The sequence below is a fragment of the Coregonus lavaretus genome (assembly GCF_964263955.1).
Source record: "Coregonus lavaretus genome assembly, chromosome: 29".
NCBI classification, from domain to species: Eukaryota; Metazoa; Chordata; class Actinopteri; order Salmoniformes; family Salmonidae; genus Coregonus; species Coregonus lavaretus.
Window position 1 is genome coordinate 29,566,839 of NC_140016.1, and position 288,358 is coordinate 29,855,196.

The 288,358-nt window shown below is 43.0% G+C and overlaps 1 protein-coding gene and 3 pseudogenes across 4 annotated transcripts; 1 reads left to right on the forward strand and 3 right to left on the reverse strand.

Annotated features, from left to right (window-relative positions):
- Positions 1–51,543: 51,543 nt before the first annotated feature.
- On the reverse strand, positions 51,544–55,764 carry LOC311104623 (eukaryotic translation initiation factor 4E-1A-like; annotated as a pseudogene). Its single transcript, XR_014615836.1, has 7 exons — positions 55,746–55,764; positions 55,347–55,422; positions 54,480–54,573; positions 53,823–53,886; positions 52,924–53,037; positions 52,501–52,642; positions 51,544–52,383 (listed from the first exon to the last, which is right to left on the reverse strand). The product of XR_014615836.1 is annotated as a eukaryotic translation initiation factor 4E-1A-like (transcript).
- Positions 55,765–62,946: 7,182 nt separating this feature from the next.
- LOC311104624 (alcohol dehydrogenase class-3-like) lies at positions 62,947–72,025 on the reverse strand (annotated as a pseudogene). Its single transcript, XR_014615838.1, has 9 exons — positions 71,410–72,025; positions 69,056–69,157; positions 67,765–67,880; positions 67,507–67,588; positions 66,609–66,821; positions 66,063–66,323; positions 63,439–63,573; positions 63,110–63,248; positions 62,947–62,971 (listed from the first exon to the last, which is right to left on the reverse strand). The product of XR_014615838.1 is annotated as an alcohol dehydrogenase class-3-like (transcript).
- A 2,129-nt stretch (positions 72,026–74,154) lies between these two features.
- LOC311104692 (H/ACA ribonucleoprotein complex subunit 1-like) lies at positions 74,155–77,296 on the reverse strand. Its single transcript, XM_084146572.1, has 7 exons — positions 77,194–77,296; positions 76,606–76,804; positions 76,237–76,391; positions 75,965–76,024; positions 75,149–75,269; positions 74,915–75,037; positions 74,155–74,803 (listed from the first exon to the last, which is right to left on the reverse strand). Exons 2-7 carry the CDS (start codon positions 76,790–76,792, stop codon positions 74,793–74,795), a joined length of 657 nt encoding a protein of 218 aa, XP_084002698.1. The 5' UTR covers positions 76,793–76,804; positions 77,194–77,296; the 3' UTR covers positions 74,155–74,792.
- A 3,419-nt stretch (positions 77,297–80,715) lies between these two features.
- LOC311104625 (alcohol dehydrogenase class-3-like) lies at positions 80,716–214,741 on the forward strand (annotated as a pseudogene). Its single transcript has 8 exons — positions 80,716–80,850; positions 80,969–81,020; positions 83,542–83,674; positions 83,840–84,059; positions 84,308–84,567; positions 84,777–84,906; positions 85,994–86,132; positions 214,558–214,741. The product of its transcript is annotated as an alcohol dehydrogenase class-3-like (transcript).
- The last annotated feature ends 73,617 nt before the right edge of the window (positions 214,742–288,358 follow it).

Sequence of the window (288,358 nt, forward strand, 5' to 3'; positions counted from 1 at the left end):
CTGACATGAGCAAAAACATTCTAAATATGAATTTGTACCTGAAAGAGGGGAACTATGGAAATGATTCACACGGAGAAGAAGCTTCAGCATCAAGTCAGTTGTAATGAATGAACTGGGAATCTCCTAGGCATCACTCAAACTCTATCACAGGCATAGGAAAAAGGGGGAGGGAAGAACTATTAAGAGGGGGGTGCAGCCTGAGAAGCATGGCGCAATGGGATGTTGAAGAAGTTGCTCAAAACCTTTACTCCAAGTTGGTCAATGAGACGAGAGGTCAGGGACGGAAACACAGGGGTAACCTGTTTAATTGAGAGCAAGGTGATAATATCTCCGAATCGTAGCTCGAATCTGCCTCCTACATGCAGACTGTCTGCAGCCTTGAACCAGCTAGCTCTGGGCCAATATAAGAAGAAAGGATTGGAACTTAAAGAGCATTACTATAGCTCATTTGCATACTGAAATGGATATTGCCTCCCCAGATACTTCGCCAGACTTAATGCAACGCCCTCAATCTCCCATCCGCAGTCCACAAACTTTCAGATGATGATTGACACCATGTGAATAGAAGAAAAAATATTTAATGCCAAAATGGATTTGGAATATCCAACAACAAAACTCAAATCAATCCCCTCCATCAACAGAAAACAATCTATATAATCCCCGCCTATCATTTCTTTGAGTTTAAATTGTTTTTAAATGTTATTGTGAGACACCAAATCTGTCATGAAGGGGATCTTTTGGGGTATTCTCAAGGCATAAATGTAAATAGTCGGTAATGACAAAACCTTCGAAATGCAAAGCAATGAAAGCATACAAAATCACATCACACGACAAAGCATTATCATTGATAACCTTTCATTCAGCCGTTGTCATGGAGTCAGCGGAAAAAGAAGAGCCCTCTCTCCTTGTGATATAAATCAATTTCAAGCTTATACTCCAAGTCTTTTTCCCCCCGGTACCTATTATTCCAGGAGTTTGAAATTGAAGGGAGCTATCCCTTTGATGCCCGTTGATTTCACTTCTCCATTTTCTATCTCATTATTTACCTTCTCTCTGGTTTTCTGTCTCATTTTCCCTCACATGCCAACTCAAATAACTGGTAAATTGGTAAAGTCTTTTTTGCAGAAAATCCATATTTTAAGGCTTTCCGATGTGTGTGTGTGTATATATATATATATATATATATATATATATATATATATATATATATATATACACACACACACACACACACACACACACACACACACACACACACACAACCTTGATTTAAATCTAATTAAATGTTATTTGCCACATGCGCCGTATACAACAGGTGTAGATATTACACTGAAATGCGTAATTACAAGCCCTTAACCAACAATGCAATTTTTAAGAAAATAAAGAAAAAATAAAGTGTTAAGTAAAAAATATATAAGTAAAAAATAAAAACAACGGCAAATAATTAAAGAGCAGCAGTAAAATAAAATAACAGTAGGGAGGCTATATACAGGGGGTACCAGGACAGAGTCAATGTGCGGGGGCACCGGTTAGTTGAGGTAATTGAGGTAATGTATACATGTTGGTAGAGTTAAAGTGACTATGCATCAATAATAAACAGAGTAGCAGAGCGTAAAAAAGGGGGTTGGGGTGGGGTGGGGTGGTGGGGCAATGCAAATCGTCCAGGTAGCCATGATTAGCTGTTCAGGAGTCTTATGGCTTGGGGGTAGAAGCTGTTAAGAAGCCTATTGGACCTAGACTTGGCGCTCCGGTACCGCTTGCTGTGCGGTAACAGAGAGAACAGTCTATGACTAGGGTGGCTGGAGTCTTTGACAATGTTTAGGGCCTTCCTCTGACACCGCCTGGTATAGAGGTCCTGGATGGCAGGAAGCCTGGCCCCAGTGATGTACTGGGCCGTATGCACTACCCTCTGTAGTGCCTTGCATTCGGAGGCTGAGCAGTTGCCATTCCAGGTGGTGATGCAACCAGTCAGGATGCTCTCGATGGTGCAGCTGTATAACTTTTTGAGGATCTGAGGACCCATGCCAAATCTTTTCAGTCTCCTGATGGGGAATAGGCTTTGTCGTGCCCTCTTCACGACTGTCTTGGTGTGTTTGGATATTGATGGTTTTGCGTTCACCCCTGAGCAGTTTTTCTAACCCTTTTTAATGACTAATACAAGTTCTCTGAGGTGTTTTCAGCCATCTCTCACCCTGCTTCTGACATTTAACCTCAATGCCATGTCTCAATCTGAACCCTAATACAGCTCCTCATCAAAATTAAATTATGATAAATGGCCACACAGAGCGAGCAAACAAATATATATATATAGTTGAAGTCGGATGTTTACATACACCTTAGCCAAATACATTTAAACTCAGTTTTTCACAATTCCTGACATTTAATCCTGGAAAATATTCCCTGTCTTAGGTCAGTTAGGATCACCACTTTATTTTAAGAATGTGAAATGTCAGAATAATAGTAGAGAGAATGATTTATTTCAGCTTTTATTTCTTTCATCGCATTCCCAGTGGGTCAGAAGTTTACATACACTCAATTAGTATTTGGTAGCACTGCCTTTAAATTGTTTAACTTGAGTCAAACGTTTCAGGTAGCCTTCCACAAGCTTCCCACAATAAATTGGGTGAATTTTGGCCCATTCCTCCTGACAGAGCTGGTGTAACTGAGTCAGGTTTGTAGGCCTCCTTGCTCGCACACGCCTTTTCAGTTATGCCCACACATTTTCTATAGGATTGAGGTCAGGGCTTTGTGATGGCTACTCCAATACCTTGACTTTGTTGTCCTTAAGCCATTTTGCCACCACTTTGGAAGTATGCTTGGGGTCATTGTCCATTTGGATGACCCATTTGCGACCAAGCTTTAACTTCCTGACTGATGTCTTGAGATGTTGCTTCAATATATCCACCACATTTTCCTTCCTCATGCTACCATCTATTTTGTGAAGTTCACCAGTCCCCCCTGCTCCAAAGCACCCCCACAGCATGATGCTGCCACCCCCGTGCTTCACGTTTGGGATGGTGTTCTTCGGCTTGCAAGCATTCCCCTTTTTCCTCCAAACATAACGATGGTCATTATGGCCAAACAGTTCTATTTTTGTTTCATCAGACCAGAGGACATTTCTCCAAAAAGTAAGATCTTTGTCCCCATGTGCAGTTGGAAACCGTAGTCTGGCTTTTTTATGGCGGTTTTGGAGCAGTGGCTTCTTCCTTGCTGAGTGGCCTTTCAGGTTATGTCGATATAGGACTCGTTTTACTGTGGATATAGATACTTTTGTACCTGTTTCCTCCAGCATCTTCACAAGGTCCTTTGCTGTTGTTCTGGGATTGATTTGCACTTTTCGCACCAAAGTACGCTCATCTCTAGTAGACAGAATGCGTCTCCTTCCTGAGTGGTATGACGGCTGCATGGTCCCATGGTGTTTATACTTACGTACTATTGTTTGTACAGATGAACGTAGTACCTTCAGGCGTTTGGAAATTGTTCCCAAGGATGAACCAGACTTGTGGAGGTCTATGATTTTTTTCTGAGGTCTTGGCTGATTTCTTTTGATTTTTCCATGATGTCAAGCAAAGAGGCAGTGAGTTTGAAGGTAGGCCTTGAAATACATCGACAGGTACACCTCCAATTGACTCAAATGATGTCAATTAGCCTATCAGAAGCTTCTAAGCCATGACATAATTTTCTGGAATTTTCCAAGCTGTTTAAAGGCACAGTCAGCTTAGTGTATGTAAACTTCTGACCCACTGGAATTGTGATACAGTGAATTATAAGTGAAATAATCTGTCTGTAAACAATTGTTGCACAAAGTAGATGTCCTAACCGACTTGCCAAAACTATAGTTTGTTAACAAGAAATTGTGGTTGAAAAACCAGTGGTTGAAAAACGAGTTAATGACTCCAACCTAAGTGTATGTAAACTTCCGACTTCAACTGTAAGTACATTTAAAAACAGATACTTTTATACTTTTACTCAAGTAGTATTTTACTTGGTGACTTTCACTTTTACTTGAGTAATTTTCACTTTTACTCATGTATGACAATTGAATACTTTTTCCACCACTTGTACTGGGTAAAGTTCATGATGGCGTTGACTAAGGCTGTTGCAGTGACCGTATTACCGCCACACCGGCGGTAACGACTCCTGAAGGGAGTCAAATTCCACATGACAGTTTAGTCATGGTAATTAGGCTTCTGCAAGCTCTGATGCTGCTGCTGGTCATTAGTAGCCTAACCAAACGTACTAACTTCCTGGTTCTCAGCACTATTGTCCCTCTAATCACTCTGACATCAATGCAAATGTAATAAAAAATCTATTCAAACACTTCATGAGAGCCCATGAGCTCATGCTGCGCAACATTTCTATAGGCTATGCAATTGCGTGACAAAACAGAGTGATGGCCTCTATTAAAAAAAGGATGATCCCATCAGCTTTCTACAGGCTAGGCCTACTATATTTATTTCTCAACTTTCCTAATATTAAGCACATTGCTTCTCTTTATAACAGCAGTATAGCCTACCTGGCTGGCATGAATATGAAACACGGGGAAAGCGTCCTTCATACGCTATTTCAGCGCATAGATAACATGTATTTTTTTCCCGCTGTCCGTTTTGAGACATATGCATGATAATGGTCCATTCTAAATAAATAAAAATTACACACATACAGTGGCTTGCGAAAGTACTCAACCCCCTTCGCATTTTTCCTATTTTGTTGCCTTACAACCTGGAATTAAAATGGATTTTTTGGGGGGGTTTGTATCATTTGATTTACACAACATGCCTACCACTTTGAAGATGCAAAATATGTTTTATTGTGAAACAAACAAGAAATAAGACAAAAAAACAGAACTTGAGCGTGCATAACTATTCACCCCCCCCAAAGTAAATCCTTTGTTGAGCCACCTTTTGCAGAAATTACAGCTGCAAGTCTCTTGGGGTATGTCTCTATAAGCTTGGCACATCTAGCCACTAGGAGTTTTCCCCATTCTTCAAGGCAAAACTGCTCCAGCTCCTTCAAGTTGGATGGGTTCCGCAGGTGTACAGCAATCTTTAAGTCATACCACAGATTCTCAATTGGATTGAGGTCTGGGCTTTGACTAGACCATTCCAAGACATTTATATGTTTCCCCGTAAACCACTCAAGTGTTGTTTTAACAGTATGCTTAGGGTCAATGTCCTGTTGGAAGGTGAACCGCCATCCCAGTCTCAAATCTCTGGAAGACTGAAACAGGTTTCCCTCAAGAATTTCCCTGTATTTAGCTCCATCCATCATTCCATCAATTCTGACCAGTTTCCCAGTCCCTGCCGATGAAAAACATCCCCACAGCATGATGCTGCCACCACCATGCTTCACTGTGGGGATGGTGTTCTCGGGGTGATGAGAGGTGTTGGTTTGCACCAGACATAGCGTTTTCCTTGATGGCCAAAAAGCTCAATTTTAGTCTCATCTGACCAGAGTACCTTCTTCCATATGTTTGGAGAATCTCCCACAGCTTTTGGCGAATACCAAACGTGTTTGCTTATTTTTTTCTTTAAGCAATGCCTTTTTTCTGGCCACTCTTCCGTAATGCCCAGCTCTGTGGAGTGGTGGGCAGCCCTCTCTTGGTAGGTTTGTTGTGGTGCCATATTCTTTCCATTTATTCAATAATGGATTTAATGGTGCTCCGTTGGATGTTCAAAGTTTCTGATATTTTTTATATAACCCAACCCTGATCTGTACTTCTCCACAACTTTGTCCCTGAGATCATGTGACAGATCATGTGACACTTAAATAAAGTTCACCTGTGTGCAATCTAACTAATTATGTGACTTCTGAAGGTAATTGGTTGCACCAGATCTTATTTAGGGGCTTCATAGCAAAGGGGGTGAATACATATGCAAGCACCACTTTTCCATTATTATTTTTTTAATCCATTTCAGAATAAGGCCACAGGACTGACCACAGGACTGGGGGAAAAGGTTACAGTGGGGAAAAAAAAAAGTATTTAGTCAGCCACCAATTGTGCAAGTTCTCTCACTTAAAAAGATGAGAGAGGCCTGTAATTTTCATCATAGGTACACGTCAACTATGACAGACAAATTGAGAAAAAAAAATCCAGAAAATCACATTGTAGGATTTTTAATGAATTTATTTGCAAATTATGGTGGAAAATAAGTATTTGGTCACTATAAACAAGCAAGATTTCTGGCTCTCACAGACCTGTTACTTCTTCTTTAAGAGGCTCCTCTGTCCTCCACTCGTTACCTGTATTAATGGCACCTGTTTGAACTTGTTATCATTATAAAAGACACCTGTCCACAACCTCAAACAGTCACACTCCAAACTCCACTATGGCCAAGACCAAAGAGCTGTCAAAGGACACCAGAAACAAAATTGTAGACCTGCACCAGGCTGGGAAGACTGAATCTGCAATAGGTAAGGAGCTTGGTTTGAAGAAATCAACTGTGGGAGCAATTATTAGGAAATGGATAATCTCCCTCGATCTGGGGCTCCACGCAAGATCTCACCCTGTGGGGTCAAAATGATCACAAGAACGGTGAGCAAAAATCCCAGAACCACACGGGGGGACCTAGTGAATGACCTGCAGAGAGCTGGGACCAAAGTAACAAAGCCTACCATCAGTAACACACTACGCCGCCAGGGACTCAAATCCTGCAGTGCAAAACGTGTCCCCCTGCTTAAGCCAGTACATGTCCAGGCCCGTCTGAAGTTTGCTAGAGTGCATTTGGATGATCCAGAAGAGGATTGGGAGAATGTCATATGGTCAGATGAAACCAAAATAGAACTTTTTGGTAAAAACTCAACTCGTCGTGTTTGGAGGACAAAGAATGCTGAGTTGCATCCAAAGAACACCATACCTACTGTGAAGCATGGGGGTGGAAACATCATGCTTTGGGGCTGTTTTTCTGCAAAGGGACCAGGACGACGGATCCGTGTAAAGGAAAGAATGAATGGGGCCATGTATCGTGAGATTTTGAGTGAAAACCTCCTTCCATCAGCAAGGGCATTGAAGATGAAACGTGACTGGGTCTTTCAGCATGACAATGATCCCAAACACACCGCCCGGGCAACGAAGGAGTGGCTTCGTAAGAAGCATTTCAAGGTCCTGGAGTGGCCTAGCCAGTCTCCAGATCTCAATCCCATAGAAAATCTTTGGAGGGAGTTGAAAGTCTGTGTTGCCCAGCGACAGCCCCAAAACATCACTGCTCTAGAGGAGATCTGCGTGGAGGAATTGGCCAAAAACCAGCAACAGTGTGTGAAAACCTTGTGAAGACTTACAGAAAACGTTTGACCTGTGTCATTGCCAACAAAGGGCATATAACAAAGTATTGAGAAACTTTTGTTATTGACCAAATACTTATTTTCCACCATAATTTGCAAATAAATTCATAAAAAATCCTACAATGTGTTTTTCTGGATTTTTTTTTCTCATTTTGTCTGTCATAGTTGAAGTGTACCTATGATGAAAATTACAGGCATCTCTCATCTTTTTAAGTGGGAGAACTTGCACAATTGGTGGCTGACTAAATACTTTTTTTCCCCACTGTATATGTGATTCTCTGCGTAATGTTCACAAACCTAGATAGTTCTAAACTTTAAATTGCTCTGGATTAGAGCGTCTGCTAAATCCGTGTTTCCCAACTCCAGTCCTCCAGTACACCCAACACCACCACACATGTTTGTTGTAGCCCCGGACAAACTCACCTTATTCAACTCATTGAGGGCTTAATGATTAGTTGACAAGTTGAATCAGGTGTGCTTGTACGGGGAAATTTGAATGCACAGAGATACCGTGACCAGATAGATTTTAGGAGTGCCGCAGAGTCCATCCTGGCACCTCAGGGTCGATCCAGAGCATCCCAAACATGCTCAATGGGTGACATATCTGGTGAGTATGCAGGCCATGGAAGAATTGGGACATTTTTCATTTTCAGGAATTGTGTACAGAGCCTTGAGATATGGGGTCGTGCATGATCATGCTGAAACATGAAGTGATGGCGTCAGCTGAATGGCATGACAATGGGCCTCAGGATCTCGTCACGGTATCTCTGTGCATTCAAATTGCCATCGATAAAATGTAATTGTGTTCATTGTCCGTAGCTTATGCCTGCCTGTACCATAACCCCACTGCCACTATGGGGCACTCTGTTCACAACGTTGACATCAGCAAACCGCTGTCTGCCATCTGCCCGGTAAAGTTGAAACCGGGATTCATCCATGAAGAGGTAGCTTCTAAAGCATTCCAGGGCCATCGAAGCTGAGCATTTGCCCACAATTTCATCAGCTGTCCGGGTGGCTGGTCTCAGACGATCCCGCAGGTGAAAAAGCCGGATCTGTAGGTCATGAGCTGGCGTGGTTACATGTGGTCTGTGGTTGCCGGTTGGACGTACAGCCAAATTCTCTAAAACAACATTATGGTAGAGAAATGAACATTAAATTATTTGGCAACAGATCTGGTGGACCTTCCTGCAGTCAGCATGGCACGCTCCCTCAAAACTTGACACATCTGTGGCATTGTGCTACAGTGAGGGAAAAAAGTATTTGATCCCCTGCTGATTTTGTACGTTTGCCCACTGACAAAGAAATGATCAGTCTATAATTTTAATGGTAGGTTTATTTGAACAGTGAGAGACAGAATAACAAAACAAAAATCCAGAAAAACGCATGTCAAAAATGTTATAAATTGATTTGCATTTTAATGAGGGAAATAAGTATTTGACCCCCTCTCAATCAGAAAGATTTCTGGCTCCCAGGTGTCTTTTATACAAGCAACGAGCTGAGATTAAGAGCACACTCTTAAAGGGAGTGCTCCTAATCTCAGTTTGTTACCTGTATAAAAGACACCTGTCCACAGAAGCAATCAATCAATCAGATTCAAAATTCTCCACCATGGCCAAGACCAAAGAGCTCTCCAAGGATGTCAGGGACAAGATTGTAGACCTACACAAGGCTGGAATGGGCTACAAGACCATCGGCAAGCAGCTTGGTGAGAAGGTGACAACAGTTGGTGCGTTATTAGCAAATGGAAGAAAAATCAAATCAAATCAAATCAAATCAAATTTTATTGGTCACATGCGCCGAATACAACAGGTGCAGACATTACAGTGAAATGCTTACTTACAGCCCTTAACCAACAGTGCATTTATTTTAAACAAAAAAGTAAGAATAAAACAACAACAAAAAAGTGTTGAGAAAAAAAAGAGCAGAAGTAAAATAAAGTGACAGTAGGGAGGCTATATATACAGTAAAATAAAGTGACAGTAGGGAGGCTATATATACAGGGGGGTACCGTTGCATAGTCAATGTGCGGGGGCACCGGCTAGTTGAGGTAATATGTACATGTGGGTAGAGTTAAAGTGACTATGCATAATGTTACGGATACAGGTATCCTGTGTTTTTGTGTGTTTCTCTCCTTCTGCCCTAATCACAGGTGTCCTGTATGTTCCTGATTGGTGGTCGTTGAGGTGTCTGCTGATTGGACCAATCAGTGAACATTCCTGTGCATTGCACCACCTGTTACTCGTTTGTTCAATCACACAGCCCATTGTATAAAAACCAGTCTTGTGTTTGTTGAGAGGGAGAGAGAATATTTCCGGATGTGAGTATGGACACGGTGGTGTCCTGTTTTTGGTTACTCACTAAAGTTGCTGTTTATTATGATTGGTAATTCTGTTAGACTACTGTTTTGTTATGTGAGTGCGGATACTGTTGTGTCCTGTGTAGTGTGTACTACTTAATTGCTGATTACCCTGTTTGGTAGCTTTGTGTGTTTCTGGGAAAAGGGGAGTTTAAGCTAGTTGCCCTTGGGCGTACATTACCCGTAGGAAGAAATCTGTCTAAAAACACTAGTTAGACCTGAGCGGACCACCCACTGTACTTTTGTATGACTAGCAGTAGCCTAGCGGTTCTTCAGGCAGGCTAGATCAGTTTAGGGGGTTTTACACTATTGTTTCATTTCTTGGGTCCTGCTCAGCCCTTTTTCCCAAACCCTTACCGTGTGTTCTGAAATAAACCATTTGTGTTTGACGGTAGTTCATGGTTGTTGTGTCACATTTGTTCTCACTGCTCCATGCCACACTCCTAATTTGCATAATTTATGTTACGGGTCTCATGTCCATCCACCCTAGACGTTTAGAGCCACGGGGTTCGTAACATAAAGTGGGGGCTCGTCTGGGATCTATCCCATGTTACTCATGCAAATTAGTAAGTGTCTGGTTCAGTGTTGAGCTTGGCAGCGGTACTACCTGTTTTTTTTTGTGTTTAGTAGTCGACGGCTCGTGTTGCTAGTAGGATGGCTACTTTTGAGTTAGAGGCATTTTTGGAAAACCCTACGTGGGGGGTTTTTGAGAATTGCCGTAGAGTGGATCTACAGGCTTTGGCTGACCACTTTTCTTTACCCATACCGAGGGGTTTAGTGAAAGCAGAAGTTAGGGAAGTAGTGCTAGCGATATTGTTAAACGAGCGAGTGCTTGAGTTACCGCCGCCTGAGTCTGCTGCTCCTGTAGGGGATGTGGTTGCTACGCCTGTAAGCCCATCAGTGTCTGAGGACGAGACTAAGGCTCCAGCCACATTGCCCCGTTATGACCCACTCTCCCCACTGACTGACAGTGATGCCAGGATGGATGTCCGCTCGACACGGCTCCAAATGGAGGCGGAAGAGCGGGCACAAATCAGGCAAGACAAGCTGGAGATGCGTAAAATGGAGCTAGAGGCAGAACAGGAGATGCGTAAACTAGAGGCAGAACAGGAGACGCGTAAGCTAGAGGCAGAACAGGAGACGCGTAAGCTAGAGGCAGAACAGGAGACGCGTAAGATGGAACTGGAGATGCGTAAGATGGAACTGGAGGTGCGTAAAATGGAACTAGAGGCAGAAACAGCGAGGTTAGTCTCTGCTAATACTATGCCTGCTAGTGAGCCATCCTCACCAGCTGTGTCATCTGCTACGTTTGATATTAGTAGGCAGATCACCTTGGTACCTGTGTTCAGGGAGTCAGAGGTTGATTCCTATTTCAGTGTGTTTGAACGTATAGCGGTAGCCTTGAAATGGCCCGAAGAGGTATGGTGCCTATTACTTCAGTGTAAACTAACAGGTAAAGCCCAAGAGGTTCTGGCAGCGCTACCTCTTGAAGACAGTTTGAATTATGAAGTGGTCAAAGCTACTGTTCTTCGTGCCTATGAGCTTGTTCCTGAGGCATATCGACAGAGATTTAGGTCTCATAAAAAGTCTCCTACTCAGACTTATGTGGAGTTTGCTAGAGACAAAGGAAATCTGTTTGACAAATGGCACAGTGCTAGTAAGGTAACTGATTTTAACTCTCTACGGGAGTTAATCTTGTTAGAAGAGTTTAAAAATTGTTTACCGGAATGCATTGTAGTTTATCTGAACGAACAGAAAGTATCCTCACTGTCGGAAGCGTCTGTATTGGCAGACGAGTTTGTGTTGATGCATAAGAGCGTGTTTTCGGCTCGTACGGAGAGCAGGGCTGCGGAGTTGCTAACTTTTAATCCTAGTCGACCAGCAGTACATCCAGCACGCCCAAAAGATGTGCGTCACTGTTTCTATTGTCATAAGGTGGGACATATGGTTAATGATTGCTTTCTGCTAAAACGCAAACCGGGGATGCCTCAGCACGCCAGGCCGCCAACGGGTGTTGGGCTGATTCGTACGGTTGTAAGGCCGGAATCAAGACAGAAGCCTCATAGTGAATGTGGTTTGAAAGTCCCTGTCCCAGATCACAGTTATGAACCGTTCATTTTTGAGGGGTTTGTTTCTATATCAGATGACGAAGCGTCTCAGCGTCCAGTTAGAATCCTCAGAGATACTGGTGCGGCGCAGTCGTTCATACTATCTGATGTGTTGCCCTTGTCCAGTAATACATATTGTGGTTCCAGTGTGTTAGTACAAGGAATTGAAATGGGTTTCGTCCCAGTGCCATTGCACTTTGTGAACGTACACTCTGAGTTAGTCAGTGGATTGTTCAGAGTGGGCGTACGTCCTATGTTGCCAGTAAAAGGTGTGACATTTATAGTGGGCAACGATATTGCCGGAGGAAAGGTGATACCCATATTGGAGGTATTGGATAAAAGTGACCAGGCTCTCTCCGAGGAGCTGGCACAGGGTTATCCAGATGTGTTCCCCGCTTGTGCTGTCACACGTGCTCAAGCACGACAAGTGGGTGAAGTGATAGATTTGTCGAACACGATTCTATTCAGAGAGTGTGACCCAGAGGATAGTTCGGGTGCTACCTCTGGTAAGCTGGTGCAGTCTGACCAACAGCCCAGAGAAAGGAAGAAGGATGTGGAACTTGTTGCTGAGGCAATACAGTTACCAGTTACTCGTGAGCAGCTGATCGCTAACCAACAGGTTGACATTAGCCTGGCTAAATGTTTTTCTAGTGTTGTCTCAGAGGAGGAGCTAAAGAAGAAAAACGTGGCATACTTCATTGATGGTAATCTCCTCATGCGTAAATGGACATCCCATGTTGACGCTGGCGAAGATTGGAATGCTGTTTACCAAATAGTGATTCCTACAGCCTTTCGACAAAATGTTTTATCCCTCGCTCATGATCACCAGTGGTCCGGACATCTGGGAGTCACCAAGACTTATGATCGTGTTTTGCGACATTTCTTTTGGCCTGGCTTAAAACAAGATGTGGCTCAGTTCTGTCGGACTTGCCACACCTGTCAAGTAGTTGGGAAACCGAACCAGGTTATTTCCCCCGCGCCTCTTTGTCCCATACCGGCCATAGGTGAACCCTTCGAACATGTGATGGTTGATTGTGTTGGACCATTACCAAAAACAAAATCTGGTAACCAGTTTATGTTAACAATTATGTGTGTGGCCACCAGGTACCCAGAGGCCATTCCTCTGCGAAGGATTACTGCTCCGGTGGTGAGTAAAGCGTTGATCAAATTCTTCTCAACTTTTGGGTTACCTAAGGTGATACAAACTGATCAGGGTACGAATTTCCTTTCTAAACTTTTCAAACAAGTGTTAAAATCCTTGTCAGTTACACACCGTGTGTCAAGCGCATATCACCCAGAGTCTCAGGGTGCGCTTGAACGTTGGCATCAGACCCTGAAGTCTATGCTCCGTAAATATTGCTTGGAATCTGAGAAAGATTGGGATGAGGGAGTTCCTCTAGTGTTGTTTGCTGTCCGTGAGACAGTACAGGAATCCCTAGGGTTCAGCCCAGCTGAACTGGTGTTTGGACACACCATGAGAGGACCTATGAAAGTCCTTAAGGATCAGTTTTTGTCACAAGAGTTGTGTGTGAAAGAAAATGTGTTGGACTACGTTAGTCGCTTTCGTGAGCGCCTACATGCTGCCTGTGCTCTAGCAAAGGAAGCGCTGTCTTCCTCACAGAAACGGATGAAACGACACTATGACACACAGGCTGTTTCTCGTTCACTGCAGCCAGGTGACCGAGTTCTTGTGTTGTTGCCTGTGCCAGGAGCGTCATTGTCAGCACGTTTCTCGGGTCCTTATGTCATTGAAAAGAAACTAAGTGAAACTGACTACGTGATACAGACTCCTGATAGAAAACGCCAATCTCGTGTGTGCCACGTTAACATGTTGAAGACATACCACACCAAACCCGTCACTCAGGTAGACAGTCCAGAGAAACTGGCCGAGTCGGCTGTCTCTATTGCTGCTACGGCTGTAGTGGGAGGTCATGTTAATGATGTGGACGGAGATGGTTTGGAGTTGCGCAATACTCAGCCGCAGTGTGCTAGATTGCCCAATTCAGAGATGCTGCTGTCTCTCCCGTCAAGCCTGATTCATTTAACGGACAGACAGTCAGATGATATTGTGAGACTATTACACAGCTTTCCATGTCTTTTTAATGATGTTCCTACATGTACAAATGTGTTAGAACATGACATTAATGTTGGAAACGCTGCACCTATCAAGCAACATCCTTATCGTGTCAACGTCGCTAAGAGAAAGATAATGAGGGGTGAGGTCGGTTATTTGCTGGAGAATAACCTGGCTATGCCAAGTTCAAGTCCTTGGAGTTCTCCGTGCATTCTGGTTCCTAAACCTGATGGGACATCCAGATTATGTACGGACTATCGGAAAGTCAATGCTGTCAGTGCCCGACTTGTTCCCGTTACCCAGACTGGATGACTGTATTGATACTGTTGGTGCTGCTACTTATGTAACCAAACTAGATCTTCTAAAAGGTTACTGGCAGGTGCCGTTAACCCCACGTGCCTCCGACATCTCTGCCTTTGTGACCCCAGATCACTTCCTACAATATGCTGTTATGGCATTTGGGATGCGGAACGCACCAGCCACTTTCCAACGCCTGGTTAACACAGTATTGGCTGGAGTTCCTAATTGTAGTGCTTACCTTGATGATCTGGTAATTTATTCAACTGAGTGGTCTGATCATGTTAACACTCTAAGGGTAGTGTGTGAACGTCTAGCAACCGCGTCTCTAACCCTGAACTTAGCAAAGTGCGAGTTTGGGAAGGCCACTGTTACGTATCTTGGTAAACAGGTCGGCCATGGTCAGGTGCGCCCTGTAGATGCTAAGGTCTCAGCTATAAACGCATTTCCCGCACCTACCACCAGAAGAGAGCTACGCCGTTTTTTAGGGATGGTTGGCTACTACCGTAGTTTCTGTAAAAATTTCTCTGCTGTAGTTGCTCCATTAACGGATTTGCTCAGTCCGGCGAGAAAATTTGTATGGTCTGAAGATTGTTGTACTGCTTTCAACACTGCTAAAGCACTCTTGTGTAGTACTCCTGTTCTTGCTGCGCCAGATTTTGAACGACCGTTTAAACTGGAGGTAGATGCAAGTGCCAGAGGTGCTGGGGCTGTTCTACTGCAGCAAGACCAGAGTGGAGTGGACCATCCTGTCTGTTATTTTTCACGGAAATTTAACAAATGTCAGACAAACTATTCCACCATTGAACAAGAAGCTCTAGCTTTGTTGTTAGCTCTGCAGTACTTTGAAGTTTATGTTGGCTCCAGTGCATTACCAGTGATAGTGTATACTGACCATAACCCCTTAGTTTTTCTCCACCGGATGTACAACCAGAACCAACGCCTTATGCGTTGGGCACTTGTCGTGCAAAATTATAATTTGGAGATCCGCCACAAAAAGGGGTTGGATAATGTGTTGGCAGATGCTTTGTCTCGTGTGTAATGATCTAGGTTTTTTTTTGTTATCCCGATAGGATGATTTGTGAATTTGGGGTGTTGTGATAGTACGTGTGTCGCAAACCATTGTGGTTTGCTCTTTTAAGGGTGGGAGTGTTACGGATACAGGTATCCTGTGTTTTTGTGTGTTTCTCTCCTTCTGCCCTAATCACAGGTGTCCTGTATGTTCCTGATTGGTGGTCGTTGAGGTGTCTGCTGATTGGACCAATCAGTGAACATTCCTGTGCATTGCACCACCTGTTACTCGTTTGTTCAATCACACAGCCCATTGTATAAAAACCAGTATTGTGTTTGTTGAGAGGGAGAGAGAATATTTCCGGATGTGAGTATGGACACGGTGGTGTCCTGTTTTTGGTTACTCACTAAAGTTGCTGTTTATTATGATTGGTAATTCTGTTAGACTACTGTTTTGTTATGTGAGTGCGGATACTGTTGTGTCCTGTGTAGTGTGTACTACTTAATTGCTGATTACCCTGTTTGGTAGCTTTGTGTGTTTCTGGGAAAAGGGGAGTTTAAGCTAGTTGCCCTTGGGCGTACATTACCCGTAGGAAGAAATCTGTCTAAAAACACTAGTTAGACCTGAGCGGACCACCCACTGTACTTTTGTATGACTAGCAGTAGCCTAGCGGTTCTTCAGGCAGGCTAGATCAGTTTAGGGGGTTTTACACTATTGTTTCATTTCTTGGGTCCTGCTCAGCCCTTTTTCCCAAACCCTTACCGTGTGTTCTGAAATAAACCATTTGTGTTTGACGGTAGTTCATGGTTGTTGTGTCACATTTGTTCTCACTGCTCCATGCCACACTCCTAATTTGCATAATTTATGTTACGGGTCTCATGTCCATCCACCCTAGACGTTTAGAGCCACGGGGTTCGTAACACATAAATACTTAACAGAGTAGCAGCAGCGTAAAAAGGATGGGGTGGGGGGGCAGTGCAAATAGTCCGGGTAGCCATGATTAGCTGTTCAGGAGTCTTATGGCTTGGGGGTAGAAGCTGTTGAGAAGTCTTTTGGACCTAGACTTGGCACTCCGGTACCGCTTGCCGTGCGGTAGCAGAGAGAACAGTCTATGACTAGGGTGGCTGGAGTCTTTGACAATTTTGAGGGCCTTCCTCTGACACCGCCTGGTATAGAGGTCCTGGATGGCAGGGAGCTTTGCCCCAGTGATGTACTGGGCCGTACGCACTACCCTCTGTAGTGCCTTGCGGTCAGAGGCCAAGCAGTTGCCATACCAGGCGGTGATGCAACCAGTCAGGATGCTCTCGATGGTGCAGCTGTAGAATTTTTTGAGGATCTGAGGACCCATGCCAAATCTTTTTAGTCTCCTGAGGGGGAATAGGCTTTGTCGTGCCCTCTTCACGACTGTCTTGGTGTGTTTGGACCATGATAGTTCGTTGGTGATGTGGACACCAAGGAACTTGAAGCTCTCAACCTGTTCCACTACAGCCCCGTCGATGAGAATGGGGGCGTGCTCAGTCCTCTTTTTTTTCCTGTAGTCCACAATCATCTCCTTTGTCTTGGTCACGTTGAGGGAGAGGTTGTTGTCCTGGCACCACACGGCCAGATCTCTGACCTCCTCCCTATAGGCTGTCTCATCGTTGTCGGTGATCAGGCCTACCACTGTTGTGTCGTCGGCAAACTTAATGATGGTGTTGGAGTCGTGCCTGGCCATGCAGTCATGGGTGAACAGAGAGTACAGGAGGGGACTGAGCACGCACCCCTGAGGGGCCCCCGTGTTGAGGATCAGTGTGGCAGATGTGTTGTTACCTACCCTTACCACCTGGGGGCGGCCCGTCAGGAAGTCCAGGATCCAGTTGCAGAGGGAGGTGTTTAGTCCCAGGATCCTTAGCTTAGTGATGAGCTTAGAGGGCACTATGGTGTTGAATGCTGAGCTGTAGTCAATGAATAGCATTCTCACGTAGGTGTTCCTCTTGTCCAGGTGGGAAAGGGCAGTGTGGAGTGCGATAGAGATTGCATCATCTGTGGATCTGTTGGGGCGGTATGCAAATTGGAGTGGGTCTAGGGTTTCTGGGATTATGCTGTTGATGTGAGCCATGACCAGTCTTTCAAAGCACTTCATGGCTACAGACGTCAGTGCTACGGGTCGGTAGTCATTTAGGCAGGTTACCTTAGAGTTCTTGGGCACGGGGACTATGGTGGTCTGCTTGAAACATGTTGGTATTACAGACTCAGTCAGGGACATGTTGAAAATGTCAGTGAAGACACTTGCCAGTTGATAACTGTCAATCTCCCTCGGCCTGGGGCTCCATGCAAGATCTCACCTCGTGGAGTTGCAATGATCATGAGAACGGTGAGGAATCAGCCCAGAACTACATGAGAGAATCTTGTCAATGATCTCAAAGCTGCTGGGACCATAGTCACCAAGAAAACAATTGGTAACACACTACGCCGTGAAGGACTGAAATCCTGCAGCGCCCGCAAGGTCCCCCTGCTCAAGAAAGCACATATACAGGCCCGTCTGAAGTTTGCCAATGAACATCTGAATGATTCAGAGGAGAACTGGGTGAAAGTATTGTGGTCAGATGAGACCAAAATCGAGCTCTTTGGCATCAACTCAACTCGCCGTGTTTGGAGGAGGAGGAATGCTGCCTATGACCCCAAGAACACCATCCCCACCGTCAAACATAGAGGTGGAAACATTATGCTTTGATGGTGTTTTTCTGCTAAGGGGACAGGACAACTTCACCACATCAAAGGGACGATGGACGGGGCCATGTACCGTCAAATCTTGGGTGAGAACCTACTTCCCTCAGCCAGGGCATTGAAAATGGGTCGTGGATGGGTATTCCAGCATGACAATGACCCAAAACAAACGGCCAAGGCAACAAAGGAGTGGCTCAAGAAGAAGCACATTAAGGTCCTGGAGTGGCCTAGCCAGTCTCCAGACCTTAATCCCATAGAAAATCTGTGGAGGGAACTGAAGGTTCGAGTTGCTAAATATCAGGCTCGAAACCTTAATGACTTGGAGAAGGTCTGCAAAGAGGAGTGGGACAAAATCCCTCCTGAGATGTGTGCAAACCTGGTGGCCAACTACAAGAAACGTCTGACCTCTGTGATTGCCAACAAGGGTTTTGCCACCATGTACTAAGTCATGCTTTGCAGAGGGGTCAAATACTTATTTCCCTCATTAAAATGCAAATCAATTTATAACATTTTTGACATGCGTTTTTCTGAATTTTGTTGTTGTTATTCTGTCTCTCACTGTTCAAATACATCTACCATTAAAATGATAGACTGATCATATCTTTGTCAGTGGGCAAACATACAAAATCAGCAGGGGATCAAATACTTTTTTCCCTCACTGTAAGTGACAAAACTGCACCTTTTCTTGTCCCCAGCACAAGGTACACCTGTGTAATGATCATGCCGTTTAATCAGCTTTGAGAGAAATAAGCTTTTTGTGCATATGGAAAATGTTTGGGATCTTTTATTTCAGCTCATGAAACATGGGACCGACACTTTAAATGTTGCGTTTATATTTTTGTTCAGTGTATGTTCCTTTTAAATGATGAAAGGTATTACTTTGGGGGTGTTTGCTACACATCATAAATGAGGAGGTCCAGACTAGCCAAGAGCATGTTGAACGTTTTCCAGGTTTCCAGTTCTGTTGACATTGAAATGTCCTTCAGGGTTTCCACATGGCGGTACTGAGTATTCATTGTCTTTGCTCTTTTCGGGCACTACTACAAAGGTAAGTCGGAACGTCAGGAAACAGCAGTGCTTTGACGAAGTGCAGCCAGACTCGTAGCATCTTTAGTCCGACATCGCCCCCGGCATCAGTCTTCAATTCCGGATGCCCATTATTTTGGGACAGCGAACCCACAGACAGAGAGACAGAGAGACAGAGAGAGGAGAGAGAGAGAGGATGTAATATGATTTGATGACAAAAAGAGTGTCTCAGTGCCCCATTTTCAGACAGGGGATGTGTGCTCGGCGGAGGGATGTCTGTAGAGATACGGATGGATAGGGGGAGAATGAGGACGAGAACTGACACAGGGGCCACCGAGCTCATTTAACATCAGGCCTCTGGACAGTTTGGCAGAAGCTCTCTCGCTCTCTCCCTTTATAATGGCCCTCAGTCTGTGGCCGGCAAAAGCAGATAGACAGTGGGCAACTGCAGATTTCAGATAACTTCTTAAAATAACCTCTGCATCAAATCGGGAGCCAGTACTTACATTATATGCAGTTATTTTATCAGATTACTATGAGGAATCAGTTGAAGAGATGTGGTGAAGCCGGTGATAGGCAAACTAGGATGCAGGCATGGACGTGGAATCTGAGTTGCAATGCAACCTATGAGGGACAAATGCTCCTGTCTCAGACTATTCTCTAATGAGAATTTTTATTCAGTTAGAGGATAGGTTCTTGCCCTTGGATATAATATATGTTCTCTCCTCTCTGCATAATTGTGATTTTTCTTTTTTAAATTGGTATCAAGTGCAACACTGTCTCCCTATTCGATGGTCACATAAATGTCTAACACAATGACAGTGTTTGACACGATTAAATAACTGTGTATGTGTGTGTGTGTGTGTGTGTGTGTGTGTGTGTGTGTGTGTGTGTGTGTGTGCATGCATGTGTATCCGTTCCAACATATGTGTGTATTCCCCAGGTCATGCCTATGTAGACGTCCAATGTCGAGGGGCCCACCCCGGCCATATTGCTCTACTTGATTTTGAGCAGGGTTACGTCTGGGAGAAAAGCTATTATGGTCTGCTTTATGGATTATGAGGGAGGAGTGTGACCCTTGTCTCAAGGTGAAACGCTGCCGGCTGCTCTTGCTGCAGTCCATCATGCTACTGTTCTCCATTACATTACAGGTGCCAACCTTGACAGCACACCACTGCTCATCCTAAACATTGGCAAACACAAATACACTCACATGCACATGGGTACACACCCTTGCATGAATATACACACAGGCAGACACAAAATATCACACACTCACTTGTTATTGCATTGTGTCAAACACTACCATTCTGTACACACACACACAAAGCGAGCCAAGCTGCTAAGTTCCATTAACGTTGCAAACTGACATTCAACTCTGTGTCCCACAGTTGTTCTACTTGCTTGTGGCATGTGGAATGGACAATTAGGGGTAAACACTGTCAGCGGTTTTGTGTGACATCAATTCCTTTCACTTTCCACACATCAAAACATAGGGCTGCTAATACGCCAACATAACCTACCAATGTAAAACACAATAACTCAACAGTTCAGACAGGGGTCATCTTTGTTTCTATCTCTTTGTGGCTTTGCATTACAATATCGTGGCGTGATCTGGTCTGAGGCTAGTCAGGATACAACCCTGAGGTGCCAGGATGGACTCTGCGGCACTCCTAAAAATGTGTCTGGCATATTCAATATCGGCCAGTCTGGGGGAAAAAAGGGCATGTGTATTGACGTGCCCTCCTTCTCGGCCCCGGCCCTCCTTGCCCGGCGAGAGGCTTCCACCTGAGTGCTCTGACATGAATACCAACCCTTCGTGAGACCCAGAAAAGGGGGTGAGAAGGAAGGGAAACAGAGATTTGTTCCTGCTGGGCGTTTAAGGTTAAAGGGGAAATGCACCCGCTGATTTGGCCTTGTTTTTTGGCTTGCTCCTCAAGAAATTCTGGCGGCCATGACAGAAGCCAAACATTAGTTGGCTTGGGGGTGTGGTTTGATGTGGGTGTTTCTAGGGTGTTTCCTTGCCACCACAAAGACACACCCATCTGTCAGAACATTGCCCAAAGCATTGTTCTGCTAATATAGCAATGTGCACCTTTCACCTTAAATTGTCATTCCCAGCCGATACAGATACTGTGCCTATCAGCTTTTTGTCTGGTGGTAATGGGGCTACCTTGGCAAACATGTCAGAGTGGTCATACCTTCCTGTGTGGAGTTTCCTGGTCCTGGTGCAGAATACATGGGGTTTTTTCCTCCATATATTGACTGATACCATTAAATTCAACATTTAAGAAAAGACAATATAAGTAAAAGTTGTGTCTAGTAACATTTGCCAGGTTTCTCTCCATTTACATTTACGTCATTTAGCAGACGCTCTTATCCAGAGCGACTTACAGTTAGTGAGTGCATACATTTTCATACTGGCCCCCCGTGGGAAACGAACCCCCAACCCTGGCGTTGCAAGCGCCATGCTCTACCAACTGAGCTACAGGGGGGCTTTAGAGACATCAGTATCAATCCTGTCTGGACTTCATCACATCATCTTGCAAGTCTCCATGTGCTTGCTCCACATGTTTCTATTAAGACATAAACACATAGTCACGGTTATATTACCAATGGTAGTTAGGATAGGTAATATCTGACACACAAACAGGTACTATGTTGAAGTTTGAACAGGTCAGATAAAACCTACCCAATTATGGTCTCCCCATCAAACGGCAGAGGCTGGTGTCTGCCCAAAGCATCTACAGTCCACTCCATCTGTAGAGTTGAGGCAGAGTTCATCAGTGACACATGGAATGAAAAGGATGTTGCAAATACTGGACATTTCTGCTGTACTGTATTATTAGTAATCCCATTCAGTCCCACGCTGTGACAGGGTGATACAATAGACCGTGGTAAATTGCATTTTGTTATAATGCACTTCACTACCAAAATGACTCTACTACTTGTATCTGCTTGGCTGGGTAATTAACCTACTAATTTATCAAACAGTTTTTATATTTAAACAACTTTTGGCATAACTTTTGGCATAACACACATTACCGTTGGCATAACCCAACAGCGCCGGAGAAGATGGCTGCCGTTTTACAGCCCTCTAACCAATTGTACTATTATATGTGTTTTTCCGCGTTATTTGTAATTTATTTTGTACATAATGTTTCTGCCATCGTCTCTTATAACCAAAAAGAGCTTCTGGATATCAGGACAGCGATTACTCACCTCGTATTGGACGAAGATTTTTTCTTCAACGAGGCGGCCGCGAAGGATATCATACAGACACCCGACAAGGCCCAAATCCCCGTCATTCGCGTGAGGAAGAGACGGAGATATCGCGGACGTAGATCGGGGTGCCTTGTAAGGATCCGACGGCGAGCGAGTAAACTGCCTCTTCCATCAATCCTATTAGCCAACGTTCAATCTTTTGAAAATAAAGTGGACGATTTAAGATTACGGTTATCCTACCAACGGGACATTAAAAACTGTAATATCTTATGTTTCACGGAGTCGTGGCTGAACGACAACAATGATAACATTCAGCTAGCAGGCTATACGCTACATCGGCAGGACAGAACGGCTGACTCCGGTAAGACAAGGGGTGGCGGTCTGTGTATATTTGTAAACAACAGCTGGTGCACAAAATCAAATACTAAGGAAGTCTCGAGGTTTTGCTCGCCTGAGGTAGAGTATCTTATGATAAGCTGTAGACCACACTATTTACCAAGATAATTTTCATCTATATTTTTCATAGCTGTCTATTTACCACCACAAACCAATGCTGGCATTAAGATTGCACTGAATGAGTTGTACAAGGCCATTAATCAACAGGAAAACACTCATCCAGATGCAGCGCTCCTAGTGGCCGGGGACTTTAATGCAGGGAAACTTAAATCCGTTCTACCTAATTTCTACCAGCATGTTAAATGTGCAACCAGAGGGAAAAAAACTCTAGACCACCTTTACTCCACACACAGAGACGCATACAAAGCTCTCCCTCGCCCTCCATTTGGCAAATCTGACCATAACTCTATCCTCCTGATTCCTGCTTATAAGCAAAAACTAAAGCAGGAAGCACCAGTGACTCGGTTAATAAAAAAGTGGTCAGATGACGCAGATGCTAAGCTACAGGACTGTTTTGCTAGCACAGACTGGAACATGTTCCGGGATTCTTCAGACAGCATTGAGGAGTACACCACATCAGTCACTGGCTTCATCAATAAGTGCATCGATGATGTCGTCCCCACAGTGACCGTACGTACATACCCCAACCAGAAGCCATGGATTACAGGAAACATCCGCACTGAGCTAAAGGGTAGAGCTGCCGCTTTCAAGGAACGGGACTCTAACCCGGACGCTTATAAGAAATCCCGCTATGACCTCCGACGAACCATCAAACAGGCAAAGAGTCAATACAGGTCTAAGATTGAATCATACTACACTGGCTCTGACGCTCGTCGGATGTGGCAGGGCTTGAAAACTATTACAGACTACAAAGGGAAGCACAGCCGCGAGCTGCCCAGTGACACAAGCCTACCAGACGAGCTAAACCACTTCTATGCTCGCTTCGAGGCAAGCAACACTGAAGCATGCATGAGAGCACCAGCTGTTCCGGATGACTATGTGATCACGCTCTCCGTAGCCGATGTGAGTAAGACTTTTAAGCAGGTCAACATTCACAAGGCCGCAGGATCAGACGGATTACCAGGACGTGTACTCCGAGTATGTGCTGACCAACTGGCAAGTGTCTTCACTGACATTTTCAACATGTCCCTGACTGAGTCTGTAATACCAACATGTTTCAAGCAGACCACCATAGTCCCCGTGCCCAAGGACTCTAAGATAACCTGCCTAAATGACTACCGACCCGTAGCACTGACGTCTGTAGCCATGAAGTGCTTTGAAAGGCTGGTCATGGCTCACATCAACAGCATTATCCCAGAAACCCTAGACCCACTCCAATTTGCATACCGCCCCAACAGATCCACAGATGATGCAATCTCTATCGCACTCCACACTGCCCTTTCCCACCTGGACAAGAGGAACACCTACGTGAGAATGCTATTCATTGACTACAGCTCAGCATTCAACACCATAGTGCCCTCTAAGCTCATCACTAAGCTAAGGATCCTGGGACTAAACACCTCCCTCTGCAACTGGATCCTGGACTTCCTGACGGGCCGCCCCCAGGTGGTAAGGGTAGGTAACAACACATCTGCCACACTGATCCTCAACACGGGGGCCCCTCAGGGGTGCGTGCTCAGTCCCCTCCTGTACTCTCTGTTCACCCATGACTGCAGGGCCAGGCACGACTCCAACACCATCATTAAGTTTGCCGACGACACAACAGTGGTAGGCCTGATCACCGACAACGATGAGACAGCCTATAGGGAGGAGGTCAGAGATCTGGCCGTGTGGTGCCAGGACAACAACCTCTCCCTCAACGTGACCAAGACAAAGGAGATGATTGTGGACTACAGGAAAAAAAAGAGGACTGAGCATGCCCCCATTCTCATCGACGGGGCTGTAGTGGAACAGGTTGAGAGCTTCAAGTTCCTTGGTGTCCACATCACCAACGAACTATCATGGTCCAAACACACCAAGACAGTCGTGAAGAGGGCACGACAAAGCCTATTCCCCCTCAGGAGACTAAAAAGATTTGGCATGGGTCCTCAGATCCTCAAAAAATTCTACAGCTGCACCATCGAGAGCATCCTGACTGGTTGCATCACCGCCTGGTATGGCAACTGCTTGGCCTCCGACCGCACGGCACTACAGAGGGTAGTGCGTACGGCCCAGTACATCACTGGGGCAAAGCTTCCTGCCATCCAGGACCTCTATACCAGGCGGTGTCAGAGGAAGGCCCTCAAAATTGTCAAAGACTCCAGCCACCCTAGTCATAGACTGTTCTCTCTGCTACCGCACGGCAAGCGGTACCGGAGTGCCAAGTCTACGTCCAAAAGACTTCTCAACAGCTTCTACCCCCAAGCCATAAGACTCCTGAACAGCTAATCATGGCTACCCGGACTATTTGCACTGCCCCCCCCACCCCATCCTTTTTACGCTGCTGCTACTCTGTTAAGTATTTATGCATAGTCACTTTAACTCTACCCACATGTACATATTACCTCAACTACCTCAACTAGCCGGTGCCCCCGCACATTGACTCTGCAACGGTACCCCCCTGTATATATAGCCTCCCTACTGTCACTTTATTTTACATCTGCTCTTTTTTTTCTCAACACTTTTTTTGTTGTTGTTTTATTCTTACTTTTTTTGTTTAAAATAAATGCACTGTTGGTTAAGGGCTGTAAGTAAGCATTTCACTGTAATGTCTGCACCTGTTGTATTCGGCGCATGTGACCAATAAAATTTGATTTGATTTGATTTGAAGCCATCTGTGTCATCAGGACAGTAACTCGGGTCAAGCTAATTCTAGGTCGAAACTATTTACCACAGCCACAGTCATAAAGCCCACCTATTTCTACAGTTTTGAGAATGACACAAGTATTGGTAAAAATATATATATATATATATATATATATATATATATTTTGGGCCATGGACCCAAAATGTCGATGTTTTGTTCCCCGAGCCACTTAGTTATCACTTTTGGATGGTTGGGAGAAGTTGCTCTTGGAGGATGTGTTGGTACCATTCATTATTCATGGCTGTGTTCTTAGGCAAAATTGTGAGTAAGCATACTCCCTTGGCTGAGAAGCAACCCCACACATGAATGGTCTCAGGATGCTTTACTGTTGGCAAATCAAATCAAATCAAATTTTATTGGCCACATGCGCCGAATACAACAGGTGCAGACATTACAGTGAAATGCTTACTTACAGCCCTTAACCAACAGTGCATTTATTTTTAACAAAAAAGTAAAAATAAAACAACAACAAAAAAAAGTGTTGAGAAAAAAAGAGCAGAAGTAAAATAAAATAACAGTAGGGAGGCTATATATAAAGGGGGGTACAGGTGCAGAGTCAATGTGCGGGGGCACCGGCTAGTTGAGGTAGTTGAAGTAAAATGTACATGTGGGTAGAGTTAAAGTGACTATGCATAAATAATTAACAGAGTAGCAGCAGCGTAAAAGGATGGGGTGGGGGGGCAGTGCAAATAGTCCGGGTAGCCATGATTAGCTGTTCAGGAGTCTTATGGCTTGGGGGTAGAAGCTGTTGAGAAGTCTTTTGGACCTAGACTTGGCACTCCGGTACCGCTTGCCGTGCGGTAGCAGAGAGAACAGTCTATGACTAGGGTGGCTGGAGTTTTTGACAATTTTGAGGGCCTTCCTCTGACACTGCCTGGTATAGAGGTCCTGGATGGCAGGAAGCTTGGCCCCAGTGATGTACTGGGCCGTATGCACTACCCTCTGTAGTGCCTTGCGGTCGGAGGCCAAGCAGTTGCCATACCAGGCGGTGATACAACCAGTCAGGATGCTCTCGATGGTGCAGCTGTAGAATTTTTTGAGGATCTGAGGACCCATGCCAAATATTTTCAGTCTCCTGAGGGGGAATAGGCTTTGTCGTGCCCTCTTCACGACTGTCTTGGTGTGTTTGGACCATGATAGATCGTTGGTGATGTGGACACCAAGGAACTTGAAGCTCTCAACCTGTTCCACTACAGCCCCGTCGATGAGAATGGGGGCGTGCTCAGTCCTCTTTTTTTTCCTGTAGTCCACAATCATCTCCTTTGTCTTGGTCACGTTGAGGGAGAGGTTGTTATCCTGGCACCACACGGCCAGGTCTCTGACCTCCTCCCTATAGGCTGTCTTATCGTTGTCGGTGATCAGGCCTACCACTGTTGTGTCATCGGCAAACTTAATGATGGTGTTGGAGTCATGCCTGGCCATGCAGTCATGGGTGAACAGGGAGTACATGAGGGGACTGAGCACGCACACCTGAGGGGCCCCCGTGTTGAGGATCAGTGTGGCAGATGTGTTGTTACCTACCCTTACCACCTGGGGGCGGCCCGTCAGGAAGTCCAGGATCCAGTTGCAGAGGGAGGTGTTTAGTCCCAGGATCCTTAGCTTAGTGATGAGCTTAGAGGGCACTATGGTGTTGAATGCTGAGCTGTAGTCAAAGAATAGCATTCTCACGTAGGTTTTCCTCTTGTCCAGGTGGGAAAGGGCAGTGTGGAGTGCAATAGAGATTGCATAATCTATGGATCTGTTGGGGCGGTATGCAAATTGGAGTGGGTCTAGGGTTTCTGGGATAATGCTGTTGATGTGAGCCATGACCAGCCTTTCAAAGCACTTCATGGCTACAGACGTCAGTGCTACGGGTCGGTAGTCATTTAGGCAGGTTATCTTAGAGTCCTTGGGCACGGGGACTATGGTGGTCTGCTTGAAACCTGTTGGTACAGGACTGATGGTAGCGCTCACCTTGTCTTCTCCGGACAAGCTTTTTTCCGGATGCCCCAAACAATCGGAAAGGGGATTCATCAGAGAAAATGACTTTACCCCAGTCCTCAGCAGTCCAATCCCTGTACCTTTTGCATAATATCAGTCTGTCCCTGATGTTTTTCCTGGAGAGAAGTGGCTTCCTCGCTTCCCTTCTTGACACCAGGCCATCCTCCAAAAGTCTGCAATTCATCTGATCACTCTTCATAACATTCTGGAGTATATGCAAATTGCCATCATAAAAATTGAGGCAGCAGAATTTGTGAAAATAAATATTTGTGTCATTCTCAAAACTTTTGACCACGACTGTGCAATTTATTTTCTTAAAATTAGATTTCAAACCTAACCTTAACCACACTGCTAACCTTATGTCTAACTCTAACCTTAAATTAAGACCAAAATGCTTATTTTTGTTTTCATGAATTTGTACAATATAGCCATTAATTTTTTGTGGCTATGGTAACTAGTGGAAACCCTAATTCTATGCTTTACAGATGTAGACTGACTGTAGCTCCCTATTAGATTCAGGCCGGTGACGCCGTTATGGTTTGTTGCTCCTAGTTCACTGTATTAGTCAGACTCAGACATGAGTTAGCTACCACCATTGCTGCAGCCATGATTTAGTTTTTCCCTAGACAATACACATCTATGAGCTATGAACTAACTTGCCAATCTGACTTGTAGGCTAATGTTAGCTAGCCTGTAGCTAGCTAGCCTGCCTTGCTAGCATTATCAAATGATAATGTTACATAACCAGCAGTATCTATATAATACACAATGAACTTGTATGTGCTACGACCCAACTAAATTGTAATCCGGTAGCTAGCTAGCTAGTTATCTAACGAGATATGCTAATGTTAGCTAAAACTTTAGCTAGCCTGCCTTGCTAGCTAACGTTCGCTAGCCTGCCTTGCTTTTTCAAAAGATAGCTACCTATTAACCACCTATAATGTTACCTAACGTTGTCAGCTAAGTTATACCAGAGAGGTTATTATATTCCAGTATCTCTGGTTATACTCACCACCACCACCGGTCGTTGCACACCAAGCTAGCATTACTGGTGCAGACTTCGGGACCGACGAACTCCAAAGCACCTATTCCTCATACTACTAGGGTCCTTCGGCAGGGCATTCAAACCATAGAACAGATGTAGGCAACACTGTTCCTGGAGTGCTGTAGGTACTGCAGGACTTTGTTCCAACTAGGCACCACAACTGACCAACCGAGCTAATTGATCAGTTCAAATTCAACACACTTGGTCTTCCAGGTCGGTTAAATCAAAAACATAAAGTGCCTGCGGCACTCCCGGACGAGGGTTGCCTACCCCTGCCATAGAACTTTGGCTGTGGAAGCATGGTCAACCCGTATAGGGCCCGTGATCCTTTGAACGCGTTGGCAGGAATGAAACAACGGAGCCCCATTCAATGAAGGGAAGCGAAGTCGGCAGTGGGGCGATTTGCACGTGGAGCTTGGCAAAAGGGGGCATGAATTGTTGACAATTGTAATCCAAACCCAACCTTCATTTACTCGTTGTGACGCACAGGTTCCAAACTCCGTTTTAGACGAGACTGACTTTATGACCAAATTTACCCTATTTACACTTTGTAGTCAATTTTGACACTAGAATAAATGATGCCACATAGGCCATTTTCAAAGGGATTAGGTTATTTATAGGGGCAGTCGCTCTTTAAGATGCACAAAGAAAGGAGTGGTCCAACAGAGCATGGACTTTACTGTAGTAGACTTCCCTCACCGTCACCACAGCCTCCAGCATGGACCCACATGCAGGCACACACACACACAAGCCACCTCTGCGCTAAACCGTTGCTGGGTGCTCACTTGCCTGCTGTGCAGGACACTCCGTAGTGGTTAAGAAAATCAGTTAAAGCCTGGCAGCAGATTTCAATACCCTGTGAGGCGCTGCTCTGTGCCTCTGAGCGAGACATTTACCCTGAATTGTCTCTGAATGTGTCAAATTGGGGATATTAGTCTTGCGTAGGAACCAACTCCCAAGCCCATGCAAGTCACCCTGGACGACATTGTCTGCCAAGAATTGAGAATGATGGAGTGGGCTGTGTATGCAGCGTGCCTATCAGACAGTAACTACATTTTGACTGGCTTATTCTGTAAGCCACCCAATAAAGCTAACGCTAAGGAGCTCTCTGAACACAGTCATGTAGCCCAACACCCTTAAAAAGGCTGCCCAAAGAAATGGCCAACCAAAATAAAAGATTATATAAACCTGTCTGCTCCTGATAAATGTAATGGCTTGGGAACTATCATGAGCATGCGTACTAAACTAAAGCATGCAGCTAGCCGGAGAAAATATAAAACATTTATCTGATTTGGGACTGGTAATCTGTATTGCACATAAACAGAATTTGTACTTATCTGATATACTTAACTGTACTTATCTGACTTACAACAGGTAAAGTGGGACAAGGTTTTGTGACTAAAAACAGGTAAAGTATGACAAGATTTAGTGACTAAAAGCATAGCTGTATTGCTTTAGGTCGCACAACAACTTGCAGCATCTTAACATTTAAATGTATGCATGGGAGATACAATGTCTTATGTAGACAATCTGTACATACAAACTCCCCAAGTAAAAGTCATAAGATATTGTCATTCTATAAATTAAACGAGGGAAGACAATTTTTTGACAGATTATTTCCTATGATGACACATGATATGTTATTAACATTTTGTTATGCCTAATGGTGTGGGTGATTAGGAATATGTAGACGATAAATAGTCTTCCCTCGTTTAATTTATAGAATGACAATATCGTATGACTTTTACTTGGGGCGTTTGTATGTACAGATTGTCTACATTAAGACATTGGATCTCCCATGCATACATTTAAATGTGCATCTGCTGCAAGTTGTTGTGAGACCTAAAGCAATACAGCTATGCTTTTGGTAAATACAGAGTTGGAAACGTCATAACACAGAGGCAGGAGAAACATCAGAGAAATGATGCCACCTACAGAAATTCCAGTAATATCTGGTATTACTGTTAAAGGTTCGTCATTTGCAGATTTTTCTGTCCATTTAATATGACTTTTTGACAAATTATTTCCTATGATGACAGATTATATGTTATTAACATTTTATTATGCCTAATGGTGTGGGTAATCAGGAATATGTAGATGATAAGTAATAGGAAATGGACAGACAAATCTGCATATGACGAACCTTTAATAGTAATACCAGATAATACTGGAATTTCTGTAGGTGGCATCAATTATCTGATGTTTCTCCTGCCTCTGTGTTATGACACTTCCAACTCTGTATGTACCCAGCACGTAAAAGCATGTACCTTATTAATAGTAGTCCAGATATTACTAGAGTTTCTGTAAGTGATAGCATTTCTCCCACGCTTTTCTTTTTGCCTCTGTGTTATGACATGTCCGAATGTACCCACACATAATCCTGTAGGCCTATGTTCTACAAGCACAAATGATCTGCTTCCATCTGATAAGATTGTAAACACGCAGCTGTAAAACAAAACGAAAGCAAAAGTAAATCTAATCCTCGCTATACCCGACGCAAACGCACTTCTCCGTAATTAAAAGCTGATTTGGCATGATATACACGCTGCAGGCATAAGCCTGATTAGGTTAGACAAATACCAGGCTCAATATTTTTGCAGGCCTGGGAAATTACTAATACATTTCATATGATAAACACTTGCCCAGTCGGCAATCAAAGCATGCATGCTAAAGAGTTGTGTTGCCGTCCAATGCTAGGCTACAGAGCCCCCTACTGTTAACCAACTCTGTTATTGTTTACTAGTGATGGAATATCATGACAATATTTGTCTGTTGTGTATTATTACCACAAAGAGGGATCTTGGGATATGGTGTTAGTTTAATTGGGTATTTTACTGTGCTTGGTGTCTATGTGATGTAGTGAGGTTGTAAAGGCCAGAGTCATTCCAGCCATCCTCCATCATTAGTTTTGAAGGTACACTGAAATAGGGGGAGGATATTTTGTGTTTTTCAAGTGTCAAATTAAAGAGGGCATCCCTAATGGCGAACAAAACAACAGTGTGTGTGTGTGTGTGTGTGTGTGTGTGTGTCAACTGATTTACTGTGTATGCATATGTAATAAATCAGGGGAGGAAAATCTACAGAGTGCTCCTTTAAGGAAAACCAGGAACATTGCATGAAGCCAAAACCATGAACGTGCCTACCATGGGACAAATGATTAAGGTTTTGTAGGTTTAATCTCATTGTATGGCCGTGAAATCAACAAAATCCGGCGAAACAATATCTCCCTCGCATTCTCCTCCACACGCTTATTGGAACCTGGTAAGAGAAAAAGGTGTCGCTCATTGTGAGGTGCTTATCGCAAACACTCATTTGGTGTCATCCTCTAAAATGTGCATGTGGTGGCTGGGCCATATCGAGTGCTGATAAAAGGGATGAGTTATGTGTTACGGAGGGAGGTGTGAAAAGAGAGAGAGCAAGGAGAGCCGGAGCTTTTGAAAAAAAAAGCCTTTGCTAAATGAGGTTGCCAGTCTCACCTGGCATAGTTAAGTGTGAGAGTGTCAGAGCGAGAGAGAGAAACAGAGAGAGATAAAGGTTGAGCGAGGGAGGAAGTCAGATAAAGAGAGGAAGAGACAGGGAGAGCGAGATAAGAGGGAGAGACAGAAATGATGTGGAGCGTGCAGAAAGAGGATTGAAGGAGTTAGAGAATGATAGTGAGGCTAGCTTAGAGTGCAGGAGGCTGGGGTGATAGGAGTCTTCATAAGGGAGGGTCAGGAAATCACTGCATCCAAGGTGTAAGAAGAACTGTAAATGCTTGGCTACCTTCGCCCCTTACACACTCACACAAATGCACACACACACACGGATGAAGCACGCACGCACACACAAATGCTCCCCTGTGATAGTGTACACCCTTACATAAGGCCTTTTTAACATTTACACTCTTATCTAGGGCAACTTACAGTAAGTGCCTTAATGAGGCTGACTCAACCACGGCATCATTACATTTTAGTCATTTAGCAGACGCTCTTATCCAGAGTGACTTACAGTTAGTGAGTGCATACATTTTTCATACAAGCATCATCATACAATACAAGCATCACATCCTTCATTAATGCTCAAACTGTTTTTCTGTTACTCGTATTGATAAGAACTGAGGCTATTTTATGTCAGGTTTGTCAAATGAAATGGCATTTCAGGTCACTTACTGTCTTGCATTAAGTTACTATAAACGAAAAATACTGAGACTCATTATAACTTGCTATTTAAATAGGCTCCTTGAACACTTCTGCTTACAGCGTGAAGTGATGTGATGTTATGAGCTAACATGACATTCGCCATGTCGCCCAGAGTCGCTCATGCATCGAAATGCCATCAGTGGCGGCGCATCCACAATTCATGACTAACGCTGGCAGGTTGGAAAATGCCTACATGACACAATCTTCCCAATGATAAAATTCAGTGCAGCATGATCCGACTGGGTGTTTTAGAGAGGAGGATTTGGGATAAAGCAGATATAAAATATGAATGGCTGCCGTATTTGGAACAAACATGTTGGTAGACCATGCATAATTAATGTGACATGTAATGGAAAAGTATAAAAGGAAAGTGGTGACATGGGAGACTCTGTAGCTCAATTGGGTTCGATCCCCGGGACCACCCATAGGTAAAAATTTATGCGCACATGACTGTAAGTCGCTTTGGATAAAAGCGTCTGCTAAATGGCATATCATATTATTATTAGTTGCCCAAAATGACCTTCACAGAAATGACTGAGTGGATGGTAATGACAAAAAGTTAATGGCAAGGCTTCCAGGTGCTTTTTGGCAAACTTGAGTCAACTTTTTGGACGAGATGGGTCCCATTATGTCTGGCGAAAATAACCTCATTCCAACGGTCAAGGATGGTGGTGGCAGTGTGATGGTTTGGGGATGCTTTGCTGCCTCAGGACCTGGACGACTTTCCTTAATAGAAGGAACCATGAATTCTGATCTGTATCAGAGATTTCTACAGGAGAATGTCAGGCCATCCGTCTGTGAGCTGAAGCACATCTGGGTCATGCCGCAAGACAATAATCCAAAATACACAATCAAGTCTACATGAAAATGGCTAAAATACAACAACGTTGAAGTTTTGGAATGGCCTAGACAAAGTCCAGACCTAATCCCAATTGAGATATTGTGGCAGGACTTGACATGAGGAGTTCAGGCTTGAAAACCCACAAATGTCACTGAGTTAAAGCAGTTCTACACGCAAGAGTGGGCCAAATTCCTCCACAGCGATGTGAGAGACTGATCAATAACTACAGGAAGCATTTAGTTGCCGTCATTGCAGCTAATGGTGGCACAACCAGTTATTGAGTGTAAGGGGGCAATTACTTTTTCACACAGGGGAATAGGGTGTTGCATAACTTTGTTAATTAAATAAATAAATAAATAAAGTATCAATAAAATAAAATGTTATTTGTAAACTTAGGTTCCCTTTATCTAATATTAGGTTTTGTTTGAAGATCTGATAACATTCAAATCAAATCAAATCTTATTGGCCACATGCGCCAAATACAACAGGTGTAGACATTACAGTGAAACGCTTACTTACAGCCCTTAACCAACAATGCATTTATTTTTTTATAAAAAATGTAAAATAAAACAGCAGCAAAAAAGTGTTGAGAAAAAAAGAGCAGAAGTAAAATAAAATAACATATAGCCTCCCTACTATACAGGGGGGTACCGGTGCAGAGTCAATGTGCGGGGGCACCGGCTAGTTGAGGTAGTTGAGGTAATATGTACATGTGGGTAGAGTTAAAGTGACTATGCATAAATAATTAACAGAGTAGCAGCAGCGTAAAAAGATGGGGTGGGGGTGGGGGTGCGGGGGCAGTGCAAATACTTTGGGTAGCCATGATTAGCTGTTCAGGAGTCTTATGGCTTGGGGGTAGAAGCTGTTGAGAAGTCTTTTGGACCTAGCCTTGGCACTCCGGTACCACTTGCCGTCTATGACTAGGGTGGCTGGAGTCTTTGACAATTTTGAGGGCCACTCCTCAATGCTGTCTGAAGAATCCCGGAACATGTTCCAGTCTGTGCTAGCAAAACAGTCCTGTAGCTTAGCATCTGCGTCATCTGACCACTTTTTTATTAACCGAGTCACTGGTGCTTCCTCCTTTAGTTTTTGCTTATAAGCAGGAATCAGGAGGATAGAGTTATGGTCAGATTTGCCAAATGGAGGGCGAGGGAGAGCTTTGTATGCGTCTCTGTGTGTGGAGTAAAGGTGGTCTAGAGTTTCTTTTTAATTATTACAACAACAACAAAAAAATTATCTGGTTGCACATTTAACATGCTGCCAGAAATTAGGTAGAACGGATGGGTAGTGTCACGGTTTCTGCCGAGGCTGCTCCTTCTCCTTGTTCGGGCAGGCTTCGGCGGTCGTCGTCCCCGGAGTACTAGCTGCCACCGTTCGTTGTTTCTGTGTTCGTTTGGTTTGGTCTGTTTTGGTACACCTGTTTCTCATTTTGTCTTGATTATGTGTCCTTTAAGTTCTCGTTGTTTCTGTCTTGTGGTTGTGTGTAGTTGTTCTTTGTCAGCAGGTGTTTCCATGTCAAGTTTGTGCTAATTTTTCTGTAGAGAGTCCGCACTATTGTGCGTGTTTGTTTATTACGCTGAGTGCGTTATTTTTCTTGTGCCTCCGGCTCTGTTTATAGCCGTTCATTCTGTGGACTCTATTAAAGTATTTGGGACTACTTCTGCATCCTGCATCTGATTCCCACACCACACCTACGCCAGCTCTGACAGGTAGAACCATAGGTCTGTCCATTATAAAGAGATGTTCTGTTTTTTTGACACCACACTCCACAAAGCAAGTCCTGCAGGCTCTAGTTTTGTCTTATCTTGATTATTGTCCAGCCATGTGGTCAAGTCCTGCTAAGAAATACATGGTTAAGCTGCAGCTGGCCCAGAACAGAGCGGCACATCTTCCGCTTCATTGTAATCAGAGGGCTAATTTAAAAACTATGCATGCCAGTCTCTCTTGGCTAAAATTTGAGGGGAGACTGACTGCATCAATTCTTATTTTTTTAAGAAAAATGTGTGTATTGTCAATTTACGCACAGCTCTGACATACACACTTACCTCACCAGACATGCCACCAGGGGTCTTTTCATCGTCCCCAAATCCAGAACAAATTTAAGAAAGCATACAGTATTATATACAGTGCCTTGCAAAAGTATTCATCAACCAAGTTTAAATGGATTTTCATTTGGATTTCATGTAATGGACATACACAAAATAATCCAAATTGGTGAAGTGAAATGAAAGAAATAACTTGTTTCAAAGAATTCTAAAAAAATAAAATAACAGAAAAGTGGTGCGTGCCTAACAGAAAAGTGGTGCGTGCCCCTTTGCTATGAAGCCCCTAAATAAGATCTGGTGCAACCAATTCCCTTCAGAAGTCACATAATGAGTTAAATAAAGTCCACCTGTGTGCAATCTAAGTGTCACATGATCTGTCACATGACACATGATCTCAGTATATATACACACACCTGTTCTGAAAGGCCCCAGAGTCTGCAACACTACTAAGCAAGGGGCACCACCAAGCAAGCGGCACCATGAAGACCAAGGAGCTCTCCAAACAGGTCAGGGACAATGTTGTGGAGAAGTCCTCTGCTCTTGTCCTTCTAGACCTGTCTGCTGCCTTTGATACTGTGAACCATCAGATCCTCCTCTCCACCCTCTCCGAGCTGGGCATCTCCGGCGCGGCTCACTCTTGGATTGCGTCCTACCTGACCGGTCGCTCCTACCAAGTGGCGTGGCGAGAAGCTGTCTCCGCACCACGTGCTCTCACCACTGGTGTCCCCCAGGGCTCAGTTCTAGGCCCTCTCCTATTCTCGCTATACACCAAGTCACATGGCTCTGTCATATCCTCACATGGCCTCTCCTATCATTGCTACGCAGACGACACACGACTAATCTTCTCCTTTCCCCCTTCTGATAACCAGGTGGCGAATCACATCTCTGCATGTCTGGCAGACATATCAGTATGGATGACGGATCACCACCTCAAGCTGAACCTTGGCAAGACGGAGCTGCTCTTCCTCCTGGGGAAGGACTGCCTGTTCCATGATCTCGCCATCACGGTTGACAACTCCGTTGTGTCCTCCTCACAGAGTGCGAAGAGCCTTGGCGTGACCCTGGACAACACACTGTCGTTCTCCGCTAACATCAAGGCGGTGACCCGATCCTGTAGTTTCATGCTCTACAACATTCGGAGAGTACGACCCTGCCTTACACAGGAAGCGGCACAGGTCCTAATCCAGGCACTTGTCATCTCCCGTCTGGATTACTGCAACTCGCTGTTGGCTTGGCCCCAAAAAATAAATAAATAAATAACAACAACATTGTAAAGTGGTTATCCCACTGGCTATAAGGTGAATGCACCAATTTGTAAGTCGCTCTGGATAAGAGTGTCTGCTAAATGACGTAAATGTAATGTAAAAGTAAAAGTACAGATCAGGGTTGGGTTATAAAATATATATATATATGGCAATCACAACGAACCTGCCAAGAGAGGGCCGCCCACCAAAACTCATGGACCAGGCAAGGAGGGCATTAATCAGAGAGGCAACAAAGAGACCAAAGATAACCCTAAAGGAGCTACAAAGCTCCACAGCGGAGATTGGAGTATCTGTCCATAGGACCACTTTAAGCCTTACAATCCACAGAGCTGGGCTTTACGGAAGAGTGGCCAGAAAAAAAGGAAGAGTAGCCAGAAAAAAGCCATTGCTTAAAGAAAAAAATAAGCAAACACGTTTGGTGTTCGCCAAAAGGCATGTGGGAGACTCCACAAACATGTGGAAGAAGGTACTCTGGTCAGATGAGACTAAAATTGAGCTTTTTGGCCATCAAGGAAAATGCTATGTCTGGCGCAAACCCAACACCTCTCATCACCCCGAGAACACCATCCAAGTGAAGCATGGTGGTGGCAGCATCATGCTGTGGGGATGTTTATCCATCGGCAGGGACTGGGAAACTGGTCAGAATTGATGGAATGATGGATGGAGCTAAATACAGGTAAATTCTTGAGGGAAACCTGTTTCAGTCTTCCAGAGATTTGAGACTGGGACGGAGGTTCACCTTCCAGCAGGACAATGACCCTAAGCATACTGCTAAAGCAACACTCGGGTGGTTTAAGGGGAAACATTTCAATGTCTTGGAATGGCCTAGTCAAAGCCAAGACCTCAATCCAATTGAGAATCAGTGGTATGACTTAAAGATTGCTGTACACCAGCAGAACCCATCCAACTTGAAGGAGCTGGAGCAGTTTTGCCTTGAAGAATGGACAAAAATCCCCCCTGAAAAACATGACTTAGTACTTTGTGGCAAAACCCTTGTTGGCAATCACAGAGGTCAGACGTTTCTTGTAGTTGGCCACCAGGTTTGCACACATCTTGTCCCACTCCTCTTTGCAGATCTTCTCCAAGTCATTAAGGTTTCGAGGCTGACGTTTGGCAACTCGAACCTTCAGCTCCCTCCACAGATTTTCTATGGGATTAAGGTCTGGAGACTGGCTAGGCCACTCCAGGACCTTAATGTGCATCTTCTTGAGCCACTCCTTTGTTGCCTTGGCCGTGTGTTTTGGGTCATTGTCATGCTGGAATACCCATCCACTACCCATTTTCAATGCCCTGGCTGAGGGAAGGAGGTTCTCACCCAAGATTTGACGGTACATGGCCCCGTCCATCGTCCCTTTGATGCGGTGATGTTGTCCTGTCCCCTTAGAAGAAAAACACCCCCAAAGCATAATGTTTCCACCTCCATGTTTGACGGTGGGGATAGTGTTCTTGGGGTTATAGGCAGCATTCCTCCTCCTCCAAACACGGCGAGTTGAGTTAATGCCAAAGAGCTCCATTTTGGTCTCATCTGACCACAACACTTTCACCCAGTTTTCATCTGAATCATTCAGATTTTCATTGGCAAACTTCAGACGGCCCTGTATATGTGCTTTCTTGAGCAGGGGGACCTTGCGGGCGCTGCAGGATTTCAGTCCTTCACGGCGTAGTGTGTTACCAATTGTTTTCTTGGTGACTATGGTGCCAGCTGCCTTGAGATCATTTACAAGATCCTCCTGTGTAGTTCTGGGCTGATTCCTCACCGTTCTCATGATCATTGCAACTCCACGAGGTGAGATCTTGCATGGAGCCCCAGGCCGAGGTAGATTGACAGTTATTTTGTGTTTCTTCCATTTAAGAGTGTGCTCCTAATCTCAGCTCGTTACCTGTATTAAAGACACCTGGGAGCCAGAAATCTTTCTGATTGAGAGGGGGTCAAATACTAATTTCCCTCATTAAAATGCAAATCAATTTATAATATTTTTGACATGCGTTTTTCTGGATTTTTCTGGCTCTCACTGTTCAAATAAACCTACCATTAAAATTATAGACTGATCATTTCTTTGTCAGTGGGCAAACATACAAAATCAGCAGGGGATCAAATACTTTTTTTCCCTCACTTGTATGCACGCTCAAGTTCTGTTATTTTTTTCTTATTTCTTGTTTGTTTCACAATAAAAAATATTTTGCATCTTCAAAGTGGTAGGCATGTTTTGTAAATCAAATGACACAAACCCCCCCAAAATCTATTTTAATTCCAGGTTGTAAGGCAACAAAATAGGAAAAATGCCAAGGGGGGTGAATACTTTCGCAAGCCACTATAGAGACATTATTACATGGAACTCCCTTCCATCTCATATTGCTCAAATGAACAGCAAACCTGGTTTAAAAAAAATAAATTATAAAGCAACACCTCACGGCACTTCGCCGCTCTCCTATTTGACCTAGATATTTTGTGTGTATGTACTGATATGTAGGCTATGCATGTAGTTCTGTCCTTGAGCTGTTCTTGTCTATTAATGTTCTGTATTATGTCATGTTTCATGTTCTGTGTGGACTCCAGGAAGAGTAGCTGCGGCTTTCGCAACAGCTAATGGGGATCCTAATAAAATACCAAAATACCAATAGCTCAAGCCCTCTACGTGATTTGAAAACCGAGGGGCTATTCAAATGTATGGAATTCACATTTGAACTAAAAGCACTGGGTGAGCAGACCACAGCAGGCACTTCCTTTGAGATGTAAAAGTAGAGTTCAAACGAATGGGTACAAGATTACAACTGACAATACCCCTGGCAGTATAGACAACAGTATGACAATAATGCTTAGAGAGGATTGGACGTATTAGCTGAGCGGGGCTTGGTCTGTCTCTGAGTCAATATATAACAAACACCAACCAAGTTAGTACATTACATTTACATTTACATTTACATTTTAGTCATTTAGCAGACGCTCTTATCCAGAGCGACTTACAGGAGCAATTAGGGTTAAGTGCCTTGCTCAAGGGCACATTTACGTCATTTAGCAGACGCTCTAGTCCAGAGCGACTCACAAATTGATGCATTCACCCTATAGCCAGTGGGATAACCACTGTACAATTTTTTTTTTTGGGGGGGGGGGTAGAAGGATTACTTTATCCTATCCCAGGTATTCCTTAAAGAGGTGGGGTTTCAAATGTCTCCGGAAGGTGGTGAGCGACTCCGCTGTGTGTGTGGGGGGGGGGGGTAGAAGGATTGCTTTATCCTATCCCAGGTATTCCTTAAAGAGGTGGGGTTTCAAATGTCTCCGGAAGGTGGTGAGTGACTCCGCTGTCCTGGCGTCGTGAGGGAGCTTGTTCCACCATTGGGGTGCCAGAGCAGCGAACAGTTTTGACTGGGCTGAGCGGGAACTATGCTTCCGCAGAGGAAGGGGAGCCAGCAGGCCAGAGGTGGATGAACGCAATGCCCTCGTTTGGGTGTAGGGACTGATCAGAGCCCGAAGGTACAGAGGTGCCGTTCCCCTCGCTGCTCCAAAGGCAAGCACCATGGTCTTGTAACGGATGCGAGCTTCAACTGGAAGCCAGTGGAGTGTGCGGAGGAGGGGGGTGACGTGAGAGAACTTGGGAAGGTTGAACACCAGACGGGCTGCGGCATTCTGGATGAGTTGTAGGGGTTTAATGGCACATGCAGGGAGGCCAGCCAACAGCGAGTTGCAGTAATCCAGACGGACATTACCAAGTTAGTACATTCAAAGTGGATTGTAATGACAAAAAGTTGAAAGGAAGGCTTTAGGAGCGAGGACAGTCTGAACCCACAATGTCAATTTTTACATATAACAAAAGAAAAGCAACTTGGAATATTGTAAACTTATACAACAAACAAAACCTCTGACAATTGGTGATCAGACCTCTGAGAATTGGTGACAATAACCAATTTCTCTCGTCATTTGACTTTATGGCTGCTTGTGCTACCCAAGGTGCTGAGCTAACAATAAAAACATAGAATTTTGCATGGGGAGGCCACTCTCTAGCAAACATGCCTTGGATTATTGGCCCATACTCCCTCTACTTTTCTATGGTAACTGTACATGTACAGTTGATTACAAATTCTAAATACAGTGATCTCCAAAAGTATTGGGACAGTGACAAATGTTTTGTTGTTTTGGCTCTGTACTCCAGCACTTTGGATTTGAATTGATACAATGACTATGAGGTTAAAGTGAAAACGTTCAGCTTTAATTTGAGGGTATTTTGATCCATATCGGGTGAACTGTTTAGAAATTATTGTAAATAAGAATAGAATATGTTCCTAGAAACTTCTACATGAATGTGGATGCTACCATGATTACGGATAATCCTGAATGAATCTTGATTAGTGATGAGTGAGAACGTTACAGACGCACACATATCATACCCCCAAGACATGCTAACCTCTTCATTACAATGGAGCTCACTGTATATGCCTGTTTTTGCAGGCAATCTACAGTATTTGCATGTCAGCATCTACTGCAGCTGGTTAAGCCTCTACGGATATACAAAGTTGTCATCCCACTGTATTACATCAGTGTCACATATTTTGTAAACAAATCCAAGACATGGTGTCTAATTAAGCAATAAGGCCAGATGGGGTGTGTTATATTGCCAATATACCATGGCTAAGGGCTGTTCTTAGGCACAGCGCAACGCAGAGTAATGTTTTGTCATACCCGTGGCATACGGTCGGATATAGTAATATATATATATATATATATAGTAATATATATATATATATAGTATATATATATATATATATATATATATATATATATATATATATATATATATATATATATATATATATATATATATATATATATATATATATATATATACAGTTGAAGTCGGAAGTTTACATACACTTAGGTTGGAGTCATTAAAACTAATTTCTTGTTAATAAACTATAGTTTTGGCAAGTTGGTTAGGACATCTACTTTGTGCATGACACAAGTAATTTTTCCAACAATTGTTTACAGACTGATTATTTCACTTATAATTCACTGTATCACAATTCCAGTGGGTCAGAAATTTACATACACTAAGTTGACTGTGCCTTTAAACAGCTTGGAAAATTCCAGAAAATTATGTCATGGCTTTAGAAGCTTCTGATAGGCTAATTGACATCATTTTAGTCAATTGGAGGTGTACCTGTGGATGTATTTCAAGGCCTACCTTCAAACTCAGTGCCTCTTTGCTTGAGATCATGGGAAAATCAAAAGAAATCAGCCAAGAAAAGAAAAATGTTTGACCTCCATAAGTCTGGTTCATCCTTGGGAGCAATTTCCAAACGCCTGAAGGTACCACATTCATCTGTACAAACAATAGTACGCAAGTATAAACACCATGGGACAACGCAGCCGTCACACCGCTCAGGAAGGAGACGCGTTCTGTCTCCTAGAGATGAACGTACTTTGGTGTGAAAAGTGCAAATCAATCCCAGAACAACAGCAAAGGACCTTGTGAAGATGCTGGAGGAAACAGATACAAAATTATCTATATATGAGTGGACACCCCTTCAAATTAGTGGATTCGGCTATTTCAGCCACACCCGTTGCTGACAGGTGTATAAAATAGACAAATATTGGCAGTAGAATGTCCTTAATGAAGAGCTCAGTGATGTTCAACGTGACATCGTCATAGGTTGCCAGCTTTCCAACAAGTCAGTTCGTCAAATTTCTGCCCTGCTAGAGCTGCCCCGGTTATTGTGAAACGGAAACATCTAGGAGCAACAACGGCTCAGCCGCGAAGTTGTAGGCCGCACAAGCTCAAAGAACGGGACCGCCGAGTGCTGACTCACTACCGAGTTGCAACACTCACTACAGAGTTCCAAACTTTCTCTAGAAGCAACGTCAGCACAATAACTGTTCGTCGGCAGCTTCATGAAATGAGTTTCTATGTCCGAGCAGCAGCACAAGCCTAAGATCACCATGCGCAATGCCAAGCGTCGGCTGGAGTGGTGTAAAGCTCGCCGCCATTGGACTGCAGTGGAAACGCATCTTGCAGTCTGACGGACAAATCTGGGTTTGAAGGATGCCAGGAGAACACTACCTGCCCGAATGCATAGTGCCAACTGTAAAGTTTGATGGAGGAGGAATAATGGTCTGGGGCTGTTTTTCATGGTTAGGGCAAGGCCCCTTAGTTCCAGTGAAGGGAAATCTAAATGCTATAGCATACAATGACATTCTAGATGATTCTGTGCTTCCAACTTTGTGGTAACCCTTTGGGGAAGCACTTTCCCTGTTTCAGCATGACAATGCCCCTGTGCAGAACGCGAGGTCCATACAGAAATGGTTTGTTGAGATCGGTGTGGAGGAACTTGACTGGCCTGAACAGAGCCCTGACCTCAACCCCATCGAACACCTTTGGGATGAATTGGAACGCAGACTGGGAGCCAGGCCTAATTACCCAACATCAGTGCCCAACCTCACTAATGCGCTTGTGGCTGAATGGAAGCAAGTCCCTGCAACAATGTTCCAACATCTAGTGGGAAGCCTTCCCAGAAGAGTGTAGGCTGTTGTAGCAGCAATGGGGGGACCAACTCCATAATAATACCCATGATTTTGGAATGAGATGTTTGACGAGCAGTTGTCCACATACTTTTCATCATGTAGTGTACCACGTCTTTCAGCCAATCAGCATTCAGGTCTTGAACCACCCAGTTTATAATGGAAAATATATAAAAAAAACGATCAACTGTCTTTACTGCATGCACTATTGAACTTGCTTGCAACCAACATCAAACGTCTGGCTTTCACACATTTAATTAGGGTAATATGTTATTATTGTAAAATAATTGTCATTATATTAATAATATAATGATGATAATAATTTGTATCATGTTGAAATTCCCTAGTAGACAAAGAAGAAGATAATGGAATTTAAAACTTTTCTGTGTGGCTTTTAAATGAACTAGAGGTGTAGCACACATTTCAGCTCTTGGATAATCAAGTCATGTCTCATTGGAAAAGTGCAAAACACTTTTGGCAAAAAGTAATATTCTAGTTAAAAAGGTCAGAACTGCCATTGCCAATACAGCATAGCCCCGGGCGCATAGTTACCCTTTCAATAGGATTTCACTCTTCTTTATGTCTTGTAGTTCTAGATCTGCAACTGTCGGATCTTGTTTATTAAGTTGACAGAGTTGAACCAGACAAATAGGCTTGTTTTGTAGCATTACTTGTCCTAGAATACTGTCTACACATCTATCACCAGCAATAGCAGAGGAAAACTGTTGATTCTGACTTTCAACAAAATGTATGTTTACTGGCTGACCTCAAATATATAGATCCATCCACAAACACACATCCACAACCAACTCACCCACCCACCAACACGCTCAAACACACAAGCACACATCCCACCCACCCGCACAACCACCCACCCAGAGTCTCGCACTCACAAGCACACACACACTTGCACCCACACGCAGACTTTCACCCACACACACACGCTTGCGCTCATAAAAACACACACACACACACACCATGCACCTCCACATTCAATCTTTAATCCAGGAGGCCTGCCGTCTAGCAAAGCTGAATAAATAACCAGTTATATCATGTTGTTCTTTGTTTATAGCTCATTTCAAAAACTGGGTGGCTTTCTTTTCAGAGGTGTTGGAGGGGAAGGGAAAAATCAATAGGTAGAATAATGATGTGAGTCCTGTCTGCACTGCCTTTCTTCCTTTATATTCAGAATCATCAGTTAAAAACACAGCCTTTGGACCTCAAAACTAATTTCATTCATCAGCTCTCTTATTTACTTGGTGCTGAGGTTGGATTGAGTGTGCAGGTGTGCGTGCGTGCTTGTGTCAGAAGGGGGGGGGGGGGGGGGGGGGGAGAGAGAAGCCATTCAGTGTGCTTTTCAAAGCCTCCTCGATGTAGGAAAACAGCATCAGAAAATAAACACAATTCTGGCTAATGAGGTGGTTAGCGGTCCGTGGGCTTTCCTCCCTGCATAATAATGAGAATAAGGAAATGTACTCACACAGAAGGAAGATAAAAGGATTTGTAAGGGTATGTAAGTACAGAAGAGTCGTCGAGAAGGCAATCAATAACTAATTTACTTTCAACCAGTCAACGGCAATTAAGACGGTTTTTTCCCCATTACCTGTGTAAAAGGAGCAGTCGTCCCCACTAATCTCACTGACCATTGTCCCAATCAGGGATTACAGCATTTCCAAATCAATAATACGACATAAACCTCCCAAACACTGCCGACTTGGATTACAAGTGTGTTGGTACCATTAAAAAATGTCTAACACACTATTGTTGATGGATTTTCTCTTGACCTTGATTACTCACTATGTTTGACTGTTTATAGCCTACATAGGTTTTATCCTGCATATATATCATCACACACGGGGGCTATGTTTACTATCTAAAACAGTTCAAATACTTAGTGCACAGTAGTAGGCTACAATAAATGGCACCAAAACGCTACACACACTTTTAAAAAACACACAGATTTATCCAATAAACATAATAATAATAATAATAATAATAATAATAATAATATGCCATTTAGCAGACGCTTTTATCCAAAGCGACTTACAGTCATGCGTGCATACATTTTTGTGTATGGGTGGTCCCGGGGATCGAACCCACTACCTTGGCGTTACAAGCGCCGTGCTCTACCAGTTGAGCTACAGAGGACCACATCATGTTCAACTTTCTGGGCATTATGTATGCTACAGTCATACATTTACACTCCCCGGCTGATACTGAACTCCAGACTACTCCCATACGTTCCACCACATAGTAAGTCATTGTATGTAGGTTATGTGCTGGATATGTTGCCAGGGAAACACCACCACCATCTAGGCTAGAGATCTGACTGCGCCAGCTGGTCGGGGGGATGTTCAGAAAGCATTTTCACCGCATCATCCCAGGTATTACCTGATGTAAATATGCAGCACCTTCAAACAACACCAGTGTAGAAGTGGGTCAGAAACTCCTGCCTGTCGAGAAAGGCTCAAAGATGGATGATAGGGGAAGCTTTGGAAAATATACCCTATTTCACACATGGGGATAGTTGGCTTCCAGCCTTCCACACCATGGCACCAGGCAGTTACTGCCTACAGACACCGATGGAAGCTCATTTAACTAAGTAATTGATAGGGAATATTTCCCCTGCCTGCCCCTGAAGTCTGGGTTAGTTAATGCACAAATCTGTACAGTTGTAAATAGAGAGGATGAGTGGGAAGCGGGAGGGAGAGAGTCAGAGAAAGATAGGAAGAGAGGAAAAGAAACAGGGAAAGAGAGAGGAAGAGCGGCTGGGAGAGAGAAGAGAGGGTGAGAGACCGAGATGAGGGGGAGCTGCATATAGCAGGTCTATCTAATTTGGATGCTATATGAACTCTAAAGATTTGGGGCAGCATAAACTCTCTGCGTTAGTGTAATTAGCATAAACACAAGTCTTGGATTTTATAGACTGCCTCATTTCCCCCCCAAGACCATCCATTACATATACTGTAAATGTAGGCCCCCGAACAGCACCACAAGTCTCAGTTACGAGATGAATGAGTAGATATGCGTTCGTAGTCCCACTATGAGTGAGACAGAAACAGGCCGAGATCATTACAACTTGTGCGAAAATGTGAGAAACAGCAAGCTCTGTCATGGATAACAGTAGTATGTCTGGTGACCCTCTGTGCCGGCCCCAGCCACCATACTCCAGCTTACCAAGCACAGTGGGACTGAACATCTCACTCTCGAACTGAGAGGCTAGGCCAGTGACATCCCATCATGGGAGCTGGAGGGGGATTTAGGCTACACCTCTTGTGGACCTCTAGACTAGAACTACTTGGAACCTCATGTTGAGCGTGCCGGAGCAAGTGTTGAGTATATGGGGTTAAAACATCATAGCTTGAGAATCAGTGCACTGCTTGACTCTCTCTGTCCCCCTTTGTATGTGATACACAAGTTGCCAGAGCAGGAAGGCATTGGGGAAAATTGAAAAGTAGGAAAATAAATAAATAAACCTCCAGCTGCTATTTCTAGATATCTCTTTCCCCCGGTGTGTGTATGTTGGAGATGGAGACAGTGTCGGATTGGAATCCTAATTTTCTTTTTTCAAAGTAAGTTTTCACAATGGAGTCATACGGACTACAGGTGTACGCTGATCGAGTGGGCCAATACTGCCCCCTTGTGGATGATTGCAATAAGTTTAGATTTCAGTGAATTTCCCATGATCCAGGAGGATGTCACCACTGGAGCCTGTTCAGGAGTGATATAACCAGCCAGCCTTGATGAAGGCTCTATGCTGAAACGCATATGTGTTTTTAAAAAAACATAAGATTAGTAAATAAGGCTTTTTACCTTTAAAACCAATCTGAGTGCCCTGGACCTTGGATTCTTCAAACCATTTCAGTTTTTCTAAACTAGTAAGCCTAATGATACTCTCCCTGTCTAGGGGTCCTAGGCCTGCCTAAACAGGGTTGTAACCTGCTATAAATGTCTGCTAAGCCGTTTACCTTCTTCCACTTCTGACTGGCAGCGCTGTCCATCTAGGCCGGTCAGCTCGATTGTTGCTTGGTTGGTAGTTTAGTCCATTCTAGGCCAACCAGCGCCAACGTTCCCTGGTAGATCAGTCTATCTAGACCGTCCTGCTCCAGTATTGCCTGGTAGTTCAGTGGTTTAAGTTGAGGTGACACAAATACAAGATCCTTCAAAGGGACTGAAGTCCCACATTAGTCCTTCTAGTGTCTATGTGTAGGCGCACAACAAAATGACAATCTCTCTCACCACGTGGTACCAAGAAGCGGCAAATCCGAGAGGCTAGACACACACTTCATTTGATCAACTCCAAACAGGAAATTGCCTCAGAGTAGCCTTCAGAGTATACTTACTGCCATCTACTGGTATAGAGAGTGATTGTGTGGTAGTGCTATCTTAACTCAATGCGCTCTGAACTGCCATTACCAAACACACAACATTCAGATCTAAATGTTTTTAGTAAAACTGTCTTTCATATAGAATAGGGAATCATGTCAGATCTATTAATTACATTTCAAACATTCTGAAAGTTTCATAGTCTATTGGCTAATCTGCAAATGAAAAGGATTTAATAATTGAATCTGTATAATTTAGGGTGAAAATTCAAGCGCATTCTTCCTGTTACAGTTAAACTTACATAAAGGTTTCCCGCTACTGCTTTATTACACAAGTTCACACTGAGTAACACCATATTCTCTTTTATTTTCTCTGTTCTTCTCAATCTGTCAGATCAGAAATTATTAACGATAACATTTACATTTACGTCATTTAGCAGACGCTCTTATCCAGAGCGACTTACAAATTGGTGCATTCACCTTATAGCCAGTGGGATAACCACTTTACAATATGTTTTTTTATTTTTATTATTATTATTTTTTTTGGGAGGGTGGAGTAAGGGGGGGTTGAAGGATTAATTTATCCTATCCCAGGTATTCCTTAAAAAGGTGGGGTTTCAAGTGTCTCCGGAAGGTGGTGAGTGACTCCGCTGTCCTGGCGTCGTGAGGGAGCTTGTTCCACCATTGGGGTGCCAGAGCAGCGAACAGTTTTGACTGGGCTGAGCGGGAACTATGCTTCCGCAGATGTAGGGGGGCCAGCAGGCCAGAGGTGGATGAACGCAATGCCCTCATTTGGGTGTAGGGACTGATCAGAGCCTGAAGGTACGGAGGTGCCGTTCCCCTCACAGCTCCGTAGGCAAGCACCATGGTCTTGTAGCAGATGCGAGCTTCAACTGGAAGCCAGTGGAGTGTGCGGAGGAGCGGGGTGGCATGAGAGAACTTGGGAAAGTTGAAAACCAGACAGGCTGCGGCATTCTGGATGAGTTGTAGGGGTTTAATGGCACAGGCAGGGAGCCCAGCCAACAGCGAGTTGCAGTAATCCAGACGGAAGATGGCAAGTGCCTGGATTAGGACCTGTGCCGCTTCCTGTGTAAGGCAGGGTCGTACTCTCCGAATGTTGTAGAGCATGAACCTACAGGATCGGGTCACCGCCTTGATGTTAGCGGAGAACGACAGGGTGTTGTCCAGGGTCACGCCAAGGCTCTTCGCACTCTGGGAGGAGGACACAACGGAGTTGTCAACAGTGATGGCGAGATCATGGAACGGGCAGTCCTTCCCCGGGAGGAATAGCAGCTCCGTCTTGCCGAGGTTCAGCTTGAGGTGGTGATCCGTCATCCACACTGATATGTCTGCCAGACATGCAGAGATGCGATTCGCCACCTTCTGGTTATCAGAAAGGGGAAAGGAGAATATTAGTTGTGTGTCGTCTGCGTAGTAATGATAGGAGAGGCCATGTGAGGATATGACAGAGCCAAGTGACTTGGTGTATAGCGAGAATAGGAGAGGGCCTAGAACTGAGCCCTGGGGGACACCAGTGGTGAGAGCACATGGTGCGGAGACAGATTCTCGCCACGCCACTTGGTAGGAGCGACCGGTCATGTAGGATGCAATCCAAGAGTGAGCCGCGCCGGAGATGCCCGACTCGGAGAGGGTGGAGAGGAGGATCTGATGGTTCACAGTATCAAAGGCAGCAGACAGGTCTAGAAGGACAAGAGCAGAGGAGAGAGAGTTAGCTTTAGCAGTGCGGAGAGCCTCCGTGACACAGAGAAGAGCAGTCTCAGTTGAATGACCAGTCTTGAAACCTGACTGGTTTGGATCAAGAAGGTCATTCTGAGAGAGATAGCAAGAGAGTTGGCTAAAGACGGCACGCTCAAGAGTTTTGGAGAGAAAAGAAAGAAGGGATACTGGTCTGTAGTTGTTGACATCAGAGGGATCGAGTGTTGGTTTTTTGAGAAGGGGTGCAAGTCTCGCTCTCTTGAAGACGGAAGGGACATAGCCAGCGGTCAAGGATGAGTTGATGAGCGAGGTGAGGTAAGGGAGAAGGTCACCAGAGATGGTCTGGAGAAGAGAGGAGGGGATATGGTCAAGCGGGCAGGTTGTTGGGCGGCCGGCCGTCACAAGTCGCAAGATTTCATCTGGAGAGAGAGGGGAGAAAGAAGTCAAAGCATAGAGTAGGGCAGTGTGAGCAGGACCAGCCGTGTCATTTGACTTAACAAACGAGGATCGGATGTCGTCATCCTTCTTTTCAAAATGGTTGACGAAGTCATCCACAGAGAGGGAGGAGGGGGGGGGGGGGATTCAGCAGGGAGGAGAAGGTGGCAAAGAGCTTCCTAGGGTTAGAGGCAGATGCTTGGAATTTAGAGTGGTAGAAAGTGGCTTTAGCAGCAGAAACAGATAAAGAAAATGTAGAGAGGAGGGAGTGAAAAGATGCCAGGTCCGCAGGGAGTCTAGTTTTCCTCCATTTCCGCTCAGCTGCCCGGAGCCCTGTTCTGTTAGCTCGCAATGAGTAGTCAAGCCACGGAGCAGGAGGGGAGGACCGAGCCGGCCGGGAGGATAGGGGACATAGAGAGTCAAAGGATGCAGAAAGGGAGGAGAGGAGGGTTGAGGAGGCAGAATCAGGAGATTGGAGGGAGAAGGATTGAGCAGAGGGAAGAGATGATAGGATGGAAGAGGAGAGAGTAGCGGGAGAGAGAGAGCGAAGGTTGCGACGGCGCATTACCATCTGAGTAGGGGCAGAGTGAGTACTGTTGGAGGAAAGCGAGAGAGAAAAGGATACAAAGTAGTGGTCGGAGACATGGAGGGGAGTTGCAGTGAGATTAGTAGAAGAACAGCATCTAGTAAAGATGAGGTCAAGCGTATTGCCTGCCTTGTGAGTAGGGGGGGACGGTGAGAGGGTGAGGTCAAAAGAGGAGAGGAGTGGAAAGAAGGAGGCAGAGAGAAATGAGTCAAAGGTAGACGTAGGGAGTTTGAAGTCACCCAGAACTGTGAGGGGTGAGCCATCCTCAGGAAAGGAATTTATCAAGGCATCAAGCTCATTGATGAACTCTCCAAGGGAACCTGGAGGGCGATAAATGACAAGGATGTTAAGCTTGAATGGGCTAGTGACTGTGACAGCATGGAATTCAAATGAGGAGATAGACAGATGGGTCAGGGGAAAAAGAGAGACTGTCCACTTGGGAGAGATGAGGATTCCTGTGCCACCACCCCGCTGACCAGATGCTCTCGGGGTATGCGAGAACACATGGTCAGACGAGGAGAGAGCAGTAGGAGTAGCAGTGTTTTCAGTGGTAATCCATGTTTCCGTCAGCGCCAAGAAGTCGAGGGACTGGAGGGTAGCATAGGCTGAGATGAACTCTGCCTTGTTGGCTGCAGAACGGTAGTTCCAGAGGCTGCCGGAGACCTGGAACTCCACGTGGGTCGTGCGTGCAGGGACCACCAGGTTAGAGAGGCAGCAGCCACGCGGTGTGAGGCGTTTGTATAGCCTGTGCGGAGAGGAGAGAACAGGGATAGACAGAGGCATAGTTGATAGGCTACAGAAAATGGCTACAATAATGCAAACATGTAGTTATGTCACGAAAAGGCTTATGTCATGGTGTCCCATGGTCCTCCCCAAAAAATATGCACTCACTACTGTAAATCGCTCTGGATAAGACCGTATGCTAAATGACGTTAAAAAAAAGTTCATGTTATTTGAATTTGAGGTGTCCAAGGCTACCAAGAAATATCCAGTGCTTCAATACATCCACACCTCAGAAATTAGCATTCCAGCACAGGGGTGATAATTGGTAGACTTAAGCATCTGCAGTGAGAATTGAGGTTTCACTTGATGTGTTCTTTTTTTAACCACTTTGTTAGGCATACAATTGCACTGTGAATGAGTCTGGTGGGACTTGAGACTGAGATTTAAAAGGCTTCTCTGAAACAGTATTTAAGGTCTACAGGCATCAACATCTATTTAAATTTAAGAGGAATCTCTCCACTTCCAGAGTTAAGACAACATCCTGAACATGTTTATTTACAGTCATCTTATGTACCATGTTCATAGGAGTGGGACAGCGTGCCAAAGCAAGGCATTCAGTCACACCTAATAGACCGTCAATGATCGAGTTTTACATACACTTTATTAAACCATTCTAATGTGGTTGGCGAGGAAATGTAAAAACGAATATACAGATTTACATGAAAAATACAATATTGTAACAGAAATAAACATCAGAATGCTACATAAAACTGCATCACAAAATGTTTAATGAACAAAGATTTCACTGAAGGTAAATTATTGTATGTCAACTTGGACCTCTTTAGGCTAAACCAATTGAAAATAATAAATGGAGGAAACTACAGCACTTGTTTAGATCGGGTAAAGCAAAATAAATTAAGCAAAAGGACAGCACGAGTGTGCTGCTTTTTAACATAAAATACAGAAGCAAAAATACTCTTAGTATATCCCCATAAAGAAGATAGTAAAATGGTGCCTTAAAAAAAAACATGTTTATCAAATTTAAACAAATAATGTTGTATTCCAATTCTCATGGTTATTCCAACCTTCATCGAAGGTAAGGTATAGGTTTGTTTCGGGGCAGATATGAATGAGAACATTTTGTCTTGGAATCATATTGCAATTGATTGAATGAAGGCAGTCCAATTACCTGTGTTGAAGCTTTGGTTTCAATTGGGTAACAGATTCAACAGCATTTCAACGAACGCCATGGAAGCAGAACGGAAAGGAAAAACTACCAAGCAAACAAAGAAAAAAACATAAAATAAATCCCATGGTGCTTGTCGAGGTTCCTCAGACGACAAACATGTTCTTGGTGGTGGAACCACTCTTAGTGGCAGTGTCCTTGTGTGATTGGTATCCGATGATCACCTGCGTGGCACGCCTAACCTGTCCTTCCACCCCCACCTACAGAGAAAGGCAAATACACATTGTTTAGTAAACATCAGAATATCTGGATATGGATAAAAATAGATGGTCAACATCTTTCAGGGCTAACTAAATGGTATTGCGACACCAGCTCACCCTATATGTGTAATGACATCCTTGTTTTCGTAGTCTGTGGTCCATATCGCGAGTTTGTCTCCTCCTCCGTTCGGATGTTGACAACTGCCCCGCAAACATCGTCGCTATGGTCATCGAAAGCTTCGCCCACAAGGCACAGGAGCTGCAACGCACATGGACAGCCAGATGTTTTTAACATTTGAACAGCTAAACATAGTCAACTTTCTGAGACATGGATTACATGTGTGGATGTACTATGTAGGCTGTGTATGTGAATGTCTAAGAATGATTTTGTGTGTAAGAGAGAGGTCATTAGATAGCAGTTATGTCCCACACACTTAACATGACAAATACATCACAGCTTTTACAGAGTATGGTAAAATACAAATAGTGTAGTTCTGCACCTCGTGTATGTAATCAGACCTGTAGGGGTGAGGTACTAACCGTTTCCAGCCAGAAGCGGTCGAGGTCGGCCCTGCGCTGCTGTTTGGACAGTGTGATGAGCCACCTGCCGCCACGCTTGTTCCTCTTGTCCTCCCACATGGGCTAAATACCATCCTGCAGCACAAAAACAGACCAGGATCAGGGTGCAAAGGTCAAGAACATTACCTTTTTTTTAGCCCTACACCATGTTTGCCTTTATAGGTCAGGGGTTGCTTGCCGTCTGTGCAGAGCAAACTGTAGAGCAGGAACCTCGACAATTGCTTGTTTTTGTTGCAGAACTTGATACTACAAGATAGGAGATGGGCTTTGGATTAAAAACTGTGTTTAGATAAAGCGATTAAGCTATATCCAAGAACAACTCTGTTCTCAGTTAGTTTCTGCATGTTTGGTTGTTATTCAAAGACGAATAGATGAAACCTAGAATTGAAATCTAGTTCGACACTAGGAACAGAACTGAAAGTGGATTGAAGTGACACTGGTAGCTAAGCATGACATTTAATTATCACTGGGAGAGGCTTGTGCAATTGCATCAGTCTGAGTAGTAGTCGATATGGGGCGGACTGACGTCCTTGGGAGGAGTCATAACCCTTGCAGTAAAAGCTAAAGCCACAGGCTGAAACGAGACCGTGGGAAATGTGACAACTCCCTGTCATAGTGTAGCCCTCTGTCTAAAAGGCACTGGGCAAGTCAAGAACTCAACTGAACTTCGGTGAATTAACGGAATGTTATGGACAATTAATTGGTTGCTGCTAATGGCCACAACCTGAACAGACAAAAATGTGCCGGTATGGATGTTGAAAAGTGTATGGAACAAAAAAGGAGCAGGTGTGAGATTATTATATTATTATTATATATTATATTATATTATTATTATTACAGATGGGGAAAATCACCCTTACCTTGAAAAGTGTATAGTCCCAGCCAGAGATCAAGTTACTTGATAGTTGGATGTGATTATACAGACTGAGGAAAGGAGAAAAGGCATCGTAGTGAGAGGCAGTAAAAGTCAGAATACAGTCTTTGTCATCAATGTAGCATGTAGGCCAGGGGTTCCCAGGCCCCCCTTCCTGCATTGGGGAACATCCTGCGTCCCCCGCCACATCTATTTCTATGGGCACAAGTACTGCTCATGACCCAAACTGAAAACGTTGCAGGTTTAAAGCTTATTTCCTGCAATTCTACACATTTTGTCATGGAGGTGCAGAGACAAATGTGCAGTTTTGAAGCCCATTTTCTTTAAATTCTATACATTTTGCCATGTCTAATGTGTATTCATGTGATATTTGAGTGACTCGAAAATTACTACAAAATCTATGGGCTAAAAAAACCTAGCTAAAAAACGGTGTTGATGGGCTAGTTGATCTGGACATTTCTGACAAGTTATAAATAGCTCTCTAAGGTATGCAATGACTGACATGACAAGAGGAAAACTGATGATGCACTACCCAATTTCGAAATTGCACCTTGTGCATTCTGCTATTACAACTTTCAAGAGTAAGTTGAAAACCGGTTTGGGAACCACTGTTGTAGGCGATTTTCCACAATGAAATACTTACGCCCAGAAGTCTTCCACTGTGTCAAACTTGGAGACGAGACAGAGGTTTGCTTGACAGGTTTTTGATGTCATTCTTAAAGAACCACAGAGCCCATCTGCATTGCAAACAAAATGCAAAGACTTTGTCAACACTATAGCCCTACAAGCTTATATTGACAATGCATCAGGCAAAGCATATATTCCCAGTCAACCTTATGACAGCTTTCAGTTTACTATGTATGTTTCCTACAAATTGTGTAGCGATTAAGGGGGAACCAGAGTAGTACTTGAGCTTGTGGTTACAGGGCAAGTTCTATGTGCCTAATGGTCCATAACAGAGGCCATAGAACACTTTTAGGGATGTACAGTGCTTTCTGTAATATTTATAGCTGTCCGTGCCTGACAAGACTGGTAAAAGCAGTCATCTTCAAACATTAACATTGCATAATTGATATCCCAATGCATATAGCCAGTGTCTAAACCCAGCGATGCAACATCGCAAGACTTCCGGGAATGCTTGCGAAACAGACCAAGCAGACCAGGCCGGGGTTTGAGAAGTTAAACATTTTCCTTAGTTGTTAATTTTCTCGAAATCTAAAGGCACAACCTAGATTTGTGGCAATGTCTTAAGTTGTTCAACATGTTGTTACTCTAACCTTGTTAAAATGTCAAAATCTACTTTATATCGATTTGACGGCCGCAGTTCAGTTTGGTGCGAGACGACCGTTAGACCCCGATGTGTTAATGCGGATGAGCATAGCTAGCCAACATCGCCATGACATTGGGGACTTCTATTCCAGAAGAAGTTTCTGCCCATCTTCATACTGTAACTTAGCTAGCTAGTTCACACTGATATAGGTTGATTTAAAATGGATAGCTAGCTGCTTACTTATTTTGTAGTGGATGTTTGATGTAATCTTCAGGATTCACAAATTCTTTACCAGTTGTTTCACTTTTTTCTTCCTCTGAATTTGGGGGATTCGAAATTGATTCCTTGAGAGATGGGGAAGAGATGTCATTCTTCAGATAAATGCAGTACAACTGCAAAAAGCGACCTGGAACGCACCCTGAACTAAGGTAAGGTTAGCTAGCTATCTAGCTTTTTGAAGGGGCAGGGGCGAGCATGCCTGTTGGGTGTTCCTTGTACTGTCAACGGTTGAAACTGGGCATGGATATTTTCAACTTTAAGTACTTATGAAGTTAGCTATAGTGACTAACGTAACATTAAGACGTCTTGTGACTTGCTATCAGCCAGGTATGCACAACTCCAGCATGCACAATTGATTACCTAGCGAGGGCTCGTGCATTTTAGAAGCTATCGAAGTGAATCGAACATTCCAATAATCATTGTCTGGGGTCATGCATTCGCAACAACACCATACAATGAGGGAAAAAAGTATTTGATCCCCTGCTGATTTTGTACGTTTGCCCACTGACAAAGAAATGATCAGTCTATAATTTTAATGGTAGGTTTATTTGAACAGTGTGAGACAGAATAACAACAACAAAAATCCAGAAAGATGCATGTCAAAAATGTTATAAATTGATTTGCATTTGAATGAGGGAAATAAGTATTTGACCCCCTCTCAATCAGAAAGGTTTCTGGCTCCCAGGTGTATTTTATACAGGTAACGTGCTGAGATTAGGAGCAGACTCTTAAAAGGAGTGCTCCTAATCTCAGTTTGTTACCTGTATAAAAGACACCTGTCCACAGAAGCAATCAATCAATCAGATTCCAAACTCTCCACCATAGCCAAGACCAAAGAGCTCTCCAAGGATGTCAGGGACAAGATTGTAGACCTACACAAGGCTGGAATGGGCTACAAGACCATCGCCAAGCAGCTTGGTGAGAAGGTGACAACAGTTGGTGCGATTATTCGCAAATGGAAGAAACACAAAATAGCTGTAAATCTCCCTCGGCCTGGGGCTCCATGCAAGATCTCACCTCATGGAGTTGCAATGATCATGAGAACGGTGAGGAATCAGCCCAGAACTACACGGGAGGATCTTGTCAATGATCTCAAGGCAGCTGGGACCATAGTCACAAAGAAAACAATTGGTAACACACTACGCCATGAAGGACTGAAATCCTGCAGCGCCCGCAAGGTCCCCCTGCTCAAGAAAGCACATATACAGGCCCGTCTGAAGTTTGCCAATGAACATCTGAATGATTCAGAGGAGAACTGGGTGAAAGTGTTGAGGTCAGATGAGAGCAAAATTGAGCTCTTTGGCATCAACTCAACTCGCCGTGTTTGGAGGAGGAGGAATGCTGCCTATGACCCCAAGAACACCATCCCCACCGTCAAACATGGATGTGGAAACATTATGCTTTGGGGGTGTTTTTCTGCTAAGGGGACAGGACAACTTCACCGCATCAAAGGGACGATGGACGGGGCCATGTACCGTCAAATCTTGGGTGAGAACCTTCTTCCCTCAGCCAGGGCATTGAAAATGGGTCGTGGATGGGTATTCCAGCATGACAATGACCCAAAACACACGGCCAAGGCAACAAAGGAGTTGCTCAAAAGAAGAAGCACATTAAGGTCCTGGAGTGGTCTAGCCAGCCTCCAGACCTTAATCCCATAGAAAATATGTGGAGGGAGCTGAAGGTTCGAGTTGCCAAACATCAGCCTCGAAACCTTAATGACTTGGAGAAGAGGAGTGGGACAAAATCCCTCCTGAGATGTGTGCAAACCTGGTGGCCAACTACAAGAATTGTCTGACCTCTGTGATTGCCAACAAGTTTTTTGCCACCAAGTACTAAGTCATGTTTAGCAGAGGGGTCAAATACATATTTCCCTCATTAAAATGCAAATGAATTTATAACATTTTTGACATGTGTTTTTCGGGATATTTTTGTTGTTATTCTGTCTATCACTGTTCAAATAAACCTACCATTAAAATTATAGACTGATAATTTCTTTGTCAGTGGGCAAACGTACAAAATCAGCAGGGGATCAAATACTTTTTTCCCTCACTGTACATTTGTATTACCAGCTTATATATCACATTTGATTGATTTGTGGAGAGCTGTAACCTAAGACTGCTGTGGGGATCTATTTTCTCATAACTGGAGGGATGAATAGCTTAGAAGGAATGCATTGGTGATTAAACATAGGTTTATACTGTACTGATATGAATTGTTTCACATAACAAGCTGTGATTCATGTGAGGAACGTTAGGGGGTAGGATGAGATAAGACTTGTATTTCTTACAGATAAGACTTGTATTTCTTACAGATACGAACACTGCCTCTTTGTTGTCTGTGAACCGTCCTTGAACGTAGGTACTTAGAGTACAGTGGAATGGTGTCTATGGGTGATGACTCTACAGGTTGTTATGATAACAGCTTATGCCTGGCAACAGTGTGCAACAGTGGAGCGCCAAGGGTCTGGGACCAGTGAGTAAAAAACACCCTAAATATGTTTATAACTACAAATGAACTTTCTTCTGTCGATTCTTTTTTATTTTTTTATGTTTTACATTTACATGTAAGCCAGGGCGGGATCAGCCAGCGGCGGCTTCCCACATGCGGGATTCATTTGCAGTCTGCACTCGGAGGGGTGAACATCTCCTGCTCTGACTGCAGCTGGGAGGGACTGCTGCGCGAGGACTAGGCCGCCTGTGAGTGCTTTGGGACGGGGGTGGGGTCCACGGCAGCACCCGCTGCTCATTGAGAAGAGTAAGAACGATACATGCGTTCACATCAGAGTCTCCAAAAGTCTCCAATAACACCAGAAAAAGTCGCTAGATTTGTCGCTAGTCACTTTTTTAAAAATGTGTCGCTAGAGGGGTCTGAAAACTCGCTAAATTTAGCGACAAAGTCGCTAAGTTGGCAACACTGTTTCTGTAGCCGAGGTCTGGATATAATGACAAGATGCTCATATCTCCGCCCGAACAATAGGAGTCGTTGTCCCAGCAGGATACCATCTTTTTAACGTCTATGCAGGCAACAAGCGTAGGTCTACTTAAACCATTGGCTTATTTTGGACAGATTTTGGAGAGTTAATCCTCTCGCTTTGCCTCTTCCTCTCAGTCTATAGTATGAAAAATAAAAGCTGATTAGACTGTCTTTCGAATTTGACACAACCAACTATGCTAAACCTAACTGCGCTTGCTCAGATGTAGTCCTTCAAATTCTAAATTGCTTGGAACACTTAGTTTTAATATAATTTATATCTGGTGTCCTGTGTGATATTAGGTATGCTCCCTCTAATTCTCCTCTCTCTGTCTCTCCTCCTGGAGGACCTGAGCCCTAGGACCATGCCTCAGGACTACCTGGCCTGACGACTCCTGGCTGTCCCTGTCCACCTGGTCGTGCTGCTGATATAGTTTCTGCTGTTCTGCCTGCGGCTATGGAACCCTAACCTGTTCACTGGAAGTGTTACCTTGTCCCAGACTTGCTGTTTTGACCCTTTCTCTCTCTACCCACCTGTCTCAATATCAATGCTCAACGAAAAGCCAACTGACATTTACTCTTGAGGTTCTGACCTGTTGCACCATCTATAACCACTATGATTATAATTTGACCCTGCATGGTCATCTATGAACGTTTGAACATCTAAAAACGATCTGGCCTTACGGCCATGTACTCTTATAATCTCCACCCAGCACAGCCAATAGAGGACTGGCCACTGGCAGTGGTGGAGGGTAAATGCTGTTTAGGCATAACCATCTTTTTTTTATGCATTGAAAGTATACATTTACATTTTAGTCATTTAGCAGACGCTCTTATCCAGAGCGACTTACAGAAGCAATTAGGGTTAAGTGCCTTGCTCAAGGGCACATCGACAGATTTTTCACCTAGTCGGCTCGGGGATTAGAACCAGCGACCTTTCGGTTACTGGCACAACGCTCTTACCCACTAAGCTACCTGCCGCCCCGTATAGGGAGTGTTCCATTTTCACCGGCAGTTTACCCACCTTTTTTTTTTTTTTTACACTATCACTGGCTACCGGTAGGCCTATTTGAAGTTCATGGTAGGCTAATAAACATTTTAGCCTAGTCTAGTAAATTGACCTTAATGGCTATGTACTCGTATCTCCACCCGCAGGCAGAGACAGAAGAGGGCTACCACTCCTCGGAGCCTGCTTCCTCTCTAGGTTTATTCCTAGGTTCCTGCCTTTCATGGGAGTTTTTCCTAGCTACTGAGCTTCTGCATCTGCATTGCTTGCTCTTTGGGGTTTTAGGCTGGGTATCTGTATAAGCACTTTGTGATAAAACACATTTTATAAAACAAAGTACATTAACTAAACCTGTTCTTTTTTTACACTTATATACAGTACCAGTCAAAAGTTTGGACACACCTACTCATTCAAGGGTTTCTTTATTTTTACTATTTTCTACACTGTAGAATAATAGTGAAGACATCAAAACTATGAAATAACACATGTAATCATGTAGTAACTAAAAAAGTGAAACTAATCAAAATATATTTTAGATTCTTCAAAGTAGCCACCCTTTGCCTTGATGACAGCTTTGCACACGCTTGGCATTCTCTCAACCAGCTTCATGAGGTAGTCACCTGGAATGCTTTTCTAACAGTCTTGAAGGAGTTCCCACATATGCTGAGCACTTGTTGGCTGCTTTTCCTTCACTCTGCGGTCCAACTCATCCCAAACCATCTCAATTGGGTTGAGGTCAGGAGATTGTGGAGGCCAGGTCATCTGAAGCAGCACTCCATCACTCTCCTTCTTGGTCAAACAGCCCTTACACAGCCTGGAGGTGTGTTTTGGGTCATTGTCCTGTTGAAAAACAAATGATAGTCCCACTAAGCGCAAACCAGATGGGATGGCATATCGCTGCAGAATGTTGTGGTAGCCATGCTGGTTAAGTGTGCCTTGGTTTCGCCAGGCATTACTGTAACCATGTCGTCCAAAAAGTTATACTTTTGAATCATCTGTCCATAGAACGTTCTTCCAAGAGTCTTGATGATCATCCAGGTGCTTTTTGGCAAACTTGAGTCAACTTTTTGGACGAGATGGGTCCCATTATGCCTGCCGAAAACCAAACACTGCATTTCACAGTAAGAACATTATACCAAAGGTCAAGCATGGTGATGGTGGTGTGATGGTTTGGGGATGCTTTGCTGCCTCAGGACCTGGACGACTTGCCTTAATAGAAGGAACCATGAATTCTGCTCTGTATCAGAGAATTCTACAGGAGAATGTCAGACCATCCGTCTGTGAGCTGAAGCGCAGCTGGGTCATGCATCAAGACAATGATCCAAAACACACAATCAAGTCTACATGAAAATTGCTAAAAAGAAACAAATTGGAAGTTTTGGAATGGCCTAGTCAAAGTCCAGACCTAATCCCAATTGAGATGTTGTGGCAGGACTTGAAACGAGCAGTTCATGCTTGAAAACCCACACGTCACTGAGTTAAAGCAGTTCTGCATGGAAGAGTGGGCCATAATTCCTCCACAGCGACCTGAGAGACTGACCAACAACTACAGGAAGCATTTGGTTGGAGTCATTGCAGCTAAAGATGGCACAACCAGTTATTGAGTGTAAGGGGCAATTACTTTTTCACACAAGGGAATTGGGTGTTGCATAACTTTGTTTATGAAATAAATATGTAATTTTTGTGTTATTTGTTCACTTATGTTCCCTTTATCTAATATTAGGTTTTGGTTGAAGATCTGATAACATTCAGTATCACAAATATGCAAAAGTAGAGAAAATTAGAAAGGGGGCAAATACTTTTTCATAGCACTGTATCATCCGTACACCTACTCTGCGTCTCACAAAGACACAGAGGTTGGAACCACCGGTCTAATGTCCATTGCTCGTGTTTCTTGGCCCAAGCAAGTTTCTTCTTCTTGTTGGTGTCCTTTAGTAGTGGTTTCTTTGCAGCAATTCGACCATGAAGGCCTGATTCATGCAGTCTCCTCTGAACAGTTGATGTTGAGATGTGTCTGTTACTTGAACTCTGCGAAGCATTTATTTGGGCTGCAAGCTGAGGCTGGTAACTCTAATTATCTTATCCTCTGCAGCAGAGGTAACTCTGGGTCTTCCTTTCCTGTGGCGGTCCTCATGAGAGCCAGTTTCATCAGAGCACTTGATGGTTTTTGCGACTGCACTTGAAGAAACTTTCAAAGTTCTTGACATTTTCCAGATTGACTGACCTTCATGTCTTAAAGTAATGGACGGACTGTTGTTTCTCTTTGCTTATTTGAGCTGTTCTTGCCATAATATGGACTTGGTATTTTACCAAATAAGGTTATCTTCTGTATACCACCCCTACTTTGTCACAACACAACTGATTGGCTCAAATGCATTAAGAAGTAAAGAAATTCCACAAATTAACTTTTAAGAAGGCGCACCTGTTAATTGAAATGCATTCCAGGTGACTACCTCATGAAGCTGGTTGAGAGAATACCAAGAGTGTGCAAAGCTGTCAAGGCAAAGGGTGGCTACATTGAAGAATCTAAAATATATTTTGATTTGTTTAACACTTTTTTTGGTTACTACCTGATTCCATGTGTATTATTTCATAGTGTTGATGTCTTCACTATTATTCTACAATGTAGAAAATAGTAAAAAGAAAAGAAAAACCCTGCACTGAGTAGGTGTGTCCAAACTTTTGACTGGTACTGTATGTGTGTGTGTAAATATATTTTTATTAGGGTAAGTGTGTGTGATATATATATATATAACACACACACACACACACACATTTACCCTAATATATAAATCAAGATATTAGGGTTTACCCACCTATTTTATTACCACTTCATCAGTTCAAAATGTACATTTTATTTAGATTTTCATTATGCAAGAGAGCATGTATTTTCATATGCTTTGATACCAGGAGTACACCATAACAATCTGACTACATCAGTCTAAGTTTAGCCTTCACTGGGATCTGATTGGGGTATTTATAAACATGCTCTTAAATTACATGTCCTAATTTGGGCTATTTTGTCCCATGTTTTCTAAAAGGTCTATTCACAGCTGTGTTCCAGGGCAGGGGCTAGGGTTGGGGCTTAGTCATAGCACGCAGATACTCAAAATACAGCTCAATCACGATTGTCATACATGCTGTAGTTTTGCTGTCCCTTTAAATGATTTCCCCATGATCAATCAAATCATGATGCATTTGTTTGTGTAGCTTTGAATGATTGTTAGGCTTCAATAGGATTAAATGGCTGAACTTTAGTCTGGAAAGCCCTTTGTTACAATTTGAGTCATCCTCTCCATACTTTGGCAACAATCATTGTGATCAATATGAAATGGGAAAAAATAAGTATAATTTCAAATGTATAGCCAATACCTATGAGACATTTAACTTTAAACTGGAAATAAAACGTAAGAGTCAATTTTATTCCTTTGACATTTTAATTATCCTAATTGACATGGACAGAGCCACATATGTACAGACTGGGGATCTAATTCTGAAAGTGAAGTGCTATAGCGATTGAAAGGTGATTGTTTTATAAAAGCCGGATGGGAGTGTGAGGCTCAACATGGCAGGCAGGCAGGCACTTCAGAACTTCAGGATGGCACGGATCCTGGAATAGACAAATTAGCATGCAACTTTAAAAGGCCTTTAATAAACTGTGTTGGAAACTATTTTCAATTTGAACAAAGATGTGAATAGACTAACATCATTAATTGATGTTATATGATGCAACACTTGATCTATTCACCTCTTTCCGGCATGCAGGAGGTCAAAGCCCTCATTGATCTGGTCAAAGGGCAATGTATGGGTCACAAACTCATCCGCCTTCAGCTTCTTGTTCATGTAGTCGGTCACTAGTTTGGGGACGCTCTCCACACTCTTTCAGCCTGGGATAGGGGAACAGGAAAACATGAGTAATCTATGCATTACCATACTTCCAAAAAAGTTTTTTTATTACTAGTATTATAACTAGTGCCACATTGCTGCTCATTAATCAAAAATAGGTGACTTGCAGTGAAAAATATATTGACGTCAGAATAGTCAAGGTTCCTCATCAAAATCATCCACGACAATGACCTCCGAATGCTGTGCCCCTCCACACAGGCCGGTAACCAGCTGGAATTGACGTGTGGAGATCTCCTGTCCCACACCTGCCACCCCGATGATGATGCTCTAGCCCCAGCCTTTGTGGCACGCCTCCAGAGCCACCCTCTGAAACAACAAATTGAGTATCATCAGAAGACAGGTATTTAGGGGGGAAATGTAGTAAAGTGAAAGGTATTTTGCTGTTGTGGTCCAAGCCTGAAGTGCCAACTACAGTGACCTCTGTTGGTGAAGAGTAGGGAAAAAAAAGTGTTAAGTAAAAAATAGCAAATAATTAAAGAGCAGCAGTAAAATTAAATAACAGTATATCCAGGGGGTACTGGTACAGAGTCAATGTGCGGGGGCACCGGTTAGTTAAGGTCATTGAGGTAATATGTACATGTGGGTAGAGTTAAAGTGACTATACATAGATAATAAACAGAGTAGCAGCAGCGTAAAAGAGGGGGTGGGGGGCAATGCAAATAGACCGGGTAGCCATGATTAGCTGTTCAGGAGTCTTATGGCTTGGGGGTAGAAGCTATTAAGAAGCCTTTTGGAACTAGACTTGGCGCTCCAGTACCGCTTGCCGTTCGGTAGCATAGAGAACAGTCTATGACCAGGGTGGCAGGAGTCTTTGACAATTTTAAAGAGCCTTCCTCTGACACCGCCTGGTATAGAGGTCCTGGATGGCAGAAAGCATGGACCCAGTGATGTACTGGGCCGTACGCACTACCCTCTGTAGTGCCTTGCGGTCGGAGGCAGAGCAGTTGCCATACCAGGCGGTGATGCAACCAGTCAGGATGCTCTCAATGGTGCAGCTGTAGAACTTTTTGAGGATCTGAGGACCCATGCCAAATCTTTTCAGTCTCCTGAGGGGGAATAAGCTTTGTCGTGCCCTCTTCACAACTGTCTTGGCGTGTTTGGACCATGATAGTTTGTTGGTGATGTGGACACCAAGGAACTCGAAGCCCTCAACCTGTTCCACTACAGCCCCATCGATGAGAATGGGGGCGTGCTTAGTCCACAATCATCTCCTTTGTCTTGATCACGTTGAGGGAGAGGTTGTTATCCTGGCACCACACGGCCAGGTCTCTGACCTCCACCCTATAGGCTGTCTCATTGTTGTCAGTGATCAGGCCTACCACTGTTGTGTCATCTGCAAACTTAAATGATGGTGTTGGAGTCGTGCCTGGCCATGCAGTCATGGGTGAACAGGAAGTACAGGAGGGGACTGAGCATGCACCCCTGAGGGGCCCTCGTGTTAAGGATCAGCGTGGCAGATGTGTTCTTACCTAACCTTACCACCTGGGGGTGGCCTGTCAGGAAGTCCAGGATCCAGTTGCTGAGAAAGGTGTTTATTCCCAGGGTCCTTAGCTTAGTGATGAGCTTTGAGGGCACTATGGTGTTGAACGCTGAGCTGTAGTCAATGAATAGCATTCTCACGTAGGTGTTCCTCTTGTCCAGGTGGGAAAGGACAGTGTGGAGTGCAATAGAGATTGCATCATCTGTGGATCTGTTGGGGCGGTATGCAAATTGGAGTGGGTCTGGTTTCTGGGATAATGGTGTTGATGTGAGCCATGACCAGCCTTTCAAAGCACTTCATGGCTACAGCCGTGAGTCATTTAGGCAGGTTATGTTCGTGTTTTTGGGCACAGGGACTATGGTGGTCTGCTTGAAACATGTTGGTATTACAGACTCAGTCAGGGACATGTTGAAAATGTCAGTGAAGACACTTGCCAGTTGGTCAGCGCATGCTCGGCGTACACGTCCTGGTAATCCGTCTGGCCCTGCGGCCTTATGAATGCCTTGACCTGTTTAAAAGGTCTTCCTCACATCGGCTACGGAGAGCGTGATAACACAGTCATCCGGAACAGCTGATGCTCTCATGCATGCTTCAGTGTTACTTGCCTCGAAGGGAGCATAGAAGTGATTTAACTCGTCTGGTAGGCTCGTGTCACTGGGCAGCTCACGGCTGTGCTTCCCTTTGTAGTGTAATAGTTTTCAAGCCCTGCCACATCCGACGAGCGTCGGAGCCGGTGTAGTACGATTCAATCTTAGTCCTGTATTGACTCTTTGCCTGTTTGATGGTTCGTCGGAGGGCATAGCGGGATTTCTTATAAGCGTCCGTGTTAGAGTCCCGCTCCTTGAAAGCGGCTGCTCTACCCTTTAGCTCAGTGTGGATGTTTGCTTATGGCCTTATACAGCTCACTGAGTGCAGTCTTAGTGCCAGCATCGGTTTGTGGTGGTAAATAGACAGCTAAGAAAAATATACAATAAAAATATATTGGTAAATTGTGTGGTCTACAGCTTATCATGAGATACTCTACCTCAGGCAAGCAAAACCTTGAGACTTCCTTAATATTAGATTTCGTGCACCTGCTTTTGTTTACAAATATACACAGACTGCCACCCCTTGTCTTACCGGAGTCAGCCGTTCTATCCTGCCGATGTAGCGTATATCCCGCCAGCTGTATGTTAGAAATGTGCCACTGACGACATGGATATCTAAACATTCTGTAACATTGCGCCATTCTGAACAGCCCCCTGAGCTCAGTACAGAACTAGGACTGGATGCTCTAGCCCAAGCTGCTTTTTCCACTCCCCCTGACCAGTCTTACCATGATTCCCACGTCACCAATGCATTCACAGGAGTAGTCAAACCCTCCGTCGGTCATCACCACTAGCACCTCCTGAATAGGTTTGCTGTGTTCCTTGGGGTTCACAAACTCAGTGGCCCCAAACTCCTTGGCCTTGTCAAACTTGTCCCGGTTGATGTCCACGCCGATGATCCTGGTCACCCTGTCAACTTTGCAGCCCATGATGACGGCAAGGCCGACGGCACCCATGCCGAAAATAGCACAGGTGGAGCCAGGCTCAACCTGTAGGTAGGTACCTGTGAGAGTAGGTTGATAAAACCAGTTACAGAATGGCTTTTGTCAGTAAAATGATGATATAATTGTTGTGTAAGATGTGTGTTATCATGATCATAGCAAATTTAGGAAAGCAAATTAATAGATTAAGTATTTGCACCAGTGGAAAGTTAATTCACAGGAAATAAAACATAAAAAGATAGAACCAAATGACAATAAAGCTGTGGCTCTTTGCTTGTGCTTTCCACTTCTAGACAGGGTATTTTGTCTTGCAGCCTGGCATCACCCACCCACCTTGGCAGTGTTGAGGGCAGCTCCGTAGCTCGTGGAGATGCCGCAGCCCAGCAGGCACACCTTGTCCAGGGGGGCCTTCTCATCCACCTTGGAATGTCGGCTACCACAGTGTACTCGGAGAAGGTGCTAGTCCCCATGAAGTGAAACAGCTGCTTGCCCTTGCAGGTGAACCGCGAGGTGTTGTCAGGCATCAAACCCCGACCCATGGTTATCCTGATGAGATGAAGGATGATGATCAGTAACAGGCAAGGATAACAGCCAGTGATCTCTATATGCTTTAGCCAACTATTTTGGAGGCTATTTCATTCATGTATTTTGTCATTTAGCAGACACTCTTATCCAGAGCGACTTACAGAAACAATTAGGGTTAAGTGCCTTGCTCACGGGTACAGAGATTTATTTTCACCTAGTCTGCTCAGGGATTCAAACCAGCGACCTTTCGGTTACTGGCCCAACGCTCTTAACCGCTAGGCTACCTGCCTGACAGAATTTGGCCTTGATTTGGTTTAAGTTGCAATGTTGGTGTTTGCAACCCTGGTTGCTTCTTCACTTGCACAGCGCCAACTGCAATCCCAAGACTGGAGTAGAATATTGTCCTACTATTGCTGAGATTAATCTAACTATCATTATAGATATGCTCACTGCCTACTTGGCTGACTGAAAATGGGGAGTCAATAATGAATGATCCTGACTACGGTTGCATAATGCCGGGAACTGTAAATAAATGCCCTGATTTTCCAGAGATCCCAGTTGGAGGTTCCCGGAATAAGCAGGAAATTCAGAATCCTCCAACTGGGATTTCTGGAAAACCAGGGAATTTATTGAATTTTGCAACCCTAATCCTGACCACAACCTTCCAAGCTATTATTGATGACATGCGAGATTGCATTCTAATTACCAGATCTTCTGGCAGAGGTTGGTCTTTTTGCAGAATTCGCACTCACCACACTGTGGCACATGCAATGGGATGACGGTGTCACCTTGGGAGAGAAAATAGACTTTCAGCAAACATCTGATTCAACTGATCAAGTCATTGCATTATTTGATTCTGGCGTGTTAGTCCTGGACTAGAACAAACATGTTCCCCCTGTGGGTCCCAGGGACAGGAAAACACTGTTTTAGGGAGAATACATTTGTTGATATTCATAGTCTTCACCTTGCTTGAACTTGGTGACTCCCTCGCCCATGCGTCCCGGCGCCCTCATGACCCAGGATGACAGGGAAGAGTCCCACAGGGTCGGCATCCGTGTGACGCACCCCGGTCGCAAAGACCTGAAACGCACAACATTGCAATTAAGTTCTCTCATTCAATACAACCAATAAGCTATGAAGCATGTGATGCCAACTAGCCTAAAACATCCTAAATGGTTCAACCAAGTCCCAACCCTCTAGGACTATTCCTACAATACCAACTACTGCACCTGCTATGTGGATAATAGAAACAAGGTTGTGTCTCAATGTTGCAAGACAGACAGCTAGCTAGTACAATAGAGGAACATGGTAAAATGCCTAGAATATGCCATAACTACGTTTTCTAAACACTGGACCAGATCGGCCCTGTTGAACACATTCCAAAGATGGTTTCCTCACAGCTGGCTCACTAAATCCATTTGGGCAGGAACACAGGACAACACTTGATGCTCCCCACAGTATTCAAGCAGCTGAACAGTTCATCCCCACCGAAAAGCAGCCTGCCTCAAACAGTATGTCCTTTTGTTTTACAGAGCAAAAGAACTCAGACATATTATTCTAGGCGGAGGATATATTGTATCACACATACAAACCAAAGATACTGCACACAAAACAAAGGTCTGCTGCAGGCTGGGGTTGTTGGTTATGCTGTTCCTGGAATTGTCATGGGAGTGCAAGTACAATACAGGAGCATTTGTCTGAGACATTGTCGTGGAAATACTTCTCAACGATATCTCTCAGAAACTGGAGCTTGTGAGTTCAGAATATACTTTATTACAAAGTAACAAGCCGAGCTGGTCCGCGGAGCAACTGCCAGTCCCAGACTTGGATCTCTCTTATTATACAGCTTAATCTTTTCATATCATATCGGAACACCCTCTTTATCCAAACAGCCACCCTCCCTTGACCTTGAGCCACTATGGTTTCTTTGTCTAGACTCTTTCCTGTCTATGCCCATGTCTGCTTGGTTTCCCGTCCTCTTGCCTGGCTATTGGTGGCATGATAAAGACAGTTCCTTTAAAAATAATATACATACACACCTGATGATAATTATATAGTACATTGATTACTGCAGTCACAATGTGGTTGTCCGGTCATGCATCTGGATTACAAAATATGTTTCATACATCATAGACAGGTGTAGTCACTAATCCTCTTTTAAACCCATAATGATTCTGCTAATTGTTAAATGCTTTTATAATATATGTAATGGAAAAATACCTATAACATTTTTGGCGTAGGGAAGGGGCTGTTACCTTGATGCGCACTTTGTGGACCTTCGGTGGGGTCACCTCCACCTCCTCAATGGACAAGGGTTTCCCAGCCTCCCAGGCTACAGCTGCCTTGCACTTCATCACCTGGAAGACAACCACAATGTGTCAACTGTCCATTTCATACACAGAAAATATGATTTAGAAGATTGTTTGTGGTGTCTGTCTGTGGTGAGTGCAGTTGGAGAGGAGTGCTGGTCAGTGATTGGATATGTAATGTGCACTAGGCCTCTTCACAGTTGGAAGGACTTTGATCTGTAGTCTAGCTACTACAACCAGTTTCACCTATAACCTACATATCTTAGGATTAACTCCTTTGCCAATGATTGGGCAAAAGATCAGAATTGGGCTGCCTGTGTAAGTTATTCTTGAGAGGACTGGTTCAGACAAGAGAAAACTTGAAAACAGCAAGGAACCATGATAAAAAAATAATAATAATGATCATTGCTGTACTGAGGCCAAAGTACACTGAACAACAACGCAACAATTTCAAAGATTTTAGTGAGTTACAGTTCATATAAGGAAATCAGTCAATTGAAATCAATTCATTAGGCCCTAAACTATGGATTTAACATGACTGGGAATACAGATGTGCATCTGTTGGTCACAGATACCTTACAAAAAAGGTAGGGGTTTGGATCAGAAAACCAGTCAGTATCTGGTGTGACCACCATTTGCCTCATGCAGCGCGACACATCTCCTTCGCATAGTTGATCAGGCCTGTGGAATGTTGTCCCACTCCACTTCAATGGCTGTGCGATGTTGCTGGATATTGGCAGGAACTGGAACACGCTGTCGTGCACGTCGATCCAGAGCATCCCAAACGTGCTCAATGGGTGACATGTCTGGTGAGTATGCAGGCCATGGAAGAACTGGGACATTTTCAACTTCCAGGAATTGTGTACAGATCCTTGCGACATGGGGCCGTGCATTATCATGAGGTGATGGCGGCAAATTAATGGCACGGCAATGGGCCTCAGGATCTCGTCACGGTATCTCTTTGCATTCAAACTGCCATCGATAAAATGCAATTGTGTTCGTTGTCCATAGCTTATGCCTGCCCATACCATAACCCCAACATTGACATCAGCAAACCGCTCGCCCACACAACGCCATACACGCTGTCTGCCATTTGCACGGTACAATTGAAACCGGGATTAATCCGTGAAAAGCACACTTCTCCAGCGTGCTAGTGGCCATCGAAAGTGAGCATTTTCCAACTGAAGTCAGTTACAACGCTGAACTGCAGTCAGTTCAATAACCTGGTGAGGACAACAAGCATGCAGATGAGCTTCCCTGAGACTGTTTCTGAAATTCTTCGGTTGTGCAAACCCACAGTTTCACCAGCTGTCTGGGTGGCTGGTCTCAGGCAATCCCGCAGGTGAAGAAGCCGGATGTGGAGGTCCTTGGCTGGCGTGGTTACACGTGGTCTGCGGTTGTGAGCCCAGTTGGACGTACTGCCAAATTCTCAAAAACGGCTTATGGTAGAGAAAAACATTCAATTCTCTGACAACAGCTCTGGTGGACATTCCTGTAGTCAGCATGCCAATTGCACACTCCCTCAAAACTTGAGACATCTGTGGCATTGTGTTGTGTGACAAAACTACACATTTTAGAGTGGCCTTTTATTGTCCTCAGCACAAGGTGCACCTGTGTAATGATCATGCTGTTTAATCAGCTTCTTGATATGTCACACATGTCAGGTGGATGGATTACCTTGGCAAATTATAAATGCTCACTAACAAGGATGTAGGCCTAAACAAATTTGTGCAAAACATTTGAGAAATAAGTTTTTTTGTGCATATATAATATTTCTGGGATATTTTATTTCAGCTCATAAAACATGGGACCAACACGTTACAGGTTGCGTTTATATTTGATCAGTATAATTTAGTCTCTAATCTTTCTTTATGCTCACAAAGTCCGAAATTGTAGCTCATATAACGGATTTCCTGAAACTGCAGCCTATTTGACAGCTTTCGTTTTAGTTAGTTAGTAAAGACATGTCGAACGCACTACAGGAGGCATACATTCATTTAAATCCCACGACACGTCAATACATAACGATGATTTCAGCTTGCTATTCATTCACTATTGAGACAGTGAAAATTGAACATACTACAGTCAATACACTGTTTCTTTGTATCGCTCTCTCGCTGGCTAGACGTGCAACTTCTATGCCCAGGTCACTGTCCACAAAATCTGCCTTTGCGAGGAAAATACACGCTTTGATGTCGTTTCAACGACAGAATTAATGTAAACATTGCACAATTTAACCAGGAGCATGTGCGAAAAGTTGAGTAGTAGTATTTGTAAGAAGTAGCCTACTTGGAACTTACTTTTCCAGCTGTTTCCATGTTATTTCTTCAGCACGAGAGAAAGGGTGATGTGCAGTTCTCGAACGATTCGTTCTTTTTTAAGGACTCTTTTTACCTACTCGAGTCATGTTCCTTTTTATGAGTGACTCATTCATTTTAGTCGTTCGTTTGACCTGCTGGCCGCAATCTTCTTCTTCGATGAGGTTTAACGGCGGTTGGCATCCAATTTCTTGTATTACCTCCACCTACTAGACTGGAGTACAACTCCCTTATATTTGCTTGAAAAATAAAATAAAGAAATACCCTACCATCTAACAATACACTCACAAATTCAAAAATATTATTAATAATTAACACCACCCTACTCCACTATTTAAATATATTCATTCGTACCTCATGCCCTCAACCTGAAATGATGGGACATCACCACTTAACACTCCCTGTAACTGTTCTGATGTCAAGTCTCGCACACCCAAATACCTCTCTGCAGCTACCACCACAACCTCAATTTTCTTCGATTTACGTTCCATCCCTGCAGTACAATGAATAACCATTGCTATAAATGCTAAAAATCCAATCTTACTGAAACTTATATCACTTGTTGGCCTATCCCTCTGTACTGGTACATATCGACTACTCTCACCACTTCTCCCCTTTCACCCATCACCCATCTTGCTCTACTTTCTTCACTGCCTCCTGCTGGCCGCAATGAAATCTACAGCAGGATTAATACACGCTCATACAGTGACGTGCTCCGACCAACAACTGTCTTCTTCTTCTTTGGTATAATGGCGTTCGCAACAATTATATGTGCATTCCGCCACCTACTGTGCGGGTGGATAATAAAGATCCCCAAAATGAAATAATGCGGAGTAAAAAAACAAAACTTGAAATAGTTTGTATATATATATATATATATATGTATATATAAACGAAATCACCCTGCTTTCCTAACAACATTCTAATCGGGTCCCTACAGTCTCAGAAGGATCCTTTGAGGGTGGTACATTTTCTGGCGACAGTAGTCCTTGCAGTGCTTCTGCACTGAAGTCTTGGAAGCCCAAAAACATCTCGGCTTCTTGGACACTTGTGCAGTACAATTAATAAATGTGGCTATAAATGCTACAAAATCCACCTTCACAATAAGTGTATCCAGATCACTTGATTGACGTATAACATTTGCAACTGTTTGCGGTGCATCCCACCGCCATATGTTCTTCAGCACTGTGGCCTCTTGCCCCTTCAACTGTCTTCACCGCCTCCACATAGGAGATTTGCTGAGGTGTCAAGCCCTGATCCTTGACACCTCAAACTCTTTCACCCTAACAGGGCACTCAGGAATCTGATCCCCACCACAGTTGCAACATTTTACATTCACAGACTCCTCAATAACATATTCCTTCTGTCTGACATACTGTATATGGGCGCAAGCAAAATAGATCATGCTGCAGGCAACATAAAAGAGAAAAATACATGTTTAGAACTGATAATTGATCACATGATGCTAGGATTAATGCATTTAAATGACTATTGAATGTTATGATGGACTCAGCTTTGAGGTACCAAAACATACACAGCCTCTGCTCAACAAACTCGAGAAAGAATCGTTTGGGGTGCTGCAGTTCACAAACAATATTGTGCTCATCACCCTCACGGCACAGCAGTCAAGCAATGCATTCCGCCAAGAGTAGTTCACAATCTAGTCCAATTGCAGCCACAACTAGACCTCGTTTCAAATGTACCAAGAAATAATCACATTTGTATGCCTAGCAATCAACACATGTGCATTGTTTAAAGCACACATTTACAAGTCTGTCACAAATGACAGCTCCAATAAGCCCCTTATGGTGAACGAGAGGCTTGTAGAATCATGACTATTTTGAGATTCCCATTCATTGTTAGCCAGTAGGGGGTCCTGCATGCTCTGGGCATTACTGACTTAAATGAAAAAAAATTAGTTGAACGAGTCGAAAAGTCAGTAAACTTGCGGGCAGCTCAAGAACTACCGTTTTGACCAATCAAGAACGTTGGCATGTTGACGCGGAGTTCCATGATTGTGCAAACCTATGAAATCCACAGTCAACCACATATGAAGTGAATGGGCATGAAATTAATTGTGGGCTAAATACAATTACAGCAAACATCTTCTAAAGGATAACATCACATTGTCAATTGGTATATTTGTAACATATTGAGGGGAGGGGATAATTGAACCAGCAACCCTGTGGTTTAAGGCAAGTGGACTACCCACCTAGCTGTGCCAAAAAAAAAAGCCTGGCTTCTTGGCTGATAGTATTCACATATGGGGGGGGGGGGCTTTACTACCCCTTCTCTTAGAAGCAACCTTTAAGTGTGTGGAGTATCTCTAATATGTTGACCACACAGATGTTAAAGCAAGAAGTATCACCCAAGAGTAGTCACAGTAGCCATTATGGCCTGATATAGGCCATCAATAAGCTGGACAGAAATGAGACCCTAACGAAAGTGTATGGTGTGATAATTCAAATGCACACATTTAATCCACAATAGCAGCTAACTTCAATATTTTTACACAGCCTTCATCAGAGCGATGGGGCATGCCTTTGTAGAGAGCTGCTGGACTATTTGCTTTGACAGTTGTACTAGCAAGATTTATTTCAGTATCTGAACAGTTTCAACAAAAGGGTGTTGAAAACAGACACACAAGCACCCTGAATTTGAAGGATGTTCTTCTGGAACACTAGGCTAACATTACATTAGTAGAAATAAGACACCAAGTAAAAAAACTGGAGATTCCTACAGAGCACCGTTTAATCAAAGGCTTTTCTTTACAAAAGATGGCAGTACTCTGTAACCGTTCTGGATTATCTGGGGTTCCTACAATATTTTCCACTTATTTGTAATGATAACAAATTAACTCATGTCCATCATATCATCCACTTACAAACATCAGGGTTTCATCGATTTCTGGCTTCATAAACATCGAAATGACTGTTGCACTCCAACATGACATTGATAAAACAGCCCAGTTCCCCCAAGGGGCCCATATTTTGGTCTAACTGAAAGCTCTGAATCATATCCAACAGTATTATAATAATAATAACACCATATCCAAAATGTACCCAAAAACCATCCAGTGTGAACAATGTTGAAGAGTTGCAACAGCAACTGGGCTATTAATGATACCATTACCTGTGACAGCAGAGTGCATTCAAAGGTCATTAAATAAAAGCCAAGAATTCACACATTATTCATCAAAGATTGGTGTACAAAAACAAAACAAATTGACAGATGAGCAGTATAAAAATATGCAATGTCTGTTCTCCATAAGTCAAGTTCAACAGAGCCAAGCTCAGGCATCGCGCCGATTTGCTTCCTGCCGGTATTGACACTTGGTGAGGATCCCCGAAGCAAACAGTTTGTCATCATCTCCCACCTTGATGATAGAAAAAGGCATATCAACACCACAGAAACACAAAATGCATAGCAGCTTTACAACTTGTCTATTCACGTTAATTCAATGTCCTTTTCCAGGATTTGGACTTACCTCTGAATCCTCGTCCACCGCCACCTCCTCTACCTCTGAATCCTCCTCCTCCTCGTCCACCACTAAAACCTCCTCTGCCAAATCCGCCACGGTCACCACCACCCCTGCCACCACGGAATCCACCTGGGAGGGCAAAATATATATTTTTGTATAAAAATTGACTAACATTCCTCCACAAAAAAAAAAAGAAAACACACAGCCATGGGGCCTGTGCTGTTTACATTTTTCTCTTACCTCCGCGGGGACCTCCTCTTCCACCTCTACCCCCTCTGCCTCCTCTTGGGGGACCCTTCTCACCCGGGGGCCTGGGAAGGAACCTCTGGAGTGGTAGGAGTTTCATTGGGTCTACGTAGAACTGTGGACCAGAATATGATGAGAGTTACAGAATACATGCTGTAGGAATGTTTATGCAATAGATGGGTTAGCTGACAAAAATCACAAAAACAATGTGCACGCTTCCATGGGACAGAAGTCAGCGTGTTGTGATTCTGATGTCCAGTTTGCTAGCAAGAATGACAAGAAACTGCCATGTAGGGAATCTTAAGTGTTTCATTGCAGCTTGTTCTTGATACCGTGTCTTGTTTTGAGTTGTTTTGACTGATTTCAAGTCAATGCTAATAAGGCTTAAATTCACTAGCTAGCACAGAAACAACTAACGATGTATTTGAGACAACAAGTGCTCATTGTGCAAATGTATTTATGTTTTCGATAAACATTGGATGTTTATTGTCAACAGTCTAAGCCAACCCTGTCTGTTTTGCACTTGTCAGTTTTGTTGCTAAACAACCAACCCATCTATAACTAAAGCAAATCCACAAGAAAATGGAAGTACACGTTGGCTGTGTGGAGGTCTCGCGCGGAGCTCAGTGCACCACCACGGAGGCCTCCGCGTTCGATTTAGAGATGATTGGTTAACAAGCGAGTTGGGGGAGGTGTTTCTGGTATCTTGCATTCTCTGTTAACACCACGGATGCCAGTTTGGGTCTCATCGACCATAAAAGCACTAACTACCATCAGCTCTGCTACATGTAATACACGGATATAGCTTACCTTCTGTAGTTTCTTGAACGAGGATGCCTTCATATTATCAGAGAGTTTAACAGAGAAATACTGCATCTTCAGGTTAAGGGGCAAACCAGTGTCACAAATGACATGAAACTCCATGTTAACCAGTAAAAAATGAATTCTAGCATACATGTTTTACACCGAGTGTTATTTTGTATCACCACGAAGAAGGTATTAATGAGATCAGGAAAACATGAACATGTTCCCAACCACTTCAGAGATGACTCTGGTTAGACAACAAAAGATTGAAAGGATACAAAGTCACGTAGCTGGCCGAAGATTTCGTCCACTTTCCCGATCTGCTCCTTGTTTTCCAAGTACACGGGTGCGTTGAAGTAGGGAACTTTGTTCTCCTCAGTTACACACTTGCACACAATTTCATCCTCACAGGGGTGCATGAATTCTCCTAATGCTGCAGAGACAAGAGCAATGACATCTGGTCAGTACAGGAAAAAAATAGAACTGGGATCAGTATGTGCTAGTACAAATAGGCCAACTGATGTTACAATGCCAGGCAGACGATATGGACATCTCTAGATGTGCAACTGGTGTAGTGTAAATTCAAGATGTAAAGACAATGCCCTCTCCATCACTGGAACATCACATGGCGGTCTTATTCATCTTACCAACAACATATTCTGGAGGGCCATAGTCTTGGAAGCCTCCTCGACCTCCTCGTCCACCACCTCGGAAACCGCCGCCGCCACCTCGACCACCATATCCTCCTCCACCACCACCGTATCCTCCTCCACCTCCACCACGGTTGAATCCGCCACCACGGCCCCCTCTTCCACCTCCTCCTCGGAAGGACATTTTCTAGTGCGCCTGAGATAGTTGGAGGACGGGAGATAAGATTTCACTTTCAAATACTAAACAACTAGCAATGTTCTTCGAACATAGTCAGTAACGTTAGTGAATGTTTGAACATGTTTTGCTAGGTAAATACCACGATAAAACTATCTAGGTAGCCAACAAACATTAAATGGATTAAGTTAACTAATGACTTGATCAATGCATGATTTCACGTTTATGAACTATATCAGTACAGCAACGTGCAAGGGATCAATGGAACAAGGTAACGTTAGCTAGCCAGCTCGATTACTTATTTACAACGTATCAAAATACTACAGTATCACGTTATGCTTTGCTGAGCACATTATGGTCGCGTCGCTAAACTGATGAAATACACAAAAATATATATTTGACTGACATACCTTTGTACAACAAATAAGCTCAGCTGCTGGAGTGAAGAGTGCTACACACAAGTTCCACGCGACGAAAACACGTGTGCTTTCAGGTGGTGCCGTAAACTAGAGTGAGAACCATAGAGATAGATAGAGGACTCTTCATGGATATTTAAATCATAAGGCCCGAGGAGGTGTGGTATTACATTTACGTTTTAGTCATTTAGCATATGCTCTTATCCAGAGCGACTTACAGTTAGTGAGTGCATACATTTTCGTACTGGCCCCCCGAGGGAAACGAACCCACAACCCTGGCGTTGCAAGCGCCGTGCTCAACCAACTGAGCTACAGGGGACTATGGCCAACATACCATGGGGGGTTGTGGTATATGGCCAATATACCATGTCTAAGGGCTGTTCTTATGCACAACCCAACGCAGAGTGGCTGGATACAGCCCCTTAGCCGTGGAATATTGGCCAGATACCACAACCCCCCAAGGTGCCTTATTGCTATAATAAACTGGTTACCAACATAATTAGAACAGTAAACAAGTAATTTTGTGGTATATTGTCTGATAGACTACGGCTTTCAGCCAATCAGCACCCAGGACCTAAACTACCCAGTTTATAAAACCCATTTTAGCATGGACATTGCCATTGAGGGCTTCCACCATTTTAAAGTAGTCCACTGGGTGGGGATTCCTATGAGTTGAGAGCAATCAGCCAATGAAGAAAAGGAAAATTCACTACTTTAAAATGGAGATAGCCTCAATGGTGCTGCCAATGCAGTCACAGACGCTATAATAGCACAGATACGAATATGAGTCATCTATCTATCTCTATGGTGAGAAACGGTCTGGACTGTCGTAAAACTCAGACCGTCGTTAATTTACGACATCCTGTGAAAAACACTTGGGGAAGATCTCAATATCTTTCTCCTCGCGTCCTCTTGCCTTGTGTCTTTCTCAAAATCCATTGGAGGAGAAGGTCAGTGGGGCGGGACCTCTGACTTTCTCATCCAATGGGGTTTGACAAGGATGCGAGTGGAGCAGAGATAGGGCGCGAGGAAAAGTTATTGAGATTCTCTCCCTGCCTGAGAACACCACACACCCACTTTGACAATACTGGAAGTTCTGGAACTGGATTTGCTGACAAGTTAACAGTACGACTTTTGAGAGCAGACACATGTATTCTTTACATATTCTTTAGAGTAGGCTAATTGAAATAAGGCGGTATAATAATAATGTTTTTTAAACTACTAATTGTTATAAAACTGCAATTGTGTACCCTTGCATTATGTAGCTCTGGTCCAGGGCGTTACGTGAGACCAGTGATATGTATTAACCACAGCTAACTAACAGGGGCGCTGTTTTGAAGCCCCTGCACAGCCATTTTGGTATTACTCCTACATCATAAAAAAATATTTTGAAAGCTATATAAATGCTTTTATTAATGTCTACATTCGTTTTTGACAAGTGTATCCTGTTACAGACACCTTAACGCTGGAATCTTTCATGTTGAAACTGCCACATCTGTTTGCGATATTACAACAACAAATAAGTATACAGCAAACAACGAACACTGTTATTTTTTTCCCCACGGACATCATTGCAGCGTGATAGAACAAGCAGAATATGCACAGGATTTTTTTTTTGCCACATTGTGCAACAATACTCATTTCCGCTTCGTCAACAAAACAATAACAACAGCCATGGGGCGGACAGTGGCACTGGTTCCCCTACTGTGGATTCCATCTCTAATGCATACTTTTAAAGTGAACTGAACATAAAAAAACCTACACATTTTTTTAAATACTGGCCCCCCGTGGGAATCGAACCCACAACCCTGGCGTTGCACGCACCATGCTCTACCAACTGAGCTACACGGGACTCATCCCAAACCAATTGTGGAGGCCAGGTCATCTGATGCACCACTTAATCACTCTCCTTCTTGGTAAAATAGCCCTTACATAGCCTGGAGGTGTGTTGGGTCATTGTCCTGTTGAAAAACAAATGATAGTCCCACTAAGCCCAAACCAGATGGGATGTCGTATCGCTGCAGAATGCTGTGGTAGCCATGCTGGTTAAGTGTGCCTTGAATTCTAAATAAATCACAGACAGTGTCACCAGCAAAGCACCCTCACACCATAACACCTCCTCCTCCATGCTTTAAGGTGGAAACTACACATGCTGAGATAATCCGTTCACCCACACAAAGACACGGCGGTTGGAACCAAAAATCTCAAATTTGGACTCCAGACCAAAGGACAAATTTCCACCATTGCTCGTGTTTCTTGGCCCAAGCAGGTCTCTTCTTCTTATTGATGTCCTTTAGTAGTGGTTTCTTTGCAGCAATTCAACCATGAAGGCCTGATTCACACAGTCCCCTCTGAACAGTTGATGTTGAGATATGTCTGTGACTTGAACTCTGTGAATCATTTATTTGGGCTGCAATTTCTGAGGCTTGTAACTCTAATGAACTTATCCTCTGCAGCAGAGGTAACTATGGGTCTTCCATTCCTATGGCGGTCTTCATGAGAGCCAGTTTCATCATAGCGCTTGATGGTTTTTGCAACTGCACTTGAAGAAACTTTCAAAGTTCTTGAAATGTTCTGTATTGACTGACCTTCATGTCTTAAAGTAATGATGGACTGTCATTTCTCTTTGCTTATTTGAGCTGTTCTTTCCATAATATGGACTTGGTCTTTCACCAAATAGGGCTATCTTCTGTATACCCCCCTTACCTTGTCACAACACAACTGATTGGCTCAAATGCATTAAGAAGGAAAGAAATTCCACAAATTAACTTTTAAGGAGGCACACCTGTTAATTGAAATGCATTCCAGGTGACTACCTCATGAAGCTAGTTGAGAGAATGCCAAATATATTTTGATTTGTTTAACACTTTTTTGGTTACTACATGATTCCATGTTTTATTTCATAGTTTTGATATATTCTCTATTATTCTACAATGTAGAAAATAGTAAAAATAAAGAAAGACCCTTGAATGAGTCGGTGTGTCCAATCTTTTGACTGGTAATGTACATATATTTAGTATTTTTGGAGAGTACTAATATTACAGAGAGTACAAGTGTTACAGCAAATAAATACTTAAATACATGTAATTTTATCCTTGTAACATTTAGTTGAAATACTGTTTTATTCCATTCATTCCTATGGAGGACTGCTCCTTCTGGGGAGTGCCAATATTGCACTGGTGGCTTCAAAGCCTCTCATTGGCCATTACGTAGCATCAGAAATCCAGGGTTGTACACATCATTGAGTGCAACTTGAGCGTCAAGCCACACGTAACAACCTGGACTAGAGCTAGCATAATGATACCTCTGTAATGTGTAAATGTTTGACAGATCTACAACTGTCACACCTAGAAATATTTATATTTATCAGCCTACTTGTTGATGTGCTTTATTTTCCCTAGACTCACATCTAGAAAAAGTTATAATGAATACTGAGTGGCAGGTACGCAATCACTTGTCGGTCTTGTTGTAAGCCCACGCAGTGGCCGTCTGTGTAATAAGGCCCCGATTTTTATAATGCATATATTGCATCTATTACTATTACCCCTGGTAATCAAGTGCAAGGCAGCAGTAGCGTGGGAGCATGGCAAACCCCTGTCAATTGAGGAGGTATACGTGGGCCCATCTAAGGCTCACAAAGTGCGTATAAAGGTAACCACGACTTCCCCCTATGCTAAACATTTCCCAGACCAATGCTTATGTAAAGCCTAGTACTCACAGGGATATTAACCTTAAAAATAAACTGTGTGCTGTTTCTGTTGTTGGAGAGGTTGCAGCAAGTGGTGTGTGCCACAGTGACTGGGGTTACCTCTATGAGACTGGTGCACGCATGCATCTGTGGCCTTTCCCACGAGGGGTCAGGCGTGGTGGAACGTGTCGGCCCTGGTTTTTGTGAATAAAAATATAGATATACAGTATTTCCTTAAACATCCTGTGTTGTGTTCTTATTCTTTTACCATTGATATGTTCTAGGCTATTTTGAAACCTTAAAGCTAGAATCCTTTGTTGCTACATCCATTTTTTGACTTATAAATTAATGACATACGCATGGATTCTTAAAGAATATAATTTATAAATTCCTCATGAGCTTAGTTCAACTGTTGTACCCCATCAGAACCCAGAATATAAGCTTGTTTTACTCCAATAACGTAAATGTAAACAAACACTGTATAACATGGTTAAAACTATACAGTGGGAAAATTTTTTATTTAGTCAGCCACCAATTGTGCAAGTTCTCCCACTTAAAAAGATGAGAGAGGCCTGTAATTTTCATCATAGGTACACGTCAACTATGACAGACAAATTGAGGAAAAAAAATCCAGAAAATCACATTGTAGGGTTTTTAATGAATTTATTTGCCTATTATGGTAGAAAATAAGTATTTGGTCACCTACAAACAAGCAAGATTTCTGGCTCTCACAGACCTGTAACTTCTTCTTTAAGAGGCTCCTCTGTCCTCCACTCGTTATCTGTATTAATGGCACCTGTTTGAACTTGTTATCAGTATAAAAGACACCTGTCCACAACCTCAAACAGTCACACTCCAAACTCCACTATGGCCAAGACCAAAGAGCTGTCAAAGGACAACAGAAACAAAATTGTAGACCTGCACCAGGCTGGGAAGACTGAATCTGCAATAGGTAAGCAGCTTGGTTTGAAGAAATCAACTGTGGGAGCAATTATTAGGAAATGGAAGACATACAAGACACTGATAATCTCCCTCGATCTGGGGCTCCACGCAAGATCTCACCGCGTGGGGTCAAAATGATCACAAGAACGGTGAGCAAAAATCCCAGAACCACACGGGGGGACCTAGTGAATGACCTGCAGAGAGCTGGGACCAAAGTAACAAAGCCTACCATCAGTAACACACTACGCCGCCAGGGACTCAAACCTGCAGTGCCAGACGTGTCCCCCTGCTTAAGCCAGTACATGTCCAGGCCTGTCTGAAGTTTGCTAGAGTGCATTTGGATGATCCAGAAGAGGATTGGGAGAATGTCATATGGTCAGATGAAACCAAAATAGAACTTTTTGGTAAAAACTCAACTCGTCGTGTTTGGAGGACAAAGAATGCTGAGTTGCATCCAAAGAACACCATACCTACTGTGAAGCATGGGGGTGGAAACATCATGCTTTGGGGCTGTTTTTCTGCAAAGGGACCAGGACGACTGATCCGTGTAAAGGAAAGAATGAATGGGGCCATGTATCGTGAGATTTTGAGTGAAAACCTCCTTCCACCAGCAAGGGCATTTAAGATGAAACGTGGCTGGGTCTTTCAGCATGACAATGATCCCAAACACACCGCCCTGGCAACGAAGGAGTGGCTTCGTAAGAAGCATTTCAAGGTCCTGGAGTGGCCTAGCCAGTATCCAGATCTCAACCCCATAGAAAATCTTTGGAGGGAGTTGAAAGTCTGTGTTGCCCAGCGACAGCCCCAAAACATCACTGCTCTAGAGGAGATCTGCATGGAGGTATGGGCCAAAATACCAGCAACAGTGTGTGAAAACCTTGTGAAGACTTACAGAAAACGTTTGACCTGTGTCATTGCCAATAAAGGGTATATAACAAAGTATTGAGAAACTTTTGTTATTGACCAAATACTTATTTTCCACCATAATTTGCAAATAAATTCATAAAAAATCCTACAATGTGATTTTCTGGAATTTTTCTCATTTTGTCTGTCATAGTTGACGTGTACCTATGATGAAAATTACAGGCCTCTCTCATCTTTTTAAGTGGGAGAACTTGCAGAATTGGTGGCTGACTAAATACTTTTTTCCCCCACTGTACATTTGATATCATGGATGGTCAGTCCTTGCGTCCATAGATCTGTCTATGAATTTGAGAGTGGTTACATTTCTCTAGCTCCATCCCTTTGCATTTTAGTGAAACAGGGGGGTCGCTTTCTTATTGTTTTAATTAAGAATTCTAGCTTTAAGGAGCATCAGGTTCTGTTGGAATGTCTACCAATGGCATGTCAATGTTTTTGTGAGAAATTACACTGGTCACTCAAAACATGTGTAAAGTATATTTTAAAGTATAAATAGCCCACTCACTTAGATTAAACCGTGCAAAAATACTTGACTAATGATTAGGAAATGTTATATGCAGACTTATATTAAACATATTATGAATGATCTTATAAATCATTATTACATATTTTAAAGGTTGTTTATAAATGTGTGAATAACTAGCTTACCAACAGTTACAAATATGGGAGTAATGATTAATACATTATGAATAAACTATTTACTAATCCTTTATCAATGCTTTTTTACAAGGTGTTATTATAAAGTGCTACCAAAATGGGGTATGAAGTTATCTACATAATTCAAAAGTAAGGACCCCATTCTTTTTTTCCATGCATTTCCCCTTTTGTTTCCTCTGGGGATAAAGTGATTCCACTCTTTTTACCACAATGTGGAGAGTGTGAACGTTGTCTGAGTCCGAAGACGGATTTGTGCAAAAAGAACTGGTAACTCAGCTAGGTTAACCTATTACTCCAAGGCATGCATTCTCTTTTTACGTGTTGTATATTACCCAAACTCCGAAGTAGCCTGTCAATAGTTCAAGGCTGCTTGAGGATTGTGGTCATCACATTTGTCTCTTACAGCAACATCGACACTTAATTTTATTTCAGGGATAATTTACTTATGGGTGTCATAACCGATGGCACCAGCAGGATATCCTGCAAAGGGAAACAGGTGAACCACTTCATGGGCATCAGCTCCTTATCTCAGTACACTGTGGTCCCTGATACTGCCGTGACCAAGATCAGAGAAGACGCACCCCTGGACACTGTATGCCTGTTCGGCTGAGGCATCTCCACTGGTTACGGTGCAGCTCTCAAAACTGCCAAGGTGGGAAATTAGAGTAGGCTATACAGTATCGTAGTCATGGGTGTATTCATGACAAACTAAGCCAAAGCATTTGTGAGAATAAAAAGTGTGAATGTTGTTAAATAAGGCTTCAAACCCCATGCATTTACACTAAGACAAAACAAACTATGTATTTGCAGTGCTGTTTAGTGCTAAGTGCAGTCTTGTGTCTCAACAGGCTTAAATGTGATGTCAAGATAACTATAACGGTTTTCCTTATCCTTCTTCAGGTTGAGCTGGCTCCACATGTGTAGTGTTTGGGTTGGGGGCTGTGGGCCTAGCAACAGTCATGGGCTGCAAAGTTGCCGGGGCTGCCAGAATCATCGCAGTGGATATCTACCTGGACAAGTTTGAAAAGGCAGAGGCCTTTGGGGCCACTGAGTTTGTGAACCCCAAGGACCACAGCAAGCCCATCCAGGAGGTGTTGGTGGAGATGACCGGCGGAGGGGTGGACTTCGCCCTGGAGTGTGTGGGGAATGTGACTGTCATAGTTGGTGTTCAGGAAGTCATTTTTGTATCCTTTCAAATGGTAAAATTCAAAGGAATTGGGCTACATGTAAGACAGTTTGTGTGGTCACTCACCTTCCTTGTGGGTATCGGCAAGCTATAGTCTGGTGGTATCAGTATCAAAAAATTGCCAGAATTGCATCGCTAATGGACAAACAGTTTCAGTTCTCAGTTTTCCTTTTTCTTCCATAGAGCTGCCTGGAGAGCTGTAAGGATGCCTGGGGTGTCTGTGTCGTTGTAGGATGGACAGAGGTGGGGGAGATATCTCTATTCCCTCAAGACCTCTTGGTGGGCCGCACCTTGAAGGGGACATACTTTGGAGGTGAGTTGACCATGTGAGACATATTAAAGCCAGTCTAAGTGTAGCCAATCTAAACATTGTTTGTGCCAAAACAGTGCAAAGTGAATTGTCATAAGCTGACAATAACGGTCTTGACTGTGTATGTCATTTGTAATGTCATGTTATGATGCCGTTTTGTAGCCCCTATGATGGAGGGTTCAGGTGTAGTGTTACCAACGCACTTCATATGTCTATATGAAATATATGACCAAACAGTGAGCAATTACACAAGCACATGGTGTCATTTGTCTCTTACAGAGGGCACGTGAAGAGGGCACGACAAAGCCTATTCCCCCTCAGGAGACTGAAAAGATTTGGCATGGGTCCTCAGATCCTCAAAAAATTATACAGCTGCACCATCGAGAGCATCCTGACTGGTTGCATCACCGCCTGGTATGGCAACTGCTTGGCCTCCGACCGCAAGGCACTACAGAGGGTAGTGCGTACGGCCCAGTACATCACTGGGGCCAAGCTTCCTGCCATCCAGGACCTCTATACCAGGCGGTGTCAGAGGAAGGCCCTCAAAATTGTCAAAGACTCCAGCCACCCTAGTCATAGACTGTTCTCTCTGCTACCGCATGGCAAGCGGTACCGGAGTGCCAAGTCTAGGTCCAAAAGACTTCTCAACAGCTTCTACCCCCAAGCCATAAGACTCCTGAACAGCTAATCATGGCTACCCGGACTATTTGCACTGCCCCCCCACCCCATCCTTTTTACGCTGCTGCTACTCTGTTAATTATTTATGCCACTTAAATTAAATAGTCACTTTAACTCTACCCACATGTACATATTACCTCAACTACCTCAACTAGCCGGTGCCCCCGCACATTGACTCTGCAACGGTACCCCCCTGTATATATAGCCTCCCTACTGTCACTTTATTTTACTTCTGTTCTTTTTTCTCTCAACACTTTTTTTGTTGTTGTTTTATTTTAACTTTTTTTGTTAAAAATAAATGCACTGTTGGTTAAGGGCTGTAAGTAAGCATTTCACTGTAATGTCTGCACCTGTTGTATTCGGCGCATGTGACCAATAAAATTTGATTTGATTTGATATGATTTTCCAACAGGGTGGAAGAGTGTGGAGAGTGTCCCCAAACTCGTTGGGGACTACATGAACAAGAAACTGAAGCTGGATGAGTTTGTGACCCACACTCTGACCCTGGATCAGATCAATGATGCCTTTGACCTCCTGCACACCGGGAAGAGGTGAGAGCTCTCAATGTGTGTGTGGTCACTGGATAGCTGAGTTCTGTCCAATATACAGTGCTGTGAAAACATATTTGCCCCTTTCTGATTTTCTCAATTTTTCATATTTTTGACTCTGATCAGATTTTCAACCAAAACCTAATATTAGACCAAGGGAACCTGAGTGAACAGATAACAGAAAATGTTGATACTTATTTAATTTATTTAATAAACAAAGTTATATGCAACACCCAATGCCACTGTGTGAAAAAGTAATTGTCCCCTTACACTCAATAATTGGTTGTGCCACCTTTAGCTGGAATGGTTCCTGTAGTGGTTGATCAGTCTCTCACGTCGCTGTAGAGACATTTTGGCCCACTCTTCCATGCAGAACTACTTTAACTCAGCTACATTTGTGGGTTTTCAAGCATGAACTGCTTGTTTAAGGTCCTGCCACATCATCACATTGGGTTTAGGTCTGGATTTTGACTAGGCCATTCCAGAACTTTAAATATGTTGCTTTTCAGCCATTCCGAAGTAGACTTGCTTGTGTGTTTTTGATCATTGTCTTGCTGCATGACCCAGCTGCGCTTCAGCTTCAGCTCATGGACGGATGGCCTGACATTCTCCTTTAGAATTCTCTGATACAGAGAATAATTCATGGTTCCGTCAATGATGGTAAGTCATCCAGGTCCTGAGGCAGTAAAGCATCCCCAAACCATCACAATACCACCACCATGCTTGACCGTTGGTATGAGGTTCTTACTGTGGAATGCAGTGTTTGGTTTTCGCCAGACATAATGGGACTCATGTCGTCCAAAAATTACACTCATGTTTGCCAAAAAAGCACCTGGAAGCACCTGGATGATCGTCAAGACTCCTGGAAGAATGTTCTATGGACAGATTAGTCAAAATGTTTACTTTGGCCTAGTCAAAGTCCAGACCTAAACCCAATGAGATGTTCTGGCAGGACCTGAAATGAGCAGTTCATACTCGAAAACCCACAAATGTCGCTGAGTTAAAGCAGTTCTGCATGGAAGAGTGGGCCAAAATTCCTCCACAGGGATGTGAGAGACTGATCAACAACTACAGGAAGTGTTTGGTTGCAGTCAATGCAGCTAAAGGTGGCACAACCAGTTATTGAGTGTAAGGTGGCAATTACTTTTTCACACAGGGGCATTGGGTGTTGCATAACTTTGTTTATTAAATAAATGAATAAAATATCAATATGTTGTGTTATTTGTTCACTCAGGTTCCCTTGATCTAATATTAGCTTTTGGTTGAAGATCTGATAACATTCAATGTCCAAAATATGCAAAAATAGAGAAAATCAGAAAGGGGGCAAATACTTTTTCATGGCATTGTACTTAACATGGGATAATTACATCACAGCTTTAGAGTAGGAGTTGTAGAGTCTGATTAAATACAAATAGTTCAAGTTCATATGATGTCTTCATGTCGTTGTGCCTTTAATTGTTAGCTAAAGTACGTGATACATTGCAAGTGTCTCAAATAAATGCTCTTTAGCTCACCTATGGGTGTTTGATCTTTCCCCTATTCCCCACTAGCGTTCGAAAAATCATCAAAATGTGATACAGACGGGCCTGAGCCAGCTGGATGAAGATGAAGTTAATAGGTCGATTATTATCCTCCTGACCATGGACTTCAGATAAGCCATATACCTTATAAACTACCTTCTACTTCTTTCCTAGGTTACTACGGTCCAAAGATTTTAATTACCTCTGCAAAGTGCACTCAAACTGAGGAAATGCCTAATACCAACCTCATTATATTTCTATAATTTCACTGTAATAGTAGGTATTATTAGTTTGATATTTGTATCGACATTCATACAGAAGTTGGTATTTGAAAGGTGTATTGGTCCAGATTATTTTATGGGATTCTATTATGTGGAAATGTATCAGATATTTTATAGCATGACTTTATATGCACAATAGATCTTTATGTTGCCCTGCATTGAATATATCTACCAGTAGATGGCAGACACACCCCACAAAAAGCCTGTGACACCATCCTCAAGCACAGAATGAATCAAGTACTGAGAGATATATATTAGACCCTACTGTGATTGAGCCTCAGTGTTGAGATGTGCAGTATTGTCACGTGTAGGGACTTCATTAATTGTGAAAATCAATGTTTTTAATCAATCATGGAAAAGTATGAACTATTAATTGAGACAAAAGTTATGAACTTAATACAATCAAATACCTTCAATATTTCCCCCTATATAACACTTTAATAGACCTTGCTAGCATGCAATGCTATGCTTGTTCGATAGGAGACACAAGACACATTTCCACCAAGGGGATTCAATGTGAAAGAAACTAAAGTATTACATACATTTGCATTGAGGAGAAGGCAGAAGAATCAGCAAGACTGTTTTGCGATAGAGAGACAAATGGGACAGTGTCACCAGCGGTTGAGAAATATATGCTTCATGTGGCTGGGGTATAGTTCCGACCTTGGTAATATTATATATTGATTTAATATAGAGCGCTCTGGCGGGCTAAAATAACAGTTGCAGCCTGTCAGGGCCCAAGACAAAAGGTTGCTTGGGGAATGCCTCCCAATGATTAACTGAAATAGCTGTCTTGGAATTTGCTTTATTGAAGTTCCATTCAGATCAAATGAATAGCCTTGGCAGTTTCCCTTCTTTTCCATCTTTATTTAAAATGGAAAATGAACCGGTGCCTCCCCTATCCGCGTTCGGCTCCGGGTTCTGTGTGTAATCAATCAGAGATCCAAAGCTTACATTTTTCCCTCTCCCTGTCAAAGAAAGTTAGCAAAAAAGGGAAGAAGGGAGAGAGAATGGGGTATGGCTACGAGCGAGAGAGTGAGAGAGGCAGAGAGAGACATCAAAAGGCGAGAGAAGAAAGGAGGAGAGAAGTTTTGACAGGTGCTTATGTGACTTGGCAGTATCATCAATAAATGTTGGACAAGCCCACCCTTCTAGATTTATAAGGCTTGATTTGGGGACAAGTGTCTATGTGTCTCTCTCATCTGTGGGAAAATATCCATGTTGAAGTCTAGCAGTCTGTCTTCTTCTTTTGAGGGTGTGTTTGGATTTCTCAACCTTTAGATTGTCACGGTGCTAGGACACTGATACACCAAGGAACTGGTGTTTGAATCACATACTACCTCACTACATGTTTGAGAGACTTGGGCAATATCTTGTTCCCTGTTTCATCATGTATCTCTCCGTGTATTATGCTGCGTCAACCATCTCAACCACTGATCTTCTTCAATCCGTCCATGTTTTTATGTTATGGTGAATTATGAGAACAGGTTTTCATCAAGGATCACTCTGTACTTTGCTCCGTTCATCTTTGCCTTGATCCTGACTAGTCTCCCTGCCACTGAAAAACATCCCCACAGCATGATGATGCCACCACCATGCTTCACCGTAGGGATGGTGCCAGGTTTCCTCCCGATGTGACGCTTGGCATTCAGGCCAAAGTGTTCAATCTTGGTTTCATCAGACCAGAGAATCTTGTTTCTCATGGTCTGAGAGTCTTTAGGTGCCTTTTGACAAACTCCAAGTGGGCTGTCATGTGCCTTTTACTGAGGAGTGGCTTCCGTCTGGCCACAACCATAAAGGCCTGATTGGTGGAGTGCTGCAGAGATGGTCGTCCTTCTAGAAGGTTCTCCCATCTCCACAGAGGAACTCTAGAGCTCTGTCAGAGTGACCATCGGGTTCTTGGTCACCTCCCTGTCCAAGGCCCTTCCCCCCCGATTGCTCAGTTTGGCCGGGCGGCCAGCTCTAGGAAGTGTCTTGGTGGTTCCAAACTTCTTCCATTTAAGAATGATGGAGGCCACTGTGTGCTTGGGGACCTTCAATGTTGCAGAAATGTTATGGTGCCCTTCCCCAGATCTGTGCCTCAACACAATCCTGTCTCGGAGCTCTACGGACAATTCCTTCGATCTCATGGCTTGGTTTTTGCTCTGACATGCACTGTCAACTGTGGGACCTTATATAGACAGGTGTGTGCCTTTCCAAATCATGTCCAATCAATTGAATTGACCACAGGTAGACACCAATCAAGTTGTAGAAACATCTCAAGGATGATCAATGGAAACAGGATCCACCGGAGCTCAATTTCGAGCCTCATAGCGAAGTGTCTAATTTGTCACATTTGCAGTTTGGGGTTCAACCATTGACTATATGCCGTTCATAACTAGCTTACTGTTTCTTAACAAAGCAATTTGTTTTCTTGGCTATGGTTTGTGTTGTGGTCTTGGTTCTTAGTCGAGGAAATGTAGCGTAGCTAACTGCAACGTTTGTCCTGTCTGAAATCTGGCTGCCTTGTCTTACCATAGCTTGGTCTCTGGAGTAGCCTACTTAGCTAGTTTTGGAATGCCCATTGCATGCATTGTAAGGTAGCTAGCTAGCAGTGTGACAGTTTCCCAAAGTTTGGCATTGTCTTTGATCCTGCTTTGAACCTATTTAGCTAGCTGCTCTATTTTGTGGAAGAATGTTTGATATATATTGTGGTGCATGAACTGGTCATACGCCTTAGCTAACGTTACAGTCTTATGTTGGCTAACGCTACCTAGCTAACGTTAACTGGCTATCATAGCAGCCAAGGACGTTCGCTAGCTTATTTGTGCATATCTGTGTCTAGGTCAGCAGTTTACACATGATGACTTAAGAATTATATGAAAAACCTTATAGCTAGCTTTCCTTGCTTGTTGATTAGCTACCTAGCCAATGTTAGCTCTCATCTGACTGGTATAATGTAATGTTAGCTAGCTACCTAACTAATCAAAACAAAAACACATTTATTGGCTAGCTACCTTTCTTTGCCTGTTTCTTAGCAAGCTAGCTTTCAGCTGACTGTTGTTAGCTAGCTACAGAGGCTAGTTGCTGGACTTTGGACAAGCAACCTAATGTTTGCTAATGTTAGCTAGCTACCTAGCTAATCAAAATATATTTGTCCATTTATTGATTAACCTCAGCTTGAATTCCACCAAATAGCTATCTACAGTAGCCTAGGTTTGTTCACATACAGTTCTTATGACTGGCAGCCTGGTGCAAGCTGCTGTGTTGTTGCCTAGCAACAGACCCGGTTTTAGAAGATTTTAGCATTGTCAGAAATGCTACAAAAAGGTAGCACATCATTGGTTCTTAATGGACAGAAATGAGCACATGAGAGTGATAAATTATAAAATCAATCAAAACTGTTGCCCCTACAAACGTATTCAGTCCAAAGGGTGGCAAGTCTAATGGTCACTTTATGGACGCTGTAGTCTCGTTCTTATCCGATGCCTAGATATTGAGCTAGTTCTGGACTCTAATGCTAATGACCCTTTTAAAAATCTGGTATGTGGTTCTCGGTAACAAGTGGGCGGCTCTTGACGAGAGCTGGGGAGTGTCTTGTCTTGTGTACCTCCAAGCAAGTTGATTTGTACATTTTCATCGAGATTGGTGTCATATTGGCTTAGATATGATGGTAGGGAGATTTGAATTGAACATTGAGCTTCAATCAATACCTATATATTGTGGGGGCTATTGACCCTACATTAATTTCCACATGAGAGGTGACAATATTAAGAAAAGTACAATTTTCACTCAAGTCAGGTTTTTTTCAGAGTGACAAAAATGAGATGTAATGATCTTTTCTGTTTTCCCAGCAAATATCAAGCTTTTACCCCGGCCGGCCAAGGTGTTGTCAGTGTTTGAATTCCGACAGACATGAGAGACTCATAAAGAAAATTGACAAACAACAGAAATGCCAGCGTGGGTAAATACTGGTGAACAAACAGAGCCTCGTAGGAAAAAATGTCAAAGGGCTGTCTTGTCTTCCACAATATTTAGATTGGGATCAAGAGATTTCCTCCTTAAATATTATATTCTTGTATATATGACACAGACTGATGGTGGCACAAACAAAACATGCTCTAAAACTAAAACATGAGGTAAAAAAAAGCACTATGATTTTGAGTAGAATTGTGACTTGACGATTGAGCACTGTGCATTTATCGCCTTCTCATTGTGGGTTAGTCAGTGCATGAGACTTTGGTGATACCAGAAGATATCAATGATTGCGTGTGTGAAACCCCATAGGACCCATTTACTATGCTATTCTACCTTCAAAACTCCTGCTCTTTTAAAGACGAGACATGGGCAATTTGATGCCACATTCTATAGAAACGGCATCTTTTTTAATGAAAGGGTAAATTATTACTGATCAGAAAGTGGTAATTGTAAAGCTGGCACTGAAGCATGGCAATGAATTCAAGAGCATCCGTTGCGTAGCACAACCAAGAGGAAGTATTGTAGGCAGCTAGTTGTGGTTCACAAGTAGACACACCTTCGTGACTTCTCTGGTGATTAATGTATTTCTCTATTTTCTCCTAAAGTCAGTCATTCATATGGTTGTGACCCTACGTTATAAACAAAATTGGCATGCAAATTCAGACATGGGTACAAAAGAAAATGTATTGTTCAGTTCTCAAATTAGAGAAAGAAATCCACGGTGGTAAAAGATAACCTATTTTGCATTGAGATGATGGCCCTTTTGCTATGCCCATTTGCTAAGCTTTATGAAGAGCATAGTTACTGAGCTCTCACACTTAATCGTCATAAAGGAGGAAATACAGTATGTGTGTGTGTAAGAGTCTCTTAAAGAAAGAGAGAGGAAAGTGAGAGAGAGAGATAGTGGGATGGATACAAAGCCCCGACTGCTATGGAAGAATGTGCCACTTAAGTCACTAAAGACTAGCAGTGGAGGCTCCTGTTTTATCAGCAAATCCTTGTCATTATACTGCTATTGCCAGGCATAGCCTGTGACATCCCCAGCCTTGCTCTGACACCACTAAAAGGCTTTAGCTTCTGTGTCACTGGCACACTCTGTATCAATGGAGGAAACCCCAGGCCCGAGCATAGAAATATAATTATAGAATATAATCCTAGATCCTAGAATATAATTCTAATTACAGTATATGGACCCAAGCTGCTCTCTGTCATGAGAGGTTAAGCAGTTGAATTGTTTTGAAGATGTGGACATTGGACAAGTGTATTTCTTGCTGTGGAGGCTGCTGAGGGGAGGACAGCTCATAATAACGGCTGGAAAGGAGATAATGGAATGGCATCAAACACATGGAAACCATGTGTCGGATGTATTTGATACAATTCCACTAATTCTGCTTCAGCCATTACCACAAGCCTGTCCTCCCCAATTAAGGTGCCACCAACCTCCTGTGATATTTTGTCATAGCCTATCTGTTCTATTTTTTGTAGTTATGTTGTTAATCAGAATATAGCTTTAGCCTATTGTGCATGGATCTCACGTCTTAAAACACCTACAGTATTTCAGACAGTCAGTTTTTCATTATGAATCAGCAAAGGATAGACACCAAAGGCCTTAAACAGGATTATAGCAACCCACACTTTGTTCACAGTGCATATCTCTCTCCACACACACGCATACACATTTTCTGCATGACAGGCTAAGCTGTTGTTGTGTCTGTCAACAATAGGAAAGTAGTAATTGTGAGATTACTACTGTATGTCCCTGCCACTCCTCTGTCTGGTTTCATCCCCATCCCTTGCTGTAACTGAGACGTGTGGGACGTAGTAAATAATGACATAGTGGCTTTAAATATATATATATATTTTTACAGAACATTCAATACATTTAATGTTACTTTTAAAGTTTAATTAAAATATTAATATTTACTTTCTTTTGCCATTTAAAAAATAGAAGGTAACATTTTTTTTACAGACATTATAATAAAAACAGACGCGGATGGAAATTTGAGAAAAATATTGAGCTCTGTAAATGTACAGTAGATGCTAAGCGGGATCCTTGGGATATCCCTACCCTAAACCCTTAACCCCTCGTGCAATGATGTACAATGATGTCCGAGGGTATGTGTTTGAAGTAACGTCTTTGTTGTTTTAATATTGCAAATGGACAGTGGTGGAAGAAGTACCCAACTGTTATACTTGAGTAAAAGTAAAGATACTCAAGTAAAATTGAAAGTCATCCAGGAAAATACTACTTGAATAAACGTCTACAAATATTTGGTTTAAAATATACTTAAGTATCAAAAGTAAAAGTATAAATAATTACAAATTCCTTATACAAAGCAAACCAGATGGCATCATTTTCTTGTTTTTATTTATTTACAGATAGCAATGGGCATGCTTCAACACTCAGACATCACTTACAAACGAAGCATGTGTTTAGTGAGTCTGCCAGATCAGTGGCAGTAGGAATGACCAGGGATGTTCTCTTGATAAGTGTGTGAATTAGGCAATTTTCCTGTCCTGTTAAGCATTCGAAATGTAACAAATACTTTTGGGTGTCAGGGAAAATGTATGGAGTGAAAAGTACATAATTTTATTTTGGAATGTAGTGAAGTAAAAGTAAAAGTTGTTAAAAATATAAATACTAAAGTACAGATACCCCCCCCCCAAAAAACGTTAAAGTATTTATACTTAAGTACTTTACACCACTGCAAATGGACATGACATTTGTAAATCTGTTTTTTTATGGGGATGCAATTGCAGATATAATCTTATGGCTCTGAAATGTCAATCTGGGTTCGGTCTGGCACAGAATGTTTAAATTATTTCATTAGAAAAGTACAGACATTTATTGACTAAATAAAGATAATACCCTTCCTTCTTTCTAATCACATCATGAAATATATGAATTCATGTTCATCACACATTTGTTAAAGCGATAGTTCGCTAAAATGACAAATTCACTATATCCTATGGATAACTAGCAACATTCCTAAAGCTTAGCTCTGGATGAGTAAACTGATGTATTTGTTCTGGTCTCTGACACCCAAAGTCAGTAAACTACCTGCTAGTTATCAATAAAATATGGTAAGTTTGTAATCTTTGTGAAAACCCCTGAGGTTTTCATATTGGTATAGAACAAGACAAAAACAGCAATGCCTCTCCTAAGGGCCTTAAACATGCCTTCTGTATTTATTTGTTTTTACCATAAATATCTTACATTATGGCAATTCTTCAGAAAAGTGGTGAAAATGAATCTAAGTAGTTTAAAAAGAGGACCAGAACCTATTATATGAATAATCAAGGACTTGGGACTATAAGGTTATATCTGCAAAATGCATAGTTCTGAGATTGAGTATCAGAACTGAGATCTCAGAACTGTTTTGTGATTTCTTCCTCTTTCATGACTCAATAAGTATATCACCCTGCATAAAATTATTTTTGATTGACAACCCAGCATTGTGTGATTGGATTGCAGATAGAACCTTATAGCACCAAGTTAAATGGTGTTTGCACAGATAGAACTTCCAGATTTTTCATTTATTATACCTAAAGAGCAACTCTATGTGAATAACGTTTTTATTATTTTATTTTTTTTATTTACAAAATGTCAGATAGAACCTTATAGTCCCAAGGTCACGAGATGTCACGAAATAATTACAATTAGCGCAATTGTGCAAAATTGCTAATATCGCTAGCAAGCAATGCTAGACGGACACTCAAAGTTCAAAGGGCCATTTTGATTTTGGCATAGAGGTTGTGCAATGGAGGAACCAAGAAGAAAGCAGTTAGAGAAAGTGTTTTAGCTTGCTGAGTGAGGTAAGTAAATACATTATTTGATACATTTTCTACCTGATTTGGTGGTTACACCAAACAGTTTTATCTATATGACTACACTAACCTAAAGCCAGTTAGCCAATGTTATTGCTAGCCACCTTAGCCACAAATGTACTTTTTTTAAACCTTTGATTTAATAAAAAATAAAATATATAGTTCAACTCTCTTTTGACCTTAGAGAAAACTAAGAGATAGAAACCTGTATGGCGTTGAAGTCCCTTAGAGCTGTTTGAAAGTTTCTAAGATCTTGCCTAGTGTTCTCAAAACACTCTGAAAACCTGAGAAAGAAAGACACTTTTGAAGAGCATAATCCCCAAACCCCATCCTAAATATTCTGGGAGCCAAAATCTCTATCTTCTCATTTGTGTAATATTCACCTGAAAGGCTAGAAGATGAGAGAGGGATTCTATGATGATGGCCTATAGGCTTACTCAGTAAACTCCTCTTCTCAACTGTTCACTCAACAGCATCATTTCATGTGTTTGGGGGATGGAGTGGGATAAGATAGCTTTCTCAGTCTTCCATGTTTACCTCCTAATCCTCTATATCCCAAAACCGGGCATGCCCCCTTTTTAATGGAGAGCAGGAAATTTGGTTAATTCCTGGGACGGTTTGTTAGGATCATTCGTGTGAATTTGAGTGTATTTAACTGGTGTGTGTCTGTGTGCGCGCGCGCAAGTATTACAGTTGCCATTTTGACAGTTACAGCACTGTAATGTGCTGTGGGTAAACTACAGTGGGGAAAAAAAGTATTTAGTCAGCCACCAATTGTGCAAGTTCTCCCACTTAAAAAGATGAGAGAGGCCTGTAATTTTCATCATAGGTACACGTCAACTATGACAGACAAAATGAGAAAAAAAATTCCAGAAAGTCACATTGTAGGATTTTTAATGAATTTATTTGCAAATTATGGTGGAAAATAAGTATTTGGTCACCTACAAACAAGCAAGATTTCTGGCTCTCACAGACCTGTAACTTCTTCTTTAAGAGGATCCTCTGTCCTCCACTCATTACCTGTATTAATGGCACCTGTTTGAACTTGTTATCAGTATAAAAGACACCTGTCCACAACCTCAAACAGTCACACTCCAAACTCCACTATGGCCAAGACCATAGAGCTGTCAAAGGACACCAGAAACAAAATTGTAGACCTGCACCAGGCTGGGAAGACTGAATCTGCAATAGGTAAACAGCTTGGTTTGAAGAAATCAACAGTGGGAGCAATTATTAGGAAATGGAAGACATACAAGACCACTGATAATCTCCCTCGATCTGGGGCTCCACGCAAGATCTCACCACGTGGGGTCAAAATGATCACAAGAACAGTGAGCAAAAATCCCAGAACCACACGGGGGGACCTAGTGAATGACCTGCAGAGAGCTGGGACCAAAGTAACAAAGCCTACCATCAGTAACACACTACGCCGCCAGGGACTCAAATCCTGCAGTGCCCCCTGCTTAAGCCAGTACATGTCCAGGCCCGTCTGAAGTTTGCTAGAGTGCATTTGGATGATCCAGAAGAGGATTGGGAGAATGCCATATGGTCAGATGAAACCAAAATAGAACTTTTTGGTAAAAACTAAACTTGTCGTGTTTGGAGGACAAAGAATGCTGAGTTGCATCCAAAGAACACCATACCTACTGTGAAGCATAGGGGTGGAAACATCATGCTTTGGGGCTGTTTTTCTGCAAAGGGACCAGGACGACTGATCCGTGTAAAGGAAAGAATGAATGGGGCCATGTATCGTGAGATTTTGAGTGAAAACCTCCGTCCATCAGCAAGGGCATTGAAGATGAAACGTGGCTGGGTCTTTCAGCATGACAATGATCCCAAACACACCGCCCGGGCAACGAAGGAGTGGCTTCGTAAGAAGCATTTCAAGGTCCTGGAGTGGCCTAGCCAGTCTCCAGATCTCAACCCCATAGAAAGTCTTTGGAGGGAGTTGAAAGTCTGTGTTGCCCAGCGACAGCCCCAAAACATCACTGCTCTAGAGGAGATCTGCATGGAGGAATGGGCCAAAATACCAGCAACCGTGTGTGAAAACCTTGTGAAGAATTACAGAAAACGTTTGACCTGTGCCATTGCCAACAAAGGGTATATAACAAAGTATTGAGAAACTTTTGTTATTGACCAAATACTTATTTTCCACCATAATTTGCAAATAAATTCATTAAAAATCCTACAATGTGATTTTCTGGATTTTTTTTTTGTCATTTTGTCTGTCATAGTTGACGTGTACCTATGATGAAAATTACAGGCCTCTCTCATCTTTTTAAGTGGGAGAACTTGCACAATTGGTGGCTGACTAAATACTTTGTTTCCCCACTGTATGCTTTGCGCTTGAGACACTCGAATTGGTTGCATTCATCACAAATTAATTGCAAGGTTTTGGTAAGACAAAACAAATAATGAGATGAGTAGATCATGAGTCATGGATTCGCTGCTAAACTTCTCTCATGAAATACTCGGTTGCGGTTGGGTCCTCTTCTACAGCTCAGTGTAGTCCAAAAATGAGGTTCCCAAAACACTATTCCTTGGCCTTTGCCAGTGCACAAAATGGATTTGTGCCAGTCCCAAAATACGGTTGCAACTAAATACAGATTACATTTTACTTTACTTTGGCTCTTAGTCATGGTAAAAAGAAAACAAAACCCAAATGATAAGCTACAGGGGTCTGTGGCCATTACTCACTCACTGTCTGCCTCCCACAGATTTTCAATTATACACAGCCCAGACAAGACTAAACAGAACAATTACACAATTTACACCATCAATACGTTGTTCAATTGAGCTTGTCCTCAGGCTAAAGGTTGGCCTATACACCGGTTGTATGTCTCTGTTGTTGTTCTGTTGTTATCGTTGCATGACATTTGTTTTCAGGAACTAGTCCTACATTATAGCCAGGCCCACTTAGCTTTGGTTCATAAAAAAAAAAGAAAACAGCAGAAAGATTGAATCACTTTTGTGATTCAAAGCCTGAAAGGGACGGTCAACTTGAGTTGCACTACCGGTCAAAAGATTTAGAACACCTACTCATTCGAGGGATTTTCTTTATTTGTACTATTTTCTACATTGTAGAATAATAGTGAAGACATCAAAACAATGAAATAACACATATGGAATCATGTAGTAACCAAAAAAGTTTTGAGATGCTTCAAATAGCCACCCTTTGCCTTGATGCCAGCTTTGCACACTCTTGGCATTCTCTCAACCAGCTTCATGAGGTAGTCACATGGAATGCATTTCAATTAACAGGTGTGCCTTCTTAAAAGTTAATTTGTGGAATTTCTTTCCTTCTTAATGCGTTTGAGCCAACCAGTTGTGTTGTGACAAGGTAGGGGGGGGGTATACAGAAGATAGCCCTATTTGGTAAAAGTCCATATTATGGCAAGAACAGCTCAAATAAGCAAAGAGAAACGACAGTCCATCATTACTTTAAGACATCAAGGTCAGTCAATATGGAACATTTCAAGAACTTTGAAAGTTTCTTCAAGTGCAGTTGCAAAAACCATCAACCGCTATGATGAAACTGTCTCTCATGAGAACCGCCACATGAATGGAAGACCCAGAGTTACCTCTGCTGCAGAGGATAAGTTCATTAGAGTTACCAGCCTCAGAAATTGCAGCCCAAAAGAATGCTTCACAGAGTTAAAGTAACAGACACATCTCAACATCAACTGTTCAGAGGAGACTGTGTGAATCAGGCCTTCATGGTTGAATTGCTGCAAAGTAACCAATACTAAAGGACACGAATAAGAAGAAGATACTTGCTCTGGCTAAGAAACATGAGCAATGGACATTAGACCGGTGGAAATTTGTCCTTTGGTCTGGAGTCCAAATTTGAGATTTTTGGGTTCAACCACTGTGTCTTTGTGAGACGCGGTGTGGGTGAACGGATGATCTCCGCATGTGTATTTCCCACCGTAAAGCATGGAGGAGGAGGTATTATGGTGTGGGGGTGCTTTGCTGGTGACACTGTCTGTGATTTATTTAGAATTCTTAACACTTAACCGGCATGGCTACCACAGCATTCTGCAGCGATACGACATCCCATCTGGTTTGGGCTTAGTGGGACTATCATTTGTTTTTCAACAGGACAATGACCCAAAACACAACTCCAGGCTGTGTAAGGGCTATTTTACCAAGAAGGAGAGTGATGGAGTTCTGCATCAGATGACCTGGCCTCCACAATCCCCCGACCTCAACCAAATTGAGATGGATTGAGTCGGACCGCAGAGTGAAGGAAAAGTGGCCAACAAGTGCTCAACATATGTGGGAACTCCTTCAAGACTGTTGGAAAAGCATTCCAGGTGAAGCTGGTTGAGAGAATGCCAAGAGTGTGCAAAGATGTCATCAAGGCAAAGGGTGGCTATTTGAAGAATCTCAAATATAAAATATATTTTGATTTGTTGAACACTTTTGATTTATTCTTCAATGTGAAATTCAGGCAGGGGACATTAGAATGTGGAGAGTATTCCTACCACACACAGTGAAAACAAACAACCCACCTGGCCTCCACCTGAGCTACATTGTTTAAGCGAAAGTGGATCCACTCGTTGAGTGAGCTGGAACCTCTCCTTTTCATGTTTGCGTATACTTTTAGAATCCCTTGGAGCAAACATAAGCATTGGCAGATTTGCTTAATATCATCCTGGTCACAAGATACACAGATATGAAATGTCATCCCAGTCTCGAGGTATAGATTCAAAATCAAAAAGTCAAACATGCAGTATGTCAGAAGAACCGTATAGTCTAGAAGTTACATAAGATGTGTGAACAAAAACACACATCCCTCCATGCACCCGACCCTTCCTCCCCTCATCCGCCTTTCCCTTCACCAACACAACTCCATCTTTCCTGGCTGGATTAGTTGGGTGAAAGCCTCTCATTTTAAATAAACGTCTGTGTAGATTTCACAAGTACAAGAGGAAAGGGCTAAGACAGAGTGTAGGGAGGAACAATGGTGGACTGAAGACAGTGGAGCAGAATGCCTCAAGATAAAAACGTTTTTTTAAATCTGACTAAATATTCGCACTTAACTCCACATACTCGTATACTGGTGGGAAATAACCTTCAATCTGGATAACAACACAAAATAAATTATAAGGCTAGAAAAATATATCAACCAATATTACCAACACAGTCAACACCAAAACATGTCGGAGAGGAAGCGTGGAGAACCAATTGCCAAAAGAAAACGAGACACAATCGATTTATGCTTTTCACCACCTGGAATGCAACGGTAAGTGTAGAAACCAACTTGCTAAAGTCGATAATTGATACATTGGGCATACTTGAACTAGTCAGTAAAGATATAAAGGAGTTGAAGGCCTCGAGATGAGTGACGAAAAAGCAGCGACAATGGAGAAAAAAACAAACAAGCTAAAAGGTACAGTCAATACTATTGAAACGGACTTGGCTGTGTGCTTAGGGTCGTTGTCCTGTTGAAGGTGAACCTACGCCCCAGTCTGAGGTCCTGAGTGCTCTGGAGCAAGTTTTCATCAAGGATCTCTCTTTACTTTACTCCATTCATCTGTGAGTTCAGTCTTGGTTTCATCAGACCAGAGAATCTTGTTTCTCATGGTCTAAGAGTCTTTAGGTGCCTTTAAGCAAACTCCAAGCAGGCTGTCATGTGCATTTTTATGAGGAGTGGCTTCCGTCTGGCCACTCTACCATAAAGGCCTGATTGGTGGAGTGCTGCAGATATGGTTGTCCTTCTGAAAGGTTCTCCCATCTCCACAGAGGAACTCTAGAGCTCTGTCAGAGTGACCATCGGGTTCTTGGTCACCTCCCTCACCAAGAGCCTTCTCCCCCGATTGCTCAGTTTGGCCGAGCGGCCAGCTCTAGGAAGAGTCTTGGTGGTTCCAAACTTCTTCCATTTAAGAATGATGGAGGCCACTGTGTTCTTGGGGACCTTCAATGCTGCAGAAATCTTTTGGCACCCTTCCCCAGATCTGTGCCTCGACACAATCCTGTCTCGGAGCTCTACGGACAATTCCTTCGACCTCATGGCTTTTGCTCTGACATGCACGGTCAACTGTGGGACCTTATATAGACAGGTGTGTGCCTTTCCAAATCATGTCCAGTCAATATAATTTACCACAGGTGGACTCCAATCAAGTTGTAGAAACATCTCAAAGATGATCAATGGAAACAGGATGCGCCTGAGCTCAATTTTCGAGTCTCATATTAAAGGGTCTGAATACTTATGTAAATAAGGTATTTCTGTTTTTTTTATTTTTAATACATTTGCAAAAGTTTCTAAAAACCTGTTTCCACTTTGTCATTATGGGGTATTGTGTTTAGATTGCTGCTGAAAAAAAGAGTTTTTATCAATTTTAGAATAAGGCTGTAACATAACAAAATGTTGAAAAAGTCAAGGGGTATCAATCATTTCCGAAGGCGCTGTATCTGATCTATTCAAAATTACAACCAACTAATTGCAGCATTACCGCAAAAATGGAAGACGCAAGTGGAAGGGGGAGAAAGTGAGGAACTTGTGTGTCGGCCCTGCATTAAAGACCAAAATTGGTTAAAGAAAATTGTGAGAAATAAAAATGTATATCAGTGTCATTTAAGGACCAAAAATTGGACAGCTGTGCCATCCGGATTGCAAAATAGTTGGGAAGAGATTTTCGATGTACCGATTCCATAACACATGGTTTATGAACTGATATACAAAACGACGTCGGATTCAAAACGTATAGTTTTTCAATGTAAATTATTATACAAAATTCTTGCAACCAATATAATGCTATATATATGGGGGATACAACCATCCCAGCTCTGCAGATTTTGCTGCGAAGAGACAGAATCATTAGATCATTTGTTTTGGTACTGTCCATTCTAGCTTGTTTTTGGTTGCAGGTTCAGGAATGGCTGAGGATTTGAAACATTTACCTTGAGTTAACTCTGCAAATAGCACTGCTGGGTGATCTGAAATGTCATAGTCAATCAATCAATAATATAATAGTACTCTTAGCAAAAATGTTTATCTTTAATTTACAATCTGTAGAAACTATGAGAATAGAAAGGTTCAGGACTTTTGTGAAACATCACAGCACAGTTGAAAAGTATACTGTATGGCAAATAGAAATCAAAACTGGATGGTCTTCAGAGATAGATGGGAGGGGTTGAGGGTAGCTGAAGGATGGGACTAAAAACAAACAACGTGTAGCTGAGTTGTTAGGGCATGGCGTTTGCAACGCCAGGGTTGTGGGTTAGTTTCCCACGGGGGGCCAGTATGAAGAGAAAAACGGAAAAAAAAAACATGTATGCACTCACTAACTGTAAGTCGCTCTGGATAAGAGCATCTGCTAAATGACTAAAATGTAAAATGTAAATAATGTAAAATATATTGTGTCTGTAAAATGTATATACATTTTGTATGTACAGTATAGGCTGGAAGTAGAAGCAAAGTGTTGTTGTCCTTAAGTTTACTCCAGTTAGGGGAGGGGTGGTAGGGTTAGTGGAAAATAATAAAGGAAAAAATATAGATTTTTTAAAAGTATATATATTTAAAATAATATATATATTTTAATAAATATATATATTATTTTAAATATATATACTTTTTAAAAATCAATATTTATTATATTAGGGATTGGAAATTATGCAGACAATTACGTTGATATAAGCCACAAACTATTTTCAATATTGAAACTGATCCACCCCCTAAAAGAAAAAAAAAAGAAAAAAAGAAATGACCTTTGTTAATTTCATCATATTTGAGGTTATTAGAACTGTTATGCGGACAGCATAGCCAATGAGCCCCCTGAAAAGGAAGGAAGCTCCTCAGATGGACGCTAAAGCTAATAAGGAGGCCAATCACTAATCTATTAAACAAACTCCCTATGTGGCCCTCTCCTCTCTCGCATCATAAATAATGTATGTTTTGCCAGCCCCCCAATGTCTTTTGACTTTTGATTTGCCAGTAGAGTTAAATCTGGTCTCCAAACACATCTCTTTCTCACCCCCAACCCCCTCTCCCTCCTCTTTCTCGCTCCTATTGGTTTACTTTAATTAGTGATATTTAAGGTGGGGGGTTGGGAGGACGGCAAATTCAGAAAACAAACACTGCCTTGAATGGTAGGATGCCGGCGGATGCAGCCCGTGCCATTGAACAGACGGACACACACACACACACACACACACATACACACACACACACACACACACACACACACACACACACACACACACACACACACACACACACACACACACACACACACACACACACACACACACACACACACACACACACACACACACACACACACACACACACACACACACAGTGTAAGTCAACACTACTAATTGCATTAGATCCCCCTGGCACATGGGGTAATTCTGCCTCTGTCCCATGGTACAATAGGACATATCTTTTTTTTTAACCCAAAGCAGTGTCTCTTGAATGATTTTAATAATCTATTTGTAATGGAGATACGGTGCACCACTATCTAGGAACTGTATTGGGTGAATATGTGTGTGTGGTTGCTACATGGATGCGTGTGTGTGGGTGGTTGTGTTGTGTGTCTGCATATGCACAGGAGTTCTTGAGTGTGTGTGTGTGCGTGCGTCATGCACATCCTGTTAAACAGTTGTCCTGTTTGATATTTCAGTCCCCGGGCCCACATGTCTGGGGAGTTAAGTGCAAACACATTTGGTTGAGAGGATGTTCCTCAAGCAAACATCAATATAATCTGGCCTTGATATGAATATCAGCCTCTGTCATTGATAATTGGGAGGGTATGAATATTTTACTCCATATTTTATTGAAATATCTCACACATAGGTCCATCGTAACATGAGCAAAGCCCTTTTATAGCTTTTACATTACATTACTTCCATCCCATTTGGACATTTTTGTCATATCTCTGTAAAAGTTGTCTGGATTGAAACAGGTTATACCTGTAGGGACTGTAGCACCCACTAGAGGGCAATATTATATCCAGAAGCCTATAGCTTACTTTTGCATTGTATTAGCTTACCACTATTTCCCATGTTGACAAATGTCGAGCATTTATAAAGACTGTTCTGTGAGTGACAGACACAAGTTGAGACACCACAAATAACATTATCCAAAGATAAAACATTTTTTTTATGGCCCAAAGCAATCTGGCGGATCTCTAACGGCATACCCTATGGATATCCTAAGCCAGGACGTGAAAAGGCTTTAATTTTGTGTGGTCCCAGGGTTAGTGTCATAGAAAACAAACAGGACTCCCCTCCTTTAAGTGATATGGACTTTAATAAGTCGGACAAAGTAAAAAGAGCAGGTTGTGTTTATTTTTGCAGGAAGCACCCAATGCCAGGAATATATTTAATAATAACAATGCCAAAGGAACCTCAATCCAATTATCAATATGTTTTTTTTTTTGGGAAGTATATTTACAGTGTAGATCAATCATTTTATTGAAAGATCACTCTTCCTGTGTGCACGCACACACACACACACACACACACACACACACACACACACACACACACACACACACACACACACACACACACACACACACACACACACACACACACACACAAACTAACCCTACCCCACTGAAACAAACAAACAACCAAGAGAGAAAGACAAAAATCAATGCAGCAAGAACACACATGCTGATTGCTGATGCTTTTAAGTCAAATCCCTTAATTCGGCCACAAACACAGCACTGTCACTCCTCTTTCTAACCTGCCCTGTTCCTCTCCTCACTTTCTCCTTTGAAATCAACCCAGCTCACAGACAGATAGACATACAGGCCCATCCTGTCAAAGGGCCTATCTTAATCCCCCTACCCCTGGGGCATCCATCCCAGCCATTCCCACCCCCGAGCTCTCCTCTCCTGCCCTAACAGGCTACACACCCTCTGGCCAAGGAGAGAACACCTACAGTCACCGCCATCTGAAAAGGTTACCTGCTCCTCCAAACAACCCCCATGAAGCCCTTTCAAAATCCAGGATGCCGCAATTCACTCATTTTGTTGTGGGGAAGGTGGGGTGGGACTACGGTTGTGGAGAGTCTGTGGGTGGCAAGGTGGCCAACTCTGGGCTTGGCCTGCGGTAAAGGCCTAGATCCATCTATTCCATTAAGAGATCCTGCAGCTTTTGTACTCATTAACAAAGGAGGTCTACTGTCTGCAGAACCAAGGGCTGAGGGATCAAAGCGCCAACCACTAATTGAGGTATTTGAAAAAGAGGGATAGAACTGAAAATGTTGCTTAATGACAGGTTTTTATGTTGCGCAATCTTTGAAGGGACACCAAACAATGTGTCTACTGAATTGTTTTATTTAAACTTTCTGACAGATATAGATGGCAGCTTTTACTCATAATGTCAGGCTAGCTGGTGTATGATATAAATTAAATTCATAAATATTCATAAAAATGTTAAATACCAGGGCTGGCAAGACTGATTAACAGAATGGTGGTAGCAGTAATAGTACAAATAGAAGTAATACTGTAGAAGTGTTTTTTTTTTTACTGTGATTTTATTTGACTATTAGTGGGGGAAAAAATAACTGCTAAATACTACAATTAATTAAATGCAGGTTGGATTGAGTTGAGTCTCAGCTCCTGGCTCGACTCAGTGCCAATGTGTCAATGCTAATTTAACACCACTGGAGGGAGCACTGATGCATCAAATCACACCGGCCTTTGCACTGGTGTAGTATAAATGGCTGTGACTGACTAATACGGTTGAATATGTAGCCTACTGCAGTACTGCATTTTTGTAGCAGTTAAAAAGTGTTTATACTAGGGTAGGTTTAATTGAATTCCATGTTTGGTTCAGTAAGAGACAATACCACTATAGGCATTATGCTCACTCTATTTTTTTATATATTTTTTTTTATCAGGGAGTCTTACTGAGACCAAGGTCTCTTTTAAACATACACATCAAATACAAAATGCAACAGAAACAAAACATGGTAATCAAAAACAAACACATTCATCAGTAATAAGGTCCTCATTCAGCAATCTGAATTGCCCTAGAGGTACCATGAGTATGAGGTTCAATACAGGCATGTAAGGCCTGCATAAATGCCATGGAGCATATAAATATTCAGAGATTAAATTGTATACCAAAAAAGAGAACTTGGGACTGTTTCGTAATAGTTCTATACACTTTATGGCACTGTGATGTAGCATATGTATCACAACTCAGTAGCAGTAGTAGAATAATGTTAAAAGGTTTACTTCCACTCAGAGAGTCCCCTCCTAATTCAGGCTGTAAAACTAGAGACACACCAGACAGTTTGCTCTCTCTCTCTTATCAGTAGACTCCATAAGCATTCATCTTAGGCCCCAGTCAAGCCTTTAAGTATTATCCAAACCTTTGCATGCTTCACCATTTGTTTTAATAACACGGAAAAACCAATATAAAATATGTAAATTACTACAACATTAAATGCGAGGCCATTACATTTTGCCACAGTAGAGAATATACCATTTGTTATGATTAGGACAAGAAACTTAAAACTTAAAACTTAAGACTTCTATCTGACTGTCTTTTCGTGTATGTCCATCATAATGTGGTGTGAAAGGGAGCTAGTCGAGGTGGACACACTAAAGAACAAACTGTAATTTCCCTCTGTCGTTTGAGCTCGAAGAGTTGTGAACAGACACTTTACGGTAGACTGTAATAGCTGATGTTTAGTAACTATTGTTGATATGAACCTATAGATAAAATTGTATCCTGTGGAGAAAGAATACATCTGTGACTCACTCATACTCTAGGCCTAACTGAATGTTTTCAAGCCCCTGAAAACTCCCAAACCAGAACCAAATAGTCAAGACAGGCCACGATGGAAGTGCTGTAATATTTCACAAGGAGCAGGTTCAGATTAATGCTTTGACATGCTGCCTCAGTAAGTTACGACCAGAAGTGAGTTATATCTCTGTGGTCTGGTAAATATGTGCTTAAAAAATATTCACCCTGGAAAACATATCATACAATTTTATGACAACAAGGCGTGGGTGCAATGAAAGCATAATAAATCTGGGATCTCCTCCACCTATACAGGCCCATTCCTTGACCATATGACTCCATTGTCAGTCTAAGATGTTCTCAATAAAGCTGTCTGATCTCACAGTGGTGTGAGGATACCTCACTGTGCTCCCTCAGCTGGAGATGGGGATGTGGGGTCTAGGATTTCTCTTCTCTCCCTGGACCCGTATTTGCAAAGCATCTCAGAGCAGGATTGCTGATCTAGGATCAGGTCCTCCTGTCTATTATATTATCTCATTATTATCTAAAAGGCAAAGGTGATCCTGGATCAGCAGTCCTACTCTGAGACTGCTTGTGAATACGGGCCACGGTTCTTCTTACCTGGGAATATGTTTACTGGTGGGACAGATTATTGCCTTACAAACAGTGATACTGATCTAAATCAATCAAATGTATACATTTAATATATCCCTTTTTAAATCAGGAGCTGTAACAAAGTGCTTTACAGTGCTCAGCCTCGGCCCAAAAAAAGCAAGCAGATACAGAAGTATAGCGACCAGGAGAAACTACCTATACGGCAGAAATCTAGAGGAACCAGGTGATGCGTAAGTGGGGTACTTTAAAATGTTTGTGAACCTTGGTGATACAAAGTAACCCCAGAAAAGGGTTTTTCCTGTGACATCATAGGGAAGCATGTAGTAACCTGGAGTTGAGGCTAAACGTTCAAAGGGTTCTGTCAATGGTAATGTATAATTAGGGATTTCTGGGGGCTTATGGGTAAAAATCAACACTGTTTGTCTACTGTACATAGAGTGAGGTTACTGTTTAGTTTTTCGTCAACAGACAACAATGAAGTATGCCTGTGTAATCAAGGGATTCTTTACTTTAACTCAAAATGACAGAATGATCAAGAGCAGTGAGAAAGATGTTCAGTGAATCCCAACCCCCCCCACCTCGCCCCTACCAACTCGCTTGGAGGGCCCTTCGTTGTCAAGTGTTGCTGACGAAACTCAGAGGGTGACTTCCAGAGAGTGGGTAGGGGATAACTAAACCCATCAAATTCGGGACACATTCGTGACTTGAATGATGCAATTCATGTTCCACAAAAAAAATAGAAATAAAAAGCATGAAATTCAAATTCACAAATCCCCCATGTCGTTTTACAAGATATAAATGTCAGTAACAGTTAAACATTTAATTTGGGAGGTATTTAATCTGTTACATGTGTCAAGTCTCAAAATCAGACAAAAACTAAAACACGTGCCATATAATTACACACACATCTCCATTCTTTTGTATTAATCGCCAAACATATCGCTGTGCGTGTCGGGATAGCACTTCGCTCTGAAGCCTGCACCCTTCCTGGCTTGGCCGAAGTGGCTATGGAGGGTCTAATTAGCTCCTACACCCTCAATAATTTTCACTCCCTCAGCTTTGGGACTCTTGTGCATATGGCAGAGGCACTCATGAATGCACAAATGGAGGGCCGAGGGGAAGGGGATGGAAACAGGAGTGATTTGTGATTCAGCTGCGGCAGTCAAATAATTATTCAAAGTGGAATATGTAAAAAAGCTTTTCTTTTTTAAAGATTCAATGCTAGAATTTGTTTATTTAAGTTGTAACTTCAATAAACAGCCCAATATCAGCCTCAAAACATCATCCTGTCATGTTTTAGATTATTTTTTGGCATGAAATATGTTTATGTCAACTGACCATGCTCGCAATGGGAAAAGATGAGCTTACACCAATTGATGCTTATCTTTTCAATGGGAAAAGATAAGTGTCACAGGGTTGACGCTTTTGTCAATACATTTGCAGTCAATGGGAAAAGATGAGAGTCAAAAGGTTGATGCTTATGTAAATACATTACATTCAATGGGAAAAGAAGATGAGACAAGATTGATGCTTATGTCAACACATCGCAGTCAATGGGTAAAGATGTGTCAACCAATTGACGTTAAGGTAAATACATTACATTTAATGGGAAAAGATGAGTGTCACAGGGTTGATGCTTACAGTGAGGGAAAAAAGTATTTGATCCCCTGCTGATTTTGTACATTTGCCCACTGACAAAGACATGATCAGTCTATAATTTTAATGGTAGGTTTATTTGAGCAGTGAGAGACAGAATAAAAACAAAAAAATCCAGAAAACGCATGTAAAAAAAAATATAAATTGATTAGCATTTTAATGAGGGAAATAAGTATTTGACCCCTCTGCAAAACATGACTTAGTACTTGGTGGCAAAACACTTATTGGCAATCACAGAGGTCAGACGTTTCTTGTAGTTGGGCACCAGGTTTGCACACATCTCAGGAGGGATTTTGTCCCACTCCTCTTTGCAGATCTTCTCCAAGTCATTAAGGCTTCGAGGCTGACGTTTGGCAACTCGAACCTTCAGCTCCCTCCACAGATTTTCTATGGGATTAAGGTCTGGAGACTGGCTAGGCCACTCCAGGACCTTAATGTACTTATTCTTGAGCCACTCCTTTCTTGCCTTGGCCGTGTGTTTTGGGTCATTGTCATGCTGGAATACCCATCCACGACCCATTTTCAATGCCCTGGCTGAGGGAAGGAGGTTCTCACCCAAGATTTGACGGTACATGGCCCCGTCCATCATCCCTTTGATGCGGTGAAGTTGTCCTGTCCCCTTAGCAGAAAAACACCCTGAAAGCATAATGTTTCCACCTCCATGTTTGACGGTGGGGATGGTGTTCTTAGGGTCATAGGCAGCATTCCTCCTCCTCCTCCAAAAACGGCGAGTTGAGTTGATGCCAAAGAGCACGATTTTGGTCTCATCCGACCACAACAGTTTCACCCAGTTCTCCTCTGAATCATTCAGATGTTCATTGGCAAACTTCAGACGGGCCTGTATATGTGCTTTCTTGAGCAGGGGGACCTTGCGGGCACAGCAGGATTTCAGTCCTTCACGGCGTAGTGTGTTACCAATTGTTTTCTTGGTGACTATGGTCCCAGCTGCCTTGAGATCATTGACAAGATCCTCCCGTGTAGTTCTGGGCTGATTCCTCACCGTTCTCATGATCATTGCAACTCCACGAGGTGAGATCTTGCATGGATCCCCAAGCCGAGGGAGATTGACAGTTCTTTTGTGTTTCTTTCATTTGTGAATAATCGCACCAACTATTGTCACCTTCTCACCAACCTGCTTGGCGATGGTCTTGTAGCCCATTTCAGCCTTGCATAGGTCTACAATCTTGTCCCTGACATCCTTGGAGAGCTCTTTGGTCTTGGCCATGGTGGAGAGTTTGGAATCTGATTGATTGATTGCTTCTGTGGACAGGTGTCTTTTATACAGGTAACAAGCTGAGATTAGGAGCACTCCCTTTAAGAGTGTGCTCCTAATCTCATCTCGTTACCTGTATAAAAGACAGCTGGGAGCCAGAAATCTTTCTGATTGAGAGGGGGTCAAATACTTATTTCCCTCATTAAAATGCAAATCAATTTCAAAAAAAAATTATATGCGTTTATCTGGATTTTTTTGTTGTTATTCTGTCTCTCACTGTTCAAATAAACCTACCATTAAAATTATAGACTGATCATTTCTTTGTCAGTGGGCAAACGTACAAAATCAGCAGGGGATCAAATACTTTTTTCCCTCATTGTATATGGGCCTTTGTGACAAAACGGATGGCACTGTGATAGACTACAACCAATTTGCTGAGTAGAGTGTTGGAAGATATTTTGTAAATGACATCGCTGAAGTCAAGGATCGGTAGGATAGTCAGTTTTACGAGGGCATGTTTAGCAGCATGAGTGAAGGAGGCTTTGTTGCGAAATAGGAAGACGATTCTAGATTACACAGAGAATAGAGTCGGCCCGAGATTTGAACCCTGTGTCACCCCCATAGAGACTGCCAGAGGTCCAGACAACAGGCCCTCAGATTTGACACATTGAACTCTATCTGAGAAGTAGTTGGTGAACCAGGCGAGGCAGTCATTTGAGAAACCAAGGCTATTTAGTCTGCCAATAAGAATGCGGTGATTGACAGAGTCGATGAAGACGGCTACACAGTACTGTCTTTTATCGATCGCGGTTATTATATTGTTTAGGACCTTGAGCGTGGCTGAGGTGCGCCCATGACCAGCTCGGAAACCAGATTGCATAGCGGAGAAGGTACGGTGGGATTCGAAATGCTGAGATTGTGGGGAGCACTCCCTTTAAGAGTTTGCTCCTAATCTCAGCTAGTTACCTTTATAAAAGACACCTGGGAGCCAGAAATCTTTCTGATTGAGAGGAGGTCAAATACTTAATCAAATCAATTCATAACATTTTTGACATGCGTTTTTCTGGATTTTTTTGTTGTTATTCTGTCTCTCACTGTTCAAGTAAACCTACCATTAAAATTATAGACTGATAATTTCTTTGTCAGTGGGCAAATGTACAAAATCAGCAGGGGATCAAATACCTTTTTCCCTCACTGTATGCATCAAGGGCATTGACACATACGGTAAGTCAATACATAGCATTTAAGGAAAGAAGTTGGTGACACAGCTGCAATGGGTAAATTGGTGAAACACTCAGACAGACAGGCAAGCAGGCAGACAGGCAGGCAGACAGACAGCTGTCCAGTTCCCTCGTGCTGAAATCGATGCCGCTTGCGTCATAAGCAAGCACGACTAATAGCCCACATTTAATGTTAAACACAGGCTAGTCCTATACATTTCGTATAATAGTTTTTATGAATGAAAATAAATAACACCATCATCTACAAACTAACCATTTTCATCATGTAATGTTCATTCATTTCAAGATTTGAATCCCGGGCGTCTTCTTTCCACAGTGCTTTAGCACACTACACCACAATATATCTGTCTCAGATAGTTTATTTTTATACGGTATCTAACCCTCTACATCACACATTTTGTTTTTTCAGTCTGAGTATCTCCTCTAGCAACGGGCTCAGGTTGGTGTGCATTATACACACCAACCGACTGCGCGGCCGGCGGCGCCGGTTATGTTGGAGAGCAACAATACGCTGAATAGCAGCCATGCTGTATTATTGTTGTTCCGCTGACCTCTGACAATGTGTATAGTGTTCCAGGTGTTTCCAAATTGTACTGGGTACGATTCAGCTGTGTATAAAACTAAGCTTGAATTGTTTTATTTTATTTATATTTCAAATTTACATTAGAAGAACTCAAAAAAGGACAGTACTCCACTGAATAAACTTAAATTAATATATTTTTATTGGCGCACAAACGTTTCAGGTATGAGCCCTTTTCAGCGTGCATAGGAGGCAATGACAATCAATGTCATGACAACAATAAAGCCTACAGTGGGCATAATTATAGATTCTCAAAGTCAATATTGGCCCAATCAATAGATCCCAGTAGAGGGAGCTGTGGGGGAAACATGAAAATAAAAGACAAAGAAATATAAATATACACAAACACACAATAAATATACATTATGATGTCACATCCTAAATGATAGGAAGGTATGTTCGGCCTACATATTTATTGCCTTCTACAAAAAATAAGAAAAGGAACATTCTTTATTGAGACCTGCTGGGGAAAGGGTGCCCAAGCGGTCTATCCAATATGTCTCTCTTTAGAGAACTCTCTTCTCCATCCCCATTCGGGTGAGAGGATAAAGGTTTGAGGTAGAATAACCTGTAAGACGAAATATGTTGTATATCTCCTTAAAGAGCAACTGAACACGCCAATGTTTTCTGTTGCTCATTAGAAAAATGAGATTTCAGTCTTGGAGGTGTTTTTCCTGACCGATTACGCATTTTGGTTTATGATGTTTGTCCCCTATGAGACACTGTAGATGCAGAAGCCTATTTCACTTCCTCAAAATCAACCCAAAAGACAACTCAAAAAATCTGGCAATAATTTTGATGTTTTTGCAAAGTATGTTTTAGTTGCACAATTTTACATCTAACTAAGGTTTTTGGTGCAGTATTTCTCAAGTAAAAAATTATGAAGTGTTGTCTTATGTAAACAAAGTCAGAGCTACGCACATGTGCACTAGGCCCGAGCTAAATTTCCCTTATATTATTGTTTTGTTGAATAGTCATGACTGCTTTGAGATATCTGTCGTAAGACATCGGTGGTGAAGGATATATAAAAAAATGTTTTACGATTTTATTTGATCATTTACAAAAAATGCAAAACATACACATACAAATGACAACATCATACAAACATCAGCTACATCACAGATGCCCAGACCCACTAGCACACAACCCCATCTCAGTGGCGAAGGATATCATTGGTACTTAATGCGGATCCAAGTTCAGTTTTGAGATCCACCGGCATCATTGCCGTAGAGTTAGCTGGATGTTTCTGACTGGTCTTTGAACTGTGACGACGGGCAGCCTCTCCCCGCTTGGCTCTATGGGATATGTAGTGATTTTGCCAACACAGCCAGCTATGTACACAGTCTTGTACCCTTAACTTTTTTTCAACTGACAATTATATTTGTTGATGAAATCTGACTTTAGTAATATAATGAGTAATCCAGGAATGTCATGAGTTAATTGACAGGAGAAAACTTGAGTACAGATTACAATGAATAGCTACGGTATGTAAACAAATTTGTGCACAACATTTGAGAGAAATAAGCTTTTTGTGCATATGGAAAATTTCTGGGATCTTTTATTTCAGCTCATGAAACATGGAACCAACACTTTACATGTTGCATTTATATTTTTGTTCAGTATAAATTATTTCTGGACACAAAGGGTCAGCGGAGCTCCTCCACCTCCTCACCACTCTATTGCGGAGAAGAAACTAAAGTCCATGGGCGTGGTGGGAAATAATTTATAGTAGCATAGTCCTATAACTGCTGGCTACATACAGTGGGGAGAACAAGTATTTGATACACTGCCGATTTTGCAGGTTTTCCTACTTACAAAGCATGTAGAGGTCTGTAATTTTTATCATTGGTACACTTCAACTGTGAGAGACGGAACCTAAAACAAAAATCCAGAAAATCACATTGTATGATTTTTAAGTAATTAATTTGCATTTTATTGCATGACATAAGTATTTGATCACCTACCAACCAGTAAGAATTCCGGCTCTCACAGACCTGTTAGTTTTTCTTTAAGAAGCCCTCCTGTTCTCCACTCATTACCTGTATTAACTGCACCTGTTTGAACTCGTTACCTGTATAAAAGACACCTGTCCACACACTCAATCAAACAGACTCCAAACTCTCCACAATGGCCAAGACCAGAGAGCTGTGTAAGGACATCAGGGATAAAATTGTAGACCTGCACAAGGCTGGGATGGGCTACAGGACAATAGGCAAGCAGCTTGGTGAGAAGGCAACAACTGTTGGCGCAATTATTAAAAAATGGAAGAAGTTCAAGATGACGGTCAATCACCCTCGGTCTGGGGCTCCATGCAAAATCTCACCTCGTGGGGCATCAATCATCATGAGGAAGGTGAGGGATCAGCCCAGAACTACACGGCAGGACCTGGTCAATGACCTGAAGAGAGCTGGGACCACAGTCTCAAAGAAAACCATTAGTAACGCACTACGCCGTCATGGATTAAAATCCTGCAGCGCACACAAGGTCCCCCTGCTCAAGCCAGCGCATGTCCAGGCCCGTCTGAAGTTTGCCAATGACCATCTGGATGATCCAGAGGAGGAATGGGAGAAGGTCATGTGGTCTGATGAGACAAAAATAGAGCTTTTTGGTGTAAACTCCACTCGCCATGTTTGGAGGAAGAAGAAGGATGAGTACAACCCCAAGAACACCATCCCAACCGTGAAGCATGGAGGTGGAAACATCATTCTTTGGGGATGCTTTTCTGCAAAGGGGACAGGACGACTGCACCGTATTGAGGGGAGGATGGATGGGGCCATGTATCGCGAGATTTTGGCCAACAACCTCCTTCCCTCAGTAAGAGCATTGAAGATGGGTCGTGGCTGGGTCTTCCAGCATGACAACGACCCGAAACACACATCCAGGGCAACTAAGGAGTGGCTCCGTAAGAAGCATCTCAAGGTCCTGGAGTGGCCTAGCCAGTCTCCAGACCTGAACCCAATAGAAAATCTTTGGAGGGAGCTGAAAGTCCATATTGCCCAGCGACAGCCCCGAAACCAGAAGGATCTGGAGAAGGTCTGTATGGAGGAGTGGGCCAAAATCCCTGATGTAGTGTGTGCAAACCTGGTCAAGACCTACAGGAAACGTATGATCTCTGTAATTGCAAACAAAGGTTTCTGTACCAAATATGAAGTTCTGCTTTTCTGATGTATCAAATACTTATGTCATGCAATAAAATGCTAATTGTTTACTTAAAAATCATACAATGTGATTTTCTGGATTTTTGTTTTAGTTTCCGTCTCTCACAGTTGAAGTGTACCTATGATAGAAATTACAGACCTTTACATGCTTTGTAAGTAGGAAAACCTGCAAAATCGGCAGTGTATCAAATACTTGTTCTCCCCACTGTATATGTTCAAATGTAAAACCCTTTTATTTTCTCATCTTAAAAAGGTAGGCTACAATAGAATGATTTTTGTTCAAAATGTTTGTGTTTTAAGCACCAAAACAGAATTACATTATGTATGCAGTGTAGTTCTTTGTTTTTATTAATCAAATTAGGTCTACACAATAACAACATGTGCAGGCTGTATATGAGTAGCTTGCGTCCATTTTTATTTGTATGAAGTAGTTCTTATGAATGAAAAGATTGGAGACCCCTGCTCTAGCCCAAACCATTCAAATATGACCCATATTACCTGAGCTACATTACTTTTATTTCAGATTAGGGGCTACAATAAAATTCAAATTTGATCATGATAAATGAATAATACATTTGCAATATTATTTTTATATGAGCAAATTTAAATGCAAAACTCCAGTTTGCATTTTCAAGTCGACAGTTCTTGTTCAATTCCCTACCAGATAACACTGCCATATTGAGAAATAAACTTGTTAAAAGAGCAATCCAAATTTGTAATTGTACTACATTATTGTGAAATTGTTTGTGCAATTTAACAATGCTCTTTCTTAACCTACCAAGTACAACTTAATAATTCTTAATGGGTAAAACAATATTATTCCTCCCATTTAAGATTTCATTTCCTCATTGTCATGCGTTATTCTGGCCACATTCTTAACAGTTTGGCCTGTCAATCGATCACTGTGGGTGGGATTGTCCGGGGAGGAGCAGGATATTTGTGAGAGTGTCAGGATCGTCTAACAGAGTTGAGGACCAAGGCGCAGCGTTGCAGGCAAACATACTCTTTATTTAGCGTCAAACGACCAAAACAACAAAACGATATCGTGACAGTTCACGGTCTAACACAAACCGACTGGAAACAAAATCCCACAAACACGAATGAAAAACAGACTGTTTAAATATGGCTCCCAATCAGAGACAACCAGCAACACCTGACACTCGTTGCCTCTGATTGGGAGCCACTCTGGCCAACATAGAAATAGCACCCATAGAAACAAAACACATTGATCTACACACCCTGGCTCAACATAACAGTGTCCCCAGAGCCAGGGCGTGACAGAGAGTTACAGAGTTGGTAAGGTTTCAGACCTGTCAATCGATAACTATGGGTGGGGTTTTCAGTGAAGGCAGTAGATTAGTAATCTAGTCATTAAAACACTTTTTCAATATAATTTATTGTGGCAAAACCTAAGAAAAATAGTTGTTCTGTTCATTCTGCCGGAAAATGGTTTGAAAAAATCTAACATTTAATGGGGGAGGTCTCCCAGACCCCCTGCACAACCCACCCCTCCTCCCTCAAGCTTTCACACCCCCACTTTCAGACAAAGTAAGGCTCCCATGCTGTAGGTAATGCTTTTCTAAGGAAGAAAGGCCTTATTCTCTTTAGGTTTTCATTGTGAAAAATTAATTTCACTTAGGCAGGTGTAGGCTTGCGTTCATCGGGAGCGTCTGTTGAACGATCCCATTCCTGAATATTGTTTCTAGCCTGAACCGTTATGCCGATGTCACTCAAAAGCACATTAACTCAGGTCAGAGGAGGGAGAGAGCGGAGGGAGAGGGAGAGATGAGAGGGGAGGGAGGGAGGGAGGAGAAGAAGGAGGGGGAGAGAATGGAGGGGGTAGAGACATATAAGGGAAAGGGGGATGGAGGGGGAAAAGAGGGAGAGAGAGGGAGAGGGTGAAGGAGGGAGGGGGAGAGAGAGGAGGGAGGGGAGAGAGAGATGGAAGAAAGCTAGGGAGAGAGCAAATTAGAAGGGGGAAGAAGGGGACAAGGATAAAGAGGAGGTAGTGAGAAAGAGACAGAGGGAGGCAAAAATAATGAGAGGGAGGGAGAGGGAGAGGGAGAGACCTGTCTGTGAGTCTCATCTTTTCGTATTTTCCCATTGACTGGAATGTATTGACATACAGTGAGGGAAAAAAGTATTTGATCCCCTGCTGATTTTGTACTTTTGCCCACTGACAAAGAAATTATCAGTCTATAATTTTAATGGTAGGTTTATTTGAACAGTGAGAGACAGAATAACAACAACAAAAAAATCCTGAAAAACGCATGTCCAAATTGTTATAAATTTATTTGCATTTTAATGAGGGAAATAAGTATTTGACCCCCTCTCAATCAGAAATATTTCTGGCTCCCAGGTGTCTTTTATACAGGTAACGAGCTGAGATTAGGAGCACACTCTTAAAGGGAGTGCTCCTAATCTCAGCTTGTTACCTGTATAAAAGACACCTGTCCACAGAAGCAATCAATCAATCAGATTCCAAACTCTCCACCATGGCCAAGACCAAAGAGCTCTCCAAGGATGTTAGGGACAAGATTGTAGACCTACACAAGACTGAAATGGGCTACAAGACCATTGCCAAGCAGCTTGGTGAGAAGGTGACAACAGTTGGTGCGATTATTCGCATATGGAAGAAACACAAAATAACTGTCAATCTTCCTCGGCCTGGGGCTCCATGCAAGATCTCACCTCGTGGAGTTTCAATGATCATGAGAACGGTGAGGAATCAGCCCAGAACTACACGGGAGGATCTTGTCAATGATCTCAAGGCAGCTGGGACCATAGTCACCAAGAAAACAATTGGTAACACACTACGCCGTAAAGGACTGAAATCCTGCAGCGCCCACAAGGTCCCCCTGCTCAAGAAAGCACATATACAGGCCCGTCTGAAGTTTGCCAATGAACATCTGAATGATTCAGAGGAGAACTGGGTGAAAGTGTTGTGGTCAGATGAGACCAAAATCGAGCTCTTTGCCATCAACTCAACTCGCCGTGTTTGGAGGAGGAGGAATGCTGCCTATGATGAGAAGATCCCTCCTGAGATGTGTGCAAACCTGGTGGCCAACTACAAGAAACGTCTGACCTCTGTGATTGCCAACAAGGTTTTTGCCACCAAGTACTAAGTCATGTTTTGCAGAGGCGTCAAATACTTATTTCCCTCATTAAAATGCAAATCAATTTATAACATTTTTGACATGCGTTTTTCTGGATTTTGTTGTTGTTATTCTGTCTCTCACTTTTCAAATAAACCTACCATTAAAATTATAGACGGATCATGTCTTTGTCAGTGGGCAAACGTACAAAATCCCTCACTGTATTTATGTGTCAATATCCTGTCTGTAGAGGTGGGTGAGAGGAGGGAAAGAAGGAGGGAGAGAGTGTGGAGGGGGGAGGAGAGAGAGAGAGGAGGGGGGAGGAGGGAGAGAGAGGAGGGGGGAGGAGGGAGAGAGAGGAGGGGGGAGGAGGGAGAGAGAGAGAGGGGGAGGAGGGAGAGAGAGGGAGAAGGGGGAGCATGAGGGAGGGGAGAGAGAGGGTAAAGGAGGGAGGGGGAGAGAGAGTCAACAGACAGACAGAGGTGGAAGAAAGGAGGGAGAGAGAGCAGAGAGAGGAGAGTAGGGGGAGGGAGGGGAGAGAGAGGGTGAAGGAGGGAGTGGGGAAAGAGAGGAGGGAGGGGAGAGAGAGAGGTAGGAGGGAGAAAGAGCAATAGAAGAAAGAGAGCATGGGAGGGAGAGCGAGAGGGAAGGGGGATAAAGAGGAGGTAGAGAGAAAGAGGCACAGGGAGGCATATCTGTCTGTCTGTCTCTCTGTGAGTCTCATATTTTCATATTTTCCCATTGACTGGAATGTATTGTCATAAGTGTCAATTGTTGACACATCTTTTCGCGTTGACTGGAAATGTATTGATATAACGAGAGCTTGGGACTATAAGGCTCTATGTGCATTTTTGTCAACATTTTGGTATTGACATAGATTTGTTCTGTTCTATGTTCTCTACCTACATAGTATTCATGTTATTAAGTTCAAAAGAATGCAAGATAAAAAATTGCTGACACCATTCAACCCAATGAGGATTCAGAACTTTAAAGCAAATTATCTCAGAATCATCTTTTTGCAGATATAATCTTATAGGCCCAAGCTCTCGATAAGCATCAACCCTGTGGCACTCATATTTTCCCATAGAATGCAATTTATTTACATAATATTCAAGACTGTGACTAATATTTTTCCATTGAATGCAATGATTGACATAAGCATCAACTTTGAGACACGCATATTTTACTATTGAATGCAATGTATTAACATAAGCTTCAATTGTTTGAACTAATCTTTTCCCATTGACATAAGCGTCAAGTGGTTGATGCTCATCTCTTCCCATTGGCACCGCAAAGCATGCTGGGAGTATGGCCAATTGACATATAGCGTCAATAGGTTGATGCGTAACTTTGTGAAGAAACGTGACAGGATGACGTTTTCCTATGATATCATGTTGCAATAACACTTCAGTAAAGTTGACCAGAACTGAAACAAACAACATGAGCTGTAGTTTCAGTGTAAGACATCTATTTGACATGGCCTAATAAAGACATGCAGCCATCACCCTTGGCATGTCCAACCATACCAACCATTTTGTTTTCTTCCCCACTCCCCCCGTGCACTTGTCAGCACAGTTAGCACACAGCACCGCCAAACAGCTCAACAGTCACTCACTCACTCACACTGCAATCAGAGGGTGCTCAGTATTACATTCCATTGGCCATGTAAAGATATACAACAGGTTTCTGCTAAGGTCAGGGCTACATAGCCACAGTCTGTGAATAGCCAGGCTCAGGCCCCTGTTGTTGATTGAAGGATAGTGAGTGTAATGAGATGTTATTGCCAAACCTCAAGGTGTGGAGATGGAGATAAATAGCTCTGGAGCTCTGGCCCTCCTCTGCATTTCTGCGGAGGGGGAGTCAGTGTGAGTGTGTGAGAGTGTGTGTGTGTGTACGCGTGTGTGTACATTTGGCGAAACCGCCTCGACGACAGGTAAAAGACACAGCTAACACAACCTGTCACCCAACCCATCCAATCCCAGAGCGCACCGGGGCTGGAGATTTGCACTTGGCGAAATTGGCACCAACTCCTATTTCGTCCCCCGGTCTAATAGTGGGAGGTAGTGGCTCATCAAAGCCCCCCAGCAATGTTGAGAAGGGGAGTATATGTGGTGGTAATGAAGCCTTAATGAGGCTGAAACACTCTTTACACTGTTAGGACATTAATATGCTTATGGAGTACGTGCTCTGTCGGCAGGTTAGTCCATGCCAAGGTGCTGATGCATGGGAGCTGACATTTCAATGCACTTCACAGCTTATAATAGCTTAGACAAACAATAGCATAATGTCAAGATATATTTTTTTTCAATAGTGCAGAACCTGCAAGTATTGCACAGAAAGAGATCCTGTTTTGGTGTGACTTATGGGAGAGTTATTTTGAACATATCAAATGCAAATAGCCATCTATCACACTATATATTGTGATATGGATGTAATGCCATATAACCATAATGCTATATATGTATTATACTGTAGATACAGTGGGGAAAAAAAGTATTTAGTCAGCCACCAATTGTGCAAGTTCTCCCACTTAAAAAGATGAGAGAGGCTGTAATTTTCATCATAGGTACACGTCAACTATGACAGACAAATTGATAATTTTGTTCTCCAGAAAATCACATTGTAGGATTTTAAATGAATTTATTTGGAAATTATGGTGGAAAATAAGTATTTGGTCACCTACAAAAAAGCAAGATTTCTGGCTCTCACAGACCTGTAACTTCTTCTTTAAGAGGCTCCTCTGTCCTCCACTCGTTACCTGTATTAATGGCACCTGTTTGAACTTGTTATCAGTATAAAAGACACCTGTCCACAACCTCAAACAGTCACACTCCAAACTCCACTATGGCCAAGACCAAAGAGCTGTCAAAGGACACCAGATATATAATTGTAGACCTGCACCAGGCTGGGAAGACTGAATCTGCAATAGGTAAGCAGCTTGGTTTTAAGAAATCAACTGTGGGAGCAATTATTAGGAAATGGAAGACATACAAGACCACTGATAATCTCCCTCGATCTGGGGCTCCATGAAAGATCTCACCCCGTGGGGTCAAAATGATCACAAGAACGGTGAGCAAAAATCCCAGAACCACACGGGGGGACCTAGTGAATGACCTGCAGAGAGCTGGGACCAAAGTAACAAAGCCTTCCATCAGTTACACACTACGCCGCCAGGGACTCAAATCCTGCAGTGCCAGATGTGTCCCCCTGCTTAAGCCAGTACATGTCCAGGCCCGTCTGAAGTTTGCTAGAGTGCATTTGGATGATCCAGAAGAGGTTTGGGAGAATGTCATATGGTCAGATGAAACCAAAATATAACTTTTTGGTAAAAACTCAACTCGTCGTGTTTGGAGGACAAAGAATGCTGAGTTGCATCCAAAGAACACCATACCTACTGTGAAGCATGGGGATGGAAACATCATGCTTTGGGACTGTTTTTCTGCAAAGGGACCAGGACGACTGATCCGTGTAAAGGAAAGAATGAATGGGGCCATGTATCGTGAGATTTTTTGTGAAAACCTCCTTCCATCAGCAAGGGCATTGAAGATGAAACATGGCTGGGTCTTTCAGCATGACAATGATCCCAAACACACCGCCCGGGCAACGAAGGAGTGGCTTCGTAAGAAGCATTTCAAGGTCCTGGAGTGGCCTAGCCAGTCTCCAGATCTCAACCCCATAGAAAATCTTTGGAGGGAGTTGAAAGTCCGTGTTGCCCAGCGACAGCCCCAAAACATCACTGCTCTAGAGGAGATATGCATGGAGGAATGGGCCAAAATACCAGCAACAGTGTGTGAAAAACTTGTGAAGACTTACAGAAAACGTTTGACCTGTGTCATTGCCAACAAAGGGTATATAACAAAGTATTGAGAAACTTTTGTTATTGACCAAATACTGATTTTCCACAATAATTTTCAGATAAATTCATAAAAAATCCTACAATGTGATTTTCTGGATTTTTTTCTTCTCATTTTGTCTGTCATAGTTGACGTGTACCTATGATGAAAATTACAGGCCTCTCTCATCTTTTTAAGTGGGAGAACTGACTAAATACTTTCTTTCCCCACTGTATACACAGCTATATATAACCATATACTGCCCTGACCAATCATCGCATGAATGCTACACACTCATAATATTCCATCTTGGCAACTGCTACTACTTCTCAGTGGGAGGGAATTCCTCCTGTAGAGAATAATAGCATTTTTCCGCTAGCTATGCTGCCGGTGGGACTGATGTACCACTGATGTCCTCGACCCGGGACGGGGGCCTATGTGACCCTGGCAGCGTGGCCCTGCAGGGCCCGGAGATAATATGACATGATGAATCTGGTCGAGTTACAAAAGCCAGCGGCCCCTGTCGGCCTTAGTCGTCGCCTGTCATCCACTGATCTGGTTCCATAATGTGTCTGGGAGACGCCACAAAGGTTCCCCCACGTCTTTTGCTTTGATGCTCTGGGGGAGATGTTGAGAGCTGGGAGGGAGCGAGGGAGGGTTAGCGAAAGAGGGAGGGAAAAACAGAGATGGAGATGGAGATAGAGAGTTGATGGGCATGATGGGTATTATAATGCTATTATAAATGCTATTATCCAAACACACCAAGACAGTCATGAAGAGGGCACGACAAAGCCTATTCCCCTTCAGGAGACTGAAAAGATTCGGCATGGGTCCTCAGATCCTCAAAAAATTCTACAGCTGCACCATCGAGAGCATCCTGACTGGTTGCATCACCGCCTGGTATGGCAACTGCTTGGCCTCCGACCGCAAAGCACTACAGAGGGTAGTGCGTACAGTCCAGTACATCACTGGGGCCAAGCTTCCTGCCATCCAGGACCTCCATATACCAGGCGGTGTCAGAGGAAGGCCCTCAAAATTGTCAAAGACTCCAGCCACCCTAGTCATAGACTGTTCTCTCTGCTACCGCACGGCAAGCGGTACCGGAGTGCCAAGTCTAGGTCCAAAATACTTCTCAACAGCTTCTACCCCCAAGCCATAAGACTCCTGAACAGCTAATCATGGCTTCCCGGACTATTTGCACTGCCCCCCCCCACCCCAACTTTTTACGCTGCTGATACTCTGTTAATTATTTATGCATAGTCACTTTAACTCTACCCACATGTACATATTACTTCAACTACCTCAACTAGCCGGTGCCCCCGCACATTGACTCTGCACCGGTACACCCCTGTATATATAGCCTCCCTACTGTTATTTTATTTTACTTCTGCTCTTTTTTTCTCAACACTTTTTTGTTGTTGTTTTATTTTACTTTTTTATAAAAAATAAATGCACTGTTGGTTAAGGGCTGTAAGTAAGCATTTCACTGTAATGTCTGCACCTGTTGTATTCAGCGCATGTGGCCAATACATTTAGATTAGATTAGATTTGATTTGAATACATGTAATTAATAAGTCATTATAAATACATATACATGTTTAATGCTTCTGCTATACAGTATTACCATTTACAAGACTGATACAGAATGCACCACAAACAATATTTGGCAGTAGCTGCTGGCTTCAAGAAAAGGGAAAGGTGAAACAATTATAGAAATGCATTATTCATTATTTAAACAAACACAAAGGTAGAGTGTGTAGAAGTCTTATCCAAATACAGACAACTTTGTAGTCCACAACAATATGTAATGCTTTGTGTAGGCATTTAATTTAATTGGAATAAACCTGGCTTTAGCTGTGGTAACAGTTAGCACTGTCAGATTAAAACTCTGCAATTCCCGATCCAAGGTTAATCTTTTGCAAATAACTGTGAAATTGCTTGGCACAAAGTCCTCCTCACACTCAATAAGCTTTAAAATGAGATGTCAAGTGTGTGAGCTATTCGGTTGTACCGAACACGGCTGGCTGAATTTATACCGGGATTCCTGAGAGGTCTGCCAGTTGGAAACTAAAAACATGCTTGAGATGGATAAATGAAGACCTGTCTCCCCCGAAAGCATGCTCACCTTGCGTATACACACACACACACACACACACGCACACACCCACCCACCCACCCACACACAGACACACACACACTGTCATATTTACAATGTGTGATTTAAGTGAGCGGATGTATCTCCAGAACATTGTTATGTCAATCTGAAAAGTAGACGGCCAGATCATTAAATTATAGGGAATGGGGAATTGTTTTCCATACTTTCAGATACAGGACTGAAACAGATGCACCTAAATAACTCACAACATAAAATAGCCAGGCCTATACCAATTTCAGACTGTGGGAATACAATAGTCTACACCGTGTCAATATATAACATCTATGTATACTAGATTGCTGTGTATGAAATCTTTGGAGCCTATATCTCTATCTCCACATTGGGTTGTCTGTTAACTGGATAGGGTTAAGAAAGAAGGCAGGTGTTGAGAACTCATGCCAATGTTCCATCAGCAACCTAGCCAGATCCCGATGACTGCTTTGGACCTCTAGTGCTTTCCCAAATCACCAGTGAATATCGTACATTTACATTTAACATTTACATTTAAGTCATTTAGCAGACGCTCTTATCCAGAGCGACTTACAGTTAATGAGTGCATACATTTTTTATACTGGCCCCCCATGGGAATCGAACCCACAACCCTGGCGTTGCAAACGCCATGCTCTACCAACTGAGCTACATCCCTGCCGGCCATTCCCTCCCCTACCCTGGACGACGCTGGGCCAATTGTGCGCCGCCCCATGGGTCGTAGAGGGGAGTCTTCCAGTTAAGGGTCTCTCAAGCACCTTGTTTTAATACATTTCATTCAAGAGTGACAGCATGTGTGATAACTTTGCAGCAGTTATTATTGGGAAAGTCCAAAGGAAAAGCAATAATTTGCGTGATTGAATAATGCTGCATTTGAAATGTAAGTTGCATTTGGATCTGGTTGACTTATGTATTTCAATGCAGGATTTCATGTTGTGTAAATTCCTTTTAAAATTGCATCTACTTTAAAATAAAGACCTATATGTGTAATGCATATGTTAATCAAAGGGCATAAAGGAAACATTTTAGGAACTCAAAATATCCGACATTTCAGTGACGAATGTTGGTTCTTTCTCATTGAAACAAAATGGCTACTCCTCTCCCACTCTCCAATGAATGCTGAAAGAAACCTCAAAACAAAACAGTCAAGAGGATAATCATTGATCTACATCTAAGCCGCGTTCAATCACACTTAAATGGGGCGGCTCTTCCTACCAGAGTATCCGGCAAAAACCTTTAAGTCGTCAGCTAATGCCCGGTTTAGTCCTCCAAACTCTGTCGCGCTACAACTTAATACCAGACGAGCTCACGCTGGGAGGCCAAGTCGGAATCAAGGCCCGAGTCCAGATGCCGAATGCCGCTTTTGGTTCCCCATTTTGTTGCTCCCATTCTCTGTCCCGTGCTCAAACCCTGGGACAAAGTCCCCTGTCCTCCCCCGCCCATCGGCCTTATGGAGCCAAGCCTAATACAACCACTACCACACACAGGCCAACACTGAAAGATGACATTTCCTCACTCCCCCTGTCCCCCTGCCCTTGTCCGCCCACTCCACATCTCATAATCCAATCAGCAAGGCCTTAGCTTTTCTAATATAGTGGTGGTCTCACTCTAACTTTATCCCCGCAGCTGTGCCGGACTGCTCATTGGCAAGATTAGGGGCTCCTGCAACTCCTATGATCATGCATTTCAATATGAATGGGACCAATAAGGGGGTAGATTACGCCTTGGTTACTTTGGAAATCCCACGCCGTCCTTTGATGCCCCCGGGTTTGAACAGCGAGGTTGGAGCCCGCCTGGTCACATGGTGTGGCGGCACCGCCACCTGGCAACGCGTTGTTTGCTCATATGTGCTCATTAAACACGACACACTGGCACCAGGGCCAATAGTGGGCCGCCGTCGGGACCAGATGGCACAGCCGTCGTCGCCGCGCCTCGCCAGGTGGGGCTGTCGCTGCAAGAGAGCGGCTTGCTGAGCTGGGGTCCCACTGCGAATGGCCAGGCATGGGCAGGAGGGTGGGCAGAATATGGTGCCAAGCCAGGGAGTAAAGCAAACAATGCCACATTCCAGTCCTCTCTGGTCTCTCTCACACACACACAAACAGACATGCGTGTGAATATGCTTGCGCCAGTTTACACAAATATATAGACTCACACACATCCATAGACCACCTTATTCACATACAGCCACATGGACACACACAGACACATGCATTCTCATCAACACACACATAATGTACATATTCAGAAGTGTAACCACACACACAGACATCTATTCTCAGGTCCACTCGTTTTTCATTAGTCCCTGGGACCTGTGTCGTCTGCTCCACTGGCCCTCCTGACAACTCCAGGGGCCCATTGTGTGTGAAGTACTAGAGGTGATTAATATTTGTTTTTCCTCCTCTGTGGGAGAGGAAGACCCAGCTGATCCACTGTGACCCCTTTAATCCTTACTGGGTTGACGCAGTCTCTTTCGCTCCCTCTCTTGTTTTACCCTAGAGGGTAGGCTATGCTACCCCATGGTGGGTCTGGTTGTACTGCAGTTGGTGGGGAATGAGGACCAGAGCCATTTGCCGTCACTAAGTTAGAGCTCATGGCCCCGATGACAGCTTTCTTTATGAGGGCCAATGCTTTTATTCGGCCTATAGCTCTTCCGTGAAATGACACTTGTAAATAATGTTGTTAAGTATATACTGTAGCTTTAGCATATCACATAGCCTGACGTTCTGTGCCTTGATGTTCCCGTATGAAACAGACTAAAATAGATTGATTTGCCTATGCTCGCATTTGTGATCTTTGTTAAATGTCACTTCTCAATGAAAACGGCATGAGGCAGAGTTAAAAATGATCATTCCCTTTTTGTTAAATTAAATATTTAAAAGCAAATGCCACAATGTGAGGGACGGGGTGTTTGAAGGATTGACTGGCTTGCAGGATCTATCAAGGGCTTGGTCCTGTTGACAGATGAAATGCTCCCTTTGTGACCACACGGCTGTGATGGAAATGGCAGGTGCAGTATGTGTAGCCGGCACAAAAAAAACATTTCCAGCGTAGTATTTCAGTGATTGTAAAAACACAGCTGTTTTGGTCTTTGTGAACTCACTGCGGCACTTGGTTTCAAATTCTCTCCAGCTCCTTGTTGTCTTGTTGGCGTAGTCTCTAAACTCGCAAACATGGTCTCATGGACTTATCTCTTTATAACAACCTTTGGTTGGAAAAAATGTCCAGGTCACTATTAACGCTCAACACTGTTGGGTGAAAGTTCTTAGCAACTGGTTCAGACCTCTTTCAAGGGTAACTGATAGCAATGGGAAACTGCTAGCCCATTTAATGCAGACACCTATAAACACAAGATACCAGCTGGAGAATATCTCCATCAAAGCTTGACCTGATGAGGGTCTTAGTGTGAGGATGTTGTAATTGAGGAGTCCCCTCGAAACGGGCATTACGTGATTATAATTAAGTTTGATAAATAAATAAAATTATAAAGGAAAATTCTGTGTGCAGAAAGTGTACAAATCTCAAGTAGGGTTTACATGTTTGTGCAAAATGATTCATTGATCATACTTGATTCAAGTCAGTTTAATGGGTGATAGGTAAAACACTTTTTTCACATTTAATAAATAAGTTGATTATGTGGTCATTGATGAGCCAATCAGAGGATAAGATGCTTGAGCAGAGGAATGTATTGTATTTCCAAAAAGTGTAGATTCATCCTCAAGCAAAGCACAGTTTATGGTAGTGAGGTTTTCAACCCATTATGTGTGTGTGTGTATGTGTGTGTGTGTGCATTTGAGTGTGTGCATTTGTGTGTGTGTGTACAGAAGGAGCAGGCAGGGGTGCGGTGCCTGACACGGACCAGTCAGGTTTGTGTGGGAGGACGGGAGCTTTTAGCTCTCCATAAAGTTGTCTAATGAATGGCGCCACCCATCATAACGCCTCCACAAATTACCTTCCTCTCCAGCCAAACCCTGATTTCCTTTTACTGCCACTTTTCCTCTTCCCTGTCAACACTGGAAGGCGGCTCCATCTTTTTGGACTATCACTATACAAACCATCGATTTTCATTATGATACATTCGTTTTTCATAATCAACTGTCATTACTGCATGATGGAGAAATGTGCACTGCACTCGCACAACCCTGTGCTTTATATGCTTTTGTATCAGATGCGCCAACACAGAAACTATTAGCCCCTAAAGACAAAATGAGCGTTTAGTTATCTTCTTGAAGCTTCTAAATGAAATACGTAAGTGTGTTTTTTTTCTCTCAGCATTTTGGTGTTATGTTTTTGTGAGCAAATCTCACAGTAAATTCAACATGCAGACACACCTGTACCCCCATTCAACCAGCTCAACATACCTTTCTATGTACATCTATGACACATAGAAACATGTCAATGTGACTGGTGGCTGTGTAAATAAACAATAGGGCGAGGACCTAGCCCTGATGCTCACCACCACAGCGGAACAGTCACTTTCTTTCACTGAAACATCCATACCTGTTCAATGGTCTGGGTTTCAACCTGATGAATGACATCATAGCCTGCGGCGGCTCAGCACTGGACCATTTGTGAGGAGATAAGAGAGACTTCCTGGATTAGGGAGGTAGTTGAGGTACATCTCCAGAGAGCCTGTTTGTTTGGGTAAGGCAGCTCGTTCATTACTGCGAAAACTGTGGGAGGCTGGGAAGCCAAGCTGTCTCCCAGATAGTGCGGGAGCCACGCCAACATGTACTTAACCTGTCTGCAAATGCACCCACTTCCCATTGACGCCTCCGATGCATTATTGTGAGTTGTGCATTTGACATAATGCATTGAATTTAACAGCGTTTGGGAACTGTGTATGATCTAGGGCAGGAGTCCGCAATTACATTCAGCCGTGGGTCGATTTATTCTTGAGCGGATGGTCGGGGGGCCAGAACATAGTTATACATAATTTGGACACTGCAAATCCCAAACAGATAGTATTTGACAAAAAAAATATATAATTTCAAACCTTGATTACAAAAAATAATCATTTCAAACCTTGATTACATTGAGATGCCATCACAAATGCCTCTCTATTTATGAGTGGGAATACTTGGGAGCAGATTTCCTAAGTAAAAATGTCCTGGTGATTTTATAGTATTTTTGTTATTATTATTATTGTGGGATGCTCTGAGGTCAGACTCCTGCAGCCAGACATGCTTATCACAACACAAGATACTACATATGAGACAGATCATGCAGAGGCCTAACTTGAATAAAAGCACATAAATGGTTATGATCCATGAACATTTTGAAATCGTATTTCAGTAGAAAAAGGAAACATCATGGAACAAATATGACCCAGCAACCACATGTAAAGTATTATAACAAAGGCACATCATAGAGACAATAGAGTTACTGAAACATCATTATACGTATGCAGATGTAAAAGTAACTGCCAAAATAAAGGAAACACCAACATAAAGTGTCTTAATACGGCGTTTGGCCACAATGACCCAGAACAGCTTCAATGCACCTTGGCATAGATTCTACAAGTCTGGAACTCTATTGGAGGGATGCAACACCATTCTTCCACAATAAATTCCATAATTTGGTGTTTTGTTGATGATGGTGGAAAACGCTGTCTCAGGTGTCATTCCAGAATCTCCCATTAGTGTTCAATTGGGTTGAGATCTGGTGACTGAGACAGCCATGGCATATGGTTCACAAAATAATGGCCAAGATAATGGCATGCCCATCATTTTTATACATGACCCTAAGAATGATGGGATGTTAATTACTTAATTAACTCAGGAACCACGTGTGGAAGCACCTGCTTTCAATACACTTTGAATCCCTAATTTACTTAAATGCATTAAAATATCAATACTTATACAGATCCATAAACTGGTAGACTGATCAATAACTTGTGTTAGAAGGCACTCTTCCAGACACAGTGAATGCTGGTCTGCTGTTGTGTTGTGCTGTGCTGCGTCTGTGTAGGGCTTGCCCCAGTGGCTGTGAAGGGGGGAATTGGATGTAGTGTTGTTTGAGTCCCTGTTAATCCTCAACTGATGAATGGAATTCTTTCATCAGGGCTCCGTGAGGGAGAGAGAAAGGGAGAGAGAGGGAGACAAAGAGAAAGAGAGAAACAGATACGTAGACAGACATACAGACAGAGCCCCCCACCCTGTCTACTCAAGAGACCAGCCAGTCGCCCGCCCCCCTCCGGCCAATGAGAGCCCAGCCCTGATGTCACCTGGCTCACCAGACTAATCCTAAATCTGCCTTCTAGATTAGCACTTTCCCATTCACAGCCACTTCAGCCCAAACCCGGTAAATCCCGAGGTAAATGTTGGAGCTTCCGGTAAATGGGAGAGCACAGTGTTGTGGAGTAGATTAAGGAGAATGGGATAATATTTGCGAGTGTATCGCCACTGGTAATTAGGGTGAGGACAAACAGTAATAGCTGTATTTAGCTTTTTTCTCACCCAAGCCCAATGGCCGAGGCCCTGATCTGTTAGGCCTCTGAGGTCTGCCATATCTCGCCCAAATTAATCGTTGAAAACGTGTCATTTTGAGTCCATCAGTAGTCATGTATTTTGATTTTGGTATAATCATTTGATCACACTTCCTAATTGATTAGGTATATACTCTATAATCAAATTATTTCTTTTTGTATAAAAAATTATACAATCAACTGTAATTCCATAGATACATTTTTTTTTTTTTTTACATCTGAGACCTGATTTCAAAATAATGCATTGAATTTGTGTGGCTCTGAAAAGGATATCACAATTATAGAAATGCAACCCCCATCTGAAGAGTTAGTTTTCTAAGTTGTAGAAAACACCATAGCTAACACTTTAATAATACTGTAATAACACACTCTTGCTTTTAGAGATGGGTCATCATAACTGAGTACTGTAAGGCTCTCTCAACCCCTCATTTCCTGTAATACAGTGTTGGATAATGGCTAGAGAGGCAGCCTCTCTACTGTAGATGGCACTGTTAACCTTGACTTGTTCTGACTGGCCACTGTTACAGGGGAAGTGGAAGAGGGAGCGAGAATCTGGTCCTCATTACTGCATCCAGCCCTAGAGGGAGAAATAAATTAAAGTAATAAAGAATAATAATAATAATAACAAAGATTAGCTGCGTCATCACAGTTATGCTAACAGCACTAATAGAATTTGGAGGGGTCTAACGGCCGAAATAAATACCCGTCGGCTTCAATCACACAGACCACTATAGATAGCCATTTTTTTCACGTGGGGAGTTTTCTTTTTCTCTTTTCCTTCCCCCATTTTTCACAGAAGAGACGGGAATAGGGGTGGGGGGTTTGGGGGTTAGGGACGGAGCGAAAAGCAAGTATGTTATTGTAACAGAGTTCATAGGGGAGTCAAGCGGAGGGCAGTGGGCCGATCGCACGCTACACTGTGATTCACAGAGGAGGCCTGAACACGAACCCTGGTCCCCACTCTTCAGAAAAAAACGTTAGTCAGCTTAGAGCTGAAGGATAATGGGAAGGAAAACTAAAAGGAAGTCGATCACCTCACGCTACCTCATGGAGTGTGGGCGATTCCATCCTCAAACACTCATGCACGCACGCATGCACACACACAAACACTGACACACACACACACATACACACAAACACCAGCATGACCACATTAAACAGACGTAGACTTTGGAATGTAAATGTGTGTACCTCCAAGACATATGACATGCACTAATGGTCTGGTTACTCTATGTAAATTATCCTAACGTTTGTTGTTAGTTCTCCAAACCTGCAATGTAAATTCTCATAGCCTTTGTGGTTACGGTGCACAAAGCAGGACGTATGATACGTTACGTAAACCAATTTGTATGATACATTACTTAATTAAACTCGTATGATATTGTACGACCGGGTTAGACATATCAAACTATCTGTTCTCCAAATCATATTATATTGTACGACCGCTATTCCATTCGTAATGTAACATATCATACTAAATCGACGGAGACAAATGTACGTTCCAAATCATACCAATTGTCCTGAGACGACGTTGCACACACTTGCACACACACAGTGTCAAAGCAGACACAACATTTACCTCAGAGACTAAACCTGTTGAGTATAGCACAGGTGATGAAGAGACTATTTCTTATGATTGTGTTGCGTTGTCCAAACATAGCCGAAACAGACACTGACCAATACTCATTATATGACTGTGATCATTTTTGGGGGGATTGCAAATGACTGTGGGCATGGTTGGGCACATATTAAAACAATGACCTCTTAATTTCTTCATATTTATCATATGTTATGAGTATGCATTGTAGTATGTACTGTAGCCCCACCTGTATCCCAGAGAAAACCTGACTGAGTGATGAACCAGGCCTTCTTATGTCTTGTGACCTAGGTGAACCTTAACGAAACCTCTTTTCATGTTGCATGCAAACGGGGTGATGACTTCATACTCTGCTGGGATATTGCTTTACCTCCTAGAAAGGCCGGTTCTCCTGGGCCCTCAGTGTCAGCTCATGAATGAGTAGGGGCTTGGAGTCGTCACTGCATTCTTCTCCATATACTGAGGGTCAATGAGACGACTGGCCACCCCACCCTAATAAAAGACAGGTGTTGAGAGAGAGAGATAGGAGGGAGGAATGGAGCGAGAGAGAGAGAGCGAGAGAGTAACAAAAAAGGAGTATGGTCATTAGAATGACTTTATAATAAAGTGATGACTATCTGGCTCCATTTTCATGACTGGATTATGCAATTATGTATGATTAAGTATGTTTGAATAAAATATTTGAAAATGAAAACAGCACACAAGCCGGCAACAATGGGTGAAATCCATAATACTAAAACACAATGTACATAATGTTCTTATATATACTGAACAAAAATATAAACACAAAATGCAACAATTTCTAAGATTTTACTGAGTTACAGTTCATATAAGGAAATCAGTCAATTGAAATGAATTCATTATGCACTAATCTATGGATTACACATGCCTGGGCAGGGGAGCCAGGCTCAGCCAATCAGAATGGTTTTTCCACACAAAATGGCTTTATTACAGACATAAATACTCCTCAGCATGCTGTTTAATCAGCTTCTTGATATGCCACCCCTGTCAGGTGGATGGATTATCTTGGCAAAGGAGAAATGCTCAGTAATTTTTGAGAAATCAACTTTTTGTGCATATGGAAAATGTCAGTGATATTTTATTTCAGCTCATGAAACATGGGACCAACACTTCATGTTGCGTTTATATTTTTGTTCAGTATAATTCACTATCCAATTACGTTTCAACACATAGCACGTCATGAAACATGATGAAGTTAACTTATTTAGCTCATTAGCTATTTACCTGAACTTAGCTGTAGGCCTAATATTGTCTGTCTAGCATTTGCTTTGGTCTGAATTACTAATCAAGTCCATACACCCTGTGTTTGATGAAAATGTTACCTATTCCCTAAGCACTTTCTCTCCCCCAAAATTAATTATGTTACAGCAACAAAGAAGACAAAAGGAAAAGAGAGTGAATGGGCGAAGATGAGTCAGACATTTTGTCATTTTTCTTCTTCTCTCAATCTGATATCATCCCCAGCTTTTTGGAGGGTTTCCCGTCCATATGACCAACCCCTGGCCTGAGCAAGTCTTTGTTTTCTTCCCAGGGAAGTAAAGACTGTAACTCAATGCGTTTGAAGGAGTGGGAATGAGTGGGCGTCCGTCGGGAGTGAAAGACAACGTGTTGCCCCCTCTGCGGTCATATGATGTGTTTTTCCAGCAAACCTAATCCCGTTTAGGAGAATAACATTGGGGAACATAACCTAACCTTAGCAGCAGACAGACAGTGTAGGCATACTGTAGTACGGGACACCGAAGGAGCCTGGACCAGCAAAGTATGTACATAGCAATTATATCTCTTACCGCGCAGCAGTCTTCATAGCTAAAACACACTCATAGGGTCACAGCCCATAGGGACGAGGTTTGCCCATTAAAACATAATCAGACAGCGCCGTTTATTTAAGAAGATATAGGATTCTCGCCGCTACTGTTGACTCTTCCTGTCACTGGAGAGCAAAGATAATCATTCAGAACCAAAGAGAAAATGAAAACAATAATCTCTGAAGAGTCAAATTATCACCACGGGTCAAGAGTTGTGTGTATGGACATACCTTTATTTGTTTGCCGAGGAAATTGGGATGTGAAACAAACGGGCCCGTCATGTTCAGTTCACTCTTGGCCCTTTTGAATGGAACTGAATGAACCCGAGGTCATACCACATGAGGCTGCTGAGGGGAGAACGGCTCATTATAATGGCCGGAATTTGGCATATGGAATGGCATCAAACACCATGTGTTTAATGTATTTGATTCCATTCCACTAATTCCGCTCCAGCTATTACCATGAGCTCGTTCTCCCCCAATTAAGGTGCCACCAACCTCCTGTGGGTCATACTCAATTTATACTGCAAAAGTTGTTGCTTTTTCCTGAGTACAATCATGAACAATCATGAGATCCTCTTTCAAATTAGTAAGATGATTAAAACAATGAGTAATACAAATGTTCTAATCAAGAAATGTTGCCGTGGTTGCAGATCCTAGACAAGCAATAAACCTTTTTCCAAACTCTCATTTAGCTTTAACCCAACCCCATTTTATATTGACGAGTGACTCATATCAGAACTGTTTCTACTGAAACGGTCAGGAGACAGGCACATTTGTTTCTCACTCCTACTCTGATAAATCAACCAACAGGAAAGCCAAGCCCTGTAGAAGACCAGTGGTCCAAACCTTAGGACAGTCAATCACTGTGTACCGCCCTCCTTATTTAGAATACTTCAGATAACTGATTTGCTTTGTCTAATTGCCCTGTCAGTAAATCTGTGGCCGTCGATTTAGTCAACTGAGTCATTCACAAATCCAGGAATAAGTACAATTTTGATTAAAAATAATGGATACATTGATAACATCTGTATTTGCATGACAATATTTGTTTAATAAAAATCAGACTGACTCTATGTCTCTAATATACTATGTTTAGTCCTCCCGGCTGTCTCGCCATTGGTCAAAAGGTTGATTAGACACCCCTATCCATCTACCCCAGAATCCCTGCCCCTCCCCCCACACGACATCAATCAGGTGTGTGTCTCACCGTGGACATTTTTTTAAACCTCTACCCAGTGACCCCCACTGACCTCTGGAGCCCTCTCTGTCACACTGTGTGATTGGACACAGGAGGAGGGCAGCAGGAAGCTGTGTGTGTGAGCATACACACGTGTGTGTGTGTGCACAGACACGCGCTGCAGACACACATACAGGCAGGCACACATACACATACAAACACGCACGCACACACACACACAGTCTCATCATTCAAAGCATGCTTGGAGGAGGAAATAAAACTGCAAAAGTCTAATCCTTTTGAGACTTTCATTGTTTTCACTAGCCATGAGAAGTCAAGACATCCAAATGTCTAAAGAGTATTTATGCATAATAATAAAGGCCTACAGTATAATATACGGTACCTCGTCACTCTCACGTGGATCTTTTGACTGACTGTCAGCTGTCTCCATCAAGCTGGATCTGATTAGATTAGCATCTTTGACATGATGAAGCCAAAGACAAAACCGTGTTCAGAATAGCTCTCAGATACTGTAGCTTACTGCTATGTAATATATTGTTTTTGAAGTGAAGTATTCTAATTGAGCAGTGTACTTCTTTGTTGATTATTATTTATTTACTTGTATACGGTTTGTGCATACTGAATTCAATTAATTTTATTAAATAAACCAGAACCTAGTTTCAAATTCAAATATTACCGTTGTTTTTCACTGTTCTATCACTTGGCCAAGGGAATGGGGGCATTAAATGGCAGTTAATTTCTTTAATGCTTTATTATTCCAAGCACAACACTGGCTCATTGCTAAATCTGAGAGCATATTCATAGGTTTAACGTACAGACATGCATTCTTAATACTCCAGGACTGGACAGAATGCAATCAGCTCATTAATACTGCGTACCATGCCTGTCTCCACCAGACACCACCATGAGACTTTTAATGAAGCACATTCAATTAACCCACAAAGAAGGGTTCAATGTGTGAGTGGAAGTGAGAGATGCAATAGTATTGCTGAGTTTACTAGTTCACTAATAATTTCAAGGGTATAATTTTCAATTTTATATTTGTCAGAAATCTTAAGGTGGGGGTGGTGGTCCTCCCCTAGAAATATAGCAGTAAAATATTACAGTAATTCAACACAATTATTTGTGGATATTTCTCTTTTCAAAGTGTTAGCCTTTTATTTTTTATTTTTGATGATATCCAATGTACTGTCATAAAAGCTGTCTGTGATTTCTTATTTTGCCCATTTGGGATCCATGAGGCACAGGGGAAAGCTGTGCTAGTCTTTTCAACCAGAAAGGCACATAAGATGGATTTATAGTGAGTTTGTAGGGATGAAATACTGCACATTGCCATCAACTGTCTCCACCTCTAAGTATTCACGGCCATTGTCACAATTGACAGTAGGGTTAGAGAGAGAGAGAGAGAGAGAGAGAGAGAGAGAGAGAGAGAGAGAGAGAGAGAGAGAGAGAGAGAGAGAGAGAGAGAGAGAGAGAGAGAGAGAGAGAGAGAGAGAGAGAGATAGAGAGAGAAACCTAGCAAACATAGATGAAATGACACCCCATTTGTGGTATAGCACATTGGAAACGCTCATAAAAGTGCAGTGTATCTTAGTTGACCCAGCATTGTTGCCATCTAATTTATACAGACATGCATAATTTGACCTTATTTAAAGTACCCAAGTATACACCATTTGCTCTAAAGCATAATAGAAGTCCAATTAAACTTGAGGGTGAAAGGATGAAACTTAGCAGAGTTACACAGAAGCTATGAGCTGTTAGAAGAGGGAGAGATTTACAACAGTCCAAAACATAGCAAAGTGCTTGACACAATTAATGGACTGTATCATAAACATCTGGATACATTTACTGTCCAAGCTAGCTTTATAAAATCCACTTAAGCCATTTTTAGTGCTGTACTAAAAGCTCCTTTTAAGATGATAATGTATACCAAAATCAGTCAAAATTATACACTGACAAACACCAGTCCCAGCATGCTGTCATAACTGTGACACGTTTCTAAGCTACATATGTCATCTAATCAGAAACAGGACAGGAGCTTGACGCGGGATAAAAAGACGTGGGGAATTTCGTTCGGCATATGTGTTTTTTCAAGCCTTAACATTACCCTCGTTCTTATCTCCATGAGATTCCTATCACTTGGGTTGAATAAATAACGTTAACCAGCTTTGAAAGCCAGGTTAGGGGTAGAAGACACATGTCTAAATACAGACCCGGTAACATTCAAGAGCAGGCAATGGGTAATGGTTGAGGGGTTGTTTCTAAATTATTAATGATTTTCCCCCCCTGTCATTTTGGACAGGGCTTTAGACGAGGGGGTGCCTTCTCTCCTGTTTGCGTGGCAGCAGCGCTAGCTCCTCAAACAGATTGCAATTTATTCCTCTGCAGTTTGTCCGTCAAGGCTCGCTCTGACAACATAATCCCAAACTAATCCGCGGTGTTCAGTTTTTCTTGTTGGCTCTCATGCAGCGCGCTCCACCAAATCCCGCTACCTGTCAGACGGGCGTCGCGCGGGGAGCCCAGACGAGCTGCCAGGCAGGCCCACTGCAGTGACTCCCGAGGGGGAAAGAGGGAGGGAGGGAGGGAGAGAGGAAGGCATGGTGCCTGGGTAGACTTAACCCCTGCCTCCCTCGCGGTAATCCACTGTAAACAGGCAGAGCCTTAGCAGGGCTAACTGCCCTAATCAAGCGCAGAGCGCGCCCAATCGCTATCATACACAGCACCCTGAGAACTAAAGATTTGAGCAGCCGTCCCAGCGTGTGTGTGTCCGTGAGTGAGCATGAGAGTGTGTGTTGGGGAGGTAGTTGGAAGGGATGGGGAGAGGGCCGCACTGACAGGTCCTAATCCCCAAGGAGAGCAAGAGGTGGCAGGGGAAAGCAGAGCTGGGTGTTCATACACCTGCCAACTGCTGCTGGAACTACTAGGGAACTGCAGGTGATTAACCTACCCAATAAAAACATATTTGTTGACAATGTAATGGGGAAAAGGGATTTCCTAAATATATTTAATTACACAATCATCTGAAATGTTGTCATCAGAGATACTTGTATTATTATTACTATTATTATTATTATTATTATTATTATTATTATTATTATTATTATTATTATTATTATTGCCCAGATTATATTTTATATGTTTAAAATATTTCACATATTTCCATTTTCACATTGATTTCATGCCAAATAAATAAATAAATAATGCAAGTACTCACTAATCATCCAGATGCATCGATTAAGGTTGAGGTATGCCTCGACAATTAGCAGAAAATTCCAACAAAGCACAGCACATCCCAAATGAGAAACCTGCAGTCAATACTCTAACCAGCCGCTGAGATCTAGCTATCTCCATTTAAATTTCCCTCACATCCTCCAAGAACATAAAAGGCCTGCCAATAGCCAAAGGCAGAGGAACTAGAACTAAGCCAACCCCCCAACTCTAAAAAACTTTTGAGAAACTTCTGAGTGGCCGTGTCATGACACAAGCAATAAAACGAATCTCCAGGGTAGGTGTTTTTTTCCTTATTTTTTACCCTTCCAAGTTGTAATGAACTGGTTAGGTAGGGTGTTGGAGGGTAAGAGGAGGGATTGAAGGAGAAAAAGTAAAACGCAGAGTCCCTTTTATTGATAAAGTAAAGATAAAGGCATTGATTTTGAAGTGAAGGGGTTGGTTTATCACTAGATAGCAAGGTAGCAAAGGGGGGCAGGGACCTTGATTAGTTCTCGTCAGTGGATGTCAGAGAGTCAGGTTGAGTGGACAACATCACCTTCAAATATACTGTCATTATGCAGTCATTAATAACTGCTAAGCGTCTAAACCATACAATTAGGAATTAGAATACTATAGTAATACTATAATTAGAATATTATATTATAGCAATATAATAGGATCTGTATGGCCTAAACCTTAGTTACTAGAGATAGTGCTCTCAACATGGCATGTTATGGTATTCTGTATGAGCTTCTTATTTCTCTGGGTACTGTAGTCTCCTTCTCAATTCGGTTGTTTGTTATTTTAACTTGCATTGGCATACTTAATCCATTTCAGAATCCCCCTTCTCCAAGACTGTGGAAAAGCTCTGAGCAAATATTTTTGCCACGTCAAAGCTCCCAAGAGTGTAGAGATGGACGGGAGGGGTGGTGGAACCGCAGGGAAACGCAAACATGACATGTCGCTGATAAGGGTCCTCCAGTGGGTTAACACCAGAGCTTGTACAGAGGATTGCACTGAGAAGCCCTCTTAGGAAGCCCTGGCATCTCCCCAATAGCAAAAGCCTGAGCACTCACACACACCACTATTGCACACGACAGGATGGCGTGGTATCAGAGGCACAAGGAAATATGGACACTCACAATGGGCACGCAACTTGTACTGCACTGACTCAGATGACAGATGATTGGTTAAAAGAAATGGATAATAAGATGATAGTTGGAGTTGTATTGTTAGATTTCAATGCAGCCTTTGATGTTATTGATCCTACATTGTTATTTAAGAAACTCACTTGCTATGGCTTTACATCACCTGCCATCTCATGGTTGGAGAGTTATTAATCCAATAGAACCCAGAAAGTGTTCTTCAATGGATGCTTCGCTAACATCAGATATTTACAGTGCGGTGGCCCTCAGGGCAGTTGCCTTGGGCCGTTAATCTTCTCTATTTTTACAAACGATTTGCCACTGGTCTTACACAAAGCTAGAATGACTATGTATGAGGATGATTCCACACTATACATGTCAGCACACAAAGCCAGTTAGGTCACAGAAATTCTAAATAAGGAGTTACAGTCAGTATCAGAATGGGTGATTAATAATAAACTGGTATTTAAAACTAAAAGCATTGTATTTGGTTCAAAACATTCTCTAAGACCTAAACTGGAGTTGTACATAAAGGGTGTGACTATTTTACATTTTAGCAGACGCTCTTATCCAGAGCGACTTACATTTAGTGAGTGCATACATTTTCTTTCATTTTTTTTCATTTTTCATGCTGGTCCCCCGTGGGAATCGAACCTACAACCCTGGCGTTGCAAGCGCCGTGGTCTACCAACTGAGCTACTCGGGACTACTATTGAGCTAGTTGAGGAAGCTAAACTACTAGGTATAACATTGGATGGTCAAGTCATATTGACAAAGTTGCTGTGAAGATGGGGAGGGGTATGTATGTTATTAAAAGAGGTTCTGCTTATTTGACACAAAAATAAAAGTGTACTAGTTGGTCTTGTCCCATCTTGATTACTGTCTGGCAATATGGTCAAGTGCAGCAAAGAAAGACCTAGCAAAGCTGAAGCTGGCTCAAATCAGAGCAGCACGCCTTGCCCTTAACTGCACATACAGAGCTAACATCAACAACATGCGTGCCAGTCTTTCCTGGTTAAGGGTTGACGAGAGGTTACATACCCCACAAGACATGCCACCAGGGGTCTCTTCACAGTTCCCAAGTCCAAAACAAATTCACGGCAACGCACAGTATTATAAAGAGCCATGATAGCATGGAACTCCCTTTCATCTCCAATTACAAGCAAACAACACAATGACCTTAAAAAAAAGATTAAACAACATCGGCGGGGACTGTGAGGGGACACACACAAACACATGCACACACAGACACACTCTAACACATACTGTACATCATTTTTGTTGTTGTATTGTTTGTATTATAATTTGTATTATTGTTTTTTGTTGTATTGCTTGTATATCATTGTATTTATAATGTGTGTGACTGTCCTTGTCTATCAGTGTATCTGTGTTTTGTTATTTGCCATGTTTTGTGTTTTTTGTGGACCCTAGGAATAGTAGCTGCTGCCTCTGCAAAAGCCAATAATTTTGACCCCTATCTTTTTGAGAAAAATAAATATTACTTGTTAAACAAAATCTATTTCTCTGAGCAATTGTATTAGTATAAAATAATATATACTTTTTTTTGTAGCTCAGTATTTGTATTATTTATTTTATACAGTCTTTTTTGCTAATCTTTATCAAGGGTGCCAACAATTTTTTAGACCTGACTGTATGTAGTCAATGACATTTGAGAAATTAAGAATAAATATGTAGAAACGAGACCATAACATTTAATTTGTTATTTCCAAATTCTATGGTAAATTCTATTTTGATTTTACACAATAAGACCAGATAACTTCTACTACAGTATGATCTGGCTTACACTACAACTAATCTTTCAATGGATCTGTGACACTTTGGGTTCCTGAAGGGATACTGGCAAATATTGAAGACACAAAATACAAGCCAACATTAACCCTTGACACTAGCTTTCATTGCCTATATCTGCAGATTTGCTGCAATATTATTCCATACCTCATATTCCAAGCCCAGCGCCCCACAAAACACAGAACAAATGCCACAGGATCCGAAAGACTTGAGCAAAGCAATAAAAAGTGATTGATGGCCATTGATATTTTAGCCTGAAGAAAACCACCTGTCAGGGGCCTTTTGGCGGCTTTACGTAAATAGGGTAATAAATAGATCGATCACACATTGCGAGGGAGATTTATGTCACATTAAAGCGACGGGACATTGAGCACCGGGCCCGAGTCGTCTCATTACTCAGAGGCCACTCCCTCGGGGGAACGAGGCGATGTCAGCAGCAAAGAGGACACAGTCTGGGGAGACATCACATGTGGCAGGGACCAAAACAGACGCAACGATCCAAATATCCCAGACACTGCCTGGCTGCTAGGCTGCCTGGCTGGGCTCAGCGAGACCGGATACTGAGACATCCATCAACGTGAACTGCAAATTGGACTCATCTGAATGTGACAGGCATATGAATATCGATCAGATGTGTGAACCCAAGGGCAAAAAAGTACACAAACTCACACCACCCATGTTCCAGGGGTAGATACTGTATATAGGAAAGGTTGGTTGCAGAGGATGTACAGTAGTTTTCTCCTAGTGTCAAAGCCCTATAGTGTAGCAATGTTTTTATACATTTAAATGTAAAAAAAAATATTTAAAAAATTGAATGCTAATGAATAAGAGCTAGATCTGCACTTCATTTCTCAGCTAAAAGATTTCAGCCAGTGCTGCATTTAGGGTTTACTGGGGTTTATTCTTTTTTTGCACCTCATAATCATTTAAAGCCAATTGGCTTTCAATTATTTAAACTCTGTCAAGGCTTTGCTTGTAGAAGGGGCCTGGTGCATGGTGCTTCGTTCGCCTGCAACCCATGTAACAAAAATCCAGTGGCTGTTTGCCAATCCTCTGACCTTCTTATGGGTTTATTCTATTTCCAGTAGTATACTCAAGTCCTCAGGATTTCCCCTACTATGCCTTGGAGAGTGGCAAGGCCCAGGGCCTCGGGGTATGGACAGGAGACTTGATTTATAGGGAGTTGGGGGGACATTGGTGTCAGCGTTGGGATTCTGCCATAAGCTGCCAATGGAGGTGGACAGCGGACTGTGCGTCCTGTGAGAAAGAGAGAGTTTACAGTTCTGGGAAATGACCTGGCCCTGGTGAGGTGGTAAAGGTTGTGCTTGCAGGTGACATGTTTTCCAACCCGTCTCACTTAGACCTGTTTGTTGGTCTCACACGTGCTGTGTTTGTGAACTAGGCGTCCGAGCTAGCATTAGTAGTTTGTCATCCGGCTACCTATTGCCTCGTACATCAAATTCTCCAATGGCCTAAGAGGTGCTGCATAGTTGTTTAGCACGAAATCCTGAGATGAGATAAGCATGACACTTTAGGTTAAGGGCGTTTAATTTTGCCTGTAGTCGGATGTGATACAACGTGGAATATTGCACTGTACATCACAGTTTTTCCATTCCATTTTGAAAGTCTACCAAATAATCTATAAATGGAATCCTAAATGTGGATGACAAAGAACAAACAGTCATGATAGATAGGGTGTAGTGGTGTGCTGGCTATTTCAACGAGTAAAAAATGAAAGTGACCCAATGGCACAATAAGAGGAGAGGGCGTTGGGCATAGCGTCCAGTTTTAGACCTCTGGTAGCTTCTTATAAACAGCTGTTATAAAATACAAATTCGTCAGATAATCCTCCCAAAGCCCCAGCAGTCAAACTGAAGCATTCTGGGTCTCGGCTGCATTCATAAATGAAATACCACCTGCAACCACAATGTCAAAGCCACGCTGGAGCAAAAGTTATATTTAGGTAAGAACATGAAGCGCCTGATCCCTTAACAAAATAAAAGCTCCATGCGCTAATCTCGCCTGCAGAAGTCAATATTGTTGAAGTCCTATGATGGTGATTTACGATGGGGTGCTGTGACAAGCGCTCCGGCTAAGAAGAGCTGCTGTCAGTCTTATTTTTCAAACCAGTGTCAGGTGGATTATTCCGTACGCTATTATGACGAGACACCTTGACAGGGGCACCATATCAGCATCTTTGTCTCGCCATCTCACTTGTCTTTTATGAATGATAGAGATGGGCCTACAGAGGTATTTCAGAGGCAGGCTATGTCCATGTTGAGACCACAGGGCTTGTGTTGAACGCCATCCTTTTCAATTGACAGGATTCATTGCTGAATTATGACATGGGTGAACTCCCCTTTATAGACTATGCTGCTTGTTCAATTCCAACAACAATGACTGTTGCGTTATGGAGAGTGAGCAGATCTCATTCACGTTGACTGTGGCCTTGGGAAGCCAAAGCAATTGACTCTGCCTGAAATGGCCCTCTCTGGAATATTGTAATGCACTAGTATTACCGAGGGCTCTAAAGACTACCGGGACACGGCATCTCCTCTATTTTCATCTGCTGCTTACGGTCAAGTACAGTCAACTCACTTAGCACTTCATCTTCCTGCAGTCCACACGGCACTGGGCTCCCACACATACAGCTGTGTGTGTGTGTGTGTGTGTGTGTGTGTGAATCTACTACTCTACATCACTGGTCTCCTCCCCCGCTGACCGAAGCGGAGGAGAGAAAAAACCCAGCATACACTCACATACTCCTTCGCGCTCTGCAGTTTCTCAAATATGACCTCCGTGATGACTTTGACTAGATTCCTCCATACTTTAAACAAGACTCCCATTACGCCTCTTGAGTACAGTAACAGGTTTGCTTGGGGGATGAGGTGGATGTTTGTGTGTGTGTGTCTTTGTGCGTGTGTGTGTGTACGTGTGTGCATGTGTGAGTGTGTGTGTGTGTGTGTGTGTATGGGAAAGTAAAGTGAATGCATGTGCCTACCCCACTGTATAAATCACTTGACCCAGACTTACTGTTGACCATGGATTTACACCAGCACGAGAGGTTCCTGATGACAATGAATCTGCCCTTACTGTAATGGATGGTACACAGAGCGCACTGTCATCCGGCAGATATGCTCCCTGAATGGATCTCGAGTGGTAGGGTGGTTGGGCTCGGTTCATCAGCGATGCTACATGGGAGGCAGGGTAATGGATGGTGCTCTCCCCAGGGTGGAGCAGAAAGCATCCGGGCCTCCGGCCTCTCCCACGCGCCTTCTTGAAACAAATCCGATGCTTGAATTAGATCCACCGTCAGCATCGCCAAAGTGGATGAGAGTCAGACAGCAAACCGTAGATGCCCACGGTGCTAGTATGAGTTGAAGCAGCCTGGGAATTCGAGACGCAGTGTTGTTGAAGTGAAAATTAAATGAGCAATGTCGACACTATTGGCATATAACATTTCAACTCATTTACGTTTTTTGTCATAGCTAATGATAAACCAATCTAACTTATGAAGAATAATTTAGGCTGATTTAAGGTAAACATTCTACATATCCATATATGATTGAATATTATTGAAGTATGCTAAAAATGCATGAGATGAGTGCATTATAAGGACATTGAACAAGGGAAAACAACAGTGCTAAGGTAGAAAGGCGATCCAATTGAAACCACATGCTCCTAGAACCTAATACACTCTAAGGGGTTCTAACGGCTTGAAAATACAAATAGATAATTCAGCCAGACTATCACAAAGCATAACATCTTCCAGACAAAATGAGGTTTCATCCCAAATGACACACTATTCCCTACATAGTGCGTTACTTTTAACAAGAACCCTATGGGCCCTGGTCAAAAGTAGTGCTCAAAACCCTATGGGCCCTGGTAGTGTAGTAGTGCACTACATAGGGATTAGGGTGCCATTTGAGATGCACACTGGTACTATCAGTGGGGGAGATAGCTGAGGCCTTCACAAACCATAGTGATGAAGTGTCCTATTTCCACTTTGTCTCCCAAATCTGGGGCCCCCACTCTCCACTTCACTTACTAGACAGCCCAGAAACACAGTAGACAAGGCGTTTTATCTGTGTGTGTGTGTGTGTGTGTCTGTTTTTGTTTGAGAGAAAGACTATCTTCTATTTGTTTATGGGTGATACCATTATTAGCGAAATGTCCCTATTAGTGGGATGTCAAGCATAACCATTTCAAATTGCATACTTTTTACACATAATTGTTGGAATTGTCGAATATGCTCCAATATTGGACAGATTTACAGTTGAATGTTTGAAGTACTGAAATCATTATTAGTACAAACCTTCCTGAGCTTTTGCATTTTAGTGTCACTTGTTGACTAGGCACATTTTGTTTGTGCTTCTTGTTAAGTTTAAACAGCTACATGACATACTTTGACAAGTCAAGTCTCCGTCTCAAAGCTTCGACATGAACTCAAAGAAAACATGTGGATGTGAGGAAGCTGCTAGCTGTAACAGGAGTCAACTGTAAGACTGGGGAGCAAGACAAAGTGGTCCAAATTCTTTATTGTTATGCTAACAACAGGAATTCACTGCACCAATGAATCTCTGAGGGAATGACATATGGTATTTTAAAAGGGGGCATAGATAATGCAGATGTTGAACCGTCTTTGTACATCCAACATAAAATACAGGGTCTTTTTTTCTCCTCTCCTCTTTTTCTTCTCTCTTTTTTAATGGAAGTGTTTATCTCACGATGCAGGCAGGAAGGAGGCATTAATCACCACTGTGCCTTGGGAGCCCACCCAATCATATCAGGTATAATAGATGGTCATTTACACAGGGGTTTCTGGTGTGTATCTGTATGGGTAGTGGATAGTGGACTCTGTGCTGTGGAGATGGGGAGGGCTGTTAGTTTTATCAATGGAGTGGTAGGTTGTGGGTGTGTTATACAGTATACAGTACAACTGACCTTTATGAGCATATTGCACCTTGGCCTCAACCATCACTAGTGTAAAGCTAAACATTTTATTCTATTTTTCCCTCTGATTCTATTAGACTTTATGTTTCTACTATAATATCCAATTAGTGAGTGTTTGAATATATACCAAGTTGTATATTTAAAAAAAATCTGAATCCACTAAAAACAGGCTCATATGTGCTCTATTATGAAAGATTTGTGTATCTAGCTTTTCTTGCGAAGGAGTTATGGATTTACTCATTCTCGATCGACAGACACAGAGCAGACAATTACTTTACTCCCATAGAACATTTTGGTCTTATACAGACCTTAGTCTAATGGCCCTTCATCAAGGCCTACAAGGCATGAATCAAGACAATGTGGATGCTGCACAATCAGTTCAATCGTTGTGCTCCACACAAGCTGAAGGTGATGACACAAACATAAGCTGAGTCTGCTTACTATGTACATTTACAGCAACGTAATTCTATGGTGCGTTGGCACTGTGGGGCCAACTCCGGGTGTTGCATAGCTAGTGGGCTGTGAGCGATGAGCTGTGTGTGTGTGTGTGTGTGTGTGTGTGTGTGTGTGTGTGTGGGTGGGTGTGATAAGCTGAAGAAGCACCCAGGCAGGGTTGGCGGCGAGGGCCTCATCTGTGACTGAGTGGGTGCTATAAAAACCAAGTGTAGAAGTGACGGGTCATGGTAAAGGTGAACAAAATCAAGGCAGAGAATTTACGAGCGCCCGTGCTCCAGTGTCGCCAGCAGTGATGGTGTGTGTAAAGGGGGGTTGGGGAGCAGGGATTATAAATACAGGGAGTGTGTGTGTGTGTTTAGAAACACCCCTTGCCTTCCTTACATGTCATGCATTTTGACAGTGTGATGATTGTTCTCTTGTGTGTATACAATATGTACAGTGTAACTCACACACACTGTCTAGACTAGACATTTCTCACTTTGGATAAGACCAGCTGTCTCGTAACTTAAACTGTGTGTGTGTGTGGGTGTGCGTGCGTGCGTGCATGTCTGTGTGTGTGTGTGTGTGTGTGTGTGTGGGTGTGGGTGTGGGTGTGGGTGAGTGTGTGGAATGGATCTCAGTCTGTGTTTAGGTCTGCTGTCTCTTGAGGTCCACCAGCTGACCATCTGTATTGAGAGGTGCTGAGAGGTCAGTCATGTTTACCCCCTAAAAGCCTTTCTCCAGATATAATGCCATTGGTGCCAAGCATGGTGCTTTCTCTGTACTGTAATGTGAAGATGACGATCACTTTTTATTTGAAACTTGCCTCACGAAGCTCTCATCCAAATGTACATGGTAATGTCTAGCTTACTATCCCACTGTGTGTGGGTCTTTTGGCTTAATCATGCGTCATAGGATTGATGAATTGTCAGTTGGAAGATAAACATATGGGTTGAGTGAGGAGAAGCGTGACATTTAAAACGAGTGAGAGAGAAATGTACCAATGTGGTTGATATGTCCATGGGTAGTCTGATGTCATTAAGACCCATGTGATGTAATGACAGCTAAGTAATGAAAACTAAATCACATAGGCCTATACACCAAAGCCTTGTTCACACTGCAGGCCTTAATGTTTGAATCCGTTTTTTTTATTCAAATCTGTTTTGGAATACTGACTGTCCAAACAGCAAGATACAAGTGACCATGGCTGCGTTAGTTGTCATAGTAATGATTGGTGGTGATGCTCATGCTTGAAGTGACTCAAAAATAAGATTTGAGTCACTTCAAACTGCCAATGTGAACAAGGCTTATTAATACTGGGACTTTGAGTTAACTGTTTGGAAATAGATTTGTTTTGTCTTGACATCCTATTGTCACCATTTCCCCCCATTTCTCTCTACCTCCATTCTGTCATTGTTTCCAAGACTATAGAAAATAAAAACAAAACAGCTAAAGAGAGACATGATTTTACATTTGAGATAAAAAGCTAATTGAACCAAACATGATATAGTAAAATCCAATGAAGTCCAAGGACCTCATATGACCAATAATACAAACTGTTTCAGCTGAGAGTGGCACAAATTCCCATATTTTTTAGTCTTCAAGGGACTGCAACCGCTATAGCTACACCTGTTGTCTTGTACCTCAAACATGAACTGCCAGTCCAGCAAGGCCACACAGTGGAAAGTAACCCACACTTGGTTTGTTAGACCTCCCCTGAAATATCATCCGCCCTATCCAATTACGGCTCTGATTGCTTTGAGGAAGTGATCAGATTAAGTCTGCATATAAGCCCTGCTCTCTAAGCCCTCCGGCTTTACCCTGGGTTTGTCCAACACTCAGACGCTCCCAGTGCCTTGACAATGGACGGCCCCACGGGGTCACGGCCAGCCCGTCGTGTCACCGCGCCAAGAGACAAAGGTTCACACAGAGGTGTTGCTCCCCTTCTTGTGAGGTAACAAACCCTCGGTCCCCCTACCGCGCCTGGCCCCTTGCATGTTTACTATAGCGCTAATCCACTAGCGCTAGAATCCCACTGAGCAACAAGTCTGTGACTTAGTGACTCGACTTGTTTGGAAGAGGGTTTCCAACGTCGCCGCGGTAATTGGCTTCCTCTACCACCGGCCGTCCGTAGGCCTTTCATTGGCCTGGTCGGCTGAGGAGGAGGAGGAACAAAAGATTATTGGATGAGAAACAGCACGGGAGAGCGAGGCACAAGGGAGAGCCATGACTTCACAGCTGATGGAAAATCCTGTTGGATTTGACAACAGATAGGGAACTTTTATCTCTCTCTCCTATCTTGCTTGCAACAGGCCTCACCTCTCAGCAAGCTTCCAAAACAAAGTTTTGCTTTGTTTCCCTGTGACTTAGGAACTTAGGAAAATGTGGAGGATTTGGTAGGACTCTGCTCTGGTTCTCTGTGTTAGGCCCAACCCAAAGATGATTCACTGTACCTAGTGATAACGGGCTAAAACTAACACCCGACCACCTGCCAAATACAGCAACATTTAACCCTATGGGCTAACCCTATAGATCATACAAGCCTGTTTCATTACACACAATTTACTGTGTTTGACACTGTAAGTGCACACAAAGTTATTCATGGTAATGCTGCAGATGATATGAGTTAGTACGAAACTACTCTACACAGCATTCACAGGGACTTGAATGGATTTGGCCTGATAAAAATAAAATGATAACACATTTAAGAGAAAATCCTCTCAAAAACTATATTTTAGTATTTTTTTCATTAGCCCACTGTTAATACAGTCCCAAAATGTTTTGCATATCAGCAATCAAGTTTTCAAGATATTGGACTTCCAAGTGTCACTGGCCACATCATCATGACACTTTGCTTATTGAAAGTTCAATGTCTTGAAAACTTGACTGCTGACATGGAAAACATTTTGGGACCGCTTCAAGGTGGACTAATGAAAAAAATACCAAAGTAACGTTTTTTTGTGGACTTTCCCTTTAAGTATTTGGTTACTATGGTGGGTTAAACTTGGCTGGAGTAGTAAATTATAGCTTCACCATGTACATTTCGAGAAGGGATTTGCATATAATCCATTGAGTGCAGTGATTTAACTTAGGGGTGACAGGGGTGCAAATGTGAGTAAAGCAATGGGATTTCATGGAAAATGGGGTATAGCCCATTTTTTCCAAACTCTGAAAAACTTGCTTGAGTTTGAGAATCTCTGCGGTGTAATGCGAGCATATCCAGGAAAATCTAAGACCTAACCATATCCATTACAAAGTGTGTTTTGGAGGTACCACTTTCCGTTCAGCATTTCTGGTCTAGAAGGTATATAAAGCACAACTTTTAATCTGCCAAGCAGAGCAGTGCATACCATGGAATACATGAGGAATAGGGAATGCCTGTCCTGCAACAGAAACCTTTCTTTCACAGGGGCTACAGCCCTCTATACTACTGATAAGAGAGCCGCATTCCTACACGGCCCCCAAGCCTGATGCCCACAGGCCCTACCGGTGACCCCACCTGACACTGTCCAGTAATGGGGGGCCCTAGCTCTATTGCATGCCCTCCTCTCCCGCCCCCCACCTTCCCCCAAATGCGTACCCATGCTGGGGGTAGGCAAAGATAAGGGGAAGACAGCTCTGACTGTATTCAACACAGCTACCAGCAATAACGTTGTTTCGGAGAGATGCCTGAGTAATAGTGCATACTTTGTGTGGATTCGTTTTTGTGTGAGTAAGGCAAATGCTGTAAAAATGACAAAAACACTTGATAATTACCTTACAAATTATAATATGCAATATAAAGTTAAGTATTGATAGTTCTGATATAATATTTGACATGTATGAACTAATATCTATTGTAGGGAGATAGAAAACAACTCCATAGGCCACATGTGGTAACAAAATATTTCGCATAATTCTGATAGATGTGAAAAATCCCTCCGAACACAAATACTGACAGTCAATCAGACAGTGTTCCAGTTCACTTCTGGGTTAGAAATAAAACATTGTTGGCTTTCTACCCACCTTAATGCAACATTATCATTATATTTTCACCTGTGAAATACGCATTAAACATTTGCACACAAATAAATAAATATGCACCAATACACGTGAAATGATACCAAGTGTTGGTAGCCGATGCATTTGGCCATTATGCAACATTTCAGGTTAACAAGGAATAAAATGGGCCTTGTTAGTCACTTCATAAACCCCTGCTTAGTATGGTCTTATATGGTCTTACACAGCCTAAATAGGTTTAAATGGACTGAGGCAGTGGGCTAAGAGTGACTTAAGACAGGCTTACACTACTTTGCGTGATGCTGATACTGGATGGGAATTGGCTTTCGGGAACCACAACAGCGGGTCCAGGGCTAAGGAGACTGTTTGAGGATGTTCTCGGATCATATATGTTATTGACATGGAGTAATGGCAATGGACCAACTGCATAGCTTAGGTTTTGGAGTATGGGAATTGAGGGTAAATACTCTGGTCCCATATATGTTTGTGCCAACTCCTATAGTCTCCTATGGTCGTTTTCATGCCGATGTCCATAGGAGTTGGCAAGACAAGGCGGGGAGGTGTGTGTCTCTTTGTTAACAACAACTAGTGCGCGATCTCTAATGTTAAGGAAGTCTCAAGGTTTTGCTCACCTGAGTTAGAATACCTCATGATAAGCTGCAGACCATACTATTTACCAAGATAGTTTTCATCTATATTTTTCGCAGCTGTCTTTACCACCACAAACCGAGGCTGGCACTAAGACCACACTCAATGAGCTGTATAGGGCCATATGCAAACAAGAAAATGCGCTCCTAGTGACCGGTGATTTTAATGCAGGGAAACTGAAATCCGTCTTACCTCACTTTTACACCTGTGCAACTAGAGGCAAAAAAACTCTGCATCACCTTTACTCCACACACAGAAACGCATACAAAGCTCTCACTCACACTCCATTTGGCAAATCTGACCATAACCCAATCCCCCTGATTCCTGCTTACAAGCAAAAACTCAAACAGGAAGTACCAGTGACGTGCTCAATATGGCAGTGGTCCGATGAAGCGGATACTAAGCGACAGGACTGTTTTTCTAGCAGAGACTGGAATATGTTCAAGGATTCATCCGATAATATTGAGGAGTTTATCAATACGGAAGTGGTCCGATGAAGCGGATGCTAATCTACAGGACTGTTTTGCTAGCACAGACTGGAATATGTTCCGGGATTCATCCGATAACATCCACCTCAGTCACCGGCTTCACTAGTAAGTGCATCGACGACGTCGTCCCCACAGTGACCATACGTACATATGCCAACCAGAGGCCATGGATTACAGCCAATATCCGCACTGAGCTAAAGGCTAGAGCTTCCACTTTCAAGGAGCGGGCCACTAATCCGGACGCTTATAAGAAATCCCGCTACGACCTCCGACGAGCCATCAAAAAGTAATAACATCAATACAGGACAAATATCGAATCCTACTATGCCAACTCTGACACTTGTTGGATGTGGCAGGGCTTGCAAGCTATCATGGATTACAAAGGGAAACCCAGTCGTGAGCTGCACAGTGACGCGAGCCTACCAGATGAGCTAAATTCCTTCTATGCTCGCTTCAAGGCAAGCAGCACTGAACCATGCATGAGAGCACCAGCTGTTCCAAATTACTGTGTGATCTTGCTCTCTGTAGCCGATGTGAGTAAGACCTTTAACCCTTTAGACTCCAATAGAATTCTAGAATGCTGCTGTAGATTACTGAGAATTTTCTAGATAAAGCTAATTTTCTCACATTTCAAACAAACAGCTCAAAAACAAAGAACAAATGATAGTTACAAGTTAACTTACTTTTAAAGAGCACAACCTCTTCTTTAATATGACACCACGTTCATGTCAATAGGAATAACACTCATTTTGTCTTCCATTGTGTAAAGACACTCACTATCAAACAATTATTAACACTCAACACAAAAACATGAGTTTTTAAATTTTAGTAAATTTGACTAATTAACTTTGTACATATACACTACCATTCAAAGGTTTGGGGTCACTTAGAAATGTCCTTGTTTTCGAAAGAAAATAAAAGTTTTTGTCCATTAAAATAACATCAAATTGATCAGAAATATAGTGTAGAATTGTTAATGTTGTAAATGGCTATTATAGCTGAAAATTGCTGATTTTTAATGGAATATCTACATAGGCGTACAGAGGCCCATTATCAGCAACCATCAGTCCTGTGTTCCAATTGCAGGTTGTGTTTGCTAATCCAAGTTTATCATTTTAAAAGGCTAATTGATCATTAGAAAACCATTTTGCAATTATGTTAGCACAGCTGAAAACGGTTGTGCTGATTAAAGAAGCAATAAAACTGGCCTTCTTGAGACTAGTTGAGTATCTGGAGCATCAGCAATTATGGGTTTGATTACAGAATCAAAATGGCCAGAAAAAAATAACTTTCTTCTGAAACTCGTCAGTCTATTCTTGTTCTGAGAAATGAAGGCTATTCCATGTGAGAAATTGCCAAGAAACTGAATATCTCGTACAACGCTGTGTACTACTCCCTTCACAGAACAGCGCAAACTGGCTCTAATCAGAATAGAAAGAGGAGTGGGAGGCCCCGGTGCACAACTGAGCAAGAGGACAAATACATTAGAGTGTCTAGTTTGAGAAACAGATGCCTCACAGGTCCGCAACTGGCAGCTTCATTAAATAGTACCCGCAAAACACCAGTCTCAACGTCAACAGTGAAGAGGCGACTCTAGGCAGAGTTGCAAAGAAAAAGCCCTGTTCACCCAATCAACTATTGCTTTCTTGCCTGACAGACTAACTACAGAGTTCGCCAATGGTAGCTGATTAGTTACGAAGCTGGGACAGTTTCCAAACAAATTGCATCGGTAGAAACAGGACAAAATAAGCAACGTGTTAGCTGGCTATGTAAACAAATAACCAACTCATCATATGAGCATATGATACTACCCTAACACGACAGCTAAGCTGTCAAATAATAGGAAAACGAGGCAATGTATAGCCTATGAATATCTGAACCTAGCAAACATGACAAACTATAACCTAAACACAACAGATAAAAACAAATTACTGTAGCCTTCATTTCGGTGGCTAGTTAGCTGGTTGTCTGTATGACTAGCTAGTGAAAGTGACAGCTGAGGTTGACGCTTTGTGAGCGCAGCCCTAATTTACCAGCTACACACAGCCTTTCTTGCCTGACAGTCTAACTAGTTAGCTAGCTATAGCAAGCAGCTTGGGCCGTTTCCATATCATTTACATTGGTAGAAACAAGACAAAACAACCAACTAGTTAGCTGACGATATACAGCTAAACATTGCAACTATTTACGTTAGACAGAGAGCAATTATTCGAGCTCCCCTGCTGATGTACTCGCCTGTACCAACCAAGTTATCATGACATGACATACTAATCTGAGAGCTATTCCCCAAGTTTCACAGCATCAAACATCGAGAACACCAAACATATATCTGCTGTTTACTTATTTCACTCACCTCGACATCATCGCTTTTCAAAGTGCAAGGATGTGTCCAAATCCGTATCACCAACCAACATAGATACAGCCTCTTTCACAGTGAAAAGTCGTGTCTTCTTCGGTGCCGTCATTACGTCATTTTGAAGTTAAAAAAACGTTGAAAAGTCAAATGACAGTATACCCTGTTTCTGGGTGATGACAATAGACACACGAATACAACAACAGGTTCTTAGCAAGTACATTTTGCGATATTGACACAGATATTATTCTTAGAAAAACAAGGCAGTTCGCGGCCGCTACGGTAATTTAAAGAAAGGCCGTCGACGGCCGCTATAGGTTCTAATTTAACAGGTTAACATTCACAAGGCCATGGGGCCAGATGGATTACCAGTACGCGTACTCAGAGCATGCGCTGACCAGCTGGCGAGTGTCTTCACTGACATTTTCCACCTCTCCCTGACCCAGTCTGTAATACCTAGATGTTTCAAGCAGACCACCATAGTCCCTGTGCCCAAGAACGCCAAGGTAACCGGTCTAAATGACTATCACCCTGTAGCACTCACATCTGTAGCCATGCAATGCTTTGAAAGGCTGGTCATGGTTCACATCAACACCATCATCCCAGACACCCTGGACCCACTCCAAAGATCCACAGGTGACGCAATCTCTATTGCACTCCACACTACCCTCTCCCACCTGGACAAGAGAAACACCTAGGTGAGAAGGCTGTTCATTGACTATAGCTCAGTTTTCAACACCATAGTGCCCTCAAAGCTCATCACTAAGCTCAGGACTGAACACTTCCCTCTGCAATTAGATCCTGGACTTCCTGACGGGCTTCCAGGTGTTGAGGGTAGGCATCAACACATCTGCCACGCTGACCCTCAACACGGGGACCCCTCAGGGTAGCGTGCTTAGTCCCCTCATGTACTCCCTGTTTACCCACGACTGTGTGGCAGTGAATGACTCCAACACCATCATTAAGTTTGCTGACGACACAACGTGGTTGGCCTGATCACAGACGACGATGAGACAGCCTATAGGAAGGAGTTCAGTGATCTGGCAGTGTGGTGCCAGGACAACAACCTCTCCCTCAATGTCAGCAAGACAAAGGAACTGATCGTGGACTACAGGAAATGGAGGGCCGCGGACGCCCCCATCTACATCGACGGGGCTGTAGTGGAGCGGGTAGAGGGCTCCAAGTTCCTTGGTGTCCACATCACTAAGGAATTATCATGGTCCACACACACCAACACAGTCGTGAAGAAAGCACAACAGTACTTTACTGGGACCGAGTTCCCTGCCATCCAGGACCACTATACCAGGTGGTGTCAGAGGAAGGCCCTAAAAAGTGTCAAAGACTCCAGCCATCCAAGTCATAGAATGTTCTCTCTGCTACCGCATGGCAAGTGGTACCGATGCAGTCTGAAACCTTCAGGACCCTGAACAGCTTCTACCCCCAAGCCATAAGACTGCTAAATAGTTCATTAAATAGTTAACCAATAGCTACCCGGACTATCTGCATTGACCCTTTTTGCACTAACTCTTTAGACTCACCACATACGCTGCTGCTACTGTTTATTCTCTATCCTGTTGCTTAATCACTTTATCCCTACCTATATGTACATACAGTATCTACCTAAATGACCTCATACCCCTACACATCGACTCGGTACTGGTACCCCATGTATATAGCCAAGCTATCATTGCTCATTGTGTATTTATTCCTTGTGTTATTATTTTGCTATTATTTCTATTTTTCTCTCTGCATTGTTGGGAAGGGCCTGTAAGTAAGCATTTCACTGTTAGTCTACACCTGTTGTTTACGAAGCATGTGACAAATACAATTTGTACAGATCTGAGACCTGGCTAGAGTCATGTATGGCCATGTATGGCCGTGCTGTAATTCTGAATGCTTCTCATTCCTAAGGATAATGCCTAGACACGGGTTGTGTCCTTTTCCTGACCCAGAGTTGTAAATCACATCGCCCGTTCGTGAGTAAAGCACTAAGGCTCGTGCCATATAGCCTTGTGTCATAAAAGCTATATGGGACCCACAAAACCTGCAAGGGTCATTTGGTTGTTGTTGCCTCAGCCTTCCTTATTTTATCTTTATAAGTGTGTTTTCACAGACATGGCTAATGCTATTGACTGAAATATCCACACAATTACTCAGTCTTCAAAAACAGTTACACCCAACATGACTCAAGTCAATATCGTGGTCAACATGGTCTCATTAGAATTTGTCAAATAGTGACATTTAACCATTATAGTTACATCACCTGACTATGTATTACTATGTCACATATGCTGACGTATTAGGCTAATGTAGTTGTTATGTCACATAGCAAAAGTATTCGTGGTGGCTTGTACAATTCATCAACAAGTGTAACAGGGACAATTGCTAATGATTTAGACATTGCCGTCTACTGAGTCCACTCTGTGGGACTGTATCCGAAATGGCACCCATTCCCTATGTAGTGCACTACTTTTGACAAGAGCTTATATGGAATAGGGTGCCATTTTGGACGGAGCCTGGGTAATTTCTAGACCTAAACAGAATGGTTCCAGCATCTCTCCTCAGAGCTAGGAAAAACATAGCCTCCTCGTTAAGCCGTTCAGTTTTAATAACGCTCCGAGGGATGACTGTACCATGAGAGTCTGGGAAAAGTCCTACTTATCATCTCTGCTGAATCTGTTATTTCTATTCATCTGAGCCCAGGAAGCAAATCAAATCGGAGCCGGGGCCATCTGTGCTGTTATTAATTCAGGGCCTTGATAAGCAATGGCCGACGTTTTTTGTAACTTTCAGTACATTCAGTACATGACAGCCACAGATAGTGTAGCCAGCTACAGACAGACGATATTGCCGGTGGTATCGCATTTTTCATTCTGTCTGACTAGATTGGTTAGGGTCCCTATACTTTTATGGACAGTTATATTTTGCGGCCTTGTCAGGCCGGTCGTGATAAGCTATAGAGGCAGAATGGTGCAACAGTGTCAAACAAACTGTCTTTGACCTTAGACGACCTCTGGCTGAACAATGAGGGATAGATAAGATTCTAAAGTTCACGTGTTACTAATGATGAGTAACCTGGCAAGGCAACAATGGGTGTATGGTACAGACAGTAGGCCTATACATGATACTCAGGTTTTATGGTGGAGGTAGTGTATTTTCCCATGGAAATGAACTTGCATTGCATTCATATTACAGTAGCTAAGAAGACCTCCATTTTAGCATGAATGTGAAAATCAGCTTACGGTAACAGTATTTGTGACAATTGACAAAAAGACCATGTGTATTTTAATGTATGGTGTTCATATTTGTGTAATAAGGCCTAAAAGCAATACAAATGATTGTGGTATAGGTCATTCAGGACCTTTAGGAATGATCAGGCAGATGCTTGTGTTGTTAAAGGGTTCTAGTCCACTCCTTGGGAGACAAAAGCATTGGGTGACACACAGACAGTGGCCAGATCTGGTTCCAGCCAAGCAAATATCCTCGGCTACAAAATCCCTGTGTGTGTGTGTGTGTGTGTGTGTGTGTGCTGATGACCCCTCTTCTCTATGGTTCTAGCCAAGGGAAAGAAAACAGTACCCAGGAACAGGCCCCAAAATAAAGACAAAGTTAATGTACATTATGGTTGTGTAGTCTGCTGTGGGGTAAGGGTAACTAACCATACATTAAGGAGGTATTTGCTTACCAGGGTGTTATGTGTAAACGTTCCCAAAGAAAGTTATATGCCTAAGGATGAAAGCAAAAGTGAGGAGAAGACTATAGGATTCCAGAGATGAAAGGAGGGGTATGTGTTTGGACTGCAACACTTTCCATGTCCAGTCTAAAGTGGACTTAGTTCAGTCCCTAGTGGTCTTGCAAACACATCACAACTGACCACTGGTTAAAGAGTGCTGTCTGACTTCGATTCAACTATGAAGAATTATTTTGAACAACAAAAAAATAAATTTTTGAAGAACACCTATGTACAATTCAAATAATATGCACTGTAAATCATTGCTGATACATAATATGATTATTTTTACTCAAACTGACAAACTATATCTTACAAATGTGTTGCAGTGATGGTGTTTTGCAACCATTGATCTCTATTCCATTGGCATTATTTGTGTTGGGTCTTCCCTCTTGTGGTCATTCTGAGTCATTGCAGAAACAAATGTCTCCTTAACATCTAATTGGAAGTGCACACATTCTTCATACTGTATCAAGCACTGCCAAAGAGACATCTTTCCAGAATGTTTTACAATTACTTTGTATGACTGCCTTCATAACACAGAGAATGATAAATAAGCCCTTATGGCCTTTTGAGAGAGACTTAACCTTAGGCCTCATCAAGGCCTACAATATAGACCTGGCACACGTGATCCCTTCGCTACCTCCCCAAATCCAATATGATTTTAGTCCAAACCCAGCCGTATACTGTAGGCAGCCAAAGGCAGCCTCATCCTCCCACTCCCACCCATTCTGGCAGGCGGCCATTTTGTTGAAGGGAGTTCTGTCTATCTGTAGCCAGCTTCTCTCCACTGACTTAAAAGTGTGCCAGAGATAGGAGATAGGAGGTGAGGCCCCCCTCTTGAGTTGGCGCCGTGTTTGGAGCCTGTCGAAACACGGTCTCCCGGTCCGCTAAATTGACTTTGTTTTGTTTATTTAAATAGGACTCAGCCCCAGGGGTGTTTGTTGAGAAAAAGTAGGAAAAATGCCAAATATCTTTCTTTTCTGGGTTTTTTCCTTTCGTCTGTCTTTTCTTCTTTGGCCCTCAGCTATGTGAGCCAAAAAAGCATTGGTAAACATCCCAGCCCAGTAGCCTTGTATCAATAAGCATCATCTCCCTTCTGTAATGTGTGGTCCCAATGTATTTGGAGTAGGCCACTCCTCTTCTTCCTTTTGAAGTAGGCCTACAGCCCTATGGCTCTATGTACAAATGTGTTTGCACTGATTTTTTTGGGGAAACCCCAAGATTATTAAACATGCCATTATCAATGTGCTCAAAGATGAAAAAAATATGAAAGAGACACATTGCTCATTGTGCTAAGTACAATCATGTATGGCCATAGGCATTAAGCGACTGTTTACCATTAGCAAATACTAGGAGGCCTAGGCTACAGTAGCTCACAAACATGTGAGCAGCTATTTTACTTTGGTATGATTTAGAAGGGGCTGGGCATAATCAGAGGGAACACAGGTATTTGGGGTCTACATTCCATGGTGCACAATCATGTACCATATCCACGTTAATGTTAGGCCTGGTATGCCTAGCATATGGGCATGTTGGCAAACAACAACATGGGTTAGTAGAAAGATGTATATTCCTCCATAATGAGTTATGAATGGGCTTTTGGACAGGGAGCGTCACGCTCCCTGGCCAGAATCCTAATTTTTCTAAAAAGTATTTATCTTGTCATCATAATGTCATAGTTCTTCTCATTAAACATAATGATGCCCTACACAGTGATTTACGGTAAGCTAGTGACTAACCCTTGACCCCACACAGGGAGTAGAAGCCAAGTAGAATCTTTCACAGTACATTACAACCAATACAAGAACTGAAGAAGCTAGGAGACACACTATCAACCATCAGCCTAGGACCACATTTCAAAACCATAATCTAGGCGTTTCCAAAAATATTTATTTATTTATTTGCCACTTGAGTTACAGGACATCTTGGGGCCATCGATCAAGCCGAGCTGTGCTCTTTGCTAACGTGAGACAGAGGATTCTGCAGGCTTGGTATGCAGACTTGAACCCTTTATTCATAGTTGCTACAAGCCATGTAAATCACCATGCAAAGCGCCTTGGACTCTAAGGCTGAAGGGGAAGTATACTTCACAACTGGAAGCCGAAAGTTCAGTGATAAATTACATTCTTCAAGCTCTTCGATGCTCCTTTGTTGTTTTGTGGTAATGGGGACTGCGGGCCTTTAGCGTGTGTTGGTAACTTCTAAATTCAGTTACATGTCTCGAAAAGGGCCTGTTAGCCATTTGTTGTCACATCGTGACACAGGTGTTAGAGTGCTGTGACTCAGTGAGTAGGCCCGAGCGAATTCGCACATGGAGGGAAAAAGAGTCTTGGTCTCTCATGCCAAGATCCAATCCAGTCAGGGGTCATGTCCCTCGTTCCTTCCTTAAAACATGAAATAGAGAGGGGGAAAAATAAAGCAATAACGAAACCTTAAAACCTCTGCTATATCCATTTATTTTCACGCTGGTATTTATACAAGCAGTGTCAACTAATATCATTAACGTACAGTATCATTACCAGGCCCTGTCGAGGGCAGCACAGGAGGGAATGTGTCATAGGTTGAGCGCTCCAATAATGTTTGCACAAAAGAGGCCCCATTTCAAGCCCCCACCTCCCAAAAATGACATTCTGGGTGTTAATTGGACGGTATAAATTACATGTAATTACTAGCAGGTTTCTCACTGGCTAGACAATCCAGCACTTACTCATTCCCTTCCTGTTTAACTATCTGCCGCGCATCGCAAAGCCCCGCTGCTTATTTTTCAACGATTAGCTGTACATCAGCATTACCACCTCAAATCCAGCCGTTTCACATCCAGCATTAAAAGGGATGAATATTGATCTGCTAAAGAGGATTTATTTATTTCATGCTCTATCCAAAGATCAACTGCTACCAGCTTTCAGCGGATCTGCGTAGGCTCTCGCCGAGTAAAGCTACTGCATACATGACTTTGGACTTGACATTTTAGGCCTGGAAGAAAACCAAACAGTAAATTCACTGCAATAATCCCAGATAAATGAGATGATCACTGCAAAAGCTTAGATAGTTAAGTGGCCTACACTTAAGTCCAGAGACGATAAAAACATGGCTCGTCGGAGAGCGTCCATATGGGAGAGTGCCACGGGCAGGCCTTAAAACAAGGAAGGGAAGACAATGCACTCATCTGTGGACTGCTATATCTGCCATAGAGTGGCCCACTGAAAGTAATTCAGCTGAACGCACAAGACAAAATGACAGACATTATGGACATCCTATCCATAATTGTTCAGTTACAATCAGAAAATCTGACATTGACAAATATACATAATTTATCATATAAATAATACATTTTCTTTCTATTCCACCCTACATGAGTCATATATTTACCCACACACACACAGTGCCCAGTCCCATCACTGCAGTGTGGGCCCATTGTTAGCAGTAGGGACTGGTGCACTAATGCAGGGATAAGCCCCATGCTGTCTGCTCAGTGGCAGACTCAGCTGGGATGAGTTGTCAGAGGAGACAGAGAGAAACGGCCATCTGGAGAGGCAGTCAGCACACCCAGGTCATATGAGCAGGGTGGCGTATAGTGGTTTGAATAGTGGATGTGCTCAGCTGGCCAGCAAGATGGTTGTTGGTCGTTCTATAAGGCTATAGCTTAGAATATAATACTATTGTGATCAACCTTATTCAAAATACCACTGTGCTAGAATGTGTGAATATAGCCTCATACCCCTTTTTGGAGTATGCAGAGTAGTGCATGGCAAGAAAATACAATTGTATGTGGACTGCCTGATGACATAAATATGGGGTAGGGATTTGGTGGTAAGAAAATTAATTAATTAAATACCAATAAATACAGTCTAGATTGTAAAAATAATAATATAATAAGTGAAAAAACTATCATGTTGCTACATATTTCAGATGTATTGCATTATTTGTATTAAAGCCTAAGTGTGACAGCAAGTCCAATGAAATGTAGATCAAATGTCCATTTCAAATGAAGGTCTAAATGATCAAATAGAGGTCTAAATTATATAATAATATTGTTATAATAATAGTAATAATAATAATATTGCTACTAAATTAATTGAATTAATGATGATGTTTTATGCAATAATGAAACTAATAAACAAAAGGCTATCAGCAGATGCTAATTAAGATAGTCCACTAAACTGCAAAATAATTTGGAAACTTGGATAATGAACTTGAATAATTTGTAAAGGTATTTAACAAACCACGAACAAGATACAGTGTATATAGCTCCATGCCTGGATTTCAATGTATAATTTTTCCTATGGAGAAATAACAAAAATACAACCTAAAGGTTTAGGCCAAAATAAATGTGTATGTTATAGGGCCTGTTTGCATACTCCTCGAGCCCTCCTCAATTTTATATGATCAATTACACACACGCTCGAGAGCATAACGACACATCACAATTGTTGCAACTGAACGGTTTCTATATTTTATATCGAAATGATAACGGCCTAAGCGTAAAATGGGGAACTGCGTTCACCTACCAGAAGATGGCGTCTGGTACCTTCTCAACATGAGATAACCTTCCCGGGGCTTTAGCGCAATAGGGCCTACTTCGATCATTTCCTGCACTCTCCTCTCATTCTATAGGCTATTTAGACCCTACCACACAACACATGTATTGTATACTTCACATAAGCATGCATTTTATTACAATTATGATATTAATATTTAAATATATTTATTTTATATAATATTCATTGTATTCCAAAAAAACGGTATATATTTTTTGGGGAAACCGAATTTAGGTCTTAATTCGATACAAGAAAAGCTGCTATAAAGGAAATCTAAATCCGATAAAAAATTGTGTAGGCATCCTATCCCATTTTGAACCATTGTTCACCCATGTTTTCAACTGTAGGCATCTGAATCAATTTCATAGGCTATATGATAATTGAGGCCTGGTTATAGCAGGTTGTCTAATTGATGTACAACGCAGAGAAACAGCAAAATCAACGACCTTGAATGTGCTCAATAAGCAAGGCATCTTAATTTACACATTTCGATGTTGCATATTATGTCATATTTATAATAGTGCAATAGGCCATCTCTAATTTGAACTGTAAAGTTCACAACATTTAGCATATTAAAAATAGTGTGTTAGATATTTATCTAAAATGTGTACTATAGTCCTAATGGAGAGCACATTAATTGATGGGGGATTCGGTACGTTAAATAAAAAGGCCTACACAGGCTACATCAATAATGGTTATTATTATGTGGTTATTTTGTTATTTTTGTTTGTCATGTCCATCACCATATACAATTAGGTTGTCAAAGTAGGCTAATCGACTTCGTAATCGAGACATATTTAATATTGCCAACAACAAATGCATTATCCTCTCTCCAAAACATATGGGTCTACACTTACCGTCCAGCAATATATTTTCAACACCGCAGGACATTGTCAATGCGCACTATAACACACTTTTCAAACTTATTTTGAGTGCTATGAAAACGTGCTGCGGGCAGTGGGCAGCAAGCAAATAGCTGGCAAATAGCAGGGACGTGCAGCTCGCGCCCGGACCTTGGTCGTCTTGGCCTGCAGATCTGTCAGGTCTCAAAACACAGAACGTTCTTTCTATAAATTTTCTATGTAGATCTATTCCATGTCAAAAACAGTGGTAGTTGTAGCCATGAAAGCCTACTATATAATTTGTGTTACAAATTTCGGATAGGGAATCTTACTGATGCGTTTGACAGAAAACGAAGACCACACAAGGAGGCACTTGTTAGCTTGAACAATCTGTTTGGCTAAAGGACAACAAAAGACCCACCACACCTTGGTACTTAACCTCATAGCTTGCCAAGTGCCCCTTTGTCCATTACAGGTAATTATAGTTGATGAGTGGAAATTGTTTGGTCCAAGATTAGATTTAGAAATCCATTGCCATCTATGCAAGCAGGCATGTTAAATAAGTCACTTCATTATTGTTGGTGGGGTCTTCACAGGTGACAACATGCCTATAAGTCCCTCAAGGACAAACAGCATTTCAGTCACAGGCTCACAGCCATAACATTTCTTTGTGGAAATCATTCAGCCACTACACTTTTGAGATTAAACATAGGTCATCTTTGATATGATACTGAATGTAGTATATTGAACCACAATAGTTATATAAACAAAAATTGTAGCCTAAATGGATGAGTAAATTGTAATCACACTGTCCAGTATTCAAATTGCAATGCTAGCATTTGTAGGCCTAATTTAAGAGACTTAGACCTAAATGTCTTACCATTTCATTGTATCCTAAATTCATCAGCATTGGGATAAGCATAGGCAGATAACTGATGCAAGAGCAGCAGTTCAGCCTTTGGCAGACTGACCTTTTTTAAAAGGAAGTAATATTTTCCAGTGAAATCCCAACTCGAAATGATCCTTGCCATACCACAAAGAGGATTGCCACGAAGCACTCACACCGAACACACTAGATGAATGAGAGCTGTGCCTAGCCAATCAGGGGAAATATTAAAATAATGCAGCTACATTGTTGTCACCTTAGTAAGTGCAGGTAAAGGTGGCTGTGCTCTCAAAATGCAGGATATGGCTACTATGTCTAAATGTGCTCTTTTGACATTTGTAATGGACTGAGAAGGAAAATACGTTGATACAGCATTAGGGGTGTTGACTTGAGAAGTATGTATGTGTGTGGGTGTGTCGGGGGGGGATTCGTAAACAGTAAACACCTTCAATCATTTTCATACTGATACGTTTAAAGAACATAATATACACAGTATATCGTGCGCAATAACCAGTTACAGAAGTACTCACCATATCTTTGTATGGTTTCTGCATTTCAATTTCTTGTAGAAATCCACAATAACCGTGACTGAATTGCATCCAAACGAATTGACAAAACCCATGGCATTGACATGGCTGAAAAGAAAACAAATGTTTTCTTGACAAATATAATATATCGCAGAACGGGTAGAAATGCAGTGTGAAGACAGTCTAAGGTCTACTGCACCACTTTGAGGAATCAATACCAGGCCATGGAGCTGGAGGGACCGATATCTGATGATACAATAATATCTTATACTCCTTGACACTGCCTCGGCATGCCAAGCAAGAGAGAAAGAGCACTGTTAGGTGAAGCAGCAAACAAGGAAGAAAATATAAAAACGTATTAGAGGCAATGTTCAAATGTAGGATACCTGTCACTACTTTGTTCAGTTTGTTATAGTCTAGACCCCTCAAACTCAACTCTGGACCTCGAAGCCAGTTCCACTGCATTTTTTCATTGTTCCCCTCTAATCAGGGACTAATTTAGACCTGGGACACCAGGTGGGTACAATTAATTATCAGGTAGAACAGAAAAACAACAGGATCTGGACCTCGTAGGGTAAGAGTTGAATACCCATGGTCTAGACTCTAGACTACAACATTTCAGAGGCAGCAATCATAAGTGTCAGAAGATCTCACCCTTTGGCTTGGTTCATAGACTTCAAATGTAAATGTAATCTAGATTTAAGAAGTGGCTACTGTTTATCTTTATCATTGTATCATCTTTATAATTGAACATTGAAGACTCAACAAGGCAACGAAAGGTTAATATTGAAAAGATTTCAACCATTTCAGAAAAAAATTATAGGATAAGTGTAGCTTAATGAGTGAAAAAAAGCTTTTTCCATCCAGAATGTCTTTGCAGTCATGCGTTTTATTTCAGATTCCCACCATGGGGAAAAGTACAACGTTGTACTCGCAGACAGACTAAATAACAGTTGATGATAGATTAATGAAAAGGTTTCAGTCTTGAGTTGACGTGCATCATAGTTCTGCACATGTAGCAGGGAAAAAAGTCACTGATGTCAGAGTAGCTTCAAAGACTGCTCAGTGGTCCGTACGCACGCACGTATGCAATCACACACACACACATGCACACACACATGCACACACACACACACACACACACACACACACACACACACACACACACACACACACACACACACACACACACACACACACACACACACACACACACACACACACACACACACACACACACACACACGCACACACACACACACACACAGTCAGATGCATAATCTGTTTTATCAAATGGCAATTCACAATGTGGCTTCAATCAGTTAACTTTGTAACCTGTGAGATGTATAGTAACAAATGACAAATGCATGTGTAAACCATGCATTTCACTATAATGAAGAATACACTCTATCAATCATTATGTATATCAACCTTAACCTCTAAAAAGGGGGGGGGGGGGGGGGGGGGGGTTCTACTAAGCTAACATATGGAATTGTTTTAATATGATCATACCATGGATCATTTAGCTATTTTATTGTACATTTTAGGACCCCTGTAGATATAAAAAAATATATACAAAAAATTGTTGATAAAATGTTGAATTTGGCCTTTACTGCTATAGCCTATAGAAATGCATTGAATAAGACATTCATGAATGGCAAAACAGACAGTCAAAAAATAAATCATATGGAATAGGGTTTTGAAGTGTCTGTCCTATATCTAGGAGATATAAGAAAGCGAAGAAAATATTTTTGTTTTTGGGACACATACAGTATATCCTCTTTTTATGTTGGTACAAAACGAACTTCATAATTCCTTTTTTTTTCCGGTAATTGTAGGCCAAATGGTTCGGACGCTACAGACATTTGGCGTAGTAGTGCGGTCGTGTTTTCTGTTGTGTCCTCGTGCAAATAGCCTTTTTTTTCATATATATTTCTCTATCTCACTTTCCATCCTTTAACTCAATATACTTTCCTGCAACCCGCCTCACCCAATGTGGAACGGATTCTATTATTTCTTTATTTTTATCAAGAACCTACGGCTGAAACTAGCCAGCTAGCCAGCTAACTAGCTACTTGCTATTAGCCACCGTTAGCGGTCTTCACCACTGTCCGTGGCCTGCACTACCTACCAGCCAGCTCTAGCCTGGACAATTATCGGCCAGTCTGCACAGTGTGTTATCGACCCAGAGCATATCAGATTTTCTGCCGGAATCACTGAATCACTGGACCTTAACACTGGACCATCGCAACTAGCTAGCTGCAACCGAATGGCTGTTGTTGGCTAATCACCACTGTCCCAACGTACCAGTTAGCCTTGAGCTAGCCTTGAGCCAGGCCCATCTCCTGGCTATCTACCTCTCTGTCAACCGGACGATCCATCACGACTGGTCTGCCGACGTAATCGTCTGATGTGGCTTCAACAGGCTTCCCGTTGCGACGACCACGAAGAACCATCTGCTAGCCCTGGCCCACTAGCACACGCAATCAACAGCCGTGCCACCTGCTCGCCTGTGCTGTAGCAGCCTACGAACTGCTCCCGGACTTACTTATTGCTGTTCACTGGCCCTTATGATCACTCAGCTACACAGCTAATGCCTGCTGGACTGTTCCTTTACACAGTACCCCATCCTGTTTATCTGTTTAGCCTCAGCCCAAACTTTTGTCGCCATTACCAGTTGTTGTCTTAGCCCTCTCGAATAACACCTGTGATTGCGTATTGCCTCTCTCCCATGTCAATATGCCTAGCCTATTGCTGTTTGGGTTAGTTCTTATTATACAATTTCACTGTAGACCCCCCAGTCCCGCTCAACTAGCCTCAGAGAGCTCCTTTGTCCCACCCCCCATACACGTGGAGACCGGCTCAATCGGTACCTCCAGTGATGCTATCTCTTTCATAGTTACCCAATGCTTAGGTGTACCTCCACTGTACTCATATCCTTCCATATCCTTGTCTGTACATAATGCCCTGAATCTATTCTACAATGCCCGGAAATCTGCCCCTTTTATTCTCTGTACCCAACGCACTAGAAGACCAGTTCTTAAAGCCTTTAGCCGTATCCTTATTCTATTCCTCCTCTGTTCCTCTGGTGATGTAGAGGTTAACCCAGGCCCTGTAGCCCCCAGTATCACTCCTACTCCACAGGCGCTATCATTTGCTGACTTCTGTAACTGTAAAAGCCTTGGTTTCTTACATGTTAACATCAGAAGCCTCCTCCCCAAGTTTGAGTTATTCACTGTGTTAGCACACTCTGCCAACCCTGATGTTCTAGCAGTGTCTGAATCTTGGCTTAGGAAGGCCACCAAAAATTCAGACATTTCCATCCCGAACTACAACATTTTCCGTCTAGATAGAACTGCCAAAGGGGGCGGAGTTGCAATCTACTGTAGAGATAGCCTGCAGAGCTCTATCATACTATCCAGGTCTGTGCCCAAACAGTTTGAGCTTCTACTTCTAAAAATCCACCTTTCCAGAAATAAGTCTCTCACTTTTGCCGCTTGCTACAGACCCCCCTCAGCCCCCAGTTGTGCCCTGGACACCATATGTGAATTGCTTGCCCCCCATCAATCCTAGAATACAAGAGTTTGTACTGCTTGGTGACCTAAACTGGGATATGCTTAACAGCCCGACCGTCCTACAATCTAAACTAGATGCCCTCAATCTCACACAAATTATCAAGGAACCTACCAGGTACAACCCTAAATCCGTAAACATGGGCACCCTCATAGATATCATCCTGACTAATTTACCCTCTAAATACACCTCCACTGTCTTCAACCAGGATCTCAGCGATCACTGCCTCATTGCCTGCGTCCATAACGGGTCCGCGGTCAAACGACCACCTCTCATCACTGTTAAACGCTCCCTAAAACACTTCAGCGAGCAGGCCTTTCTAATTGACCTGGCCCGGGTATCCTGGATGGATATTGACCTAATTCCGTCAGTAGAGGATGCCTGGATGTTCTTCAAAAGTGCTTTCCTCTCCATCTTAAATAAGCATGCCCCATTCAAAAAATGCAGAACCAAGAACAGATATAGCCCCTGGTTCACCCCAGACTTGACTGCCCTTGACCAGCACAAAAACATCCTGTGGCGTACTGCATTAGCATCGAACAGCCCCCACGATATGCAACTTTTCAGGGAAGTCAGGAACCAATAAACACAATCATTTAGGAAAGCAAAGGCTAGCTTTTTCAAACAAAAATGTGCATCCTGTAGCACTAACTCCAAAAAGTTTTGTGACACTGTAAAGTCCATGGAGAATAAGAGCACCTCCTCCCAGCTACCCACTACACTGAGGCTAGGAAACACTGTCACCACCGATAAATCTACGATAATCGAGAATTTCAATAAGCATTTTGCTACGGCTGGCCATGCTTTCCACCTGGCTACCCCTACCCCGGCCACCAGCTCTGCACCCTCCGCTGCAACTTGCCCATGCCCCTCCCCGCTTCTCCTTCACCCAAATTCAGATAGCTGATGTCCTGAAAGAGCTGCTAAATCTGGACCCCTACAAATCAGCTGGGCTAGACAATCTGGACCCTTTCTTTCTAAAATTAGCCGCCGAAATCTTTGCAACCCCTATTACTAGCCTGTTCAATCTCTCTTTCGTATAGTCTCCCCAGAGATTGGAAAGCTGCCGCGGTCATCCCCCTCTTCAAAGGGGGTGACACTCTAGATCCAAACTGTTACAGACCTATATCCATCCTGTCCTGCCTTTCGAAAGTATTTGAAAGCCAAGTTAACAAACAGATCACCGACCATTTCGAATCCCACCATACCTTCTCCGCTATGCAATCTGGTTTCCGAGCTGGTCATGGGCGCACCTCAGCCACGCTCAAGGTCCTAAACAATATAATAACCGCGATCGATAAAAGACATTACTGTGTAGCCGTCTTCATCGACTCTGTCAATCACTGCATTCTTATTGGCAGACCAAATAGCCTTGGTTTCTCAAATGACTGCCTCGCCTGGTTCACCAACTACTTCTCAGATAGAGTTCAATGTGTCAAATCTGAGGGCCTGTTGTCTGGACCTCTGGCAGTCTCTATGGGAGTGACACAGGGTTCAAATCTCGGGCCGACTCTATTCTCTGTGTAATCTAGAATCGTCTTCCTATTTCGCAACAAAGCCTCCTTCACTCATGCTGCTAAACATGCCCTCGTAAAACTGACTATCCTACCGATCCTTGACTTCAGCGATGTCATTTACAAAATATCTTCCAACACTCTACTCAGCAAATTGGTTGTAGTCTATCACAGTGCCTTTGTCACAAAGGCCCATATACAGTGAGGGAAAAAAGTATTTGACCCCCTGCTGATTTTGTACGTTTGCCCACTGACAAAGAAATTATCAGTCTATAATTTTAATGGTAGGTTTATTTGAACAGTGAGAGACAGAATAACAACAAAAAAATCCAGAGAAACTCATGTTAAAAATATTATGAATTGATTTGCATTTTAGTAAGGGAAATAAGTATTTGACCCCTCTGCAAAACATGACTTAGTACTTGGTGGCAAAACCCTTGTTGGCAATCACAGAGGTCAGACGTTTCTTGTAGTTGGCCACCAGGTTTGCACACGTCTCAGGAGGGATTTGGTCTCACTCCTCTTTGCATATTTTTTTTTATAAATTGATTTGCATTTTAATGATGGAAATAAGTATTTGACCCCCTCTCAATCAGAAAGATTTCTGGCTCCCAGCTGTCTTTTATACAGGTAACGAGATGAGATTAGGAGCACACTCTTAAAGGGAGTGCTCCTAATCTCAGTTTGTTACCTGTATAAAAGACACCTGTCCACAGAAGCAATCAATCAATCAGATTCCAAACTCTCCACCATGGCCAAGACCAAAGAGCTCTCCAAGGATGTCAGGGACAAGATTGTAGACCTACACAAGGCTGGAATGGGCTACAAGACCATCGCCAAGCAGCTTGGTGAGAAGGTCACAAAAGTTGGTGCAATTATTCGCAAATGGAAGAAACACAAAATAACTGTCAATCTCACTTGGCCTGGGGCTCCATGCAAGATCTCACCTTGTGGAGTTGCAATGATCATGAGAACGGTGAGGAATCAGCACAGAACTACACGGGAGGATCTTGTCAATGATCTCAAGGCAGCTGGGACCATAGTCACCAAGAAAACAATTGGTAACACACTACGCCGTGAAGGACTGAAATCCTGCAGCGCCCGCAAGGTCCCCCTGCTCAAGAAAGCACATATACAGGCCCTTCTGAAGTTTGCCAATGAACATCTGAATGATTCAGAGGAGAACTGGGTGAAAGTGTTGTGGTCAGATGAGACCAAAATCGTGCTCTTTGGCATCAACTCAACTCGCCGTGTTTGGAGGAGGAGGAATGCTGCCTATGACCCCAAGAACACCATCCCCACCGTCAAACATGGAGGTGGAAACATTATGCTTTCGGGGTGTTTTTCTGCTAAGGGGACAGGACAACTTCACCGCATCAAAGGGACGATGGACGGGGCCATGTACCGTCAAATCTTGGGTGAGAACCTCCTTCCCTCAGCCAGGGCATTGAAAATGGGTCGTGGATGGGCATTCCAGCATGACAATGACAATAAGCACACGGCCGAGGCAACAAAGGAGTGGCTCAAGAAGAAGCACATTAAGGTCCTGGAGTGGCCTAGCCAGTCTCCAGACATTAATCCCATAGAAAATCTGTGGAGGGAGCTGAAGGTTCGAGTTGCCAAACATCAGCCTCGATACCTTAATGACTTGAAGAAGATCTGCAAAGAGGAGTGAGACCAAATCCCTCCTGAGACGTGTGCAAACCTGGTGGCCAACTACAAGAAACGTCTGACCTCTGTGATTGCCAACAAGGGTTTTGCCACCAAGTACTAAGTCATGTTTTGCAGAGGGGTCAAATACTTATTTCCCTTACTAAAATGCAAATCAATTCATAATATTTTTAACATGAGTTTCTCTGGATTTTTTTGTTGTTATTCTGTCTCTCACTGTTCAAATAAACCTACCATTAAAATTATAGACTGATCATTTCTTTGTCAGTGGGCAAACTTACAAAATCAGCAGGGGATCAAATACTTTTTTCCCTCACTGTACTACCCAACATTGTGACCTGTACGCTCTCGTTGGCTGGTCCTCACTACATATTCGTCGCCAAACCCACTGGCTCCAGGTCATCTATAAATCACTTCTAGGCAAATCCCCGCCTTATCTTAGATCATTGGTCACCATAGCAACACCCACCCGTAGTATGCGTTCCAGCAGGTATATCTCACTGGTCATCCCCAAAGCCAACACCTCCTTTGGCCGCCATTCCTTCCAGTTCTCTGCTGCAAATGACTGGAACGAACTGCAAAAATCTCTGAAGCTGGAGACACTTATCTCCCTCACTAACTTTAAGCATCAGTTGTCAGAGCAGCTTACCGATCACTGCACCTGTACACAGCCCATCTGTAATTAGCCCACCCAACTACCTCATCCCCATATTGTTATTTACATTGTTATTTATTTTGCTCATTTGCACCCCAGTATCTCTATTTGCACATCATCTTCTGCACATCTGTCATTCCAGTGTTAATACTAAATTGTAATTATTTTGCATTATGGCCTATTTATTTCCTTACCTCCATAACTTACTACATTTGCACACACTGTATATAGATTTTATTTTGTGTTTTTGACTGTACGTTTTGTTTATTCCATATGTAACTCTGTGTTGTTGTTGTTTTTATCGCACTGCTTTGCTTTATCTTGGCCAGATCGCAGTTGTAAATGAGAACTTGTTCTCAACTGGCTTACCTGGTTAAATAAAGGTTAAATAAAAAATAGAAATTCCATGAGAAGAACGATTTTGGGGATTTCTCATGGTCTGACAAACACCGCGGTAGCTCGGCCACCTTCCACCGCAGATGCGGAAGGCCAACATAGGCGGATGTGGTGGTTTGAGACACAGCCCATGCAAAAAAAAATGGATATCTAGCTTAAACTGACGGATTTTGATGGGGATATATTTTTTAAATGTTACTTAATTGACTCTTATTAATGCCCTAAAATCACATTACAGTAAGTGGCGATACTGGAACATATTCATGGCACTCTCAGGATAGCTATGATCACTGTCACGGTTTCGGCCGAGGCGGCCCCTCCTCCTTGTTCGGGCAGGCTTCGGCGGTCGTCGTCCCCGGAGTACTAGCTGCCACCGTTCGATGTTTCATGTTTGTTTGGTTTTGTCTGTTTGTAACACCTGTCCCTTGTTAGTGTTTGATTGTGTTTCCTATTTAGTTTCGTATGTTGGGTCAGGTGTTATGTGTGATTGTTTTGTCAGCTGTGTTCATGTTGATGGGTTTTTTTCTCTCAGACTGTGTTTATTGAGAGTCCGCACTGCGTGCGCCTTTTCTTGTTCTACGCACTGTTGTGTGTGTGCGTTTAGTCGCTCTTGCCTCCTGGTTGGGTTGGCTATTTCTCCTGTTTGGAGTTCATTTTTGACTACTAAAAGACTGTTGACGAACACCTTTGTGCCTGCGCTTGATTCCCTGCACCACATCCACACTCAGCGTTCTGACAGAATCACACATCACCCATGGAATCAGCAGGAGCAACCGCGCCAACAGAAAGCATGGAGGACCGTCTTCGTGGGCAGGAGGACCGGATCAACCAGATCGGTCATGCCCTGGAGCGGGTGATGAACACTCTCCACCGATGGGAAAACAGCGGGGTACCCACGGCCCCACCTACTGGACCATCCCCATCGGTCAGTCCTCCTGTCCAACTTCCGGAAACCAGTGGTGCAAGTGGAGCTCTACCTCGCCACCGTACACCCGGCGCCCTCGGGACACGAGAGCGTCTCCGCCCTCATCTCCTGTCTCACCGGCAAGGCGTTGGAGTGGGCCAACGCCGAATGGAGGAGAATGGACGCCGCTACCACTACCTATGCAGAGTTCTCCCGCCGCTTCCGTGCCGTGTTTGACCATCCACCAGAAGGGAAGGCGGCGGGGGAGCGTCTGTTCTACCTCCGACAGGGGATGAGGAGCGCCCAGGACTTTGCTCTGGAATTCCGGACTCTAGCGGCAGATGCAGGGTGGAATGAGCGGGCCCTCATAGACCACTTCCGTTGCAGCCTCCGGGAGGACGTCCAGAGAGAGTTGGCGTGCAGGGATACCTCGTTGTCATTTGACCAACTGGTCGACATGGCCATTCGGCTGGACACCCTGCTCGCCACCCGTGGACGTCCCGGGTGGGGTTCGCCCATTTCATCCTCCAGCACCTCCGAGCCGAGCCCTATGGAGCTCGGGGGTGCTGGCGCTAGAGAACGGAGGAATAGGAACCCGAGGGGGGCCGTTCCCTGCACTAACTGTGGCCGTGGAGGGCACACCGCGGCTAGGTGTTGGGGAGGGTCCCCCGGTGGAGGAGAGGGTAGGCCACGCAATGGGGGGGCCCCCCAGGTGAGTAGGCGCCCTACTTACCCAGAGCTTTCTGTCGTTCACCTAACCTTGCCTGTTTGTTTTCCACAGGTTGCACCTCGTTCCCAGCATAAGGTGCTAGTAGATTCAGGCGCAGCTGGGAATTTTGTAGATCGCCAGTTCTGTGTAGAGTTAGGGATTCCTCTCCTTCCCGTTGATAAGCCTTTCCCTGTTCATGCCCTAGATAGCCGTCCGTTAGGATCTGGGTTGATTAGGGAGGTCACAGCGCCCCTTAAGATGGTGGCGCAGGAGGGTCATGAGGAGACGATTCAGCTCTATCTGATTGACTCTCCTGCGTATCCGGTGGTGCTGGGGCTTCCCTGGTTGATGAGTCATGACCCTACTATTTCGTGGCGAGAGAAAGCTCTTAAAGGGTGGTCTGTCCAGTGTGAGGGGCGGTGTCTGGGTGTTTCCATAGGGGCGACCTCGGTGGAAAGTCCGAATCTAATGCCAGCACTGCATATTCCCCCCGATATGAGGATTTGAAACTGGTGTTTAGTAAAACTAGGGCGGCGCAGCTGCCGCCTCATAGACTGGGGGATTGTGCGATAGATCTCCAGTCAGGAGCAGCTCTCCCGCGGAGCCATGTGTATCCCTTGTCTCAAGAGGAGAGGAAGGCAATGGAAACTTACATCGCCGAGTCTCTGAGACAGGGATACATACGGGCCTCCACTTCACCCGCTTCCTCGAGTTTCTTTTTTGTGAAGAAAAAGGATGGAGGTCTGCGCCCGTGTATTGATTACCGCGGTCTCAATCAGATTACGGTGAAGTACAGCTATCCACTTCCTCTGATTGCGACTATGACGGAGTCATTACACGGTGCTCAGTTCTTCACAAAATTGGATCTCAGGAGCGCATATAACTTGGTGCGCATTAGAGAGGGCGATGAATGGAAGACAGCGTTTAGCACGACCTAAGGACATTACGAGTATCTCGTCATGCCATATGGGTTAATGAATGCTCCCTCAGTCTTCCAATCCTTCGTCGATGAGATTTTCCGGGACATGCAGGGTCAGGGAGTAGTCGTGTACATAGACGATATTCTGGTGTACAGTTCTACCCGAGCAGAGCATGTAGCCCTGGTGCGCCGAGTGTTGAGGAGGCTGTTGGAGCATGACCTATATGTCAAGGCAGAGAAATGTCTGTTCTTTCAGAAGTCGGTCTCCTTTCTGGGTTATCAGTTGTCTGCGTCAGGGGTGAAGATGGAGGTGGACCGGGTGTCAGCTGTGCGTATTTGGCATACCCCAACCACTGTGAAGGAGGTGCAACAGTTCTTGGGTTTTGCGAATTATTACCGGAGGTTTATCCGGGGTTTTGGACAGGTGGCAGCTCCCATAACGTCTCTGTTGAAGGGGGGTCCGGTGCGCTTGCGGTGGTCAGCTGAGGCGGACAGGGCTTTTGGGAAACTGAAGGACCTGTTTACCTCGGCGCCGGTGTTGGCGCATCCGGATCCCGCGTTACCTTTCCAGGTAGAGGTAGACGCGTCCGAGGCCGGTATAGGGGCCGTTCTCTCCCAACGGTCTGGCACACCACCTAAACTCCGTCCCTGTGCCTTTTATTCTAAAAAGCTCAGTCCGGCGGAGCGGAATTATGACGTAGGGGACAGGGAGCTGTTAGCCGTGGTACAGGCCCTAAAGGTGTGGCGGCATTGGCTTGAGGGGGCTCAACACCCTTTCCTCATTCTAACTGACCACCGTAACCTGGAATACATCCGGGCAGCTAGGAGACTGAATCCTCGCCAGGCCCGCTGGACTATGTTTCTAGCCCGGTTTGTGTTTAAAATTACTTACATCCCTGGGTCCCAGAACAGGAAGGCAGATGCCCTGTCTCGGCGGTATGACTCGGAGGAGAGGTTCGTTGAGCCCACTCCCATACTACCAGAGTCTTGTCTGGTTGCACCGGTGGTATGGGAGGTCGATGCCGAGATCGAGCGGGCGTTACGCACCGACCCAAGTCCTCCACAGTGTCCAGTGGGTCGGACGTACGTTCCGCTCGAGGTACGCGATCGCCTCATTTATTGGGCTCATACGTCCCTCTCCTCTGGACATCCAGGTATCGGCCGGACAGTTCACTGCCTTAGCACTAAGTACTGGTGGCCAACGTTAGCCAGGGATGTGAGGATTTATGTCTCCTCCTGTTCGGTGTGTGCCCAGTGTAAGGCGCCCAGACATTTGCCCAGGGGTAAGCTACAACCCCTGCCCGTTCCACAACGACCCTGGTCCCACCTCTCGGTGGATTTTGTCACAGACCTTCCCCCCTCACAGGGGAATACTACCATCCTGGTCGTTGTGGATCGGTTCTCGAAGGCCTGTCGTCTCCTTCCCATGCCGGGTCTACCCACTGCCCTACAGACCGCTGAGGCTCTGTTTACCCATGTCTTCCGGCATTACGGGGTACCCGAGGATATAGTGTCTGATCGAGGCCCCCAGTTCACCTCCAGAGTGTGGAGAGCGTTTATGGAACGGTTGGGGGTTTCGGTAAGCCTTACCTCGGGTTACCACCCGGAGAGTAATGGGCAGGTTGAATGTGTTAACCAGGATGTGGGTAGGTTTCTGAGGTCTTATTGCCAGGGCCGGCCGGAGGAGTGGGCGAGATACGTTCCTTGGGCCGAGATGGCACAGAACTCTCTCCGCCACTCCTCCACCCAACTAACCCCTTTCCAGTGTGTGTTGGGGTACCAGCCGGTTCTGGCACCTTGGCACGAGAGCCAGATCGAGGCCCCTGCGGTGGATGAGTGGGTGCGGCGCTCGGAGGAGACATGGAACGCTGCCCACGTACATCTGCAGCGGGCCATCCGTCGGCAGAAGACGAGCGCCGATCTCCACCGCAGTGAGGGGCCTGTGTACGCACCTGGAGATCGAGTCTAGCTCTCGACCAGAAACCTGCCCCTCCGCCTGCCCTGCCGGAAGCTGGGTCGGCGGTTTGTGGGGCCCTTCAAAGTCCTGAGGAGGTTGAACGAGGTGTGTTACAGGTTAGAACTGCCTATTGATTATAGGAATATTAACCCCTCGTTCCATGTGTCTCTCCTCAGGCCGGTGGTAGCTGGTCCACTCCAGGAGTATGAGATAGAGGAGACTCCTCCGCCCCCGTTGGACATCGAGGGGGCTCCGGCGTACACTGTGAGGTCCATCCTTGATTCGAGACGCCGGATGGGGGGTCTTCAATATCTCGTGGAGTGGGAGGGGTACGGCCCGGAGGAGCGGTGCTGGGTGCCGAGGAGGGACATATTAGACCAGTCCCTGCTGACCGAGTTCCATCGGGGTCATCCTACGCGCCCTGCTCCGCGTCGTCCTGGTCGTCCCCGAGGCCGGGGTTGGCGCACGGCTGGAGCCGCGCGTCAAGGGGGGGGTACTGTCACGGTTTCGGCCGAGGCGGCCCCTCCTCCTTGTTCGGGCAGGCTTCGGCGGTCGTCGTCCCCGGAGTACTAGCTGCCACCGTTCGATGTTTCATGTTTGTTTGGTTTTGTCTGTTTGTAACACCTGTCCCTTGTTAGTGTTTGATTGTGTTTCCTATTTAGTTTCGTATGTTGGGTCAGGTGTTATGTGTGATTGTTTTGTCAGCTGTGTTCATGTTGATGGGTTTTTTTCTCTCAGACTGTGTTTATTGAGAGTCCGCACTGCGTGCGCCTTTTCTTGTTTTACGCACTGTTGTGTGTGTGCGTTTAGTCGCTCTTGCCTCCCGGTTGGGTTGGCTATTTCTCCTGTTTGGAGTTCATTTTTGACTACTAAAAGACTGTTGACGAACACCTTTGTGCCTGCGCTTGATTCCCTGCACCACATCCACACTCAGCGTTCTGACAATCACTCCTGAATAACTATACTAAAGCTTTAGCGAAAAACATCAACAAGACAATGGCATTGGATTTGTGTGTTCAAACAGTGACACAGGCCCTACCCACCTAGTGCTTACACACTGAGCTATAATGAGAGCACGACACACAAACACACACACGCCTATTTTTAATGGCACGGAGAGTGTTAACCATGGTAGATATGAGAAGCCTGAGAAACAATAGGCCATGCGATTTAAGTATATCCTCAGATTTAAAACTTAGAGTCTTTAAAGTTGTATGTGAAAGCCCTGTGAAGCTCACCACGCCCAAGAGAGGAGAGCTGTTTTCTTTATAGTTTCTGATTGACTTCCATGGACTCCCAATCATGAGTCACTCTGTGTGCGCTGCCATTGCCCTTCCCCCCCGCTACCCCAGCCCCCCTAAACTGAGTTCTGCTCTTTATTTATACCTTAATGGGCAAATGGCCCACAGCTAACTACTAACTCCAATGTCTATGAAATAATTCAAAGCCAATACTAACACAATTGTGGAGCGCAATTAAATTACTGTTAGGTGGGTAATTTGAGTCTTGGTTAACCAGGTCTGAAGAGAGAGTCGTATTGTCCAAGTGTTACTTTATTCCTTTTTAATTACAATGTTGAGAGTTGGGCAGACATCCACTCTCTGACTGAGTTTATGTCTCTCCTTAACTGTAGATTGAATGCTCCTACGATGATGGGCATATTGGTACCAAATGGTGGTTGTGTGTGCGCATGCATGCGTGCGTGCGTTCATGTGTGTGTTTTAGAGGTGGAAAAATATGATTATTGGTATGTCTGATATTGGTATCTCCAGATAAACACTTTATCTGGAGATGCCATGGCATCTCTTCACACTTTGACCACAGACAATCCAAATAATTACATCTCTTTCTAGGAGTGTGTCAAATGTTCTGGTCAGAAGACTCAGTCCCTATGGAATAATAGGAACACTAGTGCTGGCATATTATGCATTGGCCGTAGGCCTGCATGTTTTCTATTATCACATAACGTTACTGTATAGTATTACCTATATACAAGATCCAGACAGTCACTTCTTCTCCCAACTACAATATGAGTTTGCCAACATGCTGTCAAAACTTTTTAGAAAGATCCCCTGCCACAGGGATTTTGGATTCCATGCTAATTCTGACAAAAAAATATATCTATACTGCAATAGTACACATCATCCAGCCAAACCCAAAACCATTAAATGTAATATTCAATTTGGACAATGTGAGTGTCGTTTTTATCATTGCGCCACTATACATTCAGTATCTTTCATTGTGAATTGATATCACAACCTTTTACAAAGTTCTGTGCATGTAGGCTGTGTAGATTTCAGTTCTATTCTAGAGTATCCAATATTATTATATCTTCTGCTAAATGATACAGTATACTTTCCAAATAAGCTGCCGAGCCACCCCTAGCCTATACACTGTTCCTCTCTTGGACCCAGTGAGATCTGCACTGGTGGAACATGTGCTAGCTAGCTAGCCCAAAGGTAGCCTATAGCGCCAGATGGAATGGCAGAGCCACAAGCTGCTGTTTGCTGACCAAATGTTTGTTGCCTAGTTCGATCAAGGGCCCATTCTCTCTACTGTGTCTGCTACTGTTGTCACACGGATCATTAGCCACCAGTCCTCATGGCTGCTCTTGCAGGCTCTCTACATTTTCCTTGGACCTTTTTCCCATCACCCTGCCTCCTCTCACCTCATCTCCTCATTCCTACAACCCCCCTTCCAACCCCCACCCCAACAACCACCCACCCTCACCTTCTCAATCTACTCTCGGATCATTTCAATTTGCATCCCGACTGGCCCGGATTCCCCCAGCCCAGTTAAAAGGCAGGGTATTTGTTGTGTTCTCGGTTAATGCCGAGCAGAGCTTTAAATACCCATATCAAATCTTGGAGGCTCAACAGATTCAGTTTTGCAAACCTGTATCGAACAGGGGTTCAATCCGTCAGCTTAGAAGTGTACACTCCTTAAGTTCTGTGATAAGGTAAAACCAATCACTGGATTAGGCCCTCTCTCTTCCAGACAGTGATGGTGGATTTCTGTATAAAGCATCTCTTGGTAGGAATGTAGTATGGGTTTATAGGCTGGTGGGATAACATTGTGCTGTTTTGATTTTCCTCAAGGGTAAGAGATGCTACCGTTGAAAAATGTTGGTTTTGTTTCAGTTTCTTGATTAAGGGTATACATTATAGGTCTAGTGTTACCATTGGTGTGCGTGATATACACTACATGACCAAAAGTATGTGGACACCTGCTCATCAAACATCTCAATCCAAAATTGTGGGCATTAATATGGATGTTGATCCCCCCTTTGCTGCTATAACAGCCTCCACTCTTCTGGGAAGGCTTTCCACTAGATGTTGGAACATTGTGGCGGGGACCTGCTTCCATTCAGCCACAAGAGCATTAGTGAGGTTGGGCGCTGATGTTGGGCGATTAGGCCTAGCTCGCAGTCACCGTTCCAATTCATCCCAAAGGTGTTCGATGGGGTTGAGGTCAGGGCTCTGTGCAGGCCAGTCTGGTTCTTCCACACCGATCTCAACAAACCATTTCTGTATGGACCTCGCTTTGTGCACGGGGGCATTGTCATGCTGAAACAGGAAGGGCCTTCCCCAAAGCACAGAATCATCTAGAATGTCATTGTATGCTGTAGCGTTAAGATTTCCCTTCACTGGAACTAAGGGGCCTAGCTTGAACCATGAAAAACAGCCCCAGACCATTATTCCTCCTCCACCAAACTTTACAGTTGGCACTATGCATTGGGACAGGTAGCATTTTCCTGGCTTCCGCCAAAGCCAGATTCGTCCGTCGGACTGCCATATGGTGAAGCATGATTAATCACTCCAGAGAACGTGTTTCCACTGCTCCAGAGTTCAATGATGGTGAGCTTTACACCACTCCAGCCGATGCTTGGCATTGCGCATGGTGATCTTAGGCTTGTGTGCGGCTGCTCAGCCATGGAAACCCACTTCACGAAGCTCCTGATAAACAGTTCTTGTGCTGACGTTGCTTCCAGAGGCAGGTTGGAATTTGCTAGTGAGTGTTGCAACCGAGGACAGACCATTTTTAGCACTCGGCGGTCCGGTTCTGTGAGTTTATGAGGCCTACCACTTCCGTGAGCTTTTGTTGCTCATAGACATTTCCATTTCACAATAACAGCACTTACAGTTGACCTGGGCAGCTCTAGCAGGGCAGAAATTTGACGAACTGACTTGTTGGAAAGGTGACATCCTGTGACGGTGCCACGTTGAAAGTCACTGAGCTCGTCAGTAAGGCCATTCTACTGCCAATGTTTACCTATGGAGATTGCATGGCTGTGTGCACAATTTTATACACCTGTCAGCAACGGGTGTGGCTGAAATAGCCGAATCCACTAATTTGAAGGGTTGTCCACATACTTTTATATAATAGTGTATCATGGCATACTCAGAGCAATTGAGAATAAGATTTGATTGAATAAGCTATCAGGTTTCAAAAAGGTGAGCAATTTTTGTATTTATTCATCAAACAAAACTAGACTACTGTCATAATTCGTATTAAAGCCATTGCGAACTTAGCATCACATGCCCATGTGAGGCATTCAACAACAAACCACAGGCTTCTTTTTTTCGCTAGGATAACTTTACATGCCATATGGTGAATTCATAACTCATAAAAAGGAGGATCTCAAGAGTCCGATGCTAGAATGTTTTTGTGGTTACGTTCCAGCTGGTTTTGGGGAGAAGTGGGAGGTTTTGTGAAAAGAGTGAGGTTGAGTCAAAACCCATGGCAGGTACATAAATAACTTTCCAAACAAAAATATACAACTTCGGTCTCTGCTGTCTATGTTCCGAGTGTGTAGCAATGCTATAATACCATCCTGGACCACATTGAATTGAATTGAATGAGGTAGCCATTTACTCACTGCAAGCTACAAACCAAATGATAAGTCTCTTTTTTCCCTCACTTGAATTTGGGTTTCCACTTCGGGTTGCCAAAAAGCATTGTCTGGATCTCTAGCTTCCACTCTGACGTTTAACGCTTGGTCTCACACTGAAAGCTTTGAGGCAACGTTTGTGGACAGCCCTAGATCCAACTGTCATATTCTTTTAAGTTTTGGTTTTGCTCGAATGCAAAGAGATCAGTGCGATGATTGGTGATGAAAACTCATCTCGCAGTTTTGACGACTTAAGTGTGAAAAGTGGAGAGGCTGCATATTTGAGTGGTCCGTACTTTTTAGTCCAAATTCAACACAGTTATTGGACTTCATTTTACATCACGTCGCTTTTATATGCCATGTTGTTACTCAGTAACTACATTGATAACAAGAATGTAATTAAGCTATGGTACACGGCAAGTACAGATATAGTACATTAAACAATAGTTGCATTGTAATACAGTGGGGAAAAAAGTATTTAGTCAGCCACCAATTGTGCAAGTTCTCCCACATAAAAAGATGAGAGAGGCCTGTAATTTTCATCATAGGTACACGTCAACTATGACAGACAAAGTGCGAAAAAAAAATCTAGAAAATCACATTGTAGGATTTTTTATGAATTTATTAGCAAATTATGGTGGAAAATAACTATTTGGTCACCTACAAACAAGCAAGATTTCTGGCTCTCACAGACCTGTAACTTCTTCTTTAAGAGGCTCCTCTGTCCTCCACTCGTTACATGTATTAATGGCACCTGTTTGAACTTGTTATCAGTATAAAAGACACCTGTCCACAACCTCAAACAGTCACACTCCAAACTCCACTATGGCCAAGACCAAAGAGCTGTCAAAGGACACCAGAAACAAAATTGTAGACCTGCACCAGGCTGGGAAGACTGAATCTGCAATAGGTAAGCAGCTTGGTTTAAAGAAATCAACTGTGGAAGCAATTATTAGGAAATGGAAGACATACAAGACCACTGATAATCTCCCTCGATCTGGGGCTCCACGCAAGATCTCACCCCGTGGGGTCAAAATGATCACAAGAACGGTGAGCAAAAATCCCAGAACCACACGGGGGGACCTAGTGAATGACCTGCAGAGAGCTGGGACCAAAGTAACAAAGCCTACCATCAGTTACACACTACGCCGCCAGGGACTCAAATCCTGCAGTGCCAGACGTGTCCCCCTGCTTAAGCCAGTACATGTCCAGGCCCGTCTGAAGTTTTCTTGAGTGCATTTGGATGATCCAGAAGAGGATTGGGAGAATGTCATAATGCAGATGAAACCAAAATATAACTTTTTGGTAAAAACTCAACTCGTTGTGTTTGGAGGACAAAGAATGCTGAGTTGCATCCAAAGAACACCATACCTACTGTGAAGCATGGGGGTGGAAACATCATGCTTTGGGGCTGTTTTTCTGCAAAGGGACCAGGACGACTGATCCGTGTAAAGGAAAGAATGAATGGGGCCATGTATCGTGAGATTTTGATTGAAAACCTCCTTCCATCAGCAAGGGCATTGAAGATGAAACATGGCTGGGTCTTTCAGCATGACAATGATCCCAAACACACCGCCCGGGCAACGAAGGAGTGGCTTCGTAAGAAGCATTTCAAGGTCCTGGAGTGGCCTAGCCAGTCTCCAGATCTCAACCCCATAGAAAATCTTTGGAGGGAGTTGAAAGTCCGTGTTGCCCAGCGACAGCCCCAAAACATCACTGCTCTAGAGGAGATCTGCATGGAGGAATGGGCCAAAATACCAGCAACAGTGTGTGAAAACCTTGTGAAGACTTACAGAAAACGTTTGACCTGTGTCATTGCTAACAAAGGGTATATAACAAAGTATTGAGAAACTTTTGTTATTGACCAAATACTTATTTTCCACCATAATTTGCAAATAAATGTATTAAAAATCCTACAATGTGATTTTCTGGATTTTTTTCTCCTCATTTTGTCTGTCATAGTTGACATGTACCTATGATGAAAATTACAGGCCTCTCTCATCTTTTTAAGTGGGAGAACTTGCACAATTGGTGGCTGACTAAATACTTTTTTCCCCACTGTATTAGTTTATTCACATAGATGTATTATTTTAGGTACTGCAGACTTATATTGTAGTATCATATTATCACTAAAACATACCGCCACATAGCATGTGAGCTATATAATCCATGTAATTAAATCAGCTTGGACTTCAAATGATAGTTGAGCTCTCGTAGGAAGATCAAAGGACAGTATGGCTGCAGACATTGCACTACCCACAACCCCTTGTGTTAGCTTCAGCTCCTCCATGACACATAGATTTGATATGCACATCTAGCTGTACTCCTTTACAGTCACTGTTATAATGCATTATAAACATATCATAAGGCATTATAATGGATGTTATAAGGCACTATATGCATGTACTTTATAGAAAGTGTTACAAAAATGTATATTGTTTTGGGCATTCTATCGTCACTCACATTCATAATCTTCCAATCCATCCACTCTGATTTGAGTGCTCTTAATTGGACTCATTGATCTGTTAAAACACTCATTGTAAGCCTCCATTTTCTCAACAAGCTCTTGGTATAATCCCTCTGTTTGGCAGGAGAACAATGTAATTATTATTGTGATCTAAATCGATACATATGTAGGAGAGGAAGTTGACGTTAAAACAATGTAAAGTGGTTTGTATTTGTTGTATGTACTATTACAGCAATACTAATTTGGTTATGTTGGAAGCTGCAGGTTTTCTAATGTAACTAGTGCATACTTGATACCAAATGGCACCCAGCAGTGCTTAACATACCCCCTAATAAAGCCAAAGTTGCCATGAAATAAATACCAGGTGCTTAATATGTTGCATACATATAGTTTTCCTGCCAGCTGACAACATTTTCCAGACTTTAAGATTTTGAGTTCCTCAAATGTTTTCTCACGGGTAAGATGCATTTCCAAGATGCAAGAGGTGTTTCCACCCAGACATTGGGCGAACCAGGGCTTCTCCATGCCAAGTGAATATTATGATTGAATGTCTGCCTTCGTGGTGTGTGTGTGTGTGTGTGCATGTGAGTGTGTGTATGTGTATGTGTGCATGCACGCCCAGAACACTACTTTTCCCAATTCTTAACGTTACTGTGGTGTCCCATACAGTCATGTGTTTCCTATAAAACTAGGGGAGTTTATTCAAGAAATGACATAATAAAAGTTTTAAAACGGTGCTGTAAGTACAGTGAGAGGGCAATGACTGATTGCGAACCAAATAAATACCAATTAAATGCAGTCATTGAGTCTAGCCATGAGACGCCATAATAAATTACAATATATTTAATCACCAATTTGGAGTGGGAATTTGGGAGGTTTTGAACATTGTGAATGAGAATCTTTTTTTATTTTATTGTAAAGTGCGATAAACCGTTGACCTACAAACTTTCATGAGGATGTTTTAAATAATTTACTAGAAAACGGTTTTCCCTAGTATTCCTATGGTTCTAATTTAAACATTTCATTGCCATGTACTAAGTGTTGGAGCAGCATATGTCATGATAAATATGTTCGAGACACTTTGAATCCAAACAGCAAAAATAGGGGTCCAAATTTGGTTAAAAAATTGGAAATCCGTTCACTAAAGAAGACCAAATAGCATACGATTAAGCATACTATTATGTACTTTGCCATGTAAAATCTGTCTCTATTTGAAAGATAGATTTCTAAGAGATTTCTACTTTAGGTCACCTGCTTAGCAATACAAGTTAGCGACTGGCGGCCTGAGTCGGTCTGGGTCCTCCCTTAGTCTAAAATCTAAATGCACACAGCTTTGTCCACCAACACCAACAGGCTTTGTGAGTACGGATTATGAAGCAAAATGAGAGCAAAAATCACATAAGGTCGACCACTCCCAACCATTAGGTGGTTGGCTGCCTAATCCAGGGATTACCTGAGATACCATCTCCCCCACTCCACGTTTCCTTGAAAACACAACAGAGTGACCACATACCAATTCCCAAACCTTCCCTATTTCCTATAGGCACACATGAATCTTTAATATCTTTAATACGGTAAAAGAGTTAGCAGACGTATAATCATTATAGGCTGATGTCCACGCAGCCATCTGTGGCGCTCCCAGGTGGAGCAGTGCATCTTGGGAGAGACGTTCTCCTCATACAAGCCGCATGGTGGCGTTGGGATACATGTCTGATAACCTTCATTTCTGCTCTTGTGGACATACCTATTGTATAAAATTTTATTAACAAAAATAATGTGACAGAAACTAGCTTGTAGCTTTTTTTTAACCTTATTAAAAGGGCATGAGAGGAAGTCTGTACATGCTGAGAAACAAGCGTCTGTTACCATTTTTGGACTGATTCCCATCTCTACACCTACAATGTGTGCTTAAAGGCCAATGCAGACGTTTTTATCTCAATATCAAATAATTTCTGGGTAACAATTAATTACCTTACTGTAATCATTTTCCATTAAAACAGTGAAAGTAAATAAAAATTGCTTTTTAGCCAAAAAATATTTATCAAGCAAGTATTTTACTAGGACTGTCTGCGAGTGGTCTGAGCAGGAAGGGGGAGAGATATGTAATCTGAAAATGAACTGTTATTGGCAGAGAGGTTTTGAACTCTCTTTGTTAGTGGTATATATTAACATACCGCCTGGTGATGTTACCAGGCAATCCACAACTCCACCAATGCAAAACCTGCTGATTAGAAGGTGCTGTGTAGATTGTATTTTCAACCAGCAAATATGAGGAAATAACACTGATCAAATTTCTTTCATCAGACATCAGCTGTTGTACAATATGATACAAAATATAGTACAAACATAATTTTCTCTGCACTGGGCCTTTAAAAAGGCAATTTTGTTTCAAAGTGGATTCAAACAATGGACCACCCTCAGTACAACCCATTGCCCCACCCCACCCAAAGATGCCCTGAGCCACCTGGAGATGTCGTCCAAACAGCAGATTAAGACGGGCTAATGCCTAGCCCAACAAGTGTAGCTCCGGGCAAAGGATGGGCTACATAAATATACCTAAGAGGTGTCTGCTGTGCTGCAACTTGGGTGGACTACACCCCAAGGGCAATGTGTCTGGAAGCTACCATCAGAGTCATTGTTGGGAAGCATCGCCATCACCTTTTCTTCCTTATCTCTGATTCTCTAATTGTCAATGATGTACGGTCCTGTAATGTCTGTGTACTTGAAGGCTGGGAGGAGGGATGCGAAGATTAATGCAATATACGAAGAATAGCCCGACTAGAAATAATATTGACTAACTACATATATTGATCTCTCCACTCTTCGGCTAATGTTGACCTGGGGCTGGTCTATATGGACCGTGCTCTTGTCAGTGTCCTGCCTGAGGGATGGGCTGTAGCTCCTAAGGCCTAAACATTTGCTTTACGGTCTGACAAACACATAACAGGAGTACTGCTTGTTTTGACCAAAAGAGGGCCACAGACCCCAGTCAGCAGTGATCTGGGTGGGGTATAAGATTATTTGGGAGGATGGGGTGTGTATCACTATGGTCACACCTACAAAAAATAGAAAATTATGGCTGCCATATGAGGTCATTCTCTCTGGTTTTTGCTGTTTCATGAGATTGTGCAGTAATTTGTTCATCAATGAATAGGGCTTATTATTGCGTGAGAGAGAGAGAGAGAGAGAGAGAGAGAGAGAGAGAGAGAGAGAGAGAGAGAGAGAGAGAGAGAGAGAGAGAGAGAGAGAGAGAGAGAGAGAGAGAGAGAGAGAGAGAAATTGCTCGTCATGATGTCACAGAAATCGTAGCATTGGCATGAGTGGAGATACAGTATGTGTAGGAGGTGACATTGACACACACACACACGGCTGTCCCATTGAGCCCCTTGATCCTTTAGGTGACAGGTCGCCTGATGGCACACAGCTGCACTATCCCAGAAGCCTCTCTGCTCTACGCTCTTTGAGGAGAAAGGCTCAATATGTCTTTTTTCTCCTCATGTAATTATTCCCTTCATCAGCTTGTGAAGGGAGCCCAAAGGCCAACCCAAGACATGCCATGACATTAGTAAGGGAGACGTAAAGGGACAAACAGCGTGGCATGCAAAGGGAAGATTGACAGTGATAGGAGGAGGGGGAGTGTGGAATCAGAGTGTCCTGTCTAATACACAAGTGGAGAAATGTCAGTGCTGTTGTGCGACAAACGATGTTGTCAGTGAGGGAATATTTCCGGATGAGACTATTTCTGCTGGCAGTCTGTTGAAAGAGAGTGGGGTTATGACGCTCACTTCCATATTAAGCATTGAATCAATCAGGACAGCTCCATTTTACAGTAATTGGTATTCTAATGCCTAAACATGAGCATGCAGTGTATGTAGAATGTGTGTATGTGCACATGTGTGTATGTGTGTGCTTCTGCATGTTTGTGTGTGTGTGTGTGCATGCGTGTGTGTATATGTGTATGTGTGTGCATGCGTGCGTATGTGCATATGTGTGTGCAGCGTGCGGCAGCCCCACCGATTATGAACATACATGATCTCCCGGTGAAAGACAATAATATTGGCATTAAACACCTCAAAGAGGGGAGATGCTGGCAGTTTTTAATATATCTTAAATTATGTCAGGAAAAACACTGGAACATCACACAAAAGCCAGAGTCAGTGTATACTGCTATCTCATAAAGCTGCCTATCTCTCCAACAATATTGACATAGGGAGCAGGCAAGCAAATGTCAGCCCCTATAACATATGAAATACTTAACGTAACCAATTTTCACCTGTCAATCAGCAAAGGGAATAATGACAGACGGACCTGAAATCAATACGGCACAATTGAATTTTCAACTCCCAAGTTCCAAACATGTTTCGTTCGGCACCATAAAAGACTGTCAAATGTCACAGGGACAAGAGCTGCCGGAGCATTTCTAAAGATGTATTTTATTTCACCACGCAACATGGTTACTTCTGCTGCTGAGGGAAACAGTTTCCTTAGGATAACTATGTTTGTAGGTAAAACATTGCAACCCAAGGCCATTTTGGCTCTAATCAACTGATAGAGCCCAGTGCGACGTGCAAGGTGTGAATTGTGTTTCAGTTATTGTCATGAAATTAAATGTTTACTTATGTTGGCAATTCCCTCTATACAACCTGGTTCACTACATGTACAGGCAATGAACATGAATGTGAAACTTCTAATGGATTGAAATGCAATAGGAATGCACAACAATAGAAGTGCAATATTATTTTGGTTGGTATTTACGTCTTTGGATAATGTATTAGATATTAATTGATTATGACAACTGAATTATTACTATTTTTTAATTCTGTAGAGGATTAGAAAAGTATATTCCATCTTGTATTTTCTCACAACCTACATACACTTGCATGTGAGACATTCTAATAAACACAGAGACTTTCCAACAGATAAAATGTTCTGGTTTGTTTTCCATATGGTCCATACTACAGTATACCTTCATTATACAGGAGAATGACATTAGGTGCCGTGAACATGCTAGTCTTTGTATGCCACCTCATTTAGAACATACTGCACTCTGCCTCACATAATCAATAGGTGATCGGGGGTACAACAGAGGCACCCATTACTGTCCCAGACGTTTGGAACATCAAACGGAGAGGGATGCTTTTGAAGAGTCGCTTTATCCTTGAAAGTTCTCTCAGAGACTGCAAGGAGATATTTAGACACTGATAGATGTGGTTTGGCCATCTCCAAGGGTCCTCCATGAACGGGATCGGATTTCACACCAGGCATTGTGGTTCAGCAGTGCAGTATTACAGTCCTGGTCACTGGTAAAGAAACAATGTAAAACATAGTACCGCGGACTAACAGTTTGTGATTTAGTATATTGGGGTAATGTAACTGTCATGTATCCCCGTCAACCCAGAGATAACAAGATAGCTAACATGTGTGGTCAATACGATCCATTGTTACTCAACACAGACTGCTCCAAAAGTCTGGCACACAAGTATTGTACAAAGGGGATGGGCTCCCTATGAATCACAAGGGGAAGGTTTCTCTGTCTCTCTCTCTATCATCTCTTGCCATCTCCAGATGAGACCATTGGGATAGGGGCTTGGTCCGGCCCAAAACAGTCCAGAGACGGGGGGGGGGACCTCAGCCGGGCTCCAAATGGTGGCTGTTTTATGGGCCAGCAGCTGTGCTGGCAGTATTGATTACGGGTGACTGTTGATGGGCCGGGCAAAGTGAGGAATTCTGGTCCGTAATGCTGGCGCCGAAATGAAAAGGGAGAGACCATGGGAGTAGGCTATCTGGGGCTGCTGGCGATCGCCTGTAGATATCAGGGTGCCAGTTCACATCCGTATTAGCCACAGTCTGCCCTTATGTGATATGAGGCCTGCAATAAAATGGTCTATTCAGAATGCAACTGGATATATTGTTAATGACCCATCCTTGAATTGACGTGTATACAGGTGTAGGGGAGATGTCAGTGAGGTTTGTTAGAGTTCCTTATATAGGGTAATTGATAACTCCCAATAAAATGTCGCTCGGGCCAATAATAATCGTAAACGTTACATATCTGCGCAGCTGCGCATTTGAAACCAAGGAAACAATGATTTACGAGCGCCCTGGCGAGATGTAGCTACGTTCCCTTCGATGCTGAGACCCCCTGGTCATCCAAACAGGTGGTCCAGAGTTGATATTGGAAAGGAGACAACTGAAACGAGGGGCCTGGAAAAGCGGGCTTACATGCAACACTATCCACCGTTGAACAGATGATAATTATCGTTGAATGAAAGTCTTATTGGATGCAAGCAGATCCATCATTCACTTCAAAAGTATGAGAAAGTATGTTTCGCTGACTATAAATCAATTCCATCCACTCTGTGTGCAGTGTAGTGTGGAGGGGGTGTTTGTGTGTTTTGCCAGTACACTAATTGTCAGTGTCAGTGACACAATAGCGAGGCTGGCGTCTGGCTTGACTGGAGTTATGCAGAATTTGTTGGTTGTTTTGCTGATCCCTCCATGTCAGTGTCAAAAGAAAAGCCATTAATCATTGTAGGGACCACCCCTCTCTGATTCTAGCTTCCAAGAACCACCCTCCATTTTGGCTCAAATACAGTACAGTGTCTTTAATTAGAATGAGAGTGAAACAAGGATAGAACGTAAATGGTTTCCAAAAACAGATAGAATATACATGGGTATTGCTCATTGGACAGTTTAGCTTTGCTATCCAAATGATCGATCATACTGGACCATCACTCGGATGATGGATAGTAGGAACATTGTCATATCTCCTTGTTTTAGATGTAGAATGTTGGAGTTGTTGCCACAGAGTTACAGAGGGGGATAGCTAAAAACTGTAATAATATGATGCTCACTTCCTTGTATCCCACAGCATGTCGAGCCAATGGAAAGCTCAGAAGACAATATTTAGATTTTTGAAACCAATGAGGTGCTTTTAACCTTTCAATTGATTTAGAGAAGTCTGAACTAGATACAAGCACAACACTTGGAAAAAGTCGGTCAAAACATGTCATAATAATAGACCATGTAAGACAAATGTAGAGTTTTCAGTTATTTTGAGTTATTTGTATATGAGATCATACATGGCACACAGGAGGATTAGAAACAATAAGTATGTCCAGAAAATAAGCTAATTTCAGTCTGCCAGGTCTTGAATGTTAGATAATATATCAACAGACAATACTTCATATTGGCGTCTGCGGTTGTTTTTGAGACGAGGCAATCATAAATATTATTAAAGAAAAAAGGGGAGAAAGTGCAATGCAAGGAGAAAAATGTAGATAGTCTGCCCCTGGTCACCCTGTATCTACCAGGTGTGCCGCCAACTATTGCCTCTGACATTTGCTTTGACTTAGTAACATCTGGTTTGAATGAGCTTCCTCCTGGAGGAGGATGAAAAGGGAGGGTGCGGGTAGAATTGACCAACTGGAGGGGCATAACTGTCACGTTGTATAATGATTCGAAGACAGGCGTAGGAATACGTATTAGGGTTTTTTATATACTCCACCCAACACCAGGTACGTCATACAAAACGACGGAGACGAAGCTCAAAACAAACACATACATACATACATACATACATACATACATACAGTGAGGGAAAAAAGTATTTGATCCCCTGCTAATTTTGTACGTTTGCCCACTGACAAAGACATGATCAGTCTATAATTTTAATGGTAGGTTTATTTGAACAGTGAGAGACAGAATAACAACAAAACAATCCAGAAAAACGCATGTGAAAAATGTTAGAAATTGATTTGCATTTTAATGAGGGAAATAAGTATTTGACCCCTCTGCAAAACATTACTTAGTACTTGGTGGCAAAACCATTTTTGGCAATCACAGAGGTCAGTAGTTTCTTGTAGTTGGCCACCAGGATTTACACATCTCAGGAGAGATTTTGTTCCACTCCTCTTTGCAGATCTTCTCCAAGTCATTAAGGTTTCGAGGTTGACGTTTGGCAACTCGAATCTTCAGCTCCCTCCACAGATTTTCTATAGGATTAAGGTCTGGAGACTGGCTAGCCCACTCCAGGACCTTAATGTGCTTCTTCTTGAGCCACTCCTTTGTTGCCTTGACCTTGGATCATTGTCATGCTGGAATACCCATCCACGACCCATTTTCAATGCCCTGGCTGAGGGAAGGAGGTTCTCACCTAAGATTTGACGGTACATGGCACCGTCCATCGTCCCTTTGATGCGGTGAAGTTATCCTGTCCCCTTAGCAGAAAAACACACCCAAAGCATAATGTTTCCACCTCCATGTTTGACGGTGGGGATGGTGTTCTTGGGGTCATAGGCAGCATTCCTCCTCCTCCAAACACGGCGAGTTGAGTTGATGCCAAAGAGCTCGATTTTGGTCTCATCTGACCACAACACTTTCACCCAGTTCTCCTCTGAATCATTCAGATGTTCATTGGCAAATTTCAGACGGGCCTGTATATGTGCTTTCTTGAGCAGGGGGACCTTGCGGGCGCTGTAGGATTTCAGTCCTTTACGGCGTAGTGTGTTACCAATTGTTTTCTTGGTGACTATGGTCCCAGCTGCCTTGAGATCATTGACAAGATCCTCCCGTGTAGTTCTGGGCTGATTCATCACTGTTCTCATGATCATTGCAACTCCACAAGGAGAGATCTTGCATGGAGCCCCAGGCCGAGGAAGATTGACAGTTATTTTGTGTTTCTTCCATTTGCGAATAATCGCACCTTCTCACCAAGCTGCTTGGCGATGGTCTTGTAGCCCATTCCAGCCTTGTGTAGGTCTACAGTCTTGTCCCTGATATCCTTGGAGAGCTCTTTGGTCTTGGCCATGGTGGAGAGTTTGGAATCTGATTGATTGACTGCTTCTGTGAACAGGTGTATTTTATACAGGTAACAAGCTGAGATTAGGAGCACTCCCTTTAAGAGTGTGCTCCTAATCTCAGCTTGTTACCTGTATAAAAGACACCTGGGAGCCAGAAATCTTTGTGATTGAGAGGGGATCAAATACTTATTTCCCTCATTAAAATGCAAATAAATTTATAAACAATTTTACATGCGTTTTTCTGGATTTTTTTGTTGTTATTCTGTCTCTCACTGTTCAATTAAACATACCATTAAAATAATAGACTGATCATTTCTTTGTCAGTGGGCAAACGTGCAAAATCAGCAGGGGATCAAATACTTTTTTCCCTCACTGTACATACATACATACATATAAACACAGGAATGGTTCCCAAACAAAAGAGCGAGGTGTAAACCTCTAAACAACACATGGGACGAGACCCGTAATAACAAGAGCACAATACACAGTACTCACGAGACCAACGGACATGGGACAATAATCGACAAGGACAATGGGGAACAGAGGGCACATATATACATATACTAATCAGGGGAAATGGGAACCAGGTGTGCATAATGAGACAAGACAGTCCGGGGTTGGTGGTAATTAATCCAGGTCAGTGACGCCTAGAAGGCCGGTGACGTAGACCTCCGGAGCTGGTGAACGGCATGAGCAGCAGTACCGAGGGGGGATCTGTGACAGTACCCCCCCTGACGCGCTGCACCAGCAGCGGGATAACACCGGCCTCGGGGACGACCACAGGAACGCGGTGCGGGTCGGTCAGGGCGCCGACGGTGAAAATACCTGGTAAGCGAAGCGTCCAGGATGTCCACCGCAGGAACCCAGCACTGCTCCTCTGGGCTGTACCCCTCCCAGTCGATGAGGTACTGGAGACGCCCCGCCCGACGCCTCGAATCCAGGACTTCACGGACCGAGTACGACGGACCTCCCTCAATGTCCAGAGGAGGAGGCGGGGCGTCACTGGGTCCAGCCTCAGCGAGGGGACTAGGCACCACTGGCCTGAGGAGAGACACATGAAAAGTTGGGTTAATGCAGTAATCAACAGGGAGTTGCAAACGGTACGTTACCTCATTAAGCAGAGAAACGGGAACAGTGATGTGATGTACGAGCCCTGTCCCTATTGGACGATTATCCAGGGCTCAAACAGGAATGGGTGACTGTAGGGGAACCAAAGGAATGCGTAATGCAGTGGCCAGTGCGCTATCTAAAAGATTCCCGGCAGCTCCGGAATCAATTAGAGTGAGGGTATTTGGTATTGGTATTTAATGAGGATCCCCATTAACAGTTGCAAAAGCAGCAGCTACTCTTACTGGGGTCCACACAAAACATGAAACATGACATAATACAGAAAATTCATAGACAATATTTTTAAAGGCAAACGTAGCCTACACACACAAACTATCTAGGTCAAATTGGGAAAAGGCGTTGTGCCGTGAGGTGTTGCTTTATCTGTTTTTTGAAACCAGGTTTGCTGTTAATTTGAGCAATATGAGATGGAACGGAGTTCCATGCAATAATGGCTCTATATAATACTGTACGCTTTCATGAATTTGTTCTGGATTTGGGGACTGTGAAAAGACCCCTGGTGGCATGTCTGGTGGGGTAAGTGTGTTTGTGTCAGAGCTGTGTGTTAGTTGACTATGCAAACAATTTGGGATTTTCAACACATTAATGTTTCTTATAAAAAGAAGAAGTGATGCAGTCTGTCTCTCCTCAACTCTTAGCCAAGAGAGACTGGCATGCATAGTATTTATATCAGCCCTCTGATTACAATGAACAGCAAGATGTGTCGCTCTGTTTTGGGCCAGCTGCAGCTTAACTAGGTCTTTCCTTGCAGCACTGGACCACACGACTGGACAATAATCAAGATTAGACAAAACTAGAGCCTGCAGAACTTGCTTTTTGGATTGTGGTGTCAAAAAAGCAGAGCATCTCTTTAGTACGGACAGACCTCTCCCCATCTTTACATTTACATTTACGTCATTTAGCAGACGCTCTTATCCAGAGCGACTTACAGTTAGTGAATACATATATATTTTTTAAATATACTGGCCCCCCGTGGGAATCGAACCCACAACCCTGGCGTTGCAAACGCCATGCTCTATCAACTGAGCTACATCCCTTCCGGCCATTCCCTCCCCTACCCTGGACGACGCTGGGCCAATTGTGCGCCACCCATGAGTCTCCCGGTCGCGGCCGGCTGCGACAGAGCCTGGATTCGAACCAGGATCTCTAGTGGCACAGTTAGCACTGCGATGCAGTGCCTTAGACCACTGCGCCACTCAGGCGCCACATTGTTTACAATCTAAGGTAACGGCAAGTAATTTAGTCTCCTCAACTTGTTCAACAGCCACACCATTCATTACCAGATTCAGCTGAGGTCTAGAACTTAGGGAATGATTTGTACCAAATACATTGCTCTTAGTTTTAGAGATGTTCAGGACCAGTTTATTAGTGGCCACCCATTCCAAAACAGACTGCAGCTCTTTGTTAAGGGTTTCAGTGATTTCATTAGCTGTGGTTGCTGATGCATATACAGTGGGGAGAACAAGTATTTGATACACTGCCGATTTTGCAGGTTTTCCTACTTACAAAGCATGTAGAGGTCTGTAATTTTTATCATAGGTACACTTCTCTTCTGTGAGAGACGGAATCTAAAACAAAAATCCAGAAAATCACATTGTATGATTTTTAAGTAATTAATTTGCATTTTATTGCATGACATAAGTATTTGATCACCTACCAACCAGTAAGAATTCCGGCTCTCACAGACCTGTTAGTTTTTCTTTAAGAAGCCCTCCTTTTCTCCACTCATTACCTGTATTAACTGCACCTGTTTGAACTCATTACCTGTATAAAAGACACCTGTCCACACACTCAATCAAACAGACTCCAACCTCTCCACAATGGCCAAGACCAGAGATCTGTGTAAGGACATCAGGGATAAAATTGTAGACCTGCACAAGGCTGGGATGGCCTACAGGACAATAGGCAAGCAGCTTGGTGAGAAGGCAAAAACTGTTGGCGCAATTATTAGAAAATGGAAGAAGTTCAAGATGACGGTCAATCACTCTCGGTCTGGGGCTCCATGCAAGATCTCACCTCGTGGGGCATCAATGATCACGAGGAAGGTGAGGCATCAGCCCAGAACTACACGGCAGGACCTGGTCAATGACCTGAAGAGAGCTGGGACCACATTCTCAAAGAAAACCATTAGTAACACACTACGCCGTCATGGATTAAAATCCTGCAGCGCACGCAAGGTCCCCCTGCTCAAGCCAGCGCATGTCCAGGCCCGTCTGAAGTTTGCCAATGACCATCTGGATGATCCAGAGGAGGAATGGGAGAAGGTCATGTGGTCTGATGAGACAAAAATATAGCTTTTTGGTCTAAACTCCACTCGCCGTGTTTGGAGGAAGAAGAAGGGTGAGTACAACCCCAAGAACACCATCCCAACCGTGAAGCATGGAGGTGGAAACATCATTCTTTGGGGATGCTTTTCTGCAAAGGGGACAGGACGACTGCACCGTATTGAGGGGAGGATGGATGGGGCCATGTATCGTGAGATCTTTGCCAACAACCTCCTTCCCTCAGTAAGAGCATTGATGATGGGTCGTGGCTGGGTCTTCCAGCATGATAACGACCCGAAACACACAGCCAGGGCAACTAAGGAGTGGCTCCGTAAGAAGCATCTCAAGGTCCTGGAGTGGCCTAGCCAGTCTCCAGACCTGAACCCATTAGAAAATCTTTGGAGGGAGCTGAAAGTCCGTATTGCCCAGCGACAGCCCCAAAACCTGAAGGATCTGGAGAAGGTCTGTATGGAGGAGTGGGCCAAAATCCCTGCTGCAGTGTGTGCAAACCTGGTCAAGACCTACAGGAAACGTATGATCTCTGTAATTGCAAACAAAGGTTTCTGTACCAAATATTAAGTTCTGCTTTTCTGATGTATCAAATACTTATGTCATGCAATAAAATGCAAATTAATTACTTAAAAATCATACAATGTGATTTTCTGGATTTTTGTTTTAGATTCCGTCGCTCACAGTTTAAGTGTACCTATGATAAAAATTACAGACCTCTACATGCTTTGTAAGTAGGAAAACCTGCAAAATCGGCAGTGTATCAAATACTTGTTCTCCCCACTTTATATGGTTGAATCATCAGCATACATGGACACACATACTTTGTTTAATGCCAGTGGCAGGTCAAAAGGTAAAAATTGAAAAGAGTAGAGGGCCTAGAGAGCTGCCCTGTGGTACACCACACTTTACATGTTTGACATTAGAGAAGCTTTCTTTAAAGAAAACTCTTTGAGTTCTATTAGATAGATAGCTCTGAATCCTTGATATGGCAGATTGAAAAGCCATAACACATAAGTTCTCAACAACAGGTTTTGGTCAATAATATCAAAGGCTGCCCTGAAATCTAACAGTACAGCTCCCACAATCTTTTATTATCAATTTCTTTCAACCAATCATCAGTCATTTTTGTCAGTGCAGTACATGTTGAGTGCCCTTCCCTATAAGCATGTTGAAAGTCTGTTGTTAATGTGTTTACAGAGAAATAACATTGTATTTGGTCAAACACCATTTTTTCCAACAGTTTGCTAAGAGCTGGCAGCAAGCTTATAGGTCTTCTGTTTGAACCAGTAAAGGCCGCTTTACCATTCTTGGGTAGTGGAATTACTTTGGCTTCCCTCCAGGCTGGAGGACAAAGACTTTCCTCTAGGCAGATTAAAGATATGACAGATAGGAGTGGCTATTGAGTCAGCTACCATCCTCAGTAGCATTCCATCTAAGTTGTCAATGCCAGGAGGTTTGTCATTATTGATCGATAATGGGCTAGAGTATTCAGGGAATTTAATGGAAAAACACACTGGTTGAGTTGACAGAAAAGGACAGGAGATCTTGCATCCTACCTGGTTGGAGCAGGGGAATTCCCTAGTTTGTCACCTCCTCGCCTATTAGTGGATAGAGGGCAGGTCGGGGAGAAATGACCAATTTCTCCACATTAGGAGCAGAGGCCCAGATTCCTCCGACTCCTATGGCAAACGTGCAGAGCCCACCTCCATCGGCTCTGGCCACGGAGCAGGTGTAGCCATGGGCTCCGGATTCCGCGCAGGTCTTCGCCGGGACTGCAAGAGGTTGTCCAACCGGATCGTCATGCTGATGAGCTGGCCGAGTGACAGGTTGTCATCACGGCAGGCTAAATCCGTCTGTACCTCCTCCTGCAGTCCACTGCGGAAAACAGTGACCAGAGCCGGAAGGTTTCGGGTCGAGAGCCAGATCTGATGCCAAGGTGCCAGGACCAGCTGATAACCTAACACACACTGAAAAGGCATAAGGTTAGTAGAGGAGTGGCGAAGTGAGTTCTGGGCTATCTCTGCCCAGGGGATATAACCCGACCACTCCCTCTGCTGGTCCTGGCAATAGGACCTCAGAAACCTACCCACATCCTGGTTAACTCTCTCCACCTGCCCATTACTCTCGGGGTGAAAACCTGAGGTAAGGCTAATCGAGACCCCCAGACGTTCCATGAACGCCCTCCAGACTCTAGAGGTGAACTGGGGACCCCGATCTGACACTATATCCTCAGGTACCCCGTAGTGCCGGAAGACGTGTGTAAACAGGGCGTCAGCAGTTTGTAGGGCTGTAGGGAGACCTGGCATAGGAATGAGACGGCAGGCCTTCGAAAACCGATCCACAACGACCAAGATCGTGGTGTTCTCCTGGGAGGGAGGAAGGTCCGTGACAAAGTCCACCGATAGATGAGACCACGGCCGTTGTGGAACGGGTAGGGGTTGTAATTTCCCTCTGGGCAGGTGTCTAGGTGCCTTACACTGGGCGCACACTGAGCAGGAGGAAACATAAACCCTCACGTCCTTGGCTAAAGTGGGCCACCAGCACTTCCCACTAAGACAGTGCACTGTCCGACCAATACCAGGATGACCAGAGGAGGGTGACGTGTGAGCCCAATGGATCAATCGATCACGAACCTCAAGCGGCACGTACATCCGACCCTCCGGACACTGGGGGGGAGTAGGCTCGGTACGTAACGCCCGCTCGATGTCCGCATCAACCTCCCACACCACTGGTGCCACCAGACACGACGCCGGGAGTATGGGAGTGGGCTCAATGGACCTCTCCTCTGTGTCATACAGTCGGGACAGGGTGTCTGCCTTAGCGTTCTGGGAACCTGGTCTGTAAGTGAGCGTAAACACAAATCGAGTGAAAAACATAGCCAATCTTGCCTGACGAGGGTTCAACCTCCTCGCCGCCCGGATGTACTCCAGGTTACGATGGTCAGTCAAAATGAGAAAAGGGTGTTTAGCCCCCTCAAGCCAATGCCTCTACACCTTCAGGGCTTGAACCACAGCTAACAGCTCCCGGTCCCCCACATCATAATTGCGCTCCGCCGGACTGAGCTTCTTAGAAAAGAAAGCACAGGGGCGGAGTTTGGTGGCGTACCCGAGCACTGAGACAGTACAGCACCGATCCCAGCCTCGGACGCATCCACCTCAACTTGGAATGCCAAGGAAGGATCCGGATGAGCCAGCACCGGAGCCAAAGTAAACAGGTCCCAGGAAAGCGGTGTCCCAGGAAAGAGATGGACTCTTGGAAGAACAGATATTTCTCCGCCTTCACATACAGGTCATGCTCCAACAGTCTACCAAGCACCCGACGAACCAAGGACACATGCTCGGCTCGTGTAGCGGAGTATATTAGAATGTCATCGATATACACCACTACACCCTGTCCATGCAGGTCCCGGAAAATCTCATCAACAAACGTTTGGAAGACTGAAGGAGCATTCATCAGACCGTATGGCATGACGAGGTACTCATAGTGCCCCGAGGTAGTACTAAATGCTGTCTTCCACTCATCTCCCTCCTGAATACGCACCAGGTTGTACGCGCTCCTGAGATCCAATTTAGTGAAGAAGCGTGCCCCGTGCAATGACTCCGTCATACTAGCAATCAGAGGTAGTGGATAGCTATAGTTTATTATGATCTGATTTAGACCACGGTAGTCAATGCACGGGCGTAAACCACCATCCTTCTTCTTCACAAAAAAGAAACTTGATGACGCAGGGGAAGTGGACGGCCATATGTATCCCTGTCTCAGAGATTCGGTGACATATGTTTCCATAGCCGCCGTCTCCTCCTGTGACAGAGGATACACGTGACTCCGGGGAAGTGCAGCGCCTACCTGGAGGTTTATTGCACAATCCCCCTGTCGATGGGGTGGTAATTGAGTCGCCTTTAATTTACAGAAGGCGAGAGCCAAATCGGCATATTCAGGCGGAATGTGCAAGGCGGGAACCTGGTTCGGACTCTCCACCGTAGTTGCCCCTACGGAAACACCTACACACCTCCCCAAGCACTGATCAGACCATCCCTTGAGAGCCCTCTGTTGCCATGAAATAGTGGGGTCATGAGAAGCTAACCAGGGAAGCCCCAACAACACGGGAAACGCAGGAGAATCAATCAGATACAAACTAATCATTTCCTCATGACCCTCCTGCGTCTTCATCCTGAGAGGCGCTGTGACTTCCCTAATCAACCCTGACCCTAAAGGGCGGCTATCTATGGCATGGATAGGGAAGGGCACATCGACTGGCACAATAGGAATCCCTAACTTATGGGTAAACTGACGATCAATAAAGTTCCCAGCTGCGCCTGAATCTACTAGCGCCTTATGCTGGAACTGAGGAGAAAACTCTGGAAACTTCAACATTCATACATATATGCGCAACAGGGAGCTCTGGGTGAGTTGGGTGCCTACTCACCTGAAACGGCTCATCAGTGCGCTGCCTACTGCCTCGACTCCTAGGAGGCCCTCCCCAGCACCGACCAGCAGTGTGTCCTCTGCGGCCACAGTTGGTGCAGGGGACGGCCCCTCTACTGGTCTCCCTCATAGCAGCACCTCCGAGCTCCATAGGGGTAGGGTCTGAGGTGCTGGGGGATGGAATGGACGGCCCCGGATCCGGACGTCCGCGGGTAGCCAACAGGTTATCTAGTCGAATGGACATGTCCACCAGTTGGTCCAGGCTTAGGTTGGTGTCCCTGCAGGCCAATTCCCGACGAACGTCCTCCCTCAAGCTACATCGGTAGTGGTCGATGAGGGCCCTCTCATACCATCCCGCGTTGGCAGCCAGAGTCCGAAAGTCCAGTGCGAATTCCTGCGCGCTCCTCTTCCCCTGTCTGAGGAGGAATAGACGCTCACCCGCCGCTTTCCCCTCTGGTGGATGATCGAATACCGCCCTAAAGCGGCGGGTGAACACCGCATAGCTGACAGTTGCGGCGTCTATCCCCCCCCCCCCCCCCCCCCCCCACTCGGCGTTGGCCCACTCCAGCGCTTTACCGGACAGACAGGAGATGAGGGCGGACACGCTCTCGTATCCCGAGGGGGCCGGGTGGATGGTTGCCAGGTAGAATTCTACCTGGAGCAGAAAACCCTGACACCCGGCAGCTGTGCCGTCATAAGCCCTCGGGAGCGAGAGCCGAATCCCACTGGACCCCGGAGGTGAAACGATGGGTATCGATATAGGTGGTGGTGTCATCGGATGAGGTATAGGAAGACCTCCTCTCTCCCATCGCTCCATTGTGTTAACCACACGTTCCATGGCGGTGCCGAGAGCCTGGATCATGGCCGCTTGTTGTTGTACGCGTTCCTCCATCGATCCGGCTGGCACCGCTGCTCCTGCTGACTCCATGTATGGTGTGTGATTCTGTCAAAGGCGTCAGTGAAATGCGGTGAGCGAAGTCAAACGCAGGACACAGAGCTGATCAGAAAACGTACCACACAGGGAGGAAATAACCCGCACACTAACGACTGCCGATAACAATAACAATCACACACAACACACATTGTAAGACAGAGGGTTAAATAGGGAAGACAATACTACATAATGGGAAACAGGTGTAACCAATCAAGACAGAATAAGTCGAACATAGAAACATAGATCGGTAGCAGCTAGTACTCTGGTGACGACGAACGCCGAAGCCTGCCCGAGCAAGGAGGAGGGGCAGCCTCGGCTGAATCCGTGACAGCGTTTGTGTTTAGTGAGTCTGCCAGATTAGATGCAATAGGGATCACTAGGGATTTTCTCTTGATAAGTGAGTGAATTGGACCAGTTTCCTGTCCTCCTAAGCATTCAAAATGTAACATGTAAATGTTTGGGTGTCAGGGAAAATGTATGGGGTAAAAAGTACATTATTTTCTTTAGGAATGTAGTGAAGTAAAAGCAAATATTTTCCTAAATATAAATAGTAAAGTAAAGTACAGATACCCAAAAACACTACTTAAGTAGTACTTTAAAGTAATTTTACTTAAGTACTTTACACCACTTTATACACACATATACAGTATATACACTACATTACCAAAAGTATGTGGACAGCTGCTCGTCGAACATCTCATTCCAAAATCATGGCCATTAATATGGATATGGACCCCCCTTTGCTGCTATAACAGCCTCCACTCTTCTGGGAAGTCATTCCACTAGATGTTGGAACATTGCTGCGGGGACTTGCTTCCATTCAGCCATAAGAGCATTAGTGAGGTCGGCACTGATGTTGGGCTATTAGGCCTGGCTCCCAGTCTGCGTTCCAATTTATCCCAAAGGTGTTCGATGGGGTTGAGGTCAAGGCTCTGTGCAGGCCAGTCAAGTTCTTCCACACCAATCTCGACAAACCATTTCTGTATGGACCTTTTTTTTGTGTACGGGGGCATTGTCTTGCTTAAACAGGAAAGGACCTTCCCCAAACTGTTGCCAAAATGTTGGAAGCACAAAATCATCTACAATGTCATTGCATGCTGTAGCATAAAGATTTCCCTTCACTGGAACTAAGGGGCCTAGCCCGAACCATGAAAAACAGTTCCAGACCATAACTCCACCACCAAACTTTACAGTTGGCACTATGCATTTGGGCAGGTAACGTTCTCCTGGGATCCGCCGATGCCAGATTCATCCGTCAGACTGCCAGATGGTGAGGCGTGATTCATCACTCCAAAGAACGCGTTTCCACTGCTCCAGAGTCCAGTGGCGGCAAGTTTTACACCACTCCAGCCGACACTTGGCATTGCGCATGGTGATCAAAGGCTTGTGTGCGGCTGCTCGGCCATGGAAAACCATTTCATTAAGCTCCCGACTAAAAGTTATTTTGCTGACGTTGCTTCCAGAGGCAGTTTGGAACTCGGTAGCGAGTGTTGCAACTGTGGGCAGATGATTGTTACGCGCTATGCGCTTCAGCATGCCGTGGTCCCGTTCTGTGAGCTTGTGTTGCCTACCGCTTAGCCGGTGTTGCTCCTAGACTTTCCACTTCACAATAACATAACTTACAGTTGACCGGGGCAGCTCTAGCAGGGCAGAAATTTGACTAGTTAGAAAAGGTGGCATCCTATGACGGTGCCACGTTGAAAGTCACTGAGCTCTTCAGTAAGGCCATTCTACAGCCAATATTTGTCTATGGAGGTTGCATGGCTGTGTGCTCAATTTTACACACCTGTCAGCAACGGGTGTGGCTGAAATAGCTGAATCCACTCATTTGAAGGGGTGTCTGCATGCAGTACCAGTCAAAAGTTTGGACACATCTGCTCATTCAAGGGTTTTTATTTATTTTTACTATTTTTTACATTGTAGAAAAACTGTGAAATAGCACATATGGAATCATGTAGTAACCAAAAAAGTGTTAAACAAATCAAAATATATTTTAGATTTTAGATTCTTCAAAGTAGCCACCCTTTTCCTTGATGACAGCTTTGCACATTCTTGGCATTCTCTCAACCAGCTTCATGAGGAATGCTTTTCCCTCTCCTTCTTGGACAAATAGCCCTTACACAGCCTGGAGGTGTGTTGGGTCACTGTCCTGTTGAAAAACAAATGATAGTCCCACTAAGTGCAAACCAGATGGGATGGCATATCGCTGCAGAATGCTTTGGTAGCCATGCTGGTTAAGTGTGTCTTGAATTCTAAATATATCACTGACAGTGTCACCATCAAAGTACCCCCTCCTCCATGCTTCACGGTGGGAACCACACATGCAGAGATCATCTGTTCACCTACTCTGCGTCTTACAAAGACACGGCGGTTGGAACCAAAAATCTCAAATTTGGACTCATCAGACCAAAGGGCAGATTTCCACCGGTCTAATGTCCATTGCTCGTGTTTCTTGGCCCAAACAAGTCTCTTCTACTTACTCTAAAATGTAGAAAATAGCAAGCGGCAGGGGGCCCTAAGCGACCGCCCATTGCCAGCCCTGCTGCTCCTTCTCTCCCTCCATATCCCCTCTGTTCACATGGAGTATCTCACTTTGGTCTCCCGCAGTAGTAGACAATATTGACATAGGTAAAAAAACAAAACAAATTTGACAAACACAAGTACCAAGCGAAAGACAGCAAGGGGGAGGAAAGGTTTTTTGGTCTTCCCTCAGAGCAGCGAACATCATAAACTGATAGTATCACGCCTGTATTGTTTGGAGAGGGCTGGCCCTGCTTTGGTCCCCAGCTGAAAACTGTCACAGTGCTCTCTCTCTCTCTCTATCTCTCTCTCTCTCTTTCTCTCGCTCTCTCACCACACGTCAAAACTAAATATTTGGGGAGGGTGATATCACTCCGCCAGGCCTCATTACTAAAGTCTGAAGCTCAAATGTACTTTCAAAGTCTCCAAATCCCATCTCATTTGAACTGCCAATATGCAGAGCATTCCCCAACTGTCTCGACCCATGCCAAAGCAATTCGTCTATTTTATTGCTTTTGACAGCCTATATGTTTTAATTTTGGAAATACATAAGCACAAACAACACCATAAATAATCCCTTTCCCATCCATGACAAAGGAATTTCTTCAGATCTTTCCTTCGTCAAGGGCATACATACTACATTAATTAAATCAATTTGGGATCTTGTTATTGAAACCGGGGACACACAGATTGTTAGATTGTTTCTCATCTTCCACCATGCTTATTTCTAGACATGCTTGTCCGCCTCGATCGGACAACAGGGGCCGTGGCGAATGTTAGTGAATGTTAGCACTGATGACCGTAGCCGCTGTTGTCTTAAACTCTGCACAACAAGCCAATAGCGTGTGAAGAGAGCTAAACCATTGTTTACATATGTGCTGTGCAACATGGCTCACTCAATAAGAGTGTTGTAGAGGTCAGGATAGACACTTCCAGACAGATGCCCAGAAACCCATCTCCATTACCTTTTGACCTGCAAGTTAATGTCTTGCTTAAGGAGATTAGATGTATGGCTCAATGGAACAATACAGTCAAAACAAACTGAAATGAAGCAGCTATAATAATACAACCCAGTGTAACCTAGCTGCCTCAAATTGTTGGTTCACTTCCTATGGCTACGATGATATATGATAACATAATGGGGTTTGTACTGTATACTAGAAAGTTGCCAGAAAGTTACCAGAGCCCTGTAGATACAGACAATCTCAAAGTAATGTATTTTATAGGCAAATGTACATTATAAGGTGAATATAAATCAAGAGTAAATCTAAATGGAATGAGACAGAATTTGAATAGAATGTATGATTGAATGGATTTGGTTCTCTGAACTGCAATCATGAGCAGTGATTTCAATGTTTTAGGAATACTTTTTGAATTATCTACTGAGATGAGGAGCAATGCTCAATCATGTTAAGATAAAAGTTTGAAGCCGAAAATCAACATTAGAATGACTGTCATATTGAATTATGAATATTTAATCAAGACTATGACCTTGCAATAGAATATGAATGAAGTTGAATATTATGCAGTAGTGGTTGTGAAGAGCCGGATCAAAAATGAAATATGACACATTTAATCTAAAATTGTGTACATCACTGACTATTTACTTATGTTGTGAGATCATGTTGGTTGTTGAATAATACTCAAAGGCTCTGTTTTAACATTTGGTGGTTGGTGTAAGACTATGTTTCTAAGGAGATCAAAATCCATTATATGGTGTTCATGAAACGATACATGATTTATTAGTTGTGGTTATATACAATATGTGGTTATTTTAGACACTGCAATGTGATGCACACTAGGCAAAAATGTCTTCCATGCAGTTCTATTTTAAACTAAATCCTTCCATATACAAACGTGTTTATACTATTTGATGCAGATTAAGGCATGTTGTTTAAATGGTTCATTAATAGTGAGGACTATCCTGCTCTCTGATCCCATAGATTAAGCCTAGCTTTCATTGTATTTGTCCACGGATTACATGGTGCCATCTATTCAAGGACAGTCCCACAAGTGTGGGTGCCCCATGTTGTTCTAGTGATTAAAGCAGACTCGATGATGATTGACAGCGAAGGACTGCACGTTATACAACGGTGGTCATGATGACTCATGTGCAAGTTCTTATTTGTTGATGTTTAGATTATTTACAGCATTGTTATACACATCGATTGTTGAATTCATTTAGACATTTATGGGCCATATCACAACATGGTCACATTATAATATGTAAATAAAGTGCCATTTAACTATTGTAGTTATATCTGCCACCTATGCTGACATATCAAGGCCTCAGTCCTTAGCTGAGGCCTCTGAAAGAGCTAGCTTGTCAGTTTAGGAGCTGCTATAATGCTGAGGACTCTGAGAGAGCTAGCTTGTCAGTTTAGGAGCTGCTATAATGCTGAGGACTCTGAGAGAGCTAGCTTGTCAGTTTAGGAGCTGCTATAATGCTGAGGACTCTGAGAGAGCTAGCTTGTCAGTTTAGGAGCTGCTATAATGCTGAGGAACAGAGAGCTATCTTGTCAGTTTAGGAGCTGCTGTAATGCTTGCTAATACACTTCTTCAATCATTGCAAGCGTTCCTTAATAAGCATATTTAACATATAGGACCGGCTAAGCCTCTCCTGTGTGTGGAAGATTGCAATCCCCACACAACTTGTCAATTTGCAAGATGGATCAAAAACTAGTTAGCACCAGCCCAGTAAAGCAAAATGTGACCAGTTACAGGATCTGAGGCGTTTGATGCTAGTTCCTACTTCACAGTAGGGCTGTTAAAAATGTATATATACATATACACTCACCGGCCAGTTTATTAGGTACAACCATCTAGTACTGGTTCGGACTGCCCTTTGACTCCAGAACAGCCTGAATTGTTTCGGGCATGGATTCTACAAGTCGTAAACGTTCTACCAGGATGTTGGTCCATGCTGACGCGATGGCTTCACGCAGTTGCTACAGATTGGACAGCGGTACACCACCACCAGCCTGTACTGTTGACACCAGGCAGGATGGGTCCATGGACTCATGCTGCTTGCGCCAAATCCTTACTCTGCCATCAGCATGACGCAACATGAACAGGGATTTGTCAGATCATACAATGTTTTTCGACTCCTCAATTGTCCATTGTTGGTGATTGCGTGCCCACTGGAGCCGCTTCTTCTTACTTTAAACTTACAGGAGTGGAACCCGGTGTGGTCGTCTGCTGCAATAGCCCATCCGTGACAGAAATCGACGAGTTGTGCGTTCCGAGATGCCATTCTGCACACCACTGTTGTACTGCTCTGTTATTTGTCTGTTTGTGGCCTAACTGTTAGCTTGCACGATTCTTGACATTTTCCTGCGACCTCTCTTATCAAAGAGCTGTTATCGCCCACAGGACTGGATGTTTTTGTTTGTCACACCATTCTCAGGAAACCCTAGACACTTTCGTGCATGAAAAGTCAAAGAGTGTGGTCATTTCTGAGATACTGGAACCGGTGTGCCTGGCACCGACGACCATACCACGCCCAAAGTCGTTTAGGTCACTAATTTAGCCCATTCTACCGTTCAATCTAACAGTAACTGAATGCCTCGATGCCTCGATGCCTGTCTGCCTGCTTTATATAGCAAGCTTTGGCCATGTGACTCACTGTCTGTAGGAGCGATACATTTTCGTGAACGGGGTGGTGTAACAAATGAACTGGCCGGTGAGTGTATACGTATATATATATATATATATATATATATATATATATATATATATATATATATATATATATATATATATACAGTACCAGTCAAAAGTTTGGACACACCTACACATTCAAGGGTTTTTCTTTATTTTTACTATTTTCTACATTGTAGAATAATAGTGAAGACATCAAAACTATGAAATAACACATATGGAATCATGTAGTAACCAAAAAAGTGTTAAACAAATCAAAATGTATTTTATATTTTAGATTCTTCAAAGTAGCCACCCTTTACCTTGATGACAGCTTTGCACACTCATGGCATTCTCTCAACCAGCTTCATGAGGAATGCTTTTCCAACAGTCTTGAAGGAGTTCCCACATATGCTGAGCACTTGTTGGCTGCTTTTCCTTCACTCTTTGGTCCAACTCATCCTAAACCATCTCAATTGGGTTGAGGACGGGTGATTGTGGAGGCCAGGTCATCTGATGCAGCTCTCCATCACTCTCCTTCTTGTTCAAATAGCCCTTACACAGCCTGGAGGTGTGTTTTGGGTCATTGTCCTGTTGAAAAACAAATGATACTCTCACTAAGCGCAAACCAGATGGAATGGTGTATCGCTGCAGAAGGCTGTGGTAGCCATGCTGGTTAAGTGTGCATTGAATTCTAAATAAATCACAGACAGTGTCACCAGCAAAGCACCCCAACACCATAACACATCCTCCTCCATGCTTTACGGTGGGAAATACACATGCGGAGATCATCCGTTCACCCACACCGCGTTTCACATAGACACAGCGGTTGGAACCAAAAATCTCCAATTTGGACTCCAGACCAAATGACACATTTCCACTGGTCTAATGTCCATTGCTCGTGTTGCTTGGCCCAAGCAGGTCTCTTCTTCATATTGGTGTCCTTTAGTAGTGGTTTCTTTGCAGCAATTTGACCATGAAGGCCTGATTCACACAGTCCCCTCTGAACTGTTGATGTTAAGATGTGTCTGTGACTTGAACTTATTTGGGCTGCAATTTCTGAGGCTGGTAACTCTAATGAACGTATCCTCTGCAGCAGAGGTAACTCTGGGTCTTCCATTCCTGTGGTGGTCCTCATGAGTGCCCATTTCATCATAGTGCTTGATGTTTTTTGAGACTGCACTTGAAGAAACTTCCAAAGTTCTTGAAATGTTCCGTATTGACTGACCTTCATGTCTTAAAGTAATGCTGGATTGTTGTTTCTCCACCTTGTCACAACACAACTGCTTGGCTCAAACTCATTAAGAAGGAAAGAAATTCCACAAATTAACTTTTAACAAGGCACACCTGTTAACTGAAATGCATTCCAGGTGACTACCTCATGAAGCTGGATGAGAGAGTGTGCAAAACTGTCATCAAGGCAAAGGGTGGCTACTTTGAAGAATCTCAAATATAAAATATATTTAGATTTGTTTAACACTTTTTTGGTTACTACATGATTCCATATGTGTTATTTCATAATTTGGGCTTGCCTGTTTTGCATGTTCTTTTTGCATTAATACGTGTCACATATCAGTTTGCAAACAATGTAAAACACTACCATTCAAAGGTTTGGGGTCATTTAGAAATGTCCTTGTTTTCGAAAGAAAAGCAATTTTTTTGTCCATTAATATAACATCAAATTGATCAGAAATACAGTGTAGACATTGTTAATGTTGTAAATGGCTATTGTAGCTGGAAACGGTTGATTTTTAATGGAATATCTACATAGGCGTACAGAGGCCCATTATCAGCAACCATAAGTCATGTGTTCCAATGGCACGTTGTGTTTGCTAATCAAAGGCTAATTGATCATTAGAAAACCCTTTTTACAATTATGTTAGCACAGCTAAAAACTGTTGTGCTGATTAAAGAAACAATACAACTGGCCTTCTTGAGACTAGTTGAGTATCTGGAGCATCAACAATTGAGGGTTCGATTACAGGCTCAAAATGGCCAGAAACAAATAACTTTCTTTTGAAACTTGTCAGTCTGTTCTTGTTCTGCGAAATTAAGGCTATTCAATGCGAGAAATTGCCAAGAAACTGAAGATCTCGTACAATGCTGTGTACTACTCCCTTCACAGAACAGCGCAAACTGTCTCTAACCAGAATAGAAAGAGGAGTTGGAGGCCCTGGTGCACAACTGAGCAAGATGATAAATACATAAGAGTGTCTAGTTTGAGAAACAGGCGCCTGACAGGTCCTCAACTGGCAGCTTCATTAAATAGTACCCGCAAAACACCAGCCTCAACGTCAAAAGTGAAGAGGCGACTCCGGGATGCTGACCTTCTAGGCAGAGTTGCAAAGAAAAAGCCATATCTCAGACTGCCAATCTTAATCTTGTCTTTTTATTGGCCAGTCTGAGATGTGGCTTTTTCTTTGCAACTCTGCCTAGAAGGGACTGCTGTTGGGACTGTAGGCCCTAACAGTTCGTGGGCAACGTTTGTCACCGTTATAGTGCAATTAATGTATTGTTTATTGTTGTGTTGTGTAGTGGCTTTGCTGGCATGCATTCCCCAATTTTTTTTGTTTGTCCCATCTAGATTTACATGCTAAAATCGCCACTGATAATAAGGTAGGCCTAATTTGGTGTTTTAGGATTTTATAAACATTTTCCTTTAGCCTTTAGGCATACTGTAGGCAATCTGGATAATGATTTGTATGAATATTCTACAATTATTTTATACAATAGGCTTCATATCGGTACCAACTTTCTTTCAGAAATGATTGCTTAATAACAATTTTTTAAAATGTGCTCCGGTAGGCTACCTAGAAAAATTGCACTATACCACTGGTTATAATAAATGTAAAGCAATTGCCATGTGTGGTCAACTGATAATTCCAGCACAGTTTTGATTGGGACAGCATCATTGCACTGCTTTGAGACAAGCATGGGAACTCATCTTGATAATTCAATCATTGTCAGATTTTAGTTTTCACTGAATCTCTGTTTGGATATTTGGTTACAATTATGCTGGGAAATGTTAGTTAAGTTGAGTTGAGTGCATTAGTACAGCAATTGAAAGCAATGCAGATTTTCTCTACACACACACATTAGGCCTATAGCCTACCTGATGAGCTTCCCTGATGTTTTCCTGAACTTACCAATACTTTTCTGATGCATTTCAGTCACTTAGCCTACTGATGCGAATACACATCTGTACACTTTTCCCATAAGCTGTTCAAGTCATTTGACATATTTTTTTATTGTTTAAAAAGGTCACAAGGCCTACATCGTTTCAATAACAATATAGCTGAAACCACTATTGGCTTCATTGACTCAGTGAATTTATTATCTTGTAATTGTAGGCTAGGCTACTTGCTGATAGATTATTTTAAATATTATTGTAACAGTAGGCCTACCTAACCTTATATGGGGTTACTGACCACAATCGGTTGAATTAATAGAAATAAGTGTTGATTATCTGGCCTTGGGGAGAGCACAGTGCATGGAATAAAACATAGCGCTGCAGGAAGGGATGGTGGAAGGGCTGCAGATAAATTGTATGTTTTTGGCGAAATTATATAATTACTCCTATAAAGATAAATTAATAATTGAAAATACTACACATGCATAAGTATCAATAGCTTATTTTAAAAAATGTCTGTAGATTGTGTTTTGTCACATTATGAGCACATAGTAGCACAAGTGGTCCTCTGTAGCTCAGCTGGTAGAGCACGGCAGTTGTAATGCCAATGTAGTGGGTTCAATCCCCGGGACCACCCATACACAAAAAAAAATAATGTATGCACGCATGACTGTAAGTCGCTTTGGATGAAAGTGTCTGTTAAATAGCATATTATTTTATTATTATAGGCCTAGTCTACAGTCGGGAATCACGCAATTGGGCATCATGTAAAACAGCTGATTGTTGAGTTGTGGCTGTCAATGAACAGCAGGCAACAGCTAGAAGGTATTTCGCAATATTTCAAAATAATGTACAATTGCGGGGAAAATATGTTTGAATAGGTGAGTGCCACTGGGAAGTTGGTGGAATATAATTTCCTCCTCATATTGTAGGCCTAAGATCTGTGTATCCACTCTTTTCATTGGCTATGCTATTGGTAGCATTTAAGAGATGGGTCGTTCGTTTTATTGATCTCAGTATGTACATTTAAGAGTAGCTTGTCATTTTGATCATTTGTTTGGTATAAACAAATATTACTGTAATGTCTCCAGTCATTTAAAATGACGTAGAATGGCAGGAAATGATTTTAGAAAAGGCCATTTTTTTCTGGGACCCACAAACTCCTCAGCCCCTGGTCTTCAGGACTGAGCCCCGAATGTTAACGAAACTCTGGTGACTGTAAATGCTCAAATGTTAGAGTGTGGTTTGGAAAATATGTTATCTTCCTCTGGTTGATGACTGTTTATACGTCATGTTGTGAGCTACACACTTGGTTTTGATGTTTGGATTGAGATGATTTTCTTATTGGCTCCCGAGTGGTGCAGCGGTCTTAGGCAGTGCATCTCAGTGCTTGAGGTGTCACTACAGACCCTGGTTCAATTCCAGGCTGTATCACAATCTGGCCATGATTGGGAGTCCTATAGGGTGGTGCTCAATTGGCCCAGGTTTGGCTGGGGTAGGCTGTCATTTAACAGACTTGCCTAGTTAAATAAATAAAAATTCACACTTTACGAATCACAATAAAGACCATAACAGTCACATTGTTTTAGTTTGTCATATTTTTTTGAAGCTAGACCCTCAAAACATTTACCTAACCTTGTGTTATGCGTAGTGGCCTTTCAATGAGGACTTTCGCGCTATGGTAAATTGGTGGTACTTGGGTGAGAATGGCTGTCCAGCTGTAGATAATAAAGCTAGACCCTCAAGACATTTAATCAACATAACACAAGGTTCTACATGGTCATGTGTAGTGGCCTATCAATGGAGACCTTCCTGGTACATGGGTGAGAATGAGTGTCCAGCTGTAGACAATAAGGACAGACACCGAAGATATTAACCTCATCTACATAGCTCATGTACAAAGCAGTACAAGTTTACTGAGTGACTGATTCAGAAAATAAATATTTTCGGCGACAAGTACAAATAACCAGACAACGACATTAGCAGACATTTTTGATATTTATTTACGATAACAAGAGGAAACATCACATTTTAGCAGACGCTCTTATCCAGAGCGACTTAGTTAGTGAGTACATACATTTTCATATTGGCCCCCAATGGGAATTGAACCCACAACCCTGGTGTTCCAAACGCCATGGTCTACCAACTGAGCTACACGGGATCACAAGAAGAACCTAGTGCTATGTAAAACACAATATAAAAAATACATTGTCATGTCCCTGACAAATGGGAGACAATGATCAGGAGGAATAGACACCATCCATGGTACCATGATGCCATAGACGGCATTTGCTGGACACTGCTGCTGTTTCTGTAACTCCTGCTGCCGTAACTCCAGCTGGCATTTCTTTAACTCATCCACCCGCTGCATAATGTCAGTGTCCAAAGGATCCTCAGCATTCTTCCTCTTCCAGCTACTGGAGCTGGGTCGGGGAGATGGGGCGGAGGTTGATGGAGTTGCAGGGCAGAGAGCAACAGTGCGCCTGGACGGTGCGTTGGGCGTTGCTGACAAGGGCCTCGGTGTTGGGGAGAGGGGCTGGGGAGGTGATGAACCAGGCCATGGAGATTATGAACCACGGGGCGATGGACCACCTGTAGATGGGCCCTCTGGACTCAGCTCTGTCTCTGGGCTGTCTAAAACACCACCCCCCTCCAACACCCAAAAGCAGATGGCGAATACATTAGAAGACATTGCAAGCAATCTTAAAACATCTCCATTGGCCCTTTGAGTAAATATTCTTACTCAAAATTACTGATTTCATAAACATCTCAATCTAATTACACTACATGACCAAATTGTGGACACCTAATTGTCAAACATCTCATTCCAAAATCATGGGCATTAATATGGAGTTGGTCCGCCCTTTGTGTTGGGCACTGATGTTGGGTGATTAGGCCTGGCTCGCAGTCGGCGTTCCAATTCATCCCAAAGGCATTCGATGGGGTTGAGGTCAGGGCTCTGTGGAGGCCAGTCAAGTTCTGCCACTCCGATATCGACAAACCATTTCTCAGACCATTATTCCTCCTCCACTAAACTTTACAGTTGGTACTATGCATTGGGGCAGGTAGCGTTCTCCTGGCATCAGCCAAACCCAGATTTGTCCGTCGGACTGCCAGATGGTGAAGCGTGATTCATCACTCCAGAGAACACGTTTCCACTGCTCCAGAGTCCAATGGTACCAGGCTTTACACCACTCCAGCTTACGCTTGGCATTGCGCATGGTGATTTTAGGCTTGTGTGCGGCTGCTCAGCCATGGAAACCCATTTCATGAAGCTCCGGACTAACAGTTCTTGTGCTGACATTGCTTCCAGAGGCAGCTTGGAACTCGGTAGTGAGTGTTGCAACTGAGGACAGTCGGCGGTCCCGTTCTGTGAGCTTGTGTGGCCTACCACTTCGCGGCTGAGCCGTTGTTGCTCTTAGACGTTTCCACTTCACAATAACAGCACTAGCTGCTAGAACTGTGTCAAGGTCGAGGTAAGGAGTAGACCAAGGCGCAGCGTGATGAACAAACATGACTTTAATTAGTTAAAGCGTCAAAATACAAAACAAAACACGACTCGTGACGTCCACGGTATCAATGACCGAACACGGAACAAAAACCCACAACCACAAAGGGAAAACATACAGTTTAAATATGGCTCCCAATCAGAGACAACCAGCCAACAGCTGACACTCGTTGCCTCTGATTGGGAGTCACTCAGGCAAACATAGAATACAACAAACTAGAATGAACACCAACATAGAAATACACACATAGAAATGAACACACCCTGGCTCAACATAATGAGTCCCAGAGCCAGGGTGTGACAGTACCCCCCCTAAAGGCGCGGACTGCGACCGCGCCTCAACTAAACAAACCACGGGAGGGCTGGGCGGGCATACCTCCTCGGCGGCGGTTCTGGCTCCGGCCTTGACCACCACCCTCCAATACACCCCCCATAGTGCCCCTGGTCCAGTCTGGCCCCGCCGGCTGGAGCAGGACTGGACTTAACAGGAGCGATCCTTACCAGGCCGTCGACTCGCACCCCTGGCTTGGTGCGTGGAGGAGGAACGGGCCTTACCAGGCTGACGACTCGCACCCCTGGCTTGGTGCGTGGAGGAGGAACGGGCCTTACCAGGCTGACGACTCGCACCCCTGGCTTTGTGCGTGGAGGAGGAACGGGCCTTACCAGGCTGACGACTCGCACCCCTGGCTTGGTGCGTGGAAGAGGGACGGGCCTTACCAGGCTGACGACTCGCACCCCTGGCTTGGTGCGTGGAAGAGGGACGGGCCTTACCAGGCTGACTTCTCGCACCCCTGGCTTAGTGCGAGTGGCAGGAACAGGCCGGACCGGGCTGGCGACGCGCACCGTAGGTTTGGTGCGAGTGGCAGGAACAGGCCGGGTCGGGCTGGCGACGCGCACCGTAGACTTGGTGCGGGTGGCAGGAACAGGCCGGACCGGGCTGGCGACGCGCACCGTAGGTTTGGTGCGAGTGGCAGGAACAGGCCGGGTCGGGCTGGCGACGCGCACCGTAGACTTGGTGCGGGTGGCAGGAACAGGCCGGGTCGGGCTGGCGACGCGCACCGTAGACTTGGTGCGGGTGGCAGGAACAGGCCGGACCGGGCTGGCGACGCGCACCGTAGGTTTAGTGCGTGGAGCAGGGACAGGCCGGGCTGGGCTGTCGACGCACACCGTAGGCTTGGTGCGTGGAGCAGGGACAGGCCGGGCTGGGCTGTCGACGCACACCGTAGGCTTGGTGCGTGGAGCAGGGACAGGCCGGGCTGGGCTGTCGACGCACACCGTAGGCTTGGTGCGTGGAGCAGGGACAGGCCGGACTGGACTGGCGACGCACAACATAGGCTTGGTGCGTGGAGCAGGGACAGGCCGGGCTGGGCTGTCGACGCACACCGTAGGCTTGGTGCGTGGAGCAGGGACAGGCCGGACTGGGCTGGCGACGCACACCGTAGGCTTGGTACGTGGAGCAGGGACAGGCCGAACCGGGCTGTGGAGACGGATAGGAGGCCTGGAGTGAAGAGCGGCCACCACCCGTCCTGGCTGAATGCCTACCCTCACACACTCTGTGTGAGGCATCAGCACAGGACGTACAGGGCGGTGTACCCCTGGCCTGGTGGCCTTCTGGATCCGCCCCCTTTTCTCCTCCGTCAGCCCCGTCGTCCATGCCGTGTGCCCCCCCCTAAACATTTTCTGGGGTTGCCTCACGACCGTCCGACGACGACCCTGATCACGCCGTAGCTCCTCTCTACGGCGCGCCTCCACCGTCTCTTCTCCCGGCGCTTCCTCCCATGTCCACCCCAAGGGCTGCCCCTGGACACGCTGCTTGGTCGTTGCATGGTGGGTTTTTCTGTCAAGGTCGAGGTAAGGAGTAGACCAAGGCGCAGCGTGATGAACAAACATGACTTTCATTAGTTAAAGCGTCAAAATACAAAACAAAACACGACTCGTGACGTCCACGGTATCAATGACCGAACACGGAACAAAAACCCACAACCACAAAGGGAAAACATACAGTTTAAATATGGCTCCCAATCAGAGACAACCAGCCAACAGCTGACACTCGTTGCCTCTGATTGGGAGTCACTCAGGCAAACATAGAATACAACAAACTAGAATGAACACCAACATAGAAATACACACATAGAAATGAACACACCCTGGCTCAACATAATGAGTCCCAGAGCCAGGGTGTGACAAACTGACTTGTTGGAAAGGTGGCATCCTATGACGGTGCCCCGTTGAAAGTCACTGAGCTCTTCTGTAAGGCCATTCTACAGCCAATGTTTGTCAATGGAGACTGCATGGCTGTGTGCTCGATTTTATACACCTGTCAGCAACGGGTGTGGCTGAAATAGCCAAATCCACTAATTTGAAGGGATGTCCACATGTTTTTGTATATATAGTGTAGAACACACACCCTTGTCTCTTTTCAGATGTTTGAATTAGCCCTGCTAATCATTATGATAACAACGCAGGCACTGAATATTTCCCACTCACAATTTCTCCAATTCAGAAAAAAGCTGATTTCCCATGTTCTAACTAGGTCTGCTAAACATAAGAGCACAAACACATACACTGTACAAAAGGACTCGGCTGCATGACGGGTACATACCGTATCTGGCATATTGGTGTCTGTCTGACAAGGTTTCACATTAACATGAATCCAATTCAGTTGTCAGACAATCTGTGGGACACACACCTGAGGTAGCCCCACTCCTTGTCTCCTTCACCCTTTTCAGATTGTGAACATACTGGTCCCGAATCTTGATATCAACATTGGTGTTCAGATTTCGTGATATCTCCCTCCAGCTGTTGTCTTTTGTGCGCTTGTCGAAGGGTTGTAGAGGTTCTCGTATTGTCTCACCAGCTCGCAAAGACGCTCCTCAAAACTGGACAGAAACAGACATAATTGTGAGTATGTCACGGTTTTCTAAGCCAGAACCCAAAAGCAGACCAGGACGAGGTGAGTTGAACGAAGGTGAGTATTTATTAACAGATTCAGAAAACGATGCAGAATAATCCAGGGGACAGAGCGGGCGGCGGAGATGAGTTGGTGGAGGTGAAGTGGCAGATCCAATGATGGCTCGGCAGCCGCCGATAACCAGGCAGGGGTTGGGTGAAGGTTCCGGGAGAATGATGTTCATGGCTAACGATCCGGCAGGGAATGGATGTCAGGTCAGAGCTTATGAAGGGTGATGATCAGGACCAGGTGTGCCGATAGCTGATGAGATGCAGGTGCGGGTAATCGGGAGATCTCCCGCCTAGCAACGTCGCCCGGCAACCAGGCAGGGAGCGTTCAAGAACCTTCAGGAAATAGGAGATTCAGAGCAGAAAAACGGCAACACAGGCAGGAACCGACTCAGGACGCAGGGTTCATGACAGAGTAGCAAATCTCGAAATAAAACCACAAACAAACTAAGCTTGCAAGTAAAATAGCATGGAGTTGCAGCGAATTAATAGCACATCCCCCATTGTTTCCATGTTTATACCAAAAGGGATACATGAAAAGATGTGATGTAGAAACAGGGGCAGGAATTCCGTTGGAAAACTCACTAAATACTGCCCCTACATTTTTGCAAGGAATGATAAATCTCCAGGTAGAAGAAAACTGTGTCGAATGCCGGAGGGTATTACAAGGACGAAAAACGACATTGCAACCCTGCGCTATGCTCCGTTGGCCCTGTTTGCGTATTCTCTGTAGATGCATTTAGAGGGTGTGAATGATGCTGAATGGGCATAAACAAAGAAGAGCTGTCGAGGAAGTGAGAAAAATCTCATAAATATCTTTCAATGGGGATTTTCTCCACTTGTTTACGAAGGGGGATAACAAGTGTATCAATGTTTAAAGCAGCATAACTTTCCCATGTAGTCTTCCAACTATAATGTATGATATATACTTTTGAAGCTCTGGGTCTGTACTTCTATAAAATGTAAAAATAAGCAAATCACTTAATGTTAACATAAGCCACAATAGAGAAATCTGGATGCAAATATAATTAAATGTTTTTTTTCTCCCCTCATCAATCTACACACAATACCCCATAATGACAAAGCAAAAACAGTTTTTGGGATTTTCTTTAAAATTTATAAAAAATAAATAACTGAAATATCAGATTTAGATAAGTATTCAGACCCTTTACTCAGTACTTTGTTGAAGCACCTTTGGCAGCGATTACAGTCTTCTTGGGTATGACGCTACAAGCTTGGCACACCTGTATTTGGGGAGTTTTTCCCATTCTTCTCTGCAGATCCTGTCAGGTTGGATGGGGATCATTGCTGCACAGCTATTTTCAGTTCTCTAAAGAGATGTTCGATCAGGTTCAAGTCTGGGCTCTGGCTGGGCCACTCAAGGCCATTCAGAGACTTGTGCCAAAGCCACTCCTGCGTTGTGTTGGCTGTGTGCTTAGGATTGTTGTCCTGTTGGAAGGTGAACTTTCGCCCCAAGTTTTCATCAAGGATCTCTGTGCTTTTCTCCGTTCATCTTTGCCTCGATTCTGACTAGTCTCCCTATCCCTGCCGCTGAAAAACATCCCCACAGCATGATGCTGCCACCACCATACTTCACCGTAGGGATGGTGCCAGGATTCCTTCAAACGTGATGCTTGGTATTCAGGTCAAAGAGTTCAATCGTGGTTTCATCAGACCAGATAATCTTGTTTCTCATGGTCTGAGAGTCTTTAGGTGCCTTTTGGCAAACTCTAAGCGGGCTGTCATGTGCCTTTTACTGAGGAGTGGCTTCCATCTGGCCACTCTATCATAAAGGCCTGATTGGGTGAGTGCTGCAGAGATGGTTGTCCTTCTGGAAGGTTCTCCCATCTCCACAGAGGAACACTAGAGCTCTGTCAGAGTGACCATCGGGTTCTTGGTCACCTTCCTGACCAAGGCCCTTCTCCCCCGATTGCTCAGTTTGGCCGGGCGGCCAGCTTTAGGAAGAGTCTTGGTGGTTCCGAACTTCTTCCATTTAAGAATGATGGAGGCCACTGTGTTCTTGGGGACGTTCAATGCTGCAGAAATGTTTTGGTACCCTTCCCCAGATCTGTGCCTCGACACAATCCTGTCTCTGAGTGCTACGTACAATTCCTTCGACCTCATGCCTTGGTTTTTACTCTGACATGCACTGTCAACTGTGGGACCTTATATAGACATGTGTGTGCCTTTCCAAATCATGTCCAATCAATTCAATTTACCACAGGTGGACTCCAATCAAGTTGTAGAAACGTCTCAAGGATGATCAATGGAAACAGGATGCACCTGAGCTCAATTTCGAATCTCATAGCAAAGGTTCTGAATACTTACGTAAATAAGGTATTTCTGTTTTTTTTTGTAACACATTTGCACACACACAAAAAAACATGTTTTCGCTTTGTCATTATGGGGTACTGTGTGTAGATTGATGAGGAAAAATAATAATTTAATCAAATTTAGAACAAGTCTGTAACGTAACAAAATGTGGAAAAAGTCAAGGGGTCTGAATACTTTCCAAATGCACTGTATGCTGCAGTTTTTAGGAAGTAGTCCAATGGACTTCAATCTTGAATCACCATGGAGGGTCTGTCCACCTTTCTTTTTGGTCACATTCATTAGGACACACTGTAACACAATGTATTACAAAGTCAAACAGAAAGGACAGTTTCTTAGAGGACAAGATCCTTCACTCTCCCTCCCTCTTTCACTCTGTTTTCTTCTGTGCTTAATGAATATGACCCTAATTATGAGTCAGTCCCACTCAATGGTTTGTCCATCTTCCCTCTTTCTTCTCTCTCTTCTCTCTCTGTGTCTCTGCAAGTCGTTCCAAAGTAGGGGTTGACCAGCTAGCCTAGCGCTGTTGGCACCCAGGGAAGACAGTACTGTGTCATCCCAGCCCCGGGAGAAATTACATGTGTGTCCTCTTTTTTTTCCAGACACATCCACCATCCACCCGCATCTGGCAATAGTTAGATGGGCTGCTTTGTGAAGACAAGTGTGTTGTATGATCAGGTTTCCCAAGCCTCATTTATTAAATCAAGCAAAGCTTCAATGTGGTTAGTCTAGGAGAGGAGGGGGAGCAGAGGGGAGGAGTGAGCCCCCCTTTCCTGCTCTCGTCGGGGTCGCCACTGGGAGATACCAAGGCCTTTCATGCCTTCTGGGATGGAGAGAAAGGGAGATTTGGAGGGCTGTAACTTCACCCTTATGCCTCTCCTCTTGTGCTCTTCTCTTTTCCCAATGCGACCCCCTCCCTGTTTTAGTTCCTCTTCCTTTACGTTCAGCTCAGAAGGAGAGAGCATCACGTTTTGCCAAGTAATTTCTCATAATCTGCTGAATTTGTGCTGAGTCGCAATTTTTTCATTATGACTTAACGGGAACCCATGGGAAGGGGTGTTGCCCCACACAGACGCATGCAGCATACACGCGCACACACGAGTGTGCATGCATGCACGCACACGCACACCACCTGCCCCTCTTTGAAAATTCCTGCTCTTCTCCAGGGAGTACTTGAGCTGAACAGTCTGTATATGCACTAGTTAAAAACTGTGTACAGAGAAGTGGGTGGTTTAAGCTTTCGTCTTATTGAACGCCAGAATCGTATAAAAAAAATAACTACTTTACTCTTTTGTCCCAACACAAAAATATGTAAAAAATATATATATACATACACTACCGGGTAAAGGTTTTAGAACACCTACTCATTCAAGGGCTTTTCTTTATTTTTACCATTTTCTACATTGTAGAATAATAGTGAAGACATCAACACTATGAAATAACACATATGTAATCATTTAGTAACCAAAACAGTGTTAAACTAATCAAAATATATTTTATATTTGAGATCCTTCAAAGTAGCTACCCTTTGCCTTGATGACAGCTTTGCACACTCTTGGTATTCTCTCAACCAGCTTCATGAGGTAATCACCTGGAATGCATTTCAATTAACATGTGTGCCTTGTTAAAAGTTGATTTGTGGAATTTATTTCCTTCTTAATGCATTTGAGCGAATCAATTGTGTTGTGACAAGGTAGGGGTGGTATACAGAAGATAGCCCTATTTGGTAAAAGACCAAGTCCATATTATGTTAAGAACAGCTCAAATAAGCAAAGAGAAACGACAGTCCATCATTACTTTAAGGCATGAAGGTCAGTCAATACGGAACATTTCAAGAACTTTGAAAGTTTCTTCAAGTGCAGTCTCAATAACCATCAAGTGCTATAATGAAACTGGCTCTCATGAGGACCGCCACAGGAAAGGAAAACCCAGAATTACCTCTGCTGCAGAGGATAAGTTAATTAGAGTTACCAGCCTCAGAAATCGACAATTAACTGCACCTTAGATTGCAGCCCAAATAAATGATTCACAGAGTTCAAGTAACAGACACATCTGAACATCAACTGTTCAGAGGAGACTGTGTGAATCAGGCCTTAATGGTCAAATTGCTGCAAAGAAACCACTACTAAAGGACACCAATAAGAAGAAGAGACTTGCTTTGGCCAAGAAACATGATCAATGGACATTAGACTGGTGGAAATCTTTGGACTGATGAGTCCAAATTTGAGATGTTTGGTTCCAACCGCCGTGTCATTGTAAGACGCAAAGTAGGTGAATGGATGATCTCCACATGTGTGGTTCCCACCGTGAAGCATGGAGGAGGAGTTGTGATGGTGTGGGGGTGCTTTTCTGGTGACACTGTTTGTGATTTATTTAGAATTCAAGGCACACTTAACAAGCATGGCTACCACAGCATTCTGCAACGATACACCATCCCATCTGGTTTGCACTTTAACTATAATTTGTTTTTCAACAGGACAATGACCCAACACACCTCCAGGCTGTGTAAGGGCTACTTGACCAAGAAGGAGAGTGATGGAGTGCTGCATCAGATGGCCTGGCCTCCACAATCACCTGACCTCAACCCAATTGAGATGGTTTGGGATAAGATGGACAACAAAGTGAAGGAAAAGCAGCCAACAAGTGCTCAGCATATGTGGGAACTCCTTCAAGACTGTTGGAAAAGCATTCCAAGTGAAGCTGGTTGAGAGAATGCCAAGAGTGTGCAAAGCTGTTATCAAGGCAAAGGGTGGCTATTGAAGAATCTAAAATATAAGCAATATTTTGATTTGTTTAACCTCTACAGGATCAGTGTCTCGTATACGGGACGGTTGAGCTAACATGCGCTAATGTGATTAGCATGACTGTTGTAAGTAACAGCAAACTTTCCAGGACATAGACATGTCTCATATGGGCAGAAAGCTTAAATTATTGTTAATCTAACTGCACTGTCCAATTTACAGTAGCTATTACAGTGAAATAAATACCATGCTATTGTTTGAGGAGAGTGCACAACAACAAAAATACGTATCACAGCAACTGGTTTGATACATTCAACTCTGAAAGTAAATAATCTACTTACATTTAGTAATCTTGCTCTGGATGATCCAGAGGAGGAATGGGAGAAGGTCATGTGGTCTGATGAGACAAAAATAGAGCTTTTTGGTCTAAACTCCACTCGCTGTGTTTGGAGGAAGAAGAAGGATGAGTACAACCCCAAGAACACCATCCTAACCGTGAAGCATGGAGGTGGAAACATCATTCTTTGGGAATGCTTTTCTGCAAAGGGGACAGGATGACTGCACTGTATTGAGGGGAGGATGGATGGGGCCATGTATTGTGAGATCTTGGCCAACAACCTCCTTCCCTCAGTAAGAGCATTGAAGATGGGTCGTGGCTGGGTCTTCCAGCATGACAACGACCCGAAACACACAGCCAGGGCAACTAAGGAGTGGCTCCGTAACAAGCATCTCAAGGTCCTTGAGTGGCCTAGCCAGTCTCCAGACCTGAACCCAATAGAAAATCTTTGGAGGGAGCTGAAAGTCCGTATTGCCCAGCGACGGCCCCGAAACCTGAAGGATCTGGAGAAGGTCTGTATGGAGGAGTGGGCCAAAATCCCTGCTGCAGTGTGTGCAAACCTGGTCAAGACCTACAGGAAACGTATGATCTCTGTAATTGCAAACAAAGGTTTCTGTACCAAATATTAAGTTCTGCTTTTCTGATGTATCAAATACTTATGTCATGCAATAAAATGCAAATGAATTACTCAAAAATCATACAATATGATTTTCTGGATTTTTGTTTTAGATTCCGTCTCTCACAGTTGAAGTGTAACTATGATAAAAATGACAGACCTCTACATGCTTTGTAAGTAGGAAAACCTGCATATTCGGCAGTGTATCAAATACTTGTTCTCCCCACTGTATATGTTTGTGAGCTATCAGTGACTTATGTTTGTTCAGCAGTGTAGCTCACCAAAATGTGACCTGTTTTGAGACATTTTGAGATAATATATTGTCTTGATTTATGCCCTCATGCATCATACCATTTTCTAGTAACAAGTTTTAAAAAACGGATTCTGATATATATATATATATATATATATATATATATATATATATATATATATATATATATATATATATAGAGAGAGAGAGAGAGAGAGAGAGAAATAGAGATGTTTTAGGCAGCGAACCACACAACTTTTTAACACAATTCAATGCTGAAAAATCTGGCCTCCAGTGAAGACTTTGGTGGAGAGAGGCTGTAGCGCAGTGGTGGCAGAGAAATCCAGACATTAGTCGGAGTTTATTCATATTCCCATCAGGTACATTGACTGAGAATGAGCGTGAGAGTGAGGGCACGGGGTCACTGGTGACTAACTTTCCGAGCACTCACAGATTGTGTAAGTAATGGAGCGCTTATTGCATTCACTCCCCCATCACAGCAAACAAGCCCTGGAAAATCTATACAAATTCCCACACGTGAAATAGTCCTGGGAGGGGAGAGGAGCTGACCGGGCCCTGGGCCTATTCTTTAAGGTATAGCAAGTGGAACAGGCCTAATGTGCAATTTAAAATCAATATCTTAAAAAATGCTTTTCCTACCTGCAACGGCATCATCTAAATATCAATAGTAGAAAACAGGGGAGGCGATAGAAGAGATGTTTTGACCGGGGATTTGGCACTGTCTATCTCGAGGAATCGGGCCTCTCGCTGCTTTCTCTTTCAATTTTAATACAGCACCACACTAGGCGCATGTGGTTTAATGAAGTAGCACAGTGTCTGTCAATCCAGGTGTAGTCTCCAATCCTTTCATATTCTAAGTAAATCCCAAAGAAAGGTGTTGGGGATACTAAGAGAGAGAGAGAGGGATTGAGGGATGGAGGGAGCTAGGGAGGTAGGGAGGGAAAGGGGCATGTTTTTTATAGCTGCCTGAGGAAATTTTTTTCTCTACTTTTTTCCACAACTACTCCAAAGCTCCAAAGATTCTGTGTTTCATATCGAAATATATTGCTTTCTTGGAAAGATGACCCCTATTCCTTTTACAGGTGTGCTATTTAAATGTTTATATACAGTATCCGTATAGTGTATATTGGCTACATGCTTGGATACTTGATGAAAATGAGTTGTAGCAAGAGTGGTACCTAAAAATAATTAAACAATTTATATTATATATTTATTTTGTTCTACTGATTTGAGATTATAATAAATGTAATAAAGTTGGTAATCCAGTGACCCTGAATATTTCCTTTATTACGCAAACAGCTGCATGTACCTGGTGCTGTTTACCACAGTGAATAGGCCTACATTAATTTGGTCTGATTAAAATTCCACCACATTTCCTATCTATATCTCCTCCATTCTACCTGTCAACTTTATGAAGTTTTTAAACCCCGCTCTTCCTATAAGAACAGAACAGAGGGGATTATCTATCAAAGAAAGATCACTTTAAAGACAGCAGGACCTTTTCTTTCTAAATGATGATGCCGTCTGACGATAAAGAATTGAAGTGATGTGTTTTTTCTCGGCTATAATATACTGTATATATATTTTTCAAAGCCCGACATTGAGTCAGGCAACATCGGAAAATCGTTGCTATTCCAAAAAGGTAGTTAATGTCTCTGTCTTTGCCATGTCTTATGTTTGCTCATCTCTCTCCATCTGGATTCCATTACAAATGGGATTCTGACCGATAAGACAGTCGGCAGCAGCAGGGAGAAAGGAGGAGGGAGAGGCTGGGAGAGAGAGTCCACCTTAGAACACGCAGTTGCACTATAGGGAGACCAAGAACAAGTCCTATTTTACAGTTTAGTCATGTATTTGTGTGTTTCTGGCACCTTATTGTTTAAATTAGCATCTCTTTTTCTCTATTGTGCAATCAATCTCATCCCAATTACTGGAATGAGGTCAACAAAAATGTGTGTGAGCAACACAAATCATGAGAATATGAGACACAGTATTTAATTTCCTTTATGTGAGTATTTTTGGTTCTTAAAACAAACCAGCTAACACAACTAAGGCTAGATAATGTGTTTCTCATGAGGGTAATGTTGCTATGAGTCTGCCGTGGTTACTAGCAGGGGCATAAAGGTTGAGAGGTATACCCTCTGCAGAGGGCTATCAGACAGACCACTCTCATTAACGGACGACCTCGGCCACGGTCAGGGGTCGCTGTGTGACCTCTCAATGACCTCCACATGAGCCCTGCCCCAATTGTCCTGAGGCAAGGGACTGACCGACTGACCATTGCATCCATATCTGTGCCTGTTATGGTGATCTCACTGGGGAGAAAGCAGAGTGGAGCATCAATGGGGGGTGGGGTTTCTTGGACAATACAGTCTATATACGTTTGAATTGGCTGGCTATGGATTGCTATGTAGTCTGTATGTAGTTGTATGTGTTCAGCAAAATGTGCACTTTTACTATGGTTTCTTATCTTGTAAATTGTCTGGGGTTGACTAGAAATTACAATACACATTTTGAATATGTGTTAGCTGAAAAATGCTAATGCTCTGCAAATAAAATAAAAAAGTAATTCCAGATTAGCTGTCTCTCACTGAAGTAGATAACAAAAGTTGGTTGTTTGATGTCATTGCAAAGTGCATCATGGGTCATATGTTCTGGCTATTATCCACAGGAAATAGTCTTATGAGTGTCATTATCGAAACTGGCCAACTTCAATTACATAGAAGTAAGGTAACAACAGCTAGAGAGCATCTTTGTTCAGGCCTGTGGATAGGGGGATACATTATCTGTAAACATACAAGCATTTATCTCAAAACTAATAAATGGTCAACATTTTACACATGCTCTGTCAAGGTTTTTTTGCAGCAAATTGTTATGGAACGTATTATCGCAAGAAATGTGTTCTTGGCGTGACAATGTTTGCCCCAGGGCCACCAACATGTTTTATTTAATAAAGTGGGAATTTTGCACTGTTTTCCTTTCATTACATTTAAGTTGAAAACAGAAAGCCACTCGCTTTAAAGCATGGACATTACCGCCCAACAAATGTCAAATGCAATATCAGCATCTGGATTGAAAGGGGCAGGCTTTTTCTGAGGATGTCCTTTCAATGCGACGGTATTTCGTTTTTCGAGGTTCTTTCCCCCTTTGCGTTTGTCTACACTGAGCAGAGCCCCTCAAACTTATACTGGTGACCACCCATTCTAACCCAGGTCCAGACCTGGGTTCAAATACTATTTGAAATCTTTGTTTTAGCCTACCTCGAGTGCCAGGTGGGTGGAGTTTGTAACTTTTGAGACTTTTCTATTGGTTCCATTGCAACAGGTAAACTCAATCAAGCACAGCCAAAGTATTTAAAATAGTATTTGAACCCAGGTCTTCCTGGATTCAACTTCAGCTTTGGAGGCTGGAGATTTGGGCCGCAGAGGAACCTAAGCCAGGAGCCGCGGGGGAGTATTTCAGAGGCTGGGAGAAAAAAGTCCAACTCGAGCATGGGAGTCACGGTGACCAAGGGGAAAGGGAAACGATGGGAGGGAGGAGGGTTATGGGAGATATTTATTTCGTTGCTTCTTGCTCTTGGGCCAGTCCGCAGGCACATGTATCAAAAAGACCACCGTGCTCGGGGATCAGCCAATAGGTCGCTTCATGGCGCTGCACTCAGCGCTAGAGATTGCCATACGCATTGACGGATTTGAAGGGAAAGGCAACGCAGCGAAAGGCTTCAAAGGGGGATGACTGTATGTCGCATCTAACTGAGAAACTGAGTGTCCAAGCTTTAGTTGTATCGAGAAGCAGTTTCTTCACATACAGTAAATGTTTCTCGGTATCAGGATTTGTATCCAGATCAACTTAGAAGCTTGATAACAATAAGGTTACCTCAGTGGTTATGAATACAATTTGACAATATATAACACCATTGATGAGGTCTTGTCGGATCACAAAAGCTTATTTAGGTTACTAACTCACTATGAATTCTTTTGGCCAGGGAATGTATCCAGCCAAATCCATTAAGCAATGGGCAGCACATCTCACAGTGTAGCTATGTAGCGTAGAGACAGTCAGGGTCATATGGCGCACTCTGGCGAAGGGTCGACACGGGCCACCCGTCTCTTTTCCCCATCGACCAAAGATCAACATTAGTCTCACGGTAGCCAAGGACTGAGAAATTGAACGGTTTTCATCTGGGAGTCTGATTTCATCCTCTTTTTTTTGTCCTCTTTCTTCTTTCGCTCAAAGCCCTTGTCCCAAAGCCAATGTGCCTGGGAGGCACGGGGCGTCAGGTTGAGGGTGAAAGTCAGGGTGCAAGCGGGTGTTAGGGTTACGTTTAGGGTTAGGGGTTGCCTTGAGGTCAGGGTTACGTTCAGGTTGAGGTCAGAGTAAGGCCAGGGTGTCCACTCTCCTTAGGGCGCTGTTTAAGTGGTCAGTGTTTACCTCTGTATTCAGTTAACCAGCTAACTGGTAATTAGTGGTCACTAGATCAGGTGAACTAGATCAGTCCTACAGTATGTGTTCAAATATTTCAGAAGATAACTCACCAATGTACCAACATCCACTAAGTACACACACACTACTTTTTATCAAGCCTCTTCCCCATTTGGCAGGTTGTTGGGTTAAAGGTCATTATACAGAACATAGTACCTACTAAACATTTGATAGGCATTATTAAAATAAGATTGATGAGTGCTTTGATGGGGGTGGTCAACAGAGGCCGCTGGTTCCACATCAACGCTGAATTGTCAGAGACCCCAATGATTTGCCAGTTTAGGGATGAGTAACATGCCCTCTGATATGATTTATTTCAAATGTCAACAAAAATATTATTTATGTTTCTATGGTATCTCACACCAGTTGTTGGTGATGTCACCCTTGGCTGTCACCACCGTTTCTGTGCTCGCCGGCTCTTTCAGAGCTGTGGCATCCTGTGAAACCAAACACCGTCCGATGGGGGGGACAGTGATGAGTCTCGATGAGTCTAGGCATATGTGCTATACCTCCCTGTGTTGTGCCGGGGGGCACAGACAGTGCGTCATATCAGACTGCCCCCCATGCCATTTCTCCACGCTGCAAGACATCCGTGGTTCCTTCTTATTGCCGTCCCTCAAACTCAAATTATACTCCCGAAGAAGAGGGAAAGACAGCTTGGGCTTGTGTTGTTAAACACGCCATCCGTCCAATCGACCGACAGCCATGGGAATATTAACATTCTCATGACTGTGTAGTAGTGTAGTCAACGGATCTTATGGCAATGCCAGATATATATGCTCCCCCTTTGGACATGCCAGTTATATGTTCCCCTTTTGAACATGCCAGATATATGCTCCCCCTTTGGACATGCCAGATATATGCTCCCCCTTTGGACATGCCAGTTATATGTTCCCCTTTTGAACATGCCAGATATATGCTCCCCCTTTGGACATGCCAGATATATGCTCCCCCTTTGGACATGCCAGATATATGCTCCCCCTTTGGACATGCCACTTATATGCTCCCCCTTTGGACATGTCAGATATATGCTCCACCTTAGCCACCACTACTCCTACTCCTACACCCCCCCACCCCCTGCTGCTCCCCCTATGGACATTTTATTCCACCCCCCCACGGACAATTACCCTGCCCACACCCCAATTGACATTTATATTTATCATTGTCACAGTTGTAAATATGTATATATTTGTTTATTGTTTCATTCACAGGTCACCTGCACTGTTCGAGCTCCGAGTTTAAGTATTTCACTTTGCACTGCATCCACAACTACCTAGTGCATGTGACTAAATAAAAATCGAATGTCTGCGCCTGACAAAACCACTTAGTGTTTCGCTGTATGACTTCATGAATGGTAGATCATGACTGGTTCATCTTGAGTCTTCATTGTTCCACTATACTTTTGATATACAGTATTGAGCAGTTTTTTCTTGAATATATTTTTGAAATTCATATTCCTGGCGGCTTTTGTAAAAATATATCAATAAATTGTTATCAATGTGTTCACGTGTAATTTCATGGATCGTGGTGTACTTGTGAATTTTGACTGTTGGAAAGGTAATGACATTTGCCCAAGGCATCGTTCAAAGATGCTAAGAAATGTGATATTCTACCTATTCATTATGTCCTCTTCTCTATCTCTCCATTGTCTTAGAAAACCCAACCGTGGGCATTCTCATGGCTTTCCTGGGCTTAAGATCTCATAAAATGAGCTGTCACCTACTTATTTATTGGGTGCTTACAAATAACCAAGATGCAGAACATGAGAAAGCACCCGTTTCTAAACCCCTCTGTGGTACGGAGAATAAAGCACTTTCAAATGCATTATTAATATGTTGCCTAAACTAGGTCTGGACTGTACAGCAGATCGGATTAGGCAAAGGAATTTAATATAAAATCTATGCTTTCTACTTTTTCTCTCTCCCCTTGTCTCACAGATAGATTTATTCAGTTCGGTCTGTTGTTAGTTATAAAGCCGCGGCATTCCTCTTGTGCGGTGACAAACTCTTCTCACATGACAGCGCGGCGGCCCAGGAGTTGAAAGTGCAGCACCAAATGCCTGCCATGTGTTGTAATTTAAAATTATATTTCCTGAAAATAATGACTTACGCAGGGCTTATAGGTATAAATGGCTCATCCAGGGTGCTAATTTTATTGGCTGAGCAGGACCTGTAGAAAGGTCATTACGCCGGTTTTGTGTTTAACTCATGTTTATTTCCGGGCGAGCATGAGATAAAGGAAACAGTATTGATTAAACGACAGCTTAACAAGAAGCTGTTTAAAAAATAGGCCCTGTGTATTAGACAGTTGGCTCGAGAGAAAGTGTCGAAGGAGGAGGTGAAAAGGGCGCTTGAAAATGACCACTGGAGCTGACATTACGTCGAGGCGAAAGGAGTGGAGAGGCAGCAACGATGGCGAGAGCCTTCGAGGCTTCGCTTGATGCGGCCATGATGGAAACTACTCCTCCCTGCTCCTGACAAATTTATGTTAACAAGCAAATTAGCCTCGGCGGAGAGAGGGGCCTGCGACAGATCAATAGACGACAATAAAAAGTTGGTGCTGACCACATACTGTCTAGCAAATGTAAACTGCCAGACTGCTCCCTGTCCCCTAGGCCAACAATAACCTACAACTGAGCGAGACACAAAAGGTATCGACAAGGAGCGCAGCCTCAATTTCCCCAGGCGGCAGAGGCCTGTCACATCAAACCAGCTATTAGTCAGAAATTCTGACTGCCATGGATCCATGCGTTCTCTAGGGGGACCTTGTCAACTTGAAAGTTGTTCCACTGGCATAAAAGACATCTGTTTCCACTGTAGTGTGTGTTGAATAAAAGAGGGCCAGGGGTTGGGTTGTGATAAAGGAGGACAAACACTAAAACGAGCAATTGAGAAAGGATGACAAACAATGCTTGTTTAAGTATGTGTGGCTATGGAAAGTGGTATTTTCGGTGTTTTGAACGTAGTATGTTCGCATTGATATGTAGTTTTACCTTCTGTCATATAAGGTATGATTACACAATCATCATTGATTACACTAACAAAGCATATTTAAAAAATCAACAATGTCCAAAAGCAAATTTGGAAACCACAATTTTCCACAAAATACAGATTGTTAAAGGTACATGATATGAATGACTGTTTTGTCTGTGAGTGACCATAACATATAGATATTGAAATTAAAGCACCATTTCCATATTTAACCAAGCACAGTGCATAATCATCACAAATAATACAATGTTTCCACCAGCCCTCAGTCCCTACTTCACACCTCCCTACTATATGTCCACACGTCTGGCCCTGTGGGACAAAGTGGGAGATCCGACATGGCTGTCAGTGCTGCAGTTTGTAGCCTTGTAAATTTCAATCAGTGTCTCACAGCAGGGTGGCAGGTTCCAGACCAGTTCTACTTCATTTCCCTCCACACTGAAACAGGTGGTCCCTCGCTGGCCATCACTCACCGCTACCTAAGTGATCTGTCCCCCTCCACTATAGCTCTATTAATTGCCCCCTGTGTTCCTCAGTCGCCTCCCGGTTAATGTTTAATGTGGCTAACTGGCTGTACACAACCTGGATCAATGGGCAGTTAACAAAGACACAAACACAATTATGTATACAGGGGCAGACGGGCAGATAGTAGCCTGCTATTTGACAGTTGAAAGGACATGTCCCATCACTCTTGTTGTGGAGTGGCAAACACAATGGAGGTGGGATAAATATATATAATTTTGTTAATTAAGTTGGACAGGAAAGTAGTAAAAAATAAAATGCATTAGCTAATTAACATAATCATTATTATTAGGGGTGGAGGGTAGTTGAGATGGTAGACAGGACATCTGATGGATAGACTAACACTATTAAAAGTAACTATAGAGTCTAGTCAGCTGCTTAGCAATTCAGTTGTCTATCTAATACTCAAATATACTGTATTTTTAAAAATATATTTATGAAAAAAAAATAGAAAAAATATCTAAACATTGCATAACCAGTTATAATAAAATGTGCTTAAGTTCAGGTTGCAATGGACACATTTTGGGTTTGCCTTCATACTCAATGTTTGATACCATAAGGTCTAACATAACCTCCATGAGGTCGAATAATGTCATCATTTTAAATGTAGTACAAACAAGTAAATACAAAGTGTCGACAAGGGGCCATGTGTTTTAAAACCATAGGTCTCATAGTCATAGACATGCACATGTGTTAAGGAGTGTTGTTTTAAAGGAAGATTTGCGATTCTCTCGCATTTGCCTCTCAATCAGGGGTGGTATCGTCTGGGGACAAATCTGGAATACAGATGAGATGGGGTGACGGTGGCTCAAAAAAATTGAAACATTTTCGAGGCAAGGGTTTGGCACATTTAATTAATGAATGCTCTCCCTCTCTCTCTCCTCCCTCTCTGCACCTCGCCCCGACTTTCTCTCCCTCTGCAAGAATGAAAATGATGAAACAAAGAGCCTCTCAAAGGTGACCAATAGGGGGGTGCTCTGCAGGCGATCAGTCACCAATCAGTCTTTGAAAAAGCTTGTTCTGCTTTTGGATGATGTTCCTTTTTACTTACAGACTATGTGTGGTAGGCTGAGTGGCCTATACTGTAGCATGGATGGACCTTCATTGTTTGGCTTATTCTATTGCGTTTCTTTTCTGAACCAAGCCATCTTATGTTGACTCCATCAACATATGAACTAATGATTTCACAAAGAATTGAACTCATATCAAATATTAGGTTGTTTTTCAGGAAGTGCACAGGAACTGCTCTGGTTTTTCCATTTCTACCGTTATATGGATAGTGAAAGAGATATTTTAAGAAAATAATAATAATAATATATATATATAGTGCATTCGGAAAGTATTCAGACCCCTTGACTTTTTCAACATTTTACGTTACAGCCTTATTCTAAAGTGGATTAAATACATATTTTTCCTCATCAATCTACACAATACCACTTAATGACGACGCAAAAACAGGTTTTAAGACATTTTTGCGAATGTATTAAAAATAAAAAACAGAAATACCTTATTTACGTACGTTTTCAGACCCTTTGCTATGAGACTCAAAATTGAACTCAGGTGCATCCTCTTTACATTGAAGGGTACCAAAAAATTTCTGCAGCATTGAAGGTCCCGAAGAACACAGTGGCCTCCATCATTCTTAAATGGAAGAAGTTTTGAACCACCAAGATTCTTCCTTGAGCTGGCCGCTCGGCCAAACTGAGCAATTGGGGGAGAAGGGCCTTGGTCAGGTAGGTGACCAAAAACCTGATGGTCACTCTGACAGAGCTCCAGAGTTCCTCTGTGGAGATGGGAGAACCTTCCAGAAGGACAACCATCTCTGCAGCACTCCACCATTCAGGCCTTTATGGTAGAGTGGCCAGACGGAAGCCACTCCTCAGTAAAAGGCACATGACAGCCTGCTTGGAGATTGCCAAAAGGCACCTAAAGACTCTCAGACCATGAGAAACAAGATTCTCTGGTCTGATGAAACCAAGATTTAACTATTTTGCCTGAATGCCAAGCGTCACGTCTTGAGAAAACCTGGCACCATCCCTACAGTGACGCATGGTGGTGGCAGCATCATGCTGTGGGGATATTTTTCAGCGGCAGGGACTGGGAGACTAGTCAGGATCGAGGGAAAGATGAACGGAGCAAAGTACAGAGAGATCCTTGATGAAAACCTACTCCAGAGTGCTCAGGACCTCAGACTGGGGCAAAGGTTCACCTTCCAACAGGACAACAACGCTAAGCAGACAATGCAGGAGTGGCTTCGGGAAAAATCTCTGAATGTCCTTGAGTGGACCAGCCAGAGCCCGGACTTGAACCTGATTGAATATCTCTGGAGAGACCTGAAAATAGCTATGCGGAGACGCTCCCCATCCAACCTGACAGAGCTTGAGATTATCTGCATAGAAGAATGGGAGAAACTCCCCAAATACAGGTGTGCCAAGCTTGTAGCATTATATCCAAGACGACTCTTGGCTGTAATCGCTGCTAAAGGCGCTTCAATAAAGTAGTGAGTAAAGGGTCTGAATAATTATGTAAATGTGATATTTCCGGGTTTAAAAAAAATGATAAATTAGCAAAACATTCTAAAAAGCTGTTTTCGCTTTGTCATTATGGGGTATTGTGTGTAGATTGACAAGGAACATTTTTTATTTAATCCATTTTAGAATAAGGCTGTAACGTAACAACATTTGAAGTCTAGGGGTCTGAATAACTTACGAATGCATTGTATATAGTTTGGTTGTGCTCAAGAAGACAATAGGCAGGTTTCCATTGACCCAGGTCAATTCGACAAAAGTATTGTCGCCCAAAAAAAACTTTGCGAAGTCTAATGAAAACGGCAGATATAGGATAAATATTCTAAAGATCAAATAAATGTGTATCCGTCGACAGGGGTGGATTTGTCTTTTGTCAAAGTTTCTTTATTGAGGTAAAGGATTATGGAGACTGTGTTTTTCTAATAAATTCTGATTGACAAATCATTTTGATGGTACAGGGTCACGTGATGTTATCATGTAACTATAATGCTCCATTCCACATTTTAATTCTAAATGCCTACTGCTTACAAAATCCATTTATTCAACTATAACAAATTATGTTTATTTGAAAGAATACCTGAATTGCTTTACATTGCAATGTGAAGTTTCACCATCAAATTGTTTCAAATCTCTACTGGGCCAACATGACTACCATGGCGATAAGTAGACATTAGAATATGGCAAATATTAGTCAATTCTTGCATTCTATCCATGCTGGCTTTTGTGGGATACCTGATACAGGAACAGATAGGAGGGCAGCACATACAGGCTGTCGCCAATTTATTAATGTGCAATTTGCCTAAATGGATAATGGAAACTCTTCAACCACTTAATTTTTATTCGACATTCTAGGTTTTTGTGAACATTTTATTTTTTGGGTGGGAAGTCATTTTATCGACACAAGACAGTTGAATAGAAACACACTTTGGCAGGCAATTGTTGCATCTACAGTACTCCCTATGCAAACTTTATAAATGTTCACAAAATATCACTGGACAAGTTAATGGAAACGTAGCTAGTGCAAAAAAAAATAAAACACAAAAACAAATCTATACTATAAAGGTTAGTGGTTTTATTCATTACCAAAACAATATAATTTTATCCAATGTATATCATCACAATCACATCAAATAAATGTACACACAAACACACACACAAAACACCCTCATGAATCCTGAACCCTCAGTGGACCCAGCGAGGCTTTGGATTATCCCAGAATTTGATATTACCTAAAATGATAAGAATCACAGTATAACCCAGCTTAGCATAGTATTTATCTTTACCACCCTTAACTTCCTTAAATTCCACAATAAACACATTGGTCTTCAACCTTTCCCAAATGAACTTGCAGCAAAGATTTTAGATATTTGTATGAAATGTGAATGTGTTGTGTTTTCATATTTGTTTTCATTTATATAATAGAATATTGTTAATTATGTTTCTGATTAATATATCTAGAAAGGAATCAGATCATGAAAAGCTAGTCACACTCAAGGTAAACTAATAGTAATATACATTTTTTGAGTATTTCAAACATCTTGCACAAAAATAACTTGAAAAATGGCACAGCAGAATATGTCAAACATCGTGCACAAAAACATCTTGAAAACTGGAACAACATAATGCAAACTAACATTGGGTGCTGCGCTATACAACTAGGTACAACAACTAACACAATTGAAAAATGATGTATCACACAAAGTAACTACTGCCAAATAAAAACATTCAGTACAAAAGAAAGAAAGACAAAATTGAAATATTCAGCTTGGAGCACAGCAGATATCCTATAACTTATTAGATGCGTTTGTGGAATACCCTATTAGGAATGAAGAAGGGAGGTAGAAGGAAGAAAGGGCTTTACTTTAAATTGAGTAGTGCCAACGCACATTTATTGGCTCTAATGTGGTACAGGCGACCCCCGCCACAATATTGGAGCTCCCTGGGCCAGCACTGTCACAGTGAGAGAACATAATAACCTTTTTAAGGGGGCTGACTCGCAGAATAAAGACTTCACAGTCGGTGCGAGCCGAGAAAACGGCCTCGCGCCTCAGATGAACATAATCTTTTGTTATTACATTGTTAATACGTTTTCGTTCCGCGCTATGATCTCAAACCTCCAACAAACCACCCGTTACCCTACACCTCCCCCTCCCATGAAAAAGTTGATTTCTATTTCAGTGTCCTTGTAACCTTGTGAACAGATAGAGATAACAACTGCCACAACTACCACAGTGTGGAATAGATTATATTAAACCAAACAAACAATGCATGTATTCACTTATGTAAGTATTTGCCAATAATATCTCCATCTTCATCTCACAAATGATTAACTGATTCTAATGCAAGGTCTCTAAACAATTTTTAACATGCTGCCAACCTGAACCTCTGCTTCTACCCAAAGTGGAAATTACACATTTTAGAAGCCTTTTTCAAACTGAAATACACTACATGTTTGCATTTCCTGACGTGCAGGAAAATTATCAGCAAAAAAAAGGATCAAATTAAGATCCTACATCTGTACAACACATTTAGGTTGTTGTAGTGGTGCAGCACTGTGGTGGCCATTGGTCCTATTGACCAGCCCATTGATTAACAGATTGGAAATATTAACTAGGGGATCATCCATCCTAGATCTTCCATGTCATTTCATTTCCTCCTGTTTTCAGTGACAGGGCAGAAAAGCCTTGGTCGGAGCAGAAAATCACCACCTCTCATTAGCATTGTAATTAAGAGGCCATCAGATAATGATCAATCAGAGAAATCATTTGGTGCAAAGACATGCACAGGCATGCAGATGTGCACAGACACACATACAGGGATGCAGACACGTACACGCACAAACACTCATAGACACACACACACACACACACACACACACACACAAACACACAAGGGTGCACGCACACACATAATTATTTCATTTGTTTTACACACTATTGGAGTGTGTCAGCACAACTTCTTTGTTTAACGTTTTACGTGTCTAGTTTGATGCTATGTTTAAGAATGATCAGAATAATTTCCCCCAGAAATCTTGAAAATGCAGTATATCGCCCACAGTGAGACACGTCTAGACTAGAAATATTCACACAACTCAGACCTGATATGAGAAATGTGTCTAATAGATGCAGCATGCAGACCGACCGATGAATGGAGAGTGACAGGTATTGAATATCATATGAAGGACCACCTCTTCTTTCTCGATCACGGAGGCGTGATAAATAAACATGTGACCTGTTTTGCGATATGTGAATGCAGTGTTTTATGAGGCCAGCGTTTTATACTGCATTATACCTCCATTCACATTAACTCGATAAAGCCGGGGGGACACCAACGACCCACTCATGACGACCCAACCCCAGCCACCGTATTATGCAGAATCCATGCTGCTTTGATTTAGCAACTATCAATGGCTGAATATAAGGGCGAGAAAGAGGGCCTGGAGAAGCCAGTAGAGAAGAGCGTCATTGATTGAATTTTATATTGTTGTTGTCGGAGATCTAACATATCAGAATTTACAACCTGGGGAATAATAATGTCATATAAAACTGACAGAGGGGGGACATCTTTCTCTCAGGGGTTACCCATCTCGGTCCTTTTCCATTGCAAATGTATTCTGTTTTATGGAGAATATGAGAAGTTTGTGTTTGACACGGGAGGAAGGGGATCGATAGCAATTCATGTACTGTATGTATGTAGAGCATGTGACACTTTATCACACAATGAGATATATATGTATACACAGTATGACTTCTAACATGATCTATCCATATTCTCTGAAGTACTATTTTAAATGTATAGGGTGGTATTAATGTTCCATTAGAGTTTTTATCTTGATAATAAATTGTTTTATACACTTTTATTTCTGTATGTATATGTTTTTGAAGTTCCAAATTCATACCATAATAGACCTTATAGCTAATATATCCTGTGTTGTTCATTTGTATCAAAATGTTTATGGGGAAAATAAAATCGAATTGACACATATCAAGAAATGAACGCACTGACCATCAGATCAACCATGCACAACCTCACACGAGCAAACCTTATACTCCTTTCACAGACCCAGGGACCGGAAAAAGGGTGCCATTTCTGCAACAGCAAAATAAACCCAATCCATTTGAACACTTTTCTACCTCTGCTGGTCTGTGACACAGAGCTATGGTCGTCTGGTTTTGGCCAGAATGGGACCAGGTAGCGGATGAGTGGGTACATCAAGGTGACCATCTCCACCTCCTCCTCTTCCCTTCTTCCCAAGAGGTGTCAGGTGTCAATCTTCCTTCAAACCTCCCCCACACACTCCCCCCATCCGGGCCCCATGTTAGTGCAGTGTAATTACTCGCCCCAACCCCCCAAAAATGACAGGACGTTGACCCCGCCGAATTATTGAATTTTTAGCGCTTGCCTTAGGCCATGTTGGGGCTATTCAATTTTTGCCTGAGGAGGACAACCCATTAAAGGAGATGAGTCAAGAAACCGTCTCTTCTGATTGCCCAAAAGAAGCCATTACCGCAAGCAGGGACAGCTCTGGTTAGAGTGGACATCAGACAGATGCCCCTGCCAATACACACACAAATGCACACAGAGACTCAGATGCACACACGCACACACACACGCACACGCACGCACACACACACACAGCATGTCTCCATCATCCACATACTCACACGCACACACACACTCACACACACACACAGACTCATACACACCACAACCATCCCCCGTCCTCCAGTCGCTATAAGAGAGCAGCAGACACAATTTACATGACTTGAAGGGAAGTGACAGGGAGCAATCAGGCTGGGGAATAGGGTTAGAGCCTACCGCGCGGATACATATTACAGCCCACCACCCAGCCCCAATCAGATTGCTTATACCGGCCACGACCTACGACCCTGACACATATCAACCAATTGCCCTTTAGTATAATTATGTGGAATAATCTTTTGGCGTTTGATTTGAGGGAGATGGCCAAGGAGCCCACTCCTAATTTATTTTTGGGGGCCATTGGAAATAAACACTTTCGGTGCGGCCTGTCTGGTGCCTAAGTGAAATACCCTTAGAGCTGGAGGTCAAAGTTATCTATTTGCGTCTGTCTGCCAGTCCGTCAGACTGGCAGTCTGTCCGTCCATCTCCTACGGTTGGTGTGGGTGATCACTGTGATGATGTTTTATTGAAAGCATCCCTTGACTTGGCCCCATTGGATGCCTGTCTGTAAAATCTATTCTTTACTTGTAGTGATATCTTGTTAAATCACAAAGCACCGTTACAATGGGAAGAAATAAGAGGGCGAAAAACGCTATTATTTTATCTTAGTGTCAAATGTAATGGCACCTGTTTGAGACAATCTTCTTTTAGCCAAACTCAACAGAATTAGATAATCAGCTTTGATTAGCAGGTTGAATTCATCTATACTGACAGCCATTGAGTTGTATCCATCAATACTTGGAGAGCTCTCTCTGGTTCAAAGTTACTCAAGATCGATGGGAGGTTTCTGAATGACCTTGAGGATGTCCTGAAGTGTACACCGTGCTAGAGCAGGAAATGTGTTCTCTGCTAATTTCACCTCATATTTTAAGCACTTGGTATATTGTGCGTGTCCATATTAGGACAGTCACAGTAGTGGGTAGACCATGACAAAAGGCAAGTAGAACATAAGCTCATACTTTGGAGACCGGGGCTTGATTAAAGTTGTTGTCTCTGGTACTTTATAGGACTAGGACTCACATTGGGCGGCAATTTCTTAAATTGCCACCCGATGTGGGGCTTGTTTGATTGAAGCAGGACGAATAGGCATTGCACACCAAACATGATCATTACATCATTTACATGAAAGCAGAACCCACCACCTCCCTTCCATCTAAACACCCCCTTGCCTTGCTCGTTAACCAGTTGAACAATGAACTCAGCATGATCTTAACCCTGGCCCTATAGCTACACAACTATAAACTTAACCCTGTAGCGTTTGCCTTGTCACCTCACCTCGCCACTGTCGCACAGTCACATTAGTCTGTGACCTTAATCATACACTCCTATCAGAAACCCAGTGAACCTAGCCTCCCATGAGAGTTCTGCTCATTCACAAACTCTGTCTGAGCCGGGCTACCCTATTTAGTGCTGTGATGGTGGGAGGCCCCGCTCAGCCACCCATCTCATTGTGTCTCACACCCCCTACCCACCCCCCAGCTAGACCTGCACGTCTGCACCGGCTCCCTTCACAGCAGGGTGGTAGTTGGCCATAGAGTATGTATCCTCCACCACACCTCCACCCTCCTTGTTACATGCTACTCACCACAGGGGTTAACATAATCACGTCACTGTCACACAAATACATTCCTCTCCGTATGTATTTGGACAGTGAAGCTACAATTTAAAATTTGGTTCTACACTCCAGCATTTTGGATTTGAGATAAAATGTTTCATGAGGCCACAGTACAAAATGTCACCTTTTACTTGAGGGTATTTTTATACATATCTGTTTTACAATTAGTAAGTAAAAATATTTTCTTAACACTTCTATGGTAATAGGAATGCTACCATGATTATGGATAATTCAATGAATTGTGAATGACAATAAGTGAGAAAGCTACAGAGGAACAAAGATCATATCCCCCCAAAATGCTAACCTTCGCTGTTGGTAATGGTGAGAGGTTAGAATGTTTTGTTGTAGACTCAGTAACTTTCTCAATCATCATTATTCATGATTCATTCATTATTTTTCTTAATCATGGCATTATCAAGATTAATTTAGAAGTGTTTAGAAACATCTTATCTACTCACTTATAAAGAAAAATACTCCAGTCATCCTTCACCATTCAGTTCGTATTGGGCAAAACATAACCCAAAACCCAACCAAACAAACTGCAAATGCATCCAACGAGTTTGTAGAGTCAGAAGCTTGATGTAGTCATTGCTTGCTAGGAATATGGGAACAAATACTAAACTTTTGACTACTTTAATACTTGAAATTGTCCAAATACTTATGACATCTTCAAATGGCAGGACTAGATATATAAAGTGCTTTCATCTTCAAACGGTAAAACAGATATGTATGAAAATCCCCTCAAATAAAAGGTGACATTCTGTACTGTTGCCTCATATGAAACATTTAATCTAAAATCCCAAATTCTGGAGTATAGAGCCAAATGTAAAATTGTAGCTTCACCGTCCAAATTCAAAAGGGGGGAGCAAATAAATAACAACATGAAAGCACACGAATAATAAAAAAAAAATCTGATTGCTAAGACACTTTTAATGAAACTGTGGTCCACTTGATCTCCATCATAACCTAATGAGCACAACAGTATTATTTTTTGCAAAACTGTAAATCATTCCTCATTGCTTTCACACACAATGCAAATGCTAAGCACATTTTAGAAAAACAGTAAATACAACTCTCTACAAAAGATGCAAAAGTCAGTTGAATAAATCATGTCAAACTAAATTAAAACATTCCCAAATTACTCCCATGAATGTGAAACTATTCTGTACGTGTGCAAAACTTCTTTGTTGTTCAATCAGCAATCAGCAATCAGTCCTTAATGCATAAAAGAGGTCACCTCTGAGTAGCTGTTTGCAAGAATGGACCAAGTAAGAGGCCGAGGGCAAGGACAAAAGAGAGGTAAAGGGGCCCTTAGAGGAAGATAGTTTAGCTTTCAGTTAAAATGGAAAAAGGTTAAATAAAGCCTTTTGTTTCTGGATATTCATGCTCTTGAGTGACAGTATTTATTTGGTAAAATCATTTTAGGAAAAAAGAATACAGCCCATGCTGTGATAATGTTTTTTTTTTCCTTTTATGGTGTATACTATAGTATCAACAAATGGCCCAGACATATAAAAGAGGGTTAACCATGTTAGGGTATATTGATAGTTGTATTTAGTATTTATTGGGCTATTGTGTAAAGATTGACTGAAATTACTTTCAATTAAATAACAAGTTGTATGTTTTGATGGAGGTAGTTGACTTTGTGTCATGGATTTAATGTTTTGAGCGTCTTCATGCATTTTGCAAATGAAATGTGTCATTTTGGCCAAAGTCTTTGGGGCAGTTTGGGGCTGCGTGTTAATTGTTTGGGGCTGCGTGTTAATTGTTTTGAAAAAGTGGATTTATTTGGACAAATGTGCTCAAGCAATCGAGACAAACTGAAATATGAAATAAATCAAATCAAATCAAATCAAATTGTATTTGTCACACGCCCCGAATACAACAGGTGTAGACCTTACAGTGAAATGCATACTTACAAGTCCTTAACCAACAATGCAGTTTTGAGAAAAATAAGTTAAGTAAAGAAATAGATAAGTAAAAAATTTTCAGAAATAACAGTTATGTTGCCAGCTGAAGTAAGCACACTAATAAGGTGTTATCGTGGAAGCAGAAGCGCATCGACTCCGTCAAGCGATCAAATGTTCCACTCGCTTGCCTGTCATTTAACGACATCTCACCAGATCACACCTTCACATTTTGCCCCGAGGACACTCCAGTGCATCTGCTTACTATGGGATCATAATCATGTGTGAGGCTATGTGGACGTTGACTGCGTTCCATAAACATGTTGTGAGTATGCTCCCCCAGCTTTCATGTTTCATTACGTTTGCTTGTGGACAGCATCACTTTACATTTATTGAAATGAGCAGTTCCCGCGGGTATGTGTGTAGAGCTGAGGCCTGCAGCCCTGCAGCCATGCTAGCATCTATCGACTCCCCAGGATTAGGGCTGGCTGAGGCTGCAGGTCCCCTAGGCCCGTGGAGGTGACCCACGCCATGCCAAAGTTCAGGAGGGGTGAGAGCTCCCAGGAGTAGATTAGGGGCCTGCCTGTCCCAGCGGAGACATGAAAGTGTGAAATGATATGTGGCACACACACATGCACACACAACTGTGTGCGTATACAAATACAGACACACACACACCCACAAACCCACAAACCCACACACACACACACACACACACACACACACACACACACACACACACACACACACACACACACACTCTCACTCACACACACACACACACACACACACACACACACACACACACACACACACACACACACACACACACACACACACACACACACACACACACACACACACACACTGAGCCTGTCACATCAAACAGGCCCCAGTACAGCAGAGCAAGTACACAAATGTCAATTAGTGAGATGGGTCATGTGTGACAGCTTGGTAAATAAATAAAAGAGAAAGAATTGAAAGATACAATAAAATTAGACTTTTGTGAGGTCTTTACCATTTACTGGTGTGATTTGAGTAGACATTTAGATGTTTCTTTCTAATTTAACAGCCCACACGTATTCTACGGTGTGAAGAATATACTATCCCACAGCAATTCATTGTTTAGGGTTATAAAGGTATTGGGCTGTCCCAACATGGAAGCTTACTTTTCTGCATACATTCTGCAACTGAATGAGTCGATTGAAATATACTTCTTTGAAGTATACCCTAACTAAGAAATTCCTTAAAAGATCTATATTTGCTTAATTCAGTCCTGATCCCATGTTAAAGCCACTAATTGCGTTGAGAAAAACTAGGCGCTAGTTCAAACAAGGCCATCCATTACACATTGCTAGACAGGGATAAAGTTGTCAGTTTTTAGATGGTATGAAGTTGTAATTAAGATTTTTTTTTTTTATTATCAAAGCCTGCTGCCTTTGAAGTTACAATTATCTAGGGCATGTCAACTTTTAGCTTATCAGTTTCCCACAAAATATAATACAGATAGGCAACATAAAGCTAAATAAGAATATGAGAATTACTACCTGTATTTTGCCATTGGTTACCATCAGTTCACCAACCCATCAATAATATTCTTCTAACATCCGTGAAAAGGCTATTTCTCCTATATGGAGAAATGAGCTAATCAAGGGGTTGAGTATATGAACAATAGACTCCTTCAGTCCTGAAGTGGCTATCTCTCTCCCCTCAGCGTTATCATCATCACCACCACTATCACCGCCGCTCTCTTCCAGCTTGTAGAGGTAAAATAATTGGATTCTTTCCCACAAATAATGCCTTCACCCTTGAGTTTAATTAACAAGTAGACTGTGGGGCCAGGGTCCATACTACTCCAGTCCACACTGCTTTATTGAATATGGGAAAAACCTGTCTGTTATTGTCTACTGGCCAATATTATTATGACTGGGTGATGATATAGGTCATTATGTCATTATAGGAAGGTTCTGGGACACATATTCTGGATAATTGGTGCAGGTTTGGTGTATTTATCAATAGGACAAGGTACTCATAATTTAACCTGCATGATCATAATTTTACCTGCAGAATGTATCTGTTGTAGAATTTAACATCCAACAGTTCAGTCGTGTGTAACTCTTTTAAAAGCTTTAAAGATTGAATCTGCATTGAGGAAAACCGCGCCACTGTTTGTCCCACTGCCTTTGTAATTATTTTAGTTTTGTTAATGAAAATGAAGGAGAGGAGCATTTGGCAGCGTGGCCCAAAAAAAAATGCTGTGCATATTCTGCTGTCCTATCGCGTGTGCAATGATGTCTGAGGGAAAACAGTGTTCGTTGTTTGCAGTAACTTCTTTGTTGTTGTAATATCCCGAACGGATGTGGCACTTTCACCAATTTAGGCGTAGATTCAATCAGATCAAGCTTTAACCGGCGATAGCGGACACCCTCATAACGGATGTTTTGGTGGTGTTGGAGGTGGAACTGCATTGGAACCATCAAATCGGTGGTTGATCATTGTCACAAAGCCATACCCACCCCACTCCAGTTCGATGTTCAGAATGAGAAATTGTAGGCTATATAGAAATAATTACGCTCAAATTGAACAATTATTAAACTAAATAATGAGGATTTCTATCATCCTAGTCGAGGTGTAGATTACGTCTCACATTCCAGTGTTTGAACTTGTTAACCAGGCTCCATGGGATTTCTGTTAATGCGGCTCCATGCAGCCAATGGCAATGTCCGCTTTAGGTATAATGCCACTTGTGGATTTGACAGCTCTAACACAGTTCCACGACACCGACAAAACAACCACTATGCCCAGCTTTAAACATGTTTTGTTTTTATGTAATTTATGTGAAAATGTGACCAGTCTATGAGCTGAGAAATGTGCTGTACATCATACACTTTCAAATGTAATACAATTAAATTGTAATTGTCAAATGCTTTGTAAACAACAGGTGTAGAATAACAGTGAAATGTTTACTTACGGGCGCTTCCCAACAATGCAGAGAGAAAGAAAGTAGAGAAATAATAGAATCCACAATGAGTAACGATAACTTGGCTATATACAAGGGGTACCAGTACCGAGTGAAGTTGCAGGGGTATGAGGTAATTGAGGTAGATATTTATTTAACCTTTATTTTATAAGACAATCATACTGAGACCAACGTCTCTTTTACAGATGAGCCCTGAATAACGTAAATTACAGAAAATACACACATCAAAATATAAATACAAAATGCAAGCAGAAAGAAAAACACAGTCATAGAAAAACAAACACATTCATCAGTAATAAGGTCCTCAATCAGCTTTCTGAATTGCCCAAGAGGCTCCAGAACATCAAATTTAAGAACATTTTGAAGATCGTTCCACAAATAATGTACAATAAACTAAAAGCTGATTTACCTAACTCCTTTCCAGAGTTAGCCATCCCTGAGGCCAGGTGTGGTAACTCATACATCTAAAGTTTAGTAATGATGTTAGGTACAGTGGGACTTTTTGTAAAAGGGCTTTATAAATGAAACATATCAATGTATAAACCTACGTGACATCAAAAAGGGCCAACCAACTTTCTAGTAGAGAATGCAGTGGAGTAGTAAACTTGTCACCTGTAATAAAGAGCAGTACGCTATGATAAAATATATCGAACTGCTTTATTGAAGTGACAGCTGCGTTCATATACAGTTGAAGTCGGAAGTTTACATATATTTAGGTTGGAGTCATTAAAACTAGTTTTTCAACCACTCCACAAATTTCTTGTCAACAAACTATAGTTTTGGCATGTCGGTTAGGACATCTACTTTGTGCATGACACAAGTCATTTTTCCAACAATTGTTTAAATACAGATTATTTCACTTATAATTCACTGTATCAAAATTCCAGTGGGTCAGAAGTTTACATACACTAAGTTGACTGTGCCTTTAAACAGCTTGTAAAATTCCAGAAAATGATGTCATGGCTTTAGAAGCTTCTGATATGCTAATTGCCCACATTTGAGTCAATTGGAGGTGTACCTGTGGATGTATTTCAAGGCCTACCTTCAAACTCAGTGCCTCTTTGCTTGACATCATGGGAAAATCAAAAGAAATCAGCCAAGAGAAAAAAAATGGTAGACCTCTACAAGTCTCAATTTTTCCCCTGACCCATCTGTCTGTCTCCTCATTTGAATTCCATGCTGTCACAGTCACTAGCCCATTTAAGCTTAATATCCTTGTCATCTATCGCCCTCCAGGTTCCCTTGGAGAGTTCATCAATGAGCTTGACGCCTTGATAAGTTCCTTTCCTGAGGATGGCTCACCCCTCACAGTTCTGGGGGATTTCAACCTCCCTACGTCTACATTTGACTCATTTCTCTCTGCCTCCTTCTTTCCACTCCTCTCCTCTTTTGACCTCACCCTCTCACCGTCCCCCCCTACTCACAAGGCAGGCAATACGCTTGACCTCATCTTTACTAGATGCTGTTCTTCTACTAATCTCACTGCAACTCCCCTCCAAGTCTCCGACCACTACTTTGTATCCTTTTCTCTCTCCCTCTCCTCCAACACTACTCACTCTGCCCCTACACAGATGGTAATGCGCCGTCGCAACCTTCGCTCTCTCTCTCCCGCTACTCTCTCCTCTTCCATCCTATCATCTCTTCCCTCTGCTCAATCCTTCTCCCTCCAATCTCCTGATTCTGCCTCCTCAACCCTCCTCTCTTCCCTTTCTGCATCCTTTGACTCTCTATGTCCCCTATCCTCCCGGCCGGCTCGGTCCTCCCCTCCAGCTCCGTGGCTTGATGACTCATTGCGAGCTCACAGAACAGAGCTCCGGGCAGCTGAGCGGAAATGGAAGAAAACTAGACTCCCTGCAGACCTGGCATCTTTTCACTCCCTCCTCTCTACATTTTCTTCATCTATTTCTGCTGCTAAGGCCACTTCTACCACTCTAAATTCCAAGCATCCGCCTCTAACCCTAGGAAGCTCTTTGCCACATTCTCCTCCCTGCTGAATCCCCCCCCCCCCCCTCCCTCTCTGTGGATGACTTCGTCAACCATTTTGAAAAGAAGGTTGACGACATCCGATCCTCGTTTGTTAAGTCAAATGACACTGCTGGTCCTGCTCACACTGCCCTACCCTATGCTTTGACTTCTTTCTCCCCTCTCTCTCCAGATAAAATCTTGCGACTTGTGACGGCAGGCCGCCCAACAACCTGCCCGCTTGACCCTATCCCCTCCTCTCTTCTCCAGACCATCTCCAGTGACCTTCTCCCTTACCTCACCTCGCTGATCAACTCATCCTTGACCGCTGGCTATGTCCCTTCCGTCTTCAAGAGAGCGAGAGTTGCACCCCTTCTCAAAAAACCAACACTCGATCCCTCTGATGTCAACAACTACAGACCAGTATCCCTTCTTTCTTTTCTCTCCAAAACTATTGAGCGTGCCGTCTTTAGCCAACTCTCTTGCTATCTCTCTCAGAATGACCTTCTTGATCCAAACCAGTCAGTTTTCAAGACTGGTCATTCAACTGAGACTGCTCTTCTCTGTGTCACAGAGGCTCTCCGCACTGCTAAAGCTAACTCTCTCTCCTTTGCTCTTGTCCTTCTAGACCTGTCTGCTGCCTTTGATACTGTGAACCATCAGATCCTCCTCTCCACCCTCTCCGAGCTGGGCATCTCCGGCGCGGCTCACTCTTGGATTGCGTCCTACCTGACCGGTCGCTCCTACCAAGTGGCGTGGCGAGAAGCTGTCTCCGCACCACGTGCTCTCACCACTGGTGTCCCCCAGGGCTCAGTTCTAGGCCGTCTCCTATTCTCGCTATACACCAAGTCACTTGGCTCTGTCATATCCTCACAAGGCCTCTCCTATCATTGCTACGCTGACGACACACAACTAATCTTCTCCTTTCCCCCTTCTGATAAGCAGGTGGCGAATCGCATCTCTGCATGTCTGGCAGACATATCAGTATGGATGACGGATCACCACCTCAAGCTGAACCTCGGCAAGACGGAGCTGCTCTTCCTCCCGGGGAAGGACTGCCTGTTCCATGATCTCGCCATCACGGTTGACAACTCCGTTGTGTCCTCCTCCCAGAGTGCGAAGAACCATGGCGTGACCCTGGACAACACCCTGTCATTCTCCGCTAACATCAAGGTGGGGTCCCGATCCTGTAGGTTCATGCTCTACAACATTCGGAGAGTACGACCCTGCCTTACACAGGAAGCGACACAGGTCCTAAATCAGGCACTTGTCATCTCCCGTATGGATTACTGCAACTCGCTGTTGGCTGGGCTCCCTGCCTGTGCCATTAAACCCCTACAACTCATCCAGAATGCCGCAGCCCGTCTGGTGTTCAACCTTCCCAAGTTCTCTCACGTCACCCCGCTCCTCCGCACACTCCACTGGCTTCCAGTTGAAGCTCGCATCTGCTACAAGACCATGGTGCTTGCCTACGGAGCTGTGAGGGGAACGGCACCTCCGTACCTTCAGGCTCTGATCAGTCCCTACACCCAAACGAGGGCACTGCGTTCATCCACCTCTGGCCTGCTGGCTCCCCTACCTCTGCAGAAGCATAGTTCCTGCTCAGCCCAGTCAAAACTGTTCGCTGCTCTGGCACCCCAATGGTGGAACAAGCTCCCTCACGACGCCAGGACAGCGGAGTCACTCACCACCTTCCGGAGACATTTGAAACCCCACCTCTTTAAGGAATACCTGGGATAGGATAAAGTAATCATTCTACCCCCCCCCCCTTTACTCCAACCCCCCCCCCCCCCCCCAAAAAAAAATAATAATTACAAAAATAATAATAAAACATTGTAAAGTGGTTATCCCACTGGCTATAAGGTGAATGCACCTATTTGTAAGTCGCTCTGGATAAGAGCGTCTGCTAAATGACATAAATGTAAATATAATGTAAATGGTTCATCCTTGGGGGCAATTTCCAAATGCCTGAAGGTAGCACGTTCATCTGTACAAACAATAGTACGCAAGTATAAACACAATGGGACCACACAGCTGTCATACCGCTCAGGAAGGAGACGCGTTTTGTCTCCTAGAGATGAACATATTTTGGTGCGGAAAGTGCAAATAAATCCCAGAACAACAGCAAAGGACCTTGTGAAGATGCTGGAGGAAACAGGTACAAAAGTATCTATTTCCACAGTAAAACAAGTATATCGACATAACCTGAAAGGCCGCTCAGCAAGGAAGAAGCCACTGTTCCAAAACCTCCATAAAAAAGCCAGACTACGGTTTGCAACTGCACATGGCGACAAAGATCATACTTTTTGGAGCAATGTCCTCTGGTCTGATGAAACAAAAATAGAACTGTTTGGCCATAATGACCATCGTTATGTTTGGAGGAAAAAGGTGGTTGCTTGCAAGCCGAAGAACACCATCCCAACCGTGAAGCACGGTGGCAGCATCATGCTGTGGGGGTGCTTTGCTGCAGGAGGGACTGGTGCACTTCACAAAATAGATGGCATCATGAGGAAGGAAAATTATGTGGATATATTGAAGCAACATCTCAAGACATCAGTCAGGAATTTAAAGCTTGGCCACAAATGGTCTTCCAAATGGACAATGACCCCAAGCATACTTCCAAAGTTGTGGCAAAATGGGTTAAGGACAACAAAGTCAAGGTATTGGAGTGGCCATCACAAAGCCCTGCCTCAAGCTAATAGAAATTGTGTGGGCAGAACTGAAAAAGCGTGTGCGAGCAAGGAGGCCTACCAACCTGACTCAGTTACACCAGCTCTGTCAGGAGGAATGGGCCAAAATTCACCCAACTTATTGTGGAAAGCTTGTGGAAGGCTAACCGAAACGTTTGACCCAAGTTAAACAATTTAAAGGCAATGCTACCAAATACTAATTGAGTGTATGTAAACTTCTGACCCACTGGGAATGTGATGAAAGAAATAAAAGCTGAATTAAATCATTCTCCCTACTATTTTTCTGACATTTCACATTCTTAAAATAACATGGTGATCCTAACTGACCTAAAACAGGGAATTCTTACTAGGATTAAATGTCAGGAATTGTGAAAAACTGAGTTTAAATGTAATTGGCTAAGGTGTATGCAAACTTCCGACTTCAACTGTAGATGATGTCGCAATAGTCTAGGACCGATAGGAACATCGACTGAATAATCTGCTTTCTACTATTCAGCTTCTTAACTAACTCATCAATATGCTTTTTAAAAGACAGCTTTTCATCTATCCAGATGCCCAGATATTTGTAAGTACAGACACGATCAATATGGATACGATCCAAAATTCATATGCTTAAATATTCAGACTTATTGTTATGCGTTCAAGAGAACATCATATACTTAGTTTTACCTGCATTCAGTAATAATTTCAGGTCAAGAAAGTGTTTCTGTAATAAAATGGAGGCAGACTGTAGTTCAGATAGAGCCTGGTTAACCGTGGAGGCAATAGCATATACAACGGTATCATCGGCATACAAGTGCAGGTAACAATTTTTTACAGACAAGTCAATATAGTTAATATAAACTGTAAAAAGTACAGGACCGAGAATCTACTCCTGCGTGACACCTTTCATAATATCCAGGAAACCTGATTTAACACCATTAGTAGATATACATTGAGTTCTATCTGTCAATAAATTTTTAAACCAGTTACATGCAGCCTGGTCTAGGCCAATTGAGGAAAGCCTCTGAATTAGCAGTGAGTGATCAACAGTATCAAAAGCCTTTGTGTACATATCGGTAGGGTTAAAGTGACTAGGCAACAGGATAGATATTAAACAGTAGCAGCAGTGTATGTGATGAGTCAAAAGAGTTAGTGCAAGAAGGATCAATGCAGATAGTTCAGGTAGCTATTTGGTTAACTATTTAGCAGTCTTATGGCTTGGGGGTAGAAGCTGTTCAAGGTCCTTTGGTTCCAGACTTGGTGTATCGGTACCGCTTGCCGTGTGGTAACAGAGAGAACAGTCTATGACTTGGGTGGCTGGAGTCTTTGACAACTTTTCCTCTGACACCGCCTGGTATAGAGGTCCTGGATGGCAGGGAGCTTGGTCCCACTGATGTGCTGGGCTGTACGCACTACCTTCTGTAGTGCCTTGCGGTCGGATGCCATGCAGTTGCCATACCAAGCGGTTATGCAGCCAGTCAAGATGCTCTCAATGGTGCAGCTGTAGAACTTTTTGTGGATCTGAAGGCTCATGCTAAATCTTTTCAGCCTCCTGAGGGGGAAGAGGAAGACCATGTTAATTCCTTAGTGATGTGGACACAGAGGAACTTGAAGCTCTGGACCCACTCCACTATAGCCCCATCAATGTCGATGGGGGCGTGCTCGGCCCTCTGTTTTCTGTAGTCCACGACCCACGTTGAGGGAGAGGTTGTTGTCCTGGCACCACACTGCCAGGTCACTGACCTCCTCCGTGTAGGTTGTCTCATTGTCGTCTTTGGGGCTACCACCGTCATGTCGTCAGTAAACTTAATGATGGTGTTGGAGACGTGCGCGGCCATGCAGTCGTGGGTGAACAGGGAGTACACGAGGGGACTAAGCATGTACCCCTGAGGGGCCCCCGTGTTGAGGGTCAGCGTGGCGGATGTGTTGTTGTCTACCCTCACCGCCTGGGAGCGGCCCGTCAGGAAGTCCATGATCCAGTTGCATAGGGAGGTGTTCAGTCCCAGGGTCCTAACCGTAGTGATGAGCTTGGAGGGCACTATGGTGTTGAACGCTGAGCTGTAGTCAATGAACAGCAGGTGGGGGAGGGCAGTGTGGAGTGCAATAGAGAGTGCGTCATCTGTGGATCTGTTGGGGCGGTATGTGATTTGGAGTGGGTCCAGGGTGTCTGGGATAATGGTGTTGCGCTTTTAAACCCACACATCTCGTTTATAGTGCAGAGCACATCATTAGGTCCAGAAAAAAAACTTGAATGACAGTAGTCAATATAGTAACAAATACAGGCTTTGAAAACAACTACAACAAACAGAGGCAGATCCCCAACCTATCACAGGTCAGACGACAGTGCTACATTGTTGGTCAACGCATTAACAAGGCAAAATCCCAAATAAAGCCAATTTAAGGGATCGAGGCACTACGGTCTGTGGATTTAGGGGACTTACTTTATTACCGTGGGTGTTGTTTTATGGGCAAAGTGCACGCCACACACTGCACGTCTCAAGCCCCTGTGCGACTCCACCACTCGTATTATAACTCTTGCTAAGGTCCGTAGGGCCGCTTTGTATGAAGGAGTTGCCATTTTGCTGTCACTGTCCCCCCACTCTTCTCAGTCTCTTAAGCTCCATGTTTGTTGTTCCATTCCCCTCTATGTCTCCCCGAGGAGTATCCTCATTTTAATATAAATAGAACACTTCATCGTGCAGTGGCACAAACTTCCCGATGTTGCATTGCTCCAGTGGAATTATCAGCTGCATAGGACGAGTTGAGAGGGAGATGACACACTGTGAAAGCAGACAAAACAAAAACGTTTTATTTTGTTATTGTCTCAGTTGACCGTTCTGATTTGTTTTGTCTAGCGGGCACAAAGTAAAGGAAAAAAAGTAGAAAGCAGATGTTCTTGCATCGAGCTAAGATGTGACATAACGGCCTCAAGACTCATTGCTCTTAGTTACAATTATGTACATTTTTATCCTGAAAAAGTAATCAGAAAAAAAGAGAGATAAGATTTAGATACAGCTAGGTAGGTTTATAGACATAAAGGGATGAGGAATCTGGATTGATAGGTTGCCCAGACAAACCAGACAGAAATGTTGCAAATCTTCGTCAAGAATCAAGAATATTTATTTCTTATGTGGTAGAAAAAAGGTTCTGAGATCTAAGAGAAAGTGCTTCTAAGCAGCCTTTGCTAGCCAGGGCCTTCTCTAGTCTAATGAGATGTGCACAGCTGTATCCCAAATACCAGGGCGATCATTTAACGAGAGATGTGCGCAGCCCTCTCGGCTAGGGATTTCTTTCCCCTCCTTGCTCTCCTCTGTTGTGGTAAAGAGGCAGCAAAAGGGCCAGAGGGGCTAGGACACAGCCCGGGGCAGTAGCTGCCAATACTCCTAAGGCCCCGAGAATCACTGATTTGTGGATTGTGATCGTGTGCACCTAAAGCCGGCCGCCATTGACTAATTGCTGCTTCATCTGGACGCGGGGATCCATCTTGGCTAACAAGAAAGCACTAGAGGTCTTCATTTAGCTATCAAACCGGCTCCCCCAAGGGAAGCTCCCCAGTGCAGCTGGTGCTGTCCTAGCCCCCTCTTCCCAATCAACACATCAAACGCCACCCCAATTCATCCCCCCACCCCTCCTTTTCTCTTTCTCTCTTCCTCACTATCACTCCAAAAGAGAGGCAAGGAAAGTTCCAGGATGGAGGAACCAAAGACCAAAGCGAGACACAGCGGTGAATACTGAGCGGCAGCTTTAGCCCAACCCTGCGAGCACTCTGGATTTAGTGGGATATTTATTCCTTTATATCCAGACAAAAGAGATTGCACATGCCCTCCTGCGCACGCCAGAGTCACTCTGGTAAATCAGAGAGAAACTAGCCAGAATATAATGAGACTCCATCAAGATGATTGTCTAGGTTTGGCCATAATCGTGCATACATTTGCATTGTAGCAGGCTAATAGCACAGGGCCCACAACCACTGTTAGCTACTGAACAATCGTAATTACCAGGTTTAGTGTGCGTAAGTAAATTTCTGCTTTTCAGGGACACTACAAGTGTCATATTTTGTGTAATTATGATGGTATATTTGTTTGAAATGGTCCATATTAACAATGTGCCCTTAAACATACAGTATGTAGGTTTTTCAGAGGTTTTTCAAACCTAGCTACTTCAAATCAAATGTTGTATTGGTCGCATACACATATTTAGCAGATGTTATTGCCGGTGTAGCGAAATGCTTGTAGCAGGTACAATGTAAGCACAATGTTGTCACCCAGTACTTAGGCCTACAACAGTTTTTTACAGTAATTACACTGTTCAAATTAATTATTTTTTTATATTTACATTATTAACATCTTAGTCATTTAGCAGACATTGTTATCCAGAGCAACTTACAGTAGTGAGTGTGTACATTTTCGTTTTTTTATTTTACTAGTCCCCTGTGTTTTTATATTTTATTTTGTATAAAACAAAATTAAACAAACAAAATAAATACACTACTCAATATTCCATAGAAAATATGTTATTTGGAATTATTTTTAATGGCTCTTCAAGGCCAGCACAGACTGTACAATTTTAGCCGTCTTATGCCACAATTTGCCGTCCCAGACAAAATGTCCACGTTGTGGGCAAATCCTTAGGTTGTAAACGATTGTCAGACATCTTGGCTCGTTTAGTTTGACAGCGTCTAGGTCTGCCGATGAAGTACCACTACGTGGGGTTGTAGGCTCCGACAAAGTCTGGTATTGTCTGAATCTTTTTGCCTTTATCGTGGCTGGTGTTACGTGCCGATCCCGGTGACTGACCAGTAAGAACATGGCCGGCACTGAGTATGCAAACAATAATACAATTATTGTGAATAGATTCATATAATAGTTTGATTTAAATGTTTACATGCTTTGCAAGAAGAACAATTTCCCTAAAACTCTTGTTTACATGACACATCTGAAATAAGCTACCTGATGGGATTTTGATAAATGCACAACATCAGCAATCAAAGTAAATGTTCTACCACAGCTACCATGTTATTTTTGGGAAGCCTATTTGATTCTGAGTTCGGACATATAATGTTTGTATGTGAAAATTACACTGAGTCTACAAAAAATTAGGAAAACATGCTGTTTCCATGACATAGACTGACCAGGTGATTCCAGGTGAAAGCTATGATATCTTATTGATGTCACTTGTTAAATCCACTTCAATCAGTGTAGATGAAGGGGAGGAGACAGGTTAAAGAAATATTGTTCAGCCTTGAGACAACTGAGACATGGATTGTGTATGTGTGCCATTCAGAGGGAGAATGGGCAAGACAAAATATTTAAGTGCCTTTGAACGGGGTATGGTAGTAGGTGCCAGGCGCACCAGTTTGAGTGTGTCAAGAACTGCAACGCTGCTGGGTTATTCACGCTCAACAGTTTCCCATGTGTATCAAGAATGGTCCACCACCCAAAGGACATCCAGCCAACATGACACAACTGTGGGAAGCATTGGAGTCAACATGGGCCAGCATCCCTGTGGAATGCTTTCGACACCTTGTAGAGTCCATGCCCCGACGATTTGAGGCTGTTCTGAGGGTGAAAGGGGGTTCAACTCAATATACACTCAGTGTATTTCTAAGATGCATAATTTCAGTTTTTCTGAACTCACTTGGGACGCATGTGCTGCTAGTGTTGGCACATGCGCAGATCAAATACACTGCTGCAGTTGACTTAGCCTACGTTGGCTGATGTAGCCTCACAAGCCAATCACAGAATGTGACAACAGAACGGAAGCAAATCGTACAATCTGGCCAATTTAATATCAAGATTTTTATTTGGTAACATCGCACCGTGTGACGTAATAATCGTAAAAAACGGAATCCAACCTACAGTGTGGGAAGACTTTAGGAAACTAAATGACATAACTATTTTCTAAGTTTGACTTCAGTGGACCTCTGGACTCGGTGGTCTAAGCTAATCAGCTAGGTGGTTGACAGAGTGATCCCTCTGCTTGTTTAAATTAAGACCAGAATAAAAATCTAATAAAACCCTCCCTGTCCCCCTGTAGACAGAGACTTACGTGTTTATTAAAAGCACTGATTAGCATATGCGTTGATTGGTTTTATAATTACCCGAAATGTCCATAGTGAGAGACAGACAAATTGTATTCATTGTGGAGAGAGGAGTATTGACAATAGTAATCCAAGTTATATTATCAAATTTAACTAGACTGTCCATCCATCCATCCAGTCACTACACTTAGAAAAAAAAAGTGCTATCTAGAACCTAAACGGCTGTCCCCATAGGATAACACTTTGAAGAACCCTTGTTGGTTCCAGGTAGAACCCTTTTGGTTCCAAGTAAAACCGTTTTGGGTTCCATGTAGAACCCTTTCCACAGAGGAACAAAAAAGGGCTTTACCTGGAACCAAAAAGGGTTATTCTATGGAGACGGCCGAAGAACCCTTTGGGAACCTTTTTTTTCTAAGAGTGTACATACAGTACATACTCACAGATGTTCAGCTTCACAGGTGGCCGAAGGCGCAAATCCTCAATTAAATTACATTTTTGGAACTAAAAGAGTAGATAAACCCATGTTTTAACTAGTTGTACTTGACAAGCTTGGCAGTTAACATTGTAAAAATGAAAAATAGTATTGAATGCCCCTATATGGGTAATATCATGTGTGATGTATAGCACATGTATAGGTGAATGATACTTGCCCTTAGCACGGTGTTACACACGAGTCATGACCTTACGATGCATAAGGCTGTCATGTCATCTAATGGATCTGTCATTTGCCTTCAAATTGCCTGTAATGTATTCGCAAAGTCTACTTGCTTAGCTCAGCGAGTAGACAAATAATTTCACATATCAATGATCATAAGTCTTGGGGGATCATGAGCAGTAATAGATGTACATCTGGCATTTTAAATGTCATGTTAATAACACATTTCTAAATTAGATAATGAACCAGACCCGTAACTATGTATCAGGTCACCTCCGTGTCAATCAATAGGCCAATCAAAAAGCCAATAAACATATGCGTGAATTGATTCCATCCCAGTTATTATCATATAAAACAGCTCAGTAAATATGCTAATAATTGCCTGGGACACTCTTCAATTTCTGGCAACTTGTACTATATCTCTTTTATTCAACACTATAATGGAATTATTACAGTTTAAAAGATAGGAAGACAGAAATGACTTCAACAAAATGATCCAGTGTCGTAGCAATAATTAGCGACATAGCAAACAGATCAAAGGATCACCTTTTGCCTCTGAATTAGCCCACATGGCACGCAATCTAAATCGCCAGACACTAGTGATAATACTTGTAGCACTGGTTGAAGCGCCATTCTCCAGGTTTTCATTTATTGTGTGTTTGTGTTTGTGTGTGTGTACTTGCTCTGCTGTACTGGGGCCTGTTTGATGTGACAGGCTCAGTGTGTGTGTGTGTGTGTGTGTGTGTGTGTGTGTGTGTGTGTGTGTGTGTGTGTGTGTGTGTGTGTGTGTGTGTGTGTGTGTGTGTGTGTGTGTGTGTGTGTGTGTGTGTGTGTGTGTGTGTGTGTGTGTGTGTGTGTGTGTGTGTGTGTGCGTGCGTAGAATAAAATAAAAAAATGCTGGGGTTAGTTCATTGGATGTTTAGGTTGAGTGTTATTGCTAGTTTTGATGGGTTATTGAAACATGCTGATGCTGCCAGCCATACAAATGGACAAATGTCTGCTACAGTAAACAAATGACTAAAATGCAGATGTAAATATTGGTCAATCAAATCCCTCATATATCAAGTGTCAATGAGGATTTTACATATCACTGTGCCCAGATCACACCAGTAGCTGGCTGGCAAGACCATGCTACTGGTGTGAGACAAGCATCCCTGCCACTCAGACCGGGCACCGGAAAGATGCCAGCACTGCTTCCTGCCAGTCTGCCATTCCTTTCCACCCCTAATTCACCCAGCCATGCAGATTTTGCTTGTGCTAATCCCCTTCTCCATGCTCCTTCCCCACTGAATTTTGGGTAATATGACACAGAGAAGAGATGACCAAATTCTTATTCTCTCATCCCTCAAATAATGGAGTAACTAGGGACTGGGAGCCTCATGTCTCCTGTCTCCCTCTCTAACAAGATGAGCTGTTTCCAAGTGGACCCTTAATGCCACTCGGAGGCTTCATTCGGCAGATCCCCTATGCGCCACAGTGAAATCATAGCCCGGGCTTCAAATCTTGCTTGTTGATCTTGAGATTATTGCTCGACAACAGGTTTCCCCTAAACCCAGGCGTAGGGTGAGATGGTGATATTGAGTCTCTCTCTCTCTCTCTCTCTCTCTCTCTCTCTCTCTCTCTCTCTCTCTCTCTCTCTCTCTCTCTCTCGCTCTCTCTCTCTTGTTCTCTCTCTCGCCGTCCATAGAGCCGTGCACAAGTGATCTCAGCTGCTGCACCACCGCGCCACAGCGCCCACTAAGCATGTTTTAAGACGGCTCCCAGTCGAGCCCTCTCTCCTCCAACCAGGACACGGGCCCTCGGTCCAGACCTTTTTAAGTGATCATCCTTGTATCATAACAGATTAAGGGCTTGCTGCTACTCTGGATTAGGCATAATCTAGCCTTTATCCGCCCCCATCTTCACCTGAAACTTACAAGAACCAGAAGTCAATCGGCCGGGGCCGTGATTTACAATGACACTGATCTGTCTTGCCGCGCTCTAATTATCAGGATTAAGAAAAACACTTTTGAGTAATTATTTTCACATTGGATAAACATTAAGCTTTCCAGGATTTAGATGAGCTTTCTCCCAAGAATAAAAAAAGATCTAAGCAGCCTTACAAGCTAGCAAGTAATTTAACTGGCAGATGGAGGTCCCCCTTAATAAGAATAAGATAACCAACAAACACGGGAAGTAGAACAATTAAGAGGCGTGATACCCTTGTCACATATCCTATTTACATTTCAGATGAGAAACTCAAGTAGCTGAGCACAGTTAGAGAAATATGATTTTATTCCGTAAAAATGAGCTGACTGCAAGGCATAATTGAACACAATTTCAATTCACCTCAATATATCAATAATTTCATGCATTATTTTGAATTCACTGTCACATTACACATGCTGACTAAAATTTGCAACATTTTACACATTTTAGTAAATTTTCGGAAGAAAAAAAGATCCTGGGAAAAAGGTGACCTCCAACGAGTGTTTGATATTATATATTATTTCAATCATACCCAATTACAAACTGGAATCACATCAGTGAGCACCAGATAACCTTTTAAAGAGAGAATTCCCTGAGGTCCAACCTCTGACCCCAGGCCTGCCAGAAATCTCTCTCAAGAAGACATTGCCAGGGTCACAGAGGTCTCTCTCTCTTTCTCTCTCATTCTCTCATTCTCTCTCTCTCTCTCTCTCTCTCTCTCTCTCTCTCTCTCTCTCTCTCTCTCTCTCTCTCTCTCTCTCTCTCGCTCTCTCATTCTCGCTCTTCTCTCTCACAAACACACACACACATGCACGCACTCACACACACATAGATACACACTCTCTATGTCTCTCATTCACATTTCTCTTCAACAGCAATATAGGAAAATGAGTACACAAATTATTAGGATTATTAGGATTATACCACCTTTACTGGTATTACAAATTGGCACATTACGTAAGGTGAGCTTTTGCACTCATTGTCTCCAATAATCTCTTCCACACACTGGAAACATAATCACACAAATGAAAGGTTTCCTCAATGCCTACTTTAAAATAGCAAAATATAAATAATTAAAGGGGAAGAGACAATAATCATGGTATGCATGTAATCAATCTAATTGTCCTAACGCTATCCTTTGTACATATGCTTGTTACAAAAACCCACATGACAAGGGGACTCATCAAGATTCATGGATAAGGTTAATTTTCAAACACTGATCCAGGAAGTAGCAATCCTGTTTTTCCTAAGTCAAATTAATTTCACAGCAGTGTGCTGAGCGTTACTGTGTTGCCACTAACCCACTAACCCCCCTGTGCCCCTCCAAACAAACTGCTCCCCAGATAAAATGAAGACCTCTTGTGTCCATCTGCCCCTCTCCCTTTACCCAGAACCAGATGTGGCTACACTTTGATGTGGACTGAACTCTTTGAGAGTGGACGAGCCCCCACATACCAGCATATGGCCAAAAATGTACGCTGTTCTTGGCTTTCACCACAACATGCAGTTTGTTTTGACCATAGCCCTTTGACAGATCGGAAATCCCAAACTCTTCAGACACTGATCAATCTATCTTGTTTTTGTGACAGTATGTCTACATAGCTAGGTTGTAATATTGGTTTGAGCTAGGTTTACGCAATATTTCACTGTCAATTATGAGCATCCAAGGAGAAATGGTAACAATTGCAGCAATATTTGACAATTTGGGAGAGCGTTATGACTAGTCTCCGGTGAGTTATTGCAGTTTTTGGAGGGTTTGACATGTACAATTTAACTACAATATAATTTTCCACATTTGTGATTTATGTCTGTATGAAGAAACGTCATTGTTTAATCAAAGTTTAGGAAAAACACTGTAACATTTAAGGCCCTTATGACCTTGTTAATACATGTCTTTCTTGATCTCTTTCATTTTTAAACCTATTCTATCCCTCGTTTTTTGGTGTAAGGTGCCCTGAAACTCATATGATAGTGATAAAGTGGTAAAGCTAGGTAATCTTTCCCTTCTTCCTTTGCCTGGTTTGGTTGTACAGGAGCCATCTGTGGTCAATAAAGTCTTAAAAATAACTCTGAAGGGTAAACCAACATTTAATGTGGTTCTCAAAACATCGGCCTCGCGCTGACCTTCTGCTTCAGTGACGAGAGCCTATGTAAACGGCACTTATGCTCTTAAGAAAGTTTGAAAATGTTGCATGTGCGCCAATTGTTTCCTTTGCTAATCAAGCCCAGGCAGAGAAAACACACTGCTTTTGGTTTCAACTTGACTCAGGCAGAGATTACCATGTCAGTTCACCCAATAGGCCATATTTTGTCATGACTTATCTTTGAATACATTTGTTGGCATACTCCTGCAATTCCTAGAATAAAACATGATGAGAAAATATTAGTATTTATCTGAAAATAAAAACATGTTCGTATTATGAAATGTACACTAAGCACCAAGCAACTATCATAAACAAATTCATAACACATGTAAAGACATCTCTTTTTCAAACTGCAATATGTAACTTTTTGGGCGACCCGCCCAAATTCACATAGAAATGTGAGTTATAGATCTGTCATTATCATTGAAAGCGATGTCTAGGAAGAGGTAAATCTGTTTTAAGTTTTGTTTTTGCTTCAAACAACTGAAAATACAATATTTTTGATTATGGAAAATATATTTCATAGCGGTTTAGATTGTACAATGATGCTCTACAATATAATTGCTTGTTTTGTCACATAAACTGAAATTAGGCGAACTATTACAATTTTAGCAACTAGGAAATGGCGGCGTTTTTTTCCTATATTCAGGCACTTTTAAGAATATACTGTATTTCAAATCTTAATAGGATATGTTGCTGACAGGTTATTGTCATACCATAGGACATAAATCAAACCCCTCAACATGATATCCGGTTATACACCGCAAGCCTGTATTATCTCTCTCCAACATTCCATATGGGATTATATAGTGATGTTTTATTTTAATTGGTCTGTCAGTCGACTGACTCAGCTCAAGGTGAAAAATTCGAAGAGCTGCGCTCTTCAATTGTTCGTCATGGAAATTGACACACAGATCAATTTGGCAGCGGATCAGTTCACCCCTGTGGCCAACGTCCAGTATCACAACCTCTTAGGTCTCTGGCAGGGCTGATGTGTCTCAACCCTGTTTGTTGGTTGTCTATAACTGGTAAAGCTGCAAATCCAGAAGTTCTACAATTTCTCAATAAAATGTACCCTAACCATAGTCTAATCCTAACATTATGCCTAACCTTAACCTTGAACTTTTTCATGGTATATAGCACATTTTGACTTTGCAGCTTGGCCATATAGGGCGAACCCTGTCTGTCTCACTGGTGGCCTCTCTTCACACAGAAAACCAACTCATCTCTCTCCCACTGTTTACAAAGGAAGAGGAAGCCACGCCTCGCATACCTGTCCTTCATCGAAACACAGGTAATTATGGGCCAATAGCCTGATGCAAAACCCTAAATCTCAGGGTTGGTTCTGAGGTATCTTTCAAGTGCCATTGACATTGACATGCAAGGGTAAGCCCAACAAAGTAGCATAGAGATTCATCTTTCCTGCCGGCATAATCCATTAATTTCTTGCTCCCGTTTTCCTAGTCCAATTGCATGTCTAGACTGGGCTTTTTCTTCCTCCAACAAAGCTTTGGGAAAAGTTTCAACATATCTTCTCAGGCCAGCTTTCCCCGTTAGCTATAGTCTGAAGCCAGTGATATTAGTGACGTTGCAACTCCCAACATGAGTGCGCACAATTTACTCTCCAGCAAATAAACAACAATAGCTCTCTGAAGTCCTTTATTCTACTTTTCAAAACTCCTGTTGTTGCCTTCACTTTAATGTACCATTCACAAGGTAAACTGGCAGTGAATGACTGACTCTGAAAACGTAAAACTAATATATCCCTAACAGTATTTGTTTTCTGGTGACTAGTGAAATAATGGTAACAGGTTGTGGATACACAGTAGGTCAGTGGAGGCTCCTCAGAGGAGGAAGGGAGGACCATCCTACTCAGTGAATTTAATAACAAATAAAAAAGTGACACATTGACCAAGTTGGTCCCGCTTTAAATTAAGTGCAGCTTATAAAGGCTTCATAAAGCCTTCATAAACACTACATACAAGTGTTACAAATCATCTATAACTGTATGTCATGTTTTATAAAGGGTTTATAAATGTGGCATAACTGTGTGATATAACCACCAATGTCAAATGTGACATAACACACTATGTCAAATATTATATAAGCCTGTGCTTTATAAAGAGTGGCATAAGCACTGCTTAATAAAGGCCTGATAAATCAGATTAAATTGAGGCTTCACAAAGCATTTATAACCCTGTCATGCATCTTGGCAGAGCTTTGCAACGCCAGGATAGTGGGTTCGATTCCCGGGACCACCCATACGTATTCATCCATGACGGTAAGTCACTCTGGATAAAAGCGTCTGCTAAATTGTATATATAATATTATATCACTCTAAAACATTTCAAGGATGGCCCAACCTCTTTCCCTCTTGGGTGCATAGTCAATATTGGACCTGACCACAACTTCCCCCAGAATACTGTGCTGCAGGATGACACACACTCTAAAGTGCAGTCACGCACAAAAAGAATAAGCGTTCGTAGGGCCTTTTAAAATCAGTTTAAATGTTTTGCCTACTTCATTTTTTTGGTGTGTAGTTGCCCTTTAATTCAGTGAGCATGCCATTGTTGTTTGGTTAGAGGGATTTCTAGTTGCCCTTTAATTCAGTGAGCATGCCCTGCACTGTTGTTTGGTTAGCGGGATTTCTGTAGCTCAGTAAGCGCACATGTGATGATTATGTCCAGTATTCCATATACAGTGATTCACATTGTGGCCACAAATGGAATGGGTGGAGTAAAAGGCCAGCAAAACTCTGTATTATTCAGAGCCCCATGAAATGACACCATATATAGATTCTACAGACCCTACTGAGTATTCCCTACAATACTTCTACTGCGGCACCCAGAATAGTTCTTGCTCTAAGCCAATATGTATTCCATTGATTTGCATTGGGGGCATTTATTTGACCTTGGAACATGTTTTTTAAAACCCAAATTGAATGCAGATGTCACTTAAATATGAACAAATATGAATCATTGTTAATGTTTAGACAATTATTTTTCATATACAGTGCATTCCGAAAGTATTCAGACCCCTTGACATTTCCACATTTTGTTACATTACAGCCTTATTCTGAAATGGATTAAATAAAAAATGTCCATCATCAATTTACACACAATACCCCATAATGACAAAGCGAAAACAGGTTTTTAGACATTTGTATTTACATAACTATTCAGACCCTTTGCTATGACACTCGAAATTGAGCTCAGGTGCATCCTGTTTCCATTGATCATCCCTCAAATGTTTCTACAACTTGATTGGAGTCCACCTGTGGTAAATTCAATTGATTGGACATGATTTGGAAAGGCACACACCTGTCCATATAAGGTCCCACAGTTGACAGTGCATGTCAGAGCAAAAACCAAGCCATTAGGTCAAAGGAATTGTCTGTAGAGCTCCGAGACAGGATCGTGTCGAGGCACAGATCTGGGGAAGAGTGCTAAAAAAATTCTGCAGCATTGAAGGTCCCCAAGAACACAGTGGCCTCCATCATTCTTAAATGGAAAACGTTTGGACCCACCAAGATTCTTCCTAGAGCTGGCCGTCAGGCCAAACTGAGCAATCGGCGGAGAAGGGCCTTGGTGAGGGAGATGACCAAGAACCCGAAGGTCAATCTGACAGAGCTCCAGAGTTCCTCTGTGGAGATGGAAGAACCTTCCAGAAGGACAACCATCTCTGCAACACTCCACCAATCAGGCCTTTATGGTAGAGTGGCCAGACGGAAGCCACTCCTCAGTAAAAGGCACATGACAGCCCGATTGGAGTTTGCCAAAAGGCACCTAAAGGACTCTGAGACCATGAGAAACAAGATTCTCTGATCTGATGAAACCAAGATTGAGCTCTTTGGCCTGAATGCCAAGCGTCACGTCTGGAAGAAACCAGGCACCTCTCATCACCTGGCCAATACCATCCCTACGGTGAAGCATGGTGGTGGCAGCATCATGCTGTGGGGATGTTTTTCAGGGGCAGGGACTGGGAGACTAGTTAGGATCGAGGGAAAGATGAATGGAGCAAAATACAGAGAGATCCTTGATGAAAACCTACTCCAGAGTGCTCAGGACCTCAGACTGGGGCAAAGGTTCACCTTCCAACAGGACAACAACCCTAAGCACACATAGCCAAGACAATGCAGGAGTGGCTTTGGGACAAGTCTTTGAATGTCCTTGAGTGGCCCAGCCAGAGCCTGGACTTGAACCCAATCTAACATCTCTGGAGAGACCTGAAAATAGCTGTGCAGCGATGCTCCCCATCCAACCTGACAGAGCTTGAGAGGATCTGCATGGAAGAATGGGAAAAAGCTTGTAGCGTCATACCCAAGAAGACTCGACGCTGTAATTGCTGCCAAAGGTGCTTCATTAAAAGTACTGCGTAAAGGGTCTGAATACATGTAAATGTGATATTTCCGTTTTTAATTTTTAATGCATTTGCAAACTTTTCTAAAAACCTGTTTTTACATAGGGTATTTTGTGTAGGTTGATGAGGGGGAAAACACAATTTAATCCATTTTAGTATAAGGCTGTAACGTAACAAAATTTGGAAAAAGTGAAGGGGTCTGAATACTTTCCGGATGCACTATCATGAATAAATACAGGTTATTGACTCTTTTCTACTATTACGTGGTGGACTTTGAAATTCCGTGACCCGTAAGTACTTTGTTAGTGTTGCTGGCGAGACGCTGATCATATGATGAGTTTGCAAATCAAATGCCAACTTCTGGTGCCACTGGACAGCAAAAGTAACTTAACCTTTATTTATTGTAATTTAAATTAGTTGTAGTAGTTGAGTGTTGAGTTAGATTACATGCTGTAGCTACCTCAATTGTTATTTCAAATAATTACAGTGACTTCACAGCAATTTATTGCTAGCTAGACAAAATGTTGCTATCTAGCAGGGTCAGCTAAATAAAAATACAGCTAGATATAGCCACAAAATATAATAATTCAAATCGAATGGAGTTTCCCATCTCCCCATTTTAGAGCACAGAAATGCCTTATCCAAATGGTGTGATAAAGGCATTTCCTAACAGACCTGCTAACTTTCTATGTTGTTAATTTTATGGTTGGAACCAACATGCAGTACCTCCATCAGGATTAGAGGCAAGAACCATTCGTGCACCAGCTCAGGGTCTGACTTTAATTTAAGTACAGTGTCATGCGATATAGAGTCTTTATGGATGTGTTTATGTAAGTATTACAGTATACTACAAATGTATCAATAAATAGGTTATTAATAATTAACGTTCTGCTGATTTATGAAGGTTCTCTCATGATCCACAGGTTACTGTAGGGTGTGAGAGGTATTTAAATGGATTGATGGACCTGCAAAGCTTGCGTTTGTGTGTGTGTGTCAGAACCAAGATGATTTGGAGTAGTCCACCCTGAGACTACCTCACCAGCTATTCCTCTTGTGTTCCCATGCTGTAGACCAGGGCTTGATTACAACCTGTTACAATGGTGCCAACATTTTGTGGCTGATCTTTCAGCTGGGGAGTGGGTGAATGTGTCAAAGAACTGACTGTGCCCAGCACCGCACGTTATGACTCGTTTTTGTTGTGTTTGTGTAATGAGGAACAGGTATCTTGGTTCCAGAAGAAAGTCACTTTCAATTTCTTGGTGTAATGTCTTCCCCAAGCTATTGCACACACAGCACATATAAGCATGGGATATCAACCATTCAAAGAGGGCCTTAGTGGGAGTGACCATAGAATTCTATAGGAGTGACCTGAGAAAAGTATTTGTCATCGTCACTTGTTAACACAGTCCAAAAGTTATAATTATGGCTAAACCCTGCCCATTTCCACAATTTATGTTCTTAAAATTTTATTTTAAAACTAACCCTAACTAATGAAGGCCAAGTTTGATGCGTTGGTCCACCAAACCTTCCGCACATCTGGGTGGAAATGTCTTGGAATGAGATTAGGTGTAGTGTGACTAACATGATTTCCCTTTAGAGCGTGTGCCATCCTTCAGCACAACATGTCACCCTTTATAAAGCACATGTTTATATTATATTCGACATATTGGGTTATGTCACATTTGACATTGGTGAGTATGTCTTACAGTTATGCCACATTTATGAACCCTTCATAAAGCATGATATACGGTTATAGATGCTTTGTAACACATATATGTAGTGCTTATGAAGGCATTATGAAGGCTTTATGAAGCCTTTATAAGCTGAACGTCATTTAAAGCGGGACCAAAAAGTTATCCTTTTTAGATAAAACTACTACTAAATATCTCACCAAATAATTGATTAAAACACACTGTTTTGCAATGAAGGTCTACAGTAGCCTCAACAGCACTCTGTAGGGTAACACCATGGTCTACCCAGAGGACAGCTATTTTCCGTCCTCCTGGGTACATTGACTTCAGTACCAAATCTAGGAGGCTCATGGTTCTCAGCTCCTTCCAGAGGACGTCCTCCAAGCTATCAGAGCTCTTGCAGCATGAACTGACATGTTGTCAATATAATCAAAGGATCAGAGAATGAATCTAGTACTGAAAGCATAAGCTACTGCTAGCTAGCTAGCTAGCACTGCAGTGCATAATATGTAGTGAATAGTTGACTCAAAGAGAAAGACAATAGCTGAACAGTTTTGAACAACAATTAAGGAGAAGCAGCAGATAGAGAGAGAAAGAGAGTGCTATTTATGTTTGCTAGTTGGCTAAGGCTATCCAACACAACAGCTCTTCCAAGTCAAGGTAAGCTTTTGGTTTAGATCCTGTCATGCTAAATAGTGTGCCCTTGCCAAAAAGTGTCCCCCCCCCCAGCATCATAATGGGATTCGATGAGCTCTAGCTAAATTGCTTGCTGTACAATGCACTGCGTGATTGTACACATGGATTGGATTGTGGGTTTACTAACACGTTAGTTCTATTAGCTATGTTGACTATGACGTTAGCTAATATGGTGACCACGATGTAGGCTGTGTGTAGCAGTTAGCGGTTATGGTTTGAAAGTTTGGCTTGGAGTTTTTTTTTTAGCCTGGTCATAGACAGATGTTGTGTTGTGCACTGAAGTCCACAAGGGAAGGGAAAATGTGAGAGGAGGAGAGTGCGTAGATGTGATGATGCTGTTTGTATGGTTGCTATGAAAGTGAACTTTGTTTGCGGGTGATTAGGGTCATTAGGCCGAATCTATTGCAAAACGTTTCTTAAATGGAAGCAAATGGAATGAAATGGGAATGGACCTACCTGAATGTTTTGCAACTGTTTGGACTAATGATTACACCCTAAATCAGCTAGAGGCAGGCAAGACTGTGCAAGGTGGTATTGAATGTGTTACTGTCTGTTTCCTTGATTACTCCAATTTGTCTCTCGACCTGTGCACCTACGTCATTTGTAGGCTAGGTTGTAGCAACCTCATGATGGGTATAGGGGAAATTCAAGTATCATGTAGTAGCCTAAACCTGTCGATGTTACATTGAGCTGGGTGAATGGAATATGAATGACAGTCATCCAATATGCTGTAATAGAAATAAGGCCATGCTAATCAGTACAACAGCCTCAAAGATTCCCATAGGCCTTTGGGCTATGTTTACTGTACTATCAACAAAACCACCAACCCAACTTCGTACAATCTACACATCATAATATCTTAATAAGTCAGAGTGACTCTGACACCAACTCCTTGTGAATTTGAGGCTGTCCTAATATGGACAAATTTACATTTTAGTCATTTAGCAGACGCTCTTATCCAGAGCAACTTACAGTTAGTGAGTGCATACATTTTCATACTGGCCCCCTGTGGGAAACGAACCCACAACCCTGGCATTGCAAGCGCCATGCTCTACCAACTGAGCTACAGGGACACCATACATTATAATTACATTTCTTACAGAGGCATATGACCATTGGGTGTTGACGTTAATCCCTGCTGCGTATTTACATTGGAATATTTCCTGATACCCTTTATTGATTGGTACTGTTATTTGCGGCGAGGATCCCATTGGTAATTAAAATCATAACACATTTAGCATTTGACTCCCAATCAGTCATTAGCTTTGATGGCACATCAGAGAATGAAAAGGTCATATGAAGAAAGGTCAAAATTGCTGATGAGTGTAACAGGTTTATCGGCGACAATTGTTGAAGTATTATTCGGTAAGTGTTCCCTCACTCCCACTCTTTCTCCCTCTCCTCTTTTTGCCCTTTGTATCCTCACTGGTAGAAGCATGTTTCCACAAGGGAGGGAAAGAGAGGAAGGGAAAAGTAGGGGGCTCAGCTAGAGATGAGCAGGCTTAGACAAATGGCCTCTCTCCCTGTTGTTTGGCAGCTGGGCCCTCAATGGCTCCCGGAAGACGCAACACTTTAGATCGACAATAAGGTACAAGGGGTGCATTGCAGTCTGGACAGGATAGGAACGTGAAGGAAAACGCCGTAATCTGAAATCACAGCTGTCAAACACTGGTTATTGAGGACAGACGCTGGAAGAGCTGACACGGCCGCTCAGAGCAAATAGTTCCCCAAGGTCCAGACGCGCCACCTAAGAGATCGGTAACTTTCACACAAATACTTTATCACCCTCTCCTCCCTTTCTTCCATAAATCCCGAACCAGCGGTCCAGCTTCTATCAATAAAACCCCAGACACTGAAGGGGCTGTTAAACAAAGCAATTTGTTACACTGTCATTTAATTGGAATCAAAGGGAGATTTTCTCCATTTATGAAGTTCCCTCTTAAGCATGGAGAAGAAAACATGCTTTAAAATGCATTATTCACATGTTTTTGGCTTACGCTACCGTTGTATCCGAGATGTGCCCTAGAAAGTCTTCCAATTAATTGATTCAGTTCACTCCCTCGATCTTCTCTCCCTTTGGAGGAAGGGAGTGTGCCAAATAAAACACAAAGATCATAGGAGGGTCCCAAATATGTTCCTGGTTACTCGGTCTTCCCTGGAAAAAGCATTAAGATTAGATTGTGTCGTGTGTTAGAGGATATGTAAAGAACATAGATTCTACCTATCGTGAATGATAGAATGTGTATCATTGTCTTCTACAGTATATTTGAGTAATTAAACGTTATAGGCCATGGGTACATGTTATTAGTGCTTTCATCAAACTAGTGCCATTATGTTCATGCTAATTAGAAGCAAACTTGTGAAATTGTGTAAAAATGTACCAAGTTTCTGTTTTTAGTTGTACCAATTTTGCAAGGCAATATGATCACAGATTCCAAACCCACCCATGTCAACCGATACTCTGGTCCTAATTAGTGATGCCATTGGTTGCCCACACATTGCCAGAACAATTTAACACTAGAACTTTGACGTGTGTACTTTTCTTCCCTGTACTGGTCACTTTCAGCTAAAACATGAATGTCTGGGAAAAACTCATACTTGATACTTTCCGATAACTGTGTGTCCTGTGTATCTATACTTCTAATAAACTTTGTATGTACATATTCCAAGTCCAAGAGACACTGACACCAACTCAGTGTGACTGAGGCTGTCCATATATGGACCACATTAATGGCACAATCTTATGACCTAATTTCAGGTCTGTGGATGAGGGTCACTGTAGCTGGATTACAGTTGATTTTGGCACATTATTTAGCGGGGACATCCCTTTATCATTTTATTGCTGTTCGCTACAACCACGTCCAAACCAACCAGTAAAGTGTTGGTGGCAGGGACTTCAATGCAGTTACAATTTATGACAATGAGGTCTTGAAAAAGACATGACTTGCACTGATTGGCTGTAATTTTAGGGTAACCCTTTACATCATGTGGCCCCTATTACTATGTAACTACACAGTAATAATTGTAGATTAGTTTATTAGTCATATGCACAGGGTCTCAGATGTAATTGCAGGGTACAGTGAAATTCGTACATTTACATTTATGTCATTTAGCAGACGCTCTTATCCAGAGCGACTTACAGTTAGTGAGTGCATACATTTTAGTTTTTTTCATACTGGCCCCCCGTGGGAATCGAACCCACAACCCTGGCGTTGCAAGCGCCATGCTCTACCAACTGAAATACACGGGGCTCTTAAGCTCTGAACTCCAACAGTGCAGGTCAAAAATATATAATAACTATGATAAGTGTCCATTGCGGGGTGGGGGATAGAATGTCCATTGGGGGAGGTGGAGGGGTGGGTAGGACGTCCGGGGGACAGGAGGAGGAGGTAGCTGCCTAGTGGTTCAGCAGCCTGTTGGTCTGGGGGTAGAAGCGATTAGCCAGTTTGAAGTCCACAATCAGCTCCTTTGATTTGCTGACGTTGAGGGAGAGGTTGTTTACCAGACACCACACCTTCAGAGTGCCTACCTATTCTCTGTAGGGCTTCTCGTCATTGTTGGTAATCAGGCCTACTACTGTCGTGTCGTCATCAAACTTGATGATGGAGTTGGAACTGTGTGAGGCCACGCAGTCGTGGGTATACAGGAGGTGACTGTGGGGCCCCGGTGTTGAGGATCAATGTGGAGGAGGTAATGTTGCCTACCTTCACCACCTGGGGACAGCCCAGGACCCAGTTGCATAGGGAGGAATTCAGTCCCAGGGATGTGAGCTTTGTGTTGAGCTTAGAGGGCACTATGGTATTGAAGGCCAAGCTATAGTAAATAAATAGCGTCCTCACATATGCATTCCTTTTGTCCAGGAGGGTGAGGACAGTGTGCAATGGCGTCATTCGTGGATCTGTCGAGGAGGGGATGTGGTGTTTAACTTGCCTCTTGAAGCACTTCATGATGACTGAAGTGAGAGCTACGGGTCGGTAGTCATTCAGTTTACATTTTTTACATTTAGCAGACACTCTTATCCAGAGCGACTTACAGTAGTAAGTGCATATATCTTCATACTTTTTTTCGTACTGGTCCCCCATGGGAATCGAACCCCCAACCCTGGTGTTGCAAGCGCCATGCTCTACTAACTGAGCCACACAGGACCATGTTCAGTTACTTTCCCTTTCTTGGGCACAGGGATGGGGGTGGGGATAATGGCCTGATATAGAACACTTCCGAAAAACACAACAACTAGATGGGCTACACATGCTCTGAAGGCGCGGCTAGTGATGCCGTCTGGGCCGGCAGCCTTGCGAGGGTTAACACTCTTGAATGACTTACACACAGTGCATTCGAAAGTATTCAGACCCCTTGACTTTTTCCAGATTTTGTTACGTTACAGCCTTATTCTAAAATTGATTAAAAAATAAAAAAGGTAATGTCAATCATCAATCTACACACAATACCCCATAATGACAAGGCAAAAACAGGTTTTCGATTTTTTTGCAAAGGCATAAAAAACCCAGGAAATATACTATTTACATAAGTATTCAGACCCTTTACTCAGTACTTTGTTGAAGCAGCTTAGTCAGCGATTACAGCCTCGAGTCTTCTTGGGTATGACGCTACAAGCTTGGCATACCTGTATTTGGGGAGTTTCTCCCATTATACTCTGAAGCTCTGTCAGGTTGGATGGGGCTGTACAGCTATTTTCAGGTCTCTCCAGAGATGTTGGATCGGGATCAAGTCCGGGCTCTGGCTGGGCCACTCATGGACATTCAGAATCTTGTCCCGAAGCCACTCCTGCGTTGTCTTGGTTTTGTGCTTAGGGTCGTTGTCCTGTTGGAAGGTGAACCTTCGCCCCAGTCTGAGGTCCTTTGCGCTCTGGAGCAGGTTTTCATCAAGGATCTCTCTGTACTTTGCTCCGTTCATCTTTCCCTCGATCCTGACTAGTCTCCCAGTCCATGTCGCTGAAAAACATCCCTACTGTGTGATTACATGGAAATAAGGTTCCAGTGGTATCAGTTATTACACAATTGGAACAAGGAACTGATGTTATTGCACATGTTATTGTTCCACTATGTAACTAATGTTTTGTAATTACACATTTGAAAGTCACCTGTGAATTACAATGTTAATAACTCAAACCAAAATCGGACCTTGTTACATGAAACAACAATGTGCCAATACCATCAAGTTAACATGTAATACCAGAGTATTATTGTCTTTCAGTTTGTAGTGTTTACAAAGGTTTTTAATGTGTGGAAGTGCAATGTAAGTTTCAAAATAGTGAAATAACATTGTTAAATAGATGTTTCATATGTTTTACATATCATGTTGGAAAGCATGTTGTCACTGTACCAGTGCTTAGCTAGCTGCTAGCTAGCTAACTAGCTAGTTACATGAGTGAAAAATTGGGATATGCTAGTTAGCTTTACCACCCTGTGATAGTATGTTTTACTAACTAGTTAGTATGTTGTATTAATAGGTATTGCTTTGTGTCCTAAATGGGGAATTTCATTTGAAAGGTTTGAATTTGAATCTTTGTCAAATCCATTAAAGTCAAATTGAAACATTTTCTCCTTTCTCCTTATTTCTCCTGGTTAGCCTATTGTCTGCAAAGGTTGTTACATTGTAACTACAAAGTAATAGAAAATGTCACTTCACTTTCCATTAAGTTACTCTCTCCTGGGTTAGTACATTGTAAATACATGTGTAACAACATTGTAACTGGTTGTTAAATATTGTTACATTGTAAGTACAATGTAACCAAAAAGATTATGCCTAATGATCTCCTGTCTCCTAATTGCTCCTGGTTAGCCTATTGTCTGCAAAGGTTGTTTGATTGTAACTTCATAGTAATTATAAAGGTTATACCTGCACTTTACATTAAGTTGCTTCCTCCTGGATAGGTACATGATAATTACATGTATATCCTATGTAACTACATTGTTCTTACATTACTCTTGATTTGGTATAGCCTTTCAGCCAGGTCATGACATATAAATGACCAGTAGTGAATGACAGGGTGTGCCTTGTTACAATTGTTGTTACCAGGTCCTAGCCTATTTATCAACACGGATATTACATGTGGTAGTGGCACCTTGTAGTTACACGTAACAAGATCAGATTTTGATTTGAGTTATTAAAATGGTAATTCACAGGTGACTTACAAACATGTAATTACAAACATTAGTAACATAGTGGAACAAGAAAATGTGTAATAATATGAGTAATTACACATGTGGAATAACCTTCAGCAAGTGAATGTGTAATTACACATTCCTTGATCCAGTTGTGTAACAACTGATAGAGCTACAACCTTACTACCTTTAATTACACAGTAAAACCTATGTAACTACTATGCTGTTAATGCAGTTATTACTGTGTAGTTACATAGTAATAGGGGCAACGCGATGTAAAGGGTTAGCTAATTTGGCTGTAACCAATGACTAGATGATACTGAGTAATAACCATGAGTGATTATTTTTACATCTAGAAGCTAGCAATGAATACATTTGATTTGAAGTGATTCATCAAAGCCATTGATAAAAAAATAAAAATACAATATGATATAACTTTAAAATGGCTGAAACTTTATTATCACTTCCTATAAGAATATTGGAGTAACACTCATTTTATTTACAGAGGACAGAATTCAGTGTCTATATGTACAGGTATATACATGGGTATGAAGAGATGAGACCTATTGTATGTCTCTAGCCAGTTATGATAGGGAGTCAGTGTAAGAGTACAAAATAAAGACTTCGAGATTAAATTACATGACACAGGGATCAGATAATTTATGTCTGCTGAATCGCTCTGATAACGACATAAACTATGCCATTGATCTTCGGTTACAGTGGGACACATATGGAATTTGTTTTAAACATCAATTCATATCCATGATTCATTCATGTTTCCTGTGGGTTGGATTACAAGCAAAGGGATGGTTTGCTTCGAGATGTTATTTAGTTTCTGGTTTATCTTCATAACCTGTGACAAAAGAGAATTCATGGGAGCTGACATATGTTCTCTTTGCTCATTTTGCATAAAGCTGAATTTAGAAATTTCGAGTATTTTATTTTTTGGGGGGACAAACATACTGTAACCTTTTGTCCACAAAACTTCAAAAGACTCTCTAGCATATACTCAATGGCTATGTGCTCTCATCAAATGGCCCTTTGCCTTCCTCTGGTTTTATGATCACTGGGTCAGATGACTCAATATATACATGTTTTCTGGTTCTTGAGCTCCACCAATCGCTGAGTTTGTTGTAAAAATAAAGCTGAAATGCTCATCACCAATAAACATTAGCTCAGTATTATCCACAATCTGCAAATAAAATAATTTTAACGTAACAGCAATGATAAAATCAGATATGCATGATCTGATAGATAATCATGCCTTTCAATATAGCTATTGTGAGTGTGTGAATAATGATACGTCTCATCTGATTGGCTTTCAGGTTTAGACTAGACCCCCTGCAGTGCAGTTAAAAAATGGGTTTGTTAATGTTCAAAAGGGGGTTTCTCCTATGTTGTAGTCAGGTGCTGCAGTCAGAGTTGACCTTTTGCTGGTATTAGCATTTAGATACATATTATATACAAGTATTTAGATATTAGAGATTAGTATCTTGATACATGTTTACTGTGAAAAATCTTAACTTGTATTTTTGGTGGACATATAAGGACAGACTCGGCAGGAGTTGTTTCATATCAGTTGTGATCACTTTGAGATGTAGCCATGTTGGAATCTCCTTCATGTAGACTCTAGAATCTCCCAATGATATGGTCACAGTGAAAATAAAATCATTGTGACACACCGGCGTGCTACATTAATCTTCACATTTTGTCACGTCAGAGAGCTCCCACTCAACTTCATATGATATATCCTGTTACTCTGAAATATATAAATTGTTATTGCTGTATAAAATAGCTGAAAGTACTCTGTTGGGCCCTTAAAGGGCAGGGCTGTGGGGAAATTCATGATTTACACACACACAAGCACACAAACACACACACACACACAGCCAGGGGACCCGTGTGAACTCCACTCATACACATGCACAAGCATCTACACAGGGACATTTACCTTTCGCACTTATTGTCTCCAACTCATTGACATGTGGCAATCAATTTCTGCTGCATCTCACGCCGGATTGTCTTTAAGGTCGATTTGAAGCGTTCAGGCTGCAGCTCCTACTCTGTCCCCCTCCTCTCTTCTCTTTGAATTGCCTCCCCCTTGGGAGCACTTGTGTTTGCGCCTGGTGAAGGTCTTTGACCAGGGCCTTAATTTATTAGGAAGATAAAATGCTTTGTTGGGTTGTACTGGACTGCAGTAGTCCTTTGGCAGCATGCTGTTGGGTTGTTCAAGGATACTGACTTCCACACAGACAATCAAGTTAGACAATTACCTACACTACCAGTCAAAAGTTTGGACACGACTACTCATTCAAGGGTTTTTCTTTATTTTTACAATTTTTTATATTGTAGAATAATAGTGAAGACATCAAAACAATGAAATAACACATATGGAATCATGTAGTAACCAAAAAAGTGTTAAACAAATGAAAAAATATGTTATATCAAATAGCCACCCTTTGCCTTGACGACAGCTTTGCACACTCTCAACCAGCTTCATGAGGTAGTCACCTGGAATGTATTTCAATTAACAGGTGTGCCTTCTTAAAAGTTAATTTGTGGAATTTCTTTCCTTCTTAATGCGTTTGAGCCAATCAATTGTGTTGTGACAAGGTAGGGGAGGTATACAGAAGACAGCCCTATTTGGTAAAAGACCAAGTCCATATTATGGCAAGAACAGCTCAAATAAGCAAATAGAAATGACAGTCCATCATTAATTTAAGACATTTCAAGAACTTTGAAAGTTTCTTCAAGTGTAGTCGCAAAAATCATCAAGCACTGTGATGAAACTGGCTCTCATGAGGACTGCCACAGGAATGGAAGACCCAGAGTTACCTCTGCTGCAGAGGATAAGTTCATTAGAGTTACCAGCCTCAGAAATTGTAATCCAAATAAATGCTTCACAGAGTTCAAGTCACAGACACATCTCAAAATCAACTGTTCAGAGGGGATTGTGTGAATCAGGTCTTCATGGTCGAATTGCTGCAAAGAAACCACTACTAAAGGACACCAATAAGAAGAAGAGACCTGCTTGGGCCAATAAACATGAGCAATGGACATTAGACAGGTGGAAATTTGTCCTTTGGTCTGGAGTCCAAATTGGAGATTTTTGGTTCCAACCCCTGTGTCTTCGTGAGACGCGGTGTGGGTGAACGGATGATCTCCGCATGTGTATTTCCCACCGTAAAGCATGGAGGAGGAGGTGTTCTGGTATTAGGGTGCTTTACAGGTGACACTGTCTGTGATTTATTTAGAATTCAAGGCACACTTAACCAGCTTGGCTACCACATCATTCTGCAGCGATATGCCATCCCATATGGTTTGGGCTTAGTCGGACTATCATTTGTTTTTCAACAGGACAATGACCCAACACACCTCCAGGCGGTGTAAGGGCTATTTTAAGGAGAGTGATGGAGTGCTGCATCAGATGACCTGGCCTCCACAATCCCCCGACCTCAACCCAATTGAGATGGTTTGGGATGAGTAGGACGGCAGAGTGAAGGAAAAGCAGCCAACAAGTGCTCAGCATTTATGGGAACTCCTTCAAGACTGTTGGAAAAGTATTCTAGGTGACACTGGTTGAGAGAATGCCAAGAGTGTGCAAAGCTGTCATCAAGGCAAAGGGTGGTTACTTTGAAGAATATCAAATATGAAATATATTTTGATTTGTTGAACATTTTTTTGGTTACTACATGATTCGATATGTGTCATTTCATAGTTTTGATGTCTCCACTATTATTCTACAATGTAGAAAATTGTAAAAATAAATAAAAATTATTCAATGAGTAGGTGTGTCCAGACTTCTGACTGGTACTGTATCTCATTGTGTAATGTGACTATGGGTAAAATAGGATCCTCAGAAGGGTACTTCAAAATATATAATATTTGTCTGACTGTATATAATTAACCCAAATCAAAATTGATCCCAATATGACAACTAGATAGTATCATATTTGACTCATGAACATTATATATTTTCAGTGTCTAAAGCTTTAGTTGGGCTACAAGTCCCCAGAATGCCCACATCAGGATTAGACATCCAGAGGATTTTGCTTTAGAGGATTCTTCTGTCCATCTCTGATGTCATATCCCTTTTAACCAGGGTTGGGTTCCATCCTGAATTGAGTTGTGAATTGCCCTTTAATTCCAAAGGGCATGTTCCTTGCGGCAGTAATTCGGCCATGATTACTACAAGGTTTAGATAGCCGGCTAGACTAACTTACCTAGCAATCTATAATATGTTAGCTGAAATGGGCTAACTGCTAAAGCACCACCAAATGTCAAAGTTGGACGTTGTTTATTCTACTATCCTAACTAGCAGTAAGTTAAGACCCCGACTGATTTCCTGAAAGTCAGTCGGAGGCCCTAAGCCCATATTGCTTAGGTCGCTTATGTCTAGAAACGGCACTGGTTCCCACCCATACTTCCTGTAACCTCGATGAGAGAAAGAAAATGAAGAAGGATTAGTGGTGCTCTGAATCAACAAAATTAATTTAAATGTCTTCCTCGGCTACCCACCAGCCCAACGCTTGGCATGTTTAAGTTGACATTTCAATTGTACAAGTAATGTGCATGATATTTGACTCCGAGTGACATTGACGATATTAAGCATTCCGCCAGCACAATTTTTATTCCCTCAGTTCAAAGGTATGAAGCTAAGCATCCTGGCTTAATCAGTCTAAGTAAGATTCCTGTCAATCTTAGACAAAAGACAAGGCCTTAGTTCCAATCACATTCTTAGGTGTCCACTTGTGACACTGAGCAAATCTTCAACTGGAGCCGCATTCCTCTTATTAAAAAAAGATCACTCACCGAACACATGCATCTATAATATCTCTGCAATCTGGCGTGATCCTGTTGCTAAGATACTCGGGTAATGCCACGTTAACAAGCCCATATTGCTAATCTGGTGGAAGCCATACATGTCTCCACATATTTTGGCAAAGGGATGACTGACTCTACTAGCTGCATCGCCGGTCCTCTCCTTGAGTCTACAGCATTGCCACTTTATATCCCAAAGCCACAATAATCTGAAGCAATAAGAAATGTAACACACTATAATGGTAGTTGGCTGCCTTATGCAATTTCAGAGATAATTAGGTTGCATGGGGTGGCATTGTCAATAAAAGAACACCATATCTATGTATGACTGTGTCCTTCTATTTATAACTACATCTGATTCATAGCACTTTAATTAGCATGTGAATGTAGCAATAACCTTCCACTAACAGTCATCAATACTGTCAAGTGTCATTTGAGTTACATATGCATATGACACTTGCATAGAGAGGACTATCTTCCTCATATATTATATGTCATTTGAGGAAAGTACATGGGTTCAATCTTATTTATTTTAGCTAGTGTGTAAACTCAACAAGCTCATGGGTTAATTGTTGAAGCTACTTGCACATGTTTTGCATATCGTTGTGTGAATCCACCTCTTAGTTGAGAATAGAAGTGGGATGAAGCTGTGAGTGAAGAATATGTTGCAGAGATAGATATGATGAAAAACAACAATAAACCTTCCAAATGTGACTACAGTACATGAGTTTGGGAGAACAAAGATGGCTACCTTGTTGGTCATACACCACTCAAATCCACAGGAGTCCATTGAAGTGTTCAAAGTGGAATAGCTCGGTATTAACTGGTCCAGACTCTTCTCTGTTTGATCTATTGGTGAGAAGTGATACGGAGGCTGATTCTCACCTGTGGGAAGCTACAGTAGTGAGGCCCTGTCCTCTTAAAATCATCTTAAGGATGGATAGGGAATTGATAATGGTCAAGATCAAGGAATTACTACTACAGAAAAAGGTGTTCAGTATTCAGTCAACACCAACGCTGCTATTCATTCACAGTTAATGTTTCCGCATGCTTCACATCCGAAACAGTTCGGAAAAGTTTGTGCATATATTATGACAACATTTTGTGACGTTTTTGTTTGTTTTGGTCTTCGGCAAGGGTTTTTTCTGCTATTTGTGCACACCAAAAAATGTATTGAGGCAAGCCAAAGTTCGGTAGCCAAATCCTACGCCCTTTCGTCTGTGATTGGTCAACAATAGGGATTCTTCAATTAAGTGTTTGTTGTCATTCAACAAGAGACTTGAGAAATACTGCACCAAACATCTTAGTTAGATGTAAAATTGCACCACTAAGATCTCCTCAGCAAAAACATCAACATGAATGACAGTCAAAAACGTGATTTTCCTGTGTTTTATACATATTTCCACACTATGAGGTTGTAATAACACTGTGAAATTGTGAAAATTACGATAATGCCCTTTTACTGTTAGAGCTGTTTGAAAAGACCACCTGTTTTGGCCTACCTGGTGACATCACAAGGCAGCAAATTAGTTAATAGACCAGTAAGAAAGAGAGTTCCAAACCTCTCTGCCAATAACAACTAGTTTACATTTTCCCCTCCCCATTTAGACCAGTCCCAGACAGTTCTTGCTTGAGAAAATGCTTTTTGCTAAGAAGCTATTTTTGTTTTTAAATTAAAATGGTTAAAAAGAAACAATCACAGTAAGGTACTTACTTGATATTGAGACAAAAATTAATGGAATTGGACCTCCAAATTTCTGTTTCTCACCATGCTGCACCACCCCTCCCGTCCCCAGAATCCCACCTCCACTGTAGGATTTTATGCTCTCTGTTTTGTTGCCTTCCCATTTTCTCAAGGTCAGATGCGTGAAGGGTCGTTGGCCAGACATGAGAGCAACTTAATGATGTTGGAATGACATTTAGAGCACAGAGAGGCTGTATCTAGCTGCATCTGATCTGACTATGTCCAAAGAGAACCACCGTAGTCACTCAGGATTGCTGAAGAATTAATTGCATGGTACGACTGTTACGGTAACACTTTATTTGGATAGTTCGAAGTCGATGGTTTGTAGATGGTTTGTAGATGTTCAGTAGATGTTCAATAACTGTCAACAACATTTCAATTAACTATCCACCAACCCTAGCCCTAACCCTAACCCTAACCCTAACCTTAACCCTTATCCTAACCCTAAACTTAACCCTTACCCTTATTCTAAACCTAACCCTAACCGTGACCTTAGAAAGCATTTGCTTATCAACAGATAGATTGTTGATAGTGTGACCATCTGTAGATCATCTATATGGGATTATCCAAATAAAGAGACCGAAAATAAATGCACATCCCACTTAGGTGCCAGGCAGAAAAACATTGTCTGAAATCACTGATATATTGGTGAGCTGCACAAGTTACAGACAATACTTCAGTTCCCATTGGGATATTTCATCAGGACAGAGGACATACAGTATATTATGTAAAGAAAATATATGTACACATTTCAAGTCTACCCTTGTGTACGTGTAAACATTTTCTCCCTCCTGGGTGTGCATTTGGGTTTCAACAAACACCTTATATACCGAGGCAGATACACATTGCTGTAAATGGTACACAGTGAGAGAAGAATCAATAGTTTGTTTTGGGGCCACCCAGGAATGACAGACAAATTTCAATCGTCCTAGCAGAATCGTCGGTAGAAGACGGGGTCTGATAGAAATGTTTTCCCAAACCTCTTACTGCTCTCAATCTCTACGGTGGCTCCAGCGAGCAGGAGGAGAAAATGCTTGTTTACCCAGCGAACAGACTGGGGCCCTGATTGCCATCCCAAAGGTAATGGCCAAGGATGAGGCAGATCAATAGCCATCTGCACCAATTCCTCAAGTAATAACGTTCAATAGAAAAATCCATTTACTTTTACTTACCTTTACTTTATTTAATTTTACTATATAGGCGGCCAATCCCAGCTATAAGGGGTTAGACTATGTGGACAGTTATGGTTGAGGACCAGTAGTTACTGTGTTACCTCTGGCCTTAAGAGTGTGTTCTCAATACGAGAGATTCTCTAGAGGTAGACCTTCAGCTAGACTTTCAATACCTTCAGCTAGACCTTTTACTGTAATGTAAACTTGCGAACTTGTCACGTCTCCTAAGCCACCTGCGGAGTTCACGGGCGAGTCTTGCTCAAGAGTCTCCCCCCTCCGAGCCGTCGGATGTAAACAGAATTGTCTCGTGTAGCCAAATATTCCTGTAGTAAAAATCTTAATAACAGAGCAATTTTTTGGAAACAGCTGAATTGTATAGACATTTTACTTACATTTGAGATGTTTTATTGCTATTTTACCTTCAAATGCTGTAACAACCTGTTGCATCGTTGCTGTGGCTTTAAGAAAACAGCTGGAAAAACTGAATCCGATTGAGACAGCATTGGCAGGCAAGACAACAAGAACTCCCTTAGCACTTTAGTTTACAGTGCTGAAATAACAGGGTACCGTCCGGAAAGTAACAGGAAACAACAGGGAAATAAGACAGCAACGACCAGGTAAGAACGCAGTAATAACCGTAAAAATGAGTATGTAGCTGCTAAATACTGATATAAAGTGTGATGAATTTTCCTGGCTATTATGTAGAAACAATTATTAGTCACTGAATAACTAACAATAATAAAGGCTAGTAAACAGAAGTTATGTAGTATTTAAGGCCATTTCACCTGTTCTCAGCAGGACATTTCAAAGAAATTAGAAATTATTATGTAAATTATTGTTAATTTCTTTATAGTTTCCCCATAGTTTATGTGGACCTACGGGGCCTTGACATTGTATTCTAAAGCAAAGATATGTTCCCCTGTAAATTACATTCTTAATTGTTTCACCATAGCTTCTGTGCACCTTAGTGTTACTTTCTTTGCAACTGTACTTTTATGTACATCCAACTTAATTTCATGCAATTTCTACTCAGACATATTAACACAATTAAGCTACTAGGTCCATTAATAGAACTTCATTTATTGTTATTGTAGCTGGTCTGGGCCTGTGTGTGAATGCGCTTGCTACTGTACTCTGGTTTCGGTTCTGCGTTGTGTTGTGGTGCATGTGTATTGATTGGACACAGGACACACTGCTGCTGGTTCTGGTCTTTTATTACTAAATGAGATGAAATAACTGCAGTGAAGAAATGCAGTACACAGCATTGACATAAAATGGTGAGACTCTCTATGCTGCACACACCTTTCCTCACTGCTGCATGTATTTAATCTCATCCAAGTAAATTGGTCCACAAGTGTATTTTTGTCTATTTGCCATTGGTTTATGCATTTATAGTAGCCGGTGGTCTTTTGGAATGTAGAATGTGTGACATAAAAAACGTAGGAATGTATTTTTTCTAATTCAGATCTCTTATTTAGACTATGTAAGAGAAAAATATTACATACATATACATAAAGTAAAGTTGAAAAGAAATCAACAGTAAGGTACACAGAAACTATAGTGTATTAATAGTAATTTACATGGTAACAAGGGAACAGATGTTGGCTTTAGAATACAGTGTCAAGGCCCCGTAGGTACACTGAAACTATGGTGAAACGATAAAGAGAGTAACATTAAAATGCACAGAAACTCTGGTGAAACAATTAAGAAAGTAATAGCATGTCAAGGCCCCGTAGGTACACAGAAACTATGATGAAACTATATAGAAATTACCAGTAAGTTACAGTATAAGTATGATGTAGTTTCTGTTCAATAAACAGTCTTTCTTTGAAAGTTCCAAGTACATTCTTAATAAATTTAGGGTACTGCTGAGAAGAGGTGAAATGGCCTTAAATACTACATAACTACTACACTTCTGCTTATTAGCCTTTATTATTGATAGTTCTTCAGTGAGAAATAATAGTTTCTACATAACAACCAGGAAAATTAATCACACTTCATATCAGTATTTAGCATCAGTACATTCCGGATGTTATCCCTATTTCAGCACAGTAAACTAAAGTGCTACCAAACTCGGTAACTCCCTACACTGTGAATTAATAGCTAACGTTATCAGGCACAATTTGCTTAGCTAGCTATATTGCATGTAATGATTGTAATGATTTGTATTATAGGATAAAATGAAGCCTAGTTTGTTTTGAGGTAATTAGCTGAAGTTGTAATATGATCTAGATGGCTGTTTTAGCTAACTAGCTATACCTAGCTAACATTAGCTAGCAATGTTAATCAATTATGTGATGCATAGCCTACATTATTTGTTTAGCTTTCTACCTAGCTCTGTATAATGCATATAATACTGTATGATAATATTTATGCACTGAGAGCTGTAGCTAATCGTTTTTGATAGCTAGGCTTGGTGTTAGCCTTGTCACGACTTCCTCCAAAGCTGCCTCCTCTCCTTGTTCTGGCAGGCTTCGGCGTTCGTCATCACCGGCCTTCTAGCCACTGCCGCTCCTCATCTTATCATTCCATTTGTTTTGTGTTGTTTATTACACACACCTGGTTCATCAGTACCTGTATAAGTGTTCCCTCTGCCCCCTTGTCTTTGTATGTGATTGTTTATTGTAGAGGTTAGAGAAGCTCGGTGGAGTTTTGACGCATTACTGCGTAACTCTGTGTTTCAGAATAAATCCTGTTATTCTGTGATTTGCCCTCCTGCGCCTGACTCCTTTGAAATCACAGAATCACACACCAAGACATGGAATCAGCAGGAGAGGAGCACATGCCTGGAGTCGTGGCGCAGGTCCGGGAGCATTCGACGATGCTAGCCAGCTTGGAAGAAGCGATGGATTGGGCTCTACAGGTCATCCAACGCCTGGAGAGGAGAGGACCCGATCTTTCGGGACCAGCTGAGCGACCGGATCCAGCCACCCACACCCCAGAACCCAGAGGGATTCATATATCCCGACCAAGGGATTTTGATGGGACAGCTGTCCGCTGCAAGGGATTCCTCCTGCAACTGGATCTATACTTCTCGACCATCAGCCCGGCTCCATCAGAGCGGGAGAAGGTGTCCGCCCTCGTCTCCTGCCTCTCGGGGAAAGCCCTGGAGTGGGCCAACGCGGTCTGGAGTGAAGGAGGAGCTGCTTTGGACAACTACGGGGAGTTCGCTCGCCTCTTCCGGGGCGTCTTTGATCACCCGCCCGAAGGTAGAGAGGTGGGCGAGCGGCTGGTCCACCTGAGGCAGGGGACGAGGACCGCGCAGGACTATGCCCTGGAGTTTCGTACTCTAGCGGCTGGGTCCGGGTGGAACGAGTGCCACCTGCGAGAGGATGTCCGAAGGGAGCTAGCCTGCCGGGACACCACGACAACGTGCTGGCTTCTAGAGGACGTCCTGGAAGGGGCCTGCCCGTTTCACCCCCCCCCCCCCCAACCCAGATCATGAGATGTTGGAGCTGGGTGGTGCGGCGATCCGGGAGAGCGGAGGACGACAGCGCCAGTGTCACTCTTGTGGCACATTCTACTGCATGCTGTCGTCAGCGTTCTTTTGGGTCTGGAGGCAGCAGGCAGGGCACTCACCCCAGGTGTCAAACACCCACACTCGTTCAGAGCCCTCTGCTGCGCATTGTACCCTACACATCCACTTTCCTGATTACACGGTAGTTCCCCATTGTAAGGCGCTGTTTGATTCAGGCGCAGCTAGGAACTTTATGGAAAGGTTGTTAACACATAGGTATTACATTGGTTCCCCTATCCATTCCACTCGCCATCAGAGCACTTGACAGTCAACCATTAGGGTCCGGATTCATTAGGGAACTTACCGCACCAGTCACTATGGTTACGCATGAGACCCATAGAGAGCAAGTCACCTTTTTTATTCTTGAGTCTCCTGATTTCCCTGTTATGTTGGGTCTTCCCTGGTTAGCACTACACAACCCCACTTTTTCATGGCAGTAGAGGGTTCTCACAGGGTGGTCGCGAGAGTGTCCGGGTATGTGTCTAGCTGTTTCCATTGGTGCAACCATGGTGGAAAGTCCAGACACTACCTCCACCGTGCGCATTTCCAAAATGCAGGCGACCAAATTACCACCTCATCGGGCGGGGGATTGCGTGATAAACCTCCGGGTAGATGCTGTGCCTCCCAGGAGTCATGTGTATCCCCTGTCGCAGGCTGAAATGGAGGCAATGGAGACATACGTCTCCGAGTCCCTGCGCCAGGGGTTCATACAGTGAGGGAAAAAAAAAATTTAATACCATGCCATGGCACAAAAGTTGCTGTTTTTCCAACAGTCCGTCTCCTTCCTCGGGTACCACATTACCACTTCCGGTGTGGAGATGGAGGGAGATTGCATTTCAGCCGCGCGTAATTGGCCGACTCCAACCACGGTAAAGGAGGTGCAGCACTTTATTTGCTTTGCCAACGATTATTGGAGGTTTATCCGGGGCTTTGGCAAGGTCGCAGCTCCCATCACCTCTCTGTTAAAGGGTGGGCCGTCCCGGCTCAGCTGGTCCGCTGAGGCTGACAGGTTCTTCAGTAACCTGAGGGTTCTGTCCACCTCTTCCCCGGTACTGGCCCGTCTTGATCCATCACTACCGTTCGTAGTGGAGGTGGATGCGTCCGAGGTAGGGATAGGCATTGTCCTATCTCAGCGCTCTGGCACTCACCCAAGCTCCGCCCCTGTGCCATCTCTCCAAGAAGCTCAGCACGCCTGAGCAGAACTACGACGTTGGTGATCAGGAGCTGTTGGCTGTTGTCCGAGCCCTAAACTTGTGGAGACACTGGCTCAAGGGGGCGAAACACCCTTTCCTCGTCTGGATGGACCAACGTAACCTGAAGTACATCCGGGCAGTGAGGAGGCTGAACCCTCGCCAGGCCAGGTGGGACCTATTCTTCACCCGGTTTGATTTTACACTGTCTTACATTCCGGGTACAAAGAACGTGAAGGCAGACGCACTGTCACGGCTGTACGACACAGAGAAGAGGCCCATAGACCACACCTCCAAACTCCCGGCCTCCCGCATTGTGGGGCCAGTAGAGTGGGCGATGGACGCGGACATAGAGCGGGCGTTACGCACAGAGCCATCTACACCTCAGTGCCCAGCTGGGCTGCAGTGCGTGCCGTCTCTTGTCCGTGACCGTCTGATATATTGGGCACACACGTCACCCTCCTCTGGTCACCCAGGTAGCGGCCGTACAGTGCGCTGCCTGACCGGAAAGTACTGGTGGCCTACCTTGGCTAAGGACGTGAGGGTGTATGTCTCCTCCTGCTCGGTGTGCTCCCAGAGCAAGGCACCTAGGCATCTCCCAGTGGGTAAGTTACAGCCCTTACCAGTTCCACTACGGCCATGGTCCCACCTGTGTATTGACTCTCAGGGTAACACCACCATCCTGGTCATTGTGGACCGCTTTTCAAAAGCCTGCCGCCTCCTTCCTCTGCCCGGTCTCCCCACGGCCCTGCAGACAGCGTAGGCCCTGTTTACTCACGTCTTCCTGCACTATGGGGTGCCACTATGGGGTGCCAGAGGATGTAAACTGGGACCGGGGTCCCCAGTTTACATCCAGGGTCTGGAAGGCATTCATGGAACATCTGGGGGTCTCGGTCAGCCTGGCCTCGGTCAGCCTACCCCGAGAGTAATTGGCAGGTGGAACGGGTGAATCAGGATGTGTGTAGGTTCCTG

Excerpts from the sequence above, each read along its gene's own strand:
- LOC311104692 (XM_084146572.1), bottom strand. The coding sequence starts at position 76,792 with ATGTCCTTCCGAGGAGGAGGTGGAAGAGGGGGCCGTGGTGGCGGATTC. Across the intron at positions 76,025-76,236 it reads TCGGCCAGCTACGTGACTTT|TATTTCTCTGTTAAACTCTC; the intron begins GTATCCTTTCAA and ends CTGAAGATGCAG. Across the intron at positions 75,038-75,148 it reads AAGAGGAGGTCCCCGCGGAG|GTGGATTCCGTGGTGGCAGG; the intron begins GTAAGAGAAAAA and ends TTGCCCTCCCAG.